Consider the following 267,424-nt stretch of genomic DNA (forward strand, 5'->3'; position numbering starts at 1 on the left):
CTATTTGTATACATTCTATTCATTGTAATACTATAAACTTTCTCGATATACCACTTTCTGTTTAATGCTATGAATTATCTCTCTATATATAATATTATTTTTAATACCAAGAACTGTCTCTATATATCATGATCTTTCTAGAGCAATAAATTGTCTCTATACATTTAATTATTTTAAATATTACGGGCTGTTTTTATATGTGTCATTCGTTTTACTACTGTGAGCTTTCCCTAAATATCGCATTCTTTTTAATGTTAGGAATTGTTTCTAGATATCACATTCTTTTTAATACTATGAATTATTTTTATATATTCTATACTTAGTAATATTATAAACTGTCTCTATAAACTACATTCCATTTAATGCTATGAATTATCTTTCTATATAACTTACTTTTTAATACTATGAACTATCTTTATACATCATGTTCTTTTTAAAGCAATGAATTGTCTTTATAAGTGTAGTTCTTTTAAATGCTACCAACTGTTTTTATATATATCATTCTTTTTACTACCATGAACTGTTTCTAAATATGACATTCTTTTCGATGTTATGAATTGTTTCTATACATCACATTCTTTTCTATTGATGAGCTGTTTTTATGTATGAAATTCTTTTTGGAGATAATTAAGCACTAATTATTGTCTCAAAATTTTTTACAGGTTTTTGCAGACAAACTATAGCAGCAGATCTATACATAATTTTTTAAGTTTCATTTATTTTTCACTTTTTTCAATAATTTTTTTATTTACTTTTAATTATTTATTTTGATTTTGTTTATATTATATAAATATCAGAGGTTTTTTTAATTATAATAGTACAATTGAAAGTATTTTTGGTTACGGCTAAAGGAGCAAAACTATTTCAATTTTCTAAAACGTGTTCTTCGTGATTCAGTGCTAGTGATTCAATCAAAGTGATTTATGGCATATAAGGCTTAGTTAAAATTGAATTAGATATTGCTTTCTCAACCAGACATAAAAATGTAATTTACTGTAAAGCTAAATAAATACAGTTTTAGTTCAGAAGGCATATTTCATGCTTAGTTTCGAGACACTATCATAATTGCCTAAAATTCTTATATTAAAGCTGATGATACAATTTTTTATATCATTATGTAATTGTATCTGTGAGCTGATTTATTATCCATGCGAATAAAATATTTCATATTATATTATTATTTATTCTGACTTGGTGTAGCACAACATCAAAGAAACGTAATTTTTGTTTTCAACTTTTCATGTGAGCAAATATATTTGAGTAAAATGGAAGTATGCTCAATCTATAGTTAGTTTGAGAAATTTGTGAATATATATTGTACTACATGGCCACGGCAAAAGTTTATGTCATAATAGTAGCTATATACAATTATATACAATAATACAATTACAATTTACATGTTCATATCATAATAGTGTTATTATAACAGTTAAAGTTATAGATTTTTCATTTTTTTTAATTGAAAACATATTTTTTGTTTAGATACTTTTAAAAAAATTTGAATTTTTGTACATCTTTATGAATTAAAGAATTGGATTTTTTGTGAATCTCAGTTTTTCGTGTACTACATTTTATGCTTAAATCAATCATTCTAGGTTCTTGTTTGTTAAGAAAATGAATTTAAAACTAAATTTTATACTTGAAAAATATCAATATTTTTTCCATTTTTGGAATTTTCATTCAGAAATTATGGTAAAATGACCAGCAGCAGTCAGTCTATTAAATTAACTGTAATGCTTATGGTTTGGAAAATTATTTTTTTACCTCTACGAAGCTATTAACAACTGGAACAGTTAAAAATAAAAACTATACTGTTTTGAACCATTTCCATCTAACATAGCTTACAAACCATAAAAATGAATTTTAAACGGAATTCTGACGGTGCTGTGTCATTTATGGGTGAAGGATAGTTTCGTATTATAATAGTCCAAAGCACCGATAGAAGTGCTGCAGGACGATTGAAATCTATCATATATTGAAGGAATGAGGGAAATATTGTAGTATTAACTCCAGGATTCGAACCCTTGTTCAGCTGTGCATGATATTGACCGATTTGAACTCCCAGCTATAGTACGGCTACAAAATGGCTTTGTAAGGTGGGCTTCGTTGGCGCGGATAGAATTCTGGTTGTTTTACCGTATCTGGAAAAAAAAATATCCTTTTTTTCCGCACACTTATCAATTTAAAAATCTTTTTTTTTTTAATGTTGTTTACTGTTTTGTTTGAATATATAAAATTACAATTAAATAAATTGCTATTTAACTATTTTAACCAAGAAATTTCTAACAGCGTAAAAACTTTAATTTAATTGTTTTTATATTTCATCGAAGAAGCAGATCTATACATATATTAAATACATCTATAAAAGTTTTGCACTTTTTTCTTCAGAAAAATGCATCTAAAAGAAGGTTTTATATTATCTGCTTAATCCTTAAGAGTGTGGACTCAAGAAACTGTGCTAAAATTTTTAAGCGCATCTTTTCTTTCAAACGAGATTTTATTATAAACAGTTAATTCTTATAGTCAAATATAGACTCAGGATACAAATATGCATTTATCTGACAATGTGCATTCTAGAGCAGGATTTTATTTATTTTTGAATATTCTAATGTAAATTTTAAAGATCATATACAAATTATATTTTAAGTAAGAATTTAAGAATAAATTTAGAAAACATCTCGAATAACAATAATAAAATATTATGTTTCAGAATCTGATTATTTTAATACCGGCGAATTAAAAGCAGTATATAGCACGTGACGCTAAGAATTGGTATTTTAATTGCTTGAACATAACAATAATAATTCCAGGTAAAATTTTAAAGGAATACAATTTTTTTTGCATGCAATCAAATGTAAATCATAAAGTGTTACGTCTACAGCACCAAACTTTTAAAATTTAAAGATTGCAATTTTTCATGTTTCTTTTTTAGTATAAAGCATTGGCTTTTTTTGTGTAGATCATTTTTTTGAGTTCGACATTCCATGTTTAAATCAATCAGATTCAGATCTAGATTTAAGTTTGTTAAGAAAATGAATCTGAAATTAAATTTTTCGTGAGTATTTTTCAGATTCTAGAGATTACTGCTATATGGATCTCATCAATATTGGAATTAATACAAGAGAACCTCGAGTATATAGCAGTTTCCTTACTATCCTAGTTTTTATGCATGTGATTCTGAATCAGACAAATGTAAATGCGAGATAGGTTTGTAAATTTGAAAACAATGTTTGTTAAAAAAAAGTAACACATATTTATGAATATAAACTACCAAATAAAATATTTTATACAAGTCCGTAAGGGATCGTCACGAATCCTGAGTCAACATACGGGGCCATTTGCAGACAACAAGTGTCGGCACGAACAGCTCGACGATGTTTACAGAAGCATGGGCTGTCAGCACGACGACCATGGCTTCGGCTATCCTTGATGCTGCATCACAGGCAGGAGGAGTGGGACCAGCGAATAACCTGGGCGCAAGAAGGACATGAAGTCGTCTTTTCAGATGAATCTAGGTTCTGTGTACAGCATCATGATGGCCGCACCCGTGTTTGCACCCATCGTGGAGAACACCCATTGGCAGCTGGCATTCGACATCGTCATATCGGCCCATCACCTGGAGTAATGGTATGGGGTGCCATTGAATTCACGTTTCGATCACCTCTAGTTCAGATTGCCGGCACTTTGAACAGTAACTATTACATGTTCTGATTTGGTAGGGCATGTTCTCTGCCTTATCTTTGAGGCTAGCATAACGCTACGTTTCAGCAGGACAATACACGACCGCAAGCTACCCGCACTTTCCTGACCTTCCTTGACACAGAACATGTTCGCCTGTTGCCCTGGCCAGCACGTCCTCCTGATCTCTCACCAATTGAAGACGTCTGGTCAATGGTTGCCGAACTACTGAGACGCCACCACTCGTCAGTTACTACGTTCGATGAATTGTGGCATAATGTTGAAGCTGCATGAAATGCTGTACCCGTCCGATTTCTGTTCGACTAGATGCCCAGGAGAATAACTGCTGTTATTGCTGCTCTATATACTGATTCCTCAGCATCTATACATCCAAATATCCTGAAAATTTTATTACTTGTTCTTCCAACTGCCCAATAAATATCATTTTGCTTTGTTTGTATCAATATATGTGCCCAATAAATATCCTTACGGTATTTGCATTCCTTCCTAATGTAGCAATTTTTATGGTCAGTAGTGTACTTTGTTTAGAGTTTTATAATTTTAGTTCAATTTCGATATTTCAGAATACCACTTCCAAAATCAGCATTAAAAATGCTTGATAATAATAATTTAAATGAGGTCATAATTTAAATGAAAAATTTAAATTATACTATTTTTCGTATCTTAGCTGATTATTATTTTTTTGTTGAAATATATAGAATATGGATAAAATATATTTGAAAAATTTATATTTTAAATCGAGGCCGATATATTCACGTAGTTAAAACGGTATGGAACTTTTTCTTAATGAACGTATATTGCGTTTCATCAATCTTATTGTTGTCATATTTACATTTAATTAATCTATAATTATGCAAATATCATTAATTACATAAATATAATAAACTTTATGTTAATTGCAATAAATATTTGAATTGATGACGATAATTATACCGATTGGGAAGTAATCGTGAAACACCAACCGAACGTTAACGTTGTTTGATGTATTCTTATTCATTAGTAAATTATTAGCTTTTTCGGATTTTTAAATATAATTTTATAATGTACAAAAATTATTTTCAAAGATTAGTTTAGGTTTTAATGTATACATAACATAATAATTTTTTTTTTACTTTGGAAAAAAATACATCAAATAGATATATAATGTTTACGATCTCATTTGGAAACGCAAATGATAGATTTTAGGGCTATAATTGTGATTAAAAGCATTTAAACATTGTTGAGAGTAAAAAAAATCATCTCTAAAGCACTGAAAAAATATCTGGCTTAAAACAGCAAGAATATGGGGAAATTTGCAATGTTTCTGGATCGATGGGAACACCAAGAGTTCGGTAATTTTTACAGAAGTGCTTTAGTAAAGATTTTGGTAAAATTAAGCATAAAATCTGATTCTACAATGTTAATCTGTTGTTAATCAAATGTGAAAAGATTTGTTTTATGTGGCTGGTAATTTTACCACGATACCTTAGAGCAATACATAAAACCATTTAACCGCTTAAATTTGCTTTCCAGTTTTGCATTTTTTAATAAATGTATGGTATTAACAATCATAATTTTGAAGACCAGAATTTCTGGTAAACCGTTTTCCATATAAATGAAAAAATTACCAAATGAATGTTGTAAATACCGTATATTTTTGTTTCATTAACTAGAGTTATGTTTTTTTTTGCCACAAATGTTATTACCATACCACATGGCAATGTAATAGAATTTGTTTCTCCGTGCACATTTAGGAAATTTATTTTACCAGAAGAACAAATTAAATGTAGTTTCGAAACTGTGAGGTTGTCTTTGTCAATTCCCTTTAAATTCAACTATTTCAATATAACACATTGTTATCACACATCATAAATTCCAGAATTCTCTTTGGATATTGCGTGATATTTAGAATTTATGAGTCTAAATTTCGAAAACGTGACACCTGCATTTTTATTTGTTTCATTACATGATTTGTAAGGTTCATAAACGTTCCATATAGTGGAGAGAATATAAATAGATAAGCTTTAATTAAGAGTTAATGATTAGAAGTAGGTAAGCTATTTTAATGTGTTATATTTTAATGAAAAATACTATTGTTCCAATTAGCCTGAATTTTGGCTTTCAATTTTCAAATATTTTTTAAATTTTTTGAGGAAGAGGGAAACATTTGGAATATGTGTGCAACTTCTAACCACTTTAAAGTAAACATTTCGTACTAAAACTATAAGGAGAAGAGCATTTTAATAATCTATCAAATGCACTGTTTAATTTAAATAATAAAAGATATAATGTATATAAACAATTCATTAGGTAATTTTAACGTTAATAATTAACGGTAATTTTAATTGTTTGACGGAAATTCTGTTTTTTAAAGTTATATTTCTTATTAACATGCGAAAATGAGAAACGAAAACTGAGAAGTAAATTTAACCGATAAATGGTTTTCATGCCGTGCTCTAAGCTTTCATGATAAAATAACCACATTTTATTACATTTATCAGCTTTTTATCACATATTATAAAACCATATATTATTAGTTGTCATCATCATAAATCATTAACAAGCGTTTCGGTAAAAATTACCGAGCTTTATGGTGTTCCCCCTTGGATCCAGAAACACGATACATTTTACCATTTTCTGGTGTTTTGTCCATACTTTTATTTCTCAGTGCACCATAAATCTTTTAATAACCTAACTACTTTTTCTTTGCTTTATTTAAAATTTGAAAAGTGGGAAAATATTATTAATGGACTGATAATGGGAATTTTATGCACGTAGTACATTTATGTTGTAACATGAGTACTGAGTCAATAAATTGATTTCGATAAAAAAAAAATGGATGATTAGTTACTGGGACATCTAAAATTAGTTTTGTTACTAGTTTAAACGTCTTAAGTAAGTTTAATGTTGGTTTCAATCGAGAATACTACTGAACACAATAATTATTTCATTACGAAAAGAATTGTGTTACTTTCTTGCTTATTCGATATATAATTCACTTTTAAGAATAACGTATATATGTATTCGGAATCCTTTTTTGAAAGGTATGTGTAATACGGCAACATTTTGTTTTACTTTCATTATATTTTCACCTGTGGTACATATTTTAAACATTTAAAAGTTTTGATGCCACGTTAGGCTAAGCTAAGAATATTGCGCAGAGTGATGTTTGTAGGGAAAGATTGTGTGTGGTGATTGTCTAATGATGTTCTATCTTATTGTAAGATTTTATTATGCGTACGTTCTTTGCAATTGCATGTAAAACTATGGTACTGAAGTGTATACTTGCTAATTGATTATAACTAGTGCCAAGTATGAAACATATTTATTTTATTTGGTTTCCTTAGAAAGTGCTTAAATTTTTATAGCTCTTTCACTAAATGTTTTTAGGAAGACAGTAATGTAAAATGTTTTAAAATTATACATATTTCCTAATCTACTGAACTTGCATTTTAATCTTTGCTAAATACACTGTTGGCCAAAAGTTTCTTTTCCGGAAGCGGTCATGTTTAATTAAGTCGTACTGTAGGAGAATATAATAATGTAGGAGAATTCCTACATTCCTACATATGTAGGAGAATTCCTACATATGTTAATATAATGTAGGAGAATTCCTACATTATATCGCCTATAGAATACTATGTTTAATGCCATGTTTTCTCTAAGCCCATGCAACCATCCCATTAAACCATGTTTACTACTGAGGAAGACATTTGGTGAACTCAGTTAGTCAGAAAGATCTATATAGAAGTAGTTATCTTTAATTGACCACTTCCAGAAAGACAGCTATATAATCTTTCTTACGATGCAGAGCAAGGAGTCCCAAAATAGTAAGTGCGTCAAAAACATCGATATAGTTAGCCAAAGGGTGAGTTTTGCGAAGTTCCCTCTTGCTGTAGGGGTTACATCCATTTAGGAATCAGTTGAAGCTTTGCCTAGCGGTTGGAAGGTGACTAGGTTTAAAAATGACGCCCTAGTGAGCAATCTTAGCCCCCCCCCCACTTGTAATCTCGAATGTTCTTTAATTGTATTCAAGATATTTTAAATCATTAAAATTTGAATAAACCTTTATTTGTGTAATATAATTTTAACTCCAATTAACATGATACATCTAAAAGTAATATCAATAGGTTGTATCACTTATAAAACTACAAATGGTAACATTGCTGTATAATCTATCCATCAAAACTTACCCGTTGACTACTTTGTAATGGAACATTGTTCATATGTTTGGGAAGTTAACTCAGTATTCCAAGTAGATATTATGGATGATGTATGGAAACTATGCAAAAAGTTTTAATTTAGTTCAAGAACTGTAATTTTTTCCGATTTTTAAAATTTTTCTACAAACAAATCTTATTCAGAATACTTATTCAGAATATTTTAACATTCACTTAAAATAAACGTATTGTAATATCTATTATGCAATTATTATTCTTAACAACTTATTTTTAGTTATTATCAGTAATAGTCTCTTCTATTCATATGCACAATCATTCCAGTCTTGTAAGAGCGTAGTGCAGAAAAACTTTCTCGGTTATTTTTCAATGAATCATTACAAAATGGCAATAAAAATGCAGTAAAAACAGATGTTTTAAATATTTTTTCTGTTTAGTTAAAAATTTAGTTAAAAATTAGTATTCAGAAGAATTGTTTTATGCTTTGTGGAATTTTGCATAAACTGCATTATTAACACATATTATAATATAAAATATACTTTTGTTAAATTCGCAATGCAAAGTATTTTGCTAATAATTTTTTTAATTTATTTCAGAACGAAATGGTGAAATTCAAAACAAATATGCTGAAAGTATTTTTCCTGATTCTTGCAATTACTCAAATAAGTTTAGCTTCTATTTGCCTTCCTGATTGCACGGATGCTCAATGTACACAAGACATTTGTCCTGAAGGCACAAGACCGGTATTTGTAGGGTGTGATTGTTGCAAGACGTGTGAAAAAGTCTTAAGTAATTCATATATTTATTAATAATTCGTCCCCTTTAAAAAATTGAATTTATTTGTTTCAAGTAAATGAATATTATCTTAACATATCATAAAAAATCTTCTACTAAAGCATATGTATCACAAAAATATTAGTCATGCTCTAATATTAATTCTTAGCAACTACTGTTTTAAAAAGTTTCTCAAATAAACTCCAAAATTTAAATCTTTTTTTTGTAACTTTAATCACGATTTCTATATTTATAATATTCCCACGGTGAAAAAAATGTGATAAAATTAATATACTAATTGATAATAACATGTCTAGTAAAAAAAAATCCATAATAATGGTTAATAAAACCAAAAGATCTGGTAATTTTCAGTTTTTTTGGAAACAGTATACCGTAAATCGGGTTTTCAAAATTATAGTTCTTATTACCATATTTCGTAAAAAATACTAGTTTTTAAAGAAAATTTAACCGAATTAAAAATTCAGAACTAAAAACGAAATTTAGTTAAAGATATGATTTTTCAACCACGCTTTTAAAAAGCATGATAAAATTGCTAAGTTTTAACACATTTATCAAATTTTTTCACAGATTATGAAATCTTATTTTATTGCTAATTTTAACAAAATCATTAAAAAATAGTTAAAAATTGCCGAGCTCTTTGGTATTCCCCACGTTATAAATTTTACTATTATGGTAGTTCTCACATTATTTTTTTTCGCGTTGAAGGTGTTAAAACTTAAAATATTTCCAAATTCATTGTTTTAAGAGCCTGTAGTTTTTGTTTTAGTTTGGGTCACAAATTGAAACTTAAATATAATCTCCAATTTAATGATTTCTATTGACGCAGAAAAAGTAATTGGATTTTCAACTGTTCAAGAGTAAATTAGTTTGCAATCTAAATATATACCATATATAAAGGCGTATTCGGAATAAAAATAGTTACAGAATTTCAATCTGTAACAAGCTATTCTCATCAGATTTCTCATAATTTTCTAAGTGAAACCATCAAAATATATAACTTAAGCAAATTTTTCAAGACATAATGAAGTGGGAAAAGATATCACGGCATTATTCCAATTGAAGCAAAGTAGGATTACCTTTGAGATTCCGGCTTTACAATTGAAATTACCCAACGCCCTGCATTATTCTCTATCTATTACCGAAGAAATAATACTTGATATTGTATAAATTCTCAGGTATTCAAGCAAAAAATGATCTCAAGAATCTAATTGAACAATAAGTGACTAACAGATATCTAATTGTTAAAACATTAATGATTTTTAAATTTATTTTTCTTAATTGTTGTTGGTGTTGTAGGTCACTTGGCAAGGGGTGAGATTGTTTTCGTTTTCCAGTGGCGTCCTCTATGACCTAGAATTCGACTTCTGATAGGCCCATACGTCAAACCAGTTTATAGAACGTATCCATTCATTCATTCATCCACAGATCTTAATTTTGACATGAATCAGAGAACTATCAATTCTCCAATTAGGTATCCCCAGCAGCATAGTTTGTAATGGAAAAATGGAGGACTTCTTGACCCATCAGATGTAACTTCGGTCGGTTGGATTCAAACTCCCGTTCTCATGAACGTGAGTCCAGTGCCCTGCCAACCAGGGTATTCCAGCCCCATTCTTAATTAATATCTGGTTATAAAAGAAAAGATTATTTAAAAAAAATATTGAATGTTTCTGTGCTCCTTTCAGCAGATTTGTAAAATGTATGAAAATATATTTTGCAAATTGATGAACATGTCGTAGTAAGTATTAACGATCAGATTAGTGACTTTATGATATTAGATTAATAAACAACTAAATCTGAACAAGTATTGCAGTCCATGTATGTTTTTAGTATCAAAAAGTGGGCAGTACTCTCTTTAAATGAAAGAGTTATTTCCCCTACTTAAAGAGTTAAATTTTTTTAACTCAACTTGAGTGAAACACATTCTTATTTGAGCGAAATTCTTACCTTGCGTTTACTCAAACTTGAGTGGTATTTATTAAGCAATATTTGAGTGCTTTTAGCTCAAACTTGAGTGATTTATTTATTATTTAATTGCGTGCTAAATATAAACTGGAATTTCTATCGCTTTATTTTAAAAAGCAAACAATAATAAATCTAAATAAAATTGTTATGTTCTGTAATTGTTATGTTATGTCTTCGTTTTTATTTTACGTTTAATTTTTTTTCTGGAGAATATGTCATTTAATATTTTGAATTAAGAAGAAGTAAAACAACTTTTAGTTCACAGCGGTATTTCTGAAGAAAACGCTATTTTACTTTTTAGTACCGTCATGTGGGGCTACTTTGTGCAGGATTTCGCAGTTTTTGAACTTTGACATGTAAAAAAACTATGCTAATTCAAACTTTAGTAAAATTTATCGATATTATATTTATAACTGGACTCAGATGAGTGAATTTGATCAATATTGGCATTATTTGTATGTAATATTTACAAATAATAAGTCGAAACGTACCTTGCACAAAGAAGCCCCCAAATGGGGCTACTTTGTGCAGCGATAGGAATTCAGTTTAATAATCATGTTTTTAGCAAAATATTGATATAAAATTGTTAAAAAAGTTAATTGTTGACATTTTTAATGACGAAAACTTCAAGATATGTAAAGATATTAGTTTGAAAAAAATTTTCAGCGTTAAAAAACATTTTTTTTATAAAGAATTTTTTCTTAAAACGAAAGTTTATTTCAAAACATTTGAGTTTAAACAAAAGGAAACCATATACATTTTTTGAGCATTGAAATAGATGAAATTTCAAAAATAATAATTATTACACATTCATTAACATTTATAATATTGATAAATTTGAACATAACATGCTTGAATGAACATGACAGAATTCGCTCTTCAGTTTCTGTCAAAATCACCTGATGTCCTATAAAATATATTTTTATGTATTAAATCGCTTGATTAATTCATTGAAAATTCTTTGTAGAAGAAAAATAATAGTTTACCAGCACGTTTCACGTGTTTCTTGTGAATTTTATTAGAGATAGTATTTCTGTGGATTTTGCACTTCCGAGAAGCTTCTGCAATCGACATACCACCAGCAACTGCTTGCAAACATTGTTGCAGCTTTTCTAAAGTGTAATAACGGTAGTTTCTCATTCCATGTATTTTTTTATAACGTCTAACCATTTTTCTATCGAAAAAGAAAAACTAATGAAACTTTGCACAAAGTAGCCAAACGGCACATTTTCTTTCATTTTCCGTTTATTTGTAATTAATTTTCAAACTTTTTTAACGCTAACATGATATAATTGTTTATTAATATTTTATTTATATAAAATAAAATAATTGTTTATAAATTTTTTATTTATATAAAATAAAAAATTTTGCACTTACGACAATCGTTTTATCAACGTCTTTGCATTTCACAGCTAAAGTTTCGACGCACACTTTTGGACGTCCGACGTTCTCGGAAAGTTGTTAACATTGGATAAACAAAACACACTCTGAGATTGTTTTAAAATTCGAAAAATTGTTTGTAGTAATAGAGGAGACTTCTGTCTTATCTAAAAAAACATAATACTGATTAGCAGCACTTGAAAAGTGCCAAATTCGAATTTGCATAAAGTAGTCCCCGCTGCACAAATTAGCCCCACTTGACGGTAAGTAGATATACCTTGTTGCTTTTATTTAGAAAATACTTTTATTTTGAATCTGGTATATACACATTTTATTTAAATTAGCTGTTTTTCAGCGTTTTTTAATACTATCCATACTAAAATACTATTAATTTAAATTATTTGTTAAAAAAATTTATTAAAATTGAAAGTATTAAATGTGGATGATTATGGAATATTAAAAAAATCTGATTCCATGCTAGAATCTTTGTCAAAGCATGTGGGAATATATTATATTTGATAAGAGTTCTAGAATTTTTTCAGATTTCATATTAAAGTTTTAAAATTTTATTTTAATATTATAAATTTATATCCATGTTTTAGTTTTTTTGATGTATAATTTTGGTAGAAAACATTTCTGGATAATTAATTTCATATCATTCTATACTTTTATAAAAGATATTTACGAAATTATTGTTCATACAGACTATAATTGCTGTTATTTAAATTGCTTTCTATTAATAAAGTTGACTGTTTTTAATTTTTGAAAGTTCACATTTGCAACATCCTTTCATTCAAATCAGAATCTTCAGATGTTCAATGCATTTTATTATAAATATATCATTCAAAGAAAAAGTGGAAAATATTATATTTTAAAAAATTGAGCAGTACTTTGAATTTTTCTGTTTTTATCCTGTTTTTAGCTTTTATATAATACTATCTTCGTATTTTATAAAGTATTTATCACTTTATACAAACTTTATACAATTCTTACCACTTTTCTTCAAGTTCAATTTTCGAGGCAAAATTGTAAATGCTGAATTAATATTTAATTAAGAATACAATGCTTATTAAAGTTCTTGAAAATGCAAATAAATGAAAATTTTACTACAGTTATAGATTAGTAGTAAAAAAATATGAGCAGAATTAAAAAAATATATTTATTATGAGATATAGTTTAATTTGAATTTATATACCTATACCCAGCTGAAAATAAATTGTAGTTTTTCCACAGAACTGAAGTAATTTCGCAGTTTTTCTTGAGTTAACTGCAAGTTTTTTGTAATGCAATCTTAACTGTAAAAACACTGCAGTTATTTTGCAGCTAATGCGAAGTAATTTCTCAGTAATTTATTTCGAAGAAACTTTTAGCTATTGTCTACAAAATTACTGTAGTTTAAGTGAGGTCACTTTAAAATCATAAATTTAGAAAAAACTGAAACTTTTTAATCCGTGGTCATTCTGCAGTAAATTTGAAGAAATTATGCAGTCATTGTTTCAGAAGTATACTTTCTGATGAATTTGCAGAAAAACTGCAGTTACTTTGCATTGTTGTAAAATTAAAAGAGTTTTATGTCTTCAATCTTGCTCTCCTGGCTGGTATATTAAATTTTTATAATGTTTTTTCTTTTTTTTCTTTTTGATTAATTTCTTACAATTTGGTAAAAATTCAAAACATATATATTGATAACGGAAATAACATACACTATCTATATTCATAATAAATAAAATTCATAAAATACATACTTAATTTAATTGTAATTATTTATAATTCAGAAGCGATACAATTTAATTAGTTTAAAATATGCCTAAAATTAGGTATTTAAATATTTCTGTATTTTAGTAATTTTATTAAAAATGTCGTTTTTATTAATTTTTATTATTTATTTCTTTTTGACTTAAGAAAACTATGTTTGAGCAAAGTTTATGGTAAAAACAATATTAAAGTAAAGTCAAGTAGTTAATGTTAATTAGTTAATTTTTTTATTCGAATTCATACTAAGCTAGGATTATTGCAGAACAAAAATTATACTTATTTTTTTCCATTCAAAACAAATATATAGTTTAGATTTTAAACAAATTTATATCAAAAGAGTTTGCAAAATTGAGTTTGAAGAAGGGTATTTAATCCTGATTTTTTAGCTTCAAACGCCTTTTTCAAAAATTTATTAATTTCACTTAGTTTCAGAAATTTGTCTTAAAAAAATTTAGGCAATTGAAAAAAATATACCTTTTTCATTGCTTAAAAATAAAACTTTATAAATTAAACGAATAAACTTGTTCGAAAAAAAATAACTCATAGTATTTTCAATTGAACCTAAATGATCATAATATTTATAAAACTGCTTTCTTTAAAAATTCGTTCAGAGCTCCTTACTTTTAAAAATTAAACTTAAAAGAAAAGGGACAAAACATAGGAGAAGGAAAAAAAAACTCAAATCTACAGTGGTTAGGAATTTTTCCTGAAAAAAAACTCTTAAGTAATAATTCATTTAATTGTTGTTTTACCGAATACAATCAAAACAATTGGATAACCATAAAATGCTGCTATTCAAACTGTTAACTCTGAAAAAAATTTTTAACTGTGTTTTCACCTTATTTGATTTAACAAATAAAAGCTTTATCTTCGCCAACAACACCCAGCTCATGGAAGTAATTAGTTCTTTGTAGCCGTCTTGACACAGGACTGTAGCTGAGAGGGTTAATCGGTGAATCTCACAACAGACGGGAAGCGAGTTCGAATCACAGTGTCGATATGCTCACAGCGAAAACTTTCACAAGTACTATACTATCTAATTCGATATTTGAATTCAACAAAAGTTATGATTGAAAAAATTCCTGTCTAAGGCTTTCCACTCAAAAGGATATTTTTTAATCCAAAACTATAGTATTTTCTATCGCTTACGATAGATGGCACCACTAAATACAAACATTTTGTATATTAATAATAAAAATTTTGACTGCAATTTATAAACTGAAATAATGAAAATCACTCAAACACGAGTTAAAATCACTCAAGTTTGAGTGAAAACGATCTACTCAGGTAATATCGAAAATCACTCAAGCTCGAGTGAATATAACTCAAGTTTGAGTGAAATTTTTTCACTCAAAGTGAGCTATTTCTATATAACTCCTTCACTTGAGTGATTTTAACTCAAAATGAGAAGGCCGGGTTTATCTACATGAAAGAGTTAAATAGCACTCAAGTTGAGTTATATTCACTCGTTCATTTTAAGAGAGTAAGTTTCAGTTATAGCAAAAAGAGAAAATGTGTCAAAATGAGTTGGAATCCATTTTTATTCATTTCAGCAATAATATAACTTTAAACTAAACTTTAATAAGCTTCATTATTGTACAATAAAAAATATTGAACAATAATTGTTAAATAAAAATTATTTAAACACATTAGAGCATTTTTCTCTTGAATTTGAAAATCTATTTACTGGAAAATAAACCAAATTTTAAATATTTTTTTCTAGAAAAAGGAGAAACCTGTACGATTCGAGCTGAACCTTTGATTCAACCTGAAATAGACACCGGAGATCGAGTTTCAATCAGTTATCCCCGTTGTGGCTTTAGTCTTCGCTGCGATTCTCAAACACGCACATGCGTTTAAGACTTTTACTGTGTAAAAAATGTTATTTATTTGCGGTTAAGAAATAAAATAGCATGAGCTTAAAAAATAAAGTGTACGAATCGTTGAACTATTCTTGTTTTTAAAATTTTTCAACTATTAATAGCTATGTTTTGATAAAACTCCCAAAAAACTTAAAACAAGACAAACTGTTTAAATAATATTTGTTTAAATTGAAGTATATAAGATTAGACACAGCTTATGTATCTGATAAAATATAATAAAATTGGCTATTATAAAATTTAAAAAAAAGCTATCATTTAATTTATATGTTATCTTTAAAAAGTAATTGTTTTAATTCATCTTAAGTAGATAAGCCCTCCTGTTCGTATGTTGATGTTAAAGAAAATAAATTAAAGCAATATGCTATATGAAACAATACATGGTTACGATCAACATTTTAAATAAAACTTATCTCTGAATCTGCAATTGATGCATAGATAAATCTAGGTAAGATATGATATTATTACAAATTATACTTACATTTTGTACAATTTAGTATCAATTATGTGCAATAGATTTGATGGGAAAAGTACAAAAGTAATTTAACAATCACAAGTTATTACTAATACGCACTTAAAATATTATACGGTATTTAAAAAAAGCAATAAGCCGAATTTACTATTATTACATTAATCAAACAACATTTTCGAAATACCATGAAAATATTAAATATAGTTCTTATTACCACACATTGAGCAAAAAATATAAAACTGAAAGCAAATTTACTCTCTTAAAATGAACGAGTGAAAATAACTCAACTTGAGTGCTATTTAACTCTTTCATCTAGAAAAAACCGGCCTTCTCATCTTGAGTTAAAATCACTCAAGTGAAAAAGTTATATGGAAATAGCTCAATTTGAGTGAAAAAAATTTCACTCAAACTTGAGTTATTTTCACTCGAGTTTGAGTGATTTTCAGTATTTCCTGAGAGAATCGTTTTCACTCAAACTTGAGGGATTTTAACTCGTGTTTGAGCGATTTTCAGTATTTCAGTTTGTAAATTGCAGTCAAAATTTTTACTGTTAATATTCGAAATTTTTGTATTTAGTGGTGCCATCTATCGTAAGCGATAAAAAATACTATAGTTTTCGTTTCAAAAAAATTCCTTTTGATAGACAAAGCCTTAGATACGAATTTTTTTTATCTTAACGTTTGTTGAATTTAAATATCGAATTAGATAATATAGTACTTGTGAAAGTTTTCGCTGTGAACATAGCGACACTGGCTGGGATTCGAACTGGCTTCCCGTCTGTCGTGAGATTGACCGATTAACCATCTCTGTTGCAGTCCTGTGACAAGACGGCTACAAAGAACTAATTAGTTTCATGAGCTGGGTCTTGTTGGCGAGGATAAAGTTTTTATTTGTTAAATCAAATAAGGTGAAAACACAGTTAAAAAAAAATTTCAGAGTTAACAGTTTGAATAGCAGCATTTTGCGGTTATCCAATTATTTTGATTGTATACGGTAAAACAACAATTAAATGAATTATTACTTAAAAGGTTTTTCTTTATGAAAAATTCCTAACCACTGTAGATTTGAATTTTTTTTTTCTTTCTCCTAAGTTACGTTATTTTTCTTTGAAGTTTAATTTTTAAAAGTAAGGAGCTCTAAGCGAATTTTTAAAGTAAGCAGTTTTATAAATATTATGCTCATTTAGGTTCAATTGAAAATACTATGAGTCATTTTTTTTCGAACAAATTTATTCGTTTAATTTATAAAGCTTTATTTTCAAGCAATAAAAAAGGTATATTGTTTTAAATTGCCTAAATTTTTTTAAGACAAATTTCTGAAAGTAAGTGAAATTAATAAATTTTTGAAGAGGATGTTAAAAGCTAAAAAATTTGGATTAAATACCCTTTTTCAAACTCAATTTTGCAAACTCTTTTGATATAAATTTGTTTAAAATCCAAACTATATATTTGTTTTGATTAGAAAAAAATAAGTATAATTTTTGTTCTGCAATAATCCTAGCTTAGTATGAATTCGAATAAAAAAATTAAATTATTAACATTAACTACTTGACTTTACTTTAATATTCTTTTTACCATAAACTTTGCTCAAACATAGTTTTCTTAAGTCAAAAAGAAATAAATAATAAAAATTAATGAAAACGACATTTTTAATAAAATTACTAAAATACAGAAATATTTAAATACCTAATTTTAGGCATATTTTAAACTGATTAAATTGTATCGCTTCTGAATTATAAATAATTACAATTAAATCAAGTATGTAGTTTATGAATTTTAACTATTATGAATATAGATAGTGTACGTTATTTCCGTTATCAATATATATGTTTAGAATTTTTACCTAATTGTAAGAAATTAATATATAATCAAAAAGAAAAAACATTATAAAAATTTAATATATCAGCCAGGAAAGCAAGATTGAAGACATCAAACTCTTTCAATTTTGCAACAATGCAAAGTAACTGCAGTTTTTCTGCAGATTCATCAGAAAGTATACTTCTGAAACAATGACTGCATAATTACTTCAAATTTACTGCAGAATGACCACGGATTTAAAGTTTCAGTTTTTTCTAAATTTATGATTTTCAAGTGACCTCACTTAAACTACAGTAATTTGTAGACAATAGCTAAAATTTTTTCGAAATAAACTACTGAGAAATTACTTCGCATTAGCTACAAAATAACTGCAGTGTTTTTACAGTTAAGATTGCACTACAGAAAATTTGCAGTTAACTCTAGAAAAACTACGAAATTACTTCACATCTGTAGAATAACTACAGTTTATTTTCAGCTGGGATATTGGTATATAAATTCAAATTGAACTATATCTCATAATAAATATTACTTTTAATTTTGCTCCTATTTTTTTACTATTAATCTATAACTATTATAAAATTCTAATTTATTTGCATCTTCAAATACTTTAATTAGCATTGTACTTTTAATTAAATATTAATTCTGCATTTTCAATTTTGCCTCGAAAATTGAATTTGAAGAAAAGTGGTAAGAACTTTTATGCTAGCAACAAAGGAAAAATAGTTTGTATAATGTGATAAATATTTTATGAAATAAGAAGATAGTATTAATTCTCAATTCCAATTAAACAAAAACTAAAAACAGGATAAAAACAGAAAAATTCAAAATGCTGCTTAATTTTTTTAAATGTAATATTTTCCACTTTTTCTTTGAATGATATATTTATAACAAAATACATTGAACATCTGAAGATTCTGATTTGAATGAATGGATATTGCAGATGTGAACTTTCATAAATTAAAGACAGTCAACTTTAATAATAGAAAGCAATTTAAATAACAGTAATTATAGACTGTATGAACAATAATTTCGTAAATATCTTTTATAAAAGAAGTATAGAATGATATGAAATTAATTATCCAGAAATGTTTTGTACCAAAATTATACATCAAAAAAACTAAACCGTTGATATAAATTTATTATATTAAAATAAAATGTTAAAACTTTAATATGAAATCTGAAAAAATTCTAAAACTCTTATCAGATATAATATATTCCCACATGCTTTGACAAAGATTCTAGCAGGGAATCAAATTTTTTTAATATTTCATAATCATCCACATTTAACACTTTCAATTTTAATAAATTTTTTTGACAAATAATTTGAAAGAATTGTATATTTTATTAAAAAACGCTGAAAAACAGCTAATTTAAATGGAATGTGTATATAACACATTCAAAATAAAAGTATTTTCAAAATAAAAACAACAAAGTATATCCACTTACTGAAAAGTAAAACAGCGTCTTCTTCAGAAATACCGCTGTGAACTAAAAGTTGTTTTAATCCTTCTTAATTCAAAATATTAAATGACATATTCTCCAGAAAAAAAATTAAACGTAAAATGAAAAGGAAGACATAATCTATTTAGATCACAGAACATAAAAATTTTATTTAGATTTATTATCGCTTGCTTTTTAAAATAAAACGATAGAAATTCCAGCCTATATCTCGCACACAATTCGATAATAAATAAATCACTCAAGTTTGAGCCAAAAGCACTCAAATATTGCTTAATAAGTACCACTCAAGTTTGAGTTAATGCAAAGCAAGAATTTCGCTCAAATAGGAATGTATTTCACTCAAGTTGAGTTGAAAAAATTTAACTCTTTTTTGAGTAGGGGAAATAACTCTTTCATTTTAAGAGAGTAACTGAAATAATGTTTTTAAAGTCATACACTAAGGTATCAAGTAAAATTATCAAATTTTACCACATTTACCAAATCTTATAACATATTATAAGAGCCGTATAATTTGATAATTTTATGAAAATCATTACCAAAGTGAGTCGGTAAAAAATAACGAGCTTTTTTCTATTTCTATGAAACCAGAAGCGCTTTGAATTTTATCATATTCTGGAAGTTTAAGTGTAAAAAACTCCAAGCCCACTGAAAATTTCAATAAGCATTTGTCCCTCTACATAGTTAAAAAAGGCGGCCCATGAAATGTTTATATTAGTAAAGTCTACTTTTATTGTTATTATTTTATGTTTTTATCGCCAATGAAATTTCTTTACTCGTAAAGTCTACTTTAATTATTATTTTAAGTTTTTGAAACCAATGAAATCTTTTCATTAGTGAAGTCTAGTCTTTTATTATTATTTCCGTTTTTGAAGTTAAAGAGATTTCTTTATTTGTAAAGTCAACTTTTTTATTTTTAATAAAATTATACGAAAATTGTTTGTATGTTTTTTTTGCCTCAAACTGTAAATTGTAATATATTTGTACATTTACACATTATATATTTAACAACACCTTTTCGATCATTGTTGTTTGCATTTACTATGAAAAAGTTTGTCTTATGTCAGTGAATAATAGTTTTAATAATAAGTTAACATAAGTTTTAATAATTCATATGTAATTGAGGAAAATAAATGAAAATGGATAGAATAATTAAAATGTATGTGAATATTGTTTACAAATAACTAAATAAATAAACGATTAAACTGTACTGTAGACTATTAAATTATTTAAATTAAATTGTTTTGTTTACATTTTTTAACAATTATTGTAAAATATATACACATTATCAATCTACATTAAAGTGAGAAAGTCAGGAAAACGTTATTCAAGGCAATCAAATCATTATTGATGAAGGTGAGACTAAAAATAAACAGACCTATTTAATTACTGGAATGTGCATTTTTATGTAATCCTTTTTTTTAAAGTTTTTGGAAAAATGATAAAATACACTTCTATTCTCCGTGATTTATTTAAGTTATTTTAATCAATCAAGCAATTCCCAGATATTCTCATCACGTCAATCAAAGTAAATTCAGCTGCCTTTCTGGACAGATAGGAATTTATTGAATGAAAAAGACATGATAATTGGTCCATTGAATGTTGACTTTTATTTAAATGCATCATTTACTCCACTAGTTCAGCACCTGTTTCTACATTTAGAAACAATGCGCTAAAAACGGCATTATTGCATTTCATTCTTTTGTTTTGCTGATTAAATAAAGCTTCACTTTCATTTTAACACAATCTAATATTTTTTTTTGGTCCAAATTTATAAAAAAATATTTAGCGATGGAAACATTAACATCTTAAATGAAAAAGTCAATAACATTGCACTTTACATCTTAAATTACAAAAAAGAATATAACAATAACATTTAAATAAAAATTAAATTTTAAATGAACAAACACTAATATAACATTATTTTTTTAAATGTTTTAAATATAATTTAAATTTTAAATAAGCATTTGTTACTATTTTTTCCACAAAACCTCGGGTGTAAGTAAGATCAACAAAGTGTTCCTCTAATCACTGCGGCTAACACTTATTTTTAGAAACATTGACGAAATTTAAAATGAAAAGGTGTGCATACTAGTATAAATTAGTATTTTACTATTACATCCAGATTGAAGTAAGGATAAAATAAGAACAATATCGAAACTCTTACCAATTGCTAGATGATACGGAAAGCAATTAGGTGGCAACATTAAACCCTTTGTGGTCGTATTAAGCAGAATCAGGATACCTTTTCTGGATAAATAAAATCTGCTATTCTTTTTAAAAGTTTGAAATTGCTCTTGAAGGGTTGAATTGAAATTGAAGGGATGAGTTTGGTATTCAATCAGGCGTTTTTAAAATTTTTGAAACACTTTACATTTTTTTAAATTTTGTAACCGTCATTGAACTGCTGACTTAATTTTTGAGTTAACAACTGCCAATTTTCAAATCCGTCGACGTAATTTTAAACCCAATCTGGAAGAGAGAACTCCTGAATCAAGTGTTGGGAGAAATACAAGAAACGAATGAAATAAAAATAAAAATATGACCACCGAAGCCGACGTCTTCAGGGGGTACCGGGCCAATGATATTTGGCCCGTTGAGGGTTTTTCTGAGTGGAAAGCTAATATTATTGAAAGGGTTAAATTTAATTTATTTAATACCAGTTTTAGTTCATTTCCCAAAGGTACTTATATTGATTATGATTTATCTAGAAAAATTAAAAATATTAAGGATAAATTCATTGTTACTGTTGTAGATAAGGCTTCAAATAATTTCTGTATTTTGAGTAAATATTTTTTTAAAAACTTGATTATTGGAGAATATAATGCAAATAATACTTATTTAAAATTCAAAGAAGATAAAAAAAGTCATTGAAAAAAGAATTATTGCATTTAGTAAAAAATTAAAATTTAAGTTAAATAGGATTACATTTCCATATTTATTTCCAATTGTTAAATTTCATAAAAATCCGATTAAATTTAGGTTTATAGCATGTGGTACTAATAGTTATAATTCTGATATTAGTAAAAGGTTTTTTAGTTTTCTAAAAATTATTTTGCTTAAAATTAAAAAAGAGAAAAATATTGTTATTGATAGTAATGTTGAAGTTTTGGATTTTATTAATAATAATGATATTTCCAGCATTAACACTTTTGATTTTGAAAATTTGTATACAAGTATACCACATGGAAAGATTATTGAGATTTGTGAAGGTATTTATGACAGGTATTTATTTGATGAAAAAATTGATAAGTTTAACTGGTTAGATTTATGCAAGTTTAATCTTTTTGAGAATGTTCTTTTTAATGGTTTAGATTTTTATAAACAAATTATTGGAATCCCACAAGGTAATTCCTTTTCTGGGGCTTTTGCCAACATTTTTTTGAGGCTAAATTTCTTGAACATAAAGAACTTAATGCTTTCCGATACATTGTTGATTTGATTTTGTTAAATTGTGATGATTATAATTTTATTTATAGTATTTATCCTGGTGATTTGGTCTTGAAAAAAACTAATGAAAATTGTTTTAATATTGAATATTTAGATTTTAAAATTGATATTGTTAACAGTTTTATTAAAATTGGTGTGTTTGATAAAAGAAAAGCTTTTAAATTTAATGTTATTTTTTTCTGCAACTTTAAAACTAATTTGTGTAGTAAAATATTTAAAAATCTTGTTTTTTCACAATTTGTTAGGATCAAAAAAATTTGCAATAATGTTGAAAGTTTTCAGGAAGCTGTGGATAATTTTTTAAATAATTTGAGTAAAAATGATTTTCCTTTTAATTTTTGCAATGTTAATTTTTTAATTAAAAAAATGATTGATGGTTTCTAAGTTTTTATATAATTTTTTCTTTTAACAGGGCGCAATTCTAGTCTTAACTGAGCAGCCCCAGTTAAGCATTCTATTAATTTGTCTACGTATTTCTTTCTCCTGATCTTTTCCATTTCATTTTAAACTTCTTCTGCTCATTATAATAGGGGGCGTTGGTTTTTCAGTTTTTAGTGTTTGCTTTTCTTCTACTTGCTTTTGAAGTTGATGCTTGACCTGTGACTTAGTGAGTTTTTAATTTTCTGATTATTTTGATTGAGTTCTTAATTTGTTAATTATTTTGAATGTATCTTTTTTTTCCTGGACCTCTGTACAAAACCATCGGGGTACTGAGGGAGATATTTTAAGAAATTGCTTCTCCCTCAATCAGAAATGGTTTTGTTTTTAATGGCTACCGAGGCCGGTACCCCCTGAAGACGTCGGCTTCGGTGGTCATATTTTTATTTTTATTTCATTCGTTTCTTGTATTGATACTTTTTTCTGAAATTTCTGCTGCTTCTTAGCGCGTTTTTTTTCAAAGAAATTTTATCCTTTTCGAATTTAATTTATTGTGTTTTCTTTCAGTATTGGGAAAAATTTGTCCTCGAGGAGAACTTTTTGAAGGAACTAACCCCGTAATTGTATTACATAGTGAAAAACCAATAATGCTTCCTCGTTTGGCCTGAGTGCAAGGGGACTTAAGCTTGTGATCTGTCTACCACTGAAGATAATTTAAGTCAGTTATATGATCGGTGCGAGCCACGTGTGGAATTCATATCAGCCAGTCATCGATGGGATTAAACCCGGGTCACCTCATTAGTTGGCGAATGCTTTATCCTCTAAGCTACCACGGCTCACGTGTATTTTTGAGATACTAGGTGTTTCCACAAATCCATAAATTCCGAACACCATGAATGTTAAGATTCATGGAAAAATCATTAGTCTGCTGTAGGTTAAGTTGACTCATCGAGCGCAACTAGGCCGACTAAATATAAAGCTCAACTAGGCTATAGTGGCCCTTGAAACCGATAATGCTCAACAATTTCAAGGCCAATAGCAACGTGGTCAATAATTTACATCAGCCACGCATGCTGTAGAACACAGATACAGATCCAAAGATGGTTTATATTAGGATATTTGAGGCTATAAAATGTATTCTTCATTTAAGACGTGCTTTTTTCAAGGGTATTTCTAAGTGAAAATGACATTAGAACAGATGAATAATTGTAAAATCATAGGAAAAAATTATAATTGACAAAATGGTAAGTAATACAGTGATAAGTAACATTTTTATTTAATCAGGAAATAAGTTTTGATGTGGAAAAACACACAATTTCCATTTAAACAGAGAGATGTTTTGTGTAAGTTATTTGAAACTTCTTCAGTAAGTATCTAAAAACAGTTCTAAGGAACAGTGTTATTTTAAAATTAAAAGTACAAGAAAAGTTATTGCCAGCCACTATCTTTACATCATCATTTTAATATATTATGCTACATTTTGTTGAATGGAATATTGTTTTTTTTTTTTTTTTTTTTTTTTTTTTTGTAATTTATTTTAAAATTACATGTTTAAAATGTGGAAAAAACTGATTGAGAAAATAAAACAAAACAAATAAAAAAAATCAAAGGCAAAATTTAACATTATTTTGAACTTGGAATGTTGCATTAATTCTCAGTACATTGAGAACAATGAAAATAAGTTCTTAGTTTAAGTCAGGAAAACACCCGCAAAACAATAAAGTAAAGAAAATAAAAGTATAAATCAGTAACAAAGAGTTTATTTTCACGAAATATTTGTGTAAATGACTCTGAGCCTAAGTTCAGCAAAGTTTTGACATTAAACAATCACTCTTAAAATTAGGACGCTTAAAAATATACAATTGATAATAATTTTTCATATTCGGTTTGCTGATTCTTCCAAAGCCTATTATCCTCCTTATGTATAACCAGTTTGTGCATCGGTCTGTATAAGCTTTTATATTGTAAATTTAGTACTGATTTCTACAATTCTAACTTATCGAAACAAGTCTATTTAATACGAAACACTAAAACTTCGTTAATACATTTCAGATCATTATTGTTACACCATCTAAAATTGAAACTATATAATTAAAAATAAAAATTTTGAAATAGAAATATACGATCAAAAGTTATGAAGTTTTGTTTGAGTTTCATTATGTTTATTGTGAAAATTAAACAGCTGTTCTATTTTGTTGACTCACGAATTTATTTTCAATCTGATTATTAGATTCTGTGATGATATAAATAGCAATGGGTTAATTCTTTTAAATCATAAGTCTTCAATACTTTCATTTCTCAGGTAGGAATGTATATATATATATATATATATATATTTATGCATACATATATATAAATTAACATCAAATTTTATTCTGTTCCAAAATTATTTAGCTAAAAATGCGCTTCTGCCTAATTTAATGCCATAATAAAAATAACTTGGAAATGATTAGTTATAAATTTAAATCAGACAGAATTGTGAAGAGGACAGCTCGCTCTTCGGAAAAATAATAGATATTTACTCAAGAGAACAGTAATTTCAAATTAAGCGATTATTATTCGATTATTAATTAATTTAGACTTTACTTGTAGCTAATGGTAACTTTACAGTACCTTTATACTAATACAATTATACTAGAACCTTTATGGAAGTCTACTTGCAAAATTTTCAAAAGGGTAATTATTTTTTAAATTTATAGCTAGAAATATGTTTTTAATAGTTAATGTTGAAAAAGATGCTTGTAAAAGGGGAGATCCAATTTTTATTTTAATTTCATTTTGATAAGTATTGAAATAGATTTAATTGGTCGTAACAGGTTTATAAATTAATACTGAAGAGTAATTTAGGTAAAAAGTCAATTAAAATGCATTAAAACAAAGGGAATCAAGGAATATCTGAAAAAAGTTTTCTTACAACTAAAAAAACTTTTCAAAGATTCAAAAATAATCTGAGAAATCAATGTGTAAAAGTAGTGAAAGCGATAAAATTATGACGATCATGAAACTAAGCTTAAGTTACTCAGAAAATGATATTGGTTTGTGACGAGGTTGTGAATCACGGTTTGCGACAAACTAAACAGCGGTATCCCCTAAAAAAACTGGAAAAAAATACAGTACCTTAAATCCTCAACAATCGGCGAACCTCTTACTATTAGAATACGAAATTATCCTTCATGCATAGATAGTGCAGAACCCACAGAGTTCAAATTTCCTTTCACGTTTCCTTTTTATGGTTGAAAGTGGTTACAAAACTGTAAAAACTTGTATTCACTGTTTTTTAACTGTAGTAGTTGAAAACTGGGTAAAAAACCGTAAAGGTAAAAAAAAAAAAATTCCAATTTTTTCGGTTAATCAGATGGGCTGATTGCTGCAGATAATTTGCAGAATGAAAATTCTAATAGTGTTTATTAACGGGCGTAATAAGTTATCTTAAATCTTTCGTAAAATTCATATTCTTGAACAAGTTAAGATAATAATGTTCTCAATTTGATGAAATATTTGTTTGGATGCTTCGTCAAAAAAATGCGAAATTGGAATATTCGATTTTTACAGAGCATAGTTTTTGCATTTTAATACAGACTAACAACATTTGTTTGCATTTAAAAACAAAATTCCATGTAACTGTAGCCGTACGCTTTTTATAACGGAAATAATTTTATAGTGTATTTTAAAATAACATTAATATTTTTCCTTAAATTTCTGATACTCTATTTCAAGTGACAGGCAATGTATAAAAGATTTTTTTATCTTAATTTCAGATTCTCAACATCAAGGGCCTGCCATGCATAAAATATTATTAATCCTACTCTTCATTCATATCATAGTTATAGATGCAGTTGTTCCAATTTGTCCAATACTTTGCCCAGAAATTAAATGTGACCCAGGTTACGTACTCAGAAGAATTGGTATCTGCGATCAATGTGTGAAAGGTGAAAGTACTTTCCTTTATAAATTTAGTAATTTAAAAGGGAAAATATTTGCTTTTAATACGTAACAATATTATTTTATACGTTATACGTAACAATATTATTTTTGCATTCATGTATCCCTTATTTAATTAAATTAGGACTCCGTGTACTAAGTTGAATAACTCTAACTTAAAGTGAAAACATTCTAAAGTCTAAACAAGTTGCTTTTTACTAAATTAAACCCTGCGTAACATTAAAAAATTCCAATTCTTTTTTTTTAGTCATAAGGACTTTAATTTATGAAAAATTATTGATAAACTTTTTAAACGCTTATCAAAAAGGAAATATAAGAGTTAGTAATTATTCTGGTAGATTAACGATGTCGATATGTTTCGAATCGCTTGTGTGAAATACACGGAGAAAAATAATCAAAAATATTTCGATCAAGATTATCTTGGAAGCCTTACTAATAATCGCCTTTCAAATCTTCGATATTTTCCTTTGAAATAAGATTTTTTTTAATGTTTTCAGTCTCTCCTTTTTCAGTCTTGATTCGTTACATTTTTGATAGAGCACATGTTAGAAATAGTAAAATTTTAGTTCCTAATGCTTATACTTTTTTCAAATTACATTTAGGACAGGGATTCGAAAAAGTATTTATTGCGAGTAATTATTGAGGACAGCTCTGTGAATGTTTATGTTTAAAAGAATTGTTTCAATAAATTTATCAATATTAATATATGTAGTTACTGATTTAAGTCTAGGATTTTTCACTCATTAATTATTAATTAGGTTACTTAAACGTGATACAGAGCAAATAAATTCAGTGTTTTTTGTTAGTAAGGTGCGTTTGTTAATCTTTGAAATCATTTGTTTTCTTCATGCCTGTATGGCATAGTGAGATTGAAGAATTTTATTGTCCTTTTATGGTTTGCAAAGCCAATTTAGTGCAGAATATCCGAAATGATTTTTAATGCTGTCACAATATTATTTCTCTACTAAGAGAAAAATATAATAATCACAGAAAAAATTTATTTAAATTATGATGGTTTTCAAATGTATTTTAAGTGTGTCTGTCGCAATTACAAAAAAAAACGAAAATTTATAATTAAATTATGATTTAGTTCTTACGCTATGAAAGCTTCATTAAGAAATAATATGTTTTAGGGTAAAGTTTTCAAATTTTTCTTCTTTCAAACAATACTCATTTTCTCAATCTTCACAATTTTCAATTACATTTCATAGATATTTAAGTATTGTTAGTTGTCCCATTTGTTTCCTAAAGAAATATTTCACAATCTCAATAAGAATATTTGTTGCAATATATTTATATCTGAGGATTTTGTACCCATTTACTTTTAATTTAGTTGACATAAACGTGCTATAGGGAAACTAAAATTAAACGTTTCCTGTCAGTAGGATAGATTTAATTTATAAAATTGTTAGAATTCAGCATATTTGTGTAGCATTGAGTGATGAGAGTCCTTTTATCCTTTTTGTGTTTATAGTTCGGCGGAGTCAATTTAGCAAATAGTAACTAAAGTGATTTTTAATACAGACAAAAATGTGTTTTTTTGTTCGAGTGTTTTCCACGAAAAACAGAAAAAACGATTTAATTCAGATTGGTTTTAAAATGCATTTCTAGCATTCTGTTAGAATGAACTAAACGGTAATTTTACGTATAAATATTAAATTAGTTCTTAAGCTATGAAAGTTGTTTATAAAGAAGTAATAATATGTTTGGTTGACATCATATTCTCTCTAAATTCCCCTTACTGGGCAAAATAAAATTTAGCTAAATTTGAATACTGCATGGTAATGTAATTTCTCGTCAAAATTTCTCAAATTTCTTTAACAAAACCATTAATATGCGATATTTAGATTGACAAATGCGATTTTTAAATCAAACAATTTAAACCATTTTTTTGGCAATTTTCCCATTCTTATGGTAAAGGTTCAGCGGAAAATCCGGTTTTCGATATTATCGTTGTTATTACCCGTCATATAGTCAACAACACAAATTTTTTAAATATAAATTTTTGTCAACACCGATTAATGCTTTTTTCTGTAATGATTTAAGGTAGTATAAAAAAATTAACAAATTTTACTAAATTTTCGAAATTTTATCACATATTATAAAAACACATTTTATTGTTAATTTTGTCAAAATCGTTACCAAAAATTATCAAAACTTTTAGTGTTCTCATAGAGTCGGAAACATAACGAATGTTAACCTATTCTAGTAATTAAACCATAATTTTTTTCTCAGTGTTGAGAATTTATTACGTTATATGCGGCGCACTCCTCTTACCAACTATTATAACACTAAAAGTTGGCATTGTTATTGGTACTACATTTCTGAAAGTATTACATACATCGCTTTTCATTTAAGCTACTCTTATACATATTTATAAGAAGAATATATATTTATTATATTATTTAATATAGTTAAAAAATTATATAAATTCAATGAGGTAAGCACACTCAAAGTTTATTTCTGCCAAACATTCAAAAGGAATTGAATGCCTTAAGCAAAATTCTGCCTATCGATATCGACGGAAAAAAATGGCTTAAGATAAAATCAGGGAAAAATATGGGTTTAAAAGACTTATAAAGAATATTGATTCAACATAAAAGTAATTTACGTCAGTCAATGATTCTCTTAGGCCTTGGTGGCACAAGGGATAGAGTGCTTTATTCCCAATGAATCGACCTGAGTTTGAAACTCAGCAGTAGCTGGTAGATACGAATTCCGTACCTGGCTCGCACTGACCACAGTGCTAAAGTAAAATATCCTCAGTGGTAGACGGATCATGGTTTAGACTATCAGCTTAAAAAAGCTTTAGTACACTTTAAATTATGCGTGCAACCTTTGAAGGTCATAAAATATACGTTTTCTTGCTAAATAAAAATTTATATTTTTCATTTTCCTAATACTTAACTTTTTTGCAGATAGTTATTCACTCAGCCTCAAATATGTCGTGAATAGCCTTGAAATATTTCGTAAATTTATATTTTCTACCAGTCGTTAAACAACCGACGAAATTTTGGTTTGCGACTACTAATGTTCATCACCGTAGCCTTGTAATTTTGAAGCCAATCCAGGCAACAAGGAAACTTCTGGATCAAGTGTTGAGAAAAGTGTTGCCTTCTTGGTGAACTTTTTGCTGCAACTAGATCGTATCTGTATTACATGGAGTGGGAAAACCCGAAAACCTGTCACGGTAGGCCTATCGGCAAGGAAAGTCTAACCCATGATCTGTCTAACATTGAGGACATTTTTAAGTCAGCACGGTGATCAGTGCAAGCCATGTTTGAAATTCGTATCAACCAGCCCTCGTTAGAATTCGAACCCGATTCACCTCATTAGAAGGTGAATGCTCTATCCATTGAGTCACCTCGGCTCAGTATTCCGAAATTAACAAAAAAGTTGATCCGTAATTAAAAAAAGATGATCCTAAGTCTATACCTTATCAAAATGCAACTATTTTCACATTTATTTCAAAATGCTTTATTTTCTGCCGCTTATTGTTTGCCAAAATTTCGTATTGTGAAAGAAAAGTTACACTGTAAGAAAGTTAAGAAATTAATTTTGACTACACAAAAAATTTTCACAAAATCTCAGAAAACTTCATTTGATATTATGTTTCTGATCAATAGAAAAACATTTCTATTCTTTTCATAAGTAGCAAACTGAGTTGAAATTGACGTCGATTCAGTTTCAGAGGTTACCAAAATATTAAGAAACGTTTATAAAAATTACTTGTACCGTCATTGCTTCATATATTCAGAAATGTTCGGTTTTTTTTAACAGTATTTGTGTTTTACAATTTCAAAAAAATCTTAGATTCTATGTAAGCGAGACCTATTCCGACGCCTAGAAAAGTCTGCCTAATAGTTAAGTGCGTTGAAGTTTAACAGCAAGTAAAGTTATGTTGTGGCTGCTATGTGTGAAATTTAGTTAAGTTTTATCTTTAAGTTACAAACCTATGATGAAATTAATACGTTTAATAGCATTCTGAAATAAATAAACTGTTTTTTTGTGTGCGGTCGTGTTTAATAGCAGTTACTCATGTTAACGCTGACTTAAATGTTTTCATACTTTATATAAAATAATGCATTAATGTATATTTCTTAACAATCTTTCACTAAATGTGGCATCTACAGAACCAGATGATTGTCAAACTGATTGTTCAGGAACATACCATTGTCCCTTTATACCAGCAGAATGTCCAGATGGGGAAGAATTGGTAACACCAATATGTAGATGTTGTCCAGAGTGCCAAAAATTATAGGTATTATTTTGATGCAATTAAAAGAGAATTCACTAATTTTAAAATATAATTTTTCTGTTTGGCATATTTGGTGATACAGTTACCCTTCCATGATCTACAGTTTAACACGGGATTAAGCAAATTAATTCAATGAAATGAAAATAATATATTGGGTTGTCAGATAATATTTCGGAATCGCACGTTGATTTCAAATGTGTAACTAAAGAATAACATATATCAGAACTAAACCTTATTTCGATTGAGTTTTCAACTCTTCTAAAACATTTTAAAAACATTTAAATTTTAATTACTTATTTTTAAAATTAATGTAGGAAACTATTCATTTTTCGTGTGAAAATTAATGAATTCAGTAAACAGAAATTAAAAAGAAAAGACTAAATTCTCGCACCTCCACCGAAAAAAAGTTTTAATAAATTTCTGTTTTAAAACATGTACAATATAGGGACAATGATTTTTCCTCAAATGTGCAGGCGTAAATCATGTACTTTAATATGCACCATTACAAGAAGGAGTAAATGACTAATCTCTTTTTCAATGAAATCAGTTTTTCTCAAAAAAATATCCAATTTTTTTATGATATTGAATATGCTACTCTCTTCAGAATAAATGAAAAAAAAATAGTACATATTATTTTAAAGTTATATTTTGTACGGAATTATTTTTGAATAAATAAATTTTATTATTGTGGTCCAAAATTTCTCAAATCTCTTAAAACGTTTCCTAGAAGCGCATTAAATTAGCATTAAAAAATAATCAACATTAAAGGGTCTAAATTTTGGACTTCTCTCCTGACCAAATAATTGGGGCTATATTTCCTAGATTGAGGTTACCCCTTATATTTTGGCAGTCCAAAATTCGAATCTATAAAAAGGTAAGTTAACACAGAGAAAGTGCATTTTTGTGTCTGATTTCGTAATTTAAAATATTGTCTGCATTAATTGACTAATGAAAAAATGCTTTATTCTAAATATTGTTTTCAAAATAAAATGAATAAGCAACGTTCTTTTCTCATTTCTTGCAGGTACATCATAATAATGGCAATTATACTAAAACATTCATGTAAATGAAGTAAAAATTAATAAAGTATTAGTATCCTTGCTTCCGAAATTGTTTTCTTGCTCTTTTTTGCACACTGTAAGTCGATTGGTGTTACCGTCTGTGTAAAGGTTTGATGGCATTCTTTAGAATTTTTTAAAGAAAAAAAAAGCATAGTGATTTGGCAAATATATTATTTTGTTTTTTGTCAATCGATATTACAAATTGTGTACTATAATAATGCAAAAATACTTCATTCATATTTCGCGCTTATTGATATTTTGATAATCATATTTAACAGAAGACAATGCAAAAATAAAAAGAAATATTAAATTGCTAGCTGAATCCCATAGAAGAACAGAAAAGGAAAAAAATTTCATGAATGAGTAGCGAACTAAGCAACAAAATGATGCAGAAAACCTTAAGGCATACCGACAGATGGGGTGACTTAGTGCAGGAATTTTCAGTTTTCCACTGCTTTGACCTAATAAAAAAACAGTTAAAAGATGCTGAATTGTACAGCGTCTAATCTAAAATCTGTTGTTATCCATCTGGAAAGTAATCACACGTAGTTAAGACCTGATTTAAAGCGTTTATCATTTGTGAACAGTCAATTAATTGAATGTGCAAAGTTACCCCGGGATGGGGTGACTTTGTGCAATGCAATAAAATAATGACTTAATTATTTTTATTCACTTTGACTTAAAATCGTTTAATAAACAATATTTATCATTGTTAACGTACAATACAAGTATATTACATACAAATATATACTATGTATTAATAAATCTACTTAAGATTAACACAAAAACTTTAATTTTTAGATTTTTTAACATTTTTGGATTTTTTTTTATTAATTAAATCTTAGGTAACTTTTTTTTATGATTTTCAGGTACAATGACATGCAAAAGTTGACATGAATGAACAGTTGAATGAATTCCCTCATTTAATGCCCCCAAATTGCCTCCAACTCGAAATGATCCTCTCTTATTAACAGGAACGGGTGCGTTTATCAACCTAACAATATCCTCAATTTTTGTTGTAAATTGAAATCAAAGGTAACAATATGAAAAATAAAAGTAACAATATGAAAATGAAAAATAATATTCACATTGAGATTTCGAATGCTTTGCATGAATTTTGTTCGAAATTATGTTTCGGTGAATTCCGAACATTTTTGATACTTTTGTAACGGATAATTGCCTCCGTTCGGATGGATATTTTTTACTTTTGTCAAACATTTTTTTATCGCTTCTTTGGTATAATCACAATAATTTCTTGCTCCGGGCTTTCTTTTATAAGACTTTGGCATATTTTTCTCAGAAAAAAAATTTCACAAATTCACCCCAGGGTGCATTTTCGAATTAATTATTAAATAACTAACATTGTAATGATTTAAAAACTAACAATTATGCATGATTTGTTATCGCAATAGATAAGACTTTTCAAGTATAACCTACCTTCCTGGCCAGGATTACTAAAACTTCTTTTACCGAGCAGACTTTCCAGCCTCCAATTTTGCGTCGAGAAAAAGTTTCAAATTGTTTGTAACTTGAGCTCCCAATTTACCAAGAACGATGATTTTTACATTGCTAGTTCTTGGTAAACCATTAGTTTGTTACGTTGACAACTCAAATCAGTTGATGCGGAGCTTACGAAAATTCCCATAGATGGCACGACACAAAAATTGAAAAAAAAAAAAGACAATTTGCTCAAAGTTACCCCTCGTTGCACAAATTCACCCCATCTGACGGTATAAACTGACACAATAGAACAGCTTAGTGGGAGAACAGCGTATATTACACTCTTAGGGGTGTTGATAAATCACTGAAAATAATATACATTTGTTCGACCTGTAGTGGCTCAGGAGATAGAGCGATCATCTTCCAATGATTTGAAACGGATTTAAATCTCAGCGAAGGCAGGTTGATACGAATTCCGAAATCGGCTCACATCGACCACAGTACTGACATTAAATATGCGCAGTTGGCGCGAATCAATAGGTCAGGCTCTCCTTGTAGTCAGGCTAACAGTGGGAGTTTTAATGGATTTCCTCTCCATGTTACGCAAATGCGAGTTAGTTCAATCAAGAAATCCTCCGCGAAGGCAAATTTCTTCTGTTACTTGATCCATGAGTCCCCATATCTTCTGGATCGGGTTCAAAAGTATAAGGTTACGGAGTTGAACGTTAGTAGTCATAAACACAAAATTGGGTCAGCTGATCAACGACGGTTACAAAATCAAATATAGATGCTGAAAAGATATGGATCTGTTTAATGTAACATAACTGTTTTCGTATTGATTTTAATCTCAACATAACTAATCCTCTTTAGTTTTGTAGTATGTTTACATGATTTTTATTTTCAAACTGGGCTGTTAATAAAATAAGACAAATAGGATAAAAAAAACTATTATTCCCTCATTCTAATTAACTGGAAATAAAATATATAAAATAGTTCATAGGCTACTTTTTTTCTTCTTAATCTTATTATAGCCTCTCTGAAAATAGCGCTTAACTGGACCATCCAGGTGGTTTTGCGTAATAATAATCTGCAAAACTTGTTTCTTTTTCTTCTTTTTTTTAGTTTATTCTACCAGAATAGAAACTAGCTATATGTAGTATCACTTGGCGTGATAATATAGCTTGTGGCAAACTCATGATTGCGAATACGTTCTACTATATAGTAATTATCTCCGGTGCATACATATTCCTTTTAAGTGACCATAAGAGTGATGGCTCAGGGGGTAGAGTGTTCACTCTCCAATAAGGGGAGTCGGATTCGAATAACAGTGAGGGCTTGTCGACACGAATATCACACACGGCTCACACCGACCAATGTGCTGAAGTAAAATGTCACAAGTGGTAGTCGGATCATGAGTTAAAGTCCCCTTGCCGTAGCCTAGCCCTGGGAATTTTTCGTGTGAAAGTAAAAAAAGATTAAATATATATATATATATATATATATATATATATATATATATATATATATATATATATATATATATATATATATATATATATATATATATATATATATATATATATATATATATATATATATATATATATATATATATATATATATATATATATATATATATATATATATATATATATATATATATATATATATATATATATATATATATATATATATATATATATATATATATATATATATATATATATATATATATATATATATATATATTACAGCAATTATTAAGCATCATTGTCATTAATAATAGTATAACAATTTTTACGAATAAGTGCCTTTTTAATAAGTGCGTTTAATCAAGAATAAATGCTTTTAAGTGCCTTTACTCCATTAGTTTTCCCTTTCAGCTCATAGCTCTTTTCTTTATTTCTAAACTCATATATTACCAAAATTAAGTGAAAATCATTGGGTCAATAGTAATAGAGTGAAGTTTTATGTTTTACTTTAGCGAATTAGTACCACTTTTCAATCAGTTTGCCAATGCGGCCATGGTTTTCATTTTTCATTTCTATTGCGATCGAATTCGTATTATTCACTTTTTTAAAAACGCATTTTAAAATAATTAATATAAACAAAATGTACACGCTTTATCATATAACTTTAGAAATATTAATTTGGTGACGTAGTTCATATAGTAGCTACTACGCCGTACTAGTTGGTAGGCCATATATCAATAATGATAAAACTGACCTTTTTCGATGTACCTTTTCTGAGAAACTATTCATATATTTTGAATTGAAATTTTTGGGGATGTTTATCATATAATTTATGTTTGTAATATATGTTATTAAATAGGTTATATGCTGTGAGCATTATTGTTTTAGCATTAATGTTTTACATTAAGAAGAATATTTTTTGAATTATGAAAGATTTTTTATCAGACATTTTAAACAATTAAAAATTTTCAGTTAAATTTTTTGAAAAGAGTTCTGCCAAAGACATGCATTAACAATTATCAGAGTGAAAGCATGTATATGAATAGATGCTGCGAAAAAAAAACGTAAAATAATATCTTTTTTAGATGCTGAGAAATGGTACATTTAAAAAGATCAATTTTAGCGTTATTGGTATATGGCCTACTGACTCCCCTTAATATTGTCCACTGTATTTATCTGACATAGCGAGTAAAGTAATTAAATATTAAAATAGTTACATTAAACTTCTTTCGATTAAATAGAGCTATGAGTTCGAAAATATCATTGATAATATTTTTAAAATGTTTGAAAAATTGTCTTTAGTTAAACAAGATAAAATATATATATATGTATAACAAAGATTTTGTTGTCTTCAAATATTGGCGCTAAACAATTTCTTTTAAAATTAAACAAGAGACTCTCAAAGTTATACAAAGTTATACTCAAAGTTATACAATTTATAATAATTTTTCACTTTTCGTTTGTTTATTGTTCTACAGCATATTTTCCAAAGTATGTATATTGTTTTGTATAACCTTCCACATTGTAAAGTTAGTATTATTTCCTGCAATTCAAACTTGCTGAAATAAGTATGCTTAATAAGAAAAATTGAGCCTTCGTTAATAAATTTGGGAACGTGGTTGTTACACCATCGGAAATAGACATCATCCAATTAAACATTAAAAATTTGAAATTGAAAGATGAGATCAATATTGTGAAATTTTGTTTGAGTTCCATTATGTTAACTCTAAAAATTAAACAGCTGTAATATTGCAGTGACTCACGAATTTATTTAAACCTGATATTAGATTCTATGGTGATATAAATAGCAATGAGTAATTCTTATAAATCATAAGTCTTCAATATCTTCATCTCTCAGGTAGGAATGTGTGTATATAACTAAAAGTGTGCTTTTATCTAGTTTAAGGTAATGATAACTAAATATTAATTGCGTTTAATTATAAATTGATTTAAATCTTGCAGAAATGCGAAGAGATCAGCCCATTACAAAATTAATTAAGAGTAGTTAATTCAAAAGAACAAATATTTCAAACTGAATTATTATTTTATCTATAAATTGAGATTATAACTATTGATACTGGTAACTTCACAGAAATTATACCGCTACATTTACAGAAGTCCCCGCGCAAAACTTTAAAAAAGATGACTAATTTTGAAATTTAAAGCTAGAAATATGTTCTTAATATTATAGTTCATGTTAAGAAAGGTGCTTGTAAAATGAGATATCTGGATTTTATTCCAGTTCCATTTTTATACGTATTGAAATAGATTTAATTGATCGTGATAGGTTTATAAATTAATACTAAAGAGTTAAGTTTTCAATCTTTTAAACATATTTCTTTCAAGAATGATATTTATTAATTTTTTAGCAAAAAAAATATGACATTTAGGTGAAAAGGTTAAAATTTAGGTAAAAAGTCAATTAAATGTATTAAAAACAGTAAAAAATATATCAGAGTGTATCTGAAAGAAGTTTTCCAACAATTAAACAAATTGATCCACCAGAAACTATTTCGAAATTTCGAAAGTCATCTGAAAAAACAATGTATAAAAGTGAAGAGAAAACTGAAATATAAATTTAATTATTTACAATTTTAAACAATTAGGTCTCGTTAAAAAGCTTCGATTCAAGAAGTGATTGTGGGTTCGTGTGAATATTTATTTAATCTAAAAATATCTGAATGTTTTTTTTTAATCCTGTTTGTTTTTGTCTCGTCAAGAGAGCAAATACAATTTTTTTTTCATTTTCAAGCTAACAGACCAAAATTTTCGGAATAACTTATTCTTAAAATAAACTATTAAACTACTGTATAAAAACGTTTCCTTAATTAAGTAAAAATACTTATTTTATGAAACCTCGATTTTACGTCCCCCGAATTTACGTTTTTCCCGCATTTTACGTTTTTTTCATCAGGACCCAGTTTTTCCGTATACCTCCAATGTTAATTTTACCCGGATTGTAAGTTTTTAATTTACGGAATTTCCCGCATTTTACGTTTTTTGTAGAAAGAAAAAAAAATAAAAAAACGTTTTAATAAGCAATATTTAAGGTTTTTACAGAAAGCAACTTGTCCGGAAAGCTGTAGCTGAACTAGAGAACGGAAACCTAAATGACGCCTGCAAACCAAAGTTAAGTGTTCTGGAGGCTATGCATTTTATTTCTGCTGCTTGGAGAAGCGTTACACAAAAGTGCATTTCCCACTGTTTTGAAGAAAGCGGAATCGTAGCTTCTAATGAACCGTTAGCAGATGCAGGATTAGCTAGATTAGACGCGGAGAATGACAATGAAACAGTTAGCTATGACTTCGACGAGTACATCCGAGAAAACTTAGCAACATGCGAAGCTGAGAGAACCACTGCTCCATCCGTGGACGATGTTATGGACTTTTCATCCGCCGATGAAGATGAACAAGAAGGAACAGAAGCACAGCCCGTTCCTTCTTTCAACACAGCATTGAGAAGTTTGCTATTAGTGAAAGACTATTTTCTATCATACAAAGACCAGGAAAAAAATTTGCAAAAGATTTCAGTCCTGGAAGATGAGGCATTTACTTTGAACTCAATGTCTAAAAAACAATCTACTATTACGCACTATTTTGCACCTAAATTACATGATTCTTAACAAAAATTGTAAAAGTGATCTTGAACTGGTATGTTTTTTTCTTTAAATACTAATATTCTTTTCGTAAAATATAGATTTTAATAGTACCTTTTGAAAGAGTCATCTTTACTACCTTTCGTTTGTTTTATTTTCCCATTATTATTATATGATTTTTTGCTATCTAAGTATTTCCCGTATTTTACGTTTTCCCGGATTTTACGTTTTTTTTACCCAGTCCCCTGAGAAACGTAAAATCGGGGTTTCACTATATTTAAAACAAACAAGTTTTCACTCTCAAAATTAAAATTATTTCATGCGGCATTTTTTTTAATTTTGAATATATGTTGCTTTAGTATTCAATATAGTTGAAATGTCTATTAATTTTTTTTAATCGGGAAATATTAGTAACCCACTTGTAAGAAATAAAAAGGATAACTTTTGGCGATTACGGAACTAAGCTGTATTTTGTCACTCTGAAAATTATCTTGGTTTGTGACGAAGTTGTGAATCTTAGTTTGTGACGAACTTAACTGCGATATCCACGGAAAAATAAGAAATTAGTAATTATTTAAAATTACCAATTTGTTCCTAAAGAACCATGGTGCACGGTAGACTTTACCATATTCTGGTTGTTTTGACAATACTTTTTTCCTCAGTGTCAGAGTTCGTATTATATGTATTGTCTTCTGCCTGTTCGGTTAACAAAACTGTAAAATAGAACACGAGTTTATATGGATGAAGTATTCCAGATCAATGCCAATAGAAGACCATTATGTTGTTTCTTTCATAGATCTTGACAGTCCCGAAGTGGACTGATCGTTAAGACACGGTTCCCAGCAGATCACCGAAGTCAAGCATCACTGGCTGCGGTCAGTGTGAGGGTGGGTGACCACTTAGATCAGTCTGCGTACGGACCGAGGGTGTGCGGTATTGGTCCTCGTTAAACTGTGCTACCGCAAAGTGCTCGACTTCGCGTGCATGTCGTTGGGCTACCAAAGTGGGGGTGCTATGCCCCCGCAGATGATCAAAATTGTGATGGCATGTCTTCGGATCATCTTCAGGGATATTTTCCAGACCGTCACCAAGTGCCCATTGTGCAGCTCTAGTGCGACGTAAATGAACTACAACAACAACATAGATCTTGACATCAACACATGGTCTGAAGCACCATTCTTCTGATTTTAAATCATCTTCACTATGCTAGAGGAGATGGTATCGGTGTTTGTGCACTCACTTCAAAGAAACTTTGTTTTCTGGATGACAGATTGCTTGTTTCGTCCTATTTTTTTTATTTTATGTTGCTTTTTCTAACCTATTGTGTTACGAGATGTGATGTATTAATTCCAATTTTTTTTCCTGAAATTTGCATCCACAAGCTTGAAATAAGAGTAATTTTCTTAATTTGACGAAATTCTAGCTTGAATATTTCACCGTTAGACATTTATTGTTTTCAAAAATGGATAAATAACAATTTATTTAATTGTTATTCTTCCATATTCTATCAATACAGTTAAATAACAGCAAGAAAGATTATATTCGAACTATTAAATGTGATAAAAAACGTTTGTTGATTGTGTTTTCCTAATACAGTTTAAAAACCAAAATTCTATCCTCACCAACTAGTTCAGATTTATAAAGCCATTTTGTTCTATTTAGTTGGGGACACACTGTAGTTAAGTGGGCATGATGGGCAGTTTCCAGTGTCCTGCACCCTTCGATCGGTGACCCTTTGACTATTAGAATTCGAAATTATCCGTCACGCATAAATGGTGCAGTACCCACAGTGCCCCAATTTCATTTTTACGGTTGTAAGTGGTTACAAAACTGTAAAGGTAACAAAAAAAATTTAAACCCTAAATTTTTTGGTGAATCGAAAGGATAGATTGTTGCAGGATATTTTCCGAATGCAAATTCAGAAAGTGTTTATTAACGGGCGTAATACGTTTTCTTGGATGTTTCGAAAAATTAGTATTCTTGAACAAGTTAAGATAGTTGTTCTCAATTTGATGAAATATTCATTAGGATGCTTCGTCAAACATGTGACATTCGCCAACATGTTCGTCAAACATGTGATTTTTATGAAGAATAATATTCGCAATTGCTTAATACAGAATGACAACATTTGTTTGCATTAAAAAATAAAGTTCCATATAATAGTAACCGTATTATTTTTTCTGATGGAAATAATTTTATAGCGCATTCTAAAATATCAGTAATGTTTTTTTTTCTTGATTTTTAGATAGTTTATTTCAAGTGACGGTAATGTATAAAGTATTTTTTTATCCTTAAATTTCAGATTCTCAACCTCAAGAGCCAGTCATGAATAAAGTATTATTAATCCTGCTCTTCATTCATATAATAGCTTTAGATGCAGTTCTTTCAACTTGTGCAATAATTTGTCCAGAAATTGAATGTGAGCCAGGTTACGTACCTAAGAGAGCTGGTTGCTGCTATCAATGTGTGAAAGGTGAAAGTACTTTCCTTTTAATGTTCAGTAATTTAAAAGAGAAAATAATTGTTTATATTTCTTTACGTAACCATATTATTTTTGTATTTATGCATCCCTTAATTATTTAAATTACTAAATTGAATAACTCTAGTTAAACGTGAAAACATTCCAAAATCTGAGCAAGTTGCTTTTTCCGAAATTAAACTCCGCATAACATTAAATAATTCCTACAAATTTCCGATTCTTTTTTTTTTAGTTAAAAAGACTTTAATTCATGAAAAATTATTAAATAACTCATTAAATGCTTATCAAAAAGGAAATATAAAAGTTAGCAACTATTTTTTTTTTAAATAAACGATGTCGATATTCTTCGAAGAGCTAGTGTGAAATACACGGAGAAAAATGATCAAAATTATTTCGATCAAAATTATATTGGGGGCCTTACTAACAATCGCTGTTCAAATTTTTGATATTTTCCCTGGCAATCAGATAATTCTTTTTATGTTATCGGTCTCGCCTTTCTTAGTTGTAATTCGCTATATTTTTGATAGAGCACATGTTAGAAATAGTAAAATCTTAATTATTAAAACCCCTTATATTTAGATTTTTTTAAATTACATTTTGGACAAGTATTAATTGGGAGTGATTATTGTGGACAGCTCTGTGAAACTTTATGTTTTAAGAAAATATTTCAATAAATTTATCAGTATTAACATTTGTCCCCACTTATAAATATTTTTGATTTTATTCTTATTAATTATTAATTAAGTTACATAAACGTGATACAACTAAACTAAAAGTCGTCTATGTTTTTTCTTTGTAAGGTGCATTTGTTAATCTTAGAAATCATTCGATTTCTTCATATCTGTATTGTAAGGTGGATTTGTTAATCTTAGAAATTATTCGATTTCTTCATATCCACAAAGTCAATTTAGTGATGAGTATCCAAAGTGATTTTTGATACAGTCAAGATATTATTTATCTACTAAAAGAAGAATATAATAAACAAAGAAAAAATTGATTTAAATCCGAAGGGTTTTGAAATGTATTTTAAGTACTTATGTCACAATTAACAAGAACGAAAATGTAAAGTTAAATTATGACTCAGTTTTTACGTTAAGAAATTAAGTACTTCATTAAGAAATCATAGCATGTCTTAAAGTATATTTTTCATTTTTTCTTCTTTTTAATGATGATCAATTTTCCAACTTTTACAATTGTCAACTACATTTCGTGGATATTTAAGCATTGTTAATTGTCTCATTTCTGTCATAAAGAAATATTTCACAATCTCAATACTAACATTTGTTGCAATTTATTTATATCTGTGGATTTTTTACTCATTGATTTTTAATTTAGTTGACAAAAACGTACTACGGTGAAACTAAAATTAAATTTTTCCAGTTAGTAGGATACATTTAATCTTTAAAATTTCAAGATTTCAGCATATCTGTATAGGATCGAGCGATGAGAATCCTTTTGTCTCTTTTTTTTTATCCCTTTTGCCCACTTATGTTCCACGAAGTCAATTTAGCAGTTATCAACTAAAGTAACTTTTAATACAGAGAAAAATATGTTTTTTTGTTAGCTAGGATATTCTACTAAGAGGAGAAAGAACGTGGTATAATTCAGATTGGATTTAAACTGTAATTCAATCACATATGTCACAATTATTTAAAACGAAATTTTAGGTCTAAATATTGATCGAATTAGTTCTTAAGCTAAGAAATTATTTTATAAAGAAATGATAACATGCTTGCGCGACTTCTACCCATGGGAAATTTAACCCACGATCTACCGCTGAGAATAATTTTACATCAGCACTGTGGGCTGTTTGAGCCGGGTGCGGAATTCTTATCAACCAGCCATCGCAGTGATTCGAACCGGATTCAATTCATTTTATGTCGAACGCTCTATTCCGCTAAGCCACAACAGTTTAATGTTTCATAACTGAAAAAACTAGGATGATCCCAAGTTCATATTTTTTTCACAGCGCACTTAAAAAATGGAACAATTGTCAAAGTTTTCTCATAACACTTTAATCTCTGTTACTCTATCGTTCATTAAAATTTAATATTATGCACTTAAAGTCACACTGTAAAAAATTCAAAAACTAATTTCGACTCGACAAAAATGTTTCCGGAAATCTCAAGGAACTTAATTTGATATCATGTTTCTGATCAATTGAGAAACGTTTCTTTTATTATTAAGAGTAAAAAACTGAATCACGTTGAAACCGATCCACTTTCAGAGTGTAGCGTACCTACCACTACAACTATTAAATTCCAATTTGCAGATATATAAAACATGCTACCGATTCTGATGGAAAAGTCTATTCAATAGTTGAGTGCGATTAAGTTTGAGAGCCAGTTAAGTCTGGTTGAGTCTGATATGTGCGTAAACTGGTTAAGTTCCATTAAGTTACTAAGGTATGATGCAATTAATGAATTTAGTTACATTCTAAAATAAATGAACATCTTTTTTTTCTTTCTATGATAGTGTTTAAGAACAATTAATCATGTTCACGATGATTCAATTTTTTTAAAAATCTTTTGTATAAGATAATGCATTGATAATTTTTAAAACAATTCTTCTTTAAATGTGGTAACTACAGAGCCAGATGATTGTCGAACTGATTGTTCAGGATCATACAGCTGTCCAGCGATACCAGCGGAATGTCCAGATGGTGAAGAATTGGTAACACCAATATGTAGATGCTGTCCAGAGTGCCAGAAAATATAGGTATTATTTTGAAGCAATTAAAAGAGAATTTTCTAATTTCTAAAATGTATTTTTCATGTTTGACATGTTTGGTGACGCAATTACCCCTCTATGACCTGCAGTTTGTTACCGGGATTAAGTCTAACGATTCACTGAAATGAAAAACACATATAGGGTTGTCAGATAATATTTCGGAATTGCACGTTGATTTGAAGTGTGTAATTGAGAATAATATGTCTCAGAACTAAAAATAAAGAAAAAACAAATTATAATCTTCAATTGTGGATTTAAATAAATAAAAATAAATAGTTGTCTGATAGTTATATTATACGACATAGCAATGCATACGATTGTCCCGACGCCGATTTTCAGAAGAAAGATTTGCCATAGAGCTCTATTAAAAGGCTTAACGGTTTTCAGACTCATAGTAGTTTTAATCATTTATGATTCACGTAATTATATTTACACCCATTGAAAAATTGAATTTATTATTTTAAAACAATGTAAATAAAGTGAAAATGATAATCGAAACAGAAATAGTAAAATTTCGATTTTCACATGAATTTATTTTTCAACAACAATATATTGAATAAGCTAAAATAAAGGATATGAATTTTTTAAAACACTATATCCTATTGTATTTTTCCTACTTTATTTTTCCATTCATTATCAACTAACTAAATTGATCATTAAAGAATATATTTGCTTGCCAACCATTCCAATCGCTTAAAATGATTCCTTGCCAATTTTTATTTCAATGAAAAACATAATTCAACTTTTTTATTCATTTTCAGTTTATATGTAACTAATACGAATTTAGAAACAGACTTCGACTTCCAGACTTGCAAATCGAATCTTTTTTTTTTGTTTAAAAAAAATTGATTATTTTTAATAACACATTGAAAGGATTTCTTTTCTTGATTTATAAATTTTTAAAATAGCTATTAGCCTTTCTTTAATTTATAATTTACAACCAACGAGTCGGTTCCGTCAAAAATACGGTCTGCCATTTAATTATGGGAATACTCCTTTTTATCTCAATCTATAATTTATAGGCAATCTGATGCAATTTTCTCTGACTGAATTGAATATTTTTGAAAACCTTATTTCATTTGAGTTTTCAACTCTTCTAAAACAATTTAGGACTATTTTTTTTTAATTATGATTTATTACTTTCAAAAATTTATGTAAAAACTATGAATTATTTGAGTGAAAAAATATTATTCAACGTAAACAAAGATTAAAAAGAAAAGACTGTAAATTCTCGCTCTCCCACCAAAACAAAAAGGTGTTAATAAAGTTTTGTTTTGAAACATGTACAGTATCAGTGACAATGATTTTTTTTTCGAAAAATTAAATATTGATTGATTTTTTTTAAACTTTAATATGCACCATACTAAGGAAGAGTAAATGATTAATCTGTTTTTCAATTAAATCAGTATTTACTCAAAAAAACTACTCCATTTTTATGTAAGATTGCATATGCGACTCTCTATAAAAATTAATTTTTTTATATATTTACTTAAAATTATATTTTGCATGAAATTATAGTTGGATAAATGAATTTTATAATAATATAAATATTATAATTTATTTGGCTTGAAAATTTCTCAATTCGCTTAAAAAACTCTCGAGAAGCACATTAAATTAACATTAAAAATAACTTCAGCATTAAAGGGTTAAAAGTTTGAACCTCTCTCTTGACCAAACTGTTGGGTCCAAAGTTTCCACATTGTGATTACCCCTCGTATTTTGGGGGTCAGAAATCCAAATCCATCAAAAAAAAAGGCAAGTTTTATCAGAGGAAATGAATTTTTGTGTCTGATTTCGAAACTTAAAATATCGTCTGCACTAATTTACTGATGAAAAAGATATAATTTAAAGTACTTTATTCTATTAGCTTTTTGAAGATAAAATTTATAAGCAACAACATTTTTCTCATTTCTTACAGGTGCATCATAATCATGGCAGTTATACTGAAACATTCTTGTAAATGAAGTAAAAATCAATAAAGTATTAATATCCTTGCTTTCGAAACTGCTTTTTTGCTTTTTCTTGCACACAGTGCATGTGGGTTGGTAGGTAATACCGTCAGTCTAAAGTATGGTGATATTTCCTTTGAATTTAAAAAACTTAGTGATTTGGGAATATTATTTCGTTTATTATCAGTCGATATTACAAATTGTCTTACATAATAATGTAAAAGTACTTCATTCATATCTCAATAAGAAAATATTTGCTTGTGTATACTGGCGGGTAGTAAATATGTATATATATATATATATATATATATATATATATATATATATATATATATATATATATATATATATAAAAATATATATATATATATATATATATATATATATATATATATATATATATATATATATATATATATATATTTCAATGGCGGACGCTTGGGACGAAGATCCATTGGCCTCAGAAAATGCCAGAACTGCTACTCTCTTCTCGTTCTCGTTTTAGTAAGAAAAAATTTGACTGCTCCTCACACTATTGTAATAATATATTTTGCTTTGGCTATATTGATACAATATCAGAAAGCACTCTTTTTTGCGGATATAATCGTGTGGGTGTTGAAAAGATTATATCTTTGATTTTCCGGATTTTTTTAAAAAAATTAATCCTTTTTTTCCCAGTTGCTTGTTATTTTTTTATTAATATTTCCGCACCCCTTTTTTATATGTCATATGTCTGTAATTTTCCTTTGTTTTATCTTCATTTTGTTATATATATATATATATATATATATATATATATATATATATATATATATATATATATATATATATATATATATATATATATATATATATATATATATATATATATATATATATATATATATATATATATATATATATATATATGTATGTATGTATGTATATATATATATATAAAATAAAATAAAATAGGAATAACATGAAAATTGCTTAACTTAGAAGGAGCTACAGATCTCCTCGAAAGGCAAAGTGATCCCAATACTCGAGGAGTTCCCTTGTCTGGATAGTGTTCTAAATTACTAGACTACGGAGTTGAACATTGTTAGGCGTAAATTCAAAATTCATTTGGCTGTTCAACACCGGTTATAATATAAAATAAAATAGGAATCACTAAGAAGGAGCTACAGGGATCATATTATGTATCTATAACTTCTGTATGTAATTATTGTCTCTAAGAAAATAAAACATAAATTTGAAATTACAATATCCATTCCTATCTATATTAAAGCAATCATACCCATTGCATTATAATAGTTTATATACTAATCATCTTGGAAGAAAATACTATCATGTTTTACTAAATTTTATCACAAAAAGAATAAAAAAAGTTTCAAATACTTGAGTAATAAATTCAAGGTCTAATACTAAAAAAATGTAAATTTTCCTATAAAAAATTTAACGTCTTTTATTACCGTATTAATGAATATAATTTTGATCCCCATGTTTGCTCAAGAAAGTTGCATCTTTCTGGAATAAACCTAAAAGCGTTGATTTATTATAAAGTTTTCATTAAACCTGAAAGAAGATAATAATCAATTAAAGAAATGTATTAAATATGATCTTATTCACAATTTAAAAATGAATGAAACAAAAACATATCATTTTAAATTTGTACTTGTAATTTTAAGCTAAAAAGTGATATCAAACAAGTTTAAATCAAAATAATCTTCAATTTATTCTAAAGGAAAAGCTATTTCACGTGTCATTCCGATTTGAAGATTTTGTGTGTACAGATGTTAGATTCAAATTACACTACATGCTTCTCAAACAGTTGTTTTTATTTCATTACTTATTGATTTTTTATCTTAAGTCAGACTATATAAGGAAAATAACATGTAAATAACTTCCTGTATTCTAAATAGAGAATAGAACCACAACTTCTTAGCATCTTCGTCTACTAGGTAACAAGATTTTGTTCTGTTCATACTAAATTTTCTCATTGTGCATAAAACAACATTTCCTTCTCAGATCATGTTCTAAATAATATGAATTATATCTAATCAGTAAATATCTGGATAACTTGTAGCTACAAAAAGAAGACAAATATGTTATTAAAACATATACCATAACTACTTATCATATACCATTGCTTCTCATTTTGTAATAATTAAAAAAAATTTAAAGGATTTAGTTAATGTCAATTTTTTTTACTATTTCAGCTATTTCATTCGTTTCTTAAGAATACTGTAAACGTCTTTACTAGCTTCTGAGTTTCTTAAAATTATTGAAATTCTTAGTAATTAAAAAATCTCTGTTAAAAAAAATTATTCCTATTGGTAATGCAAAAAGTACAAGTGTTTAAAAACTATTTCATTAATACTTTGAAAAACTACGCAGTATTAATTCACATTTTGTAATTAAATAAATAGCGAAAATTATTAAGAAAAATTTTACTGTCAATAATTTTTAACTATTAGAGCTATTTCATTAGTTGTTAAACAATGCTATAAACGTTGTTCTACAAACTTCTCTGTTTCTTAGAACTATTGAAAAATCTAAGGTCAAAGTTTTTTTTCATTTCTAATGACAAGTCAAAAAGTACAAATATTAAAAAAATTTTACTAATATTTTTCAATGCTTTTTAAAACTAACTTAGCATTACTTCATGTTTTGTAATGATTAAATAACCAAAACTATTAAATAATAAGTGCTTAAAATAATGCTTTAAACTCCATTTACAAGCTTTTCAGTTTCTTAGAATTATGATTTGGAAGTTGATAAATCTCAGTTATAAATAGGCATACTATAAAATTTTTTAAGGAAAAACTTTAACGAATTTTTTAAAGTTATGCCTTTTTCATAAAAAACCAGTTATGATATTTTTTAAAAAAAGGTTAATTTTAAGTTTGTAAATTATTTATAGAATTTTTAAAGAAAAATTAAAAAATTACCCAGTCATTATCAGCATTTTTCTAACAGTTTATGAAAAAGAGGAAAGGAAGAGAGAGAACACGAAAAACTAATTTTCGCATCATCGAAAAATGTTCCTTAAAAATAAATATTTAAAATTTATATGTTTCATAGATATCAGATTAAGTAATTTTAGTACTAAAAACTCTAGTAAAAAATGTCAATTGGTTTCCGAATGTAGTAAATAAAATCTTTTTTCCTGAGAACTTTAAGTAATGGTCATTAAAGGTGGTTGTTTAAAAAATAAAACTTTTCACAAATAAAACCTAAATTAAATATTCCTACTACATCTTGGATATTTAAAATTTTTGTTGATTTATGTATGCTAACATGAGTATTTTATTGCACATTTGTGAATCAAGTTAGTTACATGCATCATGTGGGTAGTTAAAAAAATGATTTACTCTTATTTTCGAACTAAATATACAAAATATCTTATAAATGAGCTTGATAATGCAGATAGTTGCGTGATGTGTTGAACTAGCTTCACCAAATGGCATCTTGTAGTTATTTATTCTGAAATTTTTAGAATAGCATCCATGCTTCCGAAATGACTAAATTTGTAGATGCAATTTCAAAAATACATTAAAATCTTAATTACTACGTGATTATTAATTTGTTACTTCGGGGAGTAATATTTATCAGACGAATTCCGATTTCTTCCAAGAGAAAAAGAAAAGAATTCTGTGACCAAAACACAAACTAGGCTTGTTCCCATTAGAGGAAATTCATAGGTGCTACTTTAAAAAGTAATGTGAGAGGTTGTTCGACAAAAATGAAGAAAACAATTAGTTTCTGTTACTAAAAACACTTGGAATAATTTTTTTCTAAATTCTTTGATTTTTTATGCAAATTCTCTCAATTTTTGGAAATTTTTTTCCTCAATAGCACATCTTTTTCTTTAAATAATTAGCAATCATTTTGAAAGGAAATTTTTAATTCAAAGAAGATAAAAACTCTCCTATTTAACACATTTTAACATATTTATGTGAAAAAATACTTGAAAAAATACAATGAGATTTTTAAAAAGTTGAAACTGTTTCTCTCTGACATTTATTTGCAAGTCATTATATTTAAAATTAAGATACATATTTCTTGCTTTAAAAATATCTCTATACTTCCTAAGGTGTTCTAGACAAAATGTTTTAAATGATAATAATACATTACGTTTTGAAATAGGAAGTTAATTTTATATTTTAGAGCTTACAGAAACTAAGAAATGTATAAAATTATTATATTGGCGTTGATCTTGAACGTGGCGATGGCGTTTCCTCATCCTGCTTGTAACTTCGTATGCACTCCTGGGATTATGGAATCATGTCCTGTTCTGAATTGCGGACCAAACGAATCACCGCAGCGTAATCCGTGCGTCTGCTGCAAAGAATGCATGCCCAATGAAAGTAATGCAACTTTCTGTAAACTATCTACATATACTTTGTATGTATTATATTCTTTTATTGCTACTGGGACGCTTGCCCTAAAAGTTTGGAGAAAGTCGGGACTAATGCTCAGTAGTTATTGTTATAATAATCATATTGTGGTATACATAAACTTAAGCTAAACATATAGAAGTAAACTAAAACTGTAATTTAATTGTCTTGTTGAAATTATTTAAACCCATACCATGTATAACTACCACAGACTACAAACCACCTGAATGATGAACATTTTAAATAATGAGTGCGCTCCAAAGTTTGGATCACTTAATGCTAATTTTACTTTCTGCTTATTTCGCAATATTTCGAGAATTTTTTTCTTAAACGAATTGAAAGGTTTTTGCACTCAATTATAAAATTCAATAATCCAGGAGCAATGGCATGCAAAAAATAACTTTTAGTAAATATTTATTATTTCTTATATTTTTTTTTAGTAATAATCGAAAACATTTTGAAGTGTAGGGTATGAAATTTTTGCATCATTTTAAAGAATTTAATTCATGTTTCAAAGTACAAAATTTGAGCAAAACCGTTCAAATAATTCTTGTGATGTCAAATTTTAGGTATCTGACTTCAATCTCTCAAGAACAACTTAACCGATTTTACCCAAATTTTTTTTCTTGTCATGTAAAATTACATTCTTCAAAATGATGTGAAAATTTGTATACTTTACAGCTCGAAATTTCTTGCCGAGGTGTTGCCAGTTCACATTATTATTGTAAAATATTTAAACCTGTCATTGCTGGAATAGCATTTTTTTAATTATTGTAAAAGGAGGCATTTTTTGCATATGTTTAGAGACTTTATATTAGTTATTATACTATAACAAAGTACTAACTTATCCAACGTGCGAGAAAAGCAGAACGAAGGAAACTACGAGCCAGTTCTGAGATTTAACGATCTCGACAATAGAGGCATCAGTTTTAATAATTGTTGTGAAATATTTCAACCCGTCATTCCTCGAATACCATTTTTTTAATTAGTTTAAATAACTTTATATCGAACAGAAAATTTGGTTAAATATCTCTGCGAAAAACTTTTGTTTTCAACTAAAAATCAAAGAAAATATTAAATGGGAATGTAGAGCACAGTATTCACATATGTAATGCAAAGAAAGATACATTTCAAAATAATTTGTTTTAAATGTTGTTTTCAGAGCAAATAAATACGTAATATTATTTTCTCTTTCTTTACAGCTACATCATAGTCCTGATAATTATATCAAAATATATGTGTAAATGAAGAAAAATTTAATAAAGTATTCATTTTCTTGCTTGTGAATTTTTTTCCCTTTTACTTGAATTGAGTGTGTGCATGAGCATGCCAACATAATGTAACGATGCGTAGCATCTAAATTAAGCAAGAACAAGTGCAGTTGTTTCAATCTCAGGTATAAGCAGACCATACCACGGATTGGAAACAGTTGGCAAAAATTTCGATTCGTGTTAATGGAGCTTTCTCGACAATCGCCGAACAGCCGTGCGCTGATGTTTTTTTTTGTTTTTTGTTAGATATGAATGCGACATTTCTTAGTTTCAACCGAAACAATTCTCGAATGTCATTACCAAAAATGATGGGAAAATAATGGAAATCCGCTCTTCTAATAAATCATATATATTAAGTCAAATACTGTTAAAGGAATTAATAAATTAAAACATAATTAAAAATAACGTAACTATATGCTGTTTTTTTAATTATGTCTTTAATTACTTTATTCAATTAACGGTATTTAGGAATCTATAAATACATGTTACGAGTGATCGTTACAGAATAACCAGTACTCAATATGTGTAAATAAAATAATTTTTTTAAATTGTGCATTGTCTATTAATAGCATTTAGTATTCTAATATTGAAAGAGTATCAAGGAGTCTATGACCTCCACAATAAATGAAGTAGTTTTCAAACTTAATACATATTAAGGATTTGAATCAATTTTTCACGAAGTTTAAAATCTCATCTCATTGCAAAATAAGTAATTCAATAAATATTTTTTTTTTTGCAATAAATACTTCTAGTAATGAAATAATTGCTTTCAAACGTGATTTTTTATATAGTTTCGCACAAACTTGTTTTAATATTCAGGTTAACTCCAGGCTTATAGTCTGAACTGATGAAATAAAAAACACATTCAAAACTCATATAATTTACTTTTAATCAATTCTCATTAAATCAGATAAAATTAGATATCATTTTTATGAAATCAGGTATTTTCATGGATTCAGATTAAGTTCAAGATATGTAAATATCATTTAGAGTTCAGAGCTAATGACATAGGTCATTAAAGAAAAATCCCTTCATTTATATATTCTTTTTCCTCTTAGAATCAATTGGACGGATATTTCTTTTAGCACTAGCGAACTTCCGATTACTTTAAAATTTTAAAAATATGGATTATTTCATTTTTAATAAACTATTACCTTAAAGCGTAATAAAATTTTTGAATACTCTGATTTTTTTCCTAGTAAATAATATGTCTTTGCTAATTTCTAAAAAAAATCTTAATAAGAAAGTTTACATTATTCTTTAATCAAGATGGAATTAATAGCGATTATCACTAAAATAATACAGATTATATTTTCTTTCAATAAGAGTAAATTTGAATTAATTTTTCAAAATAGTGTTACAATAAAACATGGTATTAAAATGCTACGTTATTTTTTGTGATTGGTTCATTATTATTATATAATGAACTAATTACAGGAATTGTCAAATGCAGGAATTGTATTTGACACGAACCAATATGATATTAGTTCGTGTTAAATACAATTCCAGTAAAAAAAAAATTTTAAAATTAAATCTGCTATAGCAAAAAACAAGATCATTTTATAAAATATAAATTATTGCGCTTAATCAAAAATAAATACTGTGTATTTGTAAAGTGATCCTAACAATAAAAAGTTTATTTTCTTTTTTAATTCTCTGCAAAAAGGAATTAATGAGTTATTTTTACAAAAATTTATTCATCGCACACTTAAAATTTATCTCCAGATTAACAACATGAGCTTACAAAATAGCAAAAGTTGCATGAAAAAAGTTCTCTTCTTATATATATATATATAATCTTCAAAAAACTATAATTCCAATTATTTTCTAAAAGAGATAGGACGAAAAACGTATTTCGAAAAAGTGAAATTTTGACGAAAAGCACCCGCTGAAGCGTTTATTAATTTATTTACTTTATTTTATTCATAATGTAGAAAAAGAAAATCGAATTGCGGTTTAGGTTAATGTAATTTCGTTCTCCCACCACATTTACGCGTTATCATCACCAATTCCAACTGCAATCGCCAAGTTTCCAATCCGTGGTATGTTCTGCTAATACGCATACGGGAGAGTACGAAAGCTAATGTAAAAGTACGAAATTTACCAATTTTTTTTTACCCTGTATGAAGAACGGTATTCAGCGAGTTGAAGATATATTTAGTACCAGAAAACGAAACTGGATACTTGAAGAATCGCAGAATAAAAACATTTAAAAATGAACATTCTTTTATTTATTGAAAATTGCTTATATATTTGTAGAGAGCAAAAAAAAATAAGGTGTAATGCATGGGATGTCATCTTATTTGGAGACAGTTGTTACCTTAATTCATCAAGAGATGATCAAAGTAAGTGTTATCAAAGTATTTAATAATTCTACATTACAAAACGTAAAAACAAATTTATTTAAAAAATAAATATATATTTTTTGATCAGAAAGTTAAGGTAGAAATAAAAGAAAATATGCTCATAAAAGTAGAACTTCTAATTTAGGCCTTTTTAAGTATGTTCTGCAATTTCTTTTGAGAGCAATAATGAAGATTTACTTTTTTCCCACAATAAATTTATTCTAGTAGCACAAAGCCCATGCATGTTGGATGCAATTTCTGCAAAACATATGAGCAATTTATTTTAATATTTCAGCATATAAGGGTCAGAGCATTTTTGTTTTTAGAAAAACACCATGATTTCCCTGCAGTCATTAATATGATATATCTATTATGGAATCATATATAGTTCATATTCTAAAAAATTGTTAAGTTCCTTTCTGAAAACAATAATGAAGAACCGTGTGACTTAAAAGATTTCACCGTTGGAAAAAAAGTATTTTTTTCGCTATATTGCTAACGGCCTTGTAAATATGTTATAAAATTTTTATATTATTATTTAGTTAAATATTTTAAAATCGCGGGTATACAATTTGAAAGTAACCAATTTAGCATAAAAAACAAAGTGTGAATTTAGTTAATTTTTTAATTTTTTTATCTCTCTTTCTTAGAAATATGAAATTATTTTCTTCATTTACGTCATCAAAATATCCACTCATCAATAAATTAGACAAATGAAATTTTAAAAAAAATCTTTGTTCTCATATAAACATTTTTGTATTTGATTTTTCACCAAAATTTTTGCCAAGATTTGACATTTAAAATATGCCAAATAATCGACAGTTGTAAAATTTGATCAGTCTTAAAAATAAACTACTGATATTCAAACTTGTATAAAGTTCAAATATGTTGAAAACTAAGTTTATTTAGATAAACTGAAGTTTAATTCGTTGCTAGAACATAGTAAACGTACAACATGGAATAGTTAAATATAAAATTTGACTTTAAAAATTTGAAATAGAAGTATTAGATAAAAATTAATAGAGCTTGGATCGAGTTTGATTTTGCTGACTGTGCAAATTAAACAGCCGTTCCGTAATATTGACTAACGAATCTGTTTCAAATTGGATTCCATAATGATGGGAATACCAACGTGTAAATTCCCGTATGTCATTAATCTTCCGTATCCTCATCTCTCAGGTAGGAACAATTTTTTCTAAAGTTTCGTACCTTTCTTTAACCATTTTTTAGAAAAAAATCTTATTTATGTTGAAGTCATAATCGATAAATTTTAAAATATAAATGATTTTTAATGACAAAGTTAATTTATAATATGCTGTACTAACTTTAAGAAACGTTATTTGAATTTAATTTGAATGGAAAATTTATTTTCAAACCCTCCCAAAAAGCATTTCACATCAATTAATTTAGATTTTAAAGTAATTATCGAAACATTACAGAAATCAATGTAATAAAAAGAGAAGAATAGCTGAAAATATGTGTTTAATTGTTGGAAATCAGAATTTTACTCCCAAATAAGATTTTTTTTTTATTTTCCAGTTTAATTCTATATTTATAAATATCTCGACATATTTAATTAGTTTTGAAAGGTTTGAAAAAAAAATAAGAAATATTTAATCCATTTTTTGCAAAAAAATTTCTTTAAACAACCCTCATTCATAAGAGATATTTAAAAGATAGGAAATAAATATGTTATGCCAATTCTGGCATCACAGTAACGTAATTTGATCCGGAATTCTTTTAACGTGTAAACTTTAAAATAGCAATTTTCTACAGAAATATCTGATTAGAAACCATTATTTTACTAATTGGTGTACCCTTATATGATTGAAATACCTAAAATCATTAAAAATCCAATCTGTTTAATTATTTCTGAATGCCATTTGTCTCTCTAAGAAAAATTTGCCTCTTGCAGAAACAATTATTCATAATTATATTGACCTAACATAAACAGTTAAACTAATGTAAAAATGCAAAAAAAAACTTTATTGAAAGTTTATGTTTCACATGATTTGTATTAGTTTCCATACATTACTTTCAGGTTTAAAATTCATTTAACTATTAGAACGCAATATATTAATGTCAAAAATTCTGACTCTAATATAGATCTAATATGGATCAAATTACTTTTGGCGTGACTCAGGGATCAGTGCTTGGACTACTATTTTTCATAATATAAAACGACTTTTGCAATCAAACATTACGTGACAATATCATTATTTATGCGGATTACAAGGTTATTCTTTTATCCTATGATGATTTTGCAAGAATGGGAAAATTCAGAAATCAAGATTTCTTCTAGATTAGAAAATGATTAATCGGCAATAATCTTGCAGTTATATTTATTCACTTTCAGCTAGTTAGCCTTTCAAATAATAATATTTCTACTATTTTTCATTGAAATAGGTGCTCCGGCAAGGCGCGTGATTGCATTCTTTTAAAATTAGTTTTGTCTATAAAAAATCAGTTGACCATAACTTAAAAAGGAAATCAACCATAAGTTATTTGCTGAATAGTTAAGATTCAATTTAATTAAGTATTATCATTTATAGAAAATTAAAAGACAGAATTTTTTTTAAAAATAAAATTTACATTATTCATGGGTATAAACTCAGTACTTAGTTATGCAGTCAAAATATAATGTGGGGATTGTTACAATAATACTCTAATATAATTGTCATTATTTAGTTTAATTCTTTTCTCTTATTCATGAAACAAAAGTCATGAGCATCTCAACAACTAATAATGTATCGATTCTATTTGCTCATAAAAAAGTTCTGCATAAAACTTATTATATTTATGACCTAAATTGCTCAATAAATTACTAATAAAACCTCCATTTTAAATTTAAAAAAAACTATTAAAGCATTTATTTTTCCAATTGATGACATACTGATTATTTTTTTAGCTCATTATAATTTTTTTTTGAACTCAACAGCTTATCACTGCTACTTTTTTTTATCGTCAATATTAATTATTTAATTTGTTTTGTGCTTAATGTTTGAGCATACATTTTTGAATACTTACTTTATGGATATATTTTTTTCCGTTCAAATCTAGATTTTTCATGTTTTTATTTACGTTACATTATGCAAATATGTTCTGAATGTTGCGAATAAATTGTTCTTCTTATTATTATTACTATCAATATAGGAAGCATTTATTATTTTGAGATCATTATAAATCAAAATAAATGAGAAATAAATTATCTAACGTCAATTATCCTGAATGTATGTGAACTTACTACTGCAACGTATGTGGACTTTTCTAATTAGCCTAACTCACCGCAAAATAACTGCCGCTGATTACAAAAAACTTGATCATTCAATTAGCCAATGACATATGTACAGCATGTAATTCCTACTTAATTTTAAATTTTTTTAGAGCTACTCATTTTGTTAACTGCTGTGAATGGCATCAGTAAGATTTAAAAATCCATAAGGGCAGCATTTGGCAAATGAGGTACTTGTAGTTTATGCAATTTTCCTATTCTTATCAGTGTTTCAGAAAATTCATCTGTGCAAAATAACGCTTTTCAAATAAATTTAATAAATTCATTTTTATAAAAAAAGACAAGTAAAAAAAATTACTATCGTTGAACTTATCGCACATAAAGGAAAAAAAATCTGGTAAAATTACGGCAATTTATGGTAATGACAATTCTGTTTTAAAAAAAACATAATCCTGGTATTAAAAACTAATGAATCAGGTATTTAAAGCATTTATTAGGTAATTTTTTGTTTATATGAAAACAATTTCCAGTAAATTCAGGTTTTCGGAATTATAGTTCCTATTATATTCCAAACATATATCATATATTACCAAAAATGTCCAAATTTTCCAGCATTTAGCAAAATTTTATTACATATTGTAAAAACATATTTTTTTGTTAATTTTACCAAAATTATTACCAAAGCGTTTCAGTAAATATATCTTCAGAGCCAGAAACACGATAAATTTTACCATATTCTGGTAGCTTTAATCATGATTTATTTCCTAGTGTAAGAATAAGTTATACGTAAGTTTTGTAACCAAAGATTTATTAAATCATTCTCTTTTTTGTTAAAAAAAGAATGTTTGAGAACACTAAATCTGCATTGTAGAAATTTCGTTAATTTATTCGTTTATAAAAACAAAAGACAAATTTCGGGAATAATTTAAGATGGTTATGAGTTTGTTATGATCTATGTATTTACTAATTTCCATTAAAAAAGGTAAAATAGAGTACTTGCCTTCCAATATGGTGAAGCAGTTTCTATTCCCTGTGATAGCTGGTCGATGCAATTTTCGCATTCAGCTCGCATTGACCACAGCGCTGTTATAAAATATCCATAGTGATGGATATATAATAGTTCAGAGTCAACTTTGTCGTCAGGATAACCATGGGAACCATGTTTTTCCTCTCCATTTAATGCAAGTTCGAGTTAGTTCCATTAGAAAGACCTTCACAAACGCAAAATTTATCCCAAAACTCGATGCAGGAGTCTGGATTGTGTTCTAAATTACTAGACTACGAAGTTGAACATTGGTAGTCGTAAATTCAATAGTCAGTCGGCTGTTCAACAATGGTTATAAAATAAAATAAAAGAGGAATAACATGAAAATTACTTAACTTAGAGGGAGCCTTATGGTTCATTTTATTGATCTATAATTTCAGTATGTAATTATCCACTCTGGGAAAATAAAATATGAATTAGAAATTACAATATGCATTCATATCTGTGTGAAAACAATTATACCCATTGCATTATAATAGTTTATGTACTAATTATCATAGAAAAAAATAATATCATGTTTTATAAAATTTTATCACAAAAAGAGTAATAAAAAGCTTCAAGTAGTTAAGTAACAAATCTCCAAGGTCTAATACTAAAAACTGTTGAATTTCCAATAAGAAATTTAACATTTTGTGGCACCGTATTAATGAATTTATTTTTGATCCCCATGTTCGCTGAAGAAAGGTGCATCCTCCTAGATTAAACCTCAAAGCGATGATTGATTATACAGTTTTGATTAATCCAGAAAAAAAGATGATGATCAATTAAAGAAATATTATATGTCCGAATTAATTCTGTATTTGAAAAGAATACAATATTGTGAATGAAACAAAAACACATAATTTTAAGTTCGAACGTATTTAAAAATTAAATTAAACGAGTTTATTTCAAAATAACTTTCAATTTATTCCAGTGGAAAAGCAGTTTCACGTGTCACTCCGATTTGAAGGCTTTGTGTGTACTAATATTACATTAAAATTACACTACATGCTTCTCAAGCAGCTGCTTATATTTTGTTACTTAATGATTGTTTATTTTAAGTCAGAATATATAAGGAAAAAATCATGCAATTTATACTTCCTATATTCTAAATTGCGATAGAATCACAACTCCTTTGCATCTTCGTCTGTTAGGTAACAAGATTTTGTTTTGTTCAAACCACTAAATTTTTTCATAGTGCATGGCACAAAATTTCATTCTCAGATCATGTTCTAATTAATATGAATTATGTCTAATCAGTAAATATCTGGGTAACTTGTATCTAAAAAAAGAAGTCAAATATGTTATTAAATCATATTTTTTGTTAATAGTTTTAAGAACTACTTAACATTACTTCACGTTTTGTAATGATTAAATAATAAAAATTATTAATAGGTTCTGAGTTTCTTAAAATTATTGAAATTTCTTGTGTTTAAAAATTCTCAAATAATTTTTTTTATTATCAATGGCAAGGCAAAAAGTACAAATATTTAAAAAACTATTTCATTAATGCTTTTAAAAACTACGTAACATTAATTCACGTTTTGTAATTGATTAAATAACAAAAATTATTAAAAAACATTGTTTAATGTCAATAATTTTTAATTATTTAAGCTATTTCATTAGAAGTTAAATAATTCTGTAAACGCTGTTTTACAAGCTTCTGAATTTCTTAGAATTATTGAAAATCTTGAAGATTGAAAAATCTCAGTAAAAACTTTTTTGTTATTTCCAATGACATGTCAAAAAGTACAAATATTTAAAAAAATATTTTATTAATATTTGTCAATATATTTTAAAAACTACTTAGCATTACTTCATGTTTTGAAATGATTAAATAACAAAAACTAAAGTAATAAGTAGTTAAACAATGCTTTAAACTCCCTTTATAAGCTTCTCAGTTTCTTAGAATTATGATTTGGAAGTTGATAAATCTCAGTTAAAAGTTTTTTTTTTTAGTTTTAATGAAAGGCAAGACATACAAATATTTAAAAAAGATAAAAATATATAAGTATGTACATGATTCCTGGCAAGAAAAGTGTTTGTTGAGCACTGTAGATCATTATGACGACAGAGCGTTGCCTAGGGTGCACCACGTGGAAGAGCGATCCACGTTGCACACAGTTAAAAGCCCTTTTTATTAAAAAATAATATTGGTAGGCATTCTAAAAGGTTATTAAGAACGTTTTAATATTTTTTTTCAGATTTTTTTTCAAATCATATATTTTTTTTATAAAAAAAACTACCGCTGGCATTTTTTTTTTTTTAAAGCTAATTTTATCTTTGTGTGTTATTTATAGAATTTTGAAAACAAATTTAAAAAAAAATTGCACAGTCATTATCAGCATTTTTGTAACAGTTTATAAAAGTAGGAAAGGTAAGGAGAGAAAACGAAGAACTAAATTTCACATTGTCGAAAATTTTTCATTAAAGATTATTAAAATTTACATTTACATTTTTCATTATTTAAAATTTACATTTTTCATTTTTTCATAGATATCAGATTGAGTAATTTTAGTACTAAGAACTCTAGTAAGAAATGCCAATAGGTTACCGAACATTGCAAATAAAATCTTTTTTCCAGAAAACTTTAAGTAATGGTCATAGAACGTCGTTGTTCAAAAAATACAACTTATATCAACCAGAATTTCAAATATCAAAGATGTAGTAGGAATATTTAATTTATATTCTATTTGTGATATGTATGCCAACATGAAGTTTTTATTGCACATTTGTGAATCAAGTTAGTTACATGCATAATGTCGGAAGTAACGAAAAAGATTAACTCTTATTTTCGAACCAAACATACAAAATATATTATACATGAGCTTGATGAAGCAGATAGCTGGGTGATGTGTCTTGCATTGCCAAATGGCATCTTGTAGTTATTTAATCTGAAATTCTGAGAATAGCATCCATGAGTTCGAAATGATTAAATTTGTGGATGCAATTTTAAAAATACATTAAAATATTACTTACTATGTGATATTTAACTTGTAACTTCGGGGAGTAATATTTATCAGCAGAATTTTGCTTTGTTCCAAAAAAAAAAAATGAATTCTGTGACCAAAATACAAACTAGGTTTGCTTCCATTACAGAAAAATCATAGGTACTACTTGAACAAGGTAATGTGAGAGGTTGGTCGACGAAAACGAAGAAAACAATTAGTTTCTGTTACTAAAAACAATATTTTCTAAATTCTTTGATTTTTATGCGAATTCTTACAATTTTTGAGGTAAACTCAATAGCACAAATGTTTCTTTAAATCATTAACAATCATTTTAAAAGCAAATTTTTAAATCGCAGAAGATAAAAACTCACCTATTTAACGCATTTTACAAGATTTATGTAAAAAAAGTCTTAAAAAAATACAATGAGATTTCTGAAAAGTTGAGACTGTTTTTCTCTGATATTTGTTTGTAAGCCATTGTATTAAGTAATAATGCATTACGTTTTGAAATATTAATTTAATTTTATATTTTAGAGCTTACTGAAACGAAGAAATGTATAGAGTTATTATAATGGCGTTGTTTTTGAACAAAGCGATGGCGATTGTTCATCCTGTTTGTGATTTTGCATGCACTTCTGAAATAATGGATTCATGTCCTGTTTTGGATTGCGGACCAAACGAATCGCCGCAGCGTAATCCTAACCAGTGCGGCTGCTGCAATGAATGCTTGCCCAATAAACGTAATGTAACTTTCTGTAAAATATCTTTCCATATATTACTGAAAAAATTACGGTATTTCAGAAGTTTTGTTTCTTAATATGTTCCAGTAAGAAGGATTTTTTGGTAAAACCACCCTAATAAGTGCCGATATCGTACTATTTTCAAGCTAATAAAATGCCAATTTTCGAAATTTACTTTCGAAACTACTGTTGTTGATTGCGAGATCAACAATAACGATGTTATTTTGTCCGCGCCAGCCCTTATTGACGAGCTCATCTCAGATTAAACAAACAGGAGAATCAGATCAAGCGAACTCCATGATTTAACATCAATCTATATCTACTGCTGTTTAAAAATTAGAGCTAATCGAAGTATTGTGACTGATATCATTTCACACCCAATCCAAGTAAAGTAACTGTACCACCACTTCTTGTCACTAAATATCGTACTACGTAACTTTGATAGGTATTTGATGCAGCCATTTTACAGACTTCATATTCACTTAAGATTATCTTCAGGGAGAACAAAATTCTAGCAAAATTGCCTTACTGTATATTAAACAATTTTGGTTAAGGAAATTAAAATATGATATTATTGAACCATTCATTTGGTTATTTATCCATTCATATGGTAATAGCGGTATACCGGAAATTAATTTTTTTTTTTAAATTACATTTCTTATTACCACCCAAGTAGCAACTAATATGAGATAACATCGGAAAATCGGTAAAATCTAACCTTATCTTGCACAACTTCTAATATTAGAAAGATACAAAAGGTCGCTGTTTGCTCAGCATTTTATAATATTAGATTCTATGCAAACTTATATTATCTAACGTTCGCCATAATATTATTTTGCATTAGTTTTGATGCTATATAATATTACATTTTGTATTTTCTGATATTATCTTGCGTTACTTTTTATTTTCAGAGTAAGCAAGAGGAGGATTTGGATGGTAGTAGACTAATTCGGCGATATAATTTTACTTAATTTTCTGTATTGCTGTGAAGCAGTAAAACATAGAAAAATAATTTTATAATGTCATTCCATTCATTATTTGCTTTGCAATACAGAAATACTAAATAAAATTATTTTAGCGAACTCTGCTACCATCCATTTTCCTGCCTCTTACTCCAAAGTATATCTCATGTTCAGCTGATTTTTTTGAATATTTCAAATTTATATAAGAAATAATACTATTATCACAACTTTTATTGATATGTTTTTCCTTCTTCATACAATGGGTATTCTGGCAAATTTTATATCATTAATGATTTTCAAGTCTTTAATTTTAAAATGAACTCTTAATTTTTTGAAAAAAAAGAGCTTATTTTATTAAAATCTCAATTGAATTTGTTAGTTTGCAAAATATATGTTCTTTTTAATTGTGTAACTTAAGCCATTTGTAATTTTACAATTATCACTCCCTACTTATATTCTGAAATTGTAAATTAAGAAAACCACAGTACATAATTGCTGAGTTAAATTTACGTTTGAATTAAGTTGAAAATTTACCTTAATTTTTTTTCTACTACTATATAACTAAGTTTTTTCACTTCTTTTTTCACTGAAATTAAATGGAAAAATACTTACGTAATTTTATCCTTTTAGAATCTGAAATTTTACTTACAAAACACTCGAAACAAGAGCCAATGGCACCTGTAGAAATATTTTTATGGAGTGAAACAAAAAAAAAAGCCTTTAGGAATTTTATTTAAAAAAATTTGCCAATAATTTTTGTAATGCAAAAATAATTTTACATTGGTACATCAGAAATTTTTAACGATTCAATAATTAGTTAAAGGTGCTATGTAAAAGTAGTAAATATTTCATTTTATCAGAATTAAATTTGCGCAAGCATTTAATTGCATATACAAGAATGAGACAAAAAAAAGAATCTTTTGTATTAATGATCTTAGTTTGTTTAATTTGCTAAACCTTGATATCACAAAATGTTTCTTTAAACTCAATCAATTATTGCTCGTATTTTACTAATAAGAGTTTATGCATCACGAACATAGTAAAAACAAACATGGCATTATAGGTAAACGAGACTTTTTAAAAAGAGAAGATGCAATCGCACATGCTTTCACAAAGGATATACAAGACCTTTCAGATGAAAGTTATAGCTATATTCCATTGTAAAATGATTAGGATTTTTTATCATAATGTAAACGTTATTCAGCTTTAAGTCGAAATAACTTTTTAAGATTATAATTATTTTACAATTATATTATTTTAAACATGATAAAAAAAAGCATAAACTCTTTGTCTCAAATTTCAAATGAATAATCAAGTTAAAAGTTCCAAAATTAAAATAATAAACACAATGTCGATAATAAAAATCCTCACGAGTTTCAGCTATACTTTAAAATCAGCGTTAAAAGAAAATTGTTTCCGATATCATACCGAAAGATTAAAAATAACCAACTTTTAAATATATTCAACTGTTTTCATGATACTTAAGCACTATCTACTAAAAAGACTTTTTAACGTCATACTTTATAAAATTTTATCAATGCAAATACTATACCTGACAAATCAATTTTTTTTAAAAATGTTAAAGATTTATCACAAAGTTGTAAAAGAAATTACACACTATAGTAATTAAGAAGAATAATCCTAACATAGCTATTTCGCAGCATAATAATTTTATTTAAAAGCTAAACATACTGTAAAATAAATTTCATCCAATTGTAAATGCAATACATTACCTTCATTGTTATTAAATAAAAGAATTTTTTTCAGAACTTTAGAACTGTTTGATACAGTTTGAGTTTACCCTTCCGATCGTAAGTGTTCATTTACTTAAAAATATATTTCCAAGCAGTCATTAAATGCTTTTGTGAAAAAATTCAACAACAGTTAATAATGTATGCAATGCATCACACGAAACAGGGTTTCCCTCCTTCTTCAAACTTCAACATGACAACATCTTTCTTAGACAGGGGGACTTTCTGCCATGGCAGATTTAAATTGGTCCTTGCTGAATACCCACACTGGTTGCTTCATTTGCTTTAAGGATTAAACCTAGAACTCATCAAAGTGTGCAATTTCCATTTACACAGTAACCAGCAGCCTTTCTAACAATCTATTTGAAACTTAAATTATTTAATTTGAAAATATTTTAGAAAATTGTAATATCCGATACAATGAAATTCAATGGGTAAATTCCAGTATTCGATTACTGCAACAAAAACTCTCGCAAGTGCAACACAAGAAGCCAAAAAAAAAAAAAAGGAGGAGGAGATTAACTAAAAGTTTAGCTCATAAACATAAATTTTAAGTGTTAAATAAACAACTACTTACATTCTTCCATTGCTTACTTTAAAAATCATTTAATGTCAAAGTACGTCAACGTAAAAGATACTCTGGGAATTCAGAATCCATCAATTTGTGATTGAAAAAAACATGTAGAAGGAGAATTCTTCAATTCATAGCATATAGTTTGCCCCCCTCCCCAAAATAAAATATATACACTCAAGAGCCAAAACATTATGACCACCTCTTAATAACGAGTTGGCCCACCTTAAGCCCACAACACAGCTGTAACTCGCCTTGGCATGGATGCCACAAGTCCTTGGTAGATGGCCGAGGACAGATTGTATCAGATGTTTAAGCAACGGTCACGCAAATCCGAGATATTGCGACTTACTGGTCTTTGAACTCAGAGCTGCCATTCCATGACATCCCAAATGTGTTCTATCAGATTAAGATCGGGTGAGTTAGGCGGCCAGGACATTAACTGGAATTCAGCATTATGCTCTTGGAACCACTCCAACACAATTTGAGCCTTGTGACACGGGGCGTTGTCCTGTTGGAAAATCCCATTTCCAGCTGGAAAAACAGAGATCATGTAAGTGTGCAACTGGTCCGAAAAGATGTTCAGATACCGTGTAGCATTCATGGTCTGCTCTACCACAAACACGGGTCCCAGAGACGCTCAAGAGAACGTCCCCCAAAGTACCCCCACCACAGGCCTGCGTATGATCTACTGTACATTGAGGGAGAAACTGTTCGCCTGGAAGACGGCGTATCCTGACACGGCCATTGGCGTGATGAATGACAAATTGTTGCAGAAAAATTTTGTCACAGACGAATAACTAAGCAAACATTGTTTTACAAGCGTATTCTGAACTAATTGCAGTACTTATTATTTATAGTTCGACAATTTAACAGAGAAGTCAATTAAACGCGAACTACTCATAGTCAATAATGATCACAATTCATAATATTTACCTACTTTATTAGATATATAATCATTAAATTAATTCTAAAAAGTTTCAATTAAGCAGTCAAGAATATTAAGTACACTAATCGTTTCCACAACATCATTCTCTCTAACACATCATGCTTTATATTAATTTTCTATCTGACTTTTAACTGAAGGAAAAACACTACCTACGTTAATACTTTAATGCTTCATGTAACTATCATTGAAATTTATAAAGTTTACTAAAACTTACTAAATTATAAATACCTTAAGTCGCTTAAGTAGCACGTCAAACAAATTCCAGTATGTCAAACAATATGGCGATGTAAACAATCATGAAGAAGTTACAACCCAATAGTTGATAAAGTTTTTCGAGTTGCATCGTTCGCGAACTGCCACTATTATTTTGCACTTTCTGGCAAAAAATTGCATTTCCTAAAAATAATATTTTAAGTAATATTTAATTTATTATTTTTCCTCATAAATAAATGTTCATTTCTTAATAGTATATTATAAACTTTCACAAAAAAGTGGCACTGAATCGAAAATAATGAAATAAATGATAATTTGAAAAGTTCGAATATTAGATTGAACACTCTTTAAATTTATATAATATTAGCTCTAATATTAGAAGTTAGGATTCAGAAGTCAAGCGTTTTCTAGCAGAACAGTATTATATTGCATCTTTCTAATGTTAGGTAATATCATTTTGCTACCTGGGAACACATAAAGTAAAAATGCAAAACTTAAAAAAAGGATTATCATAATAAATGCTTTTTATGCCATGCCCCAAGGAATCATGACAAAAGTATCCATTTTTACTACATTTTTGTAAATTTTACCACAGATTATAAGACCAAATCTAATAATTAATTTTACTAAAATCATTAAAAAAGCGCTTTGACGAAAAATAACAAAGCTTTTTTGTGTTCCCATAGAGCCAGAATTACGGTATATTTTACCATTTTCTGGCCGTTTTGACCATATTTTTTTTCTTAGTGTAGGGAATTGATTCGTTATCAGCAGAGCACTCCTTCTATTTTTCTTTATAACAGTAAATGCTTACGTTGTTATGGCTACTGTATATCTGGAACTATTACAAATATCCGCTTTTCATTTAAGCAATCCTCATAAATAAGTGTAAGAAGATTATATATTTAAAAATTTTTTGAACATAGAAAACAAAATATAAAATTGAAGAGGTAGGCAATAAATAATCTAGGTTTTTTCTGCAAAATGCTCCGAAAGGATTAATACAAGCCCTATATAGGAATCTGTCTGATATCAGCTTGGTAACTTAATTTTTTATAAAATTTAACGTTTATTAGCTTAAGATGAAAATAAGTTAAAAAAATAATAGGTCTAAAAGACTTATTTTCTGCAAAAATATAAATTATTAAATTATTAATCGTGATTGACGTGATGTGTGTAAACCAGTCAAATATAATGACTCTCATCATTACCTTACTTATCTATGATGAAATTGATAAGTTTAGTTACATTTCAAAATATATAGACTTTTTTTCTTAGTATGATAGTGTTTAAAGGTTAATTATTCTTATTTGCACTAATTAAATTTTTTTTCACTTTTTATAAACTAATGTATTGATATTGTATTCTTTTAAATAAATCTTCATCAAATGCGTCAATTGCAGAATCAGATGATTGCAATATTGACTGTTCAAAGAGACACAGTTGTCCACGGATACCAGCAAAATGTCCAGATGGTGAGGAATTGGTGACACCCAAATGTAGTTGTTGTCCAAGTTGCCAGAAAATTAAAGGTAATTTTTGTTATATATAGGATAATTCTCTAATATCTAAATATTGTTCATCATATGTGATATTAGTTGCGAAAATATTGGGTGACACATTTACCACTCCGTGGTCTGTAGATGGCTACTGGATTACGTCTATCACTACTCTGATTTTTTATTATATTTTAAATAAAGGCACTTAAATTTCGTTCTACGCCTAAGAAGATGCCGGTAGTGTAGCTCATTATTTCCTGGAGGGCATCTGTGAACCAAAGACAAGGAAGTGAACAACATTACACACTCCACACTGCCTCAGATGCCCATTCATAGGATGCACATTCACACATCACGCTCAGAGAAGAATCCATGACGTAAGTGGGATTCAAACACGCAGCCCTTGCCTTCGCAGTTAGGCACACTAACCACTCGACCACCTGGCCAGCTTCTTTGAAATGAAAAACACTAATTGGATAATCAGAAAATAATTGAAAATTGATTTAAAATGTGTAACTAAACTGAAAATAAGAAAAAATATAATGGAAAATATAGAACAATGGCTTTTAATCAACAAATATAAATAATTATATGATGGTTAGGTTACACAATGCGCACGATTGTCCCACATATGTTCAAGTAAGTATAATAGAAGAAAGTTTTGCAACAGAGCCATAGAGTTCCGTTAAAAGGCATCAGTGGTTTCCAACTTAAAATTGTCTTTATCATTTATAATGTCAGTAATTATATTTACACTCAATCAGTAGTTTATTGAATGCTACTTTTTATTTTTATAAAACTATTTAAAAAAAGAAAACTCAATGATCCTCGAAACAGAAATAGTAATATTTAAAATCCATATAAATGTATCTTTTTATCAACGATATATTGAATGGGCTAAAATGAAGGATATGGATTTATAAAAACTTTGATTATTATTTCTTACTGAACTTTTCCATTCATAATAAAAAATAACGAAATTTAGCAATGAAAAATTTTCTTCCTTGATAACCATCTTCATCTCTCATTATATTTTCTTTCCATTTTTACTGAAGCGAAAACCATAGCGAAAATTGCGCTAAAAATGCTTTATGACATGACTTAAATTAAGTAAAAATATTGAACTAAAACAATGTTTTACTCTTTGAAATTATTATGAGTCATTTCAAAAAATATATAGCAATGCAATACTTGTTCTACGTTCATTAAAGTTTGAAAAATACGTTTTATATCCTAAAATAACAAAAAAAAGGAAAATATATTGACTCCAAAATATTTTCATTTTGTATAAAAAACTTTAATGAATATAACAACTTCCATCTCATAATATTATTAAATATCAGAATTAAATTGGATTATTAAATTTTTTTTTAATATTTTGAAATGTAAACGAGCGTTTATTAAATTTAAATAATAAAGTAAAGTAAATTTTTATACCTGGAGAAGCTTCTTTCAACATCTACTGATGTTATTGGTACGTACTTGAAAAAGACGGTCTCACTTACTTACAATTCTTCTTCAATTTGAAAAGATGTTGCTTCACCTGTTAGTATCCTAGAGATTTTCTTCGTTGTTTGGAAGTCAGTGTCATAATAAAAAATGATAAAAAAATAATAAAAATTAGAAAAAATTAACGAAAAATTTCAAAAAAGCTTCAAAATGCAAAATACGCCAAAAAATTTAAAGAAAAATGCCCTATAAATCTAAAAAAATGGTCTAAAGGACAAAAAATGTCCAAAAATGCAAAAAATGCAAATGTCATCAAAATCCGGGCCTTAGTTATAAGTGATATAGCGAAGACTAATAACTGTTTAGTTATTAGTCTTTCTTTACATAATATTTCACTTATATTGAGTCCGTTCCACCAAAAAAACTATATGATGTATGCTATTAAAGGTCGGCCATTTAATAATGGTAATCCTCTATTCTAGGCTATATTTTTTTATCTCACATAACTCAATTTTAATTAGTAATATAGCGAAAACTAATAATTAGTCTTTCGATAATTAATATATCACCTCGAATGAGTCAGTTTCTCCAAAAAAAAGGTCGGCTATTTAATAATGGGAATCCTCTCTTCTATGTCTATCTATAATGTATATTGAATCTAATCTATTTTTCTCGTACTCAACTGAATCAATTTTGAAAATTATTTATTTGAGTTTTTGATTCTTTTAAAACAAATAGAAACGTTTTGTTAATTCTATTTCTTTTACTTTGGAAATTAATGCAAAAAAAGCTATATATGCTTTTTGTTAAAAATCATTCCTCAACGTAAACAGTAATTAAAAATAAAAATGTAAATATGAGGGTAAATTTTCAAAAAAAAAGCAAGGTTTATATAAAGTTCTGTTTTGAAACATAAACAATGACTAACTAATTTTAAAAAAAGCAGTTGTAAGTCTTGAGTTATAATGTACAACATAAGAAGGAAAAAACAATATATCTTATTTCTTGAATACAATCAATTGTTTCTCAAAAAGTCTATACCATTTTAAGTTTAAGAATGAAAATCCGACTTTTCTTAAATTGTTTAGGGAGCAAAAGTATACAGTCCACAATTATAGTTACTCTGTACTCAATCCATGATTGCAATCCTTAACAGATTTTTTTGCTTCTTTATTAGCTGTCCTTCTTAAAAGAATCGAACACTTTTTGGAACTCTTTCTAAAAGAGAGAAATTTGAGCACAGGAATAATTATTCTACTCGCGTCTGGTTATTCCCAAAGAGTATTGATGACGACAGGGATTTATAATATATTTATATTATTACATAACTACAGTCTAATAATAATTTTTTTTAATAAATTACTGATTGCAGTTTAAAAAAAATTGCATTATTTCATAGAAAGTAAAAATGCTAACTAAATAAAAAAAATTGTGAAAATTAATAACACCCATGCATATTTTCATTCTTATAACAATCACAGACAAACCTCCACCATGCTCCCAACCGAATATTTCTAGAAAAAACATTTATTCTGTTCTAATAAGAAATTATTCTGCTCTAATAAGTAGAGAAACCCATAAAATTTAAATGTGAATGTAATGAAAAATTTGGTTCTGTTGAAAGTAATTTTGTTCAGTTTTTAATATCAAATTGAGATTATCACGACGATTAATTAAAATTCAAGTTTTTAATTATTATTATACAATTAATAAGGAAATTAAAAAGTGTAATTCTGAAGTGTAATTTTGCTCTTAAGTTTCTCGAACATCTCTCTCCAAAGATAATAAAAAATGTCATAGTCTGTTTCTGTTTTATACCTTACTAAGCTATGATGAAATTGATACGTTTAGTTACATTTAAAAATATACATTTTTTTTTCTGTATTATAATGTTTAGTAACTATTATTCATATTCACTCTAATTCAAACAATTTTCATGTTTTATGTTTCTTTTAACTAATCCTAATCAAATGTGTTCAACTACAAAACCAGGTTGTCAAACTGATTGTTCAGGAACATACCATTGTCCCCGCATACCAGCAAAATGTCCAGATGGTGAGAAATTGGTAACACCAAAATGTAGCTGTTGTCCAAAGTGTGAGAAAGTGAAAGGTATTTTTTGTTGTAAATAAAAGATAATTATCCAATGTCTGAAATGCGTTCATTATATGTGACGGTGTGAAGATATTATTTGATACAATTACCACTCCGTGGTATGTAAGCCTAACGCTCCCATGAAACGAAAACCACTTATTGGGTAGCCAGAATTTAATTTGGAATTGCTATAAAATTTGAATTGAGTACAATAAGTGTAAGTGTAAGAGATATGCTAAAACTTTAAACAATGAAAAAAATTGAAAATCTTGACTAGCGGACTTTACTGAAAAAATATAAATAGAGTTATATAATAGTGTTGAGGTCTACAGCTATTTTGAGGTCATGGTGTATTGCATCATTTCTTACGAACCATCTGGCTTTTATTATTCTTCTTAATATTTTATTCTGGCAGACTATTAATTTATTTAGCAGAGTTTGTGTTATATTTGTCAAGACTGGTGAAGCAAACGCAAGAATGAGGCAGATCATTCATAAATAGAGCAATCTTTTGAGATTTAGTGCCATGTTGGATTGATGAAGTAGTACATGGAGTTTACTTCATGCTGCTTGTACTTCACTGGTTAAGCTTTTGATGTGATCATATCAGTTGAAAAGCAAATCTCCAACAACGCCCAGTTGTTTTGACATCCATGGAGTATTAAGTTCCGAAGTTTGTTGACAAATAAGACGAATGCGATCAATAGTGCATATCGTACACCTTTAAATTCTGATCACTTTCATTTGATTATGGCATAAATGAATATTGCCCATTTTAAATATTAAAATGATATTTCAGTCCATACACTATTGAAAAGCGTATAAATAAAATTATTTTATTGTTCTCGATGGTGAAAAACTAGCACTTATCTGAAATTAAGCTGTTTAAATTCCTTGAAGTTCCATCACGCCAAATTCAATGGAGTTAAGCCTTAAATAAGAAAAGACTGAATAAAAAGCAAAGAATCAAGTTCTGCTATGACGTCAAAGGAGAAGATCAAGACTTTCTGTAGATTTTTTTTTATGATAGATTTTGAATATTTATCATTTTAATGCGAAACTTATGAGTCTTATGCTCGTGTAAAGCATATTTAATGCAGCAAACAAATCTATAAAGCAACATGAATTCAAACAGATAAAATTAAGACACTTTACTTTTCTTATAATTAAGGTAAACAAAGTGCTTGTATAGTTTATCTAAAGAAAGAACTCCCCTCACCTCGAAATCTAAGGCTGTCTGCTGCTATGGAAACAAGAAACTGAGCGTTTCAAAGAGGGGGGTTTCTTCCTCATCTGATTCCCTTTCTCTCTTCGACTCGAGCCAGGACCCTTATTAAAAATGCTAAACAACCCTATTTAAAATAATTTAACTTTGCAATTATCGAGACTCTTATACTTCGTAATTATCCGCATCAACTCCAGACGGATAGATAGGGGAGTTCTATACATAGACAAACTATATAAACTAAATATTATAGTAAGTATTCTTTGCATTTCAGACTCAGACACGTGCGAAGATTCTGATTCAGATGAAGATTAATAATATGTACCTGGATATTCATATGAAGTAAGATGTGCTTTAGAATTTAAATTCATATTTGTTATCAAAATCAACATGAGTAAAAATTATACATATCTTATATTTCTATTTAGAATAAAATTTTATGGAAATATTTTATTACATTAGAAATAAATACTAAGGTCAAAAATTACATTAAAATATTATAAATCAACCGATATAAGATTAAGATATTATGCAACAGTCGTTATTTTTTTCATATTTATTTATAAAACAATTGGTTCATGTTAAGTTCATATGTCTGAATGAAAAAAAATATTAGAATATAATAAGCAGCTGATAATATTTACAAATCATAGTTAGAAACAAATGTTTAATTCTGATTTAGGCTTATTAAGTAATAAACATTTCTTTTTTTTTCTTTTACAGGTGTTACATGTTTCTTCAACATTCAAGAATTTATTGTAAAATAAGACATATGTCTGCATTTTGAGTGATAAAATAAAAATGTATATGATTTATTTTCTAATTGTCTCATTATATACAGTTCAGTATCATCAATATTCAACAGTTGGGTATTTTGATCACTCTTAAGACTAAACTATCGATGCTAACCTGCCGATATTGAAACTTTTATTTTGTTCCTAAGTTCAAATATGTTGAATACTATGTTTAGTTAGAGAAACTCAATTTTAATTCATTTCTACAACACAGTAAACGTACATCATTGAATAGTTTCCACTGAAATATGATGTTTGGATATTAAAGTTTGAAATAGAAGTATTAGATAAAATTAATAAAGATTTGTCGGATTTAATTTTGCTGACTGTGCAAATAAACAGCTGTTCCGTAATATTGACTTACGAATCTATTTCAAATTCGATTCTATAAGGATATGAATACCAGCGTGTAAATTCCCGTAAGTCATAAATCTTCTGTATCCTCGTCTCTCAGGTAGGAGCAATTTTTTCAAGAGCAAGTTTTATTCCTTTCCTGAACCATTTTTCATAAAAAATATTATTTATGTTAATGTCATAATAGATAGTTTTAAAATATAAACTGTTTTTTATTAAAAAGTTAGGAAATTTATAATATGCAGTACTCACTCTAGGAAACGTTATTTGAATTTAATTTGAAAAGAAAATGCATTTTCAAAGCAAGAAAAAAAACATTTTTCCCCAATTAATTTAAATTTTAAAGTAATTATTGTAACATTACAGAAGTCTATGAAATAAAAAGAAAAGAATAGCTAAAAATATGTTTTTAATTGCTCGCAATTAAAATTTTACTCACAAGTAAGATTTTTTTATTTTCCAGTTTAATTCTATATTTATAAATATCTCGACATATTTAATTAGTTTTGATAGGTTTGAAAAAAATAACAAATATTTAAACCACCTTTTGTAAAAAAAATTTCTTTAAACAACCTAATTCATCAATTTTGCTTTAAAAGAAATTGAGAAAATATATTTAAGTAAGATGTCAATTAATTTGCAGTTAAAACGAAAATTTCAAATTTCAAAAAAATTTCTTACGAGGAACTTTCCGAAGATGGGAAAATAATCTTAATATTAGTATACAAAAATCTAATTTTTGCGACAAGAACTAATTATGAAATACCTATTACTCTAACAAAATATTTGATTTAAATTACGATAAAAAGAATCAGCTCCCAGAGAGGCCAGGTACTTTTCACCGTTAAATCCACTTTTACTGAAAAAATGTTCAGAACACAAAAATAGTTTTTTCAGTAATATTTATTCTAAAATCTCTGAATCAGTATAATTACTGCCTAAATTACGGTATAAAATTTTACAGTTAGAATAAATTATACGGATGCTGTACTCTTAAAGTAAGGTAATTTGATCCGAAATTCTTTTACAGTGTACACTTTAAAATCGCAATTTGCTACAGAAGTATCTGATTGGAAACCATTGTTTTACTAATTGGTGTACCCTATTATGATTCGAATACCTAAAAATCATTAAAAAACCAAAATGTTTAATTCATTCTGAATGCCATTTGTCTGTCTAAGAAAAATTTGCCTCTGACTGAGAAAATCATTCATAATTACATAGACCTTAAATAAATTGTTAAACTAATGAAAAAATGCAACAAAAAAAAATATTAATTGAAAGTTTATGTTTCACATGATTTGTATTACTTTCCATACTTTACTTTCAGGTTTAAAATTCATTTAACTATTCGAACGCAATTTGTTAATGCGAAAAATTCTGACTCAGATCAGATTACTTTCGGCGTGCCTAAGGGATCAGTGCTTGGACTACTACTTTTCGTAATCTAAACGACTTTTGCAAATCTAAAATTCGTGACAATATCATTATTTATGCTGACGACAAGGTTATTATCTTATCCTATGATGATTTTGCAGCAATGGAAAAATTTAGAAATCAAGATTTGTTCTAGATAAGAAAATGATTAATCGGCAATAATCTTGCAGTAAACTTCATTCAAGGATTAAACTTCATTCATTCTAGTTAACCCTTCTAATAAAAATATTTCTACCATTTTTCACTCAAATAGGTGCTCCGCCAATGCACGTGATTGCATTCTTTCAGACCCAGTTTTGTCTATAAAAAAAAAACAGTTGACCATAACCTAAAAAGGAAATCAAACATTAGTTATTTGATGAATAATTAAGATTCAATTTAATTAAATATTATCATTTATAGAAAACTAAGAGACAGAATTTTTCTAAAAAACATGTATTATGCATGGGTAAGAACTCAGTACTTAGTTATGGAATCAAAATATAGTGTGGGGATTGTTACAATTATGTTTGATTGTAATTGTCATTCTGAAATTATGGTAAGATAACCGCAGAAGTCAGTCCATCCGAGCAACTGTAAAGTTTATAATAAAGGACATTTTACGAAAAAGGTTTTGAAACCGTTTACAACCAGTATTGTTATAAAACATAGGAATATTCAACTAGGATTTTTCAACCATTTACAACAAGCAGGGTTTCAAAATTGGCTTTTGGTAAGGAAAATTGGACGGAGCAGATCACTGAAAAATCTTCATGTCTTGAAAAGAGTGGAGAAAATATTGTGGTGTCATCTCAGGAGCTCGGTCCCTTGTTCTGTCGGTTATTAGACTGACAGATTAGCCCTCTCAGCTATAATATGTACGCAGGTGCAAAAGACGAAGTGACTTCATTCGGTGGGCTTAGTTGCTGCGATAAAACCTTGATTGCTAAGCCGTATTAGGCGAAAGTCAGCAATAAAAGACTTTTTTCACAGCGAACTGTTCGATTAGCATTCTATTTACGATTATTTGAATGTTTTGTTTGTAAATAGTAAAAGAACAATTTAATACATTATTAAATAACCATTTTTTCGAGAACTTTTCTAACAGTATATTTTCTGTTAACTAAAAATAAAAAACTAATTTATTATACTGTTTTCCGTCGGCAGTTTTTAATTCTTAATTCGAAATTATCGCCTTATAAATATTTTTCCTTTCAAGCATCTATATTATTATAGGAAAGTTAATTTATTTTAATTTTTTTTCTCTTGTTCATGAAACAAGAGCATTATATTACATCTTAACAACTAATAATGTATCGATTCCATTTGCTCATAAAATTTTTTGCATAAAACTTATTATATTTATGACGCGAATTGCTCAATAAATTACTAATAAATCCAAAAACCTCTATTTTAAATAACAAAAAACTATTGAAGCATTTATTTTTAAAATTGATGACATATTGATTACTTTTTTAGCTCATTATAATTTTTTTTGAAGCTCAGCAGTTTATCACTACTAATTTTTTTTAGAGTCAATATTCATTATTTAATTTGTTTTGTGCTTAATGTTTAAGCATAAATTTTTGTTAACTCACTGTATGAAGATATTTTTTTTTCCGTTCAAATGTAGATTTTTCTTGTTTTTATTTACGTTACTTTATGCAAATATTTTTAATGTAACGAATAAATTCCTCTTCTTATTATTATTGCTGCATATATAACAAATGTTTACTCTTTTGAGATTATTGTAAATCAAACCAAATGAGAAATAAATTATCTAACATCAATTATCCTGAACGTTTGTGGGTTTACTACCGCAATATGCCTACTTTTTTTAGGCAATAAGCCTTAGCTTTGTGTGTACTAATGTTAGATTTAAATTACACTACATGCTTTTGAAACAGCTGTTTAAATTTTGTTACTTAATGATTGTTTATTTTAAGTCAGAATATATAAGGATAAATCATGCAATTTATACTTCCTGTATTCTAAATTGCGATAGAATCACAACTCTTTTGCATCTTCGTCTGTTAGGTAAGAAGATTTTGTTTTGTTCAAAACACTAAATTTTCTCATAATGCATGGCACAACATTTTCTTCTCAGATCATGTTTTAACTAATATAAATTATATCTAATCAGTAAAGATCTGAGTTACTTGAAACTTAAAAAGGAAGACCGATATAATATGAAATCATATTTTTTATTAGTAGTTTTAAAAACTACTTAGCATTACTTCACGTTTCGTAATGATCAAATAAAAAAAATTATTAAAAGGTTTCGTTTAATGTCAATATTTCTTTTCACTATTTGAGCTGTTTCATTGGTTGTTAGGCAATGCTATAAAGGCCTTTACAAGCTTCTGAGTTTCTCAGAATTATTGCAAAATTTTAGTAATTAAAAAATCTCAGTTGAACATGGTTTTAATTGAACATGGTTGCTTTAAAAATACAACTTTTCACAAGTAAAACCTAAATTAACCTATCCTATTCCATCTTGGATATTTCAAATTCTGGTTGATATATGTATGCTAACATGAAGTTTTTAATCCACATGCACATTTGTGAATCAAGTTAGTTACATGCATAATGTGCGAAGTAAAAAAAAAGAAGAAGATTTACAATTATTTTCGAGCCAAACATACAAAATATCTTATAAATGAGTTTGATAAAGCAGATAGTTGCGTGATGTGCTGATTTAGCTCTACCAAATGACATCTTATAGTTATTTATTCTGAAATTTTTAGATTAGCATTCTTGTGTTTGAAATGACTGAATTTGTGAATGCAATATTAAAAATACATTAAAATTTTATTTACGGTGTGATTATTAACTTGTAACTTTGGGGAGTAATATTTGTCAGCAGAATTGAGCGTTGTTTAAAAAGAAAAAAAATGATTGCTGTGGCCAAAATACAAACTAGGTTTGTTCCCATTAGAGAAAATTCATAGGTACTACTTTAACAAGGTAATGTGAGGAGTTGGTCGACAAAAATGAAGAAAACAATTAGTTTTTATTTCTAAAAACACTACGAATAATATTTTCTAAATTATATGATTTTTATTCGAATACTCACAATTTTGGGGAATCTTTTGCTGTTGAGACTGTTTCTCTCTGACATTTGTATCTAAGCTATTATATTTAAAGTTAAGATATATATTTCTTGCTTTAAAAATGTCTCTATACTTCCTAAAGCATTGCAGATAAAATGTTTTAAATGATAATAATGCATTACGTTTTGAAATACTAATTTAATTTGATATTTCAGAGCATACTGAAACGAAGAAATGTATAGAATTATTATATTGGCGTTGTCCTTGAACGTGGCGATGGCACTTGTCCATCCAGTTTGTAAATTTGTATGCACTCCTGCGATACTAAAATCATGCCCTGTTTTGGATTGCGGACCAAACGAATCGCCGCAACATAATCCAGAAAGGTGCAATTGCTGCAAGGAATGCTTGCCCAATAAAAGTAATGTAACTTTCTATAAATTATCTACGTATACCTTCTATATATTACTGAAAAAATTACGATATATCTGTTTTTTTTTTTTGTTTTGTAAAAAGGATTTTTTGGTAAAAGCACCTTAAGAGCCTATACTAAATGTTGAAATCATACAATTTTCAAGCTAATAAAATGCCAATTTTCGAGATTTATTTTAAAAACTACTGTTGTTCACTGCGAGATCAACAGTAACGATGTTATTTTGTCAGCATCAGCCATTACTGTCTATAAATAAGCTAGGTTTTTTCTGCAAACAGCTCTGAAGGGATTAATATAAGCCTTATAAAAGATTATGTCAATTGATCTCAGCTTATTAACTTAATTTTTTATTAAATTTAACTCGTGCTTATTAACTTAAGATTAAAATAAATTAAAAAATAATAGAGCTAAAAGACCTTTTTTCTGAAAAAAATATATAAATTATATAATTATGAAACGTGATTGATGAGATGTGTATAAGCCAGTCAAGCATAATTGTTGTCATCATTACCTTACTAATCTATGATGAAATTGATAAATTTTGTTACATTTCGAAATATATAGACTTTTTTTTCCCTCAGTATGATAGTGTTTAATGACAATTATTCTTAATCGCGCTAATTCAAATCGTTTCACCTTTTTTATAAACTAATGTATTGATACTTTTTTTTTAAACAAATCTTCATCAAATGCGTCAACTGCAGAACCAGATGATTGCAATATTGATTGTTCAAAGAGACACAATTGTCCATTTATACCAGAAGAATGTCCAGATGGTGAGGAATTGGTAACACCAAAATGTAGTTGTTGTCAAAGTTGCCAGAAAATTAAAGGTATTTTTTGTTATATAACAGATTATTCTCTAATATCTAAGAATTGCTCATCGTATATGATACTGGTTGTGAAAATATTGGGTGACACATTTACCACCCCGTGGTCTGTAGATGGTCATGGGATTATGTTTATCACTCCTATGATTTTTTTAAAAGATAAAGTCAAGCTCTGAAATTTCGTTCTACGCTTTAGAAGATGCCGTAAGTGTTGCTTATTTATCGCTTCCCGATGTGCATCTGTGAACCAAAAGCAAAGATGCGAGCAACAGTACCCACGCCACACTGCCACAAATGCCCATTCATAGGGGGGGGGCAACATTCACACATCATACACAGAGAAGCATCCATGACCTAAGCGGGATTCAAGCACGCAACCATTGCCTTCGCAGTTTGGCACACTAATCACTCGACCACCTGGCCAGCTCCTATGAAATGAAGAACACTAAATGGATAATCAGAAAATATTTTTGAATCGAAAAGTGATTTAAAATGTGTAACTAAACTGAAAATAATAAAAAATATATTCGACAATGTAGAATAGTGGCTTTTAATAAACAAATATAAATAATTATATGGTGGTTGGGTGACACAAAGTGTATGATTCCCCCAAAGATGTTCAAGTAAGAATAAGTTTTGCAACAGGGCCATAGAGTTCCGTTGAGGGGCCTCAGCGGTTCCCAACATACAATTGTTTTAATCATCTATAATGTCTGTAATTATATTTACATTCAATCAATAATTTATCAAATACTCTTTTTATTTTTATGAAATCATTTAAGTAAAAGAAAAATAAATGATCATTGAAACAGAAATAGTAATATTCAAAATATATATAATTGTATGTTTTTATCAATGATATATTGAATGAGCTAAAATGAAGGATATGGATTGATAAAAACTTGTATTATTATTTCTTACTGAACTTTTCCATTCATAAGAAAAATAACTAAATTTATCAATGAAAAATTTGTTTCCCTGAAAATCATCATCATCTCTTATTACACTTCCTTTCCCTTTTCATTGCAACGAAGACTATAACTCAACTTATTTAATTCATTCTCAGTTTATACAGCAAACATGAATGACGAACTAGACCACGAGTACTTCAGAACTAGACAACAAATGGACTACGACCACGTCAGAGCTAGAATAAGACTTCTAAAAGCGCAATTGAACAATTCTGACAAAAGACGATTTTTAAGAAAACTTTGGAAAAAAAATTTTGTTCACGATACACATTTTTAAAATAGTTACTGACACTTGACTCAACTTCACTTAAAATACTTCATTTAATATGTTCTCAACTAAGGAGTCGGTGTTTTGCCAAAGGAAAGTTCATCCATTTGAGAACGAGTATCGCCTGTTCTATGCTATCTTTATTTTCCTTATTTTGTCGCTCAACTCAATAGGTATTAGTGATATAGCGAAGACTAATAACTTTTTAGTTATTAGTCTTTCTTTAAATAATATATGACTATTAATGAGTCCGTTCCTCTAAAAAAGCTCTTCTTAAAAGAAAGAAATTTGAGCGCAGGTATACTTGTTGCGTCTGGTTATTCCCAAGAAGTATCGGTGACAAGGATTTATGATATATTTATAGCTATAATATTTATATTATTACATACTGCAGTCAAATGATAATTTTTTTTTTATAAATTACTGATTAAAATTTTAAAATAATGAATTATTTTATAGAAAATAAAAATAGTTACTAAAATAAAATTTTTGTGGAAATTACTTAAACCCATGCATATTTTTATTCTGATAAAAATCACAGACGAGACACAAAAAAGCTCCTAACCGAATATTTCTAGAATAAACAATTATTCTGCTCTAATATATGCTGAAGTCCAGAATCCCATAAAATCTAAATGTGGATGTTATGACATATTTGGTCCGGTTGAAAGTAATTTATTTTTCAGTTTTTAATATCAAATAGAGATAATCACGACGATAAACTACAATTCAAGTTTTTTATAATTATTATACAATTCAAAAGGAAGTTAAAATGCTCTGAACTTCTGAGGTGTAAATTTGCTCTTAAGTTTCTCAAAGGTCTTTCACCAAAAATAATAAAAATGTCATAGTTTGTTTTTGTTTTATACCTTACTAAGCAATGATGAAATTGATACGTTTAGTCACATTGAAAAATATACATTTTTTTCTGTATTATGATTTTTAATATCGATTATTCATATTCATCTAATTCAAAAGATTTTCATGTTTTATGAGCTAATGTATTGATGTCCTTCTTTTAACTAATCTTCATCAAATGTGTTCAACTACAAAACCAGGTTGTCAAACTGATTGTTCAGGAAGATACAATTGTCCATTTATACCGACAAAATGTCCAGATGGTGAGAAATTGGTCACACCAAAATGTAGCTGTTGTCCGAAGTGTGAGAAAGTGAATGGTAATTTTATTGCATTTAAAAGAAAATTATCTAATGTCTAAAATGAGTTCTTTATATGTGACAGTGGACGTGAAGATATCATTTGACGCAATTACCACTCCTTGGTAAGTAAGCCTAACACTCCCATGAAACGAAAACCACTTATTGGGTAGCCAGAATTTATTTTGGAGTTACTAGATAATTTGAATTGCGTAACAATCGATGTAAGTGTAATAGCAATATATGTCAAAACTAAAATTAATGAGAAAAATTTAAAATCTAGACTAGCGGACATAAATAAAATAAATAAATAGTTATGTAATAATTAGGTTAGACGACATCGCAATATTTACGATTGCTCTAAAGATGTCATAGGAAGAAAGTTTAGTCCCGGATTGATAGAGTTCCATTAAAAAGTCTCAGGGATTTCCAACTTACAATTGTTTTGATCATTTCTGATGTCTGTAATTGTATTTACTTTCAAAGAATAATTTATTAAATATTTTACAAAACAATTTGATGAAAGGAAAATAATCATTGAATAAATTATTAGAAATTCTTATAAATGTCATTTTTGGCAACAATATCTTGAATAAGCTTTCTTGAATAAAATAAAGGATATGCAATAATAAACAAATGTGCTACCATTCCTAAATGAACTTTTCCAGTCATAATTAAATAACTAATTTTGTCAATAAGGAATATGTTTCCCTGATACCCATCGTCATTATATTTAACAATTTTTCTTCTCATTTTCACGTTAAGGAAGACCATAATTTAACGTATTTTACTCATTTTCAGCTTATATACCAAACATGAATTTGGAACGAGACTTCAACTACTTAACTAAACTTCAAATGGACTGCGACCACGTCAGAAATAGAATAAGACTTATAAAAAAGCAATTGGAAAAATCTTAAGAAAGGACTATTATTAAAAAAACTTTAAAAAATATCCATATACAAATTTTCAAAATAGTTACTGATAATTGACGTAACTTAATGTACTTCATTCAATACGTTCTCAACTAATGAGCAGGTGTTCTGTCAAATAATAAACTATCAATCGATTTCTTAACATACACAAAAAATTATTCCACATGTGTGTCACATTATTTAAAGAAAAAGATGAAAACAAAAAACATTCTTATGCAAGATTATTCCCAAAATGCATAAATTGATAACGCAAATATTTTACAGCTTAACATGGCTTAGCAGATGAAAATAATTAAATAATTAACTCTTCCATCGACTATGTTTTATGATCTCAACGGTAGAGGGCAGCACTTGCAGAGGTTGTTTCAAGATTCGATTGTGTTGTTTTTCTTATTTATTTAGTCATTTTACATCACCTTTCGACTTATATTCTAATATAATATTTTGTTTTCGATGGCGTGAAACTCGCACTAATCTGAAATAAAGCTGTTTAAATTTCCTGAAGTACCACCAAGCGAAATTAAATGAAGTTAAGCATTAATAAGAAAAGACTGAAAAAAAACAAAGAATCAAGATCTGTCATAACGTCAGAGGAGGAAATCAAAATTTCCTGCAGATTTTTTCAATGCTATAGATGAATATTTATCATTTTAATTCGAAACTTAAAATATTATGAATCTTATGCTTGTGTAAGGCATATTTTATGCAGTAAACAAACCTATAAAGTAACATGTATTCAATGCAAATAAAATTAAGTCACCTCGAAATTTAAGGCTGTCTGCTGCTACGGAAACAAGAAATTGCGCATTATAAAGAGGGTAGTTTCTTCCTCCCCTGGTTCCCTTACTCTCTCCGACTCGAACCAAAACCTTTCTTAAAAAATGCTAAACACCCCTACTTAAAATAATTTAACTTCATAATTATGGATACCACCACAACTCCAGCCGAATGGCTAAGGGAGTTCTTTACATAGACAAGCTATATAAACTACATACTATAATGAATATTCTTTGTATTTCAGACTCAGACATGTGCGAAGATTCTGATTCAGATGAAGATTAATAATATGACTTGGATATTTATATGAAGTAAGATGTGTTTTAGAATTTAAATTCATATTTCCTAACAAAATCGGCATGAGTAAAAATTATACATCTCTTATATATCTATTTAGAATAAAAGTTTATGGAAATAATTGATTACATTAGAAATAAGAATTAGATACATATAATAATATAGAACAGCTATAAGGATAGGATATTATACAAAAATAATTATTTTTTTTTATATTTATTTATGAAACAATTGGCTCATGTTAAGTTCATATGTCTGAATGAAAAGTATTATTAGGTTAAAATAAGCAGCTGATAATATTTACAAATCATAGTTAGGAATAAATATGTTAAATTCTTATTTGATCTTATTAAGTAATAAACATTTCTTTTTCCTCCTCTGCAGATGTTACCTATGGTTTCTTCAAAATTCAAGAATTTATTGTAAAATAAAACATACGTATGTTTTCTGTGCAAAAAAATAAAAATTTATATGATTTATTTTTTAATTGTCCTTATTTTTATGAATTTTTCAGCAATTCAGTTTTGTTCGAAAATTAAGTTAACAGATTGAAATCAATATCGTTGATCGTTTCATTAATTTTTGTCCGACAAAATATTTAACTGCACTCTGTATTATAGTATAGACATAGAAATATGCATGCTTAGATGTACATTGGAAAAAAAATAAGTTAATTGAGTTTAGAGTCCTATGAATTACAACAACATTTTGGGAAAATTGAAACTAATATGAAAAACTCAAGTAATAAAATACTTCGAAAACAGGAACCAAGTTTCAGAGCGAAAAAAAATGGATTTATGATGACATTTTGTAAGGAACATATGCATTTGACGTCCAATACTAACTTATGAAAAATATTGAAAGCGGAAAATTAATAAATAAATTTTAATTTTTTACATGAGAAACATTTATGTTGGATTTCGAAACTGCTATTTTTTAATATTTTAAAAACTTGAAAAAAACGGTTCACATGAAATATTTTTCAGTTTACTGATAAATATTTCATCAGATTGTGCGTCCATCAAATGATGCCAAAAACTAGCTCTAAAAATGTAGTTACTTTTGAAGCAGCCTGATTCAAGGTCAAAATAACAAATAAGGAACTAAGACAAGGACATAGGGTCATTTTGTGACAAAGAACTTAATTGTTTACGCTATTTAAATTTAGGATATTTAATTTTCCTGAAGGTAGTTGAAATGAAAACAAGTATACTTTTTTTATTTTAGCTTACATTAAACAGCAGAAAAGTAACAATGATGGCCATAGAATATTAGCCCCAATTGCCATATTTGCAATATACCGTATAAAAAAGGGGAAAAAGAAACAATGGCAATGAAGTGCTTAAAAAAAGGAAACTTAAACATATTTCAAATACTCAAAAAAAAAAAAAAAAAAAAAACGGAGAACTTTATCAGGGCTACAAAATGACTGATTAAACTTGTTTGAACAAGAAAAGGCATAGTCGCCGATGAATAAGTAGATAATAAAATGAATAGGAGAGAAATCAGGTTCTGTATTGTGAAGAGAAATGTATTCCATCCTAATTTATATTCTCATATTCTACTGTTTCTAATTCTCAGCTTCTAATTGTTTTTCAAATCATAAATTTTGCTCTTCAGGTTTACCGTTGGCAACCGTCTCTATTCTTGTTCAAACCTGTTTCTAAGTTTCCATCGATGATATCTTTATTCTGACGAATAACGTCGTGTTTTGGGCACTCGGAACATAAAAAACTTTCAGTTAAATAATAATTAACAAATAACAATTCTGAACAAAAATACAATAATTCTGAGCAATAGTTATAAGTATAATTCATAAAATTATTTCTGAACAGTAATAAAAATTTTATTCAAGGTAAATTTTTTTTCTTCAAACATTGAATTTCTTGTTGTTTTCGTGAATTTCAGCTCATTGTTTTCCTTAAAAAATTTCCTTAACGAGCGTTTTATTATTAGAATTTTGTTTTTTATAAAACGAAAAACATTGTTTTTTATTCTACATAAGATATTGTTGTTGTTGCAAAAATATTGCTTTTTACTCTTTACGTGAGGTAAAAACTGTTTTCATTTTCTTGGGACACTTGTACTGACTAATTTCAAAGCATGCTTCATTTCTTTGAAGTGTTTTGTATCGTAAAGAAAATAAGTCTCACTTATGACGTACATCTTATATTATCTTCATTCATTAGACCATAATATGAGACAGGATTTTAATTTTTATATGCTAATATGAGAATTTTTATGCTATAATTTTTCAGGGATGTATAGATGATTTAGATAATATCGAAGAATTAGCAGCACTATTTTTTATTTAACTAAGATTTCCCACTTGATGCATGACAGCAAAAATTTAAATTAATACTCATTTCAGTCAAAATTGATGTGTGAAACATAATCAAATGAAGAACAACGCAATCTTTAGAACTTTTAAGAAATGTGAATTAATTAAAGCTAATCAATGTTACAAGTGCCGAAAATTGTTTTAATTCTCCGAGTATAAGCATTATTACATACGTTTCCCCATACCATATGCAACTTCAAAGATAACATTCGGATTGTTATTTTTTCACCCTCTGTTGTCGGGTATTTTTGACAATTCTTTATATACTTTGGCGTCACTGGTTTAAAATCAGCAGTCAGTTTCTCTCTACAAGCTACAGTTTTTCTATATTTCAATCACTTAATCTAAACAAATAATTATATATTGCTTCCAATACCGTATTATATGGTAAGTAATATTCTAATGAAATCTATTCGGCATAGAACTTAAAAACATAATTGTCCTCTTACCCTTTCGTGTACTCTCATGAGAAAAAAAATCTGTTAAAATTACCGTACTGTATGGTAAAGATATTTCTGGTAAAAAAAAGATATGATTCTTTTCAATAAAACTAAAATATACAGAATTTAAGCCCTTCATTTAGTAATTTTTATAATGTTCATATGGTAATGGTTAACCGGAAATTCTGGTTTTCAAAATTATAGTTCTTATTATCACATTTAATATGAAGTACATTAAGCGTGTGTTGCTACTTATGCTACTTTGCCAAAGTCAACAAACTTGTGCAAAAATCAAGCAAATGTTTGAAAATTTCAGGATGAGGATGATTTTTTTTTCTTTTAGTCGCACCATCTATGCCCAAAAATTCTTGTAGCGACTCCATACTCCATTCATTTATCCACAGATCGTAATTTTGACCTGAAAAGAATGATCAATCTAAGTACACAATAATATACTTAAATAAATTAATGATTTTTACGCTGTTTTCTAAGGTGTTATGAAAAATTTACAAATATTACCACATTTACCAAATTTTTCAACATTATAAAAGCAGAATTATTAATTTTAGTAAAATCGTTACTAAAGAGCTTCGGTGAAAACTATCGAGCTCTTTGGTGTTTCTATGGAGCCAGAAACACGTAAAATGTTTACTTATTCTGGTAGCTTTGACCATACAATTTTTCTCAGAGTAAAGCGAGGAAAGAAAAATATGTAAAAAATCAAAATGATACTACTCTGCATTACTAAATTAAAAACTTTATTCGCTTCGAAAATATTTAAATTGAAAGTAACAATCGACATTTTTTAAGCAACAGGAGCAAATTTTCAAGACTTTCCATACGTAAATGAAACGAATTAAAAGTGATTTGAAATATATAGCGTAAAACGGTCAACGAAAATGGAGAAATAAAGGTGAGAAACAAAGCTACAAGAATCACAGTAACTGAGAATGGATAAAAGATTTTAAAAAAATAACAATAACAGTGGGCAAAAAGGGTATATCAGGGTGAAATGCGTTTCCACGCTCTATTGAAACTGCTATTTCAGAATGGGGATCTCAAGCATATTACGGAGTTGTTAATTATTAACTTAGTTCCAAAATCAGACTTAATTAACTTCCTCTGAATAATCACGCCTCCTTAACACTCGGATTTGGAATTTTTACAACATAATTGTAAGAATACTCTCTAGATCTTAGTTTAGTCATGTCGTTAGTTTAGTCCGGATAGCAGTTTGAAAATTTGGGTCCCATTAATGTTAATTTCACTTTTCGAACATTTTGCTACAACTCGTGAAGTTCTTAAACGAATAAAAAAAATTTTAAAATCAAGAAAAAAAATTTATAAATAAAATAAAATTCGAAATTTAAACGAATATTTCTTGAGAAATGAAATTACTGATTTATTCGCATTTTTGAAAATAAAAATTTCCGTTTCTAGACATAGAAACTCGTTTTGCGCATTTATCATATTATTATATTCAATAAAACCAGAAAAGGATAAATATTATCATAATCGGATAAGTAATACGTGATAATATAATTGGCATAATACGTGATATGCATTCAGTCATCTTACCTTGCAAATAGAATGTTGGAATATATTTCTAAAATTAGGATAAAATTACCGGCAGCAGTTAGTTCATCTGATTAACATTAAAAATTTAATTCAGATTTATTTTTTTGCCTCTATGGCTTTTAAACCGTTTACAACTTGTACGATGAAAAAACTGTCAATATGCGGTTTTGTAACTATTCACAAATCGCATAGCTTCAAAATTATAAAAATAAAACGTAAGTGGACATTGGAGCTATGTTGGTGCTGTGTAATTTATGCGTGAATTATAGTTTCGAATTCTAATACTCCAGGGTCACCAATTTAAGAAAGTAAGAAACAACTTTTTATGTATTGAAGGAATAAAGGGAGTATTGTACTTATAACAATGAGATTTGAAATTCCTGTAAGGTCTGTCATGATATGGACAGATAAGCCCTCTCAGTTGCATTATGTATGTGTACCCATTTGAGCAGAACAAAATGGCTACCTAAGGTGGGATTAATTGGTAAGCATAGAATTCAGTTTATGTAACAATATTAAGAAAAACAAAAAACAATCGATACACATTTTTTCTCACTTTTAGTGGTTTGAATATTGTTTTTTATGGTTTTTTTTACTGTTTTGGTTGAAGATGGCAAAATAGTAATTAAATAAATTGCGATTTGACCATTTTCACTGTGAAATTTCTGACAGTATGTAACACAAGGAAATCTTAACAAAAAGAGCACTTACAATTGTTTACGCAAGCATAGACTTCTTAAAATACTAGCTTTCAATCTTTCATTTTCTGGGATAAAACAGAACCTTATTATAAGATTAAAAGATCTAGATCATTTGCAGATCTCGGAAACGAATATTTGTGAAATTAAAATTTATAATTATTTTTGGAGAACAAAGCTAAATCATAATATAGATACCTCTTCTCAAACCTACAAAATATGATCTCACTTGGATAGACTTAATCTGTAATCTTCTCTAGCTATTATTTACAATTTCTGCTACTATTACATTATTAATTATATAAATCATAGTTTAAGAGAAGGAATGTCAATTAAAAATTTAATTAATTTCCTTAGATTTGCTAACATTGTCGCACTAAAAAGGTTTTTCTTTTCCATTTTTATATGGTAAGATATTTCTGTTAATAATTAAAATTGGAATTGGATCAATAGATTTATTGCTTCGTAATCTCTTATCTATCACATAACTCTGATCAAATAAAACGTAATAGATTTTCAGATATTCATCTCATATTCATTTCGTATTTATATGCTGAGTTTTCGAATGAAAATTTGCTTCTAACATACCTATTCGTAAGTAAATTTTTCTGTTTCATTCGGTAAACGATTTTTATGATATATATTTGAAATTCTATTCGTATACAAAATTTTATTAAACTTCCTATACGTTTGTTTCCTTTCAAGTAGTTTTGCGAATGATTTTTTTTTCTATTTTCGGGTTCAATAATTCGTTTGCATAATCATAATTTTTAAGCATTTATTTCTAAATTTTGCACTTTACGTGGCAAAAAATTTAGGCGTTTAGTTGCAACAATTTTTAGAGCCGATGTACACCTAATGCAGTTTAAGGAAAAGAACTGTAGTTATCGTACGAAAAATTATATAAAGTTGACAAAATAACAATTGATAGAAATGATTATTGCGAAGGTATTACTAAAATTGCGTTTGCTTTTTAAACGTAATGTTTTTGCAATGGATGCATTAAATTAATTCCAATGAGCAGAAAAATATATATTGTCAGTAAAGTAATAAATAAATAAATGAAACTATTAGAGTTAAAAAGGAAATAAAAAATGTGACTACAAGTACTGTAAAAAGTTTTAATTTCATTCAACACCGAAAATGGTGACAACTAAATACCAATGATTTCACATTGTATTAGAAAAACTAAAAACAGAATAAAACTTTCTCCATTTTGTTGCTTTATAAAACTTTTACATATATGGTAATGATTAGTTAGCATATTACCGCCATTATCATATTATAAAGTAACGTATTATATATTTGAAGAGTTCGCTAAATTTACTCAGTAAAAAAAATCCTTGATTTCAATGTCATATTCGCACAAGTCATTTTTATCTTATTTTAAAACTAATACCTCCTCTTATCCTCAGTGGCGTGACAGCCAATAGAGGGCCAAGGCCTACTGTGCCACCCATCTTTGTTTTTTTGAACTGGGGCTCTGAGGTGCTGGAACATATGCTTCGGTTTAGTGGTCAGCCGGACGTGGAACTTATAGTGTTTTGTCGCCAAGCATGTTTGGTACATATTTTATTGACCCATTGAGGGAATGAAAGGCTCAGTCAACCTTGCTCGGTCCGAGGATCGAACCGAGAGTACGAAGCGTTAGGACTAATACACCTTCAGTTTTTTTCCTGTGATATTCAACAAAGGATAACGCATATGAGACAAAATGGAATAAAAAAAAGGCCCTAAGGCTATTTATCTCTAGATAACATACCATTATCTAAATATGGCCCTCAAATTCAATTGTGCGTCCAGTACTTAAAATAGAACAATACCATAGAAAATAAAGTACAATAGAAAGCTTGATGAATTGTTTTTAAATTAGAACAATTTTTGATCTACTGTATTTGAAAAGCAAAGAGAAGGAGAGGAATGACTAAAAAATGATTTTATAATGGAAAGTACTTTATTATTAGTTAATAATAGTAGAAATATTGTTTTACTTAACACTCTTTTAATAAATTTCGGAATAAACGACAAATGTAATAAAAAATTTAAATATCCACCTGTTCTTATATTTCTAAGAAAATAAAACATATTCTCAGCTTTAATGAAAAAAGAAGATATTTAATTTGAAAACATTATAATTGTTAAAAAATACCAACCACATTTATCAATAAACTCTTTACCTAGGACATCAACATAACTATTGTCTTATACGCACTGTTAGAATTTTCATTCCAAAATTAATAAAAAAAGAAAAATAACCAGTAGCATTCTGCCCAGTACATAAACTGTAAAGAACATTTTTTACCTTTACGGTTTTGAAACCGTTTACAACTAGTATGGTTTCACAATTGGAAAAAAGAAATTCAACTAGGCATAGGAATTAGCTTTCCGTTAGGTAATGGTAATTGGATAATGAATGATTTAATTTGGTGAGTGCTCGACCTAGAGTGGTATCAACACTAGGAATTGAACACTCGTTTTGTCAGTCATTAGATTGACAAATTTGTCCTCTCTGCTATAATATGTACTCCGCTGCAAGGAACTCATTCAATTCCTTAAGGCCTGGTTTCTTAGGACAGGACGCCGTCAGCTGGAAATCAGCGCTAACCTCTGATTGGTCCATTTGTGAGTTTGATAGTATACTTCATCGAACGCTCATCTTGAACTACAATTGCCGTTCAACTCAACTGCAGTTGGATTACAACGTGACGTTAACCACAGAAGCAATGGCGGACAACATCCAACAGCACATTGAAATCAGCCAAGATTTTGATTTTGACATTAAACATAGCTTCTTCATTAAACATAGCACTCTTCATTTAGCTCAGCTATAATATGTTTTTTCTTGGACAAAGTCATTACTTGTTCTCCAAAACACTGGTCGGCAATAACAAAATCAATACAAATTCAAAATAAATATTTGTTTACGTTATTAACGCATGCGCAATGAGAGATAATGTCTGCGTTGGACCGACTGCTCACGCTGAGCTAACAAAATTTGGCATCAGCTCTACGTCAACTTTCCGCTGACGCTCAGATAAGGCGCTAGTTCTAAGAAACCAGGCCTTGAGCTAACAAACCAGTATTTTGTTGACGTCAGCAGGACGTTGACGTCCCGCTGACGCCCAGATAAGGCGCTTGTCCTAAGAAACCAGACCTTTAGGTTGAACTAGTTGACGCAATAAAACCCTGGTCACTTAACATTAATAAGTGAAAGCAATTAATAAACGGGTTTTCTCCCAAATAACAGTTTGAATACTATCTTATATATGGCTATATGACTGTTTTGCTTGAATATGGGGAAACAATAGTAAAATAAATTGTTATTTAACTATTTTTTTCTGAAATATTTCAAACAGTGTATTAATAGTTTGCTAGATTTAGGACGTACAGATATCACAAGATTATGATTATAAAAATATTTGAAACGATTTTTTTTACTCTAAACAATGCATAAATATCAAAAATTCCAAAAAAATACCAGTTCTTCCTTAATTTTCTAATACATAATATAATTTAAATAATTTATTATCAGATTATTACCAAGAAATATTTAAATCATCACACTCAAATTAGCACAATGACTTCTTTTAAAAACTTATATAATGGCAAAATTAGAATACTGGCTTGTCGATTTTGATATATTAAATATTTTGAAGGTTTACCATAAATATATTTTTAGAATCATTAAATATATACATGGATGTTAACTAAATTACGGCCTGTTTCTGTATGATAATGATTTGTGAAACAGCTTATATTTTCTGTGTATTGGTTTTGAGATAATTTATTTGGGCTATGATATACGTAACTAAAACGTAAATACGCAAAGTAAAAACGTAACTATTAACTTCCAATGTTGGTGAAGTACTGAAATATACTCGTTTTAAACATCCTGCAATTACACTGAATAGTGCTCAAATAGCACAACAATAAAATTTCGATGCTTCTATGTTTAAATATTTTCATTAAAATTTTAAACACAAATATTTTTATTCACTTTTAAATAAACTGAATTTCTTTCACCGATGTAAATTTGAACTTGAAATAAAATTTATTTAGGTACAGAAAAAAATCCTAATTGTAGTCAGGAACGTTTTTCATTAAAAACAATACTTATCTTAATTTTACATTTATTATTTTCTTTCAGATAGTTAAAGCACATATATCGGAATGTATAAAGTAGTAAACATACAAAATATCTTGAAAATAAGCTTGATAAAGCAGATGGTTGCTTGATGTGTTGATTTAGTTTTACCAAATGACATCTTACAGTTATTTATTCTGAAATAATTAGAATATCATCCATGAAATTCAAAATGACCGAATTTGTGGATGCAATTTTAAAAATACATTAAAATTTTACTTACTGGGGATTATTAACTTGTAAATTTGGGAAATAATATTTATTAGCAGGATTGCATTTAGATCCAAATGATAAAAAAAAATAAATGCCGTGACCAATGAGCCAACTAGGTGCGTCCCCATTAGAGAAAATACTACTTTAACAAAGTAATGTGAGAAGTTGGTTGACAAAAGCGAACAAAGCAATTAGTTTGCGTTTCTAAAAACACTTGGAATAATATTTTCTAAATTTTTTGATTTTTCTGCGAATTTTCACAATTTTTTGGTACCTTTTGCCTCAAGAGCTCAAATTTTTCTTTAAATCATTAACAATCATTTCGAAAGAAAATTTTTAATTCGCAGAAGATAAAAACTCTCCTATTTAATGCATTTTACCATATCTGTGTAAAAAAAAAATATTGAAAATAAAAGTTGAGACTATTCCTCTCAGACATTTGTTTGTAAGCCATTATATTTAAAGTTAAGGTACACATTTCTTGCTTTAAAAATGTCTCTATATTTGCCAAGGCATTGTAGACAAAATGTTTTTAAACTTAATAATGCATTACGTATTCAAATATTAATTCATTTTTATATTTTATAGCTCACTATAAACGAAGAAATGAATAGATTCATTATATTGGCGTTGTTCTTGAACGTGGCGATGGCACAAGTTCCTTTTGTTTGCGATTTTGTGTGCACACCTGAGATACTAGATTCGTGCCCTGTTCTGGATTGCGGACCAAACGAATCGCCGCAGCATAAACCCGGAACGTGCGACTGCTGCAATGTATGCTTGCCCAATAAAGGTAATGTAACTTTCTATAAACTATCTTCATACATTTAAACATCGCTTTGCATTTTACTCAACACTTTTTAGATGTTGCTCGGCTGGTTGTTTTACACTAGTCTGATATTAATTTTAACTGTTAATTATTTAACTTTTAAATGATTTTCTTTTTAATTTTTATACACAATTAGCTTTTATCTTTGATTTTGTATATCGCTTTTTTTGGTATTCGTCAAAGCACGCTTTTAAATATTGATTTGCAAACATTTTTAAATTTCAAATGTATTTTATAACATTTACGTCCCTTTTGGACAAATATATTTTAATGATTTTAATCTTAGGGTATATTTAATCTGTACTAGTTATTTTATCAATATTGTCCTTTTACATCTTTATCCTATCTTTTATCCACAAATAATTTTATACCTTGAAATATTATGCATGTAAATGGCTTTGTACAGTCGATTTCTTTTTTTTTTAAACATAATGTTTTAAAATTGCAATGTTTTTACAATTTTCATTTTTAAAAATTTTATGTCCTTTTGGACAGGATTGTACTAATGTGTATTTTTACCTTGTGTGTAATTCTTAACTATTTTCTTTTACCCAGCAACTAGCTCTAGCTCTCAATTCGATCCTATTGATACCTTTATTCAAGTGTAGTATCTAGAAAGTAAAAATGGGTTCGTGATGTTAGATATATTATGTTACTATAAAGGTCTGTTTGCCTGAACGCAACAACACCAAACACGACCAATAATGTTTTAGTTTATTTTTATGATAAATTTTTGAACGATATGCTAAATTATATGGGTCCGTTCTTACTGATGTATTTCAATGTTTTCGAGGCTTGTTGCCATCGTTGTTTCTGTAAAATTTTTATCATTTTATTTCTATATACTTGCTGTCAAATTAAAAATAGTTGTTCCACTGTATTTGGCGAATGGGCCTATAGGCCTAGGCCGCTGTAAAATTTTCCATAAACTATCTGCATATACTTTCTATATGTTACCGAAAAAATTAAGGCACATCAGATTTTCTGTTCCTTAACATGTTCCAGTAAAAAAGATTTTATGGTAAAAGCACCCTAAGTGCCAGTACTAAAGGCTGAAATCGAATTATTTCTAAGGATATAAAATATCAATTTTCGATATTTATTTTCAAAACTACTGGTGTTGATTGCGAGATCAACAATAACGATGTTATTTTGTCAGCACCAGCTATCATTGACGAGTTCAAATCAGATCAAGCAAACACCATGATTTCACATGAATCTACATCTACTGCTGTTTAAAAATTAGAGTTAATCGAAGTATTGTGACTTCTGTTATCATTTCACACCCTATCCAAGTAAAGTAACTGTACCGCCACTTCTTGTCACCGAACATCGTACTGCATTACTTTGATAGCAGCCATTTTATCGACTTCATATTCGATTAAGATTCTCTCCGAGGAGAAAAAAATTCTAGCAAAATTGCCCTACTGTATGGTAAACAATTCTGGTTAAGGAAATTAAAATACGAATTATTTTAACCATTCATTTGGTTATTTATCCATCCATTTGGTAATTTATCCATTCATATGGTGATAACGTTATACCGGAAATTCTATTTTTTTAAAATTACAGTTCTTATTACCACTCATAGAGTAAAAATGCGAAATTTAAAAATAAATTTAGCATAATAAATACTTTTTATGCCATGCCCTGAGTAATCATCAAAAAATTACCAAATTTTGCAACATTTAATAAATTTCGTCACAGATTATAAGACCAAATCTATTAGTTTATTTTATTAAAATCATTATCAAGCACTTAGACAGAAATAACTGAGCGTTTTGGTTTTCCCATAGAGACGGAAACACGGTAAATTTTATCATATTCTGTAAGTTTCGTCCTTTTTTTCTTTGGTCTATTTTTCTTTATAACAGTAAATGGTGACATTGTTATCTCTACTGTATTTCTGGAACTGTTACACATATCCGCTTTTCATTTAAGCAAATCTTATACATCTTATATATAACCTTAATAAGTGAAAGCAGTTAATAAACGGGTTTTCTCCCAAATAACAGTTTGAATACCATCTTATATATGGCTATTTGACTGTTTTACTTAAATGTGGAGAAACAACAGTGACATAAATTGTTATTTAAATATTTTTTTATGAGAAATTTCGAACAGTGCATTATCAGTTTGCTAGATCTAGGACATGCAGATGTCAGAAGATTATGAATATAAAAATATTTGAAACGATTTCTCTTTACGCTAGACAATGCATAAATATCAAAAATTCTAAAAAAATTTAGTTTTCCTTCAATTTTTTTCACATAATATAATTTAAATAATTTATTATCAGATTATTACCAAACAATACTTAAATCACTGCACTCAAATTAACACAATAACTTTTTTTAAAAAACATATAAAATGTTATTTTTTTTTTAATGGCGGTCACTTAGAGCTATTGTCCATAAGCCACAGAAAGTGCCAGAACTGCTAATTCTCTTTTCGTTACCCAGTGGGCACTTGTGGCGAAGCCACGGCGGTGGAACAGCGTCGCCCACGTCACACTACCACAACCCGTTTATAGGGCGGGTCACATTCACACATTCACACACAAAGGAGAAAGGACATAGAACACAGATAGAGGGAAAGAAACATCCATGCCTTGCCCGGGATTCGAACCCAGAACCTTTCTGATGCAAGGACAGTTCCCTAAAATGTTAAAATTAGAATACTGACTTGTCAATTTTGTTATATTAAATATTATGAAGGAGTACCATAAATATATTCTTAGAATCATTAAATATATACAAGGATGTTAACTAAAGTATGCCCTGTTTCCATATGATAATGATTTGGAAAACAGCTTATACTTTCTGTGTATTGGTTTTGAGATAATTTATTTGGTCTATGATATACGTGAAAATGTTACTGTAATGCAACAATATTAACCCTACTCTTCATTTGTGCTCTAACTGTAGGATCAGACTGTAAAGTTGACTGTAGCACTGATCAGTGCCCGCAGATAAAATGTGCTACAGGCTATGAATCGTACACACCTCCTTGTGAATGCTGTAATAAATGCAGGAAAATTAAAAGTAAATAGCAGTACTACTTTTTTATGTACAGTTCGCAAAAAAGGGGCCACTTGAGTAACTTTTTATCTAATAATCGAATCTTTTCATTCTAGGACTCAATCTTAATCAATCGAGGGAGTGGAAATATGATAATTAATTAGTGTAGACAATATTTTAAGTTACGAAATCAGACGCGTAATAGTACTTTCTCTTAATAAACACATTTTTTTCGACGGATTCAAATTTCTGACACCCGAAGAATAAGTGGAAGCTGCAATATGAGAAATATGGTCCTAATAGTTCAGTCAAGAGAGCGGTCCAACATTTGGACAAATTAATAAATATTTTTTTTTTTGTGTATTTTGCCATATTTCGAGAAATTTTTAAGCGGAATTAAAAAGTATGGCACTTAATTATGAAATTCGTTTATCCAAAGATTCCATGCAAAAAAAAATTATAAATAACATTAAAAAATAAATTTTTGTTCCTTTACTTGGTATTAGTCCAAAACAAATTTGACTTGTAAGGTATGCACACTTTTACATTATAGTTAAAGAATGCAATTTTAAGGCGGCAAAATACTAAATTTGAGCACAATTGATCGAATAGACTTTTGGACTTCAAATAAATATTAACTAAAAATTATTTTTTTGTTTCAATTGTCTTTGGGTAAACAAATTTTTATAATTGCGAGCAGCAACTTTTCCATTCGCTTAAAATACGCAGGATATGACGAAATAGACAATAAATAAAATTTACATTAAGGGATCCTAACCAAACCTATTTCTTGACCAAACTAATGAGGCCTTACACCCCCCCTATGTATTGGGGGTTTGAAATCCGAATCCATCATAAAAAATTTGTTTATTCTGGGAAACAGCGCTTTTGTGTCTGATTGCATAACTTAAAAATATCGTCTGCATTAATTAATTAGCATATTTGAAGTCACCTCCTTGCACCAATAAGATTGAGTCCTAGAACGTGAAGATCATTAGATAAAAGTTATTCCAGGTGGTCCGTGTATTTTTTAGCACATTGTACGAATAAGTTTTTGTTTATTTAATTTTTGAATATTTTTGTTTGATTAATTATTACTATTACTAATTATTTATTAGTTAATATCTCGCCTATTATATTCTTGTTTTAATATTTTATCTAGTCTTATTTTCTTGCTTTTCTTAATTATTAATATTAATCTACCTTGTGATGTTAACTGTAAAGCAGTTCTTTGCCCATTGATAAAATTTTCTTCGTCTTACACATCTGCCAAAACTCCTTGTAAATGATGTAATGAGTGCAAAAAATATAAAGTAATTATTACTATTTTCCTCTATATGATCTTTATAATTTGTGTTTTATAATTCAGTTGAGTATTTTTCATAAACTTTTTTCTTGTTTTATTTCATTTCTTTCTTCTTTTTTTTTAGGTTTAGATATATTGTTTCTCACTGTCATGTTTCCATTGCTTGTTTCTTGAATTATTGCTTTTTTGAAATCTTCTTTTTAAATTATATACAAAAACTATAATTAAATAAATTATAGTTTAAAAACCCTTAGGAAAATTAGCCATAGGATTGCCATAAAAAAATGCCATAGGATATTTCTATGGGGTTTTGTTCTATTCTCTATTCTAATAAAATTCTATTTATAACTCTTTAATAATACTCTTTATAACTCTCATAGTCTTTTGGCTATTAGCCTTCGTAAAAATAGTTTTAAATTTAATATTAATAAGGGGGGTAGGCTTTATTTTTTGTCTATGTTATCTTTCGTTAAATCGCCAAACGTGGCACTCATCTCATTCTCCTAACTGTCCGTTTAGGATCAATTCAATTTACTCATAATTTTCATTTCTGAGCGTAAGGACTGGGGGCTTATGCCCTCCACCCAAGCACTAATAAACGGTTATTTCTTGATGAGAGAATAAGTAAGATTTTTTTACCCCTTTAAGTGACCTTGTTTCCTTATTTTATAATTTTGGAAAACTGCCATGTTCTTTATTTTAAGATTTACATAATAAATCAGTTTTTCTTAAGCATTTTTATTCATTTTTCTAGGATAAATATCCCCCCTTCATAACAGAATTCAGATGTGTCTCAAACCGTAAAAAATTATACTTAAATTCTACAAAAAAACTACATCTCATATACAGTAAAGAATTTATACTAAAGCGCTATGAAGCGTTTGATTTTTGGAGGAAGAAGGTTGAAGTCTTCTGATGACAAAAATACAGTTTAATTAAAAATTGGAGCACTATAATAGCTTTCGAACGGAGTTTACAATTTTGAAATCTTTATTATAAGCGTCTACCACGAGATGAGGAATTTAGTATTTAGTTAAGAAATGGTCCTTAGCTTCTTTTTGACAGTGTATAACGTTTTAAAGGTCTTAAAGTACGACATGTCCATTAGTTGATGTTGAAGTCCGAATCCTTGTAATATTGAATATAATCCAGAAGACAGGGAAAAGTAATGGAACAAACTCGACTATTGTCATTCAAAAAATATTCTGTTTAATTTATCTTTGTTTTAAAACTAATTTAAAATATTTTCAGTTTAATTAAAATCTGAGATTGTAATTAGGTTCAATTAAATATTTCTGTATAAAAAAGCAGAACATTACAGTTTAATAAAAAAAAATTCATTTCGCCATTATAAATACTCGCTTCATTTTGCCATTATGAATACTCTCTAATCCTAAAATAATCACTTTTCTATTGAAATTGATTCTTCAAGCCTATTTTCTCAATACTACCAGATACTTGCGGTAAAAACGAAGTTTATACTGAATGCGGGTCTGCATGTCCCAAAACTTGTGCTAACTTGGGAAAAGATCAAGTCTGCACTGAACAATGTGTCAAAGGTTGTTTCTGTCAAAAGGGATTAGTAAGAAATGACTACGGAGAATGTGTACAACCAAGTCAGTGTCAAAAACGTAAGAAAATTTTGATATTTAAAATTTATAAGTTAATTCAGTGTAACATTTTATTTTCATATTAGTGTAAAGAGTTCAATTTGAAATGAATCTCTATTTAAGCACTGAAAACGTTTGAATTTGCTTGTGAACAGTGAAGTGATATTAACCATGAGTTTGCTGTAAGTGCCAAAAATCTGTTGGATATTACTAACAATTGTGATAAATTTTCGATTCAGATAAATGATAATCAATAAATTTTCGAATAATTATATGAAATAATAAAACAAATATGTTTTTTATTGTTATAATGATGTAAGTCTTGTATGTTTTGTTTTTTAAAAAAGTAACCGAAAAATACTCCAAAAGTTGTTCTCTTTCCAGCGATTCACCTTATTTAAAAAAAATGAATACCAATACTGCTTCTAGGTTCATGTGAAGTAAACAGAAAGATTAACAGTTGTCAAAAAACCTGTTTTCGAATCCAGGAAAATAGAAAAACGAATAATCGCGCCTCATTAATTCTTTAAAAAAACTCAGAGCATATTTATGAATTCTATATTTTTAAAAAAAAACAAACTTATTTTTCAAACCTCAAATCAAATTGGGTATAATATAGCCTACGTCACAGGTTGTGTTATTCCTACTAAATTTAACCCATGAACGGCATTTTCTGCGAGTCTAACGTCAAGCAACAAATAAACAAACGAAGTGTTCGATCGTTAAATAGCTGCTCGCCAGATTTTATTGCATTATAAAGAAAAGTTATTGAAACTAAATACAACTAAATAAACAACAACAACTAAAACAAATAACAACAACTACTAATAACAATAACTAAATAAACAACAACTAAATTCCATTCGTTTAGCATTGCGTCATATGTTGTTCCTACAAAATCGAAGTAGTTGTGTTTTTTTCATATTATACCCAATTGAATTGATTGTAGATTTACTTTTTCAACAAAAATCATTTTTAGTATCTTTTGCAAATTCGGAATATTAATTTACGTTTGATACGACATTTTTAAATGTTAGATCTAAGTCATTTGAATGTTAATTAAATCTATGATGGTGTTTAGGTTAAAGGTAATATTTCTGTATAAAAGAGAAAAAATTAAAATTTAGATTATATTCAGCTTCATTTTGCCATTTTTAATATCCTCTAAAATAATATATTATTTCTTTATCGTTACATTGACTTTCTTAACTTGTTTTCTCAGCACCATCTTGTGGTAAACACGAAGTTTATGATTATTGCGGGTCCGCATGTCCCAAAACTTGTGCCAACTTGGGAAAAGATCAAGTCTGCACTGAACAATGTGTCGCAGGTTGTTTTTGTCAAAAAGGATTAGTTAGAAATAACTATGGTCAATGTGTACACCCAAATCAGTGTCCAAAACGTAAGAAAATTTTGATATTTAAAATTTTTAAATTAATTCAGTATAAAAGTTAATTTTTATAATTGTGTAAAGAGTTAATTATCTCTATGCAAGCACTGAAAACGTTTGAATTTGCTTGTGGACAGAGTAATGATATTAATCATGAGTTAGTTGTAAGTACCAAAAATTTGTTTGATATTACTAACAATTGTGATAAATTTTCTGGATATTACTTAAAACTTAAACATTATATATTATATGAAATAATAAAAGAAATATGTTTTTTATTGTTTTAATTAAATAAGTTTTGTATGTTTTGTTTTAAAAAAAAAACGAAAACGATGATGATGAAATGTGAAATATGATGTTCTTAGACTGATCTATAAACAGGCAATCATTCCTCTTATATCTTATGCTTCGAGATCTTGTAGGCATTCCTTAAGGAAAAAAATTAATTACAGGCTTCTTATGAGGACTCAACGGATATTTCTGCTTCGGATCATTAAAGGATACAGGACTTATAGTTATAAACAGTATTTGCTATTTCTGGTCTGCCACCTATTGATTTAGTTGTGAGCAAACTTCAAACCAAAGTTAGAGAAAACTATTTGAGTAATTGTCGTGACACCCTTGATTGGAAGCAACCGGGATCTTTCTTGCCACATCCTTCAAGCAGGAAGCCCATCACGCTTGTGTCGTATTCCAAGGAAACCCTTATTGAGCACAATACTATTTGTTACAAGATTGAAGTAAATTGAATTGGAAAGTTGAGCTTGCCTACGTTATTTATGAAGACGGAGAGGAAAAATTATTCTCCAGCATCGAATAAGAGACGAGTGCTCAGTTTTTCAAGCCGAACTGCTGTACATTAATCTTATCGTAAATTTTCTCTCCCTCTCTCTATTGTGCATAATGTGAGTCATAGATATCTTGTTTGCTCTGATTCACTTTCTTCTCTTCAGTTGCTGCTTAATACAGATGCTGTGGAGAAACTCGTTGTCGGCATTCAGTCCATAGTGAATGCCCTTGATGGAGTTGCTAACATCAATTTTGCTTATGTTCGAGGCCATAATGGTGATTTCGGGAATGATAGAGCAGATCAGTTGGCCAAGGATGCGACTAGCCTTGATATTGATTTGCTTATGTCTGTCCCGCTTTTACATTGGGAACATGTTGCTTCGGAAATAACTGTTTTGACTGGAACAAAGAATATTTGGCTCCCCCAAAAGCTGGGTGGACTAAAAAATTCTTCCCAACTATTTTTCATCGGAGTAAAACTTTTTCTACTGACTTTAAGCTGTCCTAGATTCTTACTGGTCACGGTAATTTTAAAAGTTACTTGTTTAAGTTTAATTTGATTAATGATAATCTTTTCTCACGTGAACAGGACTCTGAAGCTGTTGAACATATTATTTTTTTATTGTAAGTTATACTCAAGCCAAAGAGAAAGTTTGAAAAGGAGTTGAGAATTTCAGTTATTTATTGCCCACCTGTTTTATCCTCTTTAGTTATGTGCACTGAATAGCTTACTATTTTGCGAAATTTTGTAAACAGCTTAAACTTTTAATTCTCATTCTGCTTCTTTGCAGCTTTTTTCTTTTGTACTTTGCCCACTTACTTCTGTAAGCCTCATGTTGTACATTGTGGAGTATGAGGAGTTGTTTAAATGAAACTTAATTTTAAGAAAAATAGTTTGGTCTGGAGTGTGCTCTTAAGTTAGGATGTTAATTTTAATTCTTGAGTATTTCTTTATATATTGTGCACTTCTAAAGCGAATGTAAAATATTTTTACTTACAATTATGAAATTCGTTTAGATAAAGATAATGCCATGCAAAAAGTATTTTTTTAACAAGTATGTTATATTTTTTATAATTTTATTTAAGAATGGTTGAAACATTTTTACTTGTAAGGAATGCAATTTCTCACATCATTTAAAAAAATTAATTTTATTTAACAAAATACAAAATTTGAGCAAAATTGGTCGAATAGCTCCAATTAGCTCCAAAGTATTAAATTTCAAAAAAAAGTCAGATACATAAAGTTCGATTTCGCAACTATTCACAAATTTTGTATTTTGCTGTCTAAAATATATTCTTTAAAAAGATGCAAGAAATTGTATACCTTACAGTTAAAATATTTTCCGACCATTTTTAATAAAATAATGAAATTTAATAAATATTTACTAAAATGTATTTTTGGCATCGAATTATCTTTGGATAAACTAATTTAATAACTGTGTGTAAAAAATTTTCTATTCGCTTAAAAAGTTCTTGAGATAAAGAAGAAAAAATTTAAATTGACATTATGGGTTCAATCTTTAGAACACTCTCCTAACCAAACTATTGTGATAATATATCCCAGATTGCGGCTACTTCTTAGATTTCAGAGGTCAGCAATCCAAATCCTTCGAATAAAAAGTATGTTTATTCAGAGAAAGCGAGGTTTGATGACTAATTTTGTAACATAAATCATCCTCTGCATTTATTAATTAGCATATTTGAGGTTACCCTCTCTAGTCTTTAAGAATCCGATCATTAGATCAAAAGTTATTCAGGGTGGAATTTTTTGCTCAATGTACTTGCTCCTTAATATTGATTGTATAACTATTTCTTAAGCTTCTGTTGTAATCGCTTATCTAATAATAATTACGTGCACAGTAAAAAATTCCTGATTAAATTATGGTAAAATATGTCAGAATTCAGGTAACGTGTTTGTTTTTACATGAAATCTATATTTTACAGTAAAAGTTTATGTACTAATAATCTGATGCCTCATAATTTTTACAACAATATTTAATTTAATATAATCCAATCACTATTATTATTACTGTAAAAAATTACGGCAAAAAATTCTGGTATTTAGATTTCAGCATTTTGTATTAATTTTAGTGCTGTTATTAAAATGCTGTTGTGCCCTATTTGTATAAAACGGTATATTTCAAATGCTGTCATGTTCACAAAAATTAAACACGTTCTTAGAAATTTGCGCAGCCATACATTGTTTATTTTTGCTTATCAGAGACTGATGCAATGCGCACAAGTAACTTAATATTTTCTTTAAATCTTTAAATTAAGTATTTTCATGCCTATTTTTTTTACCTAGCGACCCCAGGTTCAGAAGTGTGCGAAACCGTTGATTGCAGAGGAAGTCCATGTCCAGCAGTTGATTGTGCTCCAGGTTACAAGCCAGTAAGGTCTTGGTGTGGTTGCTGCGATAAATGTGAACTAGTGAAAAGTAAATGCATTTATTATACGTGCACTATGTTATGTTGAAATTAATACTTATGTTTGATAATATTAACAGCTGAATAACATTAACATTATGTTTGATAACAGCTATTAACCGATAAATAATTTCAACAGCTATTCCCATGATATTATAATTTTAATAACAAAAAATCTTAAATAAATAATACCAAGAAAAAGAAATGGAAATGCATGAATGATTAAGAACTTCATTGGCTTCAAAAAATGTGTGAAGAAAAATATTGTGCGACAATGCAATGTTTTGCAGCATCAGCTCATCTTAATGCCCTGGAATCTTGTCTCATTCATATGAATGCCAATTCTCTTATTAAAGACCTAAGTTCATCATCACTTTTCCTTAGAGCGAGGAAATTCATTTTGCCTTTATTTTCAGCTAAAACAGTTTTTCTATTTTATTTCCCCCTATTATTTTTTCAGATATATTTTTTATGTTTCACTCATTGGCAATCGCGATTACTATATTTTATTTTTCCCCTTTGTTTTATTTCTTTTATTGGAAATCTTAAAAATTAGACAGATTAGCTCTCTGGGTTGCAATATGTCTGCAGCCGCAATTGAGTGTCTTAATTAGATAGACAGCCATATTAGCTGAAAGCAGTTAATAAACGGATTTATTTCTTAATTAAGAGTTTGTATTATTTATGGTTATTTGATTGTTTTATTTGAATATGGTGAAATAAGAAATTAAAAAATTTTATTGTTATATTCCATTTTCCGGGAAATTTCTAACAGAGTGGTGACTTTTTACGCATGCCTTGCTGCTTAATATTGATCGTAAAAGCACTTCATGAGCTTTTTTTTCATTTTATAACTTATATTATTGTTCTGCGATAGATTGCAATGCGTATAAAATTCAGCCTGGACAATTATACCTTTATGGACTGTAAACACTTTATTTGAGGGATGCGCTGGTAGCGCTGCGGAGCAACACCTCCTAGAAAGAACAGGCCTCAGCACGGGTTACCATAAATATCCCTTAGTAGTCCAAACGTAATGACATATTTTGTATTTTCAAACACTGCGCAGCTTAGTACCCCTAACGTAATGACATCTTTCTTATTTTTCGTCTACTGCGCAGTTAACTTCGTCACATCGGACTACTAAATTGATCCGTGCTGAGGCCTTTCTACTTCTAGTAGGTGTTGTGCGGAGAGACAACACGAGCGTGTATACTCTTTGGTTGTTGTACATTAACTGACACTTGGCTGAGAACAATGACGCCAAGAAGCCAACGGGCGTAGAAACAATTATCTAACTAATTGAGAATTATTCGTGAGGAGTGATATCTTTTAACTATTGCCATGATCATAGATCATTAAATGCACTGTCACATATAAATAAATATTACATTTAAAGCTTTTACCTTCATAATATGCTTTTTTTTTCTTTGCATCGCAAACCCAGGTTCAAAAGTGTGTGAAACCATTTTTATTAAGAACAATTAATCTCACTCACGCTAATTTAAATATTTTTTTTTATAAATTTGCATACTGTTGTCTTTCTTTTAACTGACCTTCCTCAAATGTGACAACTTCATAACCAAATGAATGCCCCAATGATTGTCAGCTTTCCAGCGATACCACTAAACTACAAAGAAGGTAACGAGTTGGTAACACTAAAATGTTCTTGCTATCCAGTGTGCCAGAAAAAAGATACTGTTTGATGAAAATTATGAAAAACTATATAATTCATACTATATTTTCTTTATATTTCATGTAGATTGAGGAAAATGTTCTATGGAATCGAATAAAACGGCTATGAAATCTTAACTGATTCATCATTTTTTTTTTGAGGAACAACGAGGTTTATTTAAAAATAAAGGAAATTATTTAACGATTAAAATTTTGAAGATCAGAATAGTTTCGATATTTCGAGCTTAGATGCCTCAAAAAGAATTGTTGCATCAAATAATATTTTCCTCTTGTCATTATATATCCTCCTAATGTTAATATAAATTAAGTGTTTCTGCTCAAAACCTTGGTATGTAAATTTTTTTAAGAAATAGAAAAACAATTATTTTCGGAAAAAATCACAATGTTAATTTATTATAAACCAATTCTTTTCAATTTAATGCATAATTATTTTCGCCTTACTTTTAAAAATAAAATTATCATTGTAGTATTTAGACTTATAGTCAACTATCAATACAAACATGTTTATTCTTAGTTATTTTCTTGTATCAGGACTCCATTTTTAGCGAAGTGTTTTTGAATATATTTTTCTACTTTTTAGAAAATGTTTAGTTCTGAACTTGTTATCTCGTATACTCGCTATCTCGAAATTTTTTAGTGACATTTTTACTTCGAGATATCCAGAGTATACCGTATTTAGTATTAAACATTAAATATATATTTTTTGATATTTTCAGAGTATTTAGCGAGTGAATAAACAATGAAATTTCTTCATCGCATCGTTCTATCAATATTGTTATATAAAATAGATGAGTTTACATGTCTGAAGTAGCATAAATTCTTCCAATTTATTAGCGTCTGCATGCATCAACTGAACATACATGAGTTAGAACTTGGTTTTTCATTGAAATACAGACAAAAAATATCGGACTTGAACGTTGTGGATGGTTTGAGAGAGTTATATTTCTTTATTGATGAATTTGGTTATTTTGTTTCTATGCGAAATACTAATGAATTCTTTCAGAAATGAGTCCTTTTCATTATTCATCCAATATAGTGTTGTTAGAACTATTTTAATTTTAATTTTCCTTCTTTATAAGCATTTTAATTGAATAATTTCACAAAAAGACAAAAATATTAAATAAATATTTAGTTATTACTCGTATATAAATTTAATTACATGCTTTCATTTAAAATTCGTAAAAAAGTTCTAATCGACCTTTCGATATTTTTTTCAACCTTTATTATATATTTTGAAGCCAATGACGTTTTTTATCAAGAACAATTAGTCTTACTCACATAAATATAAACTTTCCAATATTTTTATAAATTAACGTAATGATATCATTGTATTAACTAATCATCATCAAATGGTGCAATCGACCCTTAGGACCTTTGGAAGGAAGCTTAGGGTTTCGCGGAACACCATTTGAGAACCACTGAATTACAGCAACTACCCTTTCGTATCCTGTTAGTGGTCCCACTAATTATGCCAATCAAATGAAAATCGCATAAAAGTATGTTCCGAGTTTCGTTAGAAGTTGTGCCGTATAATGGTTTGAAATGTTTTACTAAACACTTTTAATTTCCATTCTAAAATTATGGTAATATAAACGACAGCAATCTGCTCCTCCAATTTAAAGGCAAAGAATATTTTTTTTAACTTTTGCGGTTGTGGAATAGCTCACAACTAGTATATTAAAAAAAAACATGAATACAAACTATACGTTTTTTTAAAAACATTTACAACAAGTATGGCTTCAAATATATCGAAAAATTTAGCTGGAAATTTGATATAGGCCTTTCATTAGGTACTGGGCATTGCAGTTAGGTTTTGGTTTGCGTTTTATCAAATGAACCATGAAATGTGATTTAATTAGTTTACCTTTTTTTTTCACTTATCGCAAGAGAAGGAAAATTCTGATACTTAACTAAAAACATTGTGATAAGTGATATGTTTGTGAAAGACAGCTTTACGGCGCTGCTTTACACCGAAGAGCCATTACATTATGACCACCCTGCTAATAACATGTAGGACCACCTTTAGCCCTTAAAACTGCTAGCATCAGCCGTGGCATTGATTCCACAAGGTGCTGATAGGTAGTCTGAGGTATCTGGTACCAAGCGCTCACCAACTGGTCCTGAAATTCCCTCCCATTGCGAGGGGGTAGCGTGGTAGCACGAATTTGGTTTTCCAAGTAGGACCACAAACGCTCTATTGGATTAAGATCAGGTGAAATTGGGGGTCAAGACATGACTTGAAAGTCACTGGAATGTTCCTCGAACCAATCCATGACGATTCGACCCTTATGACACGGTGCATTATCCTGTAAGTAAACACCGTTCCCCGCAGGAAAAACTGTTGCCATGAATGGGTGAACCTGGTCTGCAACTATGTTCAAGTAGCTTAGAGACGTCAGGGATTGTTTTATGAGGATTATGGGTCCTGATGGGCCCCATGAAAACATTGTTCCTGGGTAAGAAACCATGAAAACCAGGGCGAGCCCATTGTTATAGATGGAGGGTGATCATAATGTAATGGCTCTTCGGTGTATTTGCGTGAATGAGAGTATCGTATTCCAATAGTCAAGGGTCACTAATTGGGGAGTGCATAACACTGAAAACACTTTTTGTGTTGAAAGAAATGACTAAAATATTGAGTTGTCAACGCTGGAAAATGAACCCCGGTTATGAGATTGACTGATTAGCAATCTTGGTTATATTAAGCACCCAGCTGCAAGGAATTAAGTGTCTTCATTAGCTCGTCTAGTTGGTGCGATAAAATTCTATTTGTTTAACCGTATTAGGAGAAACAGTGTTTCTCACAGTAAATAGATTGATGGTTATTTAACAATTTTATTTGTATAAGGTGAAATAGCAATTAAATAAATTGTTATTTGACTATTTTTTCCAAAAAATTTCTAATTGTGTGGGGATCTTTTATGCGCACATTTTCTGTTTTATATTGATGGTAAAAACTTTTTTATAGCTTTTGTTTTCATTTTATATTGCTTAACTAGTTGTGAATTATTTGTGTGCAACGATATCTTTTAACTTCTGTGATGGTCATACGACATTAAATGCATTGCCACATGTAAATAAATATTATCTTCAAGCTATATGCTGTTACCTTTATAATATTCTCTTTTTTTCGTCTCTTCAAATAGCACTCCCAGGTTCAGAAGTGTGCGCAGCCATCGATTGTAACGGGAATGAATGTAAACTAATTAACTGCATTGAAGGTTCCGCGCCAGTGAGGTCTGATTGCGGTTGCTGCGATACGTGCGAACCAATAAAAAGTAATTTTTCTAATTTTACTGTACTAAGTTATGAATAATTAATATTTTGAATTGGATTTTGAAGGATTAATACTGTTTGTTCCGCTGTGAGATAATTTTAGAAACAAGAAAATCTTTAAGATAAACAATCCCAAGTAAAAGGAATAAAACTGTTTGATTGATTAAAAACTTCAATGGCTTCAGAAATATGATGATAATAAAAATATTACTGAGCGATACGGCCGAATTTATTTTTACCTCTGCCACATCAGATCATCTTGAAGCCCTGGAATTTTTTTCATACATATAATTGCCGATTCTCTTGTTAATAACATGCGTTCTTCAACACCTCCTCATAGAGCGCATGGACATTCATTCACCTCTCATTTGCAACACTCGGCCATAGCAGTTTTTAGAGTTTTTTTCATCATTTTCTTTTCAACTTAATTTTTTACGTTTTACTCTCAGGCTACCGTGGTTTTTCTATTTTGTTTTTTCCGTTAAGCTTTAATTTTTGGGGGGAAACTTAAAATGTTTTGTTTCAAATTTCTTCATTCATATTTTGTAAATTGAGAAAATAAGCGCCTATTTTAGAACGCTTCAAACATTCCGACATTTTTTTAAAAAACATTTTCAAATTTTTTGAAGCCAATGACGTTTTTTATCAAGATCAACTAATCTTAATAAATGCCGCTAATTTAAACTTTTCAATCTTTTTATATATTAACTTATTGATATCATTCCTTTAACTAATCATCATCAAATGTGGCAACTGCAGAACCAGATGATTGCCAAACTGATTGCTCAGGATCATACAACTGTCCAACCATACCAGAAAACTGTCCAGATGGTTTCGAGATGCGAATACCAAAATGTAGATGTTGTCCAGAATGTCTGAAAAATGGTACTAAACTAATTAGTGTAATTTGCATGAAAACTATTTCATTCATACTATATTTTCTTTAATTTTTGCATTGGTTGAGGAAATATTTTGCAGAGCAGTAGTTCATGGTTTCAAATACCTTTCTGCATTCTGTTGGCGGTTGCGCTAACCATGAAATGGAAAACACATAATGGTATGCCCGAAGTTCTGTTGGCCTAAGTTGCGTTACACGATGGTTTGAAACATTCAACTAAAGTGTAAGAATTGTATGCCTGAACTATAGGAATGATACCTAATTCGTAACATGTTCCACAACATGTTTCGTAACAGAAATCACTGACAATTTCATTTGAAATATTTTAATAAGAAAGTACTTTAATCTAGATAGGTTATTTTTATGGTAACAATGTTTTTACTCTAAGTTCTAAAATTTGTTTCATAAATCTGTAAGTGGAACAATTTACGAAACTGTTTGACAAAATCATGTCTCCTGCTCCCTATATCGTTGAATCAATCTAAATATTATAGAGCATTTATTATTATGTGAATACTTTGATCAAGAGTAGCCTGAAGCAAATGGTTAACAATATAATGAAAAAAATTTAAAAATAAATATTTGAACAGCTATAAATATAGAAACAGTACTGTAAGCTAATAAAATGTTAATGAATCATGTTGTTACGTGCTACGATATTCAAGCGTGATTTGTAAAAGTACTGCTTGTAAGCTGCTGCGAAAACGCTATCGAAAAATATTATTTATCTTTATGTTGGAACGTAGGGAGGAAAATGCAGAACCGTTTTGTGATGCCACTATAGCCATTGCATATTGCCTAGCTTTTAAGATTTCTTAAATTTATTTTTTTAATCTTTCTTAATAGAATTTTATTTAAATTGAAGCAATTATTCAGTTTCTATGAAAATCACATTTAGTTCTTATAGTTTTATATTAATTTTATAAAAAAAATAATATAAATATTTTATTCTTTTCTTAACAATTGTGCGGAGGGGTGTCCGTTTTTTCTCCTTAGTTTATTTTCTAGTCATCTCAGATTCCTATATTTTTCCTGGGAAACTGTTGTGAGATGCTTTTGTAGCATTAATCTATAGGCTTTGCTCTCGTGTTTTGTGACTTTTCTACAATCATAGTCAAACCACTCATTTTAGGTCAGTCATTTCAGGTATGGGATAGCTTCAAGTGCAGATTTCAAAATGGTATTTTTTATTGCGTACCAATCAAAAGTAAAGCCTTGTTTCCCTTCTTATTCAACAATTACTTTTGCTAAGTTAATTTTATATTCTTTAAGAATATTTTGATCATTTAATTCAGAAATGTCAGGTTTAAAATCTCTGATTTCTCTCCTGTGATTGAAATTATAACATATTCGGAGTCTCACTTTGGATATCGCAAGGATACGGCCCATATCGACTTGCGTTCCTCTAAAACTTCTCACGTCTATTACATTGCTACGGTGTCTCATATCCACAAGTATATGATCGATCTGGTTAAGAGTTAACCCATCAGGCACCACCAAGCATTCTTGTGTATATCTCTACTTGGGATTGCCATGCTTGTGATGAACAGATTTTCCGAGTCAGCAAAGTCAAAAAGTCCCTGTCCATTTCCATCAGTATCGTAGTGAAGGCTTTCAGCACCAGCGTGGCGTCTAACAAATCCGATCATAGCATTGTAGTCCCCAAATACTATTTTCTTGTCCTGTGCAGGGAAGGAATTATAGCTCTCCATCAGCAGGTTGTAAAATAAGTCTTTTTCCATACCGTTTTTCTCTTCAGTCGGTGCATGAGCACAAATCAGGCTTATGTTGTAATGTCTTCTTTTCAGTCTTATTTTACAGAGTCTCATGCTTATAGCCTGAAAGTCAATGACTGCCCTACTGAGTCTTTGGTTCAAGATGAAGCCAACACCAAAATGATGTGATTTGCCATGGCAGCTGTAATATACACTGCATTCCCTATTTTCAGAAATTCCTTCTCCAAACCATCTGATTTTCTGAATTGCAAGAATATCTAACTTACAGTTGTCAAAAACATGCGTAAATTTTGTAGGGAGCGGAGGTTCCATGCACCAAATCTCAAGTCCCTTTCCATGCCGAGTCGTCTGGATAAAATGGTGCCGATATATGCAATTAGTTGAGGTTTCTGAACTGGGGTTCTTTTACATGGTATTGTAGTTGGCCCCACGACCAAACTGGACGACCAGTGCCCTGATGTAATCCTCAGGGGAAGGGGGCCCGGCTATACCCCCGGAAGCTCGGTACACATTTCAGGTACCTTTTACCCCTTGCATATTGTATTAAATTAATTTAATTAAATTACTTTATTAATTAAATTACTTTATTAATTAAATTACTTTATTATATAAATTACTTACCGAATTACTCATCAATCAAATTACTTTATATCCTCTTTTACCAAGCACAGGTTGTTCAAAAGTTACAAAAAAGAAGTTTTTAAAAATATTAAATTTTATTTAATTTAATTTTATAATGGGAGTTGAACAGCTCACCCAAATCTGAGTTTACAATTATCCGTATTCTAGTCCGAAGCCTTGTAATATTGAATATAACCTAGAAGACAAGGGAAATACTGGAGCAAACTCGACTTCGTGGAAACTTTTTTAAGTGAAACTAACCCGAATTTGCATTACGTAAAGAGGAAAACCGAGAAAACCACCCATGACTCAGTGATTCTAACTTTTGATCCGTAAACTACCGATATATTTTTAAGTATATCTGAAGCAGAGTTCCTATCAATCTGCAACGACATTGAATTAAACCTAGGTCTCCTCATTGGGAGGTGAAACCCCCATTACCTAAACTACCGCACTCAAACCGGAAAGTGTAAAAAAAAGTTAAAAAACGTTGATTGTGAAAGACAAAATACTAGTATTTTTGGTGTCTTTACTTTTTATCGTAAAATTCAATTTTACCAAAAAACAATTCACTATTTCCTGAAAATTACAAAAACAATATATCTCATTCCATGCCTTCTTTATACTTAATATTGGTAGGGAAAATATTAGTGAGAGCAATTACCTCTCTGCAATACTACCATCCAAGCCAATTAAAAATAAAATGTATAATGTGTGATGTCCTAAATTCAGTTAGACATAGTTATATAGCAAAGTGATATCAAACGTGCAATTTAAGTGTAAGAGAGGCATGTCAGATCTAAAAATAATTTTTTTTTTAAAAATTGAAAATTAAAAATCAGTCTTAAAATCTTTTCCAATAATCAGGAATAACAGATAATTGTAATATTTGATATTGCAATGGTTACTGAAACGCCCAAGAATAAAAAAGAAAAGGAGTTTTGTTATTTTTTTAGCAGCGCAACGAAATAATGCTCAAGTTTTTTTCGCTGCAACAAGTAAATTTGATGTATTTAAAAAAACGGGAGAATTTATTTTTAAATCAAAAATTCTGTTTAATTTATCACTGTTTTAAAACAAATTTAAAATATTTTCAGTTTAATTTAAATCTGAGATTTTAATTAGGCTCAAGCAAATATTTCTGTATGAAAGAGCAGAACATTACAGTTTTATAAATAATTTTTCAGTTTCATTTTGTCAATATAAGCACCCTCTAAAGTTATCCTAAAATAAGTACTCTTCTTTTGTTGTAATTGATTCTTAAAGCCTATTTTCTCCATACTACCAGATACTTGTGGTAAAAACGAAGTTTATACTGAATGCGGTTCTGCATGTCCCGTAACTTGCGCCAACTTGGGAAAAGATCAAGTCTGCTCTGCACAATGTATCACAGGTTGTTTTTGTCAAAAAGGATTAATTAGAAATGACAATGGTGAATGTGTACACCCAAATCAGTGTCCAAAACGTAAGAAAATTTTGACATTTAAAGTTTATAAATTAATTCAGTGTAAAATTTTATTTTTATAATAGTGTTAAAAGGTTATTATCTCTAAGTAAGCACTGGAAATGTTTGAATTTGCTATGATATTAACCATTTGCTATGATTTGCTATGATATTAAGAGTCATGATATTAACCATGACTTATTTGTAAGTTCCAAGAATCTGTTGGATATTATTAACAATTGTGATGAATTTTCAGGATATTACTTCAAACTATAAATTTATATATTATGTATACAAATACGTTTTTTCCAGTTTTACAAACAAATACATTTTTCTAGTTTTAATGAAGTAAGTTCTGTATATTTTGTTTTAAAAATATATATATATATATATATATATATATATATATATATATATATATATATATATATATATATATATATATATATATACCAATAACCATAAAATACTCCAAAAGTTGTTCTGCTGCCAGTGGTTAACTTTATTTTCCAAAAAAATGAGCTACATTAATGCTTCTAGGTTCATATGAAATAAACAGGAAGATTAACCATTGTCAAAAAACCTGTTTTCGAATCCAGGCAAATAGGAAAACGAATAATCGTTTCCACATTAAACGTGTGTGTATCTGTAACAATGTTAACGTGTACATTTTTGTTGAACTATTGGAGTACATAAACTCTTTTAAAAATTTATAAGAGCATATTTATAAAAATATATGCCTATTTTTCAAACTTCAAATCGAATAGAATTGACTGTAGATTTACTTTTTCAACAAACACCATTTTTCGTATCTTTTGATGGACACAAATTAAGAAAATTAATTAATTTTAGATTTGCCATGTTTATATGTTAGATCTTCTCTAAAACATTTGAATACTATTTAAATTTACGATTATGTTTAGGCTTAAGGTAATATTTCAATATAAAAGATAATTTAGATTATATTTAGCTTCATTTTGCCATTTTTTATATCCTCTAAAGTAATATAATATTTTTCTCTTGTTACTTTGATACTCTAAACTTGTTTTCTCAGCAATATCAAATACTTGCGGTAAACATGAAGTTTATACTGAATGTGGCTCTGCATGTCCCAAAACTTGTGCCAACTTAGGAAAAGATCAAGTCTGCACTGCACAATGTGTGATAGGTTGTTTCTGTGAAGAAGGATTAGTTAGAAATGACTATGGTGAATGTGTACACCCAAATCAGTGTCCAAAACGTAAGAAAGCTTTCATAGTTTGAAATTTATAAATTTATTTAGCGTAGCCACTAATTTTAATTGTAGTGAGCGAGTAAACTATCTTTAAAAAAAAAAATTCTTGAAAAAAAGATGATTTGTTCTGTTGATCTGTTTACATGAATTCAGAAGATTAATTTATATTTAATGCATCATGTTAAAATGTCTGATTTTAGTCGTGAACATTTTCAATTTTATTTAAATCTGTAATAGTGTTTAGTTTCAGTGCACTATATCTTTATAAAAGCAGAAAACTGAAATTTAATTTATATTTATCTTTATTTTGATGTTTTTAATATTCTCTAAAGGAATATATTATTTTTATCATTTTTGTTATATTGATAATTTGAAATTGTATTAACAGCACCCTCACCTACTTGCGGTAAAAATGAAGTTTACTATGAATGCGGCACTGCATGTCCCCAAACTTGCTCTAACTTGGGAAAACATCAATTCTGCATCGAACAATGTGTCGAAGGATGTTTCTGTCGTGGTGGATTAATTAGAAATGACGAGGGTGCATGTGTACATCCAAATCAATGTCCAAAACGTAAGAAAATATTGATTTTTTAAAATAAAGTAATTTTTTTACAGTAACTTATATCTGTACTAGTCGCAATCGCATGAGTTCTTCGGGGTGCCTAAGTCAGTTTGGCCTGTTACCTCTTCATCATTCGGTGAGGATCGTTGAGGTGGAAACATGGTTGCCTAAAAATAAGTGAAGGAATTAATGAAGTGTGCAAGATACTAGTGCAAGTTTTAACAATATTATTTTTATGCAAACTCGGAAAGCACAGGAACATACTATTAAGCATGAATAAATTAAGAAAGAAACCGAGTCGTTAAAACCAAAAGGTGGTTGGTATCCACTGGGCCAAACAAAATCTGTTGGATATTACTAACGATTGTGATAATTTTTTTGGGATATTACTTCAAACTTAAAAATTATATATTATATGAAATAATAAAACAAACCTGGGTTTTTCTTGTTCTTATTAAGTAAATTTTGTATATTTTGTTTTAAAACAAGATACAAATAACCGAAAAAAACTCCAAATGCTATTCTGTCTCCAGTGATTATAAACTTTATTTAAAAAAAATCAATATCAGTTCTGCTTCTAGGTTCATGTGAAATTATCAGAGAGCTGTTTTCGAATCCAGGCAAATAGGAATGCGTAGAATAGCCGAAACATTAAACGTGTGTGTATGCATGAATGTGTACATTATTGTAGGACTGTTAATGTGTACATAATTTTGGGACTGTTGGAGAACATAAACTTTAAAAAAAAACGTAGATCATATTTATGAATTTTTATTTTCAAAAAGATATGCTCATTTTTCAAACTTCAAATCAAATATAATTGACAGTAGAGTTTCTTTTTCAACAAGCATCATTTTTCGTATCTTTCAATGGACACAAATTCAGAAAATTAATATATATTTGATACGACATTTTTATATGTTAGGTCTTTTCTAAGTTATTTGAATGTTATTTAAATCAATGATTGTGTTTAGGCTAAAGGTAATATTTCTGTATAAAAGATAAAAAATTTAAATTTAGATAATATTTAGCCTCATTTTGCCATTTTTGATATCCTCTAATGTAATATAATATTTCTCTTTTGTTACTTTGATTCTCTAAACTTGTTTTCTCAGCAATATCAAATACTTGCGGTAAACATGAAGTTTATACTAAATGCGGCTCTGCATGTCCCAAAACTTGTGCCAACTTGGGAAAAGATGAAATCTGTACTTTACAATGTGTCGAAGGCTGCTTCTGTGAAGAAGGATTAGTTAGAAACGATTACGGTGAATGTGTGCACCCAACTCAGTGTCCAAAACGTAGGAAACCTATGATAATTTCAAATTCATAAATTAATTTAGTGTAGCAACTAAATTTTATTGTAATGAGAACGAGTAAACTATTTTTATATACAGAAATTTCTCCGAAAAAAGATGATTTTTTTTTTGTAGAAGGCAATCGTAGTTAACTAATATATGTGTCAGTTGTTAATGGCAAACTACAGTAAAATATTATTAACAATTATTGTAAGCCTTCTGGAGCAGTACTGAAACTTTAAAAAATTAAAGAAAATACACAAACAAATCTGACTACATTGTTTCGACTTAGTTCTGTTTATTTTTGATGAAATATATAAGCTATTGGAGAGCATCTTCAAATGTTGAACTACGTATTTGTGTATTTCAAACTGTTTAAAATACATGTTTATTTTTCAACCATCGAATTTCACGTCGGAAATTTACTTTTTCAAGACTATTCTTGCTTTGTAATGATTTGTTAGATGGATTCAAAAAATTAATTTATATTTAAAGCATCATGTTAAAATGTCAGGTTATAGTTGTGAACATTTTCAATGTTATTTATATTTGTAATTGTGGTTAGGCTTTGCGTACTATATCTCTATAAAAGGACAGAAAACGGAAATTTAATTTTTATTTATGTTCATTTCGATGTTTTTAATATTCTCTAAAACAATATATTATTTCTTTTTCTGTTATATTGGGACTTTAAACTTGTTTTCTCAGCACTTTCAGAAATGTGCGGCAAAAACGAAGTTTATAATGATTGCGGTTCGGCATGTCCCCAAACTTGTGCCAACTTAGGAAATGATCAAGTCTGCACTGCACAATGTGTCAAGGGTTGTTTCTGTCGTGAAGGATTAATTAGAAATGACCAGGGTGACTGTGTAGATCCAAATCAATGTCCAAAACGTAAGTAAATAATTATTTTTATTAGGTATAGTTTTATTAGCAATTTTATTTAATAGGTATAGTTGTGAACATTTTTAATGTTACTTAAATCTGTAATTGTGGTTTGGTTTTGTGTACTATATATCTATAAAAAAGCAGAAAACTGAAATTTAATTTTTATTTATCTTCACTTCGATATTTTTAATATTCTCTAGAATTAAATAATATTTCTTTCTTTGTTATATTGATACTTCAAACTTGTTTTCTCAGCACTTTCAGAAATGTGCGGCAAAAACGAAGTTTATAATGATTGCGGTTCTGCATGTCCCCAAACTTGTGCCAACTTAGGAAAAGATCAAGCCTGCACTACACAATGTGTCAAGGGTTGTTTCTGTCGTGAAGGATTAATTAGAAATGACCAGGGTGACTGTGTAGATCCAAATCAATGTCCAAAACGTAAGTAAATAATTATTTTTATTAGGTATAGTTTTATTAGCAATTTTATTTAATAGGTATAGTTGTGAACATTTTTAATGTTACTTAAATCTGTAATTGTGGTTTGGTTTTGTGTACTATATATCTATAAAAAAGCAGAAAACTGAAATTTAATTTTTATTTATCTTCACTTCGATATTTTTAATATTCTCTAGAATTAAATAATATTTCTTTCTTTGTTATATTGATACTTCAAACTTGTTTTCTCAGCACTTTCAGAAATGTGCGGCAAAAACGAAGTTTATAATGATTGCGGTTCTGCATGTCCCCAAACATGTGCCAACTTAGGAAAAGATCAAGCCTGCACTGCACAATGTGTCAAGGGTTGTTTCTGTCGTGAAGGATTAATTAGAAATGACCAGGGTGACTGTGTAGATCCAAATCAATGTCCAAAACGTAAGTAAATAATTATTTTTATTAGGTATAGTTTTATTAGCAATTTTATTTAATAGGTATAGTTGTGAACATTTTTAATGTTACTTAAATCTGTAATTGTGGTTTGTTTTTGTGTACTATATATCTATAAAAAAGCAGAAAACTGAAATTTAATTTTTATTTATCTTCACTTCGATATTTTTAATATTCTCTAGAATTAAATTTCTTTCTTTGTTATATTGATACTTCAAACTTGTTTTCTCAGCACTTTCAGAAATGTGCGGCAAAAACGAAGTTTATAATGATTGCGGTTCTGCATGTCCCCAAACTTGTGCCAACTTAGGAAATGATCAAGTCTGCACTGCACAATGTGTCAAGGGTTGTTTCTGTCGTGAAGGATTAATTAGAAATGACCAGGGTGACTGTGTAGATCCAAATCAATGTCCAAAACGTAAGTAAATAATTATTTTTATTAGGTATAGTTTTATTAGCAATTTTATTTAATAGGTATAGTTGTGAACATTTTTAATGTTACTTAAATCTGTAATTGTGGTTTGGTTTTGTGTACTGTATATCTATAAAAAAGCAGAAAACTGAAATTTAATTTTTATTTATCTTCACTTCGATATTTTTAATATTCTCTAGAATTAAATAATATTTCTTTCTTTGTTATATTGATACTTCAAACTTGTTTTCTCAGCACTTTCAGAAATGTGCGGCAAAAACGAAGTTTATAATGATTGCGGTTCTGCATGTCCCCAAACTTGTGCCAACTTAGGAAATGATCAAGTCTGCACTGCACAATGTGTCAAGGGTTGTTTCTGTCGTGAAGGATTAATTAGAAATGACCAGGGTGACTGTGTAGATCCAAATCAATGTCCAAAACGTAAGTAAATAATTATTTTTATTAGGTATAGTTTTATTAGCAATTTTATTTAATAGGTATAGTTGTGAACATTTTTAATGTTACTTAAATCTGTAATTGTGGTTTGGTTTTGTGTACTGTATATCTATAAAAAAGCAGAAAACTGAAATTTAATTTTTATTTATCTTCACTTCGATATTTTTAATATTCTCTAGAATTAAATAATATTTCTTTCTTTGTTATATTGATACTTCAAACTTGTTTTCTCAGCACTTTCAGAAATGTGCGGCAAAAACGAAGTTTATAATGATTGCGGTTCTGCATGTCCCCAAACTTGTGCCAACTCAGGAAATGATCAAGTCTGCACTGCACAATGTGTCAAGGGTTGTTTCTGTCGTGAAGGATTAATTAGAAATGACCAGGGTGACTGTGTAGATCCAAATCAATGTCCAAAACGTAAAAAAATATTGATATTTTGAAATATATAAATTGTTTTTTTACTCTAATTTATTTTTGTATTAGTCGCAGTCGTATCGGTTGGTCGAGGTACCTAAGGTCGGTTTGACCTTTAGAATCTTCATTATTAATTGAGGATAGTTGAGGTGGGAACCTTCTTGTCCTTGTTGCCTAAAAATAAGAGTAGGAATTAATCTTTTACCTGCCGATGTTCCCAAATGGGAACATTTTTTTGTGAATTCTTTTACTAACCTAATTATTTGTTTACATTTGTCATATTTTCTGAAATGACACAGAACAGTATTAATTTATTTTAGATGCTCTTAATTTTTGGAAAATCATTAAATTTTTTTATAGATTTAAGGCCAAATTTACAGAATTTCTGAACTTAGAATTTTCTTAAGTTTTTCAGTCTCTAATTTTAAAAAAAAGTAACAGAAAATTTTTTATTGGTGTTATTTAGTAGCCAGGGGACATATAGTTCGTTTTAACGCATCAAAATATGTCCAATTACTATTTCAAGGGAGTTATTTCCGTAAAAATTAAAATTTTCCCATTTGGGAACATCGGCGTTTGGAGTATAGTATTTGAGGGGTTTTTTCGTAACTCGCAAAATTTGAGTACGATTCTATTCTTTCTTTCACAATTATTTCGTGAAAGCAAACAACACCTGTCCACAAGCCCCCCCCCCCGTTTTTGTTGTGGACAGGGTCTTGGTTCTTTCATTCACGTGTTCAATAGACATCTGTTATCAGCTTGCCTTTCACACCCTTATTCTGTGTAATTCGTTCGCTCTATTGTTAGTCAATCACAGTTTCTCAGTTGGAAATCTGATTGTCTTCTACCCTATTCAATTTTTAAGATTTGCATATGTGTTTCACATTCCTTAGAAATGTATCACTTGACTCAGGGGGAGGTAAAGACACGGGACTTTCGATGAGCGGTCTCATTTCATCATTTCATTTCACGACTCGACGAAGTTGCGATCTGTTTCTTTTACCGAGTTTCATACGTATCAACGATTGTGTTTTTAGAGTATTATTAGACTCTGAATGAAATAGTTTTCATCTGTTTAGTGTTTTACAATTATTATTGGGTATAAACTACCATCTAGAGATGCCTCGCAAGTTTTTAACGTTAGAAGCTGCGTTAGACTATTTTCATAGCCTATCCGATAGCGAACTCGATGACGCCCAGGAGCCTGATCTTTGTATTTTGCCACCTGATGAAGACGCGAATCTGAGCGATGATGAGCATATAAACGACGAAGCCTTAAATGAAGTTCATCCATAAGATGTCTGCGGCCAGACTGACCTGATGCTTGACAAAAGCAATGAAGATAGAAATTCAAATTGTTCAGATGATGAGCTTCATGATTCAGGAGATCAAAAGAAAAGCACACCCTCTTGCTTGGCTCCAAAAGCAAAGAAACGAAAACAAGAACCCTATCCCAGATGGAAAAAAAGGCAACGTTTGAAGAAAATCTTCACGGAAAAAACCTCGAAAAATTAACTGAGAAATTTCCCGAGCTTCAGACAATGGATCCTCTGCAGTTATTTTTCAAAATACTTCCTTTGGATTATATGCAACATCTCGCTGATATGACAACGTTGTATGCTCTGCAAAAAGGAGAGACTATAACTGTTACCAGTAAGGATATTCAGCAGTTCCTTGGCTTGCTTATTTTAAGTGGATATCACACCGTACCTTCAGAAGACTTGTATTGGAGTACTTCTGAGGACACGTCTAATCAAATATTCTCGAAAATAATGAGCAGGTCACGCTTTCGTCAACTAAAAAAATATTTTCATCTAGTGGATAACAACAAAGATGTGAAATCAGGTGATAAGCTCGCAAAGATTGCTCCCATATATGATGAATTAGGTAAAAATTTAATTCAGTTCGGCGTTTTTCATGATAAACTCAGTATTGATGAATCAATGGTACCGTATTACGGACATCATTCTTGTAAGATGTTCATACGAGGAAAGCCAATCAGATTTGGTTACGAAATTTGGATGATATGCTCATCAAATGGATACCCATATAAGATGGAAATTTATTCTGGAAAACAAAATGGTTCTAAGGCAGATACTCCACTTGGATCTAGAGTCGTAATGGACATGCTGTCTGTTGTGGAACATCCTGAGCAGCACGAGGTTTTTTTTTGATAATTTTTTCACATCATACAACTTGATGAATCAACTGACCTCTCTGAAGATAAGAGCTGTTGGAACTGTTCGAGAAAATAGGACTGGAGAGTGTCCTCTTCGATCCGCCAAGGATATGAAAAAAACAGAGAGAGGGACATATGACTACCGTTCCAATGGAAATATTTTTGTTTGTCGCTGGAATGATATCTCTGTGGTAACGGTTGCTTCAAATTATGCTACACATGAGCCAATCTCTAAAGCAAAGAGATATTCTAGAACAGAAAAGAAAAGAGTTGACATTCCTCAGCCGGCTCTGATTCAGAGATACAATGAAGGGATGGGCGGCGTGGATCTGTTAGACAGATTATTAGGAAGTTACCGTCCACAGCTTAGGAGCAAAAAATGGCGGTGGAACTTATTTTCCAATGCTTTGAATATGGGAGTAGTAGCGAGCTGGTTGATACACTGTGAGATCAATAAAGGCACTAAAAGTGAGTTGTCGCACCTCCAATTCCGCAGCAACGTCACAATGGCCTTATTATATTCTCAGATGAAGGAGTCAAGTAAACCTGGTCCTCGACCACATCTTCCTGTCATAAGTAGAAAAACGGATTAGCATTATCTAGTCTCCTTCACTCACGGACGTTGCGCGGTTTGCAAAAAGAACGTGCGAAAACAGTGCGTTGCCTGCGAAAAGCGGCTCCATTCTTCTTGCTTCCCCCAATACCATGGACAATAAGAAAAAAATGTCATCCAGAAGAAAAAAGAAAAATGGTATGTAAAAGAAACAAAAAATATTAAAATTTTTTCATGTTTTTTCAATAAATAACCTTTTGAGAAAAATCACCCCGTTTACTTCATTCCAAACGCCGATGTTCCCAAATGGGAACATCGTGAAAACCCTACTTAAAAATTTTTTTTCGCCAAAATATGTTAAGATTAGCTATACTAGAGGTAAAATGAGTCATTTAAGCAAAAAATTAAAATTAAAAAGAAAATTTGAATTACGGCAATTAAAAGGTTAAGAAAGTGTGCAAGATACTAGTTTTAAGATTTAACTATTGGTTTCAAGAGTTCATAAGTTACTTTCAAGAATTAACTACCTTTATGCAAGCTCGGAAAAATTTTTAGTTTAATGCATTTTTTTTGGCAAGAGTAATGAAGTTAACCCCACGTGTTAGTTGTAAGTAGCAAGTATTTGCAGTTGTTATTTCTGGAATATATATATATATATATATGGGTCATTCTCACAAAAACTGTCATTTTTCAGTTCATAAAATCCCAAAAAAGTAAAGTGAATAAAAAGCTCTGAAACTTTTTATATTAATAGAAATATGTAATGGCATTATAAAGAAAGTATATATCCTATAAATTATACTTAATATTTAAATTAATTAATTTTTTAAATAATTAATTAATTTATAACAATTAATTAATTTATAATAATTAATTAATTTATAATAATTAATTAATTTATAATAATTAATTAATTTAATAAATAAATTAATTTATTTTTTAATTTATTTTTCAAATTAATTAATAAGTATATTAATTATTTTCACTATTTAAAAAGTGAGGGACTGACACTAATAGTGAGGGAATGATATTTTATTTTAATACATGTTTTTATCTAAGTTACATCTACCTAAAGTTTTAAAATGATAACATACTAAGTATATCTAATATTTATTATAATTTAGTCTTATATATTTAATAGTTTTTACAGGTTTGGGAAATAAAATTGGCTGGCACGATTGAACAAAAAACAATTTTATAATATACTCATCTTGAATCATTCCCTCACTTCAGCGTCATTCCCTCACTTTATACACTAGTGAGGGAATGACAAATTCAATAAAATTTAAAAATAACAGTTAGGCCTAATTAATTTCTGAAGTCAATCACATACATTTATATTCATACAAGAAAGCAACATATAATTATCCACTTTCTCGATGAAGTTGTATTTTATTTTACTCTAAAAAATGACATGAGGGAATGACAAATGTAAAAAATTTTACCTGGTTTGATTCATTCAAATTTATTCCACAGCAAAGCTTCTTTAAGTTGAAGATGGAAACATACTGCAATTTTGTTCTATGATGCCAGTTGTTAACTTCTGAAGTTTTTATTAAAATATTTTTTTCTAAGAAGATTGCAGGTGATAAGAACATTGTTGTGAGGGAATGACGCGAAACACTGGGGACAAAGTTTAAAATAGTGCTGTGTTAATATTTTTATCAGAAATTAAATTTAAAATTGATTTTCTGAATTCTATATTTCAGTATTCTGAAATAAAAAACACGAATTTGTAAGAAAAAAATTTTTATTTCAGAAACAATTTTTTACTTTTTTTAAATCAGTAGTGGGGACAAGTGAGGGAATGACATATTGGTATATTTTAATTACCTAAAATAAATAAAAAATAAAAATTGATAATTTTATTTTCATTCTTTTGTTAGCTTGCATTCTGAAGGACGCTATCCCTGAAATTTTTTTTCTCCGTAAGATGTAAAACAAACATAAAATATACTGGGGACATGAAAATGACTGTTTTTGTGAGAATGACCCATATATATATATATATATAATAAACAAAAAACAGATGTAGCTTCCTTGTTTTTACTAAGTAAGTTTTGTATGTTTTATTCCTGAAAAATAAAGGTAAAGTATCGGAACGAAACTATAAAAGTAGTTCTTTTGCCAGTGATTGACTTTATTTGGTAAAAATCAATACCACTACTGATTCTAGGCTCATATGAAATAAGGAAAAAGATTATCCGTAGTCAAAAAATTGCTTTTGCATTCAGGCAATGACGTCGTAGAATGGTTGCCAAACGAACTATATATGTGTCTGATGCTATGTCGATATGTGCATGGTGTAGCAATATCTTTTTACATAAACTTTAAAAGCCTTACAGGGTATTAATGAATTTATAATTTTAGAAAGATATGTTTAATTTCCAAATATTAAATTAAAATGATTTTATTGTAGGTTTATTTTTTCAACAAGCATCTTTTTTTGTAATTTTAAGTGGACAACAGTTCACAAAATTAATTTATAATTGATACGCTACAATTAAATATTACATTCTAGTTGAAATCATTTTTATGTTATTTAAATCTATGGTTGTGTTTAGGCTTAGGAGAAAATTTCCATATAAAGTAGCAGAAAAATGAAACTTAGATTAACCGCCCTGAAACACTGCACTCAAAACGCTTTCGTACTGAAAAGTTCGCAACCGTGGATTATTAAATACAAAATACCGGTTTTTAAGTTGACTTTACCTTTGACCATAATATCTCATTTTTACCACAAAACTTTATGGAACAAATAATGTAGTATACCATAATTTTTACAGCAATATTATTGTAACTTCAACGAATCGTTGTTATTATTACTGTAAAAATTATAGTATAAAACACATTTACCGTAATTTAATCAGAAATATTTAACATTGTATATTTTTGCAATATTTGTTTTAAATGATATATATTAATTGATGTATTTTTTAAGAAAAAATTAAACGAACTGTAGAAAATTTGTACAGTTATATATTATCATTCAGGTTTAAATGTGCTTGATCCAATATCTCATTTAATTAAACATTAACTTTAATATGTATAAAGTATATTGAATATGTGTTGTAATTTAACTTTTATAATATGCCTAAATTTGATTACATAGGAAACCCAGGTTCAGAAGTGTGCGGAACTATTGATTGCAGAGGAAGACCGTGTCAAAAAATTTTCTGCGCTGATAATTTCAAGCTAGTAAAGACTGAGTGTGGTTGCTGTGATAAGTGTGAACCATTAAAAAGTAATTATCCTTATCAGTACGTTATGAAGTTGTGATGGTATTAAGGGGGGACACCACCCTGAAATAGTAAAATATTAACGTTTTTCTTGAATTTTTTTTAAGTTATCGAGACAATGCAGAGACTCCTTGTTTTCTTATGTTATTTAACTAAAATTTAAGTCTATTTCAAAATATTTTTGAACAGTTGGTGGCAGCTCCTTGTGTGTCTGGTCATCAAAAAGTAGTACCTCACTGACCTCATGGATTTAGAAGTCCAAAAACATAGGAAAACGATTTTGTTCAGATTTTCTGAAACATAAAGACATTATCTAAAAAGTAGCATAGCAGTTTTTTGATATTCGCAAACTTACTAAAATGGCGCGTTACTTATTTCGTTGCATAGATCATGAGAAAAACGTAAGGCCAGGTCAAAAAACAGCGTTTTGAGAAAAACGCGTTTAAAGTTTTGACTTAAGTTCAATCTAGTAAATTATGAAATTAGTAATGACTAACCTTTATTCTGCAATTCCAGGTCCATATATCTTCTCCGTCATCAGAATGAATGAGACACACGAGGAATGTCGCCCCTCCTAATCCGGCCGAACGGGCCTTTCTACCTGCTTAGAGACGACTCTCAATTTTTCCGGCATAACTTCCAAACGAAGTTAGATCCGAGAAATCGTTTTAGACAGAAATAGGAAGGATACAAAGATTCGAAAAATGCAATAATTTTTTTTTCAAATTTTTGAAATATTCAGTTTGGGGACCCCCCTTAATACTGCCGGTTACATTCCAAAATACTTTAACATATTTTTTAAACTGTATGAATTGTTTAAAACGAAATAATATTATTCCCTCTAACTCAAATATTTCCATCTTTTCATAAATTGTATTATAAGAGGCAGGATCAATTAGAAATGAGAACGGGGAATGTGTAAACCTTAATCAATGTGCAAAATGAAGAATATTTTTAATTTTATAAATTTATAAATAAATTTAGTGCCACGACTTATTTTTATATTAGTGTAAGAGTAAACTGTTCTTGTTACATATGGCTTTGTTGGAAATATTAATCCATATACAATGTTCAGCTTTAAGTGGACATAAACAAGGAGTAAAAATGAACAAAATTACATTAACAAACAAAGAAAACACATGACAAACGCATATTAACACAAAAAGAACACAAAGATAAAATTAAAGTAAGAAAAAAATATATATACCCAAGACAAAATTTATGATGGTACCATCAAAGGATTTTGATGGTTTATGTTGGTTTCAACAAGATTCTTGATGGTCCAACATGTGTTGATGGCCACCATCATACAACAATTTCCATCATGGTTTGTTGGTTTTTGATGGACCAACAAATTCCAACATAGCAAGATGGAAATGTTGCTGTATTGCTATGATGGTAAACCATCAAGTAATGTTGGATTTTTCATGGACCAACAGTAACCATCATATTATGATGGATTATGTTGTATTCCCTTTATGATGGTCAACCAACATGGTATGTTTACTATTGATGGACCAACAACAGTCATCAAAATATGATGGAAATTGTTGGTTTACATTTATGATGGTCTACCAACAAGTTATGTATATTAATGTTGGCCCAACAATAACCATCATATTATGATGGAATATGTTGTATTCCCTTTATGATGGTCAACCAACATGGTATGTTTACTATTGATGAACCAACAGCACCATCAAAATATGATGGAAATTGTTGGTTTATATTTATGATGGTCAACCAACATGTTATGTATGTTAATGTTGGCCCAACAATAATCATCATATTATAATGGAATGTGTTGTATTCCCTTTATGATGGTCAACCAACATGTAACGTTTATTATTGATGGACCAACAAAAGCCATCAAAATATGATGGAAATTGTTGGTTTATATTTATGATGATCAACCAACAAGCTATGTATATTAATGTTGGCCCTACAATAACCATCATATTATGATGGAATATGTTGTATTCCCTTTATGATGGTCAACCAACATGTTATGTATGTTAATGTTGGCCCCACAACAACCATCATACTATGATGGAATATGTTGTATTCCCTTTATGATGGTCAACCAACATGTTACGTTTATTATTGATGGACCAACAAGAGCCATCAAAATATGATGGAAATTGTTGGTTTATATTTGTGATGGTCAACCAACAAGTTATGTATATTAATGTTGGCCCTACAATAACCATCATATTATGATGGAATATGTTGAATTTCCCTTATGATGGTAAACCAGCATGGTATGTTTACTAATGATGAACCAATAACAGCCATCGAAATATGATGGAAATTGTTGGTAAAAAATAGTTATTGCAAATAATAGCAATAAAACTGTTTATTACGATTTTAAAAAAATTAAGAAAGGTTCATTTATTTAAGTACCCAAATGCTCGATTAAAGAAGATAAAATTCTTATGCATATGTACACTACGCTCGAGCTTTTAATTAATAAACATAAAGTGAAATTACAAAGAAGGGAGAAAAAAAATGTATTGTAAATATTTTCATTAAGGTGAATTTGAGAAATATAGAACAATTAGGCCTTATATCAGGACTAATAAAGTTAAGAAATATTCATTCATAAAATTTTTATGTGCACGTGAACTGCTTGAGCTTTGTGTGTGACATTTTACTGAAAGGTTTAAAGTTGTTATTTAAATGACTAAATATGTGGTGAAAGTATTATTATGAAAGTTAAAAAATAAATGGTTATTGCTATTTAGAAACACAAAACAATGAGGCACACGTCGGGTTTAACTTAATTAAGAAAATTTAAATAAGATAAAATTTTTATTCGCGTGAGTGATAGTCGAATATAGTCTTGTCATATTTTGCAATATGGTAGGAATTTGTGGTTTTAATTGCAAAAAATGTAGTAATATGTTGTTAAAGGTTAAAAATTAATAGTAACTGCAATTGATAACATTAATTTGAATTTTAAATTCAGAAAATAATAAGGCTTCATATCAATATTGATGGGATTAAAAAAGATTCATTCATATGGGTACACGACTGAGAAATTATGAGCACGTGTAGTATTTGAGCATCGTCTCGCGGCATTTCATTGAATGCTTAAAGGTTGTGGTTTAAATTATCAAACATGTGGTGAAATTATAACGAAGGGTTTAAAATAAATGGTTATTGCAATTCATAACATTATGGAGAATATTAGAAACACCAAACAAGAAGGCTACATATCAGGATTAATTAAATTAACAGAGATTCAAGGAAGATAAAATTTTTATTCACACGTGCGGTATAGTCGAACGTATTTTTATGAAACTTCACGATAGGGTTGAAAGTTGTAATTTTAATAGCAAAAATCATAGTAATATATTGTTAAGGGTTTAAAATTTATATTAACTGCAATTAATATCTATAAGGTAAATTTAAATTCAGAAAAACAATAAGGATACATATTAGTAATAATATGATCAAAAAAGATTTATTCAGATGGGTATACGACTGCGAGATTAAATTATGAGCATGGTTTAAAATAAATGGTAATTGCAATTCAAAACATTATGGTGCATTTTAGAAACACAAATCAAGGAGGCTATATATCAGGATTAATTAAGTTAAAAAAGAATTAAGTTTTATTCTCACGTGCGGTATAGTCGAACATATTCTTATGATACTTAACAATGGGGTTGAAAGTTGTACTTTTAAATGCTAAAAATGTAGTAATATGTTGCTAAAGGTGAAAAATTGATAGTAACTGCAATTATATCGTAATAATATATCGTATAATATCGTAAAGGTGAGGTTTAAATGCAGAAAATAATAAAGCTACATGTCAGGATTAAGTTAAGAAAGATTCATTCATATAGGTACACTAGTGATAGATTAAATTTTTATGTGCACGTGCACTACTTCAGCATTGTCTGATTACTGAAAGGTTAAGACTTCTGATTTAAATTATTTAACATGTGGTTATTGCAATTAATAACATTATGGCGTTTTTAAAAAATACAAAACAGTAAAGCAACATATCAGGAATAATTAAATTTAGAGGATTTAAATAAGATAAATTTTTTTAGAAATTCTGCAAATTGTATAAAAGTTCTATTTAAGGTTAAAAATAAATAGTTATTAAATATAATAACATTGAGGTAGATCTTCAATTTACAAAAAATTATGCGTATTCACAGAAATTAGAAGATTCGTGGATTTAAGTAAACGAGTGATAGATTAAATGAAAGGAACAAAAGCATTAATTTGTACTTTTTCTTAAATCGTGCATATTCTAGTAACATTTTACAACGGCGTGGAAATTTACTATAATAAATAAAAATTATTATATATATTGCTTTGGTTGTCGTAGGTCATTAAAGTAAGGGTTGTGTGATTGTACTTGTTTTCCAGTCACACAATCTAGGGCCCAGAATTCAACTTCTGCCACACCCATACATCACACCCATTTATATGGCGGAACCCATTCATAAATCCAATCATTCATTCACGGATCCTAATTTTGACCTGAAAGAGAGCGATCAATCTCCATTCCAGTACCCCCCCCCCCCCCAGAGATTAAATCTGTTATGAGATCATGGAGAACTTTGTGACCCAACAGATTTAAATTTCAACTGTCACCATTTATTACACGGGGAGTCTTCGGCGGTTGGATTCTTATTCCCGTTCTCACGCACGTGAGTCCAGCACCTTGCCAACTAGGCTATCTCGAACTATTATACAATTGGAATAATATATAGTAATTGCAATGATTAATATATTGAGTTTTAAAGTTGCAAAGGAGTAGGTAAAAACTTAAAAAATACTTATTAAATTTATTATTTAAGTATTTTGTTGGTGATGTCAACACACAAAATCATAACTCTGAATAACTTTCGATCTAATGATAGGATTTTCAGATTCTATTTTCAGATTATAAATTTTCTCTATTTCCCTGTACCCATGGTATAGCTAAGAGACCGAATACAAGACTTTCGATTCCTCCGATTTTACGAGATTGTACATGGCATGTACTCTCGGAGGGTCTTGACTGAGTCAAGGATCGAACCCCGAAAGATATTTTAATAGAAAATGAATGTAAAAAAAAACACTTTATATTGCTTTGTTAAAATTCCAGAGTATGCTTTAATTCCTCACAAAAAGTTTCGCACTCTTGCTTCATATATTAAATAGCATTCGCTCAGCGTGCATGTTTCTTTAGCTTTTCTTGTTGCTTCTATACATTCGACCCTGCGTCAATCTCAATCAGGAGTGCAGTGTGAATAGTACTTAAGTGTTCTTTTCAAATTTTACGTTTGGGGCGAGCAGCAAAATATCAGCTCAACTTCTTATTGTTTGTTGTCTGTTCACCCTCGTGCCGGTGCAATCACGTAAGTTTTTATAAAATTATTTATTCTTTTAATTATATTTTCAGTTCTTCTAGATAATTTATAGGGGATATTTCCGTATAGTGATCTGTCGTGCCAACTGCAATTGCCAAGGTACCAAGTAGATTTTAAACTTGTTAATGTTTTTAAAAATAACACGTAGATGTTTGCCCGGGGATGGCTATGAGTTATACCTTTCGAGTTGGTCCCTTTCAGTAATGTTTTTTTTTTGTTTCTCTCGGGACACTGCCCGGAAATTTCAAGACTTGGCGATTATACTTCCACAGATCATGGTACGGAAATCTCCATTTATTTTTATTCTTTACCTTCTTGTGTAAAAGTGCAATGTTTATTAAAAAATTATGTGGAACTCGAGCTATAAATTGGCTGGGGACAAATCATGAATTCTATTATTATTTCATCTACCATCAGTATTCTCCCTAATCGTTTTTTGAAGGCTCTGCCTGAACTTTGATACCGATAAATCAACCCCTTTTTATAAAAAATAAACCGATATCTATTCAGATTCTATCTAACCGCTATCTATTCCCTAATTTTGATAACAATTAATTCTCTGTTTAAAATAAATAATAATTAAACATTGATAAAATTATCTGTCTTCAGAGGTCTGTCCAAGCCAAATTTATTACCGTTTAGCGGTACCTTCAACAATTCAACTTAAAGAAAAACGGTAGTTTCACACAATACTTTTTCTTAAAATTTTATTTTTGTGTCTCATACGAAGTGATAAATCCATATTTTTATGTTGATTTTTTAATATAATTTTTAATTTTCATAAATTATGTCTAAATTTTCGCGAAACAGGTACCTTTCAGAAAAATCTAGACAGTCCCTTGGTCTTTAACATTAACAGGGGGAATTAAAATAAATAAATTTTTTATTGATGTTATCTAAAAGATATTTATAACATAGAAAATGATGGATAAAATAATTGTGATTAATGCTGTTGAAAGTCTTTTGAATTTAGTCTCTGGTGTAAGATCGTCATTCAGAAGCGAATACAATTGTCGTACGCAAACACTCGGTGCATATGGCAAAGTTCCAAAATCCTGAACCTCTGTCGCATGGAAAGACATATGTTTATGCGTCTGACTGAATCTCACGAGATAATCTCTTCTGAGATTGAGATTCGAAAGGGGTTTAGGTAGCCCAAAGTGTTGCAATAAGGCTTTGTGTCCCGAATCTTAGAATTAAATCACTGAGCACGTAACTTTTGAGACTAAATTTTAAGACTGGTATCCTACAACACTAGTGATGCTCTAAACATTAATAAGCAATTTTGTTTTTCTTTCATTTTATTGTTATGATCTTCTGTTTTCCCAATCTTTCTTGATAGTTTGATGTGAGCTTTTTTGTTATCCACAATGCACACATCTATATTATGTAAAGCAGTTAAAGATAAAGTATCTAACAATTAAACTACTATAAAACTACTTTAAATTCACTCCTGCTATTTTATCAATTGTATGAACGACAAATGTTCTGATAGCGATACCCATATTTACATTTTTGTTTATATTCTGTAAAGTGACTGAAAATTTACTACAATTTTAAGATTGTTTATTACCATTTTATTATCCTTATACGAGCGTAATTTGCTGAAAATTGTTGTAAACATAAATATTTCTTTTAAAATGTTCATTCCATTCTAAACAAGGTATTTCCTATTTAGGGCAACAAAATGCAATTTATTTTTTTCTATTAATTGACTTTCTTTTCAGTTCATTACTTTGGATGAGTTAAAAGGAACATTTGAACGTAGAATCTGTTGATCATTAGGATTTAGTTTCCATTCATCTGTTTGAGAGGATGGGTAAGTTTTGTTAGTGCAAAAAATAATCATTTTCATTTTAAAATTTAGAATTAAGAAGTTTTTTTTAATTTTTCTTCAATTAAATGTGTAAATTTCTTTTTATAATGTCTAACTTTTATTTCATAATCTGGAGTGATTTCTGTGTATCTAAAAATATCAAACTCGAAACTTTCTAAAATGATCCTGGAAAGCACTTTGTTTACAAAAATTTTAAGAAACCTTAAATTACAAAATTACAAAATAACTACTAAAATTACAAAATTTGTAATTACTAAAATTACAAAAATTTTAAGAAACCTGAAGTAATTAAGGTTTAAAAATAAGGTTTCCAATTTACTTGTCGCCATCGTACTTGTGAATCAAAATTTCGATATCTGACATAAGTATTAATTTGAGTTTTTGCATAGCATTAAGAGTTGTTATTTGGAAAATTTTCAAAAAATTGCAAATCACAGTCACATAGTGGTATGGGCCAAAGCTGTAGCATTACTAAAGCCTCATTTCATTTCTAATAATTTATAATGTTTTTGTTTCTCAGTATTCGAAATGATTTTTAAAGTAAGATTTTTAAAAAAATGTGCGTTTTTTGTAGCATTAGAAACAAAAAGAAAATTCTGTTAAAGAAATTATAAGCTGAGTCAAACGCTTGACATATAAATATTTTAAATGTGTCCTATTTTTTCTTACTGTTGTCACTACCATTGCTTTTAGTTTTTTTAAACTTATTTTGTCTTTTAAAATTTTCTTGAAAAAGTCGAGTGAAGTGACAATTTTGTCACCAGATAATTAGTTGAATATTTTTTATTTAGTTAACTGATCGTTTGCTTTTTTGTTAAAGTCTTCGTTTAGGACAACCTTATTATTTTATTACTAATAATTTTTGGAGCATTGAAGTCATTTTTCCGGCTTACAGTTCTGGACTTAAGAATTTGTATATCTTATTTCTAAAACTTCATAGTTTGTTTGCAAAAATTAACGAAATTAGTAATAATTGCATCTCACATAATGGACATAATTATACAATGAAAAGCTCTCAGGAGAGACCACTCTTTGTTTCTCGGTAAAATGGACTTGGGAATGGAGGTTGGTTGTTCTTAGAGGTGTTACCTTCATCGACTCAAAGTTACGTGATTTTTCGCAAACAATTTTAATTATGGACTGTCATTCTCTTGGTATTGAAATGTTCCTTGTGTTGATGTCGTGAAAACTGGATGGGTGAATAAAATTTTATGTTAATAGAAATTATCCCTTCTAATATAATGTGTGAAACAAAATGTACCAACTATGTATGGTATAGTTATTTTAAATAAATAAGAAATTATGTTTTTAAGTTAGCATTTAATTTTTTTTCTTCATAAAAATCAGCTGTAAAAGATGAGAAGGGATTTGTTTGTTTGAGATGCTGTGTTTTTTGTAATCAACTTTTTTTATATACTTAAAATAGCTAAAAGTAATCCAACAAAAATTACTGATTAATCAAAAATAAATCATTCAACTCTGATTACTAAATTATAGTATTTAGTGCAATTTGACTGCAACATGAGGTTGCAGATATCTGAGAGATCATCAGAAATAATTCTTTAAATAAAAACCAAGCAAATATTTAGAATACATTTTAAACTACTTATTTGTTTTGATATTTTATTGTGTTTCCTTATTTGACCTTTTCCTCATCTTGTGCAGAGATTTCGCCCAATTGCTGGGAGAGGTTTTTATGGTCTCTGCTAAAGTCCATGGAAAAAATACCTTGCCTCCCTAAAGTGATTGTAAATAGAGATCAACAACAATTTCATATATTCAACAACTTTTAAGAAATGGGTTAAAGATTATATTTCGTCTGTTAAATTTCTATCTTATTTAAAATAGGAAAATTGACTTCAAATTTTTATATTATTAATTTTTTATTCTTTAAAACACATTCCAATAAACTGTAATAAGGTACTACATTTAAATTCTTCATTATTTAGCTTATTTTTATTATAGTTTTCAATTGCTTACAAGTATAAAATATTTAAAAGTTTACACAGTTGTAAAAGCTTAAATATTATATAACAAAGCAAATATTTGGTTGAGCCAAAATTAGATGTCTTTTTTTTCTCTTATTAATCAATGAAATATTTTATTTTTATCCATCAAAAATAATTTTTCCTAATTGCTAATATTTATTGAAGAATAGTTAATGTATAATTTATTTTACAGTAATTTTATTTATTTATTTTTGAATAAGAGAGAAATCATATTTTTACTGCTGTTAAGCTTCTAATTGTTTTGTTTACTGATTACTTCTTTTCTTTAAAACAATTTTCCCTTATAAATTTAACACTAGAAAGACAAAAGAAGCCAAATTAACCCCTTTCATATTTTTTTGTTTCTCTATAATTACAGTCTTTTATTTTTATAATTTAATTCTTCATGCATTCAGAATTCATTGAAACTCCCAAAAAACATTTTATTACTTTACTTGTACCATTTGTAAAGTTTCTTTTAAGCAAAAAACATGTAATTTCCGTAAACATAATTTTACTATACCACACTTGTCCATCTGCCATAATTTACAATAGCTGTGCTATGAAACCCAATACATTCTAGCTTTCATTTGATTTTTTGTGATTAAATCCTACTATTTCACATGGTCAATAACTAACTGTATTATAAATTTTGCCCTTATGTAGCTGAATGAAAACGTGGGTTTGATATAATGTATTTTTATAATGTTAAAATTCAATGGTACCCACCGAAACATTGTTAATAATTAACGTAATTTTCTAGTTCTGAATATTTAAGATTTTTTAGTTCAGTAAAAAGGTGTTAGAATAGTATGATGTAAGTGATATCAAAACTAAAATAGCCTTAGCAGATGGAGGCAGCACATGTGGCCTCATAACGAATCAGGAATTGTTTTTGATTGCATTACTTACAGAGGCCTTTTTTTAGTTTAAATGTTTAATAACTAAATAAGTAAACATTTGGCAAAAGAAAACAATTTTACTTTTGGTTTTAGGAGAGAATTTCCAATAAGTTAGGATTGAAAAAAAATTAAAGAGATGCTGTACTTGTTCATTCAAACACTAACTTACTGAAAGTGCTGAGTATTTCTGATTTTCCATAAATTGTTCCAATTTAAGTGCTTATTTAATCATTCATGCCTTAGCAATATAGAAACATGTTAAAAATACAGTGTTTAGTTTAATCAAATATATTCATTAACTAATTAGAATGAAATACCACAGAATTTCAATGATCAAGCCTATAATATATTTTTATTAAATAATTATATTAAGATTTTGGATGTGTAATCACTAACCCCCTCAGTCTTTTTAAGGTATACAGCAATGTTCAGTTTTTCTAGTGTTAAAAATTATGCAATATTTTCTCCCAGAACTATATTTATTTTATATGTTTTCATTATTATTACAGGACTGCCAACTTTCTACGCTTTTTTTTCAAATATTTATTCTAGTGCTACATAAGTTTATGTTTTAGGATATTATTTTCTATTTATTTTAGCCAATTTTCCATGCCAATACTCATAAATTCGTTCATATGCAATGCGATTTTGTTCTAGGTCTTTTGTTTTAAGGCTGTTGGCAAATTTAACAAAAATTTTTAAAGCTTTGGTTTTTAAATGTCCACCACTTTATAAAATATTTTTTAAAATGCTTATAAGCTGGCAGACCTGTTATTATTTTCAGCATAAAAATAACCAAACAGCTACTATCATTAGTTTATCTTATGTGTTTTAATTTGATTTTTTTATTTTGCAGTTATAATTCGAGAATTTATGGGAACGAAGTTCATTAATATTGTGTATTGAAATTCAACATTTATGTATGTCAAATACTTTTGTAGATTATATGTGTAAAAAAAAATTATTAAAAGTATAAATGTATTAAATGTATTTAAATAAATGTTTTCAATTTACATGTTTGTCTTTATTTATCAAAATTCTAATTTTTGAAATCTATTATATATTTTTTGTAAATTGTACTTATAAACTATAGGAAATTTTTTTTCTCTTCAATCTTAATGTTAAATTAAAAATAAATTATGGAATGCTATCTTGTTTTAAATGTAGGAAAAAAAACTTTCTGTAAGTTAGGATCCGCCATATGATTAGAGTATCAAGCTTTAACTTTGCTTAATTTAATTTCAATATTATAATGAAACTTCTACATAATCATAGCCGATATTGACACAGTATTCCATACAATAAAACTTTATATATTATTTTCAAATGTAAATTGGACTAACGTAAGGATGTTCCAATCATGCTTATTAAAAAATACATGGATTGTGAAAAGTTATAGTTGTAACCAGCCAATTTTTTTTTTACGATGTACTTAGTGGTTCACCATAATGAAAACAGCAATATATATTGGTTTTTTATGTACCAACAAACAAACTGAAATATGGGTAAAGGCTAGTCTTAACGGTATAATCAAGAATTAGTATGATTGTTGTTGAAATTCGTTCATTTGTGTTTTGTTAAACTATGGAGCAAAGTTGGATTAGCTCATATTTGTTCAACATAGGTTGTTCCAAATTCTAATATGAAGTGATGGTCTATCTTGATGGTACCAAAGAATAAAATGGTTTTTTGTGACATTAAGTTGGAAACCATCAACACACGTAGGTTTTCTAACATGGGGTGATGGTCAGTCTTGATGGTGGCAGCAGAAATTAAGCTGGTTTTTGATGGAATGTAAGTTGGTAACCAACAAAATAAGTTGGTTCCTGATTATTTTTTGTGTTGGACCATCAAAAAATACCATCAAACCACATTGGTTTTTGATGGATATTTTTTGTTGGGTTATTGAAAAGTACCATCAAACCATGTTGGCTTTTGATGGATTTTTTTTTGTTGGACCATTGAAAAATACCATCAAAATATGTTGGTTCCTGATAAATTTTTTTGTTGGACCATCAAAAAATACCATCAAACCATGTTGGTTTTTGATGGATTTTTTTTTTTGTTGGACCATTGAAAAAAATACCATCAAAATAAGTTGGTTCCTGATAAATTTTTTTGTTGGACCATCAAAAAATACCGTCAAGCCATGTTGGTTTTTGATGGATTTTTTTTTGTTGGACCATTGAAAAATACCATCAAAATATGTTGGTTCCTGATAAATTTTTTTGTTGGACCATCAAAAAATACCATCAAACTATGTTGGTTCTTAATGGATTTTTTGTTGGACCATTGAAAAACACCATCAAACTATGTTGGTTTTGTCTATGTTGGCCCAACAAAAATTTGTTCCAATTCCTAATATGAGGTGATGGTCAGTCTTGTAGGTACCATCAGGAATTAAGATGGTTTTTGATGGAATATAAGTTGAGACCAACAACATATGTTGGTTCCTGATTAATTTTTTTGTTGGGCTATCGAAAACTACCATCAAACCATGTTGGTTCTTGATGGATTTATTTGTTGGACTATCGGAAAATACCATCATACCATGGTGGTTTTGTTCATGTTGGTCCAACATAAATTTGTTCCAATTCCTAATATGAGGTGATGGTCAGTCTTGTTGGTACCATCATAAAATATGATGGTTTTTGATGGAAATTCATGATGGTTACCATCATATTCATGTTGGCCCATCAAAGAAAAACCATCATAAAATTTGTCTTGGGTATACAGTGAAGAATGAGGAGTAGTCTTTACAGAGAGCTCGTGTGATCTGTGGCATCCCAGTAAAGTTTACAGAGATAACCCCACTCTTGAGATTGTTTGATAAAGGGTATACAAACAAGTAGTCTGAGTTCACGATTCCCGAATTACCGATTTCGCTCTCGCTGGATGGAAGGATACCTATTCTGCTGAGGTGCCCTGCCAAGCAGTCATGGCCTGCTGAGAGTCTGAAGTTTGCCACAGCCTTCTTGCGAGGACTGTGACAAAATTTCTTCCAACTGTTTTGGATGTTAGCCCAGGGTTTTCCGGAGGATTTACCGCTCGGTTGAGCTTTAGGTCGGTCATAAGTTTCTCGAAAAAATTGTTCTGAAGGGAGTCTGGTGGAATCGGTTTATTACATTGTGGTTCGAGTGTCACTTTCTTGGCTAGTTGGTCTGCCTTTTCATTGACATTGATTCCCACATGCGAAGGGATCCACTGGAACATAATAATTTTGTTGGCATTCTCGAGAAAAATCAAATTATCTCTAATTTCTGAAACAGTCTTGGTTCAAGTACCTGAATCACGGTTTATGACAACAGCCTGGGTAGCTGCCTTAGACTGTAAAAGTAAACTATTTCTATCTAAGCACTGAAAAAAGGTTGAATTTGCTGCATGCTTATGGACACAGAAATAATGTAAACACGTGTTAGTGGTAAGTGGCGAAAATGTGCTGGATATTCATAGCAATTGTGATAAACCTCATGGATATATCTTCAAACTTAAAAAAATAAATATATAAAATTAAAAAAAATAATAATAAATCTGTTTTTCGTTTTGCTTCAAGTTTTGCATACTTTGTTGAAAAGAAGAGATAGGATAACGAAAAAATTTTTTTAATAACTCATAAAGTAGTTTTGTTGTCATTGATTAACTTTTTTTACTAAAAATAAATACCTGTACCGCGTCTTGGTTCATATGAAATAATTATGAAATTACATCACATAAGATTAATCGTAGTAAAAAAAAAACTGTTTTCGAATCCAGGCAAGTGGGAAAACGTAGAATCGACGCCACATTTGACTTGCGTGTGTCGGAGACAATGTTGATATGTGCATTATTGTGGGACTGTGGGAGTATACAAACCTTAAGAACTTAGAGCATATTTATAAATTTCTACTTTAAAAAAAAATATGTTTAGTGTCCCAACATTAAATTAAGCAAATTGATTGTACTTTTACTCTTTTAACAAACATCTTATTTTGTAACTTTCAATGGAATTTAATTATAGAAAATTAATTCCTTTTTGATGTGCCATGCTTAAAATTTATATCTGAAAATTATTTTCCAGTTATTTAAATCCGTGATTCTATTTATAATTTGGAAAATATTTCTGCATAAAAAAGCAGAAAATTGCATTTAGCTTCATTTTGTCCTTTTTGATATCCTCTAAAATAATATATTATTTATTTAATGTCACATTGATTCTCTAAACTTGTTTTCTCAGCACCATCTTGTGGTAAACACGAAGTTTACGATTATTGCGGCTCCGCATGTCCCAAAACTTGTGCTAACTTAGGAAAAGGTCAAGTTTGCTCTTTCCGATGTGTCAAGGGTTGTTTTTGTGAAGAAGGATTAGTTAGAAATGACAAGGGTGAATGTGTACATCCAGAAAAATGTCCAAAACGTAAGACAGTTTTAAAGGTTTAAAATTTAATACATAATTTATTGTAGAATCTAATTTTTATTGCAGTTTTCGAATTAATTAATATGGTGTACTCGAATATTATGAGTGCGTGGGGATGAGGAGCATTCGACCATGTCAACCGTCATCTATGAAAAGGTACCCCGACATAGAGTCGAGTTAACATGTCTTATATACTAGTGAATTGTAGTTGTAATTTTGTAGTGATAGATACGCTACAGTACTCTCCCACTAGAATTATAGCTATGATAGAATTCGATGAATGGATGCCACTAGTTGATTCATTGCTGTTTTGTGCGAAGCCGGGAGAGCTGTATTAAGATCACCGTATTTTTTTGAGTGCTGAATGTGAGAGGTGTATTAACTTCACGGTTGTAGTCGCTCCTGTGTTGCCGTTAGCAGTCGAGTGTATGCAAGCCAACGTTGTGTGTGATCGAGATGAGACTGAGTAGCAACTGCGTGAGGAGGTGGATAATGATGCAGTCACAAGTAGCAAGTCAACTGTTCAATGTGGACCATCCAACGAAGTAGACGTTACTGCCGATGTAGGCGTATCCAGATCAAAGTGGGCGTTTTTGCCAAGGTAGGCGTGTTCACATCACGTCCGAAGGTCACCAATGTGGGGATGAGGAGTATTCGACCATGTCAACCGTCATCTATGAAAAGGTACCCCGACATAGAGTCGAGTTAACATGTCTTATATACTAGTGAATTGTAGTTGTAATTTTGTAGTGATGGATACGCTACAAGTGAAACTTATTTTTATTATAGTTAGTTTCATTATAATCTCGGAAAAAGGTGTAATTCATTTCTTTGCAGGCGGCAAAAAAGAAAAATAATATGTTTGTCAGTTTCAAGGCAAATATCTGTAAGATATTATTAACAAGTGTGATAAGCTTTCTGGAACTAAACTGAAACTTCAGAAAATAAACACATGGAAATATAACATAATAAAAAACGTAACATAATAAAAAACATAACTTAATAAAAAAACTTAACATAATAAGAATCGTAACTTAAAAAAACACATAATCAAATATGAATATATTTGTTTTTTTATTTGAAAATTCTATATATTTTTCACGAAAAACTAAGCTTTCGGAAAATAACTATAAATGTTGAACTAAATATTTAAAAATTTCAAATTGTTTAAAACATCTGCTTAATTTCTAACCATTGAATAGAATGTCGGAAATGTTTTCAACAAACAGCTTAGTTTGTAACTTTTAATGGCTACTAATTTGGAAAATTAATTTATATTTGATTCGCTATGTTTAAATGCTGAATTTCGAAATCCTTTGAATTTTATTTAAATCTGTAAGTGTGTTTAGGCTTAGGAGAATATTTCTGCAAAAAATATATTATTTCTTTTTTTTTGTTATATTATTTCTCTAAACTTGTTTTTTCAGCACCATCTAAGACTTGTGGTAAACACGAAGTTTATACTGAATGCGGTTCTGCATGTCCCAAAACTTGTGCCAACTTAGGAAAAGATCAAGTCTGCACTGCACAGTGTGTCGAAGGTTGTTTCTGTCGAAAAGGATTAGTTAGAAATGAGAAGGGTAAATGTGTACACCCAAAAAAATGTCCAAAACGTAAGACAGTTTTAAACTTTTCAAACTTAATTTTTTTTTTTTTGTAGAATCTTATTTTTATTGTAGTGTGTGAGGTAATTGTCTTTGTGTACTCGAATCTTATGTGTGAATCTTAGTTTTATTGAAGTTAATTTCTATATAATCTCGGAAAAAAGTTAAATTCGCTTTTTTTTTGCTAGTGGCAACGAAGATAAAATAATGTATGTGTCAGTTGTAAGAGGCAAGCATATGTAAAATGTTATTTACAATTATGATAAGCTTTCTGGGTCGAATCTGAAACATTAAAAAATAACACAGAACATATATAACATAATAAAAATCATGATATAATAAAAATTTAATATAATAAAAAACATAACATAATAGAAAAATAATATACTAAAAATCATAACAGAAAAACACATAATCAAATATGACTACGTTGTTTTTATTTTGAAAGTTCTGAATATTTTTAAGGAAAAATAAGCTATCGAAAAGCAATGATAAATGTTGAATTAAATATTTAAAATTTCAAACTGTTTAAAAGATATGTTTCATTTTCGAAAATTGAATGGAATTTCGGATCTTTACTTCTACAATGCTCTTATTTTGCAACGATTTGTGTACACGAAGTGCGAAAAAAAATTTATATTTAATATGCCATGTTTAAATGTAAGATTATAGTTGAAAACATTTTCTATGTTATTTAAATCTGTGATTGTGCTTAGATTTAAAGAAATATTTCTGTATTAATGTTCAGAAAATTGAAACTTAGATTATATTTAGCTTTATTATGTAATTTTTATTAGTTTCTAAGAAATGTAATTTTTCTATTTCTTGATATATTAATTTTCTCATTTTTTTAGCTAAATCAAATACTTGCGGTAAACACGAAGTTTATAATGAATGCGGTTCTGCATGTCCCGAAACTTGTGACAACTTAGGAAAAGATCAAGTCTGCACTAAGCAGTGCGTCAAAGGTTGTTTCTGTCGAAAGGGATTAGTTAGAAATGATAGGGGTGAATGTATATGCCCAAAAAAATGTCCAAAACGTAAGACAATATTGATTTATTTATATAGTTTTGAAATTTTTAAATTGATTTATTGTTTACAATACCATTTTATTTTTAAAATGGAAGAGTTACTAGAAAAAGACTGACTTAAGCAAGAGAAAAAATTCCATTTCTGGTAGTCATTTTATACTTCAATGATAGATTCAATAATGTCACTTTCGGGTTACTGCAACTTTTGTTTACCTTTTGTTGTTGGTTCTTGATTTGCGTATATATATATATATATATATATATATATATATATATATATATATATATATATATATATATATAGGTTCAAAATGAAGAACAAAACAAAGAAAAATTAAAGATATATGGAAAAAGGGGGAAATAATAAGTAATAAGTAAAAAATAACAAACAACAGTTAAAAAAAAGGGGATAAAATTTTATTTAAAAAACCGGAAAAAAATTTGGAAAAAAAGATATAATCTTTTCATCAGCCCACACGATTATATCCGTAAAACAGAGTGCTTTCTGATATTGTATCAATAAAGCCAAAGCAAAATATATTAGTACAATAGTGTGAGGAGAACTCAAAAAATTTTTTTATAAACATTACAACAAATAAAATAGAACGCAAAAAGTAAAAATAACATGTAAAAACAGAAAATAAAATAAAATAAAAGGAGAAAACAGTAAACATTTACTATAAAGCGAGTAGCGAAATCAGATCAACTTACATGGACGGAAATTTTTCAAGAATGATTTAAAAATGTTTTTGCAGAAAGATTGCCAGATTACAAAATAATGATTTAAAATTGTTTTACTCTATAGTAGCGCGTTTTAAAAGCACAAACATAAACAAAGCAATGACCGGGTTTCAGATAGCTTTGTGATCTTTGAGCTAGTAAAAAATAATTGATGTGCAGTAAAAATTGAAACAGAACAGTCTACAATTTTTTTTGTAACAATGGCTAATGCTGAAGTCGTGCGAGAAAATCATTTTCCGAACATTTCTGCCTAACGGAATAATTAAAATTTGTAAACGAATTTTAGTATCAGCGGCTAAATTAATACCTACGAGTTTTCAAGAGTTAAAACAGTAATTATAATGGTTTTCAATAGCACAAATAGTTCTGAAGTTCTTAGAGACTGGACTGGGTGCTGTTTGACAAGGTCGAGCATAAACATAATTTCAATAAAAAATGTACTAGGTAAAAATGTATTCAGTAAAAAATGTTTTAAGACAAAAATGTATTATTAGTGAGTTCAAAAAGAGAATGGTAAAACGTAATAACAAAATCCAACATTGTTACAAAATAAAAAAAAATTATAATATTTTAGATTTTTTTTAATGCATACTACATTTCCATTAAATAAAGCATTGTTTTTATAATTTAATACTTTAACGTTAAAAAATGTAAAACTTGTGCCAAAATTTTTTGTAATAATAGCAATATGAAATTAGTTATTTAAATTATTTTAAAAAGGCATCCAATGCGCACACATTGTTAACAAAATTTTTACTTAACTTATTTAAATGAATGAAAAATGTTTCAAATAGTTATAAAATGTTATTTTATAAATAGAAAATTATTAGATATTAAAATATTACTTACTTTTTTTTCAAAAAAGATGAAATCTTCTTAAAGCAAAGATTCATAAATAAGGAATCTCAATTTATGCGCATTAGACCAGGTCTCCGCGATTAAAAAGAGAAGCAACGTTTTTTTTCTTTACTTCCTTACGGTTAATTTTTGGAGGAGTAGCAAATGCCAAAATAAGTCAAAGTATCTTTGCGTCAATAAGACATCAAAGATACAGTTAATTTGTCATTTAAACAAAACTATTTTCTAAGAGGAAAAAAAGCATGTCCCCTTCAAAAAAAAATTCCATCCCTTGCGGTGATAACAGTATTCATATGGGCATTTATTCATTCCAACGCCCAAAACTTAACGGTACTATTGAAGATTATTTCTTAGAGATTCTTCTTTCATTTTAGAAAGCTTACCGAATTTTTGAAAAAAGTAACGATTTCATTCGATATTTCCGTTAATAATACTTGTACTTTTTCCCTAAAAAGTTACGAAAGTACAAGTAAAAGTACTAAATTTAAAAAAGTAACGGAGTACAAGTAAAAGTATGTACTTTTTACTTGTACCGGCACTACAAGTAACGAAAGTAAAAGTACTGCCATATATGTTGGTGATACAATTTGGTAGAATTGGTAAAATTTCACAATTTTATTAAATTTTATTTTGATACCTTAAAGCATAGCACGAAAACCATTTATTCGGTTAGATTTACTTTTTCATTTTGCATTTTATACTATATGTAATTTAATAAAAACCATAATTTTAAGAACTATAATTTTCTTTAAACCATTTTCATACGAACGGAACAATTGAGAAATGAATAGTTTAAATACCATATATTTTAGTTCCAGTAATCAAAGTTATGTTTTTTTACACAATAAGATGATTTTAATAGAATTTTCTTTTCCAAATAGAGTGAAATAAAATATTTTTCTCTCTATAATTCCTATTTATTAAAATTGAGGATATAGCATTCAAAAAGTTTCTTCTGTGTAAAGCAACCCTTTAAAATAATAAGCTTGAGAATAAGAGTAATAACAATAATAATCATAAGCTTTATCTAATAAAAATAACTAAAATGCATATATATTTACGTAAATTCTGTATCATTTTTTTTTTAATTTTCAGGCTCATGTAAAAATGCTGATGAAGATTCTAGTTCTGATTCCAAATGGTTTGACTGATATTAATAAGTGAATTATTATCATTGCAGAAGCTGTTTATAGGAGAAGCATGCAAATAAAAAAATTAATATGTATCATGAAATAAAATAAAACTAAATTTAAAGTCTCTGTGATTCATTTTTTTCCGAAAATATCATTAGTATAATTTATTTTAATACTTTAATAGTTTAATTTGCGTAGATTAATTTAAAAGTTTTGAAATTCATATCCAAGAGAAGTTTAAAAAATTTAAATTAAATTAATTATTTGAATTCCAAATTTAATAATTGTGTGCACGGTCTGTCTAATTTCACCAGTCTGTCTAATAATTTTATATTAAAACGTGATAATTCGACTCAATTTCTAGTAATTTGTTTAATAACAAATACAGTAAATTTTTAAGTTTGAAATAATTTCAAAATTTAGTTCGTTTCAATTTCTATAAAATATCAGATAAAAAATTTTATAATTAGATTAAATTTTCGATATGTTTTTCTCTTTTTCACACTAAAGACAATAAAAAAATATTAAGGTTAAAATAGTTTTAAAATGTAACTGGCTCTATCTCCCAAGTAAAAATCACGTAATCCTTTTCATTGTTTTGATATTGAACATATTTACAAGGTATTACATATACAAGATTTGTGTCTGAAGCAAAATTTTATGCAGTACAATGTTAGCGCAAATATTACAGCAGAAATTAGTGATTAAAAAATAAATTTTGAAATTGCATAATTACCGAGAAAAGTATGGCTCTCAATTTTAAAAATAAATTATGGAAAAAATGTGAGTTGATTTTTTTTGTGTTTAGTTCAGTTTAAATATTTCGATTTTTCTTTTTTTCAACTTACGATCTAAGAATTACAAAATTCAATAAAAATATAAAATAAATAAATCTAACGATTGACAGATTTCCAGTTTAGGCTGTTTTATGCATGAAGTAAGTAATCTGAATGAAAATGAAGGCGGAATGTAATAAATATTATTTTTTAATAATATTTATTACATTATTAAATAATTTTTTTAACAATAAAGTTAAAAATAATACTATTTTAACTATAAATACTTAACGCTTGGTAATGATTTTGTAGTAGTTATCAATAAAATATTGTTTTATAATATGCAATAAAATTAGATAATTGAAGGTAACTTTATTAAGCTACCTTAGAGCAGACCATAAAATATTTTTTTTAATTATGTATACTTTTCTCTTTTGTACTTGTTTCTAAATGTGTTGAATAAGAAATATAATTTTTTTCAATAGTAACCGTCAAATCACCAAGCCGAAAAATTAATAAATGAAAAGTTTAAATTCTGTCAGAGTTTGGTTTTAGTATCCAGAGTTAGGCTGTTTTTTTTAAATATCATCACCTTACAGTGCAATAGTTTTATCAGTATTTATTTTTCTTGAACGTAATAATAATAAGTAATAATTAACTGGAGGTCTATATGATTGTCCTGTAACCATGATTTATGACGTGACATTTATGAAATAGCCTGCAAAATATATAATCTTTCTTACATTCTAAAATGTAAAAGTGATAAGCAATTTGTTTTTAGTCAGAATCTTTGTCAATATTTTTAAAAGTGATGGTCCTTTATATATATAATATATATATATATATATATATATATATATATATATATATATATATATATATATATAATATATTGATATATATATAATATATATATATATCAATATTTTGAAAAGTGATGGTCCTATATATATATATATATATATATATATATATATATATATATATATATATATATATATATATATATATATATATATATATATATATATATATATATATATATATATATATATATTATATACACCATCGCTTTTAGCCTAAAAAATAATCTCTTGAAGCTTTTTTCGCTAAATTCAACTAATAATGCCTTAATAATTTGAAGAAATGAAAATGTATAAAATATCTACATATACTGCAGATGCTCTAAAAATTCATTTCAATTGCTTAATGATACTTACAATTCTATTCATTTTTGAAATATTGGATGTCATTCAATTGTAATATTAATGCTTTTCGTGATCCTGCAATTGTTGTATATTTTAAAACTCCTCTTTCTTGCATAACATTTTAATTTCGTTACGAGCTTTTATTTTCAAAATTTAACAGTAACATGCCTGATTAAACAACAAATAATGGCAGAATAAAAGAAAGTGCATTAACCACGCAGATCGCGTTACCCGATTAAAGACTTTAGAGATTACTCAAAGATTTGTAATAATTATCGTGAGTACAAAATGATGTATTTTTAATTGAATTAGTAATAATAATTATAACACTGTTGTACTAGCACACGTTATTTTATTTTATACCTATTCTGTGAGACTAATAAAAAAATTAACAGTTCATGTTAGCACAACTCTATCGTATAAACGACCTTGAAATAACTAATGTTTAACCTTTATTATGTAGATTGCAAAAATATTTTGAATTTAACGAAATAGACCTAGCAAACATTTTAATACTTGAATAATTGAATTAAAATTGAAAGTATAATAAAATATTTATATGAAATTATAATAAATCGAAAAATAAAAAATCACATAAAAGAAGTGATGTAAACATGTGCACTGTGATATTTTTCATTAAATTATGGTATAAAGTTCCATATCTTTTGATGCATCATACATAAATTCTTGCTTTGCAGTAAAATATTATACCATCATTTCTACAGTAACATTTATTTAATTACTTTGATTCGGTGATTTTACAGTAATTATTACTGTAAAAATTTCGTTATTCCAGACTTTTTGTTTCGTAATATGTTGCCGTAAAAAGTACTTGCTTCCTAAATGTTGGTGCTTTTTTTATCGTACTTTAGTCCGGAATTTTGTGTAGTATGAGAAAAAAGAAACTTTTCCCCCTTTTACCCTTTATCTAGTGGGATCGTCTAAAATGGAATGAGTATACAATTAATTTTGCCAAAAGAAAAACTAAATTTTAGTAATAACGTATTTAAATTACATGCTTATAATAGAAAAAATTAATTCAAATAGTTTACTCTATAAATACAGCAAAATAATTTTAAAATCATACTTAAAATTATATAATTATTAAGTAACTCGCAAAAGCTCTAACTAATGGAAAAAATGTAAATTTTCATTCTACTTTTAATCAGGATTAAACTGTCTCTCAGTGGACTGATCGTTAAGACACGGTTCCTGACAGATCACCGAAATCAAGCGGTCAGTGTGCTGGTGGGTGACCACTTGGATTAGTCTGTGTAGGGACCGAGAGTGTGTGGCTTTGGTCCTTCTTAAACTGTTCTGTCTTAAAGTGCTCGACTTCGTGTGCAGGTGCCATCCCCTCTGCAGAAGATCAAAATTGTGATGGCATGTCTTCGGATCATCCTCAGGCATGTTTCCCTGACAGACGCCAATAGCCAACTGTGCAGTGCTAGTGCGACATAAATAAACTACAACAACAGGATCGAATTATTTAAAGGAAAACCTTAAAATAATTCGAGATAAATATTACACACAAATAATAAAAAAACATGTAAGAAAATTGCAGAATTTGTTTGTTATTGCAATTCAGATATGCTTAAGATATTTTCATAATAATTTATTTCGTCTAGAATAGTAAACGTACAGTGATACACATTTTTGTAATAAATATGCATATTTTTCGTTACATAAAATGCATATTACTGCTGAAAAGAAGAAAAAAACTATGAAATTATTCAATGATCCAGTTATAGTAAAAGTGTAAAAAAAATTAAAATTCCTTATTTAATTTGTTCTTGAATCGATTAAAGGACAACTTCGAATTTTCAATTAACGCAGGTGAAAAAGAAATGTTGCAAATGCATTAAGATAATGTTTTAAGTTTGCTTAGGTGCAATTTTGTGTAATATACGGTACTACACAATTTTTGTGTTCCACAATTTGTCAAATACACCATTTTTACTCATTTTTGTGTTATTATAAGCAACTGTGATCATATTATTCTTTAAAACATAATAAACATATATTCTACACTTTTATTTTATCTTAACAATAACATGCACGATTTTTAAACAAAACGTATATAATCATAAAAAAAAAAATATTCCCTCACTTCAAAACTATAGTTTCCTTTTCTCCCAATACTTTTAAGGAAAAGCAGCTTTATACATTCAGATTAAACCAGTTGAGAATCTTAGTTGCAAAATCTGTTTGTAAAAACTAATTTGTAAACGTAAGAAACTCAACATTTAGATTATTTATTGCTTATGTATGTTCCAGAGACTTCAGTATATAAAAAAAATATTTACGAAGACTTAATTATTCCGTTGCTTTTTGCGTTATTGAAACTGCTAATATGAAAAGTAAATGAGTAAGAAATCGGACCACCTTGAATAACTTTTGATCTAATTTTTGAATTTTCACGTTCTAGGACTCAATTTTAATGGCTCGAGAGTCTGACCTCAAATATGGTAAGTGCAGATGATATTTTAAGTTACGAAAACAGATACAAAAACGCACTTTCTCTGAATAAACATATTTTTTCCCCAAAATATAGGGGGTTGCCGCAATCAGGGAAATTTGGTGCCCATAGTTTGATCAGGAGAGCGATCCAATGTTCGGACCCCTCAATCTTAATTTTACTTTTTGCGCATTTTGCCATATCACGTGGTTATTTTAAGCGAACTGAAAAATTGTTACGCACAGCTATATTATTCTTTTTTCCAAAGATAATTCAGAAACTATTCAACCAATATCGCCCAAATTAAGTATTTTGCCTTGTAAAATTACACGCTTTAATATGGCGTATAAAATTGTATACCTTACAAATCAAAACTTTTTCAACTGTTATTTAATAAAATAAAATAATAATAAAAAAATAATATAAATTTACTAAAATTTACTTTTTGCATGGAATTATCTACGGAAAAAAAGAATTTTATGCTTGTGAGCAAAAATTATTTAATTCGCTTCAAACGTTCTCCAGATTTGGTGAAAAACGCAAAATACTCTTTCAATTTGCCTCAAACTATAAACAAATCTGCAATTAATTTCAGCCACTTTGTTTACTTTTAGAGGAATCAAATCATTTAACAAAATCACACAGTTGACAGTTTATAGAGAAGTGCGAACTAAATCCATATCTTCTATCTTCAATCAAACTAATGACAGTCGAAAAACATGTAGGACAACAGAGCTCTGAAAATACAGTCTTGATTATATCAATTTAAATAATTCTATTACCAGTAAACAATTTAGAATTATTAATATTGTCCTTTTGAAGGCTCAATTCTCTCACACTCATAGTTGAAGGAGTAACTATATCCGAGGAAACAGCATTTTCTTTCCTAAATCTGGTTCCATAAAACTTTTGTTTACGTGTCTATGAGGAAGTTCTGGCCATTTGAGCTTCAAAAATAGTAAATGAAACAATTAAAAAATTCAACTTAAGAGAAAAATATAAAAGAAGCGATAAACGAAACAAATTAACAAAAAAATAATATAATTACCGAAAATTAACAAAAATAATGATAATAATAAAGCATAAGAATAAGAGCGCAATCAAAATTAAACAACCAGAATGAAACGTTTACAGCTAGTCAAGCTGGATTTGCTCGTATAAAATATTGTACAAAAGAAGAAATATGGTTGTCAGATTCTTTTCTAAAATTTTAAAACTTATCTTATGTCTTAGGCAGAAATTCGAAAACGAAACTAGAGAAAAAGTTTACTTCCGTATTTGCTTTCATATTCCCGGTTGCTCAAAATCAAAATAGTTGTGTTTTTTTTTTAAATCATCATAACTTCTGCTCTATTTGACGTAGAAACTAAATTAAAACAGTTTTGGAAAGAGAAAGACTCATAGTTTTATTTTATATGAAAAATAGAGAAATGATATTTCAGTTAAAATTGGGTGAAAGTAGTCGTGTACCTTAATGAGTCAAGACTTTAGAGCACTCTCCTGACCAATATTTTAGGGATCATAAATCCGAATCCGTCGAAAAAAAGACATATTTAATCAGATAAAGTATGTTTTTGTGTGTGGTTTTGTAACTTAATATATCATCTGTACTAATTAATTAGCTTATTCGAGATCATGCTTTCGAACCAATATATTACTAAAATAGTAGATCTTTCTTCCAACTATGATATTACAACCTATACAACCTACTTTAAAAGCTCTGGAAAATGGGAATTATCAGTAAACAAACGATCAAGGCATAATAAATAATCAGAAGTAACTGTAAGAGTAAAAAAGTAAATACAAAAAGTGACTACATGCACCGTAAAGAATTCTACTTTACCACAACTACAAAAATGATGTCACCTAGGCATCTATGTTTTTTTCACTGTATTAGAAAAATATAAGACATAATAGTAGAGCCTCAATTCCGTCGCTTTATGAAAACTTTACACGGATGATAATGATTAGTCATCCTATTAAGGCTTAATTCATAAAGTCAGCTTTTATTTCAAAGTCATGAATATTGAATAACATGAATAGTTTGAAATAAAATGACTTTTATTTCAAAGTCAAGTTTGGACACGTCCTTTACAACTTATTTTAGAACAAACACGTATCCAAATAATTTCTAATTATCAACAAACATTATAACACAAATGAGACAAAATAGATATTTCGAACGCCGGTAAATTACAAACAACAATCTAAATAAAGCCTTTATTTTCAATTAAATGTACCACAGTATTTAAAATTTAAAATAAAAACAATTAAAAGAGGAGTTTTCGAGAAATATGTTTTACACATAAAACTTATTTATTTAAAAATGTATCTGAAAGAAAAACAGAAAGATATGACAATAATATGAATTAATTACGGTAATTAATTTATTATTACAAGTCAAAAAGAAATCTGGTAAAATTACCGTCGCGAATGCTAATGACATTCTGGGAATAAAAAAAACCAAAATTATGGTACTTAGATCCTTCATTTGGTAGTTTATCCGTAACGGTATACCAGATATTCTTGTTTTCAATGTTATAGTTCTTATTTCCGTACTTTTATTAAAAAATAAAAAAACTGAAAAGTAATTCCAAAAGAATAAATGATTTTTATGTCAAGCTTTAAGGTATTATGATAAAATTATTAAATTTTATCGCATTTACTAAATTTTAAAGAATATTATAAGATCTTATTTCTTGCTAATCTTCTAAAATAATTACCAAAGCGTTTCGGTAAAAAATTCCAAAAATGGCAAATTGTGCTGTATTCTGGTTGTTTTGACCATACATTTCGTACTATATTTATATGTATATTTCAGTGTAAAAGTATCAATTTTTCCACTTTTTTGATGAATTTTGAGATTAAAGATGAAAATTATTAAAAATTTAAAAATCCATTTGTTTTCTTTGAATTTCTAAAAAAAAAAGAAAAGAAAAAGTAAAAGAAAAACTGATTTTTAGTTTAAAAACTTTATTTTGGTTATTTAAAAATGTCACCCAAATTAAGCAATATTTTTATAGAATCAATCGTATAGATATAATAATTATCGTTTCAATATAATCGTTGTTTTATACAAACTAGTTAGTAAAATAGTTAGTAAACTAGTTAGTAAACTGAAGAATAAAAAATCTATATTTCAAAACTTTGATTCATGTGTCACTTATTTCGTCACTGAGATTTTTATCTTTCACTTAAAATTCCGGTTTTTGTGCGTTCAATAATGATGTACTAATGATACGCAACTTTTGATCAGCTGTGTTTATACTCGATTTCTTAATGAGTGTTCAGCGTAAGTCTGATTACTTAAAAGATCGCGCTATTAATATTCTCATATCAATCAGAATACGTTTAAAACTTCACCTGTAAGGTAAGAAACTTTTTTTTTCTATGAATCTCTAAAACTTTCAATAAAACATTATTCCATTTTAAATATGATTACATTAACTTCATATCAGTTTCAAATAGTGAATTTAAAATCAAGCAATAGATTATTTTGTGGTCAATATTAATACCTTTTTTCGCTTCAACTCTAAACCTTTCCATAAAATTTTATTCTAAATATTAGCACACTAGTTTTATAAGGATGTTAATTGATCAGGTATTTAAAATCTAGTTGTTAGACTATTTTGTGGTCAGTTTTTTGCAAAATTTTTTCTTTCTCTCTGGAAAAAATAATTAATCATCTATACTTTTCGAAGTATAGAAACTTGAAAGACTTCTTTACTATCAAAATTTTATCAAAAGAAGTTCAATAGATTAAGAACAAACAGCTTTTGTATTATTTTGTCTTTAAAGATCGGTATAAAATATTTTTAACCACTATTTTGAGTTAGACAACATACAATATATTTATTATTACTCATTTTGATCCTTGCGAATTAAATCTATTATACTGTAAGAAATCTCTCTGAATAAATGGTTAAATAACAAATTATTTAATCATTATTTTTCCATATTGGAATAAAATAGTGAAAACACGATAAATAAGATGGCATTCAAACCGTTATCTCTGAGAAAAAATTTTCAGATTTCTGATCCCAAAATTATAGGGGGTAGCTGCAATCTGGGAAATATGTTCCCAATAGTTTAATCTGGAGAGCACTTCAAACTCTGGACCCCTTAATGTTAATTTTACTTTTTGCGTTTTCCGCTGTATCTCGAGAATTTTTTAAAAGAATTGAAAATTTTTTGCACACAATCAGAAAATTCTTTTATCCTAAGATAATCCCATACAAAAAATAACTTTTAGAAAATATTTATAATCTTTTTATTATTTTATTTAAGAATAGTTGAAAAAAATTGTAAAATTTTTTGCATCATTTTGAAAAATATCAGAAATTATGCTGAAAAATGGAAAATTTGAGTAAAATCGTTCGAGTAGTTCCTGAGAAATCAAATTTTAAGTATCTGGCATTTTAAAATACTCCTCGAGACATTAGGATTGAGTACTAGAAAGTGAAAATGCGATCATTAGATCAAAAGTTATTCAGGGTAATCCAACAGAAGGAGGTTTGAGTTCCCGCGTTGACACTACAATATTTCCTCCATTCTCTTCAGCTTATGAAGAGCTGCTAGTGTCCTTCACTCTCCCATGACCATTATCTAACGAAAGACCTAGCTCCAATGTACAGATGAATTCCTTTCTACGGTTTTGAAACCATGCTAGTGATAAATGGCCAAAAAGTCTTATAGTCTTGTATTCATGGTTTCATTACCATACTACCTGTAAGCGGTTTAAAAACAGCAAAGGTAAAAGTTTTCTTTCCTGTAAACTTACCGGTAATTAGAGGGATAGAGAGCTGCCGATTAATTTGACGTACTTTTAGGATAAAAAATTTTTCAGTGTATCTTAAATTGACAAGGGTCCTCTTCCTGTATTGAAAGGGATGGAGGAAATAATGTGGCGTCAATGATGAGACTTGAACTGGGTTTTGTTAGTCATGAGATTGGTGGATTACCCCTCTCGGCTATAATATATACCCACTTGCAAGGAACAAAATGGTTTCATTAGGGTTGCCCAGTTAATTTGATAAATTTCTAGTCGTTTAACCATAATAGGTGAAGGCAGTTAATAAACTGGTTTCCTCACAGTTAACAATTTGAATACCATCTTATTCATGGTTGTTTGACAGTTTTGTTTGCATAGAATAAAAAAAACAATTGAATGAATTGTTATTTAACCATTTTCTCCGAGAAATTTCCAACAGTGTAACCAATTTCTTAGATCCAGGACATACATATATCACAAGATTATAAATAGAAAAATATTTCAAACAATTCCTTCACTTAAAACACTAAATGTCTTCAATGATTTAACTTTTCTTTAAAAAGCTGCTAGTTTAAAAATATTTTAACTCATTTATTATTAGATTATTATAAGCAATGTTTAAATCATTACCTTAATTAATCACAAAGAAATCTGTTCTAACTGTATAATGTAAATCGCAGAATACATGATCCTCGATTTAGTTACATTAAATATCATGTGAAGATATTATGAATTTATTCTTAAAACTATTGAATGCAACTAAATTGGTTGGACTAAATTACTACCTGTTAAATAAAATATTTTTATGTTAATATTTCCTAGAATAGAATAATGATTTGAAAAACAGTTTATGGTTTCTTTGCATTGATTTTAAAATCAGTGATCTGGATTTTGCTATGCGTGGAAACGCAATTAAAATCTAAATACACTATGTAAAAATGCAACTGACGATTTTAATTGTAATAGTACTGAAATAAACTCGTTTGAAGCCTCCTGCAATCCCACTTGATAATGTTCAAATTACTCCGTTAAATTTTCGATAGCACTGAGTTTAAGACTTCTTAAAAAATTTAAAACACAATGTGAGGGAAGGCTTTGCTTCCCCGTCATTAGCCGTATAGTTGATAGTGGTATATATGAATGTTCATTCGGGCCAATATTGAATGAATAAAACAATAACGTTTCCAGGAAATAATGTACAAATCGTTGAATGTAAATTTAGATTTTATTAAGCATAATTTAAGATTTCGAGTGGCCACATTTTCATCCTAAATAAGAAATCCCTTAAAGGGATGAAATAATAATACTCTCTATTGAGAGATCATAAAGCCAGAACAACATTTCTGACCGTTAGAAAATTGAGACTGGGAGGCCCCCAAGAGGGGTCCCAGCCTCACCAATTTAGAAATTAAAAGTCAATATATTTATTCTCAACGGACAGAGAAAGAGTATGGGTAGAAGATCCAAAATTTGGCGATTTATCATAATATATCATAGCCAAAAACAAAGCCAACTAGCATATCCACATGGGTTTAAAAGAACACCTTGGCGATCACGAGTCGCCAACAAATTTATGTGAATTATTATAACCATGCAACCGAAACATTTAGCCGTTGGAAAATTAGAATAAAAAGTTATAAATAGATTTTTGTTTTCGATTAGAGGCGACAGTGAAGTAATATGTCTGCATAATAATGAAATAAAAAGAAAGTATCCGTTACATTGATCTGGAAGAGAAGAAATAAATATTTTATGTTCGTTTAAAAAGATTAAGTTTTTTTATTTATTTTAAAAATAATTCTATTAATAAAAATAAGCTTAAGTAATGAAGGATATTTTAAAAAGATAGGAAATAAATATGTAATGCCAAATTCTGGCATCACATATATCCCCGCTGGACACAGAAAAAAAATATATACATATATTTTTTTTTTTTTTTTTTTTAAATTGGATCTCCCCCATATTACAAAAGAAAAATTTTTATGCATTGAAACATAATATATTCAAGGAACAAAATATGAAATATACACTTATGTATAATTAAATATCAAAGTAAAATTATTATTCAAAAAATTTTAGAACATACAGTTGTAGTTCTAAGATATACTTTTAACACTCAAGTTACTAAATCTCATATGTAAATGTTCTGAGCTATACATGAAAAATTTGCTGAGTATTTAAAATGCTACACTTGCTGAGCATTGTCATGACCTGGCCAGGATATTTTTAATTTCTCTCAACTCAGAGAGAAGAGCAAACTTACAATATTATTATTTCTTCCTTTTTGTACAAGTCCTTTTCTTGAGAAAAATAATTTACTTCAGTTTTGTTTGCCTCCATTATTTCAAACTTATATATTTCAGCATGAAAAAAAAATCTGAACATTTTATTATGTTCATCTAAAAATTTATACTCAGCAAAAAGAATTCTTATCTTTATTTTGAACAATTATTAAATAGTATAGAATAGCTCAGTTTAAAAAAATTCACAAAAAGTTGCATTAGTATTTCACAGTAAAAAGTATTTAAATCAAAAAGTAGTATTTTGGTGTGTATTACTTGTGTTAAATAACCCTTTTCTTATGCACAGGAAAGTATAAATAAATTATCTTATTTCAATTCACATTTAAAAAAATTAGGACTGAGTAACATGTCCAATATTGTTAATAAAAATTATTGTTGTAACATTATTACCATTGAATTAATTATTCATATGTTTATTTACATTGTAATAAAAATTTTTATCTCTATGTCACTTAATGAATTTAATTACCTGGGCCCTAATAAAGAAAATCACCATAAATCATTCCGCACAGATGCCTCCATGCAAAACAACAGCAACAATGAGATAGTTTAATCAATATAGATATCAAACTTATTTATAATGTACTATAGTACTTGTTAAATGTGAGCAAGTGGTTGAAATTCAATTATATATATAAATACAAGTATTATTTATGAATTACATATATTATAAAATACTTCAAAAAAAATTTCATTATTTACCAACTAATCCAAGAATGCTTTGTGTCAGCATCCATTGTGCATAAGGGTTAAAGATTGAAATATAAAAATTTGATGAGTTCTTAGAGTAAACAATTTCTTTCATGTAAATATTTATATTGCTTGAACATTTAATCAATTATGCAGTTCTTCATATTTTAACTGCACAAAATATCTTTACACCAAAACTTTACTGTGATTGCAGCTTGTTTAAGTCTGTTCTCATTATCACATATGAAAACCAAATAAAAATGTATACTTGAAATGCAAAAATAGTAAATATATAAATTGAAAATACACTTGAAATAAAAAGATATTTATATGAATGGAAAAAAAATGTTTTACTTTATATTTGTAAACAAAATGTTATTGCCTTTACAACAGGAAAGACTCGAAAAATCATATATCTTACATTCACAAAATCAAAAAATTTCTAAACGATTCTATTCCTTAAATTGTAATGAGATTTATAATTATCATTATTCCTAGAGACATTATCGTTATCATTTAAATGTTCCTTTCTTTTATTCATTAAAAATAATCTATCAATATGTATTTTAAAAATCCTACCATGATGATTATCTAACATTTGAATTGAATATGTTACATCAGTATGCTTTTTAATAACCTTGTAAGGACCAGAAAACTTTTTGTTATATTTATCCCTTGATTTAATATACACAATATCATTAGGTTTTAAGCATCTGAGTTTCGATTTTTCATTATTACTTTTGTTTTGTTTACATTGGGCGTCTGCAATATTTTCATAAGTTTTATCATATATTTTATTTAAATCCGAAAGAATTTTATCCAAATAATGACCTTTATCTATTTGTTGTACTTGAATATCGGGATTATAAGTATCAAAAATTAATGACAAATTTCGACCGAAATGTATTACATTAGGTGAAAATCCAGTTGTGCTATGCTTAGCACCATTATGCAAGTTTTTATGAATTCTTGCTGCATTTTTAAAATTTATGCCATCTTTCATTAAAGAATTTATTGTTGATTTTATGCTGGTATTAATCCGTTCACTAACAGAATTAGCGGCAGGATGTGCACAAGTAGTGTGATTCATTTTAATTCCTAATGATTTTGAAAAATATTCAAATATTTCTGATGTAAATTGAGTACCTAAATCTGTTAAGATCATATCAGGTCTGCCATAAGTGCAAATATATGCAAAAAGACAATCAGTGACAGCTTCGGTAGTAATTTTTGTTAATGTAAAAAGTTCTAAATGTTTGCTGAAATGATCAATAAGAGTTAAAATATATTGTTGATTAGAAAAAGGTCCTACTATGTCTAAAGAAACAAATTCAGATGGTCTTTTGGGAATAAAATTATTTTGTAAAGGAGCGTGAGGTATTCTATGATGTTTATTTTCCATACATTTGGGGCAAGATTTAAAGAAATTTTCTGTATCTGAATACATACCATACCAAAAATATCTACATTTTAAAAATTGGTAAGTTTTCTTAATTCCAAAATGTGGAAGATGAATTATTGCAAGAACTTTAGATATTAAGGATTTAGGAACAACAATGACTGGAAATTCTCAATCATTTTCCATGTGCACATACATTAATAATTTGGTGTCAGAATCAATAAAGTAATGTTGATTGGATTTAGTGAATTGTTTATTTTCAATATTAATGTAAATTTTCTTGATATTTTTATCCAATTTTTGTTCAATTAAGAATGTATGATTAGAAATTTCCAAAAGGGGGTCTTTGTTTACATTGGTATTATTTACATAATTTTGTTCATCATTTGCATTCTCAATAAAAGGAAATATTTCATCATTTATTTGAAGTAATTGAGGATTACTACATATATCTTGTTGGGGAGGTTCTTGTTCTAATCTACTAAAATAATCTGCCAAAACATTTTTAACTCCAGAAATGTGCTTAAAAGTAAAAGAATATTCGCTTAACTGAATTAACCATCTAGTTCAGGGGTCGGCAACCTGTTTGTTCTTAAGGGCGCAATACTAAATTTGAAAATCACCGAGGGCGCATATTTTACAGATAATCATGCACAATCCTAAACTCAACTGACTACTTGCTGTATATCGCCGTTTGACAAGAGTTAAGTAAATCGCTCTGGCTATCATACATTTACATTAGTCCAGCGAGGGCGCATTAAAAATCGCGGGCGCCGCGTTGCCTACCCCTGATCTAGTTGTTAAGTCCATGGGAGAAGAAGTTTTCTTATAATGTTTAAGGGGTTTACTATCAGATAAAATAATAAAATGTCTATTATACAGATAATGTTTAAAAGCCAAAACTGATTTTACTATAGACATTAATTCGATTTTGATGGCAGGGTACTTTCTTTCTGCATTTTTAAGTGTTTTGGAAAAATATGACACAGGAGACAGTTTACCATCAAATTCCTGTAAAAGTACACCAGAAATAGCAAAATTTGAACCATCTGTATTCAAAATAAAATCTTTATCCCATTGTGGGAGTCTTATAAATGGTTTATTGAAAAATACCTCTTGTAGAGAATTAAAAACATTCTGATGTTCTTGAGTCCATTTGAATTTAACCTTAGGAGAGGTCAAATCAATTAGCGGTTGAATTTGCTTAGCATAACATGGTATTAAATTTCTATAATATCCACAAACACCAATGAATTTCTTAAGTTGTCTTTTAGTTTTTGGAATAGGAAAAGATGTAATTTTAATGATGTTTGATTCAATTGGTAAAACTTTTTGTTCTGATATTTTAAATCCTAAATAATCAATTTCTTGAAGGTGAAATGTACATTTACTTGGTGATAGAGTTATATTATATTTAGTTAAAACAGAAATGAGAACCTTTAGTTTTTCTACAGTTTCCTCAAAAGAATTACTTGCAATGACTATATCATCTTGATACGCGAAAATTCCCTCTAGTCGAGTTTCCTCAATTATTGAATCCATAAGGGCCTGAAAAGTTGCAGAAGCTGTTTTTAAGCCAAAAACTAATCTTTTATTTTTAAAAGTTCCCCAAGGGGTTGTAAATGCTAGCTTATCTTGGTATTCTTCAGGGAGATTCAATTGCCAAAAAGCACTAGGAAGATCATATGATGAAAAGAATTTATAATTAGATAAATTTAGAATAATATTTTGAATCTTAGGAAGTGGGTAAGCCGAATGTTTAACAATGCTGTTAATTAATCGTAGGTCTAAAGCTAATCTAAATTTTTGTTTTTGTTTGGGGTCATTAGTATTCTTTTTCTTAACCAAAAGCATTGGGCAAGACCACTGTGTTGCACTCCTTTCGATCAATCCTGCTTCGACCATTTCATGCAATTGCTTAAGTGTCTCTTGTTGAAGAGCTTGAGGCACAGGAAATGGCAAAGTTCGAATAGGATAATCATGAATAAAAGAAATTTCAGGTATTACTTTATCTGTGTGCCCGAGTGTCTTTAAAGATTTTGAAATCATCTTCTTTCAATTCCCTTTTTCTTAAGTCCACAATATCTTTTGCTGGTACAATTAAATTTAAAAATTCCTGTCTTTTAGTTTGGTCTAGTTCTTGATTATTGGCAATAGAATCATTTAAATTTAATTTTGAATAGTCATAATCTTGGATAGTATCTATAGGATACATTTTGCCGATAGCTTGTCCTTTATTTAAATGTAAAGTCTCTTCAGATTTATTTTTAAGAAAAATATTACAAGCATAGTATTTATTATTTTTGTTATAGAATCCATGAAAATTTTTAACTTGTTCTAAATTATGTATTGAAGAATATATTTCAATATTTTTATAGTCTATTCTTGGTTCAAAAATTACGTTAGTATTCAAAGGATTCTTAACTATTACTTTAGCATAAATATATTCTTCAGGATTCAACAAAATTTTATGATTTAGTACAGCTTGTCCATTTTGTTTAGTGTCCAAATTTTGTTTGTTTACATTTTGTTTATTTACATTATGAATCTCTCCACAAATATCCGACACAATATCCCCATCAAAATCAATGTCTACATTTTCCGTACATTGTTTTTGTCCTATTAATGGTACTTTTTCGCCATTAATTGTTATAAAATTGTCCTTAGGTGACAATTGAATGTTATGCATTAGCATAAAATCATATCCCAATATCCCTTCAAAAACTGAATTATCTAAATGTGTAACAAAAAGTGTATGTTTGTATAGCTTGTTGTTAATTTTAAATGAGATTTGAATACAACTTAAAAATGAAACCTTAGAGTTTATAGTACTAATTGAAACTGAACGTGAAATATATTTATATTTAATGTTATGTTTAAGTTTATTAAATGTTTCATTAGAAATTATTGAAAGAGAAGAGCCTGAATCAATCAGAAGTGGGGCAGAATAATCTTTAAGTTGTACATTAATGAGGGGTAGTTTAGGTATTTCATTGTGAACATTTACAATAATTTCATTAAATTCATTAGTTTGAGTAAAACATTCATTTTGCATTTTTATTTTATTAACTGTTTGGGTAAAATTATCTTTCTTTTCATTAATGCTTGACTTATTATTAGCTGATGACAAAATATTAGGTGATAGCTCAAATGCATCAGCCTTATTTGAGCTAAAATTTAGTTTAAATTGGGGTTAAAAGTGGTGGCATTCGGATTTGGATAAGTTTGTTGTCTATTATCACTATTATAGTTAGGATTATTATACGAGTGATCTCTATTATTTAGGTAACTTCTATTGGGGTAAAATCTATTGCTTCTAAAGTTCCTTCGAGTTTGAAAATTTCTATTATGCTGATTAATCTGCACATCCGATTGAGAAATATTCAAAAATTCTCTACAAAATTTCATAATGTGACCATGCTTGCCACAGAAAACACAAAAATTCTGCCGAAAGGTATGTTGGTTATTATGATAAGGGGCTTTACGATAATTACTACTATTCGAATAAGTTTTCGATTTAAAAATTCTATTTTTGTTCTCCAATTGTCTTCTATTTCCATCACATTTATTTTTAGTATCATTATTATTTGAAACAATATTGTTTATCTGCTCTTTTAAATTTGAAATTTCCGAATTTAGATTTAAGATCTCATCATCACCTTTAAATTGGTTGTTAATAGCTGAGTCGATATTCTGAAGTTGCTGTGCTCTTTCGACAGCATTCTCATAACTTTTAATATTTTCTTTCAAAATTGTGATCTTAATATCATGAGGAAGAGCTCCCATTAGATGCGTGTACTTTAAAGTATCAATTGCATCTGAATCATTTAAATTCGGATATACCTTATTGAAAGTTATGTTTATCCTATGAGCAAGGGATCTTATTGTTACCTGAGGTTTCAACAAAATATTATTCAAAGCAAAAATAGATGAATTATCATCTTGTCTAAAAAAATCCAAAAATTTATGTTTTATTTCAGTCAGTGTTTTCATTTTAACCAATGAAGGTTCTTCAATATAAAATTTTAAAGCATTGCCTGAGATTAAAGATCTAAAAGTTGCAATAGCTTGTTCTTCACTTAAAGAATTAATCTTAACATAATCTTCCAATTGAAGAAAGAAAAACTTTAATGTGGTTGGATCACCAGCAAGGGGTTGAATATGAAAGTTTATATTATTCTTACGTTTAGACATATTTAATAATCAGATAACTTAAAATTATATATTGATATATATAAATGAAAAATAGTTATACCAATTAAAATATCAAGTTAAGAAAAATAATCAATTTTAAAAATGAAAAAATAACAGCAATAATAAATTGTAATCATTAAAATAAATAGAATATAAGATATTCATATTAAATGAAAATTAATTCCAAAAATATTTAATGAGAATAAGAAATAATTGCTTTAAAAAAATGTTATGCATTGAAAATATTTAAGTACTGAATCTGTAAAATAATCAGTTAGAAATTGAAATGTACTTAATGCAATTATTAAAATATTGTGTTAATTTTTAAAAACATTTACTGCAAAAAAAAGCACTGCAGTTTGTGTAAAAAAATTTCTCTCCGATTTTGATAAAAGAGAGAGAAAAAAATTCACTGTTGAGAGTGACACACACCCAGTTGACATTCATTTCCGTTAGCTTTTCTTGAGAAACACATTATTATTATTATTTTTTTTTTGAAACATACACCACTGGAATACTTCTTTTGGAACAAACCCGAACACTTTTGAAGAGGTAAGTAACACCGTAGAATTGATTTCAATCTTTTGGAATAATATTATGAGAAGCACAGAAGACTCGTTTTTCTTCTAAAAGCATGCACTGGTAGGCTGCGCTGGACATTAGGATCTTTGGACACAAGCTGGATCAGGATCTTGGAGAATAGGACGCAAGCTGGAGTTTCAAACATGATGTAAATAGGAATAGGGATGATACATGATGCAGGCAATTTTCTTCAAAGATACGTTTCCCCGTCTTAGGCACCAGTTTATGTGAGGGAAGGCTTTGCTTCCCCGTCATTAGCCGTATAGTTGATAGTGGTATATATGAATGTTCATTTGGGCCAATATTGAATGAATAAAACAATAACGTTTCCAGGAAATAATGTACAAATCGTTGAATGTAAATTTAGATTTTATTAAGCATAATTTAAGATTTCGAGTGGCCACATTTTCATCCTAAATAAGAAATCCCTTAAAGGGATGAAATAATAATACTCTCTATTGAGAGATCATAAAGCCAGAACAACATTTCTGACCGTTAGAAAATTGAGACTGGGAGGCCCCGAAGAGGGGTCCAAGCCTCACCAATTTAGAAATTAAAAGTCAATATATTTATTCTCAACGGACAGAGAAAGAGTATGGGTAGGAGATCCAAAATTTGGCGATTTATCATAATATATCATAGCCGAAAACAAAGCCAACTAGCATATCCACATGGGTTTAAAAGAACACCTTGGCGATCACGAGTCGCCAACAAATTTATGTGAATTATTATAACCATGCAACCGAAACATTTAGCCGTTGGAAAATTAGAATAAAAAGTTATAAATAGATTTTTGTTTTCGATTAGAGGCGACAGTGAATTAATATGTCTGCATAATAATGAAATAAAAAGAAAGTATCCGTTACATTGATCTGGAAGAGAAGAAATAAATATTTTATGTTCGTTTAAAAAGATTAAGTTTTTTTATTTATTTTAAAAATAATTCTATTAATAAAAATAAGCTTAAGTAATGAAGGATATTTTAAAAAGATAGGAAATAAATATGTAATGCCAAATTCTGGCATCACACACAAATATTTTTCTCCTCCTTGAAATAAACTGCATTTTTTTTCAAAAACGCAAATTTAAATTCAAAATAAGATTTGATATAGAAAGTAATCTTAATTGCCACCAGGAAAATTTTTCATAAAAAAATTATTGTGTTTCTTAATTTACTTTTATTATTTTTTCAGATTATTAAGCACAACTATCGCTATGTATAAAGTTTCAATAATAAGCCTATTCTTCATCTGTGCTGTAACTGTGAGTTCAGCCTGCAAAGTTGACTGTAGAACTGTTCGTTGTGCGGCTCCTATATGTGATCCAGGTTATGAATCATTTAAACCTCCTTGTGAATGCTGTAATAAGTGCAGAAAAATTAAAGGTAATTAGCAATAAAATTTTTTTATTCAAAATTAGATTTTTGATTAATTTACTTTCTAATATTCTTGCTTCATTAATTTTTAAGTCCTTGCTTTTTATATTCTTGTTCTAATATTGACCTTAATTTTTATTATTATGCAGGCCCACCGTGCAAAGCTGATTGTAGTACAGTTGATTGCGCATATGTTGAATGTGATCCAGGTTATGAATCGTATACCCCTCCTTGTGAATGCTGTAATAAGTGCAGGAAAATTAGAAGTAAAAAAAAATAATTCTAATATTTTACGTATACATAGTTTTTCGTATTATTGAACTTTGCTTTTATATCCTTTTTTTTAAATTTTCATGTCTTGATTTTATATTCTTAATTTAGTTTTTTCCTAATTGTTTTATTATTTTCTAGGCCCGTCCTGTAATGTTGATTGTAGTGCTGTAAGTTGCGCATATGTAGAATGTGATCCAGGTTATGAATCGTATACACCTCCTTGTGAATGCTGTAATAAGTGCAGGAAAATAAAAAGTAAAAAATAATTCGAATATTTAATGTATAAATAGTTTTTCGTATTATTGAACTTTGTCCATCTGTTCCTTATAGATTTTAATTTCTTGATTTTTATATTTTTGTGTATTCCTTATTGTTTTATTACTTTCCAGATCCGCCCTGTAATGTTGACTGCAGAACCGTTCTTTGCGCTGCGGTTGAATGTGCTCCAGGTTATGAATCGTATACACCTCCTTGTGAATGCTGTAATAAGTGCAGGAAAATTAAAAGTAGAAAACTATTCTCATTCTTTATGTAAAAATAGATTTTTGTATTATTGACCTTTGTTTTTATATTCTTTTCTTATTAATTCTTACTTCTTGATTTTTTAATATTCTTGTTGTTTTAGTATTTTATCTGGTTTTATTATTTTTCTTGTTCTTCTTATTCTTCAGACCCACCCTGTGAAGTTGATTGTACAGAACCCTGTCCATTAATAAAATGTGCTCCTGGTTACATATCTGTAAAACCTCCTTGTAAATGCTGTAATGAGTGCAAAAAAAGCGAAAGTATTTAACTTTTCTACTATTTTTCTCAATAAGTGTATAATTTTTGTTTTATAGTGCTTTTTATATTCTTGTTTTAGTATTTTATCTAGTTTTATTATTTTTCTTGTTTTTCTTATTTTTCAGACCCTCCCTGTGAAGTTGATTGTACAGAACCCTGCCCATTAATAAAATGTGCTCCAGGTTACACATCTGTAAAACCTCCTTGCAAATGCTGCAATGAGTGCAAAAAAATAGAAAGTAATTAACTATTCTACTTTTTTTCTCAATAAGGTTTCAGTCTAGTGTTTTATATTCTTGTTTTTCTTTTGCCATAGGGTTTTTTACTGGGGCTTCTATTAATTTAGGCAGTTGTAATTTTTTTTAAAATTCGCTCTCTACTTTAAATACTTATTATTCTTCTTTAAATTCATTAGTAATAAAAAGACACTAATTGTTTTTAACATATATTCTGTTTAATATTGTTTGTAAAAATATTTCTCAAGCTTCTGTTGTAATCACTTAACTAATAATATTTAATTGCATAGCAAAAAAAAATACCAGCACTCAGAGTTCTTGTATTTTTTAACGTTTTACTGCGAACACAGTGAAATTTTATCCGTTTTACCGTAGGAGTTTAAGAAACTATCCGCAGATCAGTCATATCGTAGATTTTACAGTAATATTTACTCTAAAATCATCAAACGACTGTTATTATTACAGTAAAAATTGCGACATAAATTTTACTTTCAAAATTGACTTTAAGGCTGCTGCACAGAAAACTTCTATAACATGCCTTTCTTTTCAAATAGCACCCCCAGGTTCAGAAGAGTGCGAAACCATCGATTGTAACGGGGATGAATGTCCAATAGTTGACTGCATTGAAGGTTACGTGCCTGTAAGGTCTGAGTGTGGTTGCTGCGACAAGTGTGTTCCAGTAAAAAGTAATTTTTCTCATTACGCGGTACTAAGCTATTAAAGAGTTAATACCTTGCATTGCATTCAAAAGAATATTTACTTTTTGTTCCACTGTTTGATAATGTTTAGTAAGAATTCTTAGTTTTTTTTTTTTAATTTTTGGTTTAATAAGAATTGGTTTTTTTTCTCATTAATACAAACATTTCCTTTCTTTTGAACTAATATATTCTTATCTTTCTTTTCACTAACTTTACAAAATCTGGCATCTACAGAACCAGATGATTGTCAAACTGACTGTTCAGGAAAATACCATTGCCCACGACTAAGTTGTAAGAAAGGTTACGAGTCGGTAAAACCAAAATGTGGCTGCTGTCCAGTGTGCCAGAAAAAAGGTACTATATTAGTTAAACTGAAAGATTTGCTAAACTGAAAGATTTTGAAGAAAACTATTGAATTAATGCTGTATTTTCTTATTTATTTGTACCGGTTGGAAATATGCTAGGTGGACCAAATTTCTCTTCGATTCTTTTGTTGGTCCTATAAACAAATTTTTGTTTACAAAATTTACTAAATTTCAAAAATGCACAAAATTTTAGTAAATTTACTAAATTTAAGAAATTTGTAAAATTTGCTAAATTTGTATTAAATTTTGTAACGTAAAAAATTTAGTAAACATTTTTGTACATTATCATGTGCAAAAATTTCGTTGGACTAAAATGTGTCGCACATTTGTTTTAAATGTTTAAATAAAAAGTAAGTGTAGTACAACAGAAGTAAATTGAACATAAAAAAAATATCTATTAATCTAGAGGTCTTGATTTAAAATTAAGCATATAAAAGTATTATGACATCGTAATGTGCTGGATTATCACAAAGATATTAAAAAACAGCCTAGTCATGCTGTTTTGTCAATTGATTCAAGAAGCAAAGAAGTACATAATCAAATTTCAAAACATTATTTTATTTAAATCCGATATTTTTCTAAAACATTTTGGTACTTTTCTTTTAAAGTTGTAATTTTTTTTATTTTGAAATTGAACTATAAATATTTAAAAAAATATGTAACAAAATTTATTATTAAGCAGTACTCCGGAAAAACGGACCCACATCGAATAACTTTTGATCCAAAGATCAGATCTTGACCCTCCAGGAATCAATCCTACTGGTCAGTCTAACGGGTGACCACAACTTATGCTAGACGATATTTCAAGTTACGAAATCAATCATAAGAAAGTAATTTTTCTGAATAAATGTACATTTTTTCTACGGATTCGGCTTTTTGACTCACAAACTATAGATAGTAGCTACAATCTGGGAAATATGGTATCCCTTAGTTCGTTCATTAGATTCTTTTAAAGCTTGGACCCCTTAATGTTAATTTTTGTGTATTTCATTATATCTCGAGAACATTTTAAGCGAATCAAAAGTTTTTGAACACAATACTAAAATTCGTTTATCCATGCATAATTCCTTGCAAAAAATAAATTTTTGTGAGTATCAATTACTTATATTATTTTTTAAATAGTAGTAAAAACAATTTTGAATAGTAAGGTAAAAAAAATTTCCCATCACATTAAAGTGTGTAATTTTACAAGGCAAAATGCAAAGTTTGAGCGAAATCGGTTGAATAGTTTCTGAGAAATCGAATTTTAACTGCACTAATCTTTTCAAATTTGATTTCGAACTATTCGGAAGATTTAGTTCAAGTTTTGTTTTGTCGTGTAAAATTACATATTATGAAATAATGTAAAAAATTTTATAATTTATAATTAAAAATGTTTTTGACTATTACTAAAAAAATAACATAAAATAATAAGTATTTACAAAAATTTATTTCTTGCATTGAATTATCTTTAAAAAAAACACATTTCCCTGATTGTGATTATCCCCTGTGCTTTGGGGATCGGAAATCCAAATCCGTCGAAAAAAATGTATGTTTATTCATGGAAAGTATATTTCTGTGTCAGATTTAGTAACTTAAAACATCGTCTGCACTAATTAATTAGCATATTTGAGGTTGGAAAATTATGATTGTGGTACGGACTGCATAGATCCGATCATTAGATCAGAAGTTATTCAGGGTGATCCATTTGTTTTTGTTTCTTTTTCTTTTTGCATTTTACATAAAGGAATAAAAATAATTTATTTTACTTTTCTGCAGAAACAATTTCTGATAAAATGTGTTTTTTTTTTTAATTGCGAGAAAAAAGTAATAATTACACATTGTCTGAGAATAGTTTACAGGATGAATACGAAGCTACGTATTTTAAGAATGGTAGAATAAATGACATGGGTGTAAATGGCATAATATAGAATATTTATTTACTAAATACACAATCAATTAAGTTAGATGTTGGCAAAATTAAAAGGTGATGGAATGATAGAACCATTTAGAGAAGGACAAATAGACAGATAGTAATTAAAAAATTTCTTCTAACAATCGTTGACTCAACACCAATGTATTGAGGAAGTGTTCTCACGATTTAGATGAGTTAAGAATATCAGGTTTATTATTATTTTATAACTTTATTCAATATTAACGAATACACAAATGATTTTTAATTTAGTTATAGTCTATATCCTGTTGCAAGTTAAGAAAAAAACCATTATGCCTATGGAGAAGGCCTGTTTGCATTTATGTGCACGCCAAAAGGCCGCCAAGTTCCAAGCCCGAACGAATAGCAACATCGCCAACCCTTGAAACAAATTAGCACGACCTTCTTTTTGCTTATGAAAATAGTATTTCTGCATAACGAGTTTAACTTTTAAAAGCTTTTATATTGTTTTGAAAGCATAATTATATAATTTGATAGTTAAATGAAACGGAACTATATGAAGTGGCGGATGATTACTTGAATCCTTTACCGCAATCGTCTTTTCTTAACTTGCAACGGAGTATAATGTCGTTTGCAGAAAAGATTTTTAAATTTTTATTGTAATAGGTTATAATTAACATTTATTACCTAATAGTGATTACATGATATTGTGTCAAACGATACTCATTAAACGGTGCCTTGTTTCAAAAAGAAAAAAAAGGTATAAGAGAAATAAGTATATTTATTGTCCGCAGACTGCAAAAAGAAGCTAAACATAATCTCACGGAAAAAAATATTTCAAAATATGCACAATAAATCAACTACTTCTCGATATTAGAACTACCGAATGATTCTAATTTCGTAGTTTAAGAGTTTGTTGTTCAGAATTATTGAAGTTTGCACTAAAAAATTCTGGATTAAATTACAGTAAAAAGTACCAGCATTTAGTGTGTAGTGTTTCTTACATAACATTTATTTATTTAATACATTTCTACCGTAATATTATGCACACAGTATGTCATAGACTTTTGTAATAAAACCATCTTTGAGTAAATATAGTTTATCTTTATTTATTTTAGCACTATTAATTAGTTTTTCTAATTGCAGTAGAATATTCCTTTCGGTTTTGTGCAAAATTCTTTAGTGTTTTTCAGTGCTGATTTATTGATTATTATTTTTTTTGTCCTTTCCTTAAAAAGAACGGGAATCCAGCTTGTAAAAATACAAAAAAGATCTAAAGTCTCTTTTTTTTAAATTTATAGAAAGCTTAATTTGATTTAATTTTTCAAGAAATTTTTTGACAAAAATCTACACAAATCATAAAAAAATTTAGCAATTTATAATTTAGAAAGAAAAAATTTTATAGTAATGAAGTAAAATTTTTATTCTTAAATGCAAAGAAAAAATGCATGAAGTTTAAATTTAAATTATATAACTACCGATGTTTATAGAAATTTATCTCATATCCTTATCGCAACAGAAAATTATAAACTACTTTACGAATATCTAAATTTCAGTCGAATATCAAAACTCATTTTGTTAGTGTGTGTGTAGATTTACACGAAATAGTATTGACATTATACTTTTTTATCCTACCTATGTGTCGTATTAATAAGAATGTTACAATAGTTGAATTTCGTTGAAGATAAAAAAATGGAAATCCTATATTTATGTGCATTCGTCTCTAATTAAATTCAGTATTCCTTTTAATTTTTTGTTGTTAGTAAGGGGTGTGTTTCTTGCTATACATAAAATTCGAATGGTGATGTCGCAGTTTTCCATTGTTGTCCTTTCATTTCTTTTAGCCAGAAAATCATGTGGAAGGATCCAGCTTTTCCTCATTCAATTCCATATTATTTTGGTCATAAAATTAATAAAAGTTATAAGGCTATTGTTTTTTTATAAATATTTTTCTACCCCTGGTTTGAAGTTATTTCCCTGCACCGCTATTACCACGCTTTTAATCCAAGAGTTTAAAGCTAAGAGAATTGTTGTTTTTTGTAAATGTGTCTAATTGTTTCTTAGAGAATTGTTTTTCTGCCAAGAGAATTACGAAAAAATCATCAGGGTTAATGAGCGGCAGTGAGCAGGAGGATTAGCCTCCTGATGAGTGAAACAAATTACAAATCCAATGAAATCACATATGACTGAATCGTTGCCAACTAAGGTAACGAAATGCCAGCAATTTTGGTACCACGTAAAATGACGTAATACATGTAATTTTGTTTCATAGAATTAACATTGATTGATTTCATTCATGCCACTTATGTTATTCTTACAACTGATGTAATGTTTTCTTTCATGCATTTAATTTTCATCAAATGTTCCTACCATTCGTACAGAAGAATGCAATGTGAATTGCTCAAAAAAAAACTGTCCACAAATAAGATGCAGGACAGGTTACAAGCTTGTAACACCGAAATGCGGCTGCTGTGAAGAGTGCCAAAAAATTAAAGGTAATTATTCAATTCATTTAATTTTTTTAAAGAATGAAAAGAGATAACTTTTGCATGTTAAAAATATCATCAAAAATATTATCAAAAAATAATGAATACTCTGAAAGTAATAATGAAGCCCCACAAAAACTTATATCGACTTGAAATTTAAAAATACCAAAAAATTATCGCTATAAATAATCTTTGTCACTGTAAAATTTCTTTGAATACATAAATCTCTATGTAACGTCGGATAAAGGGGAAATTTGTATTTTTCTGTGCTGCAACAGTTATCAGTTGTAAGCGAAAAATATATATAGGGTATCAGTAAAAATTGTGTAATGTTTTCTGAAGATAAATTCAGACAAAAAAAATATATTAATATGACTATTAACTTTTTAACATATTAATATTCCTTTAACTTATTAAGTTTTATAAATTTTTTATAAAAAGAAATAAGCTATCGGGAAAGAATTATAAAGCTCATTATTTTTCAGGGGAGTGACACTTTAACTACGAAAAATAAGTATCAGTACTGTTTCTAGGTGCATATGAAATTAACAGAAGATGACAGTAGTCAAAAATGTATAATCGTTTCATTCGAATATTTAAAAAGATTTATTTAAATAGTCAACCATAAAACTGAATTAAATTCAGTGTCGAGGATTTTTTTTCTCAACTAGCTTCTTAATTTGCAACAAAATATGTACACAATATAGTACAAACATAATTAATATTTTATTTGCACGTTAAAATGCAAAATCATAAGGGAAAACATTTCCACTATCATTTAATTGTATTAGTATTTATGTTTAGGGTAATTCTTTTGTATGAAAGGCCAAAAAATAGCATTATAGCTTCATTTGGCCATTATTCATAATATCTAGAATCATGTAATATTTTTTCTTCTGTTTTATTAATTCTTGAAACTTATTTTCTCAATACTACAAGACACTTGTGGAAAAGATGAAGTTTATAATGATTGCGGATCTGCATGTCCCGAAACTTGTGCCAACTTGGGAAAAAATCAAGTCTGTACTTTACAATGCGTCGAAGGTTGTTTCTGTAAAGAAGGACTAGTTAGAAATGACAGCGGTAAATGTATTAACCCAAATGAATGTCCAAAAAGTAAGAATTTTTAATTTGAAATTTATAAATTGCTTTAGTGTATCATTTCATTTTTATTGTAGTGTTAGAGTTAACTATCTTTATAAATATAAGTTCCATGTAAACTCAGAAAAAGACTAATTTTGTTTTTGCTAGTGGTGTGGCGTAACCACCACTACGAAAATTAAACATCAATTCACTGGTATATAAGACATGCTAACATGATTCAATCACGAGGTACCTTTTGATAGATAACGGTCGGCCTGGTCGTGAACTCCGCCCCCAATTGGAGACCACCGAACGTGATTTGTACACGCAGTAACGCCTACTTCGCAAAAATCTTGACAGTAACGCAGTTTCGTCAATTAATTCAAGAAGCAAGAAATAAATTGAGAGTCAAGTCTGCTATCCAGCTTTGTGTTAAAATACAAATATTTGAACTAATCAAAGACGCAGTTTTCTCGGGAAGTACAGATTCAAATTTCGAAATATTATTTTGTTTAAATCCGATATTTTTCTAGAGCATTTCGGTTCCTTGTTTTAAAAATAGTTTTTATTTTGAAATTGAATTATAAATATTTAAAAAAAAAATTTTTGCAAAATTTATTTATACGCAGTGTGCCAGAAAAACGAACCCACATCGAATAACTTTAACTGAAGATCGGATCTTGACGTTCTAGGACTCAATCTTACTGGTTTAACGGGTGACCACAACTATGCTAGACGATATTTTAAGTTACGAAATAAATCACAAAACGCAATTTTTCTGAATAAGTATAACTTTTTTCTACAAATTCGGCTTTCTGACCCTCAAACTATGGAGGGTAGCTGGAATCTGGGAAATATGGTTTCATTTATTTCGTTATTTACATACTTTTAAGGCTTGGACCCCTTAATGTTAATTTTAATTTTTGCGTATTTCATTATATCTCGAGAACATTTTAAGCGAATCAAAAGTTTTTGAACACAATTCTAAAATTCGTTTATCCATGCATAATTCCATGCAAAAAATAAATTTTTGTGAGTATTTATTGCTTACATTATTTTTTTAAATAATAAGAAAAACAATTTTGTATAGTAAGGTATAAAGATTTTCCAATCATATTAAAGTATACAATTTTACTAGGCAAAATGCAAAGTTTGAATGAAATCGGTTGAATAGTTTCTGAGATATCGAATTTTAACTGCACTAATCTTTTAAAATTTGATTTCGAACTATTCGGCCAATTTCGCTCTTATAATTTAAAACGTTTTCGACTATTACTAAAAAATAGTATAAAATAATACAGGTAAATATTCACAATTTTCTTCTTTTTTTTTTTGCACGGAATTATCTTTGAAGAAAAAACACATTTCCCTGATTGCGACTATCCCCTGTGTTTTGGGGATCGGAAATCCAAATCCGTCGAAAAAAATTTATGTTCATTCAGGGAAAGTGCATTTCTGTGTGAGATTTAGTAACTTGAAACATCGTCTGCACTAATTAATTAGCATATTTGAGATTTGAAAATTGTGATTGTGGTGCAGAAAGTAAAGATCCGATCATTAGATCAGAAGTTATTCAGGGTGACCCATTTTTTTGTTTTTTTCTTTCCATTTTACATAAAGGAATAAAAATAATTTATTTTTCTCTTCTGCAGAAAAAATGTCTGATGGAATGTGTTTTTTTTATTGCGAAAAAAAATTTATAATTACACATTGTCTAAGAATAGTTTACAGGATGGATACGAAGCTACATATTTTAAGAATGGTAGAATAAGTGACATGGGTGCAAATAGATATAATATTGAATATTTATTTGCTAAAATGCACAACCAATTAAGTTAGATGTGCGCAAAATTAAAAGGTGATAGAACGAGAGAACCATTTAGAGAAGGACAAATAGACTGAGAGTCAATAAAAAATTTCTTCTAACAATCGCTGACTCAACTGGAAAGTATTGAGGGAGTTTTCTTACGATTTAGATGAGCTAAGAATATCGGGTTTATTATTATTTTATAACTTTGTTCAATATTAACGAATACACAAATGATTTTTAATTTAGTTATAGTCTATATCCTGTTGCAAGTTAAGAAAAAAACCATTATGCCTATGGTGAAGGCCTGTTTGCATCTAAGTGCACGCTAAAAGGACACCAAGTTCCAAGCCCGAATGAATTTCAATATCGCGAACTCTTGCCAACAACAAAGCACGATCTTCTTTTTGCTTATAAAAATAGTATTTCTGCATAACGAGTTGAACTTTTAAAAGCTTTTATATTGTTTTAAAAGCATAATTATATAATTAGATAGCCAAATATAGCGGAACTATATGCAGTCGCGGATGATTACTTAAATCCTTTACCGCAATCGTCTTTTCTTAACTTGCAACGGAGTATAATGTCGTTTGCAGAAAAGATTTTATAATTTTTATTGTAATAGGTTATAGTTAACATTTATTACCTAATAGTGATTGCATGATATTGTGTCAAACGATGCTCATTAAACGGTGCCTTGTTCCAAAAAGAAAAAAAAGGTATAAGAGAAATAAGTATATTTATTGTCCACAGACTGCAAAAAGAAGCTAAACATAATCACACGGAAAAAATATTATTCAAAATATGCACAATAAATCAACTACTTCTCGATATTAGAACTACCGAATGATTCTAATTTCGTAGTTTAAGAGTTTGTTGTTCAGAATTATTGAAGTTTGCACTAAAAAATTCTGGATTAAATTACAGTAAGAAGTACCAGCATTTAGTGTGTGGTGTTTCTTACATAACATTTATTTATTTAATACATTTCTACCGTAATATTATGCACACAGTATGTCATAGACTTTTGTAATAAAACCTTCTTTGAGTAAATATAGTTTATCTTTATTTATTTTAGCACTATAAATTAGCCTTTCTAATTGCAGTAGAATATTCCTTTCGGTTTTGTGCAAAATTCTTTAGTGTTTTTCAGTGCTGATAAATTGATTATTATTTTTTTTTGTCCTTTCCTTAAAAAGAACGGGAATTCAGCTTGTAAAAATACAAAAAAGAACTAAAGTGTCTTTCTTTAAAATTTATAGAAAGCTTAATTTGTTTTAATTTTTTAAGAAATTTTTTGACAAAAATCTACACAAATCATAAAAATTTTTAGTAATTTATAATTTATAAAAAAATTTTATAGTAATGAAGAAAAAATGTAATGCTTAAATGCAAAGAAAAAATGCATGAAATTTAAATTTAAATTATATAACTACCGATGTTTATAGAAATTTATCTCATATCCTTATCGCAACAGAAAATTATAAATTACTTTACGAATATTTTTAAATTTCAGTCGAATATCAAAACTCATTTTGTTAGTGTGTGTGTAGATTTACACGAAATAGTATTGACATTATACTTTTTTTATCCTACCTATGTGTCGTATTAATAAGAATGTTACAATAGTTGAATTTCGTTGAAGATTAAAAAATGGAAATCCTATATTTTGGTGCATTCGTCTCTAATTAAATTCAGTATTCCTTTCAATCTTTCATTTCTTTTAGCCAGAAAATAATGTGGAAGGATCCAGTTTTTCCTCATTCAATTCCATATTATTTTGGTCATAAAACTAATAAAAGTTATAAGGCTATTGTTTTTTTATAAATATTTTTCTACCCCTAGTTTGAAGTTATTTCCCTGCACCGCTATTACCACGCTTTTAATCCAAGAGTTTAAAACTAAGAGAATTGTTGTTTTTTCTAAATGTGTCTAATTGTTTATCAGAGAATTGTTTTTCTGCCAAGAGAATTACGAAAAAATCATCAGGGTTAATGAGCGACAGTGAGCAGGGGGATTAGCCCCCTGATGAGTGAAACAAATTACAAATCCAATGAAATCACATATGACTGAATCGTTGCCAACTAAGGTAACGAAATACCAGCAATTTTGGTACCACGTAAAATGACGTAATACATGTAATTTTAGTTCATAGAATTAGCATTGATTGATTTCATTCATGTCACTTATATTATTCTTATAACTGATGTATTGTTTTCTTTCATGCATTTAATTTTCATCAAATGTTCCAACCACTCGCACAGAAGAATGCAATGTGAATTGCTCAAAAAAACACTGTCCACAAATAAGATGCAGGACAGGTTACAAGCTTGTAAAACCGAAATGCGCCTGCTGTGAAGAGTGTCAAAAAATTAAAGGTAATTATTCAATTCATTTAATTTTTTTAAAGAATGAAAAGAGATAACTTTTGCATGTTAAAAATATGATCAAAAATATCATAAATGAATAATGAAAACTCTAAAATTAATAGTGCGGCCCCCACAAAAACTTATATCGACTTGAAATTTAAAAATACCAAAAAATTATCACTATAAATATTCTTTATCACAATAAAATTTCTTTGAATACATAAACCTTTATGTAACGTCGGAAAAAGGCGAAATTTGTATTTTGCTGTGTTGCAACAGTAATCAGTCGTAAGCGAAAAATATATATAGGATGTCAGTAAAAATTGTGTTAAGTTTTCTGAAGATAAATTCAGACAAAAATAATATATTAATATGACTAGTAACTTTTTAACATATCAATATTCTTTTAACTTATTAAGTTTTATACATTTCTTATAAAAAGAAATAAGCTATCGGGAAAGAATTACAAAGCTCATTATGTTTCAGGGGAGTGACACTTTAACTACTAAAAATAAGTATCAGTACTGTTTCTATAAAGGTGCATATGAAATTAACAGAACATGATAGTGGTCAAAAATGTAGAATCGTCTCCTTCGAATATTTAAAAAAGATTTGCCTAAATTTTCAAAAATGCAACTGAATTAAATTCAATATCGAGGATTTATTTTCTCAACTAGCTTCTTAATTTGCAACAAAATATGTACACAAAATTGTACAAACATAATTAATATTTTATTTGCACGTTAAAATGCAAAATCATAAGTGAAAACATTTCCACTGTCATTTAATTGAATTAGTATTTATGTTCAGAGTAATTTTTTTGTATGAAAGGCCAAAAAATAGCATTATAGCTTCATTTTGCCGTTATTCATAATATCTTGAATCATGTAATATTTTTTCTTTTGTTTTATTAATTCTTGAAATGTATTTTCCCAATACTACAAGATACTTGTGGTAAAGATGAAGTTTATAATGATTGCGGATCTGCATGTCCCAAAACTTGTGCCAACTTGGGAAAAGATCAAGTCTGCACTAAGCAGTGCGTCGAAGGTTGTTTTTGTCAAGAAGGATTAGTTAGAAATGACAGCGGTAAATGTGTTCACCCAAATCAATGTCCAAAAAGTAAGAATTTTTTTTTTGTTTGAAATTTATAAATTGCTTTAGTGTATCATTTTATTTTTATTGTAGTGTAAGAGTTAACTATCTTTATAAATATAAGTTCCATGCAAACTCAGAAAAAGACTAATTTTGTTTTTGCTAGTGGCAACGTTATTGAAATTAACAATGAGTTTGTTGCAAGTAGCAAATATCTAAAGTATATTATTAACAATTGTGAAAAGCAATCTGGATATAAGTTTAAACTTAAAAAAATGACAATAAATAAAATAAACGAAAAATGGAAGTGACTTTCTTGTTTTTAATCGAGTATTTTTGTACATATTTTCTGAAAAAAAATATTCCATGGAAAGAGCTACCAAAATAATTACTGTTGGTGATGTAAGTGAATTTAACTTTTGAAAATGAATGCCAGACTGCACTGACGGGCATATGAAATAAAAAAGAATGATTGCCTGTTGTAAGAAAGCTGTTAAGAGTCCCGTCAATGCCGAGGACGCAGATGTATCTCACACTGAGCGTGTGTATTTTGAGACCATGTTGACATGGAGTATACAAAAATTGGAGCATATTTATGAATTTCGAAATTTAAAAAAGATCTGTTCAATTTTAAAACAATATATTAAATTTAATTGAATGTCGGGGGTTTACTCTTTCAGTAAGTATCTGATTTTTAAAATATTGCTGTAAAAAAAGTCAGAAAACTAATTTATATTTATTGCGTCTTGTTAAAATGCAAGATTATAATTGATAACATTTTCAATATTATTTAAATATGTGATTGTGGGTAGAGTAATATTTCTGTATAACAGAGCAGAAAATAGAAATTTATCTTATATTTAGCTTTATTTTTCCATTTTTTATATCATCTAAAATAATATGTTCTTTTGTTGTTGTTGTTATATTGATTTTCTTAACTTGTGTTCTCAGAACCATCAGACACTTGCGGGAAAAATGAAGTTTACAGTGAATGTGGCTCTACATGTCCTAAAACTTGCGCTAATTTAGGAAAAAATCAAGTCTGCTCTTTTCTATGCGTCAAGGGTTGTTTTTGTCGAGAAGGAATGGTTAGAAATGACAAGGGTGAATGTATACAACCAAGTCAATGTCCAAAAAGTAAGAGATATTTTTACAACTGCTTAAATTAATTTATTGTAACTGTAATATTTTTATAGAGATTTAAGAGAGCAAAAACAAAGGCTAACGGAAGCAAGAACAAAATATACTACAGTGTGATAGATTAAAAAAACCTTGATGGCACTCAGACGTAGTTTTCAGACGTAGTTTTTTGAGAAGAACTGCTTGAATCCGTCACTCAAAAAGTTCGGATAACCATTTTACGTTAACTGAATCTTCAATTTCACACTTGATACAGAAGTCTTAGCGGGTCGTTGAAAACTCTGCATTTGCGTAGCTTAAATCTAAACTAAACTACAACCTTGTTGAATTTTATTTGTTTAATTTAAAATAAATTTAAACTAAAATAAATTAATTAATTTTATTTTATTAATTTAAAATTAATTTAAAATGAATTAATTAATAATTTTTAATTCTTTATAGCACTAGATACGGAAAGGCTTGTCCTCTTTGCTTAGGATATGTATTAACATAATTATTCTTTAAATTAACATTTTGAAATCTTTGCCATTATTTTCGCGTTACTCGTATTAGTACATGAATGTACATTTTAAGTTTGGCTCTAGTAGAGAATGGAGTCCCCGTGCTTTGGAAATAATTTTCACTCAGTTTTGTTGAAATCCAATTTCTTGTCACCATGATATATATATATATATATATATATATATATATATATATATATATATATATATATATATATATATATATATATATATATATATATATATATATATATATATATATATATATATATATATATATATATATATATATATATATATATATATATATATATATATATATATATATATATATATATATATATATATATATATTTTGTCGTCGGCCTTCTGAGCCCAAGTCTGCGGGTTCGATCCCCGGCCCAGACACCGGATTTTCGGGATGCAGAAAATCCTCAGCGGCCATGTCGTATGATTATACGGCATGTAAAAGATTCCTGGAGTGCCTTATTGGCTCTTGGCATTTCCGGCAAAATTAAATTCCTAGTGCACTTTAGCATCCAAATAGAGTCTCGGTGCTGCCATCTAGTGTGGCAGAAACTAGATGTCCAAATTAACATGACCAACGGCATCTCACCCATTGTGGTGGTCCTGAAAGAGTGGATACCACCTCTGGAGAACGCACTAGGTCTGCTCATCGGCAAGACCGATAATGCAGCTCATTGGAAATAAAAAAAACTTTTCATTCTTAGCTTTAAATGAATTACTGCAACTTTTGTTTACCATTATTTATTAGTTCTTGGTTTATTTACGTATACATATATTCATTTACTTTCAAATCGCCGAAAATAAGAGGGGCTTCCTGTTGTAAACTATTACAGTAAATTTCAAATAAAGTTGAATATGGTTCATATATTATTAATTATGGAATAACGATTGAAATTTGAAAAACATGGACAATATGCTTGTGCTTTTCACTACAGATAAAATATAATTCCCCATATATTTTATTAACTTTAAGCTAATGCAGAATATGAATGAAAATTAACCTTCCTGTAATCTTGAATCTTGTGGTAAAAGATTTCGTTAAAGATTCCTTTGAGAAAAATTATTTTCTGAGAGGAAAAAGTTTTAATTAAGAATATCTTTATAGTTGCACAACTTAATAACACAAGTTAATTTTCTGATTATATGTAATGCTCACTGGATTATACTGGTTTACACATATAGAAAATGTATGGCAAAAGATACCAGAGTATGAAAGATTTCGCTATATTTCTGGCTCTACAGGGAACATCGAAACAGGAGCGCTTTGGGAATTACTTTGGTAAAATTAACAATTAAATATAGATTTGTTATGAGTGATAATGTGATAATTAGTAATTTATTATTAAAACATGGTAAAAAACATTTTTTCGACTAATTTCATTTTTCAATTTTGCATTTTTTACTAGATGAGTGGTAATAAGAATTATTTTGAAAACCCAAATTTCCTTTAAACCGTTATTACACAAACGGAAAAATTACCAAATGAATGGTTCTTATACTTTATATTTTGGTTAATTAGAAATACCATTTTTTTAATAAACAGTAAAGTTATTTTCCCGACATTTTTTCCTTGTATATTTAATTAAATTATTTTCGCTTGAATTCATATTTATTAAAATTAATTAGCGACATTTCTTTTAAAACGTTTTTACTTATATAAAACGACCTATAAAAGTAAAATATAAGAAACAGATAACAATTTCATCACAGACAGATAATGATAGATTAGAACAATAATAAGCTTCATCCACTAAAAAGAACTAAAACGCAAAAAAATAAATAAATATACATTTATGTATAATGAATATTAATTTTTTTCTTTTCAGGCTCATGTAAAAATACTCAAGAAGATTCTACTTCTGATTCGGAGTCAGATGAAGGAGACTAACATGTGAATTATTATTGATACACAAGCTATTTGTTTTTTTTCTACGGAAGAAGTATACTGAATAAAATTTTTAAATGAAACGTAACTTTGAATTTCTGTAGACTTTTTTGCAAAAATTAATTATTAGTATAGTTTATTTGAATGATTTAATAGTTAGAATTGCTTCGACTAAAGTAAAGTTTCGAAATTTATATTTAGGAGAGATTTATTAAGTTTGAATAATATTTTAAATAATATTTTAATATTTTATATTTTAAATGTCTTATATGTTTTATATTTTAAATGTCTTAGATAAGACATTAAAAATAATATTTTAAATGTCTTATCTAAAATTTTTGTTCATGGTCTGTTTTCTTTCAGATTCAAAATTTTGTAATTTTACTAAATTTTATATGTTTTCTTTTTAATATTAAAGACAATACATTTACATATCAAGAATAAAATAGTCTCAAAATGCAATGGTGTAATTTCTTTTTATTATATTGATATTAAGCAAGTTATTTATCAAGTATTAAGTATACCAAGTATATTTTCCAGCTTCATTTCACTTTCCTTGAGATTATTCATTTCAAGTATAAAGCATAATATCTTTCCTGTATACACTTGAAAGAAAAATATAGCAAATATCGAATTCATTTCTTTTAGGGTTTTTTAATAAATCTACATATTTTTGTGATTTTTAGTGCTAAGTTGAAACAAAAAACGAAAAATATATTACTAAATTGAGCACAAAAAAAGTTAACTCACATTTTTTTTCCTAATTTTATTTTTTAACTCGCAATATAAAGTTTCGCTGGACATTATGAAATTTCAATATTTAGGTCTTAATCACTAATTTTGCTTGCGCTATAACTGTACTGTACAAAGATTAGTTCCCAAAACGAATCTTGGATACGTAATAAATTGTTTGAGCGTATATAAAAAAATGCGTATTTCTTAACAAAAGTTTAAATTACTTCAGCTTCAAGAGTAATTTATACCCAAAAAATAATGTCATCAAATCGCTGTGATCCTGATTAACCCATCGAACTACTGTGAACTATGAGAAATTTAGCCCGACCTGCCCTAATTTAGGGCATACGGGTAAATGTTTATTGAAATGCAAAAAACAGTACAAAACAAAAAATACATAAAAATCCATAAAGTACATGCAACAACTTATGTACATGGTGAGCGAGTAAGATAGTATGACAGAGCAAATAAAACATAAAACAGTATGACATATTCAATAGCTGTGCGTACTGCCAGCTAAAAATTTTGTAACAGGACTTTCTTCATCAGGGTTAAGGATCTTTATAAAAAATGAATCATAAAAACTACACAGAATAACCTATGAATAAAAAAAAAATTAACGGATTTAAAACTAGAGGTCAAATGACCCTTATAGAGTTAAAAGATATCAATATTTATAATAGTTGGAACAGTAAAACACAGTACGATTGACAAAAAGCTTCACAATGGATAAAAGTGCTCAAAGGAGAAGATGTTAGTTGTGCAAGTTCAATGCGTCTTCCAGGGTCCTTTTAAGAATGTATTTGATTGTTGTTCTGCAGGCCAGGTTTGAGAATAATTGATGGTCAATACTGAGAGCTATAAGCTATCTAAGGTACATAGGTTTGCTGAAATCAATTTTAAAACTCGAGCAAAGTAGAATTGGAAATATAAGGAGTCAAGAAAACGTACAATCCAAGAAATTTTGCATTTTTTGGGAAAAAGCAGAGATAACTAAAAATTAAATAAAAAATTGCATCCATCTTTAAAATCTTTACAAAAAGCAAAGACACATTCAAAACCTATCGACACTGTAGAAAATTCAGACCAAATTACAGTATAAAGATTGTACATTCAATTAGAGTGATTCAGTGATTTTACGGTAATCGTTACTGTAAAATTTACTATTGATCAGATTTTTCGTTCCGTAACATGTTTCGTTAAAAATGAATTTTACCATTTACGTTAAAAAAAAAATTAAATAGCACCAGGAGTACCGGTACTATTTAATGTAATTTGATGCGAAAATTCTTATAGATCCATGAGAGGTAATTAGAAGACTTTCAACCAAACCTTGATGTTTGCTTTACAAAATTCACTCTTTTAAAGTAGAAAATTTGGGGCAGAGGAGAAAATTGATGAAATGTGAACATGGTTTGATGCACTAGCTCGATACTACTTTGTCAGTGCTTCATCATAAAATTTTAAGTAAAGCATCTTAAGGTAAGGCATCATAAGATTTTAGGTAACGTCACCAGAAATCAGCAAAAATCACTAAAATTAATATGTTTCGTTGATAAGCGGGCTAAATACAAAATTAATGACATCGATGATGTATCTATGCAAATTTTTCTAGGTGATTTCAAAATACATACCTTATCTTCCTGGAGAAAACTATAAAGGAGTCTTGTAATTGTGCTTCAAATTTATGAAATTTGTCACGCGAAACAAAATATCTTTCTGAGGTTAAAACAAAGAATTTTTCTGGTGTTTTATTTTATCTGTAGCACTGAGGAACGCATGTTTTCGTTTCTATTGCCTAATATTTTTTAACAGATTATAGATATTTTTGTATCCCAGATTTTAAATCAGCAATCTGATTATTTCTCAAATTATCATTTTCCTTTTAATTCTAAATGACCTTTGTAAGTCTATCTTTTGCTGCAATCTACTAGTTTAAATACGTTATATACAACAGGGATCGCATAAATATTGTGTTACTCTCTGAAGAGTTAGAGCACATCAAAACTGAATAGGAACCCATGCTTGGAAATGTCTTCATACGTCGCTAGGGTCGCTTCATTATTATGATCTGTTTCGCTGTACGCTTGTGAACGGGACATAGCAGGAAAGCACCCCTAGACGCGTACCGTGAAATTTCAATTCATGGTGTCTTATGAAATTTCAATCAAAATATCTCCCCTATAAGTTTGTCAAAACATTCACATCATCACCTGCTATTTATAACATTTTTTAACTTGTACATTGCGACAAAAAAAAGACTAAAATTGTCATTTAACAAAAAACTGTAGCTTAAGGAACAAAATTAATTTCAGGTTTGAAATCCCCATGGCTGATTTAGGCAAAATCTAGTATTTGTAAAAATGCAAAAAAAATGTTTACCCCAGGCTAATGTTTCCATTATAGTCACTTACAAAGTAAAAGTAAAGATAATAAGTCTAAAGATATAAACTAAAAATGGTAAAAGTATGGTCAAAAAGTAAAATTATATGTAGCAAAATGTATGGTAAGACTAAACTTTTCGCTCAAATTAAAACCATATTTTCCATTTTACTCTGAGAAAAAGCATAGTCAAAACTACCAAGATTTTGGTAAAATTCACCACGTTTCTGACTCTACGGGAGCATCAAAACGTTCAGTAATTTTTACCAAAGAGCAATGGTAATAATTTCTGGAGAAATTAGCAGTAAAATATTTTTTTATGATACGTGATATAATTTGGTAAATCTAAAATTGTTGTTGCTGTATTGTTGCACGCCCCTATTGGCCAGCAGTGCTAGACCAGGTTCATGACGTTATACACCCTTAAAAAATCCAACACCGTCAATGGATCATCTGCTAAATCCTGTTTGGAGAGCCCCAGGCATGCGAGGATGTGGTGAGGCGAAGCCTGGTTTGAAGAACAGTTGGTACAAATTTCAAAGTTCTTTGATCCTTTCAAAAACTTCATTGACTTAATGTGACCACTTCGAAAGCGGGCAAGAATAGTTTGTTCCTGTCTAATAAAATCTTGGTCCAGGGAACCTCCAGGTCGAGAAAACTGATACCATGGTTGCTTTGGGGAGACATTCCAAGTGGTCTTGTTTTTGTGTTTTATTTATGAGACGATTTCCAAAAAGGTGAGGGGTGCTGACGGCACACAGGCCTTGCAAGCATCAGCTTTAGCAAAGTGTCCGCAATCTCGTTTCCTTCAAGATCGATGTGGGAAGGAATTCACTACAGATGAATGTGATGTAAAATGGAAAGCCGTTTTAACTTTTGGAGTATTGACACTCCAGCGCTATCTCTCATGCTTTGCCAATTAGTCAACTGCAGTGTTGCACTTCTTCCGTCAGACATAACCCATATCTCGTTTTCGCGGGGAAGAAACACAAGAGAGTCAAGAACTTCATCAATGGCTATTAGCTCACTGTGAAATACTGAGCAGTAGTCGGGATTTCTCTTCTGAATTTTTAAGCCATGGTCTTGCAATTTGATGTAAATTCCACTGCCAGATCGGTTATATTCGTCTCTACCGCCATCCGATAGGCAGGAAGATCAGTCTGTTTGTTCACAAGTACTGGCAAGTCAGGATGGAAAAAGGCACAGTCAAGACCATCCGATGGGTCAAGTCATTGTGCCAGGTGATGAGGTTCTACAGCACCATCGACTAGATTAAAAGATACCATTTGGCTGAAGGGACTGTTTCTCCTGAGTCTCTGGTTATTACACCAATCATCTAAAATTGTTAATTTATCATACCTTAGAGCAGGGATGGGCAAACTTTTTTGGTCGAGAGGCCAAAAATCAAGAAAAAAAATGCTTGGTGGGCCAAGTAAAAACTTCAAAATTTAAGAAAAAAAGGTGATATACAAGTTTTAATTTAAATATTTAGTGAGATGAAGGAAATTGCGATTTCATTTTTAAAAGTTCCTTACGTTAAGGTTGGAAGTGAGATGTGCTTATTTAAAGGAACGAGGCTAAATGCTTGTCTGTTAGTCTACTTCTGAAATTATTTTTTCTAAGGTTCATAGTTGAAAACTCTTGCTCACATATATAAGATTAAGCAAACATGCACTGATTTTCTGAGCATGAAATATTAAATTTCGGAAACTAGCTTTTGATAATGATTTGTAAAACTTTGGAATATTTAGAAACGACTGCTTCAGATGATTGTTAGATTGTCCGCTCTTTGGAGCGTAAAATGCGCAGTCTGCCAAATGGGAAGTGCAATTTACCTATATTAGATTCCATAAGTCAGCTCCTAGAGAGAGACAAGCGCTAGTTAGAGCCAATCTACAGCTATTCTATAAAGAACTTCTGCTTTCAACATTTTACTAATTGAAGCTGTTTGAGCTAACTATTTCCATCAATTTATGTTTTGTAGAACAAAAATAGAGAAAGCAAAAACTTCATCAGTACTTTGTTGAAAAAGGAAAAATAGAAATAATTTTAAACATAGTCGACAAGAAAATGAATGTATATATTGTTTATATTTGCCACTGATCGGCAAATAAAAATTCTATCCGTGGGCCGGATAAAATCTTCCAGAGGGCCACAGTTGGACCGCGGGCCGTAGTTTGCCCATCCCTGCCTTAGAGCAAGCGATAAAAATATTCATTCAGTAAAATTTACATTTTAGTTTTTATCCCTTTTTTTTTTACAAAACGTGTGGTAGTAAGAACTATTATTTAAATATGGCTTTGAAAGCATAATCTTTAAATCCAAAATTTCCAGTAAACCATTACTATATGAACGGAAAAATTACAAAATTAATAGTTTAAATACCGAATATTCTGGTTTCTTAAACCAAGAAAATGCTTTTTAACCAGAATTTCCCCTACCACACATTACTTCAAATTTACCAGAAATTTTTCCCAAAAAACGTTCACTTCTAAGAAATATATGACTGGAAGATCTATGTGCTTGTCTTAAAACAATGATTTAAAGAGATACATTTATTAATTATGCAGAAAATTATTGATTCTATATTTTTTCAAATGTAAATGTATTTTATTTTTTTAGCTCTCGGTTTATGTGTTTTATGAGACTCGTATTTTTTCCTGTTTCGCAGATAAATTTGGGATTTTTTATTTTAAATCATTTTTGGTTCTTTACATTTACTTCTTTACATTCTTACATTTTTTTCCTGAAATTTGAAAATGAACGCATATTTTTGAAGCTCTGAAATATGACGACTCTTATTTCCTATAGGTATATTTTCAAAGGGAATGAATTTACCATCTTTCCATAACCATATTATTGACATAAAAAAATTATATTGAAGTTTAGACATTAAATCTGTTTAGAGCTGTTTGCATGCCATAATTTTTTAATGCTCAAATTTGTCTTTATTTAAAAAATAAAGGCAAACCTGCATATATATATATATATATATCTTTTATATATACCTGTATATATAAAAGATTGCAAAAAAAAATATATTCATCAGTTCCTATCGTTTACTTAAAATTTATAATTTTAGTAACCCTGCTTTCGAAATTTTAATTAAGGTTGTTCTAAAAAAATGCGCCCAACCCAGTCGTATACTTTAATAACATTTACCATTTCTTTTAGCACGAATTTTTTCTGAACAATTCACGCAAATTTTGATATTTCCTGAAATTTCTTAAGCTATACTTGTTAACGTGAACAAAGAGAGAATAGCGTGTGAAACTTATTTTAGAAAATTGTCCAATATATTATAAAAATAAATTGACACCTTCCTACCCATTTGTCATGATAGTTTATACAATAAAACATATATATATATATATATATATATATATATATATATATATATATATATATATATATATATATATATATATATATATATATATATATATATATATATCGTCTGTTCGTGTGTATGTCACTGAACTCCTCCTAAACGGCTGGATTGATTTAAATGAAATTTTCTGTGTACCTTCAGAAGGATTCGAGAATGGTTTAGATTCACAATAGAACATTCTGCCACAAACCGTTCCAGTGGTATCAGCGAAAATAGAAATGGAATTTTCTGATTGGTTAAAAGTTAGCCATTGTTTTAAATTTTGCTGTACACGAATCAGTTTTCAAATATCTTGAAGATAACAACAGTGATATTTTCTATCTTATAGCTCTATTCTTTTAGAAAAGTAAATTACATATACTTTAATATTTAATCATAATTCGGTTCTTTATTTCAGGTGAGCACAAGCACGTAAAATCAACGAGAATAAGTTTCGTAATTATTGGTCGTATCACGGATTTAGTATTGTGAAAACTGTTTAATAAAAATCAAGGCAAAAGCAAATTTTATTCATCTTGCACGCTTTTAATAATTATTTATATTTAGTATGCAATTTTAGTTCAATTTAGTATGCAATTTTTCATTGCTGACAGTTGTCATTTGAAAACTATTAGATTGTTTATTATTACAAAGTTTGCGAATTCACATTCATTTTAATTATTTCATTTAAAAAATAGGAGTAGACTATATTTGAGGGTGCCCCTTGATTCTCACCAAGTTGTGATAGCGGTTGATCTCCAAGCTGGCCGATGTTGAATCCCAATCGTGATTCTGATTCGTTTAAATTTCAGCGTTATTTTTAAATGTTCAACGGTATATGTAATTTCAGAAGTCCGTTAGTTCTATGTTGGATACCGGCTGGTTAGGTTACTTTTGCTTATGATCAATAGGATCGAAGGTATGTGGGCAGTCATAAAAAAAGGACTTTAGAAAAAAATGTCACCGCCATTCCGATATCACAGACGCCATTTTTAATTCGTATTTCGCCGAATTTATGTGGTGATGGAGGAACACAGATTCTATTCATGATAAATTTAGACAGTATCTAACTGCTATTAGAGAATTCTGTGCACCTAAAACTGAGGAAATTCAAGCTTAATGAATAAGTGAGATGTTTTTTTTTTCCTTTTCTTTCTGTGCTTACTCCATTAATTTTTATTTCGATTCAAAATGCATTTTATTGGGTTTGTTAATTTTGCTTACATTGGGTTCATTGCAATTTTATAAAGTTTTGGCCGATGTCTTGCTGAAATTTTCCAATGTATTATTAAAATATCATTATGCTTTGGCAGCCATTCCTGTTACCGCGGTGTTCCGCGCAAACAGGAATGGTAAACATAAGTTACCAATTTCGTCAAGGGGCACCCACAAGTATATTTTTACCAAAAATAGATTTTTGTTTTAAATTTTATCATTATTATATTTCTTATTTAATTTATTTCATTTTTATTGCTTTTTTATTATTTAAAATAAATACGTGAATTTTCGAATTAGCAAATTTGCGACCACTGTCAACTTCTACATTTCTTTTTGTTTGAAAGAGAATATTTGCAAAAATATGCCGCCTAAACAAATCGCTCTTAGTCGATCAACATCTCAAGCACGCAAGACGAGAACTAACCGTGTTTCAGAAAAATCGGAGCAACGGGAAGAAAGACTTGAAACTAATCGAGAACACAATGCTTTAGCCCGTTCCTTAGAAACGTCTGAGAAACAGGAAAGAAGACTGTTAACAAATCAACTACGCACTTATCAAGCCCGTTCGTCGGAAACATCAGAGCAACGGGATGCAAGAATAAAAATCAATCAAGAAACGCACTTCGCTATTCAGACGCTGCCAATACTCTGATTTGAATCTCAGTGCATTTCACTATGATCCGACAACCAACTATAGTCTTTCACCCAAGCGTCATCATCGGAAAAATGGATCAATTATGTATGTTTTGTAGTGCTCTCAAATTTAAGAATGAAACAGCTGGAATTTGCTGTTCTGGAGGCAAAGTGTAACTACCAGATTTAACGTCGCCAGCCGAGCCATTATCAACGTTGTTATCGGGTCAAGCAAATCAATAGAAACTTTTCTTGGAGAATATAGGTCAGTACATCCGTGTTTCCAAATGACTTCATTCGGTGCTGCTACAAGTATCGGTGCGCATATGGACAGCTAGAGTTATTTATTACATTCACATGCAATCCTGCTTGAGCTAAAATTAAAGACCTTTAGTAACTTAGGCAAACATCATCGGATCTTCATGATGCATTATCACACGTGAGTTAAAACAAATATTAAGCTCTAAACTTGGTTTTATTGCGAAAAGTCATGTTTTTAGAGAGACACGGTGTTTGATGCATTCTATTGAACGGCAGAAAAAGAGAATTGCCACATGATTTGGCTTATTGAAAAACTCACACCAGGACAAATTGGTCAGCTCATATCAGCAGAAATATTCATGACGCCAGAATTGATCCAGAATTATTTCAGATCATCATCCAAAATATGTTTCATGGTCGGTGTGCATCACCATACATGTCTGTTTGAAAATGCACTAACGACATCCTAGAGAATTAACTGTTGACACTATCACTGGTTTTTTCACCATTAAATAAAATTCTCTATTCAAATCATAATCACAAATCTCATTTACACACTTAAATACATATATATATATATATATATATATATATATATATGTATATATATATATATATATATATATATTTATATATATATATATATATATATATATATATACATATATATATATATATATATATATATATATATATATATATATATATATATATATACATATATATATATATATATATATATATATATATATATATATATATATATATATATATATATATATATATATATATATATATATATATATATATTTATATATATATATCAGACTATAGTAAAATTTACCGTGCTTTTAGCTCTACGGACACAATAAAAAAACTCTATAATTTTACCGTAGTACTTAATAATAATTTTGGGTAAATTAGCAGCAAAATTTGGATTTATAATATGCCATCAATTTTTCAGATGAGGTTAAATTTGGTAATTAATCATGCTAGCTTTGAGCATGCCTTGAACATTCTTTTTCAATTATATTTACTGTTCAATCTGCTGTAAGTGCTGTAATTTTTAAAACTAAACTTTTCGGTTGACCTTCCTAATAAAAAATGGAGAATTTACCAAATAAAGTTTAAACTCCGTATATTTTAATTTTATCAGCCAGAATAAGGAGATTTTTTCTAGAAATGTCATTACCATACAGTGATGTAATTTTACCACAATTTTTTTCTCTATTTGTATGATAACTTTTTAGAATAAACAGAAAGATGTATGTGATTGTCTTACAACAATGATTTATGGCATAACATTTATTAATAAGCCTAAAAAATGCCAGTCATCTCCTCTACACTAAGATACGAAAATATTGAGAATCGTGATTATTTGCCCAACGAAATTCTTATCAATATATTGAAATAAACATTTTACTGATTTTATAAATTCTAAATATTCAAAAAATTTTAATGGTACAATTACATTTTGCTTTAAAGAATAATCATTTGGTAAACTGTCGTCGGCAATACAAACTCATAACGTCAAATTAATTTGAACAAATAAAACAAATATAAGATAAGTGTTTAAAAAATAGAACACTATTTTCAAAATTACACCTGTCTTTAAACTTAATAATTCAGAATTTATCATTCGATGATGATTTTTATGTCATTAAATAACTGAAAGGTTCGTGTGATTATTACAATAGTTCGTGAGATAGCATCTATATCTTGATTTGATGGAAATTTGTAAGTTGAATCTTAGATTTTAAAATAAAATGAAAAAGCATTGCTATATGCAAATACAATTTTGATATTTTAACACTCGAGAAAAAATCTTTATTGTTTTAATAAATTTCAGAAAGTTTCCAAAACAGTCGTAGAAGCATCATTTTTGGTTTATATAAGGAATAATAACTCACTAGCGTTTTCCTTGTAACCTCAAAATAGTTTAACAAAATAAAAAGAGCAAAACAGAATGCAATTTCTCATATTACAACGACAAGAGAATCGGAATTTATTCACAGCATCAGCTACTTAAAATCGCACTTAGTTCACTTAATGACGTTTACAAAGCTGTCAGATTTCGAAATAGTTGATGTTATTTCAGTGTAATTTTAATATTTTTCCTGATTCCGCAATAATTGGATATTTGAAAATCATCTTGCTTCTATGACATTTCAATTTTGATATGATTTATTGCTTTCACTAATCTGACCTGATTAAACAGCAAAGAAAGACGAAGTAATAGGAAAAGTATTAGAACGCTGAAACTCTTTTTGAAAAAATCCATATCTTTGTAACCAGTAACGTAAGTACAAAAATAATAAGATTAGATTATCAATTAGAATTTATCAATTCGACTACTATGTAATAAGAATCATGAAAATTAGATTATTATTATTCTAATAAGTTGAGGTATAATAGTTAAAGTGTGACGAACTCAGTAATTACATACATCACCAAAATCATTTTCAAGATTGATGATTTATTATTTGTTTAAGTTAAAGAAAGTCAGAATTCAATTACTCAATTATAAATATTTACGTCGCAATCATATGATTACTTAAGTCTTAACAAAAATTTAGAAAATATTAATAGCAATATAGTCTAAACAGTTTTTATTCCGAAAAGCATTTCGTCCAAACTGATGTGTATTTTTATAAAAAACTCTACGATATCTATTCGAAAAATTGTCTGCTTAACTTATATTTCATTTAAATTTAAATAATGTATTATAATTGTAAAAAGGATCCTTTTCTTGTATAAAAATAAATTTCACAAACATGCATGTTATAAATCAGCATGAAGTTGTTTGAAATTTGATATAGATTTAGTAACTTGGTCTTTGGCAGCTATTACTTAATTACGCAACTATTAATTTAATATTAAATTAATCTCGGAGCTCTTAATTTAATGTTACAATGCGAAGGCTTTATCATATTTTGAAATCATTTACATTTTACTTTAATTTAATATCATATGAATTTAGAATCATTATACTTAATGCGGTTAAAGCGAAATATCAAATAATGAAAGATCAAAATTACTTTATATTTATGTTAAATAATTAATAAAAGAAATGTATAAATAAAAATAAGTGATAAGATAAATAATAAATAACATAAAATGTCCCATTGGTATATATTTCCAAACAGATGATTTATTTTTTAATGCAAAAAAAGGTGCGAATTATTAAAAATATTACAAAACTATTTAAAAAAATTAATAAATTTGAAATATTAAAATTTTAATTTTTGAATTATTAATTGTGAATTATTAAAGATATTCTTGAAAAAATTTATTACAAACTAAACATTTAATTAAACAAAATTTATTTTTATTGGTTAATTTATGTTCCAGGAGTCTGAACATAAGAAAAAAAACATGCACAAAGTTTTTGTTATTCTGTTACTTTTTGTGCTTGTTGGAACTGCTTATATGCAATGCACAACTGACTGCAGTGCGGCTCAATGCGAACGAGAAAAATGCAGTGAAAGTGAACGAGATGTAAGAGGAAAATGTGATTGTTGTCCTGTCTGCGCACCGTTCTTTGGACCATGATGTAACTATCAAAATCATATCATATTTTTTTTAAAAATAAAGCAAGCTTTAAATATTAGTAGAATTGTATAATTAAAAAAAAGTATTACAGATCTTGAGAAAATGTTATGATCAACTAATGGAAATGGAATAGTGAAAAGAATATTTGAATTAAAAAGAATATGAATAATAGATTACCTATTTTAATTTCAAAGTATTTTCGAAAGTAATGTTGCATAACTTTTTTAAATAATTTAAATTTAAATATTAAATTTAAATATTAAAAATATCTCAGCATGCCACGTTAATTATTTAATTTTCTGTAGAAAGTTCTTTAAAAGCACATTAAATATTTTTTATCGGCGTTAAATATGAAATGAATTCACAATTTTTTTTCACTTTATTTAAAGTCGTAAATTTTGAAGAATAATAAATTAGCTCTATAAATGGTCCTTTGATTTATTTGCTCAATATGAATGAATGTTTTTATTTTTCGTCTTTTTTTAATTTTACTAGCTATCTTTAAATAAAAAACTGATTTTCAAACTTATAAATACGTGGTAATTTCTGGTTAATTGACCATACAGGAGAGATGGTTGTCTAATCTTGCTGTAATATATTGTTTCGATATATATTTCTGCAATACATCTGCTGCAATACGTCTGCTCCAATATATTTAAAAATACCTCAAATATTTATAAATGCATTGCAGCTGATGCAGTATCGCAGGCAGAAATTTATTTTTAATTTATTTATATCAATGAATCTTTTAATTTCTATCAAACAATACATTAATTTGGACAAATCGTTTCGTTTCGCGACAACATAAGTATGTGAAATTTTTATTCTTCATTTCATTTCAGGATCAAATAAGATTCTAGAATTAAGTATTCTGTTGTTTTTACGAAGAATAAGTTATATTTTTTATACTAGATGGACCTTTAAAGTGCGTACATAGTCCGATCTTTGTTCTTGACTAAAACGCAGATGAATATTATAAGGAAGAGTTGTTATAAATTCAGCGGGAATCTCATTATTGACTTCAAGGAAAAAAACCACACAAAATCGAGGAGTGAGGTTGATTTTTCATTAATCATTGTCATATGAAGGATTGTTCATAGTTAGAGTCCTTAAAATGCATCATCCGCAAAGTAAATTGTTTTTGTGCATATTTTTGTACCATAATTTTGATAGTATGTTTAATTAATTACAGTGATTTTACACTAATTGTTACTGTAAAATAAAGACTCATTAAATATCTTTATTTCAAAAATTTTACCGTAATTTTAATTGAAATTCTAAACAGTGTAGGTGATTTAACGTTGTTCATTAATTACATTGCTGTTCTATACATCTATAACCAGGATAACATTCTTGCTCTATAATAAAATATAAAATCATTGGCTGGAAAACCCGCTATATGTGTGTGGAAAGGCATTGATAAAAAATACACATAATGCTGAGGCTCATTGTAAAAATGAAGCACATTATGAATTTTTTAAAAATAAAAATTGAAATGATAGTCTTATGTGAATTTATTTTATTACATGTATGTTGACATGTATTATTTTCTCTTTTTCAGAAGAAAAGTTATGAAGGTAATAGTTACTAAAGAGTGAAATGTTAGCGAGGAGAAGTATAACATATAATGTAATGTAAATTCCTTCACTGAATTAAACGTTTTGATTCGAAAAAATGCTTACGTTTTTTTTCCATTTCATTTTTGTTTAAATAAATACTGCATAAATCGTAGGGATTGTTTTAGTGATTATACATCAAAGAGTAAGCTACAATTGCACAAAACAAAAAATTCAGAATTGTCCAAATGCGAAAATATAAATAAATTACAAAATATACGAAATAATTGGCATATAAAAAAGCTATACAATACCAAAGAATTACAAAAATATTGGTGTATAAAAAAGCTATGAGAAAACAAGATTCCAGATCATGTGTCTAAATAAAAAATAAAGTAAAATAAAAAAAAATCCTAAATTCATATAATGCTCCTGGCTATAACTCAACTAGTTTAAAATTTTGATTTACCATTTTTCAGTAACAAAGTGTTACAATACTTTATTTTCATACATTTTAGAAATGTATAAAAATGAAGTGGGAAGAAATTTTAGCTTTTAAAATATTTTATTTTATTTTCTTATTGTAGATAAGTAAATGTCGTCATGCTACATTTCTACTACAAAATGTCGATATGCTACATGGGGTTTTTGTAACAATTTTAAGAAAAGAAAAGTTCTTAATAATCCAAATGTTTCGCCAAATGTTTAGTTTATTCTTTACAATCCATCTTTTTGATTTAAAATATATTGTTCACTGATCCATGCATTCTCTTAGCTTAAAAAAATTATAACAGTTAAAATTGGCAAAAAAAAATTTACGATTGAAATTCACTGGCTCGCATAATTAATAATAGCAAATTTAGTGCTTGAAAAAAATGCTAATTGGATTTAATATCCATAAAATGCACCATAGAAATAATTAGCACAGCTGTTTAGTTTCTTTAATGTAATCATAGGTTGTACTAAACATTTTTATAATGAAACTTGTCACTTTACCTCTGACACCAAGCGGACATGTAAGAGACAAAAATTAAATCCACTGTCACTTGAGAAATATGATACTATTTTATTTTATAACCGTCGTTGAACAGCTGATAGAGTCTAGGGTTTACGGCTTTTAATTTTCAACTCCATAATCTTGTAATTTTGAACTCAATCTAAAAGAGAGGGGAGCTCTTGGATCAAGTATTGGGAGAAATCGAATTCCGCACCCAGCTCGCACTGGACTACAGTGCTGACGTAAAAAAAACCTCCGTGGTAGAAGAATCATAGGTTAGAGTCCCCTTGTCATCAGGCTAACTGTGGAAGGCTATTGTATTTTTCTTCTCCATGTAACGCAAATGCGGGATAGTTGCATCAAAAAAATCTTCCACAAGGCAAATTCGTCCCAATACTCAATCCAGAAGTTTTCTTGTCTTCTAGATTAAGTTAAAAATGACCAGGCTACGAAGTTGGGCGTTAGTTGTCGTAAACCCTAAATTGGGTTGGCTGTTCAATGACGGTTATAAAAGTCTCGAATTGCTTGATTTCTAATTTTTTTTAAAAAGGTGGGATAGCTCACCATCCGGAGTCTGCTAATGTTTAATAAAACAAATATATTATGCGTAATTATATTATTAATTTTTAAAGAACCGATTTTATTTACATTTTTAATTTATTTAGTATCATTAATTTCAACGGACACGGATTTCCTTAATTAAACATAAAGCAAAAGAGTGAAAGTAAACGCAAAAGAAAAAATATATTGGTGGGATATGGATACGTATGTGCTAATCTTTCAAGTTGCTTCCATAAACGATATCCTTGTATCGTAACTGACATAAAAGCTGGCATATCTGTGAGTTGAAAAGCTCTTATGCTTCTGGAATGCATTTTATTAGATTTTGGCATTGTCAGACAACAGTCGAATCTATTTTGTCAGTATCACATCAAGTAATGAAAAATCTGCATTTAGAAAGCTTTATATAGGGACCACCGCAATTACGCATACAATCCATTCGCTTGAAAGTTTTTAAGATATAGCGAAATAAACACAAAGTGAAATTAAAATTACCGATCTCCTGTCTAAGCTATTGTGGCCAAACATACCAAACTGCAACTTTTTGTACCATTGAAATTGGAAATTAAATTTTAAATCAGCTACCTAACTGTTCCTGGACTGGAGCGTACAAATAGAGCATCCTACCACTAATTGGGAGATCCTTAGTTTAAATCCTGAAGGCAGCTAGCGAATCTATCACATATATCTCCTTCCTCATCACTTTTGAGACTTACACATACAGATTTTGAAACATGATATAATTTAATATCATTTTACTTATTTCCCTAAGCACCAGTTTTCATTGGAAAAATGATATATATTTCAATTATTATTTATTGTTTTAAGTTGGATTTCTTACATAGTTCATGTAAAAAAAAATTATTCACATTTGATGATTTAGATTTCAAACGCATGTTTAATGATATAATTTTAATCACACTTAGAATAAGACAAGACTTATTCTAAATTTTAGCAACAAAGGTCTAATCATTTAAACTGGAGGAAAACATAGTATGGAAGAATTTTATATGGTTAAATTGTCTCTATTTATTAAAAGTTCATTACCAAAGTTGTTGTACATTCTCAGAAATAAATTTCTAATTTTTGACGATCCAACAATTTTTGAGGGGTATATTGTTAATTTTGAGAATCATTTCCTTGCTAAATTACGTGACTCGGGACGAAACGCGAATTTTCAAATATATGGCGAAAATATTTCATCAACTCATTTTCATCGTAGTTCGTGAGGGATTATTAACTCTGATGAATTAACTAGAACGATAACTAGACGATCGGAAATAAAGTGACGAAACCAGCCGATAGGGTTGTATGGTGATCAAAGAGTTGAACTCGTACTGGGAAGATCCCAGCTTCGAACCTGGCTTAGGGTATGAGTGTAATTTATATCTTTTTCATAGCGTACTTGAAACAATATTTGCATGACTTTTTTGTGAAATTGAGGATGCGAAAATTTTGATAGATTCCTTTCGTAAAATTAATCGCAATTTTATATTATGACTTAGTAATCTGATCAAAGTCGAATCTGATTTGGATAAATAATCGAAACTGATTCTATTTGCAAGTCATCTATTCGTAAGTGCATTTTATTAATAGACTTAAATGGCCATAAGAAATAAAAAGTTGATAATATAAATAAACTTGTTAATTTTTTGTAATAATATCATTTACAATAACTTCATTAAATTACTTTTTTTATTTAATTACGATTTAAATATAATTATAATTATTAATATTAAATAAATTTTTTTAATAATTTTTATCATAAAAAATACTGCTGTTAAACTGAGTCTAAGGAAGTGGCTCTAAGGGAGTTACCTAAATTGCAGGGTTTAAAAAGTGGCAGGGTACATGATAAAATAATGTTTATAAAATTGGATACTTAATGCTTAGCGGTGCAAGTAAATCTGATCAATCTTCAAAAGTATTTTTATTTATTTATCTTGAAAATGTTAAGCCTTCCTAAAGTTAACTTCTTTGCTAAGAGTTCCATTTTTGTGAATTAATGTCAGTTTTTTTTTTAAAAAGTTCCATTTTCCAGAAAGTCTTTTAATTTTAAGTGCTGTTTCCAAGCATGTTTTATGACTTTTTGTTTCTTTAAATTATTGTTGTAAGAAAATTAATTTATCTTTCCCCGGAATTTTGTTTTATAGTCTGGAACTTGAGTTGATATTGAAAGTAACAAAAAAAGACAAATCATGCCAGATATAAGTTTTAACACTTATGATGGAATTTTTAAAAATATAAAAAAAAACAATTCAGGAAAGATAAAATATTTCCGATCTGAATTAAATTAAAAAATACTGCTTACATATGCGAAAAATAAGTACATCTCTTAATGAAATTTAAATTTTCTTCAGCTACAAGAGTTATTTATACCCAAAAAGATAATCTCATCTAATTGCTGTGATCCCGACTAATCCATCGAACTACTGTGAGCTATGAGGTATCTAAGGTACTCAAGTTTGGTGAAGTCAATTTTAAAACTCGAGCAAAATAGAATTGGAAATATAAGGAGGCAAGAAAGCTTACAATAAAAGAAACTTAGCATTTTTTTGAGAAAAAAAAACAAAGATATCTACAAAGTAAATACATACAAAAATTGCATCCATCTTTAAAATCTTTACTAGGAGCGGAGAGACATTCAAAATCTACCGAGGATTCTTGCACTGTAAGAAATTCTGAATCAAATTACAGTATGGAGATGGTACATTTTATTAGAGTGATTCAGTGATTTTACGGTAATTGTTACCGTAAAATTTAAGGTAGCTCAGAGTTTTCGTTCCTCAACTTGTTACAGAAAAAATAGATTTTACCATTTAAGTAAAAAAAAAAGTAAAAAGCACAAGCAACAGGCGTATCGGTACTTTTTACTGTAATTTGAAACGATTTTTCTTAAAAGATCATGAGAGGTATTAGGAAGATTTTCAACAAACCCTTGATGTTTGATTGACATAGTACAAAATTGACGCTTCTGATATACAAAATTTGGAGCAGAAGGGAAAATTGATGCTATGTGAACATGATTTATGATGCACGAATTGGAAACTACTTTTCCGTACTGACACTTGGGCTTTTATCTTAAAATTTCAAGTAAGGCTTCTTAATATAAGGCTTCATAAGATTTAAGGTAACATCACCTGAAATTACCAAAAATCATTAAAAAATACTACGTTTCAATGATAAGCTGGCTAAATAAAAAATTAATGACATCGAATATGTTTCTCTGCAATTGTTTCTAGGCTATTTCAAAATACGAATTATATCTTCCTGGAGAAGATTATAGAGAAGTCTCGTAATTGAGCCTGAAATTTATGAAATTTGCCACGCAAGACAAAATATCTTTCTGAGGTCAAAACAAAAAATTTTCAGGTCTTTTAGTTTTTCTGTAGCACTCAGGAACAGATATTTTCTTTTATATTGCCTGATATTTTTTAATAGATCATAGATAGTTTTGTATCACAGATTTTAAATCAACCATTTGATTCTTTCTCAAATCATCATTTTCTTTTACTTCTAAATTATTTTTTTACTCTATCTTTTGCTGAAATGTGCAAGTTTAAATACGTTATATACAACAGGTAATCGCATAAATATTGCGCCACTCTCTGAAGAGTTAAAGCACATCATAACGATAAAAATTGAATGGGAACCCATGCTTGGAAAAGTCTTCAATCGTCGCTAGGGTCGCTTCTTTATTATTACGCGTTTCTTCGTACATTTGCGAACAGGACGTAGCAGGAAAGCACCCCTAGACGCATGCAGTGACATTTTCAGGCATGGTGTCTTGTGAAATTTCAATCAAAATATCTTCCCTGTAATTTAGTCACAACATTTATAACGTTTTTAAACTTGTACATTTTGATAAAAATAGACTAAAAATGTCATTTAGCAAATAACTGTAACTTATGGAGCAAAACTAAGTTCTGATTTGAAATCCCCATAACTGATTTAGGCAAAATCAAGTATTTGTAAAAATGCAACAAAAAACGTTTTCCCCCGGGCTAATCTTTTCATTAAAGTCACTTACAAAGTAAAGTAAAGAAAAAGTAAAACTAAAAATGGTAAAATTATGGTTATGAGTAAAAATGCACGTAGCGAAATGTATGGAAAGACTAAACTTTACTTTTTAGTTGAAATTAAAACCCTACTTTTAATTTTTTCCATTTTACTCTGAGAAAAATGTACTATAGTCAAAACTACCAGGATTTTTTCAAAATTTACCGCTTCTCTGACTCTACGGGAGAACCAAAACGTTCTGTAATTCCTACCGAAGTGATTTGTTAATAATTTTGGGCAAATTAACAATAAAATACGGCTTTATGATGCGGAAAAAATTTGGTAAATCTAAAATTGTAAATTCATCATGATACCTTAGAGTATGTGATGAAACTATTTATTCAGTTAAGTTTACTTTTTAGTTTTTTCTTCTTCGTTTTTTTTTTATAAAATGTGTGGTAATAAGAACTATTATTTAAATATGGTTTTAAAGGTCTAATCTGTAAGACCAAACTTCCCACTAAGCCGATAACATACGAACGGAAAAACTATCAAATTAATAGATTAAATACCGAATATTTTGGTATTATAGGCCAGGAAAATGTTTTTAACCGGAATTTTCATTACATGCATTGCTTTAAATTTACCACAATTTTTTCCCCTAAAATGTTAACTTCTGAAAAATAAATAAGATCCATGCGTTTGTTCTAAAAATGATTCAAAAGAAACCTTTAATCAATTATCCTAAAAATATTGATTATATCTTGGTACTAAATATAAATGTTGCAATATGCGACTAGCTTTCCGACATATTCATTTTCAATATTTTGAAATAAAAGTTTGGCTATACAAATTGAAAAATAGTAATTTGTACGTAAAGTTTACCTTAAAAATTAATAAATGGAAATTTTTTTCTACGATAAGATCAAGTAGATAATGCTTTTGTTTTAATAATATGAATAAAGAAAAAAAATTTCTACACATAGTATACGATACTCTTAAAAAATACTTCTAATTATTTGCTTAATCAGATTCACAAATTTATGCAATTTCAAAACGACAGATTTCATTCTATTGCGTTCTTAATACTTTTCATGATCCTGAAATAGTAAGACATTTCGCAACTCTTCATGCATTCAAAACATTATCATTTCCGTTTGATTTATTGCTTTCAGAGTTTGACAAAAACCACCCTGATTAAACAAAAATAGCGGAATAAAAGTAAGTTGACAACGCGCAACGCATAACATCCTTAAAAACTTTTTGAGAAAACTCATAGCCTTGTTATAATTAACGTGAGTACCAATTGATGTATTTCCAATTATATTAGTAATAGTAATTATACGGTTTTTGGATTAACTAACACTATTTTTTTATATATATCTTGAAAGACTGAGAACAGTTCAGATTTACACAATCGCGCCAAATAAAAAATGGTCTTAAAGTAACCATGCAACCATTAGTGTGTAAATTGTACAGACCTTGCAATCATTATTTAAAGAACTATTATATTTATAGGTGCTTCTTTTGCAAATATTTTAATACTTGAAAAATTGAATTTAAACTGAAAGTATAACAAAATGCATTAAAACGAAATACAAAGAAATTAGTGTCTATGAACATACGCACTGAAAAAATTCCAGATCTATTTACGTATAAAGTATCGGCACTTTAGGTGCATAAACCCAGAAATCTATTTTACTGTAAAATTCAGCTTTACAGTGCAGTACTATATCATAATTTCTACAGTAATACTTATTTAATTAGAGGGATTCAGTGATTTTACGAAAAACATTACCGTAAATATTACGATATTTCATATTTTTTGTGTCTTAACATGTTTCAATAAAAATGAAATTTTCGATGAAAAGTACCAGCAGACTGAGTGCCAATACTTTTTACCATAATTTAGTCCGGAACTTTCTACAGTTTGAGAAAAAGAAAAGATGTCCTCCTTTATCTTTCTTTTCTCAGATATCATCTTCTTAAATGAAATAACTATGTAATAATTTTTCCCCAATAATTTATTTTTTGCGTAGTAACAAAAATAGACTCTCAGCAAAATTTATCGTAATAAAAATGAATTTAAATAATTTATAGCAGTAATGTTTGATACCTACCGGGTAAAGAGTTTCAATTGTAGTATATACAATTAACTATAGTTAGTAAAAGTAATACTCCAACATCTTCTAACCTTAAAAAGTTTAATTTTCTTATTATGGTTATTTAAGCTTGATTTCAATTATATAAATATTAAGTATTGCGCTTTAACCATACCTTTACTTAAGTCTTAAAGAAATAGAAATAATATATGAAACATGCATCGATACACATTAACGATGAAATCTAATTAATTTACATACACAACTTTAATTTAGAACAGAATTTTTCTTTCAATCTGAAGTGTTCTTTTATTAAAAATTTTGCGCTAGCTTAAAAATAATTATTTTTTATTTATTCATTGTTTATTTGAATTTTTTTAAGGTATTTTAATTGTAGTAAAGAAGAGAATTAGTGTAGTTAAGTGTCTCTTAAATAAAGACATAATTTAAAATCAACTTGCAAATCAGTTTTAATCACACATTTAAAAGCATCTAATTAAAGTAAATGTTAAATCGCGAAAGTTCTATTAAACTGAAAATGTGAATTTCTATTCTTCTTTTTTCTAGAATCGAACGTTTTGCATTATATTTAATATCGTTGAAAGAAAAGCATAAAATAATTTTAAAGCTTAAAATTGTGTATTAATGTTAAATAATAAGTAAAATAATATTATTTGGCCCGGAAAGTAATGCTGTTTCGGTGCATTTAATATTTGTTATCAAGATTTTTTTTTAATGAATAATGTATTCACCTTCGTTGGCAACAACCTTTCAATGCCGGATTGAAAATGATTCGAAAAAAAATTAATTGGTATTTAAAACTAACGAATATTTAATGCGCTGAAACGACATTACTTTTTGGTTCCTCTAATATATAAAAGTAAAGAAAAAAATCAAAATACTTTAAAAATAATTCATTATGCCTGGAAAAGGACGCAATACACCGTAAAAAACTCTGAACCAAATTATCAAATTATCTGTATTGTATGTACGATATGAAGTCATCCTTAAAATCATGTTTGCCGTAAAATGCTAAACCTTAACTTAGACAGTAATATTTATTTAACTAGAGTAATTTATTAATTTACGGTAAATTACGGAATATCATAGTTTTGATCCGTAACATATTGAGGTAAAAATGGAAATATCGGTAAAAAGAACCAGCACAATGAGAGCCAGAACTTTTTACAGTATTTAAATATCTTTATACAATTGGAAATAATTATATATTTGTGATACTAACTCGTTATTTTAATTACATAAAATTCGCATAACTACTGAAAAGCACGTTATATCATTTGACTCGTTCTTGGATCGATTAAAAGACGACTCCGTATTTTTAATTGACGGAAGAGAAAATATCCTGCTATTTGTTTCGGATAGTATAAAGTGTTCGCTTTTGTTTAGAAAGATTTTAAGTAATCTATATTGAATATACAATCTCTAGTTTCGCGATGTATTAAATACTTAATTTTTCACTCCTTTTTTCTTCTTTGCTTTCTTATAGGTAAATATGTGAAAATCGCTAGTTAAAACATCACAAAGATCTATCCTACAACTTTGTTTTATCTTTAAAGAAATGTACAGTGTGCAATAAGAGTAACTGACCACACTGAATAACTTTTGATCTAATGATTGAATCTCCACAATCTAGGACTCAATCTTAATGGTCCAACCGGGTGAAATCGAGTATGGTATTTAATTATTGCTGCCGATATTTTAAGGGGAGTCGATAGGGCATATACCAATAATGTTAAAACTAATATCTTTTTCGAAGTATTTTTTTCTCAAATCTGAAAAATGCATTGTTTTAGTTTTTTTCCCTGAATAGTATATGCATTTACATATTTTAGCAGTGATAACTGTTAATACCTATCTTTGTTAGGATTTTTTTTCAAAAAATTATGAGCAGAGAACTTTTAATTTTTTTAAAAGTTTCATTTTTATAAATCTATCATTACTCAAAAAGTATTCCTGTTAACACAAAACAAATTATCACAGCTTACAAATGATATAATCTCAAATATCTCCAAGAAATTTCAAAACGATGTCATAAGTATTTTCTTAAAAAAGGTACATCGAAAAATTTCAGTTTTAGCATTATTGGTATATACTCAACCGACTTTCCTTAAGTTACGAAATCAGACAACACAACGTTTTTTAACTTCAATAAACATACTGTTTTTCAACGAATATGGATTTCTGATAACTAAAACATAGCGAATACCTGCAATAGGGTCTCAAGGCAACTCTTAATAGTTAGGTCATGAAGGCGGGCAAAAGTTTGGACCCCTTAAAGTTATCTTCACTTTTTGCATATTTTGCCATAGCTCAAAAACTTTTTAAGCGAATCAGAACAATTTTACATGCAATTATTAAAGTTGCATAGCTAAAGATAATTCCCTGTATAAAAAATTTTGAGAAAATATTTATTATTTTTATTATTTAATTTACTAGGAGTTAGAAAGTTTTAAATTGCAAGATAAACAATTGCTTACGTCATATTAAAAAAACCGATCGTATACCGCAAAATACAAAATTTGAGTTAATACCCGTTCCTGACGAATCGAAATTTAATAAAGTCGTATTTTTAGTTGTATGTCTTTTCGTTGAATCCTGGAACGTGGAGATCCAATTATTAAATCAAACGTTATGTTTTTTCTTTCGTTTTTTGCGCCATGTACATTCTTAAAAAAACGTACATTTATATGGAACAATAATTTCTTAATTTCTCCTCATATGAATTTATTTTTTCTGCCCACCACTGTATTTCTCAAGGTAAGGCAATTCAGAATAATCCAGCCTTGAATCATAGTGTAAAAATATACTTGTAAAATCTAATTGTAAATGAAATATGTAGTACTACTCAACATTTCGATTATTTATTAATTGCTTTCTTTGTTCTAGTGAGCGCTTATTTCAAGAAAAAATCATGCACAAGATTTTAGCTATTCTGTTACTTTTTGCGATTATTGGTACTGCTTATACGCAATGCACAACTGACTGCATTTGTTGATTGTATACAAGGATGCGGTGTAAATGAAGTAGATATAAGAGAAGAATGTTCTTGCTGTGCACTATGTGTACCTTTGAATGAAAACTGATGCAAGTATGAAAAATTCTTAGATTTTATTTCTTTTATAATATATTTGTGATTGTATCATTAAAACACGGCAAATTTTTTTTTAATTTTTGAAAACAATACTGTCATGCTTTTTTATTACATTCAAAATCAAATTTCTAAATTATAAAATTTGCATTTTCCTTTAACCTAAAGCAAGACAGCCTGCAGTTTTCAAAAATAATATTGTATTATTTTAATTTAATTTTTAAAGCAAAAAAATTCAGCATTTAGACTTAACTTTATTTCGTTGATGCGAATTTGAAATATGAAACGACTAGAGTAAAACAACAAAGCCCATGGTTTTTTTCTTAATGTGCAAAGCTCACAATTTTAGAAAAACTTATAATTATACATTACATGCGTAACTTAACTAAAAGCAATACGGTAGAAACCTGCAAGAAATATGTGCTTTTTAATAAATTTTGAGAACGGTTGTGATAAATTGAATACATTTTGCAGCTCATAATGGCATTCGCATAAATTTTGAGAACTGTTGTGATAAATTGAATACATTTTGCAGCTCATAATGGCATTCGCATAAATTTTGAGAACGGTTGTGATAAATTGAATACATTTTGCAGCTCATAATGGCATTCGCATTTTATCATAAAGTGGGAAAATATAGACTAGAAAACTTCCGGTAGATTTATAAAAAGTCATTAGCAGTAAACAAATACATAATTTATTTGCAATAAAACAATTTATTAATTTGAAAATGAAATGTTGAAATTAAAGAAATAGCTGAACTAATAAATGCAATGATATCTTCTCTTTTACAGGTGAAATTTTATAAAAATAATGCTTACATCGATTGCAATGTTAGCAAGAAGCAGAAGAATGAAAGATAATGTCTTCCAAATAAATAAAATGATTTGATTCTAAGCCGATGTCTAAGTTTTTCCTTTTTTGTGTTTAAAAAACATCGCACCAATTATAGATAAGTGTTGATTTTCTGCAGCAATTTTAAACGTTAAGGAAAATCTTAATTACGAATATTGGAGGCATTACACAGCACCGTGTAAACATGGCCATATTTTGATAGTTCTAATTTTTCTTAAGCATTTATAAATATTACTCTTAGTTCATTAGAAATTTATAATTAACTATATTTATAATAAGAAATTCATTTGTTAATGAATAGTACTTTCATCCTGCAATGACGCTGTTTTTACCACCCTCTGTGCTCAGAGTTCCCCGCTGCACTAAAATTGAAACAAAAGTCGAATTCTTTAAAAACTTGTTTATTTTACTATACAAAATAATAATCAATTGTAATTAATATCCATATACATTAATACAACAATAGTGCAAATGTTTCTGCAATGCGAGTTATCTCGTCCGTCACGTTGAAGGAGTTAATAAAATGCTTCTTACTACTTTGTTTTTTTTTTTAAATGTAAATCTTAGCACAAGTGTCACAGGTTATACTACGGTAAGTCCAAATGTAGTAACATATCAATATAATAAAGTAAAACGATGATATAAACTGAGTCTGGAGGGAAAAAAAGAGAGGCAATTTAATTTTTATTTGATTCTCAAGCTCATTTTAAATAAAATCGTGATATTAATATGTAATTTTAATACATACTTTTCTATATCTTCCTTTACATAAAATCTATAATTCGTATAAATGAAATAAATTCTGCATTCACTAATTCTTTTAATTGAAAGGATTTTTTAATTAAGATCAACTGTCTTGATTAATATTTTAAGGCATTTCCAACTATTTAATACCTTAAATCTCCGAAAGCAATTGAATTGTTTTCGTTTTTTTTAACGGAAGTTGTTGTTTTTTTTAAGCAAAACCAGAAATTTTTAGGATTCAGAAGGAAGAATGACGCTATTCCTTAAATAATGATTTATGACAATTTTTTTCATTAAAACAGAATAAATAAAATTTGGATAAAACTTATCTTTAACTTATACATTTAATTTTTTAATAGTTTTGAAACTGAAACACATGCGAAATAAAAATTAGTTTTTGAAATTAATTTAAAAAAAAACAATCATTTCCACAAAATATTAGCAAATAGAAAATATATTTTAATCGGAAAATTTCATTACATTTCTGCCTCTATCTGAAATCGTTATTTAGAATGAGACTTATTAAATCTAATGGTTGAAAAAATCTTTAGAAAATAGTATTTAAAAATCAGTAGAAAAGAATTTAATGTCATAGGATTCACTTAATTATTTACCTATGAAAGTACCGTAGCAGTGCAGTAAGAGCAAGTAGTGTTAAAATTTAACTGTTCCATTAAACCCCCTTTTTAAAAATACACGTTTGAACGATATTTATTAAATTGCATGAAACTTTATCTATGAGATTGATAACGTAGGCAGCTATTAAATTATTAATCCCAAAAACCTGAAGCTGTAAGATATTATCGTAATTGTAAACTTCACCCGCATCCAAAATATACAAATGTAAAATAACAGTCAACATGTTTCAAGCACTTAAAAAATAGGCACCCATTTTTAAAACTTGCCAGATGCGAATGTAAAGAAACAAAAATGATTTGAAATGAAAAAAGTTAAGTTGCCGATGAAAACTGGAAAAATAAAAGTGAGAAACTGAAAACCAGAAAAAACACAAGAGATCCACAAACAACAAAACCACAGAAGCCAAGAGAAAAAAAATTATTAACAGAACAAAAAAATTCACAGTAGTCGAGAGGCAAATCAGGGTAAAATGTATTTCCACTCTTTATGAGGGGTGGAAGTAATGTTGTTAACAAGAAATTTAGCATTCAACATAATATAATCAAGATGAACTGATGTGATTGGGGTGAAACAGAATTTTTAGCATTTCCGAAAATGAATTTATGTCCAACATTCTAACAATTTGAACCAATTGAAGATTTCTTATATTATCTATAATTTAGACTTGGACACGATAAATAAGCCCGTTATTTTCTGTTTTTCATATTTTATCTCTCGTCTTATGCGTTTTATGCGTCTCTTATTTTTTCCTTTTTAACAGGTAAACTTTAACAGACTTTTTTATTTTAAATCATTCTTGTTTCTTTACATTTACTTCTGGCAAAGTCTTCGAAATGGAGGCCTATTTTAGAAGAGCTTAAAATATATCTACTGTTATTTCATAAAGGTATATTTTAAAGTGAATAATTTTTTTAATTTTTATTCTCAAATTTCAGCTTACTTTGAGAAAAAGTATTTTCGTAAATTTTTGAGGTTTACTTTAGATTTATAATTTTAATACCCCTTCTCTCCATAATAAATGTGAAATTTTTATTCAGGTTGTTTTTTTAAAAAATTGCGTCTATCCCAGACGGATACCTTAATAACATCGGTTAACGTGTTTATTAAGTTTTTTTTTTTTACCATGGATTTTTTCTTAACAATTCACACTCTTGATATTTTCAAAACTTTTTTAAAAATAATTTCATTAACTTTCATAACGAGATAAAAGTGGATAAAGCATATTTTAAAAAAATGGTCTGATATATTGTGAAGATAAAAAAACGTTTTCTTAGCTATTTGTGAAGATAGTTTATTCCATAAATTATAGAGAAAAATGTATGTAGCGAAATATATGACAAGACTACATTTTCATATTTATTACAGGTTAAAACCACGTTTTGTAAATTTTTGTCATTTTTCACTTAGAAATGAGCATGGTCAAAGCTACCTGAATATAGTAAAATTTACCGTGTTTCTGTCTCTACGGAAACAACAAAAAGCTCGGTAATTTTAGTGAAGTGATCCACTGAAGTGATTGGTAATAATTTTAGTGAAATGAACAAAAAATCTGGTTTAATAATATGCGATAAGATTTGGTAGATGATGTAATTTTATCAAGGCATTTAGAGCATAAAAAATAAAATTAATGTCATAAAATGTCATAAAAATTCTTTCACAATTATAAATACTTTTCAATTTATTAGTTTTTACTATATATGCGGTAATAAGAGGTATAAATTTTAAAACTAGAATTTTCGCTTAGCTGTCATATTACCAAACAGAGAATTTACCAAATGAATGGTTTAAATTCCGTAAATTTTTAAATTTATTAGCAAGAATAAGGGGTTTGTTATACCAGAATTGTCATTATCATACAGTACAGAAATGTTACCAGCAGTTTTTTTCCTAGTACGTTAACTTTTAAGAAATAACTGGAAGATCTATGCGATTGTTTTAGAACATAGAGTAATGATATTACACATTTATTAATCAGCCTAAGAAATATCAGCCCACTCTTCTTTTTAAGATAATAAAGAATTGAGAAATGTTATTCTTCCAACAAAATCCTTATCAATATTTTGAAATAAACATTTTACTAATTTTTCAAAGTCTAAATATTAATACACATTTAATGGTACCATTGAGTCTGTTCGAAAAGTAATCACTTGGTAAATTTTCTTTGTTTTTGTTTGACTTTGTTTTTTACATATTTTAGTTGTTATTCAAACTCATAAAGTCAAAATAATCTTAATAAATGAACAAATGTATAAAATATTTCCTTAAAAGTATAAAACTATTTTCAAAATTTTATATTAAAAAGTTAGAATTTATCATTCTATGATAATTTATGACTGTGTTAATGTTATGATTCTGTGATATGCAATTAAATGATTTAAAGTTCAATGTGCTTGTTAAAATAATTTGTGCAATAACATCTGTATCATACGTAGCCTTAAATACGTAGGTTGCGCTATGAGATATGCAAACACACCTACATGCACATTGCAATGTGCGAATGCAATTTACATATTTTAACATTCTGGGTAAAATCTTGATTGTTATAATAAATTTCAGAAACTTTCCAAAACTTTCATGGAATCGTTACTTTTGGTTTATTTAAGGAATACTTTTTTTCGTCTTTTATTTCCAATGGCAAGGCAAAAAGGTACAATTGGAAAGATGAAATAGATAACGAATGCAAATGTACAAAGGATAACAAAGAAAGAAGACCGAAGTCATTGCCTTAAAAGTTCTCTTGCTTCCCAATATCTTGAGGACTCAGTGTGTCCATGAAGGGCCCCACAACCCTGCCCAATTTGTCACCAGATTTACAAAGTGGACAAAAAGGCGTGGTGAAAAGGCCTATGCGGTATAAGTGAGCAGAAAAAGAATCGTAGCCTGTATATAAGAGGAAGGCCGTTATTGCATCACGTCTTGGTTTGTCGGGAACAGTGGCGTAGCGAGCTTAACTCGCTCCCGGGGCACAATAACCCTTTTAGAGCCCCCACCCCATTCAAAAACCATATAATATTATATGTAAAATGTACTCTCAAATTAATAAATAAATAAAGTAAAATAAATAAAGTCATAGACTTAAGCTAGGCTTTAAATTTGAGACAAAAAATGTAGTTGAGAGAACAAATCTAGATTTTGAAATGTATATGATCATCTAGAATTAGTTCAAAAGATACCTATCATTTATTTTACATATTTATAAAGAAATATTTTAAAAACACGCAATTTTAAAACAATAAAAAAGTAAATATTTATTATTTCTAAGGAGATACATATGTATAATAATCATATGATTATAATACGTTAATAAAACTAATTACTATGTCTAAATTTTCCGTGCTTTTGATGAAGCAAATGTATCAATAATATCATCAAAATTGATCACTTAAAATTTTTCTCTTTCCACACTTAAAAATGCTAGGTCACTTAGGCGATCTGTCAAAATTAATTTTAATTTGCTGAACGACCGTTCGCAGCTAGCAATTGATACTGAGATAGTCAGGAGTATTTTAAATGCCGCTCTCAGGTTTGGAAAAACATCTTCTCCATTCGAGATTGATTATAAAAGTAAAAAATTCTAATGGAGTTTTAGGTTTAATTTCTTTTCTACTGCGGAGTAGCATTTTTCTGTCACATATTTTGATAAAAAGTTCTATTACATTGAAATATGTATTATAAAATTATCCCAGATATTTAAAAAAAATTTTCAAGGTCGTTATCAACATTATCCTTGTTTAATAAATTTTCAACGTCTAGTAGAAATCCAAATTTGAAATTAAGGTCACTTAATCGTGTAAATCGTGTACACATTTCTTCTTGGAGACGATCAAGAGAGCTTTTCATAACGCGAGAAATTTCACTTTCTGCGGAAAGACCACCATAGCCAATTTTCCAGGCACGTATTGTTGTATCCATGTCCCAATTTTCACAAAGAGACTCTGCTTTCTCTATTGTCTCTTTACAGAGCTTGTCTCAAATTTCGGCTAGTTCAGTCGCTAATGACTCAAGATCATGGAACATTTCTCTAAAATTCATTCTAGGATCTTGTAATCTGAGCTGCAAACGATCAATCCTTCTTAAGATTTCATACCAGAAATGAACTAAAGTTATAAAACAAAAGGTTAGTATATTTTGCAACAGAATTGTAGCTTCACTTCTGATGTCACTTCTATTGGTAGTGTGCCCTGCTAATTTTTCTATTAGTTCTTTTATATTCTCTAGCCCATAGATGACAACGATAACCGCTTGTATTCTGGCGCTCCATCGCGTTTCAGGCGTGTGACCTGCCATCACGGCAGCATTATCGTAACATTGTGATCCGCAGTTTGTTAATGAAATTTCATCGTAATTTAATTTCTCTAAATTTGCATTTTCGATCGAGGCTGCATCTTTAGCATGTATTTCAGTAAAACTCAAAAAATATTCTTTGATGGAAACTTTTTTATTGATAAAATCAGCATCTACATACCTAGCGACTTGGGACATTTGTTCTCGATGAGAGATATCAAGAGTTGAATCAGACTAAAGTCCATAATATTTATTTCCTTTGATATCGTTTATTAGTTGATTTCGAACTGTAGATGCCAGAAGATGAATGAATTCATTTTGAATCTCTGGTGACAAATATGAGAACAACAAATTTTTCTGTTAACAAATTTTCTCATACTCTATTCACTTAATAATAGAATCGTCGAGTAGATGCAGTAAGTAATTGATTTATTACTTGCCAAGAATGCCTTGAACTTGAAAGGTAGTAACATAGTGAAATATACAATATAATTTGTGCTGATATTAAACTTATATATAACATTTAATATTTAATAACATTTCATTTTTATTCTAAGCAGAGCGCGATGACAAGGACGTGAATTAAATATTGAAATATATTTAATATGAATTAAATATTGAATATTATGAATAATATTTATGCATTAACATTTATTATATTACACTGGCACTAATTTAAAATATATTTTCCAGAAATCAATTATAATAAAAAAAAATTATCCAGAAATTTTTTGTTTTGCGGACCATTTGGCGCCCCTTTGTGAAAAGCGCCCGGGGCATGATGCCCCCCCCCTGCTCACCCCTCGCTACGCCACTGGTCAGGAATTAACATTTCTCCAACTTTTCAAAGCTGTGCGAGTCTGAAGGTCTCGCAATGAGTTGGTTTTACATAAATTTTTAAGGAACAGTTTGATTTTCCAAAAGGAAGTTGCCGCATTTGGTTATTGTAGCAAATTGGCACCATTTTTGGCAAGTAAATCTGCCTGCTCATTGCCCCTAACACCACAATGGGCCACAATTTAAGGAATACTAACTCGATAGTTTTCACATATTTACATCAGAATAGTTTAACGAAATAAGAAGAATAAAACAGAATACAATTTCCCAAGTTATACCTGTGTTTAAGTTAAAGAAAAATGGCATTAATTCACAGCACCAACAAATAAAAATCGCTTATGACGTTTACAAAACTGTCAGATTTCGAAATATTTCATGTCATTTTAGAGCAAGATTTATGATTTTCATGATTCCGCAATAATTAGATATTTGAAAAATCCTCTTGTTTGCATGACATTTCATTTCTGCTTTCATTATTTATTGCTTTCAGGAATTTTACTATAATGTATCTGATTAAACAATAAATAATGACGGAGTAATAGTAAATGTATTAGAAGCGCTAAAATGCTTTTTGAGAAAATCCATTGCTTTGTAACCAACAAGGTAAGTAGTAGGATTATAAGATTAGATTATCAATTAAAATGTTTCAATTCGAATATCATTTAATAAGAATCGTGAAGATTTGATTATTAATATAATAAATTGAGATATAATAATCAAAGTGTGAGACAATCAGTAAATACATAATTAAATTTTGTCATCAAAATCATTTTTATGATCGATAATATATTATTTTTCATACGTTAAAGAAAACCAGAAATCAATGACTGAAATTTAGATATTAACGTGGCAATCATATCACTACTTAAGTCAGTTAAAAAGGTTAGAAAATGGTAATAGTAGTATTATCAAAATAGCTTACAACATTCAAATTAACGTGAAATTTTATAATCCCCGCTGGATATCGATTTAAAAAATATTCCTATTAACTTGTATTTTATTTACATTTTAATAATGTATTATGATTGTAAAGAAGATACAAATTTTTGTTTAAAAATAAATTTCATAAAAATTCATACTTTAAAATCAGCATGAAGTTGATTTAAAATTTATATAGATTAAACAACTATTGATTTTTTACGCAACTATTATATGTTAAACTAATGACGGAACTCTTACTTTAATGTTACATTGCAAAGACTTTATCATATGTAAAAATCATTCCCATTTTCCGTTGATTTAGAATCATTTGAATTCAGAATCATTATAATTTATGCGGTTAAAGCACAATATCAAATAATTAAAAATCGACATTACATTTTATTTATGCTAAATAATTAATAAAAGATGTGTATAATAAAAATAAATGATAAGGTAAATAACAATTAACATAAAATACCACATTAGTATATATTTCTAACCACATGATTTATTTTTTAGGGGAAAAAATTTTGCAAATTTTTAAAGATACAAAAAATTTTTTTAAAAAAATTTAAATTTAATTGGAATTATTGAAATTTAAATTTTTGAATCATTAAATGAAAATTACTAAAATTTAAATTTGTGAATTATTAAATTTAAATTATTAAAATTTGAATTTTTGAATTATTAAATTTAAATTATTTAAATGTGAATTTAAAAATTATTAAATTTAAATTATTAAAATTTGAATTTATAAATTATTAAGTCTAAATTAGTAAAATTTGAATTTTTGAATTATTGAAAAATTCTTGAAAAAAGTACTTGGAAACTAAGCATTTAATTAAACAAAATTTATTTTCGGTTAATTTTATGTTCCAGGAATCTGAGCACAAGAAAAAAGAACATGAACAAAGTTTTTGTCATTCTGTTGCTTTTTGCGTTTGTTGGAACTGCTTATATGCAATGCACAAATGACTGCAGTACTGCTAGATGCAAACAAGAAAAATGCAATGAACATCAGCGAGATGAAAGAGGAGAATGTGATTGTTGTCCCGTATGCAGACCTTTCTATGGACCATGATGTAATTATCAAAAACATATTATATTTTTTTTATAATAAAGCAAAGCGTTAAATACCAAGAGAATTGTATAATTACAAAAAATATCGCAAAGCTAGAGAAAATATTATGAACAACTAATAGAAATGGAATAGCGAAAGGAATATTTGACTTAAAAAGAATAAGAATAATAGATTACCCATCTTAATTTTATAGTATTTTCAATATAATAATGTTATTGCATCACTTTTAGTGTATATATTAAAAATATATCATGATATCACGTTAATTATTTAATTTTGTGCAAAAAATTCTTTAAAAACACATTAAATATTTTTTTTATCTGCGTTGAATATGAAATGAGTGCTTTAAAAATACTTGATCTGTTTTTTTTTAGCTTTATTTGAAGTCCTAAATTTTAAAAAATAGTAAATTAGTTCTGTAAATTTTGCTTCGATTTATTTGCTGAATATCAGTGAATGTTTTCTTTTTTTGTCGTCTTTCGTATTTTACAAGCTAGCTTGAAATAAAAAACTGATTTTAAAAATAGAAATACGTGGTAACTTTAGGTTTATTGACCATGAAGAAGAGATGGCTATCGAATCTAGCAGCAGTATATTGCTTCAATATATCTTGCCGCAATATATCTACTGGAATATATATGTATATTACTGAAATACTTCTACTGCAATATATTTAATCATACCTCAATATTTTTAAATGAATTGAAGCAGATGTAGTTTCGCAGGAAGCAATTTAACTTATTTAGCAATTTGGACAAATCGTTTCTTTTTACGACATTAAAAGTATGTAAAGTTTCTAATGTTTATTTCATTTCGGAGTCAAATAAAAATCTAGAATTAAGTATTCTGTAGTTTTTTAATGAATAAGTTATTTTTTTAACTAGCTGGACCCTTAAAATGCATACATAGTCCGATATTTGTTTGTGACTAAAACACAGGTGAATATTATAAAGGAGAGATGCTATAAATTCAGTGACCATCTCATTACTGACTTCAGGGAACAAGACCACGCAAAATAAAGGAGTGGCGTTCACCTTTCATTAAGCATTGACATATCAAGGATTGTACACAATTAGAGTCCTTAAAATGCATCATACGAAACAAGCATTTTTTGTGTGCATATTTTCGCATCATAATTTTTATAGTCATATTTAATTAATTATAGTGATTCAGTGATTTTACAATCGTTACTGTAAAACAAAAGATATAATCGATTCTTTAATTTTTAAAATTTTACCGTTACTTTAATTGAAATTTTTACAGTGTAGGCAATCTTCAGCTGTGCATTAATTACATTATTGTACTATACATATATTACCTGGATATTTTGGATTTGTTATAAGATATAAAAGCATTGGTTATCTGGAAATTCATTATAAAATTGTTTAAAGGCATTGATGAAAGATACGCAAAATGCTGAGGGTCATTGTAAAAATTAAGCACGTAATACATTTTGTAAAAATGAAAGTTGAAATGAAAGTGTTATGTGAATTCATTTTATAACAAGTATGGTGACATGCATTGTTTTTCTCTTTTTCAGAAGAAATATTATGAAGGTAATAGTTATAAAGTGTGAAATGTTAACAAGGAGAGAAGTATAAACTGTAATGTAATGTAAATTCCTTTTACTGAAATAAACGTTTTAATTCGAAAAAATGCTTACGTTTTTTTCCTTTTCATTTTTGTTTAAAAAAATATTGCATAAGTAGTAGAGATTACTTTAGTGTTTATACATCAAAGTGCAAGCTACACCTGCACAAAATAACAAATTCATAATTGTTCAAATGCGATAAAGAACAATGAATACAAAAAAATTGCTGTATAAAATAGCAATGAAAAAACAAGATTCTTGATTGTCTAAATAGAAAATAAAATAAAATAAAAAAATTTACTAAATACATATAATGCTCCTGGTTTTAACTCAACTTGTTTAGTATTTTGATTCTATATTTTCAGAAAGAAAGTGTTACAATTCTTTATTTTTACACATTTTAAAAATGTATAAAAATGAAGCCTGACACAATTTTAGCTTTCACAATATTTTCTTTCCTTTTTTATTGTAGATAAGAAAATGTCAATATACTACTGAGTTTTTGTAAAAATTTTAACAAAAGAAAAAATTTTAATTACGCAAATTGTTCATCTAATTTTTCGTTTATTCTTTAAAAATCATCTTTTCGCTTTAAAATATATTTTTCACTGTTTTAGATCCATGCATTCTCTTAAAAAAATTATTAAAAAAATTATAGCGATTTAAAATGCGTTTTGTTTTGACTAAAAAAATTACAAATGAAATTCATCGGCTCGCATAATTAATTATAGCAAATAAGTGCAAACTTTATGTTTGAAAAAGTTGCTAATTTGATTTTATATCCATAAAATGCACCATAGAAATAATTAGCACAGCTGAATAGTTTTTTTAATGTAATCATATGTAATCACATGTTGTACTAAACATTTTATAACGAACTTTGTCACATTACTTCTGACACCATAAGCATATGTAAGAGACAAAAATTGAGTCCACTGTCACTTGAGATGTATGAGATTAATTTGTTGTATAATCGTCGTTGAACAGCAGATCCAATTTAGGTTTACGGTTTTAGGGTTTACGGCCAATTTTCAACTCCATAATCTTGTAGTTTTGAACCCAATCTAAGAGACAGGAGAACTCCTGGATCAAGTATTGGAAAAAAATCACCTTCGTGCAGGACTTTTTAATGACACTAACAGGCAATTGCATTACATGGAGTGGAAAACCGCGAAAACCTCCAATAGTTTGCCTAACCGCAAGGGAATTCTACCCCAAAATTCATCTGCCACTGAGGATTTTACGTCGGCACTGTAGTCTGAGCCGGATGCTGAATTCAAATTCCAGCCATTGCAGGATTCGAAACTAGCTAGGTCACTTCACTGGGAGGCGAGTGTTCTATCCCCTGAGCCACTACGGCTCAATATGAGTTTATTTTACTTGCATATTTTCTTGATTTGTGACTAAAAATTTTTTAATTTAGAAGTGCCCGAGCTCGCCCCAACGACAGCTGGTCAAATCGAATTTCACTCCCTGCTCGCACTTACGAAAGTGCTGACGTAAAAGAAATCCTCCGTGGTAGAATAATCCTCCATAAGTTAGAATCCTTTTGTCGTCAGGCTAACCGTGGAGGGTTTCCCTCTCCATGCAACGCAAATGCGGGTTAGTTGCATTAAAATGTCTTCCGCGAATTCAAATTTTTCCTAATACTTGATCCAAAAGCTTTCTTGGCTTCTAAATTGAGTTGAGAATTACAAAGCTTCGGAGTTAAACATTAGTAGTCGTGAACCCTAAATTTGGTTGGCTGGTCAACAATGGTTATAAAATTTCGAATTGCTTAATTTCAATTTTTTTTAAAAAGGTGGGCTAACTCCTTAATCGGAGACGGTTTAATAAAATAAATATATTATGCGTAATTACATTATTAATTTTTTTAAAGACCGGATTATAATTACAATTTAATTAATTTTGTATTATCAATTTCAACTGATACTGATTTCCTTAATTAAACATAAAGCAAAAGAGTAAAGGAACACTTACTCTAAAGTTTACTTACAAAGGTTTAATTATCTAAACAGGAGGAAAACATGGTAAGGGAGAATTTTATATAGTTAAATTGTCTCTATTGATTAAAAGCTCATTACCAAAGTTGTTGTTAGGTCTCAGAAATAAAGTTCTCATTTTTGGTGATCCAAAAATTGCAAAGCTGTTTCATTAATTTCTTTTAGTTCGTTTTTTTTCTCAATTGTTTCGTTAATTTTGAGAATATTTTCCTAGCTAAATCAGGTGATTTCGGACGAAACGCGAATTCTCAAATGTTTGACGAAAATGTTTCCTCAACTCAATCTCATCAAAATTCTGTGTGGGATATTGTTAACTTAGATGACGAAATTGGAATGAAGACTAGAAGAACAGAATTAAAGTGACGAAACAAGCTGAAATAAATTTTAAAATATATATTATCTCATTCGAATAAATATTTAATTACATTAAATTCTGGCTCAACTATCCGAATTGAAAATGGATGTAAAATTCGTATAATTACGAACAAACTTCTGAATTTTGCGGACCACACATGATTAAGACTCTTCAGCAGCTGCAAATTTTATTCTAATGTAGAAACGTGTGTTGTTAACATTGTTTTCTCTTATTTTACTTCACTTATTGCTGAGCTAAATGTTTTCAATATATCATGGAGAAATTTCAAATGTGGAAAAACTTTTAGAGGATTAATGTAGTTGGGACAAAAATGTTGATTACTGTGCTGTATTACATGAATTTCAAAGTTCATCAATCTTTATATAGCGTACTTGAAACAATATTTGCATGACTTTATTGTGAAATTGAGGATATGATAATTTTGATATATTCCTTTCATAAAATAAATCGCAATTATATTTTATGATTCAGTAATCTGATCAAACAAAGATATATATGCATAAATTTTGTTAATCTTGAATTTTAAAATGTCTTGGTATTATTTGATAAATAGTCGAATTTGATTTTATTTGCAAGTCATCTATTCGTAAGTACACTTTGTTATCATACTTCAATGTTTTGAAAAAATCAAAAGTTGATAATATAAATGAACTTGTTTACTTTTTTCGTAATAATATCATTTATAATAACTTCATTTAATTTCTTTTTTTTTTAATTACGATTATATGAGTATATATATATATATATGGTTAATGACTGTTAATTTGAAGCGAAACTAGTGTGCGAAGCACCCAGCAGGAAGAAGCCTAAAATAATAATTCTCGGGCTTGACGAGTTCAATTACAAAATAAAATCTCACCATCCATCTCAGGGATAATAATGATCAATTTAAGGAAGAAGATTCCTGAAAGTCTGTTGTAATTTTAAGTCCTGCTCTCACGCATGTTTTTTTGACTTTTTTTTAAAGTAATTTATGTAACAAAATTGATTTATCTTTCTCCAGAAGTTTGTTTTATAATCTAAAACAGTTGATATTGAAAGTAATTAAAAAGGAAAATAAAGAAAAGACCAATCTTTTCAGATATAAGTTTTAACACCTATGATGGAATTTTTAAAAATATAAAAAGAAAAAAAAAACAATTCGAGAAAGATAAATTATTTCCGATCTGAACTAAATTAAAAAAATACAGCTTACATATAGAAAAAAAGAGTAAATTTCTTAACGAAAGTTTAATTTGCTTCGTTTTCAAGAGTGAATTAAACCTAAAATATAATCTCATCAAATGGCAGTAATCCTGACTAATCCATCGAGCTATTACGAGCAATAAGCTATCTAAGGACTCAAGTTTTGTGAAGTCAATTTTAAAACTCAAGCTAGGTATAATTTGGAAAATAAGAAGGCAAGAAAACTTACAATCCAAAAAATTAAACATATTTTGTGAAAAAAATAAAGATATCTTCAAAGTAAATAAAATATTGCTTACATTTTAAAAATGTTTACTAGGAGCGGAGAGACATTCAAAATCTACCGGGGATTCATATACTGTAAGAAATTCTGAATCAAATTATAGTATGGAGATAGCACATTTAATTAGAAAGATTTTACGGTAATTGTTACTGAAAAATTTACGGTAAATCAGATTTTTTGTTCCGTAGCATGTTCCAGAAAAAATAGATTCTACCATTTTATAAAAAACAGTAAAAAGCATCAGCACAGAGTATCGGTACTTTTTACTGTAATTTGATACGATTTTTCTAATAGGCCCGTGAGAGGTATTGGGAAGATTTTCAACAAAACCTCGATGTTTGCTTGACATAGCACAAAATTGACGCTTCTGAAATACAAAATATTTAGCAGAGGAGAAAATTGATGCTATGTGAACATGATTTATGATGTACGAATTGGAAACTGCTATTCAGTACTGACACTTGGGCTTTCATCTTAAAATTTTAAGTAAGGCATCTTAAGATAAGGTATCATAAGATTTAATGTAACATCACCTGAAATTACCAAAAATCATTAAAAAAAATTACTACGCTTCAATGATAAGCTGGCTGAATACAAAATTATTGACATCGAAGATGTTTCTCTGCAATTGTTTCTAGGCGATTTCAAAATACAAATTATATCTTCCTGGAGAAGACTATAAAGAAGTCCTGTAACTGAGCCTGAAATTTATGAAATTTGCCACGCTTAACAAAATATCCTTCTGAGGTCAAAACAAAAGATTTTTCAGATGTTTTATTTTATCTGTAGCACTGAGGAACAGATACAGTGAACTCTCGCTACTACGATATCCAATGCAACAATAACTCTTTTTACTACGATAATGTTTCGTGGTCCCGACAAACTTGCATGTGAATTAATGTACTGCTCCTTTCAATATTACGATATTCTCTGAAGCTAAAAACCCCTGTAAAAATTTTTTTTCTTCTCCGTTATTTTCGCTATTTATTTTTGGTTTTCAAATAATGTAAAAAATCTTATTTTATCATTTTTACCGTTTTTTTCCATCTTTTCTGTCAAAGAGAAGACGCACTGCTGACAACCCCAAGAACTTCCATTCTTAGAATTGCCTCCCTTATCTCTTAAGAAGTCACAGATGTAACATTCCTATCTGATTAGATTTCATTTTCCACAAAAAAAATCGTTCTCGTGCGTTGGACTCAATGCCTTTGGACTTGACAGTCAAAAAAGAAAATGAATAAACCAACAAAAATATCAGATTATTTTAATTGTTTCCAATATTTAACGATAATTCACACTCTGCTAATTAAATTTTTGCATAATATATAAATACATTTATAGTTAATACATATATAACAATAAAATGTTTAAAAAATCCTTTGTCCCCAAAGTATGTAAGTCCTCGATATAGCAATATATCCCTCTACAACAATCTCTTTATTTGATCCCCAAAATATTGTTGGAGTGAGGTTTTACTGTATTTTCTTATCATTGCCTGATATTTTTTTTTAACAGATCATAGATAGTTTTGTATCACAGATTTTAAATCAACCATTTGATTCCTTCTCAAATCATCATTTTCTTTTTAATTCTGAATGATTTTGTTACTCTATCTTTTGTTGAAATGTACAAGTTTTACGTTATATACAACAGGTGATGGCATAAATATTGCGCCACTCTCCGAAGAGTTAGGATCCGAAGAGTTAGAGTTAGGAGTCATCATAACGATAAAAATTGAATAGGAACCCAAGCATGGAAAAGTCTTCTAACATCGCTAGGGTCGCTTCATTATTATGAAGTATTTCTTCGTACGCTTGTGAACAGGACGTAGTAGGGAAGCAGCCCTAGACACGTACAGTGACATTTCCAGGCATGGCGTCTTGTGAAATTTCAATCAAAATATCTTCCTTATTATTTTTTCACAACATTCATATCATCCCCTGTTATTTGTATCGTTTTTAAACTTGTACATTTCGACTAAAATAAACTAAAGATGTCATTTAACAAAAAACTGTAACTTAAGGAGCAAAACTAAGTTCAGATTTGAAATTCCCATAATTGATTTAGGCAAAACCAAGTATCTGTAAAAATGCATCAAGAGACATTAATGTTTCGTTAATCAACCAGGCTAATATTTCCATTAAAGTCACTTACAAAGTAAAAGTAAAGATGTAAAGTAAAATTAATAAATGTAAAAATATAAACTAAAAATGGTAAAATTATGGTTATAAGTAAAATTATATGTAGCAAAATGTATCATAAGACTAAACTTTACATTTCAATTCAAATTAAAACCATACTTTTAATTTTTCCATTTTACCCTGAGAAAAAAGTATTGTCAAAACTACCAGGATTTTGGTAAAATTTACCTCTTCTCTGACTCTACGCAAGCATCAAAACGTTCTGTAATTTTTTGCAAAGTGATTTGTTAATAATTTTGTTGAAATTAATAATAAAATATACTTTTATGGCACGTAAAAAATTTGGTAAATCTAAAATTGTAAATTCATTATGATACCTTAGAGCATGTGATAAAACTATTTATTCTGTTAAGTTCTTAGTTTTTTTCCTTCTTTTTGTTTATAAAATGTGTGGTAATAAGAAACTATTATTTATACTTGGTTTTAAAAGTCTAGTCCTTAGAACCAAAATTTCTATTAAACCGATACCATAAGAACTGAAAAACTATCAAAATAATAGTTTAAAAATACCGAATATTTTGGTTTTATAAGCCAGGAAAATGATTTTAACTAGAATTTTCATTACATGCATTGCTTTAAATTTACCAGAATTTTGTTCCCTAAACTGCTAACTTATAAGAAATAAATAACTGTAAGATCTAAGCTCTTGTCTTAAAAATGATTTGAAAGAAAACGTTTTTCAATTATCCTAAAAATATTGATTTTATCTTGGTACTAAATATAAATGTTGCGATACGCGACTAGCTTTTCGACATAATTCATTTTCAATACTTTGAAATGAGAGTTTAGCAATACAAATAAAATTAAAAAAACAAATAGTCTTGGGAACGTAAAGTTTATCTTAAAAATTAATCAATTGGAAATTTTTTCTACCATAAGATCAAACAGATAATGCCTTTGCTTTAGTGATTTGAAAATAGGAAAAATATATAGAATGTCTAACTGTAGATACTCATAAAAATGCATCGTATTCGTTTAATGACATATACAAATCTGTGCGATTTCAAAACGTCGGATGTCATCCTATAGCATTTTTAATACTTTTCGTGATAATAATATTAGATAATAGTAAGATTGAATTAGTAAGACATTTCGCAACTCTTCGTGCTTTCAAAACATTATAATTTCCGTTTGATCTATTACTTTCAAAATTTGACAGAAGCCAATCTGATTAAACAACAATAATGGAATAAAAGTAACTTGAAAAAGCTTAACGCATTACATCCTTAAAACCTTTTTGAGAAAATTCATTACCTTTTTACAATTAAAGTGAGTACCAATTGATGTATTTTTAAATTTGTTAGTAATAATAATTATATGGTTTTTGCGGTTTTTACACGCTGAACCATACACGGTTTGCTAACACGATTTTTTTATATCTAATATGTAAGACTAAGTATATCTAATATATCTAATATGCAAGTAACCAATGTGCAATCATTAGTATGGAACTTGTAAAGACCTTGTAATCATTGTTATTTAAAGAAATATTATACGTACAGGCGCTTCTTTTGAAAATATTTTAATAATTGACAAGCAATCAACAAGCAATTGAAATATTTTCGTTCTTTTAGCGGAAGTTGCTGTTTTTTTTTTTTTTGTTTTTTTAACAAAACCAGAAATTCTTAAGTTTTAGAGAGAAGAATGACGTTATTCTTTAAATAAACAATTTTTATAACAATTATGACAATTTTTTCATTAAAAAATAATAAATAAAATTTGGATAAAACTTACATTTAACTTATGCATTTAATTTCTTAACCGTTTTGAAACTGAAATGCATGTATAATAAAAATTTATTCTTGAAACTAATTTTTAAAAAAAACATTTCCACAATATTTTCAATCGAAAATGTATTTTAATCGGAAAATTTCATTACATTATTACTCTATTGTTATTTAGAATATAAATAATTAAATCCAATGTTTGAAAAAAAAAATTTAAAAATAGCATTTAAAAATGAATAGTAAAGAATTTAATGTCATAGGATTCCTTTAATTATTTACCCATTAAAGTGTCTTATAGAGCAAGTTGTTTTTGTTCCCCTTACTTAAAAATACACGCTTAAACGATATTTATTTAATTGGAAGAAAATTTCTAAACATTGTGAGTAAGATAACATTTAAAGAATTATTCAGTTTATTCATTCATTAATTCCCTTAAATATTTGAGCTAAAATGAAATTCATGAATTTCGTTTTTCCAAAACGCATCTTAAGTACGCTTATCTAAATTTTTTTCCTCAGATATCAATATTCAGATTTCTTTCAATATTTTCAATCGAAAATGTATTTTAATCGGAAAATTTCATTACATTATTACTCTATTGTTATTTAGAATATAAATAATTAAATCCAATGTTTGAAAAAAAAATTTTAAAAATAGCATTTAAAAATGAATAGTAAAGAATTTAATGTCATAGGATTCCTTTAATTATTTACCCATTAAAGTGTCTTATAGAGCAAGTTGTTTTTGTTCCCCTTACTTAAAAATACACGCTTAAACGATATTTATTTAATTGGAAGAAAATTTCTAAACATTGTGAGTAAGATAACATTTAAAGAATTATTCAGTTTATTCATTCATTAATTCCCTTAAATATTTGAGCTAAAATGAAATTCATGAATTTCGTTTTTCCAAAACGCATCTTAAGTACGCTTATCTAAATTTTTTTTCCTCAGAAAATTAAACTGTTTCATGTAAAATGGCATCAATACAAATTTTTAGCTAAAATATAAATTTCACACGGATTAAGAATATTTTGCTCAATTTCAGCAAGTTTGTATTGTATTCATTTTAGAAAATAACTTTCAACGCTTTAAAATTTACTAATGACTATTTATATGTTTGTGAAAAACATTTATTTCTTATGAAGCACAGAAGAAGAGATATGTAAAAAAGGCATAGAAAGACAAAATATTTATTTCTTCAAATTAACGCCATTGTTTTAAAATTTTAAGCGACTTAAATTAACTTTCGGATGAAAAATAGCAGGAAGATCTATGAGATAATTAACGTAGGTAACCATTCAGCTATTAATCCCAAAAAACCGAAGCGGTAAGATATTATCATAGTTGCAAACTTTATTCGCATATAAAATTTAAACTAAACTCAGCGGCGCGATAGCCCAAATAGGACCAAGGACTACTGTATCCATCTCAGTTTTCTTGACCTTGGGCTCTGGGGTGCAGGAGCAGATGTTCCGGTCTGGTGGTCAGCCGAACGCGAAACCCCCAGTGTTTAGTTCCCAAGCATGCTTGGTACTCATTTATCGACCCACTGAAGGGATGAAAGGCTGAGTCGAACCCAGGACCTGTGGCATATAAAATGTACAAACGTAAAATAACAGTCAACATGTTTCAAGCTCTTAAAAAACAGGCACCCGTTTTTAACACTTGGCAGGCGCGAATGTAAAGAAACAAAAATGATTTGAAATAAAAAAAAAGTTAAGTTGCCGATGAAAACTGGAAAAATAAAAGTGAGAAACTGAAAACCAGAAAAAACACAAGAGATCCACAAACCACAAAACCTTTCCTCTCTTAATATGGGGTGGAAGTAATGTTGTTAACAAGAAAATCAGCATTCAATGAGTAAAATAATATTCCATATTATCAAGATGAACTGATGTGATTGGGGTGAAAAAATTTTTTAGCATTGCTGAAAATAAATTTATGTCCAACATTCTAAGCAATTGAAGTTTCTAATTTAGACTTAAACACGAAAGATAGTCCGTTATTTTCTGTTTTTCATATTTCATTCCTTGTCTCATGCGTTTTATGCGTCTCTTATTTTTCCCTTTTTTAACAGGTAAGTTTGCTTTTTTATTTTAAATCATTCTTGTTTCTTTACATTTACTTCTGGCAAGTTCTCAAAATGGACGCATTTTTTTGAACCGCTCAAAATCTATCTATTGTTATTTCATACAGGTATATTTTAAAGGGAATAAGTTATTTTAGCCAGTAATAGGTTACCATATTATTGACATAAAAAAGTTATGTTTATATTTAGGCGTTACAATTTCTTTAGAGCTAATGTCATAAAGGATTTTTAGTTTTTATGCTCAAATTTTAGTCTAGTTTGAGAAAAGGTATTTTCATAAAATTTTGAAGTTTATTTAAGATTTATAATCTTAGGACTCCTGATCTCCATAATGAAATCTAAAATTTTTATTAAGGTTGTTTTAACAAAAATTGTATCTAACCCAGGCGAATACAACTGTAACATCGGTTAGCGTGTTTACCACTAGAATATATAATAAATAACTAGAAGATATGTGTAGTTGTCTTCAAACAATGATTTATAAGAAAATACTTATTAACTATCCTGAACAATATTGATTCTAACTTGGTTCTAAATATAAATGATGCGATATGCGATTCGTTCCCGCATATTCATTATCAATATTTTGAAATAAAAGTTCAGCTATACAAGTAAAAGAATAGTGATGGGGACGTAACATTTACCATCAACAATAATCACTTGGAAATTTTTTCTACGATAAGATTAAACAGATAATACCTTTGCTTTAATACTTTGAAAAAGTAAAAATATAATGATATCTAACTGTAGATACTCATAAAATTGCATAGTATTCGCTTAATGACATTTACAAATCTGTGCAACTTCAAAATTTTGGATGTCATCCTATTTCCCTTTTAATACTTTTCGTGATCCTGAAATAGTTCAGAATTTCACAACTTTTCTTGCTTGCATAAAATTTCCATTTCCGTTTGATTTATTACTTTCTGAGTTTGACAGAAACGAGCCTGATTAAACAACAAATAATAACGGAATGAAAGTAAGTTGAAAACGCTTAACGCATATCATCATTAAGGACTTTTTGAGAAAACCCATAGCCTTGCTATAATTAACGTGAGTACCAAATGATGTGTTTCTAATTATATTAGCAATAATAATTATATAATTTTTTCATTAACTAACACCATTTTTAATATCTATTTTGTAAGAGTAAGAACAGTTCAGATTTGCATTATCGCGCCAGATGAAAAACGGTCTTTAAAATGCGCAAACATTAGCATATAGACTGTAAAGAATTTGTAATAGTTGTTAATTTAAAGAAATAAAAGACGTTGTAAATATTTTAATATTTGAAAATTTCAATTTAAATTGAAATTATAATGAAATCTTTAAAACGAAAAACAAAAAATGAGTTCGTATGATCAAGTGCACTGAAAACATTCTAGATCTAATTAGGATATATCGACACTTTGGGTGCATCATCCATGAATTTTATTTTACTGTAAAATCCAGCTTTACTGTTTAATATTATATCGTAATTTCTACAGTTAATCTCTAGTTACAGTTTCTACAGTTATTTAATTAGAGTGATGCAGGGATTTTTTAAATTTTTAAATGTTTTTCAATTGTAATGAAGAACAGAATTTTTGTAGATAATTACCTCTTTAATAAAGAGCTATTTTAAAATCTACTTGAACCTAAATGCAAAAATCATGTAGGGTTAGTAAATCAATTTTAAAAACGCACGTAAGACCATCCAATTAAAGCGAACGCGAAACTAATGTCGCAAATAATATCTAGAAAGTTCTTTTAAACTGAAAATTTGAATTTCTATTCCTCGATTTTTTCAGAAACAAACATTTTGCATTATATTTAATATAGTTGAAAGAAACTCTTTAAAAGAATTAAGGATTAAAAAAGCATATTAATTTTAAATATTAAATAAAAAATAACTAAAAGTAAATGAAATAAAAATATTGTAAAAATAATTCATTATGCCTGAAAAAGGACACAATACACAGTAAAAAATTCTGTACCAAATCATCAAATTATCTGTTATGTATGTTTGATATGAAGTACTGGCACTTTGGGTGAGACATCCGAAAAATCACGTTTGCCGTGAAATATTATACCTTAACTTAGGCAGTAATACTTGTTTAATTAGAGTAATTTAGTGATTTTACGGTAATCATTATTGTGAAAATTACGGAATATCTTATTTTTTCTCCGTAATATATTCCGGAAAAAATAGATTTTTCGGTAAAAAGGACAAACACCATGAGTACCAGTATGTTTTATCGTAATTAGATATCTTTATATTATTCGAAATAAATATGTATTTTCATATGATAACGAGTTATTTTAATTACATAAAATTCGCATAACTACTGAAAAAAGAAGTTATATCATTTCACGTTCCTTATAGAAAACAGAGATCTTCTAAAGTACCACGTCAGTGACTTTTAATCAAAATGCATCAAAAGGGAAAACTAGTTATTTGTCTCGTTCTTGAATCGATTAAAGGATGACTCCGTGCTTTTAATTGACAGTAGAGAAAATAATATGTTGCTATTATGCTATTAGTTTAGGATAGTGTATAGTGTTTGCTTTTGTTTAGATCGATTTTGAGTAATTCATATTGACAACGCAATTTCTAGTTTCGCGAAGAATTAAATGCGTAATTTTGCATTCTTTTTTTTTTTTCTTACAAGTAATTGTGTAGAAATTCTTACAAATTTATTTCAGCTTAAAAAGACATGTACAGTGCGCAAAAAAGTAACGGACAACCCTGAATAGCTTTTGATGTATCAATTGGATCTCCTCTATCTAGGACTCAATCCTAATGATCCAACGGGGTGACATCAAGTATGGTAATTGATTATTGCTGCCGATATTTTAAAGGGACGTTGCAGGGCATATGCCAATAATGCTAAAACTGATCTTTTTCGATGCCCTTTTTCTTAGACTTGCAAAAGAAATTGTTTTAGGCTTTTTCATCACAGCATATTTGCATATACTTGTTTATACTAAGATAACTGTTAAAACATATCTTTGTTAGATTTTTCTTTAAAAAATTATGAACAGAGAACTTTTAATTTTTTTTAAAAGTTTCATTATTCTGGAGCAAAACCCTTTCATAAGTCAAAAAGTATTCCTGTTAACACAAAAAAAAGTATCATATCATGCAAATGATGAAATCTCAAATATCTCCAAAAAACAATTTAAAAGCAATATCTTAAGTAGTTTCTTAGAAAAGGTACATAGAAAAAGGTCAGTCTCATCATTCTTGGAATATATGATCTACAGATTCTCCGTAAAATACGAAATCAGATTACACAATGTTTATTATTTTAATTAACGTACTTTTTTTCAAAGAATTTGGATTTCTGACACCTAAAATATAGCGAATACCTGCAATATGGTCCCAATGAAAACCTTAATAGTTTGGTCATGAAAGCTGACAACAGTTTGTACCCCTTAAAGTTAATTTTACTTATTGCGTATTTCAGAAACTTTTTAAGTAAATAAAACCTATTTTGCACGCAATTATACACACCGTTTATTCAAGCATAATTTCATGGAAAAAATAAATTTCAGTTAATATTTATTATTTTTGTTATTTAATTTACTAACAGTTGTATGATAAATTGTATGATAAATAATTTCTTACGTCATATTAAAAAATGCAATTTCACATCGCAAAATACAAAATTTGTTCTAAATCAGTCTTCCAGTTACTGCCGAATTGAAATTTAAAAAAGTCGTATAAGTAATTGTATTTATTTTTGATTGAATCCCAGAACGTAAAGATCCAATTATTAAATCAAATATTACGTTTGTTTTTTTTTGCGCCGAGTGGATTTGTTAAGCAAAGCGTAAATTTATATAGAACAATAATTCCATTATTTTTCCTCATATTAATTTATTTTTTCTTCCCCCCTCTGTATTTCCCCAGGAAAATCAGATTCAGAATAATCCAGTTTTGAATCATAGTTAAAAAATTTGTTTGTAATAACTAATTGTAGGGGAAATATGTAGCACTACTTAAAATTTCGATAATTTATTAATTTTTTTTTATGTTCCAGAGACCTCAGTTCAAGAAAAAATCATGCACAAGATTTTAATTATTCTGTTACTTTTTGCGATTGTTGGTACCGCTTATATGAAATGTACAACTGACTGCAGATTCCCTCAATGCATACAAGATTGCGACATAAATGAAAAAGATATAAGAGGAGAATGTTCTTGTTGTGCAGTATGTGTACCTTTGAATGAAAAATGATGTAACTATGAAAATTTTTTACATTTCATTATATTTATGAAATATTTACAATTCTATCATTGAAAAAAGAACTGGATTTTTGCAACTATTAAAAACAATATTGTTTCATTTTTTTATTACATCTAAAGTCAAATTTCTAAATTTTAAAATTTGTATTTTTCTTTAACCTCACACGAGACAGCCTTAAGTTTTTCGAAACAATATTGTATGATTTTAATGTAATTTTTAAAACAAAAAAATGTCAGAATATTGACTTTACTTAATTTTGTTTAAAAAGTACTTTAAAAACATCAGAAAAAAATTGTTAATTAGATTAAAATTAAAGCAACTTGGGAGAAATACATGATCCATTGTTTTATCCTTAATGTGCAAAGCTCACATTTTAAAAAAAAAGTCAATATAATTATGCAGTAAATAATGCATTGATCTTAAGGAAAATGATAGGGTAGAACCCTGTAAGAAAGACGACTCTTTTTCAATAACTGAATAAATTTTTTAATCCTTTTAATCCTTAACGCTTAACGAATAGTGGTAGCTGAACAAATTTACATTCCTAGTTATTTGTAACATTTATGGATTTATTGTTGTCAAACTGGAAACTCTGCGTCGGAAAGGGTTAATCAACTGAACTATTCACTGGTTCATACAGGTCTCCGCTCTTCATGCTGTCATCAGCATAGATCTCAGCACACACTGTTTTCGACAATTTTCTGTAACTTTCCCATTTTCATGAAAATAATTTCAATATTTTGATAGTTATCTTAAAAAGATAAATTATAGTAAAATGTAAGTTTTCCCCTTTAATGAATGAGAAACTTTCCTTAGATTAAAAGAATTAGTATGGTGGAAAAGGTCAACATGTTTTGACGGCTCAATATCAGGCTACCCATCCTCAAAACATGATCATTAAACGTGTATGGTAATGGAGTTATTTTTATCATCAAGAAAGCCGAAAAGGACCCCCGGCACGAATTGCGACTTACACTCTTTGTGCATGATCCATAATATCCATTTTACAATCAATTTTAAGTATATCAATTTTTTCTTTCGTAAAATTTTACAGTAAATATAGATTATATGGTAAAATGCGTAGCTGCTGAATGCCAGTATTTTTTAAAGATGTTTATCTTTTAAATTTCTTGGTATCACAAAATTGATCACAGCTTTGTCAGCCTACCAAAAAAAAAGCCATGTTTCAAAACCTCACGTATTCAAAGATGATATTTTTACTTGAGCTACAGCTGATACTTATTTTTGAGCAATATGTACACGTAGGAACAAGCTTTTCCTCCACTGGTGTATGAATATGGTGGCTAGAGCTTTCTTCTACGAACTCGGAAGTCAGTCATACAAAGCCTGCAGGCAAAGACCAGCGTGTTTCTCGCACATGCTTCCCTCCAAATGCATTTTGCTCAAAAATTAATAGATGCTTTCTCAATTTTGAGAAACCCTTTTTCACAATAATTTTTTAATACATTCTATTATTTAACTATATTTAATACAAATAATATTTACATAGCAGTCAACATGGATAGGAAAAATTCCTGTTTATATTACGAAATACAAATTTCCTGATTACTGCTGCATAATGTACTAAATATTTTACAAATAAGCAATTTTATTGTAATCAAAATGCAAAATTTTATTACAGTAAGCACGACAAATGGTCTGCAATCTTTTCCATTTATGATTGACATAAAATGTGCTTAAATTTTAAATGTTTATTATTATGTTAACTCATAATTTTGAATACTAGTAAATAAGTAATTTAATATTGATATTTTAAATTTTTTTTAATTAGTTTAGGAAGACAATTCTAAATAAAGATAAATTGAAAATTTTAGTACAAAAAATACAAATAAGCATTAAGCTGATTATTGTAAATGAGTCTTCCTTCATTATTTATTAGTAATATTTATTTAAATATTCAAGTAAGCAATAAATTGTGTAAAAATTCTATTTCAATCGGAATTTTTTTACGAAATTTACTCAGTTTTAAGGAATTTTCCAAAACTTGGAAAAACCTGGAGAACTTTTATTAAACCAGTATACTAGGAGAAACTGTCAAATTCCAGTAGTCTACTAGTATATCCAGTACAGTTGGCATCTATGTAGTTTTCTTAATTATCCTGATTAAATTAAAAAATAGATTTTTTTTTAAATTTTTAAATTATACGTATGTTTGATAAATATGATATAAATCAAAAATAAACCTTCTGAATTTTCAAAAAAAAAAAAAAAAAAAATGCCATATTAAAATTGAGGTAAATTCTTAAGAAACATTTCACGCTAACTGGTTATAAGCCTTAGGTAATCATAACTTATTGAATTTGTTGTATAGTAATATTCTGCTCTGAATAGCAATCTTACTTTTTCATAAAGTGAGAAAATATAGGCCGGAAATCTTATTGATGATTTATGAAAAATCAGTAGCAGTAAACAAATACATATTTTATGAAAAATAAAACAATTTATTAATTTGAAAATGAAATTTTTAAATTAAAGAAATAACTGAACTATTAAATGCAATTATATCTTCTCTCTTACAGATGAAATATTATAGAAAAAATGATGATATCGATTGCAATGTTAGCAAGAAATGGAAAAATGAAAGATAATGTGACATAAAGCTTCCAAACAAATAAAATTATTTGATTCTAAAGCAATGTCTAAGTTTTTCCTTGCTTGTTTTTTGTTTTAAAAATATCGCAGCAATTATCGATGATCTTTCATGGCCAGCATCAACGACATAGATGTATCATTCGCTACTTGCTATTACAAGTAGCAAATGATAGTTCTAAACGAGGATTGGAGATCTCAGTAAAATAAAAATAAATAATAAGATTGAGAAGCAATTCCTTTTACAAATTTTGGAAGCTAAGAAAAATTACATTTTCTTAGAAACAAAAAGAAATCAGTTTTAGATATTATTTTGTTATAAATACAGTCTAAAACTGAGTTCTTGAAGTAAATTACACTTATATATATATATATATATATATATATATATATATATATATATATATATATATATATATATATATATATATATATATATATATATATATATATATATATATTTCATTTTAAATCATTTTTGTTTCCTTACATTCGCATCTGGTAAGTCATAAAAATGGGCGCTTACTTTTGAAACTCTAAGATATGTCGTTTCTTGTTTCATACAGGTATATTTTCAAAGGGAATGAATTTTTCAACCAGGAAATAGGTAACCATATTAAAGACACATATAGAGTAAACCCAACTTTCCTTTTTATTTCAAATTGAAACCATATTTTCTATATTTTTGTCATTTTTCAATCAGAAAGAAGCATGGTCAAAACTAATAGACTATGGTAAAATTTACCGTTTTTCTGGCTCTACAGAACAATAAAAAGTTCTGTAATTTTTTGGAAATTCTTAGTAATAATTTGGCAATATTAGTGAAATAAAATATGGTGTTATAATATGATATAAAATAAGGTAAATGAAATAAAATTTGGTTATATATCATGCTACTTTAGAACATGCCATAGAAACTCCTTTTAAGTTATATTTACTACTCCATCTTTTTTAATTTTTTACTATGTGTGCTCTAATAAGAACTGTAATTTTTAAAACGGAAATATCCAGTTGTCCTTCTTATTATTAAACAGAGAATTTACATAGTTTAAACTCCGTATATTTTAATTTTCTTAGCCAAAATAAAGAGTTTTTTTTTCTAGAAACGTCATTACCATACAGTGATGTAATTTTACCACAGTTTTTTTTTATTTGTGTGATAACCTCTTAGAAATTACTGAAAAAGTTTTGTGTTTGTCTTTAAACAATAATTTATGGGACAGCAGTTATTAATAAGCCTTAGAAATATCAGACATCTCCTCTATACTAAGATACCAAAATTTTGAGAATTGTGATTATTTGCCAAACACAATTCTTATTAATTTATTGATATATACATTTTACTAATTTTATAAAGTCTAAAAATTTCAAAATTTTTAATGAAACCATTACTTTTAGTTTAAGAAAGAATCATTTGGTAAATTGTCTTCGTTAATAAAAACTCATAAAGTCAAAATAATTTGAACGAAAGATACATATGTAAAAATATGTGTTAAAAAATAGAATACTATTTTCAAAATTACACCTGTCTTTAAACTAAAATGTTCGGAGTTTATCATTCCATAATAATTTTTAGGGCATTAAATAACTGAAAGGTTCGTGTGATTATTACAATAATTTGTGAGATAACATCTGTATATTGATTAGTTTGAAATGTGTAGGTTGTATCTTAGATTCTAAAATGAAAAAAACATTGCTATATGCAAATACAATTTTCACATTTTACATTTTTCGTAAAATCTTGTTTATTTTAATAAATTTCAGAAAGTTTCCAAAACAGTCATATTACCATTATTTTTTGTTTATTTAAGGAATAACTCAATAACTTATTCCTTGTTACCTCAAAATAGTTTAACGAAATAAAAAGAACGAAACTGAATACAATTTCAAACATTACAACTGCTAGAAAATCGAGATTTATTACAACACCAGTAACTTAAAATCGCACTTAGTTCCTTTAATGACGTTTACAAAGCTGTCAGATTTCAAAACAGTTGATGTCATTTTAGTGTAATTTTAATACTTTTCCTGATTCAGCAGTAATTAGATATTTGAAAGTCATCTTGCTTCTATGACATTTCAGTTCTGATATGATTTATTGCTTTCACGAATCTGACCTGATTAAACAATAAAGTACCTGATTAAACAATAAAGAAAGACGAAGTAATAGAAAATGTATTAGAACGCTAAAACTCTTTTTGAGAAAATCCATAGCATCGCAACGAATAAAGTAAATATAAAGATAATTATATTAGATTATTAATAAAAATTTATCAATTAGAATATTATTTAATAAGAATCATGAAGATTAGATTATTATTACTCTAATAAGTTGAGACCTAATAGTTAAAGTGTGATATACTCTGTATTTATATAAATAAATCTTGTCATCAAAATCATTTTCGCGATAGATAATTAATTATTTGCTTAATTTAAAGAAACCAGAATTCAGTTACTTAATTATAAATATTTACGTGGCAATCATATCATTACTTAAGTCTCAACGAAAGTTTAGAAAATATTAATAGCAGTGTAGTCTAAATAGTTTACAACATTGTTTTTATTTATGAAAGCATTTCGTTTAAACAATGTGTATTTGTATAAAATGCACTACGATATCTTATTAAAATTATAACTAACTTACATTTTATTAAAATTATAATAATATATTATAATTGCAAAAAGGGTGCATTTTTTTTGTATAAAAATAAACTTCACAAACATACTTGTTATAAATCAGCATGAAGTTGTTTTAAAATTGATATTGATGTAGTAACACGGTCTTTCTAAACTATTATTTAAGTACGCAACTATTAGTTGAATGTTAAATTGATTACTGAACTCTTAATTTAATGTTACATTGCAAAGGCTTTATCATATTTAAAAGTCATTCGCATTTTACTTTGAGTTAGAATCATTATAATTAATGCAGTTGAAGAGAAATATCGAATAACTAAAGATCAAAATTATTTTATATTCATATTAAATAATTAATAAAATATATGTATGAATAAAAAAATGATAATATAAATAATAAGTCACATTAGTGTATATTTCTATCCAAATGATTTATTTTTAGGGAAAAAACGCTGAAAATTATTAAGAATATCGAAAAATTATTAAAAAAAATTGAAATAAATTTGAATTATTAAAATTTGAATTATTAAATTTGAATTATTAAAAATAGTTTGAAAAAAACTTATAGCAAACTAAAAAATTTAATTCGACAGTTTTTTTATTGGTTAATTTTATATTCCAGGAATCTGAGCACAAGAAAAATAAACATGTACAAAGTTTTTGTTATTCTGTTACTTTTTGCGTTTGTTGGAACTGCTTATATGCAATGCACAACTGACTGCAGAGTTGCTAAATGCAAACAAGTGAAATGCAGAGTAACTGAGCGAGATGTAAGAGGAAAATGTGATTGTTGTCCCGTATGCACACCTTTCTATGGACCATGATGTAATTATCAAAATCATATTACATTGTTTTAAATAAAATAAGTTTTAAATACCAGTATAATTCTATAATTAAGAGAAACATTACAGAATTAAACCAAATTTATCAACAACAAATTGAAATGGAATAGTAAAAGAAATATTTGACTTAATACTTTAAAAAATAAGATCAATAGATTACCTATCTTAGTTTCACAGTATTTTCGAAAGTAATAATGTATCACTTTTAGTGTAAATATTTAAAAAATCTCAGTATATCACATTAGTTATTTAACTTTGTATAAAAACTTCTGAGAACCACATTATTATTTTTTGTATCTGCGTTAAACATAAAGCGAATCCTGCAAAAATACATGATATAATTTTTTTTTCAATTAATTTTAAGATAATTAATTAGTTCTGTAAATGGTGCTTCGATTTATTTGCTGAATATCAGTGACTGGTTTTTTTCGTCTTTTCTTATTTTACCAGGTAGCTTTAAATAAAAAACTAATTTTCAAACTTAATTGACCATAGAGGAGAGATTGTTATCTATCTGCAATATATTGCTTCTATACATATGGTTGCAATACATTTGCTGCAATATATTCAAAAATACCTCCAATATTTTGAAAGGCATTGCAGCAAATGCAATTAAACTTGATTATCAATTTGGAAAAATTGGTTCTTTTCACGACAACAAACGTATGTAAAATTTTTAATAAATATTTCTTTTCGGGGTCAAATAAAAATCAGAAATTTAGTATTCTGTTGTTATTAAATTATACTTTTTCAATTATTCTTCAGTTATATTTTTTCTTAACTAGATGTAACTTCAAAGCTCATACATAATCCGACATTTGTTCCCGATGAAAATGCAGTTGAATATTATAAGATGGATGCTATAAATCCAGCGGCCATCTCATTATTGACTTCAGGGAACAAGACCACACAAAATTGAGGAGTGATGGTCACTTTTCATTAATCATAGACATATGAAGGATTGTACACAGTTAAAGTAATTAAAATGCATCTTTCGCAATATGCATTTTTTTAGCATATTTTTGTACAAAAATTTTTATAATAATATTTAATTAATTACAGTGAATCAGTGATTTTAAGCTAATTTTTACTGTAAAATAAAGATGATTAGATTTCTTATTTCATACAAATTTACTGTAATTTTAATTGAAAATTTTTACACTATAGGCCATCTATCGCAGTGCATTAAAGACGATTATAGTTATGATTAAAGTTATAGATGCATAGTACCATAATGGTACTATGCATCTATAATTTGGATAACTTTCTTGTTTTTATAAAGTATAGAAACTTTAACACTTGCTATAAGTTTGTGGAAAGGTATTGACGAAAAATACGCAAGATTCATGCTAAGATTCATTAGAAAAATGAATCCCGTTATGAACTTTTGTAAAATGAAAATTGAAATGAAAGTGTTATGCGAATTCATTTTATTTTATGACAAGTATAATGACATGTATTATTTTCTCTTTTTCAGAAGAAACGTTATGAAGGTATTAGTTATAAAGAGTGAATTGTTAGCGAGAGAAGAAGTATTAAATATAATCTGATGTAAATTTCTTTTAATGAATAAAACGTTTTGATTCGAGAAAAAAGGTTATGTTTTTTTTTCTTTTTGTTTAAATAAATATTGCATAAATCGCTGAGATTATTTAAGTGTTCATGCGTCAAAGTGCAAGCTACAGCTGTCGAATTCCCATGTGACAAAATAGAAAATAAAATAAAAATTTTTTTCTGAAATACATATAATACTCCTGGTTACAACTGAACTTGTTTAAAATCTTAAATTGCCATTTTTCGGTAACAAAGTGCTTCAGTATATATGTTAAATTTTAGAAATTTTTAAAAATAAAAGGTGATGAAACTTTAACTGTTACAATATTTTTTTTCTTTTTTATTGTAGGTAAGAAAATGTAATGATATTGAGTTTTTGTAACAATTTTAAGAAAGGAAAAGTTTTTAATAAGGCAAATTTTTCGTAAAAACATTAAAAAAAGTTAAATAAAACTGGTAGACAAGCAAAAATCCATTTTAAGGCCAATTAAGCACATCAAATAAGCATATTGACATATTTAAACTTTTTTACGTAAATACTTATTACATAATGTACCGTTACCCCTTTAAACTTTGGCCAGTGGGTGATCTTTTAATTGAATTTTGGTAACGGTTACCCAGGTTCAAAAATAGACACTTAACTAATGAAGTACATGAAACTTTTAACAATAAAAAGTAAATTTTATTATAATTATAAATTATCAACAAACACAATCCCGATCATTTCCAGATGCCTTCATATGCACTAAAAATTTCAATTTATACACTTTTAAATTTCCAAATGGTTATACTCAAGATAAAACTTTTCGATAAAAAGCACTTTTAAATTTCATAGGCATAACATTCAATTAATTCACACTAAAAGAGACAATTACGAAATAAAAATCCTAGCTCATTCTAAATTTACAAAAACATTTAAATTTTAGGTCATTATATTCCTACAACAGATAATTTAAATTAAATATCCAAGGCTCATCTTAAAATAGGTATCTTAACACCGGATAGAAATAATTTAAAATACGGAATAAAATGCTCTTCTAAAAAGTTACTAAAAAGGCAAGAAATTAGAGTTTACAAATACAAAGGAACTTGCAGATCACCTTCTGGAACGCCCACCGGGCCTGCAGCTAGACTTGTGGACTAGGAGAACTTCGACTTTCCGACCACCATTCAGTTCTTTAGAAACACTCCATTTTCTGCCGAGGAACGCTCAATTCTTGCCAACTGTCTTGAACTTAGCGACACTCCGTCTATCATTTCCCGTCAACTATTCTGAGGCTTCAGATCAACTTTCTTCCAGGCAACAGCTCATCCGATCAATGTGGCGTACTTAATCGCGGTATCCAGGGACTCTTTCCAAATATCAACCTTTCAGCATTTCCGCCTAGATCAACTCACTCCGAGACTCCAGCTAAATCTAAACTTATTCTCGATGATACCGGCTCAGAACACACTTCTAACAGCTATGATAGATCCTGTCAGCGGTGATGTTTCAACTCAACATTCCATCGGGCACGATCCACACTCCCGTCGTACTACTTTTTCAGCCACTCTTCACGCCTCTTATACTTTTCTCAGCAAGGCGGAATAATCCATACTGACCTGTTTACTCGCTCAAAAGTCATCCCGCATCCAGTGGACGTCAGAACAAAAAAAAAAAACCACAAGAAAAACCAGCTACAAACCCACTAATACGCCATAAAAGTGATAATCCAAACCTCCCTAAATGTTAATACAATTTATATCCACAATTTACCCCAAAAATACAATTTTCAAAGGATCAATAAAAATTTCTCCCAAAATATAATTTTGATTGCATTTACATTCTATCCTAGTGGTGCCATCTATTGAAAAATAACCCTTCTTTAGAGAGTATTGATACAAAAAAAAAAAAAAAAACTCCAATAAATTCCTATTTATTACAATAGAGAGGAAAACCACAAAACAAACTAAGGCTAGCTTGACTGCAAGGGAACTAACTGAGGGGTTTCACGTCAGCGCTGTGGTCGGTGAGAGCCGGGGGTGCAAAATGAATTCTAGCCATTGTTGGGATTCACAACCAGGTTACCTCGTTGGGAGGAGAGTGCTCTATCCTTTGAGATGCTTCGTCTCAATATAAGTTTATTACGCTTGCATATTGTCTTGATTTGTGACTGAACAATTTTTAGTACCGGAGTGAAATGACTCAATCCTAGTAAAAGCTGGTCGATTTGAATTCCGCACCCGGCTCGCACCGACGACAGTGCTGACGTAAGAAAATATCCTCCGTGGTAGACGGATCATGAGTTAGAGTCTCCTTGCTCTCAGGCTAACCATGGAAGGTTATCGTATTTTTCCTCTCCATGTAATGCGGGTTAGTTACATAAAAAAATAATCCACGATGGCAATTTCTCCCAATACTTGATCCTGGAGTAACCTTGTCTTCTGGATTAGCGTGAGCATTGGTAGCCTTAAACCCTAAATCTGTTCGACTGTTCAACTGCAGTGTGAAATTCTCGAAATCTTTGATTTCTGATTTTTTATAGGCGGGCTACCTTACGAACAGGAAGGTGCTAATGTTGAATAAAGTAATTATATAATGGATTTTTTAAAGACCGGATATTAATTACATTATTAATTAATTTTAATTATTAATTTAAACGGATACTAATTTCCCTAATTAAACATAAAGCAAAATAGTAAAATCAAATGCAATAGGAAAATGCAATAGGTTTTTAAAGACCGGATATTACTTACATTATTAATTAATTTTAATTATTAATTTAAACGGATACTAATTTCCCTAATTAAACATAAAGCAAAATAGTAAAATCAAATGCAATAGGAAAAAAATAATATTTGTGTGAAATAGATACATGTGTGGGATACGTGTGTGCTTATCCTGCTTGTCGTTTCCGTGAAAGATATCCCTATATCGTAGCTAACATGAATACTATCGTATCTGTGAGTGGGAAAGCGTGTATGCTCCTGAAATGTATTTCATTAGACTAAGGTATTGTCAGACAACGGTCGGGTCCATTTTGTTAATATCGTGTAAAGAAAGCTGCCTTTAGGAAAAATCTTGCTTTAGGAAGCTTTATAGAGGGGGGCAGCCACAATTACACGCCATGGCACATAATTCATTCACTTGAAAGTTTTTAAGATGTAGAGAAATAAGTACAAAGTAAAATTAAAACTAAAGAACTCCTAACTAAGCTATTGTGATTATATTTCGCAAATTGCAACCTTTTGTACCATTGGAATTGGAAATTAGCTTTAAAATCTGCTTCTCTAACTTTGCCTGGCTAAAGAGTACAAATAGATCATAGGACACTTCGGTGATTCTTAGTTCGAATCCTGAAGACAGCCAACGAATCTATCACATATATCTCCTTCATAATCACTTTTGAGATTTGCTTTTGTAGATTTTCTAACGTGATATAATTTAATATCAAATAACTTATCTCACTAAGTATGAATTTTTATTGTGATGAGGATACATATTTTAATTATTATTTATTGTTTTAAATTATTTTTTTTCTATAATTCATGTACAAAATATATTTATCACATTTGATGACTTAGATTTCAAACGCATGTCTCTTAATATAATTTTTATCACACTATCAGAAATAAATTTCTTATTTTCGCTGTATTTTTTGACTTTTGAGCTGTACTTCATTAATATTGAGAACCATTTCCTTGCTAAATCTCCTGATTTGGGACAAAACGCGAATTCTCAAATGTATGACAAAATGCTTCCTCAACTCAATCTCATCGTAGTTCAACGTGACAGATTGTTAACTCAGATGAATTAACTAGAACGAACACTAGACGATCGGAAATAAAGTGACGAAACCAGCCGATAGGCTTGTATGGGGATCAAAGAGTTGAACTCGTACTGGGAAGATCGCAGCTTCGAACCTCGCTTAGAGCATGTGTGTAATTTATATCTTTGCTCTATCTGGTCCCGCAGTGGACTGATCGTTAAGACACGGCTGCGGTCAGGCTGCGGTCAGTGTGCTGGTGGGTGACCACTTAGATCAGTCTGCGTAGGAACCGAGGGTGTGTGGTTATTGGTCCTCGTTAAACTATTTTACCGTAAAGTGCTCGATTTCGCGTGCAGGTCGTCAGGCTACCGAAGTGGGGGTGCCATCCCTTCTGCATAGGATCAAAATTGCGATGGCATGTCTTCGGATCATCCTGAAGGATGGTTCCCAAACCGTCGCCAATAGCCCATGTTGCAGCTCTAGTGCGACGTAAATTAACTACGACAACAGCAACTGTTCTGCTGGTTCCTTTTGTGCTGATAGGGTAACATTGATTAACCTCTATATTAATCACGGTAAAGTGTTTGGTGGAAAAGTTCAAGTAGGTGCTTCGAGGGATTTTTTATTTAAAAAATTGGAATAATAAAATGTTTCTTGAATTTTGATGAAATTCGTTAAAGAAGTGGCGATAGTTATTTCGACACTTTGAGCAAAATTTTACTCAGACCATATGCAAGGAAAAGGTTTCGTCAAAAAGACGAAATTTTCGTGACATTTGAGAATCCACTTTTTACAGGGTAGGTATCGGGTTAAGTCCAAATTTTTTATTTAATGTAAGCTATAATTTATTGCTCCAGTTATAATGAAGTTTTTTCTCTTTAATTTGTGCTGTTGTTTCCTTGTACTCCTCCACCTATTATGTAAAATTTTTGTACTAAGTTTAAAGGAAAATATAGAGGCATGTGTTGTTAACAACATTTTTCTCTTATTTTACATTACTTATTGCTGCACGTAGAATATTTTCACTATATGATGGACAAATTTCAATTATAGAAAACCTTTGGAGGAATAGCGTAGTTGGGATAAAAGTGCTAATTTCTGTTCTGTATAATACGAAAGTTTCTCAATCTTTCTTATAGCGTACCTGAAACAATATTTGCATGACTTTCCAGTGAAATTGAGGATATGGTAATTTTGTAAACAAATTCTTCTTATAAAACAAATCTCAATTATATTTTACTACTCAGTAATCTGATCAAACAAAGATGAATATGCATGAATCTTGTTAATCTTGAATTTTAGAATGACTCGGTATTATTTGAAAAGTAGTCTCGAATCTGATTTCACTTGCAAGTCATCGATTCGTAAGTACTCTTTATTATTATACTTAAATGTTAATAAAAAAATCAAAAGTTTATAATATAAATAAACTTGTTCCTTTTTCGTAATAATATCATTTGTAAAAATTTCATTTAATTACTTTTTACTTAATTACGTTTTATAATTTAATTTAATATAATTAATATAGTTTCTTTTATCATAAAAAATACTGCTGTTATACTGACTCACAAGATGTTTTTTAAGGGAGTTACCTGAATACTGGTTTAAAAAAATGACAGGGTACGTGATGAAATAATGTATTACATTATTACATTTAGTGAATTTTAGTGAGAAGTTACAAAAAATATAAATAAGTTTCGTATAATTAAAATTCAATTCAAATATTATGGATTTAGAATAAAAATAAAAATTATAAATTTTTGAGAAGGTGATTTATTGAAAGTTTTCTTTAATTAGATTATTAATTCTATTTTATTTATTGCAGAGGAAAATTTATTTACAAGAAAACACAATGTACAGAATTCTAATTACATTGATGCTTTTTGTATATCTTGCGTATACAGAAGCTACAATTGCATGCGGTATAGCATGTGCAGCTGCAGGTGATTCTGACATTGGCCTAGGATTGCCAACAGAAAATGGATGTCACTGTTAAAACATCAAATCGAGCATTAAGGTCAGTATTAAATATTTAAGTGAAACAAAAAATTTTGATTTATAGCTTAATTTAAAATAAATATTCCTCTTCGCACTGTTTCTAAAAGAAAATGATCATTTAAATTTCATATATTATATATATTCTTCTATGTAAATTCCTCAACCATGTTATATACAACTGTACAAAACATGTCTGCAGTCCCGAAAATAGCAAAACTCCCAAACAAATATTGGTAAACTTCCAATCTAAGCAGATTATTATTTTTTTTTGCTTTGCTTCGTGCCAAATATAAACGTAACAAAGCAAAAAGTATTGACGTATATTCTATTGCCCGAGTTTACTCCGGATAATAAATATATGCAATATATACATACCCGAGTTAACTCGGGATAATCAGGGAAGCGGTTAAGGTTCTCCCGGTAAAGATTTTTAGACAGTTTAGCGTTTTGGAACAAATTTGCAGAAAATGACGGTCTTGTGATCGAAAAACATTAACAACATATTTCGCCAACATTCAAAAGTTTCCTTCCTTGATGATGTTTTTGCTTTCCATTCACTTGAGTGACTGCTTATCTGAGAGTCCTAAAGAAAGTATCCTGTCTTATGACCGGTCACGATTTTCTACAATAAGCTACCATCAACCATATGCTCAAAAACTCCTCCCCTGTTTACTCTCCCTTTTTTCTGTACAGGTGATAACATTTTTGGATTTGATAACATTACAGGTGATAACATTTCCGCAAATCATTATTGCATGATGATTTGAAAATTCAGAGGCGTGGTCAAATGCAGATGCATTTTACTTTGAAAATACAAATTTTTCTTGTAAAAAAATTTTTCAAATCATCCTGAAGAATAATGTGCACACTCTCATGTAGAATCTAAATACATAAACAATAGCATCAATGGTTTTTGTCGGACCACAGGCATGATTTCTCAAACGCAATTAAAATTTTCACCTGCGCATAAGGATGAGGAGCAACAAGACCCACAGTCATTTTCCATCTTGTTCGATTTTCACGAAAACGCCCATGTCACTCAAACACAGCAGTCTTTTTTTGCCTTGGCATAGTTTCCATATGCTTTCTTCGGTATCTCGGACGTCTCAGAAGGTGATTTCACGAGCCAAATGCAGAATTTGATATTTGCACACAAAACGACATTTCGAGGTTCGATTTGCTTTCTCAGAAATGATCTGCAACTAATGTCAACAGTACCGGAAATGTATAAATATATATATATATATATATATATATATATATATATATATATATATATATATATATATATATATATATATATATATATATATATATATATATATATATATATATATATATATATATATATATATATATATATATATATATATATATATATATATATATATATATATATATATATATATATATGCACCTTTAACGTGTCTAGATTTTGGACATAATAAATAAAATATTTAAAACTGATACTAATTACTAATCTTGATTTTTCTTCTTCTTTCAGCTGTCACACTATTTAGATTAAGAATACGGAAAATTACATTGATACAGAGATGATTACGAGAATGTAGCATAAAATTATAAAATATTTTATTTGAAAGAATTGAGCACAATAAAAAGAACTTTTAAAAATTGGTTCATTTTTACTCTCTTTTTACTATCTTTTTTATCTTTTCTTAATTTTTTTAAACATACGACTGTCTTGTGTGTTTCTTCTTGTGCGAACGAAATTATCAATATAGCTTGTGATATTTTCGAAATTTGGAAAAATTTCATAATTTATAACATTATAACACACCAATGTAAAATACTTATAAGAGCAAAGAATGTGTGTGTAATAGTTGAATGTGAAAAATAGTAAAGGTTTAGTTTTTCCTTTGTTATTTCAATCTCCTGACGTGCATCCTACAAATATTTTTTTTTGTAAAAAATTCAAGATATAAATAATTTTGATGTTAACAAACTATAACATGTCCATTGAAAAAGTCTTTTCGAGAAAGAGAAAAAAATAAAATAAAATTAAAGGCCCAAAACAGTCAGGCAACACTTTGTGTGGGCCTAATTCACTGATGGCTGTTTATAATCATTTAAAATTTTAGCTACATGGAAATTATATCAAATTTCATTCATTAAAACATTTACTGGATATATTTACTCTTTAAAATTCAGGAACAAATTACGGTAAAAAGTAATGGCTTCCTGAGTGCAGCATCCGTAAAATCCATTTTCGCCATAAAAGTATATCGTAATTTTTACAATAATAATTGTTTAATTTTAGTAGGCATTACTGTAAAAATTGCGGTTTATCATATTTTTGATTACTTAAAATTTAGCGGTAAAAAGTACTGGCACCCTAAGCGCCGGTTTTTTTCTGTAATTTCATCCTGATTATTTTTTTACAGAGCAGTAATTATTTATAATATATTTTCAAAAAAAATTTTTATGTCTTTCTAATATGTTTGTGTTTTACCATCGAACATGAAGTATATTTCATCGCCAAAATTAAATTTCTCTTATGTTGGAACTTAAATCATAACGATAGTCTAATTGATTTATGGTGGCAAATCTCCAATGAGATAACTGAGCTCTGATCAAACAAGATATAGTTGTCGGGTATTTATGATTAAATGTGGCAGTGTTTAGATCCGAAGCAATATTGTGTACCATACCATTTCGCATGTGATTACAAACTTTTCCCTTGCTAATTATCTAACTAAAGATATTAGTATTTTGTTTGAAGCAGATAATGATCAAGTCACGTAGTAAGTCATTGCGCCATCCGCTTTTTTTCATTGAAAATCCAATTATAAATTTTTGATTTTTTATTGTTTCAAACATTTAATTAGGTAATAAACCAGTCCTTAATGTATTGATTTTGCTTTTAATTTCAGAAGATTTAGCTTCTTCTGACAAATACGTATTCTTTTATTCCGTAACACAAAAGCGAACTTTCTTTTCATTTGTTCATTTTATCGCTATTAACATTTGCGTCATACTTAGTTTGGAACTTGTTTTTACTTTTTTTATATTGATCACTCAATTGATCACTTGATGTTGCTTTGCATGGAAATGTCATTTTTGGTTCCAGAACTCCCCTGAACTCGTTAAAATAATTAGCTAAATTAAAAATTATTTTGAATATTTAAAATAATACGAAATTAAAAGATGAAAAAAAGTGATATATGCTAACATAGTGAGTAAAAAAAAATTTCTTGTTGTTTTAAAGTTATTTGTTTAGAAGTACCATGCTACAAAGCAAATTACCTGTTGTTTTTCGGAAAGTATTTTTAAATGTTTTAATATTTTAAAAACATTATTAATAAAAAATACTGCACCAAAACTCCGAAAAACTAAAATTAGAAGTAAATTTGTGTTAAACTCTTCAATACTTCGCAAAAAAATGCCTTCATTTTATGATATTTTCATTTACTTTTAAACTAATTAAATTTAATGCACGCATAACTGTATAATTAAAAATTAATTAAAATTCAACATAAAAAGCTTTATCGTAAAAATATTTGAATATAATTTTTATTTTATTTTAATTTTATTCAATTTTATTTCGAAGTATTTATTTTTCCACGTTCTTTTTATCTTTACTGGTATAAACTTGCATGTCTGGCATACACTGAATTTCTATATGTTTATTGTGCACTTGAGTGTGGATCAGAAATCGATTCTGATTCAAATGGGCTAAAACATCGTGGTAAATGCCAGTGCTAAGGTATTAACTGTGAGGTAATAATTGTCGAAAAATAATTTCCATGTAAATATTTATACTGCAATTTAAGCTTCAAATGTATGAGTTTTCATGACGGTTAAAGTACTTCCTCACCATTCATTTTTGCTCGCTATGTCACAAATCCTTATTAAGATACTTCTGTATTCTAAGATGTAATTTAAGTACACTTTGAGCAATAATATTATAAAAAGGACCATCTTAAAAATTGTGACATTTTAAAATGAAATGTTGTCTTACTATTGTTTACAGAGCGGTACTTACCGAGTTTTAGAATTTTCAATAGAGAGCAGCTCAATGCAAAGAAACATACCATTGCTGACATTTTATGATCAAATCAAAACATTTCATTTATAACTTGCATATATATTAACATTATATATTCAAAAACGAACTAATACGGTATTAAAAAGGGAAATTAATACTTTATATAACTATTAAAAATATAATAATCATTAACAATTTCTGTTTCATTAGAAAAAAATGAAAAACTTGTTAAATTGAGTAGAACATTGCGAAATAGCAAAATTAATATCAGAATTTTAACTAAACTAAATTCTAATGAAGAAAAAATTATTTATTAAATCTCATTTAATAAGTATTTTTTTAATTAATCCAAACAGATAACTTGTAATAACTAAAGAAACTGACACTGTATCATATATAAAAAGGAAAGATATTTTATTATTATGTGGACGCAAAGAAGTGAATCCTTAGTTCTAAACTAAACTAAACTAAACTAAACTCAGTGGCACGACAGCCCATGGAGGGCCAAGGCCTACTGTGCTCATCTCAGTTTTCTTGTCCTTGGGCTCTGGGGTGCAGGAGCAGATGTTCCGGTTAGGTGGTCAGCCGAACGCCAAACCCCCAGTGCTTAGTTCCCAAGCATGCTTGGTACTCATTTATCGACCCACTGAAGGGATTAAAGGCTCAGTCAACCTTGCCCGGCCTGAGGATCAAACCCAGGACCTGTGGCACGGAAGCGCTACCGCTCAGCCACCAGGCGTTATCCTTAGAATCCTTAGTTCTATATTATGTAAAATTCATTCATAAACACATAAGTTTTAATAGTGATACAAGGATAATAATACAAATTAATACTGTCAAAAGTGAAACTAAACATATTAATACTTATTTGTGTGCCTGAATAAAACTGGACATGTTTCTAATCAAGCATTGTTTATATGCTTTCAGTTCTGCTTTCCTTAATAATTATTCGCAAAATTTATTTAGTACCTTTCCCTCACCTGAACATTAATTTGGGATTAATTTAAGTCACATTATGTATACTTTTCATTCAGTTTTTATCCTTTGAATCATTTTAAAGGGAAGTTACTATAAGGTATCTTGCATTCGTTTGACATAGTCGCACACGCTTTCAGATATGTTCAGCTACATATTCAGCTATTCGTTCACTATGTTCAGCTATATGTTCAGCTATGGTCATATATGTTCAGCTATTATTATTTCAGGTCAATCATAACAAATGGTATCCTAATAAAAACTCTTCTGAGTCACTATAAATAGTCAACAAAATAAACGGAAATATTAGAATTATGCTTTAAGTAAGAACTGTCATAGCATTGTGCATAATTAATCCACCTTTAATGTCATATACCTCATTTGTACAAACCAAAGACTGCAGATATTCTTTGTCAATTATTCATTATGAATAAATAAAAGCGCTGCAACACTCTCTATAAATTATAAATAAAGTTACCAGACTAAAATATAGCCTTAAAATAAATTCATTCAGATTGAGAGAATCGTTATATAATATTTTTTAGAACTTTCCAGAAAACTAATGCTTTCTTCTTTATAGTGCAAAAGGTTACACTTATTTTTTAGATACGTTATAGTAAAATACAGGTTTATGGAGTATATATCTTAAAATTAAATAGCAACTAATTAATAATTGCTATTTAAATATTTTTATGAAGCCAAACGAATTACTAACCAAACTAAGCTGAATGAAAACCAACGAAACTAAAGATTTCGTTACTATATTTTACTATTGTTATTTTATTATTACTATATTATGCTTATTATAATATTACTATATTAATTTATATATTTGTAGATTCAAGCATGGTGGTGAGAGTGAAATTAATAAAATGCATCTTATTTTTCTTACACTATTAGAAATTTCTAGGAATAAATGTTTAAATAACAATTCCTTTAACCGTTATTTTACCATATTTAAACAAAATATTCAAAAAATCATTATTTATTCAAACCGTTTATTTACTGCTTTCGCCTAATATGGTTAAACATCAGAGTTTTATCACACCATTTAAGCCCACCTAACGAAGACTCATAGTTCCTTCTATCTGAGTACGTATTACAGCAGAGAGGGCTAATTTCAAAACGAACGGGGGTTTGAGTTCCTGTTCTGACACCACAGTATTCCCCATTCCCTTCACCTATCGATCGAAAAGTCTAGCTCCAATGTCCAGTTAAACTTCATTTTGCAATTTTGAAGCCATGCTAGTTGTAAATGGTTAAAAAACCTTATTGTTTTAAATTTAAGAATTTTTTAACGATACTAGTTTCAAAGGTGCAAAAAAAATCTTTGCCTTAAACTTTACAGTTAATTGGATGGGCAGATTGCTGCCGGTAATGTTACCGTAATACGAGAAAGGAAATTCTAGCAATATAATTTTGCTATCTATTTTTAATTTTTAACGAATCTACGTCTTCATAAGTAAATGCATGCTAATGAAAAGTCGTCATTTCTCCTCGATTTGATGGGACCATTTCTGATGATGAGATGGCCATCGAATTTAGAGTGTCATTCCCCTATAATATTCATCTGTTTTTTTTCGGGAACTATACTGATACTATGCTCTTTAAAGGTCCAACTTATTGAGAAATATAATATAATAATAATTTAAATACCTGATTCGTGAACTCCAAATAAAGTAAACGTTAATTTTTAACGTGTTTTTTTTCTTCATAAAAAGCAATGCTTTATTAAAAATGCAAAAAAGTGAAACTGCTTCCGGAAAAAAGACATCTACAACAATACATTAAAAATTATCGGAGTCGTATCTCCTCTATGGCCATCAAACCTAGATTTATATAGCAAATCAGTTATATTGCGCTGAAGTTTATTGGTAATTTTTTTTAAAAGTGGCAATAGGTAAAACTTTTCACATAGAAAAAGCACAGTATGTGTAAAGAAAAAAATCCTAAACAATTGTTCAAGAAAAACGAAATCAGATGAAAAAGCATGGGGCTTTCTGCTTTATGAACCATTCTTTTCTTCAAGTTTCAAAATTAGCTACATAGTTCGTTAAAACTCAGATTGCTAACTGAAAAATATCAACTAACAAATTTTTCTTCCTTAAATCATCATGTACAGTGTGCAAAATTAAAAAAAAAACACCCTAAGTAACTTCTCACCTAATGATCGGATCTTCACATTCTCGGACTAAATCTTAATGGTTTAAAGGGTTGACCACAAATATGGTGAGTAATTAGGGTAGACGATATTTAAATTATGAAATCAGACTAATCAGACGTACTTTTTCTGAACAAAATCACCTTTATTTCGACGGAGTCGGATTTCTGATCCCAGCATATTTAACTGCAATTTGGGAAATATGATCCTTAATAGTTTGGTTACGTGGGAGATCCAAAGCTTAGACTCCTTAATGTTAATTTTACTTTTTGCGTGTAAAACTATATCTAGAGAGCTTCTTAGCGGATTCAAAAATGTTTGCTTGCTATTATAAAATTTGTTCATCCAAAGATAATTGCATGTAAAAAAGTTTTAGAAAATATTTATTATATTTTACAATTTTATTTAATAAAATTTGAAAAAATTTTGAATTGCACGATATGCAACTTATTACGTTATTTTAAGGAAAGCAATTTTAAATTGCAAATTATAAAATTTAAGTGAAATCGGTCACATGATTTCTGAAAAAATATTAAAATTCGCTTAGAAATTTGATTTCTCAGGAGCTATTAAGTCGATTTCGCTCTTTTTTTTTGAAATTTCACATGTAAAATTTAACTCTCTGAAATGATCTAAAAAAATTATGCCTGATAGTTCAAAAAATTTTCGACTGTTATTAAATACAATGATAAGAACATAATAAATATATGCAAAAGGTTAAATTTTGCCTAAAATTACAATCGGGTAAAGAAATTTTATAATTGTCTGCAAAAATATTTCAATACACTTAAAACATTTCTCTAGATGTAGTAAAACGAGCAAAAAATGAAATTTACATTAGCGTATTCAAGTTTCGATAGTTCTCTCGATCAAACAATTTCCACCATGTTTCCCAAATAGCAGCTATTCCCTATATTTTGGAAGTCAGAAATTCATTAGTTTTCCTGAAAATGTTTATTCAGAAAAAAAGAAACGTTTTTGTGTCTAAATTTGTACCGTAAAATACCGTCTGCAGTAATTAATTAGCATATTTGAGATCCCCGTCTCGAACCTGATGAACACATAACGTCCTCTGGATTACGTACTTTAAAATAATTTATTTGAAACAGTCTCTCATGCAGAAAAAGTATTTCTTATGTAATTTTCTACCTAACAGAGCTATCCGTGAGAAAAATGAACTTATAACTTTGAAATTTTGAACGAAAAAATAAGTAGTTTTCTAAAGTGAACTTATTTAACTGTAAACTTTTGCATCTTTGAAATTTCCTGTGACTGGTATTTAAAATCGTCGGCCAGTTTTAGAATCTTTGGTATTTTCTTTATTTGTCCATCCTCCCTGGTAATAAAGAGCTCATTGTTTTCACAAATATTGTAATTATTTGACATTGGATGCATTAATAAAACTTTATCGCTAAGCACTGTAACTGCCACTCATAGAAATATTTATTGTGTTTCAACATAGATTTTGTCATGTCACTCTATACATTTATTGCCAGAGAAATCGCTATCTATTTCCCAACGATGATAATATGAAAAGTGCTTAAACTTGTACAATCACCATAACTAATACAAACACATTTCAAATAGTAAGTTGTTTCTCCATCTAAAAATATCTAAATTGGTTTCTTAATAAATTACATTACTTAAATAATGATTTGTTCATCTGTATTGAACAACATGTTAATTATTTGAAGAGAAATATTATTTTTCATTGTTGCCCTTCAAATATCAGTGCATGTTTTTTCCTTTGGCTCTTTGTTTCAATACACGGTCATGTAAGTAAATCAAGCTATTTAATACTGATTATTTTTTATTCATATTTTGTGAGATATAAATAAGTTATAAAATTAATAGTTTCTCCGTTAAAATTGAATTTATAAGTAACAAACTACTGATCATTAGCCACATTCTATTTCACTAATATTGCCTTTTTTAAAGACAGTTTTAGTCCCCAAAATGATCAACCTTCAGTATTAAAAATTAATGGTGTTTATTATTTTCATGTCTCCTGTTCATTAATTTAGTTTTAAGTTGTTTTCAACTATTGGGAGAAAATTGCTTTCGTAGAGGACTGTTTGATGGATCTAACTCTCATTTTCGTTACATGAATAGAAAAATCACGAAGACCTCCCACGGTTAGTGTAACGACAAGAGGACTCTACCTCATGATTCGTTTACCACTGAAGATAATTTTTCGTTAGCACTGAGCGACCTCGGTGCAGAATTTGTATTGATCAGCCATCTCTGGGATTTGAACTCGTTATACCTCATTGAGAAGCGAACACTCTATCCCCTGAGCTCTATCCAATGACTTTTACTAGCTGATTTGTAATATAGCCTTTAAACAAAAATGTGTTCCTGCTAGAAACCATACAGGTTTTAGTCGTTTTACTATTTATTTTTTAGCCCTGAATTGTCAACGAATCAGTTTAAAAAACAAAGTTTTAATTCAGCTTTTTTCATAAACTATTGCATATTTTAAATATATATATATTTTATACTAAAACACTTATACTATGTGTGCATTATAATTAGATATATATTTAAAAAGGGGCATAATTCTACTATTCTTTTTTTTCCTTACAGTTCTCAAGGTTTCTCGGAAAATGTACAAAATAGTCTTAATTTTTCTCCTCTTCCAAATAGCATCGACCTATGCTAGGGTAATATGTGATATTGCATGCGAAGAAAACAATAACTGCCCAGTTTTATTATGTGGCAATCCTGTAGCACCTGCTTGCGGCTGCTGCCTCATATGTCCTGTTGAAGGTAGCAATTTCTATAATGATAATTAAATAAAAACTTCTGAAATTTATTGAAAAACCGAACATAATGTGAAAAGTAAATAAAATAAAAACATTACTGTAAACAAACACTTCATTAGAATAATTCATAAAAGTTTTTTTGTCACTTCTTTTCTTTATAACACTTTATACCTAATTTTGCTAATAAGATGACGAAAATTATTGTAAATTCCTGAATATTATTTTATAAAATCAATTTTTATTAAGTAACAAATTTAAAAATTTCTTTAAAGAAATTTAAATGTGCAAAACCTATTTAGGAGTTATGTTTTATACTTATAAAGACTATACTACTGTGTTTTACTCATCGAAAATGAAAATCCCTGCTTAGTCAACATTTTGAATTTACGGAGTATTTTTCTAGTTTTCTTTCCCTATATCTTGAAGTATCACCCTTATTATTGGTAATTAATATGGTTATGTTTTTTTCAGAAGCATATATGCATTTCCAATATTAAATTTTAAAAATATGAAACTGGAATTAAAAACAATCAGTGTGTGTGTGTTGATGCTCGTGTTTTTAATGAGACTGGGGTGCGTTATACCTGCCACATACTCAAACTTCTATAATGTTATGAAGTGCCCACAAAAATACCTAAGGGGTCACTCAGGCTCCTCTCTTCAATTTAGGTATAAAGTTCTATCGCCCTTATAAGGCTAACAAATGAATTATTAAATACAATGTTGTTTTAAATAAAAAAAAAATAATAACAGACAATTTTCATTAGTTCATTGTAGTTGTTTCAGCTTTTCTTTCCAATTAAACTGTATATTATATTACTTTACTTTACTAATTACAGGTAAATCGTAACAGTCAGTTCATACAAAACAATTTTTATAGCAAGGGAGAAGTGAAACAACGCAAATGATCTTCTGATTACGAAGGCATTATGATTTTGACGTTTATTATTGTGACTAATCAATAAAGTTTTTAAAAAAATTAGTTTTGTGTATTTTATGGATATTTAGTATACGATCATAAGTATTCTGTGTATTCAACATATACCAGTTCTAAATAACTTAAATGATTTATATCTTCTTGGAACAATGTATAAATCTCTTAAGACATAAATGAACTTAAAACAATACAACTTGTTGATAGATCTGAAATATTTTTGCACTAAACAATAATACCAACAGAATTGAAAAATGAATTTCTACCACGTGTTTCATTGCTTAATAGAAAAAGGAAAGAACTTTCCATTCTTTTCTTCCTTTTCCTTTCTTCCTTTAAGAAAGAGGAAGAGAAACGAGAGGCTTTCAATACGAAACACAGTTACTATAATGCTCCACATTTTTTTAGCTGGGTTACATTGTATCCATTAAGACATTATTGTTGAGAAAACTAATAATTTGTCCAAAAATTAACACAAGGTTTTATTTGATTTTTGAAGAGCCATTTCATTTTATAACCGTCGTTGAAGAGCCAACCCTGTTCTGAGTTTATGATTATCAATGTTCAACTCCATAGTCAAGCAAATTTTGAACAAAACTCAGAAGACAAGGGAACTCTTTGATCAAACATTGGGACAAGCTAACGTTCCTGGAGGACTTTTTGATCGAACTAACTGGTAATCACCTCCCATATGTAGAGGAAACCACCATTAAAACCACGAGCCGGGAGCAAAATTCCTATCAACCAGTCCCAGCTGGGATTCGAACCTGGGACATCTCGTTTTGAAGTGGACGCTCTAACTTCTACATCACCGCAGATCTCTTGGAGAACCATTTGAGAGAAAAAATGTCTCTAATGAAGAAAAAAAACGGGACATCTGTTAGTTAGACTTAAATTATAAAATCATATAATTTAACGTCTTAGGCTTTAAACGTTTTTTCTCATTGCTTTCCTTACTTTAAAATTTAAACAGCATGATCTGATTAATAAATCAGCAAAATTCATGCATATTGGCTAGTGAAATTTTCCTCATAAGATTGTCCATTCCAGTCAACTGTGGTCCACATTGTTTTCATTATTTTCAAGATTATATTAAGATGAAATCATTTCACATTGGCATTCAAAGTTTGCATAAATTTATTAAAAGAGTCTAACAATTTATTTTATCTGATAGAAAGCGAAGTAATGTTCGAAGATTTACACTTACTATGAACATTTGTAGCGGTGAAAACTTTAAGTAGCAATGGTAGTGACAAGAAGTGAGATTCGAAACTATTTACCCCCACTTTTCTTTTGCTGTGGAAATTTTTTGCGATTTGTCAATGATTTTCCTATATATGACAGTTTTGGGTAATCCTTTTCCTTTAAAAGATATGTACTACTAATAAAACTATTTACTCTCAATTATAGATAAAATGGGTTGTACATCAATGGGTGATGGGTTGCACATCAAAAAGCTCTGATAAAATGAGTTATAAAGTCAAACACATGAACAATAGTAGCATATAGGAAATTTTTTAAGGGACTTCTAGTTACTACTTAAAGCTTTCCTTTTCAAAACAACGGCAAGAAAAGTGCCCTCCCCCCCTTTCTTATAACCCTCGTTGAACAGCTGACCTAATTTTGGGTTTGCGATTATTAATGTTCAACCTCGTAGCCTTGTAATTTTGAACCAATTCCAGAAGACAAGAAAACTCTTGGATCAGTGCCACTAGAAGTATGATTTGTTATGAGAACATGGAGGACATTGTGACTCGACAGATAAAGGAAACATGCTTTTAACATCTGAACAAGACTTTTGACTAGCTATTAAAGGTTCAAAAAACACTCTAGTTGATGCTTTGCTGCCTTGTTGTTACATTTTAAAATGTGTTGGTTATTAATCTGTATTCGTATCTTTTGATTATTTTCGCATAACGTAAAAAAAATTATCAGTTATAAAATATTACTATACATTGGTAGATTTTATTTACAATAGTAAAAAAAAATCTAGAAATATCTCTAACTTATTGAAATTTTTAAAATGTTTCATCAATTAGAAAATCATTTACTTTGGAATGCCATCAATTTCCCATAAAAAGGACCTCCAAAGGCGATTTTGAATATGTATGTGTTGAATTAGTTTTTCGATTTTAAAGGTGTAATTTACAGTTTCGGATCTGTATTTTCTAATAACCTAAAACAATTTATAGCAGCTAAAAGTTTGTCTTTGTGGTAAAAAAGTTACAAGTAAAATTCATTGATTCGAGATAGTTTTATTTGATAAAAAACGAAATTTAATTAAAGCAAATAAGTGCACATTTTTATTGAAACAAAGTTGATCCTTTGTTCCTTAATTAAATCCATTCTTACTTGTGCATAGGAAAAATTATTCTTGCAGAATCTCTTGATTTTTGAGTGCATGATTTCAAATCTCGAAATACTTGAATTTCTTTTTATTTCAAAACACGGACTAGCCAATCACCAGAGGCTGTTAGTCATATATTATAAATAAATTATATCATGTTTGTGACTTACGCTACTTAAAATTTTCAATAGTTTATTCCAATTGGTATTGAAATATTTCATTCAAAAATTTGAGGAACCAAGATAACTTTCAGAAACGCTGTATCACTTATAGTTCAATACCTGGAGGGGGTAAAAAACAAAGCCTTATCTATGATTCTTTCTGAAGTAAAAAGCATAATTTTTCATTAATTGAAAGGGAAATAATTGCGTTACGTTTTTAAATGATAAAAACAATCTTAAAATTTTATAAAAATTTTTCGATCTCTGAAACTTTGTTAAATAATGATATAAATTTGTTATTGGAAAATCAAGCATCGGATATGAATTGGAAATTTTATTTCAATTTATGGCACTTTGCCAAAAAAGCTTGACACATCATTTTATAAAAGTGATACTACTAATTTCATCACATTTCAAAGTTTTCAGCTATAGCGGTAAGTACCTGAAAAACATTGCTTAGTGAATAATACACTTTAGTGGTTAATGAAGTTTTAAAATTCCATTTATCTTTGTTGATGTACTTATTTCAAATTAATATAGTGTAATTATAAGACACAGATGTTATTTGATGCAATAAATATAGCTTTTGTAATAGAGGAACACCTTTAAATAATTAATAATCTGTGGAATTAGACATTTTAAAAATACCCCATTCAGTTTTAGCTTATTTATTAAAATTTTATAACGTATTAATTTCTTAGATTTATAATCAAGCACTCAAATTCATATTAATATACAGTTAAAATATTTTCTCTATTACATCTGGAAAATATTTCTCTTACGCATTTTCAAAGCATCTCTCCTATTACATTCGCATGAGATTAATAAAAGAAATGATAAGCTAGCTTGGTACTAAATATTAATTATTTTTACTGTTAGGATTTAAATAAATGCTTCATATAAAATTCATATTTCTTTATATCAAATTTAGCGAATTTTGTTCCAATGTTTCATGTGTCCAATAGTCAAAGTTTGGCAGTATGGATTTCTAATGCTCTTTATTCAATATAGAATTTATTTATTTGAAATATGTAGATTTTTTCTTCTTATAATTCATATGCTCAATAATCAATGTTTGACAGCATGATTTTCTATTACTCTATATCCACTATGGAATTTATTTACTTGAAATATGCAGATTTTTTTTTATAATCTAAATAAATTAGCAGAAAAAAAATATGGGTGTGAATAGTTATAAAATTGTAATTAAAAAAAGTTTCCATTTTAGTTTCATTCAATAAAAAATGAAAGAAGTTGTGATACTCCTGTTACTGATAAGTATTGCTTCAGTAAATGGTAATTGCCTATCGATGTGTGTTGATAACTCAAACTGCCCAACACTACACTGCTCTGATAATGAAACACCTCAAATACACAATTGTGATTGTTGCCCTACATGTCGACCGAAACTAAGTAATTATAATTTTTCTTAATAACAGACTGTGAATAAGAGTTGCAAGTAATATACAGAGTAAATGTGCACATATTCAATTAAGTAAAGTAATGTTATTTTATTAAAATAGTCTTGTTCAGTGGATATAATTTAAATTCACCATATGTTTAATTATGTAATAGAAAACCTTTTCTATCATTCTCTTTTTAGTATCCTTCCGCGCAATTAGCTATCCGCCCCATAATTTTTCTATGATATGGATTTTCAATCATCAATTCTCAATCAACCGATATATATATATATATATAGTATAAGAAGTGAATAAAATGGTAACACATAGCCAATCACAGAAGACTTGCGGTTAGTAACACACAAAACAGACAATCAAAATTGAGAAGACGTGAGTGTGAAAAAGTAATAATTTTGTCTGTTCAATTGTTACAACTAAACTTACTATATAGCTAAAGTTAGTTGAAATTTTTATTTTGTTTTGATCTGCTTAATGATGGTGTAATTGTTGTTGTCCATGCATTTTCATTGCCCTGAAAATCACGTGGTAGGATCCAGTTTTTTCTCATTTATTTCCATTTTGTTTCGATTGTCATCAGCATAAAACTAATATAAGTCGTAAAGATATTGTTTTTCTATAAATATTTTTGTATCCCTAATTTAAATTTATTTTCCTGTACAGCTATTATTACGTTTTTAACTCAATTTTCGAGTTTAAAACTAAGAGAATAGTTGTATTTTTTATTATTATTACAATGTAATTCAGCTCTATATTTTCAGTAGTTAAAACAGTCGTCAAATCTTATTCACCGTCTTACAATTATTATTGTTGTGCAAATAACGTTAATATTCTGCAACAAGTTACTGTTAAAGAGATCTGCTAAATGATTTATAACTTAATGATCAGCTTCATGTTCAATGAGATGCAAGCAAAATTTATATTTAATATATCTGCCCATTTGGTAAGCGGAAATCTTAAATGTGTTAATCTTTACGGTGGTCAACTCATCAAATTTTATTGAACGATATATTATTTTAACTATATATTGTTATAATAATTGTTATCTTAAAAAATGATTACTTAGAAAAACTACTTCTGCCTATAAATTGACCTAAATATTTCTAATACTAATAGATAATAATATTTGAATGTTGGAAGTAGAGGCACAAGTGTAAGCAAACAGAATTTCCTTTACTATATATATGTTGAGTGAATAATTTTAACTTTAATAGAAAAATTGTGTTCTGAAAAGAAACGACAATAATTGCGAAACTATTATTGGGGTGGGTGAGCGGTAGCGAACAGGGGGAATATATTATATATATATATATATATATATATATATATATATATATATATATATATATATATATATATATATATATATATATATATATATATATATATATATATATATATATATATATATATATATATATATATATATATATATATATATATATATATATATATATATATATATATATATATATATATATATATATATATATATATATATATATATATATATATATATATATATATATATATATATATATATATATATATATATATATATATATATATATATATATATATATATATATATATATATATATATATATATATATATATATATAATGAACTCAGGGTATCAGAGAAAACTACAATCAGTTAAACAAGGGATAATTTTGTTTTCAGTTGTATGATTTTTTTAACTGACCTTGGATGTTATCACGTCACTGATTTCAAATTTGCAAATCATTAATAAGAATATTTTATTAGATAATTTTAAACCTTCAAAATGGTTTAAATTCAAAATGTTATTTTTTTTCCAGGTACATCCTGAGAATGGCAAATTCATTTTCTGAAAAAAAGAAGGAAAACCATTCCAAATATCATGGAAAAATCTGTTAATAAAGTACAAATAATAATAACATTGATTTTACTAATTTTTTTTATTAGTATAATTACCATGGTCAAAAAACCCATAAAACACTATGGAACATGTCCAATTATAGTATTATAAAATAAATATTACACATTTGAAATGACTTTTACTTCCAAACTCATGATTTGTAATCGATGTGCTTGATTTTTAATTATGATTTGCTCTAGACAAAGAACTTGATTGATTAGATGATAATTAATTGCAGTGGTAATTTTCATCAAAAGGCTGTCATGTGTCAATTTTCAGCAGTTTTTACGTTATTGTGACGTAAAATAACTTAGGGAATACTCTTTCCTGATCAATGAAGAGACACTTTAATTTAATATGTGTAATATTGAGTCATGATTTAAGAAAAGATTTATCTGGAAACTTTATAATATATATATATATATATATATATATATATATATATATATATATATATATATATATATATAAGCAATGACATGTGATCGATTTGAATTACTCTCTTTAAAAACCATTTGTAATGTTATATGCAATAATTTTTTTTTTCATTTTCTCTTGTCATATTTTGTTTTACTTATACGATAATTTAAATAACACTTAGGAAAAAAAGAAGAATTAGAAAGGGGAAGATAATTTATTCAAGATTTCTTAAAGTAACATACAATAAAAATTCTAAAATATGTCATAAAGCTACAACTGAAAAGATTCCAGAACATCTTCTGTGTTTAATTCAAAAACATTAGCAGCGTTAACATAATCTTCACAGCCTTTGTTAATGCATTATTTTTATGTGAGGGCAAATGTGTTGCATACAATGTGAACTATTTTTAACTTCAGAAAATTTCATAGATTTAATCATTTTATAATGATTTTTAATTTTAGAAATATTTGTTTTTTTTTCAGCTGTTGCTTTAAACCTCCGACATACTAAAAATTTGCCATCTCATAATCAAAAAATAGAAAGTCGCTTTACACAACGAGTCGACTTATGCACTGGGATATACGGTAGATTTAAATTAAAAGTAATATACTATGAAACTAAAGAACTTTAAAAAACCAATAATGACACTATTGTTTTGGTTCTACATGCAATAAATAACTTCCGGAGAAGAAAGAAAGAAAGTCATAATTTCTGTGCTTTGACTCTGAAGAAGGTTCTTTTTTATTAAACAGTAATTCAGTATACCAGAGTCCAAGCGCATTTTTGTGTCGTTATTTTCGTTTCGTTAAAGCTGTTATTATTATCCATTGCAGTTCAAAATATACTTAGTCTTATGCTAGATAATATACTATGTATTTAAAATTTCCTGAAACAAATAAAATTGAATTAAATTTTTTTAAGCAAATTAATAATAAACAAATATAAAAATAAGAGTCAAATATTACCCAAGCTGGTGAATCTAATATTATTTTAAACTTTAAAAACTTGAATCTTAATGATTCGAAAACTTCAAACAATATAAAATTCCATTGTTTGGCTCTCATGCAACTCAACAATTGGATATCTGCGAGTGACTTCATCGTAGGTATATCGTGACATTTCTTGATTCAGAAGTCAACCAGGTTCGACACTCCCACGTGGCATTGCTCACACATATCTGATTAATTTATATTTAACTCATGGTTAGGCGCAATATCCTCTCTTCTTCTGGAGTTGTAAGTACTAAATCACTCATACAACACGCTTTGCATTTTAATATATCACACGAATATTTCATTTTTTCTATAAAAGTGGAATATGTTTCATTTACTTTCAGATCATACAAATATAAAAAAATATGTTTTTGAAGGAATAGTAATGTTATTTTAACGGATCAAGAATTTTCTAGAAAAATTGATGTTTTAAATACGTTTTTAAAGATAGAAAAATATAACAGTAAGTGAAATTGTTGAAAATATGGAAATAAAATAAATAACAATAGTCAAATATAACAAAAAGTGATATTGTCAAAAATATGGAAATATAATAAATATTAATAGTCAAATGTTATACAAGCACGTGATCATATTATATGCAAGCAAGGAAATATATATATATTCCAAGCATTTCAAACGTACTTCCAAACAATCATAAAAAAAAATTTTTAAATTATTAATTTTATGAAGCTTCTTGATATGACAAGTTAAAAGAATAAAAAATTAATAAAATTAATAAATTTTCGTTTCTCTTTAAAAGAATAATGCTTTCAAATTTTCTCAGAACCATTGTTGGGATTACCGGGTATTGTGGTCTGAATGAACTATACAATTAGTTGCTATTTCACAATTTTCACACATCGAATAATTGTTTTAAGTACGCTGCAAAAAAATATCGTAAAATTTGCCGTTTCAAATTGGTAGTGGGGTAAGTTGTGTAAAACCGTAACATTTCCAAAATAAATCTGCAACCTTAACTGTTTTTTATCAAACAAGAGCAAGTTTTCTCCTCAAGAAATACGAAGGAAAACTTGCATTTTTGTACCGCAACAAAACAAGATTTTACAGCAAAAATAAATTTTTTGTCTCAACAGACTTTTAAACAACTAAGAATCTTTTGTGTCGGCAAATTTTGTAGTAACCAATCATAACTATGATTCAAACTTGGGATATTTCAGCGATTCTCAACCAGTGGGGCGAGCACACTAGAGGGGTGGCGCGAAAATATCCAGGAGAAAATATTATTTAAAAAAATTGATTAACTGACTGAAAGGAAGGCACACATACGCATAGAAAGCAAAATACATTTCAACTTATTTAATAACTTATTAAAGTAAAAAAAAACTTATGAAATCAAAACTTAGGGTGGGTGAGCCAAAGGTGGCCATAGCTATAAGTTTTGATGATTTTACCTAATTTTCTGATTAAGTCTGTGTGGCTGAAGTTTTTTTTTTTTTTTTTTTTTTTTTTTTTTTTTTTTTTTTTTTTTGCAAAATCTTACACCTATCTCTCTAATACATATCACATGTACTTTTAATTGTAAAATAAAATTTCATTTATTCTATGGCACAATTTCACAATTGTAGCTTTTGCCCATATATTGAAATCACGTTTTCACTTACTCAAATCATCTTCAGAAAAGACACTTGGACTGACAATTTTTTTTTACATGTATCATTTACATTGATAGTTCTCGTGTGACGTCACTAGTGATTCTTTTGAGTTAACTCATTAAAATAAATCATGAATTATTGAGTTAATTTTTTCAAAACAGTTCACTAACCGTAACTAGTAAGTAAGAGTTGACTAACCTAACCCATAACTAGTATAAAAATAACCAATTTAAGAAAATACCAGAATCTATCACAAAAACAAATTGTCTTTTGGTTTCGCCACTTGTCGTGAAGTCTATGAATATTTCTCCCTCATCAATTGAGAGTCCTTCGGGAGTCTTATGGAATAGATCCCTAACCCACTCGTAATTTGCTAGATAGCAAATTAAAAAAATATTTAGAAAAATTTAAAAAATAAATCATTAAAAAAAGTATTTTCTTGCTGACGATAAACTGAAGTTTGTCGTCAGTAAGAAAATACTTTTTTTAATTATTTGCCAGCCTGGTTAAATGATTTTCTAAGGATACAAAAACAAATTTTAGATGTTCTTCTTTAGCCTTGTAAGTTCTAGTACAATCCTCAACATTTGCAAACATTCTTAGGCTTTTTTACTTTAAATTTCTGCTTCACAATTCCAATTTTCGACAAAAAGCATTAACTTTACCACTCGTATCCAACATATGTATATTCACTCATTGGAGTAGAAGATTCAAGTTAAATAATTTCTTGAATGTATCTGCCAAGTAGCTCAATTTCATCACAAGTAAATCATCGCGAAAATTCTCGGCTTCCGATCTGTTTTCTTCTTCTAGGAAATTGGCGATTTCTTTTTTAAATTCATAAACATGTTGCAAAAATTTGCCACGTGATAACCATCTTTCCTCGTAATAAAATAGTAAGGCTGAATGTACTGAACCCATGTCTTTACAAGGTATGGAAAATATTCTCGATTTCAGGGGTCTCATTTTTATATAATTTACTACGGTTACAACCGTACTTAACACAATATTCAGACCAGTACTCATTTCTTTCGAAGCCAAAGCTTCTCTGCGATTCATGCAATGCGTCCAGATCCACTGAGGCGATTTTTGTTTCACAAGTGCTTGTATACTTTGAAATCTTCGTTACATTGAGAGAAAACACAATCGGTGCATATTCCAATGCAATTTTTCCATTCTATATTTGCCTCGTATATAAAACTATTTAAAATAGCAAATAATGCGAGCGCTGCTGTTTTGAGTTCTATTGGTTTGCAGAAAAGTAGTTATTCTGCTACTGACATATTATCATGAAATCGAACATCGGTAATTAAATGAGCATCTTCATTACTATCGGTTGCTTCATCGAGCCGCATTGAATATAATTTATCACGCAACTTAGAGAAAAGCTGACACTGCAAATTTCCAGCTATATCACGAATTCGACTAGCAATAGTATCATTTGAAAGATGTATGGATTCCAATTATTTCGAAAAATTATCTTCTAACATAGTTTCTACTATCTCAATTGCTGCTGGCAAAATAAGTTCCTCACCAATAGTGTGAGGGTTTTTACATCTGTGCTGTTTTATATGAAACTTTGTAAGATGCAATTAAAGCTTTTTTTATTCACAGACAAAGTTTCTGTGAAAAATGATTTTTGCTTTTTATATCATTTTAATTTTAATTCGAAGAATTCTCTCGGTTTGTTGACGTACTCACTATGAAGCTTTTCCAAATGTCGTTTAAATTTTATAGGTTTCCTGCTGTCTGCGGCCTACATTTTTGAGCGAATGATAAATAGGGGCCTTTTTTCTTAATTTACTCCAGTACTGGTAAACCCAAAATTTAAGTATTCTTGAGAATATTTCCTTGATTTTACTTTTGGAGCCATGCTCGTCGGTGTACTTGTTGATACTTGACTATCATCTAATGC

At 28.4% G+C, this 267,424-nt stretch overlaps 3 protein-coding genes and 11 long non-coding RNA genes across 21 annotated transcripts; all 14 read left to right on the top strand.

Annotated features, from left to right (window-relative positions):
* The first annotated feature begins 5,595 nt into the window (after nt 1-5,595).
* Nucleotides 5,596-32,516, top strand: LOC139425375 (uncharacterized). Of its 3 annotated transcripts, none has more exons than XM_087162276.1 (5): nt 5,596-5,730; nt 8,453-8,645; nt 26,965-27,135; nt 31,282-31,409; nt 32,431-32,516. In XM_087162276.1, the coding sequence occupies exons 2-4, from the start codon at nt 8,459-8,461 to the stop codon at nt 31,407-31,409; spliced, it is 486 nt and encodes a 161-aa protein (XP_087018402.1). In that variant the 5' UTR covers nt 5,596-5,730; nt 8,453-8,458; the 3' UTR covers nt 32,431-32,516. The 3 variants fall into 3 exon arrangements, with proteins under 3 accessions (XP_087018402.1, XP_087018408.1, XP_087018396.1); XM_087162282.1 differs by having other exon boundaries at nt 5,650-5,726; XM_087162270.1 differs by lacking the exon at nt 5,596-5,730 and adding an exon at nt 5,838-5,879.
* A 4,578-nt stretch (nt 32,517-37,094) lies between these two features.
* LOC107455503 (uncharacterized) lies at nt 37,095-46,187 on the top strand. 3 transcript variants are annotated; one of them, XR_006226608.3, is made up of 4 exons: nt 37,095-37,237; nt 41,277-41,447; nt 44,044-44,171; nt 46,102-46,187. It is a non-coding gene; the product is annotated as an uncharacterized LOC107455503 (long non-coding RNA). The 3 variants fall into 3 exon arrangements; XR_006226607.3 differs by having other exon boundaries at nt 37,168-37,285; XR_015433412.1 differs by lacking the exon at nt 37,095-37,237 and having other exon boundaries at nt 41,253-41,447.
* A 1,751-nt stretch (nt 46,188-47,938) lies between these two features.
* LOC107455490 (uncharacterized) lies at nt 47,939-51,801 on the top strand. The gene is made up of 3 exons (XR_001585578.4): nt 47,939-48,075; nt 50,285-50,484; nt 51,717-51,801. It is a non-coding gene; the product is annotated as an uncharacterized LOC107455490 (long non-coding RNA).
* Nucleotides 51,802-59,403: 7,602 nt separating this feature from the next.
* On the top strand, nt 59,404-84,554 carry LOC139424785 (uncharacterized). 4 transcript variants are annotated; one of them, XM_087162329.1, is made up of 6 exons: nt 59,404-59,540; nt 61,872-62,077; nt 67,927-68,055; nt 71,464-71,583; nt 73,065-73,132; nt 78,623-78,815. In XM_087162329.1, exons 2-5 carry the CDS (start codon nt 61,891-61,893, stop codon nt 73,103-73,105), a joined length of 477 nt encoding a protein of 158 aa, XP_087018455.1. In that variant the 5' UTR covers nt 59,404-59,540; nt 61,872-61,890; the 3' UTR covers nt 73,106-73,132; nt 78,623-78,815. The 4 variants fall into 4 exon arrangements, with proteins under 4 accessions (XP_087018455.1, XP_042910158.2, XP_087018443.1 ...); XM_043054224.3 differs by lacking the exon at nt 78,623-78,815 and adding an exon at nt 73,514-73,605; XM_087162317.1 differs by lacking the exons at nt 61,872-62,077; nt 67,927-68,055; nt 71,464-71,583; nt 73,065-73,132 and adding exons at nt 79,545-79,673; nt 81,968-82,087; nt 84,023-84,089; nt 84,460-84,554 and having other exon boundaries at nt 59,466-59,540; nt 78,623-78,828.
* Nucleotides 84,555-89,669: 5,115 nt separating this feature from the next.
* Nucleotides 89,670-182,981, top strand: LOC107452389 (zonadhesin). The gene is made up of 38 exons (XM_087153610.1): nt 89,670-89,726; nt 94,078-94,282; nt 97,246-97,362; nt 100,099-100,275; nt 101,477-101,656; nt 104,739-104,870; nt 109,701-109,832; nt 110,590-110,715; nt 114,374-114,550; nt 115,584-115,769; nt 116,152-116,337; nt 117,423-117,629; nt 118,335-118,520; nt 118,770-118,955; nt 119,205-119,390; nt 119,635-119,820; nt 120,070-120,255; nt 120,505-120,690; nt 126,532-126,663; nt 140,974-141,153; nt 142,581-142,766; nt 143,612-143,797; nt 146,483-146,528; nt 154,291-154,332; nt 166,095-166,285; nt 166,426-166,542; nt 166,688-166,804; nt 166,939-167,055; nt 167,221-167,334; nt 167,458-167,571; nt 168,123-168,254; nt 168,501-168,620; nt 172,886-172,999; nt 173,930-174,106; nt 178,145-178,258; nt 179,195-179,371; nt 180,296-180,481; nt 182,838-182,981. The coding sequence occupies exons 2-38, from the start codon at nt 94,096-94,098 to the stop codon at nt 182,897-182,899; spliced, it is 5,547 nt and encodes a 1,848-aa protein (XP_087009736.1). The 5' UTR covers nt 89,670-89,726; nt 94,078-94,095; the 3' UTR covers nt 182,900-182,981.
* LOC147816400 (uncharacterized) lies at nt 131,897-137,773 on the top strand. The gene is made up of 3 exons (XR_015433414.1): nt 131,897-132,021; nt 133,761-133,852; nt 137,617-137,773. It is a non-coding gene; the product is annotated as an uncharacterized LOC147816400 (long non-coding RNA).
* Nucleotides 182,982-193,655: 10,674 nt separating the features above from the next.
* On the top strand, nt 193,656-196,724 carry LOC107455495 (uncharacterized). Its single transcript, XR_006226143.3, has 3 exons — nt 193,656-193,794; nt 194,847-195,048; nt 196,609-196,724. It is a non-coding gene; the product is annotated as an uncharacterized LOC107455495 (long non-coding RNA).
* A 10,450-nt stretch (nt 196,725-207,174) lies between these two features.
* LOC122271059 (uncharacterized) lies at nt 207,175-208,273 on the top strand. Its single transcript, XR_006226135.3, has 2 exons — nt 207,175-207,371; nt 208,166-208,273. It is a non-coding gene; the product is annotated as an uncharacterized LOC122271059 (long non-coding RNA).
* A 6,905-nt stretch (nt 208,274-215,178) lies between these two features.
* Nucleotides 215,179-218,390, top strand: LOC147816401 (uncharacterized). Its single transcript, XR_015433413.1, has 3 exons — nt 215,179-215,333; nt 216,531-216,733; nt 218,273-218,390. It is a non-coding gene; the product is annotated as an uncharacterized LOC147816401 (long non-coding RNA).
* Nucleotides 218,391-229,083: 10,693 nt separating this feature from the next.
* Nucleotides 229,084-235,073, top strand: LOC107455500 (uncharacterized). The gene is made up of 3 exons (XR_001585590.3): nt 229,084-229,242; nt 232,215-232,412; nt 234,961-235,073. It is a non-coding gene; the product is annotated as an uncharacterized LOC107455500 (long non-coding RNA).
* Nucleotides 235,074-237,103: 2,030 nt separating this feature from the next.
* Nucleotides 237,104-240,104, top strand: LOC107455504 (uncharacterized). The gene is made up of 3 exons (XR_001585595.4): nt 237,104-237,260; nt 238,290-238,492; nt 239,987-240,104. It is a non-coding gene; the product is annotated as an uncharacterized LOC107455504 (long non-coding RNA).
* A 4,490-nt stretch (nt 240,105-244,594) lies between these two features.
* Nucleotides 244,595-247,445, top strand: LOC107455492 (uncharacterized). Its single transcript, XR_001585582.4, has 4 exons — nt 244,595-244,609; nt 244,952-245,176; nt 245,638-245,829; nt 247,315-247,445. It is a non-coding gene; the product is annotated as an uncharacterized LOC107455492 (long non-coding RNA).
* A 7,122-nt stretch (nt 247,446-254,567) lies between these two features.
* LOC122271058 (uncharacterized) lies at nt 254,568-256,699 on the top strand. Its single transcript, XR_006226134.3, has 3 exons — nt 254,568-254,727; nt 255,539-255,721; nt 256,557-256,699. It is a non-coding gene; the product is annotated as an uncharacterized LOC122271058 (long non-coding RNA).
* A 2,740-nt stretch (nt 256,700-259,439) lies between these two features.
* Nucleotides 259,440-262,617, top strand: LOC107455498 (uncharacterized). Its single transcript, XR_001585588.4, has 3 exons — nt 259,440-259,593; nt 260,388-260,572; nt 262,401-262,617. It is a non-coding gene; the product is annotated as an uncharacterized LOC107455498 (long non-coding RNA).
* The last annotated feature ends 4,807 nt before the right edge of the window (nt 262,618-267,424 follow it).

The sequence above is a fragment of the Parasteatoda tepidariorum genome, chromosome 1, assembly GCF_982258835.1.
Source record: "Parasteatoda tepidariorum strain Cologne lab strain chromosome 1, Ptep-v5.0, whole genome shotgun sequence".
Lineage (NCBI taxonomy): Eukaryota > Metazoa > Arthropoda > Arachnida > Araneae > Theridiidae > Parasteatoda > Parasteatoda tepidariorum.

Excerpts from the sequence above, each read along its gene's own strand:
- LOC107452389 (XM_087153610.1), top strand. The coding sequence starts at position 94,096 with ATGAATAGATTCATTATATTGGCGTTGTTCTTGAACGTGGCGATGGCA. Across the intron at positions 104,871-109,700 it reads TAAATGTGAACTAGTGAAAA|CACTCCCAGGTTCAGAAGTG; the intron begins GTAAATGCATTT and ends CTCTTCAAATAG. Across the intron at positions 174,107-178,144 it reads CCCAAATGAATGTCCAAAAA|AAGAATGCAATGTGAATTGC; the intron begins GTAAGAATTTTT and ends CCACTCGCACAG.
- LOC139424785 (XM_087162329.1), top strand. The coding sequence starts at position 61,891 with ATGTATAGAGTTATTATAATGGCGTTGTTTTTGAACAAAGCGATGGCG. Across the intron at positions 62,078-67,926 it reads TGAATGCTTGCCCAATAAAC|AATCAGATGATTGCAATATT; the intron begins GTAATGTAACTT and ends CGTCAATTGCAG. Across the intron at positions 71,584-73,064 it reads AAAGTGTGAGAAAGTGAAAG|ACTCAGACACGTGCGAAGAT; the intron begins GTATTTTTTGTT and ends TTTGCATTTCAG.
- LOC139425375 (XM_087162270.1), top strand. The coding sequence starts at position 5,853 with ATGTGTGCAACTTCTAACCACTTTAAA. Across the intron at positions 5,880-8,452 it reads CAACTTCTAACCACTTTAAA|AACGAAATGGTGAAATTCAA; the intron begins GTAAACATTTCG and ends AATTTATTTCAG. Across the intron at positions 27,136-31,281 it reads CTGCGATCAATGTGTGAAAG|AACCAGATGATTGTCAAACT; the intron begins GTGAAAGTACTT and ends TGGCATCTACAG.